General features: G+C 44.1%; 1 protein-coding gene across 2 annotated transcripts; it reads left to right on the top strand.

Moving 5' to 3' along the window:
* Positions 1-47,328: 47,328 nt before the first annotated feature.
* On the top strand, positions 47,329-193,426 carry KIAA1958 (KIAA1958 ortholog). Of its 2 annotated transcripts, XM_073549693.1 has the most exons (4): positions 47,329-47,720; positions 120,280-121,480; positions 191,115-191,287; positions 192,175-193,426. In XM_073549693.1, the coding sequence occupies exons 2-4, from the start codon at positions 120,304-120,306 to the stop codon at positions 192,973-192,975; spliced, it is 2,151 nt and encodes a 716-aa protein (XP_073405794.1). In that variant the 5' UTR covers positions 47,329-47,720; positions 120,280-120,303; the 3' UTR covers positions 192,976-193,426. The 2 variants fall into 2 exon arrangements, with proteins under 2 accessions (XP_073405794.1, XP_073405793.1); XM_073549692.1 differs by lacking the exons at positions 191,115-191,287; positions 192,175-193,426 and adding an exon at positions 172,194-174,242 and having other exon boundaries at positions 47,339-47,720.
* Positions 193,427-257,440: the final 64,014 nt, after the last annotated feature.

The following is a 257,440-nucleotide window of genomic DNA, read 5'->3' as shown; positions in this document are numbered from 1 at the left end:
AACTAGAGAGGATGGTACGTAATAAGGGATGGTGTTATACATAATAAAAGAGGAAACTATGTAACTAAGGATGGTGTTATACAGAATTACTGAGTACACTATATACTAAGGGACTGTGTTAGACATAGTGAGTACACTATATACTAAGGGACTGTGTTAGACATAGTGAGTACACTATATACTAAGGGACTGTGTTAGACATAATAAATGATAATGTCTTCCTCCACCTCCCCCTGTTCCTAAGGCCATTATAAGTCCCCCTTCCTCCCATCCCAATCCCCCACACCCCTCATTGTCCTCCTCCCCTCGCATCCCATTTTTGTCCTCTCCCCCACCCCATCATTGCCCTCTTCACCACCTCCATCTTTGCTTTCTCCCCCACCACTCCCATCATTGCCCATTCCACCACCTCCATCATTTCCTCCTCCTCCACCACCCCCATTTATTGCCCTTTCCACCACCACCATCATTGCATCCTCCCCCACCACCCCATCATCATTTATTTTTCCCCCACCACCCCATCATTGCCCTCTCCATCACCCCCCCATCATTGCCTTCTCCCCATCACCTCCACCCTTGCCTTCTCCCATCATTGCCTTCTCCTTCACCACATCACTGCCTTCTCCCCATCACTCCCATCATTGCCTGCTCCATCACCCCATCATTGTCTTCTCCCCATCACTCCCATCATTGCCTGCTCCATCACCCCATCATTGTCTTCTCCCCATCACTCCCATTATTGCCTTCTCCATCACCCCATCACTGCCTTCTCCCCATTACTCCCATCATTGCCTGCTCCATCACCCCATCACTCCCATCATTGCCTGCTCCATCACTCCCATCATTGCCTTCTCCATCATCCCATCACTGCCTTCTCCCCATCACTCCCATCATTGCCTGCTCCATCACCCCATCATTGTCTTCTCCCCATCACTCCCATCATTGCCTTCTCCTTCACCCCATCACTGCCTTCTCCCCATCACTCCCATCATTGCCTTCTCCTTCACCCCATCACTGCCTTCTCCCCATCACTCCCATCATTGCCTTCTCCTTCACCCCATCACTGCCTTCTCCCCATCACTCCCATCATTGCCTGCTCCATCACCCCATCATTGTCTTCTCCCCATCACTCCCATCATTGCCTTCTCCATCACCCCATCACTGCCTTCTCCCCATCACTCCCATCATTGCCTGCTCCATCACCCCATCACTCCCATCATTGTCTGCTCCATCACCCCCATCATTGCCTGCTCCATCGCTCCCATCATTGCCTTCTCCTTCACCCCATCACTGCCTTCTCCCCATCACTCCCATCATTGTCTGCTCCATCACCCCCATCATTGCCTGCTCCATCACTCCCATCATTGCCTTCTCTGCATCACCCCCATCATGGCCTTCTCCCATTACCCCCTCAAGGCCTTCTCCCATCACCCCAGGCATTATGGCCTCTCCCCATCACGGTCTTCACATGTCCCCATCTCCTCCAGGGCCAGGCTAACCTACAGACACACACAGACAGACAGACATACATACACACACACACACACACACACACACATAAATATACACACATACATATACATACATACAGACATACATACACACAGACACCACCTCTCCTCTCACCTGTCCGCAGCATCGCCCGCGCTTCCTCGCTCACACAGCAGCGACCGCTGAATGATGACACCATTCAGCGGCGCTTCTCTGTGTCAAACAGGAAGCGCAGCGTCCGGGCAGGAAGCAGGACGGACCCTTGCAGCTCCGCTCCTGCTGTGATTGCTCCCTGCCCGCCGCTGCACTGCATTGTGCCTCACTGCCTCCGCGCTTCTCCCACAGAGGAGACCAATTGCTGCTGCTGCCGCGCCGCCCCCACACATGTGCCGCCTGGGGCGGACCGCCCCCCCCACGCTACGCCACTGATTATCACCAACCGTCACATTTTTCCCGTGAGCCATGGCTCAATTGCAAGCGTTCCCCCAGTTGATCCAGACTCTCACTGATGAGCTTAAGGAGCTGCGGGGTCAGGTGTTGCAACAGTTGACGGGGATCTGGGCCTCGGCTCAGTTGCAGGCTCAACCGGAACCTAAAATATCTCTCCCTGACCGGTTTTCTGGAAGGAGAGAGAAATTTTTGTAATTTAAGGAGGCCTGCAAGTTGGACTTCAGGGTGGGAATCAGTCTCCCTTCTTAAGGGTGATCCCCAATCCTGGGCCTTCTCGAGAGCCAACCGGTTCACCATCTTTACGGTCAATGGACGAGTTTTTTTGCTGAGTTGGCGCTGGTGTATGGGGATCCTGATGGCGTCTCCCTGGCTGAGTCTCGTCTCCACAAAATCAAGCAGGGGGGCCGGCCGGCTGAGGAGTACTGCTCAGAGTTTAGGAGGTGGGCCACTGACACGCAGTGGAATGACCCTGCCCTTTAGGAGCCATTTTTGTCAGGGTCTGTCATCTAGGCTGCAGGATACTCTGGTGCAGTATGCTGCTCCCAGGTCATTGGAGGCTGCTATGTCCCTTGCTATCCGGGTGTCTAGACACCTCAGGGAGAGGAGAGGCATGCACCAAGTGTGCCCCCTGTTGTCCTTGCTAGGGAGGAGGACACACCAGTGTTGACGGACGAACCCATGCAGGTGGGAGGAGTTGCCTCTCAAACGAGGTTGCCTGCGGTTTGCGGGCATGTTTTTACTGTGAAAACACAGTTGCCATATGGCAACAATGATGTACTAGTCCACAAAGTATTTATATTCAAAATAGAAAAGACTTTATTAATAAAATAGATACAAAAACCAATGAAAACAGATCAACGTACGGGTTGGTATGAGGGACAGATGGAAAAATTGTGCTAAGAATGCTGCTGTATAGAATAAAAATGGCCGCACAACTACCTGGAGTCCATAAGGGGAGCTATATTGCAGATACAAAAAGTAGCAATTTAGATAGTATATTCATATTGTGGAGCCAATGAGCCAGGGAAAAAAAATCTAGGAACGATGTCCCAGAGTCACCGCTAACCATATAATATGTAATTTTATTTCCAATATCATTAGTCTGTTACCTGGATGAAAGTGACAGGCTCCGGCTTCCCAGCAGGATCCAGGGGGATGTACAGGCCGACCCCCGACGCGCGTTTCGGCGGTGCCTTTCTTGGTCGTGTGGAGGGAGGCGACCAGGGTGTGTATATTTCCTCCATTTTCTTGTCTGTGTACCATTCCTGCTGAAGTCGTGGTTGGCGGGGTAACTGAGACTATACCGGTGCTTGTGGACAGTGGAGCAGGAGTCAATCTGGTGCATGCTCACCTAGTCCAGACCCATGGCCTGAGGAGTAGGAAGCTAGCAAGACCCCTAAGCATCCAGGCCATTGACTCTGTCCCACTCAGCCAGGGGAGTGACCCAAGTCGTAGATGATATACACCTGCGTATAGGGACTCATCATGACGAGTCCGTTTTGCTGTCTTGGAGAAAATGCCAACTCCCATCGTTTTAGGCCTCCCTTGGTTGAAGAAACACAACTTGGTCATAGATTGGTGTCCAGGGAAGTAGACAGCTGGGACCAGTCGTGTAAGGACTGCTGCCCAGGAGCTACGATCTCTGCCGTCCTTCTACAACCTACCAGTTCTTCTCTGGTGGGGGCAGCAGAGGTGCTGCCAGGGAGTGGGAGTAAGACTCAACCCTCACCACAAGCTAACCCTGAATGTTGGAGTCCTCTTAGGAGGAGGGGTCAGGGGAGGGGTGGTGGTTCCCTCTGTGCATAGTCAAGGTGAGAGTGTGGTGACACAGGGGGACGCCTCTGTTGTTGGTTCCTCAAAGAGTTCACCATCTTGAGGCAAACGTATGCGTGCAATAAACGTACAGGTCCGGAGCTGTGTGCGACTGAGTATGTGTGGGTGTCCACCAAAGACATCAGGTGGAAGTGTGCTACTGGGACCTGGAGTTCTAGAGTGATTGGGCCATATCGGGTGTCGGCCATTCTCAGCCCAGGGACTTTCCAGTTGGAGTTACCCCCAGTTATGCATGTACCCAACTCATTCCCCAGGTCGGCACTCTGGAGATTTGTGGCACCTCCAGAGCCTACGTTGTTGTCACCTCCATCAGGCTGTGTGCCATAAACCTGAGGGTAAGTAGACTGCCGAGGTGAACTCTGGTGGATCGAGGTGTCCTCACCATATGTTGTTTTCTGGTGAGATCCGGTGTTGAGGGTCCAGAGGCCCCTCATTGAAGGGGAGGTACTGTCACAATCCATTTTTGGATTTGTGGCAGCTCTGGTTCCACTCGGTTTAAAACTTTTTCCCTTTTGGACCATTGAGGGTTAATGTCAGTTTTTTCCCGCTGGCAATCTGGTGTTACTGCAGTGCTGCTTGGTCAGCTGATGTGGGTGGTGACCACACCCACCAGCCTGTAAAAGGACACCTGATGCATCAGCTGACTTTTGGTGATACAGATCCTTTCTGGAGACCAGCGAAGCAGGAACAGTTCTCTGGTGTCAGCCACATATGGCGTTTGGAGTCCAGTTGCTGTTATTATCTTCGATGTGGAGCTTAGCAGCGGTGTACATAAGCTAAGTCTGGTGTTTTTGTTACCTTGTCCCTCTGGAGTCTATCACTTCCCTCTGTGTTTATTATCTGCAGAGGTGAGCGTGCACTAGCCAGGACAGAGTTAGGTGACAAATAGGGACGAGGCATCCTGATGGCGGTTGGGGAAGGACCCCTCATAGGGCGTTAGGTGAGTGCAGGGACAGGCTCAGGTTGGAGCCCAGGTGGTGAACATCCCTCATCCCTATCGTTAGGGCCTTTCTCTCACCTTGATCATCTCTTTGTGAGTTGTGCCGTTAGTTGACCGACCACCCGTTGGGTCGAGTCACTCCGTGACACAGCCAATGAAAACCCAAAAGTCATTATCTCAGTAAATTAGAATACTTTATAACACCATCTTGGCTCCCCAAACCATCACTGATTGTAAAACTAAACACTAGACCTCAAGCAGCTTGGATTGTGTGCCTCTCCACTCTTCCTCCAGACTCTGGGACCTTGATTTCCAAACGAAATGCAAAATTTACTTTCATCTGAAAACAACACCTTATACCACTGAGCAACAGTCCAGTTCCTTCTTTCCTTGGCCCAGGAAAGACTCTTCTGGTGCTGTCTATTGGTCATGAAAGGCTTGACACAAGGAATGGTGACACTTGTAACCCATGTCCTGGATAAGTCTGTGTGTGGTGGCTCTTGAAGCAATGACTCCAGCAGCAGTCCACTCCTCGTGAATCTCCCCCAAATTTTTTAATGGCCTTTTCTTAACAATCCTTTCAAGGCTGCGGTTATCCCGGTTGCTTGTGCACCTTTTTCTACCACACTTTCCTTCCACTCAACTTTCCATTAATATGCTTGGATACAGCACTCTGGGAACAGCCAGCTTCTTTAGCAATGACCTTTTGTGGCTTACCCTCCATGTGGAGTGTGTCTATGACTGCCTTCTGGACATCAGTTAAGTCTGCAGTCTTACCCATGATTGTGGAGCCTACTGAAACAGACTCAGACCTTTTTAAACTCTGGGAAGCCTATGTAGGTGTTTTTTGTTAATTATTCCAATTTACTGAGATAATGACTTTTGAGTTTTCATTGGCTGTAAGCCATAATCATCATTAACAGAAATAAACACTTGAAATGGATCACTCTTTTTATAATGAATATATGAGTTTCACTTTTTGTATTGAAGAACTGAAATAAATTAACTTTTTAATTATATTCTAATTTAGTGAGAAGCACTTGTACCTATGCAGAGCTTAAACATCTTCCCAACCTATTTTTTCCATCATGTACCATCATTGGGTTATGACAACCAATGGAGCTTTGTGTAATGTCGATGACATTACTATTAGGCTATGTGCCCACATTGCAGAAAAGCCGCGGAATTGTCCACAGCATTACTGCAACTCCCCGCCGTGGGTTGTAAAATATCAGTATTTCTATAATAAAAAATATATGGATTAATTCTCTCATACAGAATCTAGCTAACAGGCTTTGCTTACTTTAGAGAAGTGACTGAGTTATTCTGAGTTCCTTGGCTCACACAGCTGTCTCTCTTGTCAAATGTATAGGTCAAAATAGTCAAAGCTGTCAAAATGTGACTATTTAGAGATAATGAATGGTTCTAAAGATCTCAGACTTTAGGCTTAAATATCTCAGACTAAGGTAATGCATAAATAACTGTATGCATATTGTTAAAATAACTACGGTTCACTTAATATGGAAGAACTTATGAACATAGTGGCAAGCCACCATATGTGGTTGTAGTTTATAGGTCAGAATAGTATAAAAAGCCGGTCTAACTCTTGTTCAGGAGATCTCATATCCCTTGAGACTCTCGAACACCCGGACAGCTGCTCAAGACTATATGTAAGAACAATGCTCGTTTTCTCTTCAAATAATTACTGCATGTCATGAACTTACTTTTCTTCATTTTTGTAATCACTTTTTGAAATGAATAATTAAAAACAAGATTTATTTTATCCTCAATTCAACATTGCCTTTACTTTTGATTCTCAACCGTGCAAGAAGATATATATATATATTTTTCTACATGGGTAAAACACATGTGGAATTCACATGCGTTTTCCCGCAAAACACAAGCGTTTTTAGGTTGCAGAATGCTAGTGCTTATCCAAGCGATTTGAAGCATCGCTTGGAAAAGTGACAGGTTGGTCACACTTGTCAAGCATAGGGTAACTACGGTATATCCCTATTTTTTATTTTAATTCTATTTTTTACAGGAATATGGTACCCAGGGCATCCGTACCGTCGCAGCTACAGCCACAAAATTTGGCACAGTCACACGTCTGGACCCTGAGAGTGTCCTAGGCTATGTTGTGAGGCAAAATTTTAACCCCGCACGTTCCAATTCACCAAACAATTTTGCCCCTATCTACATAATGGGGAAAAAGTGTGTGTGTGTGTATCAAGCCCCGCCCCTCACTGATGTCATAATGGTTGCCATGGCGACACTGATGTCATCATAGGTTGCAAGCCCCGCCGCTCATTATGATGTCATAATGGTTGACTATGGGATGGAGGATGTGTGATGGGTATATGGGCACTCGACTATGGGATGGAGGATATGTATGATGGGTATATGGGCACGGGACTATGGGATGGAGGATGTGTGATGAGTATATGGGCACTGGACTATGGGATGGAGGATATGTATGACGGGTATATGGGCACGGGACTATGGGATGGTGGATATGTATGATGGGTATATGGGCACGGGACTATGGGATGGCGGATATGTATGATGGGTATATGGGTACGAGACTATGGGATGAAGCATGTGTGATGGGTATATGGGCACTCGACTATGGGATGGTGAATATGTATGATGGGTATATGGGCATGGGACTGGGATGGAGAATATGTATGATGGGTATATGGGCACTCGACTATGGGATGGAGGATATGTATGATGGGTATATGGGCACGGGACTATGGGATGGAGGATGTGTGATGAGTATATGGGCACTGGACTATGGGATGGAGGATATGTATGACGGGTATATGGGCACGGGACTATGGGATGGTGGATATGTATGATGGGTATATGGGCACGGGACTATGGGATGGCGGATATGTATGATGGGTATATGGGTACGAGACTATGGGATGAAGGATGTGTGATGGGTATATGGGCACTCGACTATGGGATGGTGAATATGTATGATGGGTATATGGGCATGGGACTGGGATGGAGAATATGTATGATGGGTATATGGGCATGGGACTATGTGATGGAGAATATGTATGATGGGTATATGGGCATGGGACTATGGGATGGAGGATGTGTGATGGGTATATGGGCACTCGACTGGGATGGAGGATATGTATGATGGGTATATGGGCATGGGACTATGGGATGAAGGATGTGTGATGGGTATATGGGAACTCGACTATGGGATGGAGGATATGTATGATGGGTATATGGGCACGGGACTATGGGATGGAGGATATGTATGATGGGTATATGGGCATGGGACTATGGGATGGAGGATAATTATAATTTGCTATGAGACTATGAGATGAAGGATGTGTGATTGGTATATGGGCACTCGACTATGGGATGGTGAATATGTATGATGGGTATATGGGCATGGGACTATGGGATGGAGGATGTGTGATGGGTATATGGGCATGGAACTATGGGATGGAGGATGTGTGATGGGTATATGGGCACTCGACTATGGGATGGAGGATATGTATGATGGGTATATGGGCACGGGCCTATGGGATCGTGGATATGTATGATGGGTATATGGGCACGGGACTATGGGATGGGGGATAATTATAATTTGCTATAACCACAGTTAGTTACTATGCCCGGGCAGCGCCGGACTCTTCAGCTAGTTTTACAATAAAAAAATCCGTACAAGTTTGGTGTCATATCATCATACTGACCTTGAGAATCATGATGATAGGTTATTTTTTAATTCCTTTAGCCCTGAGGGTGGTTTGCATGTTAATGCCCAGGCCAATTTTTACAATTCTGACCACGGTCTCTTTATGAGGTAATAACTCTGGAACTCTTCAACAGATCCCCGTGATTCTGAGACTGTTTTCTCGTGACATATTGTACTTCATGATAGTGGTAACATTTCTTTGATATGACTTGCGTTTATTTGTGAGAAAAAAAATGGAAATTTGGCAAAAATTTAGAAGATTTTGCAATTTTCTAACTTTGAATTTTCATGCCCTTAAATCACAGAGACATATCACTCAAAATAGTTAATAAACAACATTTCCCACATGTCTGCTTTACATCAGCACAATTTTGGAACCAAATTTTTTTTTGTTAGAAAGCTATAAGGATTAAAAGTTGACCAGCAATTTTTCTCATTTTTACAAAACCATTTTTCTTTTAGGGACCACATCACATTTGAAGTCACTTTGAGGGGTTTACATATTATAGAAGATACCCAAAGTGACAGCATTCTAAAAACTGCACCTCCAAGGTGCTCAAAACCACACTCAAGAAGTTTATTAACCCTTCATGTGCTTCACAGGAATTTTTGGAATTTTTTTTTTTAAAAATCAACATGTACCTTTTTTTCACAAAAAAATTTACTTCAGATCCAATTTTTTTATTTTCCCAAGGGTAACAGGAGAAATTAGACAGCTGATACCCCATATTTTTGGGCGCATGGCGGAGCTCGGAAGGGAAGGAGCGCCGATTTGACTTTTTCAACTTAAAATTGGCTGGAATTGAGATCGGACAACCATGTCGCGTTTGGAGAGCCCCTGATGTGCCTAAACAGTAGAAACCCCCCACAAGTGACCCCATTTTGGAAACTAGACAACCCCCAAGGAACTTATTTAGATGTGTGGTGAGCACTTTGAACCCCCAAGTGCTTCACAGAAGTTTATAATGTAGAGCCATGAAATTAAAAAATCATATTTTTCTCAAAAAAAATGACCTTTTCGCCCCCAATTTTTTATTTTCCCAAGGGTAACAGGATAAATTGGAACCCAAAAGTTGTTGCGCAATTTGTCCCGAGTAGGCTGATACTCCAAATGTGGGGTAAACCACTGTTTGGGCGCATGGCAGAGCTCGGAAGGGAATTTTTTATTTTTCAAAGGACTAATAGGAATTTTTTTTACAAGAAACTGAGGTCCATTTTTATCCTGAGTGCGCCAATACCCTACATGTAATCGGGAAATATTTTTCAGGCACAGTGCAAAGCTCAGAAGTCATGGAGCACCAGATTTTACTAAATGGTTTGCAGGTGCCATGACCCACTGGGAAGAGCCCATGAGGTGCCAGAACAGCAGAACCCCCATCTTACATACTACACCTCTGAATGAATTCATCTCGGGGTGCAGTGATCATATTGACACCCTGGGTGTATAACAGAAATTTATACCATTTTGCAGACAAAACTACTTTTTTGCCAACAAAATTTTGTTTTAGCAAAAGATTTTAGATTTTACTTACGGAGAGACTCAGGAGGAAAGGAGCGCTATTTGTTTCCTACAGCGCAGATTTTCTTAGAACAGTTTGTGGACTAATTGCTAGAAGAGCAGAATCCCCCCTCAAGTGACCCAATTTAGGAAACTATACTCCTTGGGGAATTTATCTACAGGTGTAGTGACTATTTTGCCTCCATGGGTATTTTATAGAAACAAGCACCAATGAATGTTGGCGAGTGAAAATTGCAAACTGCTGTTGTAGTGAGCTCCAGCGACCAGTACGTTGTAGTCACCAGTATGTTATGCCCAGCCCGTGCTTCTGTAGGCATGTAAGTTAGGCAGGCTCTCATCACTTCATAAATTCCAAATGTGGACACAATATGTGATTTAGGTACAATGTGGGGCTCAGTAGGGAGGGGGCATTTGGATTTGGGAGCAGAGAATTTGCTGAATTTCTTTTGGCGGGTAAGGAGCCATTTTGCTTTTCCAGAGCCTTTGTACCTCGAGTAACATGGAAGCACACTATATTTCCGTTAACAGATGGGGGACCTGAGTGAGGGCATGCTTTTTTTGTGGATTGAGTTGAAGATTTTTTTGGGAACATTTTACATAATGTTTGGGATCACATTTACACAGTGATCTATGCTGAGCACTTACTTTGGGGTTTCCATCTAAATCTCCAAGTGACGTGAATCAGATGAAACCCCTGACTATACTGAGTAGTGTTGAGCGATACCGTTCGATACCCAAAAATATCGTATCGGATGGTATCGCCCGATACGAAAAAAATATCGGGTATCGCCGATTCCGATACCGGAAGTCCCATTCAAGTCAATGGGACTTCCGGTATCGGAATTAAAAAAAAGGCCTTTATTTCCTTGTTGGCTAATTCTACATAATTGAAAACAAATAAGAATCATGTAGAATGTATTGTGGGAGGTGGAGGAGACATTAAAAGCATAGTGGTTTATTCAAATCACATGGCATAGCATTAATTCCAATTTTTTTTTTCAAGACATTCGGAGTTAAAAAGATATTGACTATGTTAACTTTTTTATATTTAGTCAGATATGTATGTTTCGCAACTTCCATGCTCTTCACCTTCTTTTGTACTTCTCCCACACTTTCTCCTTCATGATCCGCAGCAGTAGCATTTTTTTCATCAACTTTTTCTTCACCTTATTAATCTTCTTCTTCTTCACCTTCTTCCCATTAATTTTTTTTTCCATTCTTCATATTCTTCTTATTCAGCTATTATTAATTTTCATATGCTATTTCTTCATCTTCTTCCTATTCTTCTTTTTCTTCATTTTCTTATGGTGACAGGCATTCCTGTAGTACTTATCTATAAAAGTTATAAGATTACACCTTACGTTCTGCCTGTCACAAAAGATTTACAACAGGATTTGTCCGCGTTCAGTTTGGCCTGCAGCAGCAGGCATTTTCCAGGGGCACCACGAGGAGGAACGGACTCACCCCCATTTACTGCTTAGTCGTCTTCTGCTTATAATTTTGATTTCTTCTATGCTGATTTTTTGTCTTATGCTTTAATGTTCTTCTGCTTTCTGTTCTTCTGCTTTTGCTGCTTCTGCTTCTTGTTCTTCTGTCTTTTGTTCTGTATCTTGGTGGTTGTCTTCATGTTTTGTCCTCTTGGTCTTATTATTTAGGGTCATATTTCTGGTCTTCTTTGGTGTGGTCTTCAGGGTCGTCATCGTCATGGAGATCAATAAGGATTACCAAAGACAATTTCTAAAAGCTTGATCTTGGAAATGTAGCAGAAGGTACAAGAAGGCTGAGAAACTGGCGAGAACCAGCAGACAGTGCTGACACCCAGATGGGTAGCAGAAGGAACAAGAGCCAATGGCACTACCAAGGACCAACTGACGGTGCTGGACCACGGTTACTAAGCAGAAGGTACCTGTGCTAAAAAGCACTACCAAGGACCAGCTGACGGTGCTGGACCTCGGATACCGAGATGGAGGCACCTAGGCCAAAGGCTGTGGCGAGAACCAGCAGGCAGTGCTGGCACCCGGATGGGTAGCAGAAGGAACAAGAGCCAATGGCACTACCGTGGACCAACTGACGGTGCTGGACCACGGTTACTAAGCAGAAGGTACCTGTGCTAAAAAGCACTACCAAGGACCAGCTGACGGTGCTGGACCTCGGATACCGAGATGGAGGCACCTAGGCCAAAGGCTGTGGCGAGAACCAGCAGACAGTGCTGGCACCCAGATGGGTAGCAGAAGGAACAAGAGCCAATGGCACTACCGAGGACCAACTGACTGTGCTGGACCACGGTCACTAAGCAGAAGGTACCTGTGCTAAAAAGCACTACCAAGGACCAGCTGACGGTGCTGGACCTCGGATACCGAGATGGAGGCACCTAGGCCAAAGGCTGTGGCGAGAACCAGCAGACAGTGCTGGCACCCGGATGGGTAGCAGAAGGAACAAGAGCCAATGGCACTACCGAGGACCAACTGACAGTGCTGGACCACGGTTACTAAGCAGAAGGTACCTGTGCTAAAAAGCACTACCAAGGACCAGCTGACGGTGCTGGACTTCGGATACCGAGATGGAGGCACCTAGGCCAAAGGCTCTGGCGAGAACCAGCAGACAGTGCTGGAAACCGGGTGGGTAGCAGAAGATACCCATTGAAAGCAAAGTAGCCAGGCCGCAAGCCGGCCGCAGTTACCGAAACCCACAGTCCTACAGGGGGTCCATGTCCCATTGGCACTACGGATCCAGCCTTCAGTGCCAGTTCCCGCAGCCCACATAGGAGTCACCTAAACTGCAGGCACCGTAGAGTCGGCTAACCCGGCCGCAAGACGACAGGACAACGGATTGGTGGCATAGTGACCTTGACACTACCAGGAAATAGCAGGCGTGCTGGAACCAGGCTGGGCAACAGGGAGTCCCCGTGCCAAAGACACTGCCGAGAACCAGGTGACGGTGCTGGAACCCAGATGGGTAGCAAAAGCTACAAGAGCCAATGGCACTACCGAGGAACAGCTGACGGTGCTGGACCACGGTTACTAGGCAGGAGGTACCTGTGCTAGAAAGCACTACCAAGGACCAGCTGACGGTGCTGGACCTCGGATACCGAGAAGGAGGCACCTAGGCCAAAGGCTCTGGCGAGAACCAGCAGACAGTGCTGGAACCCGGGTGGGTAGCAGAAGGTACCCATTGAAAGCAAAGTAGCCAGGCCGCAAGCCGGCCGCAGTTACCAAAACCCACAGTCCTACAGGGGGTCCATGTCCCATTGGCACTACGGATCCAGCCTTCAGTGCCAGTTCCCGCAGCCCACATAGGAGTCACCTAAACTGCAGGCACCGTAGAGTCGGCTAACCCGGCCGCAAGACGACAGGACAACGGATTGGTGGCTGGAACCAGGCTGGGCAACAGGGAGTCCCCGTGCCAAAGACACTGCCGAGCACCAACTGGCGTTGTTGGAGCCCAGGGACAATCATGGTGTAGGCCAAGGCCTACTTGGTGGTAGTTTTAGGTTGTTTGTAGGCTACAACAGACTGTCAACGTGCTCCAATTAGGCATCTGTCTCCACTCTGTTTCCAGGATTTCACGTGACCACGAACACCGCCAGTTTATGCGTACAGCAGCCGTCTGCCCAATCCACACGTGTTGCTGTGTTACTGGGATTCTGTAATGTCAGCAGATCCCCTGATGTGTGTCTGCCACTGTCTCCTGCTCTGTCCACATTCCCACCGCTTGCAGTGGGAAGGTGGACAGCGCAGGAGACAGTGGCGGACACATATTGGGGGATCTGCTGACGTTACAGAACCCCAGTAACACAGGAACACATGTGGAATGCGTGGACGGCAACTGTGAGCAGGAACTGGCGGTGTTGGAGGTCAGGGGAAATACTAGAGACAGAGTGGAGACAGAGGCCAAATCAGAGAATGTTTAAATCTGAAGTAGTTACAATTTGGAGGCAGCAGCAGTTTGCCCTCCACACAGCAGGGGATCAGCTGACGTTACTGAACCCCACTTTCACATGAACGAGTGTATTTTTCTGTGTGGACAGCACTTCCGAGCACCAACTGGCGGTGTTGGAGCCCAGGGACAATCATGGTGCAGGCCGAGGCCTACTAGGAGCCAGGTGTAAAGCTGAGGTATTTTGACTTTGGAGGGAGCAGGACACTTTGCCATACACACAGCAGGGGATCAGCTGACGTTACTGACCCCCACTTTCACATGAACGAGTGTGTTTTTCTGTGTGGACAGCACTTCTGAGCACCAACTAGCGTTGTTGGAGCCCAGGGAGAACCAGGGTGCAGGCCGAGGCCTTCTTGGTGGCAGTTTTAGATTGTTTGTAGGCTACAACAGACTGTCAACGTGCTCCAATTAGGCATCTGTCTCCACTCTGTTTCCAGGATTTCACGTGACTACCAACACCGCCAGTTTATGCGTACAGTAGCCGTCTGCCCAATCCACACGTGTTCCTGTGTTACTGGTGTTCTGTAATGTCAGCAGATCCCCTGATGTTTGTCTGCCAATGTCTCCTGCTCTGTCCACATTCCCACCACTTGCAGTGGGAAGGTGGACAGCGCAGGAGACAGTGCCGGACACACATTGGGGGATCAGCTCACGTTACAGAACACCAGGAACAAGTGTGGAATGCGTGGACGGCAACTGTGAGCAGGAACTGGCGGTGTTGGAGGTCAGGGGAAATACTAGAGACAGAGTGGAGACAGAGGCCAAATCAGAGAATGTTTAAATCTGAAGTAGTTACAATTTGGAGGCAGCAGCAGTTTGCCCTCCACACAGCAGGGGATCAGCTGACGTTACTGAACCCCACTTTCACATGAACGAGTGTGTTTTTCTGTGTGGACAGCACTTCCAAGCACCAACTGGCGGTGTTGGAGCCCAGGGACAATCATGGTGCAGGCCGAGGCCTACTAGGAGCCAGGTGTAAAGCTGAGGTATTTTGACTTTGGAGGGAGCAGGACACTTTGCCCTCCACACAGCAGGGGATCAGCTGACGTTACCGAACCCCACTTTCACATGAACGAGTGTGTTTTTCTGTGTGGACAGCACTTCCGAGCACCAACTAGCGTTGTTGGAACCCAGGGACAATCATGGTGCAGGCCGAGGCCTACTTGGAGCCAGGTGTAAATCTGAGGTTGTTTGACTGTGGAGGGAGCAGGACACTTTGCCATACACACAGCAGGGGATCAGCTGACGTTACCGAACCCCACTTACACATGAGCAAGTGTTTTGTCTGTGCGGACAGCACTTCTGAGCACCAACGGGCGTTGTCGGAGCCCATGGAAAATGAGGTAGTAGGCCGAGGCCTACTTGGAGCCAGGTGTAAATCTGAGGTTGTTTGACTGTGGAGGGAGCAGGACACTTTGCCATACACACAGCAGGGGATCAGCTGACGTTACCGAACCCCACTTACACATGAGCGAGTGTTTTGTCTGTGCGGACAGCACTTCTGAGCACCAACTGGCGGTGTCGGAGCCCAGGGAAAATCAGGTAGTAGGCCGAGGCCTACTTGGTGCCAGTTTGCGGTTGTTTCTAGACTACTACTAACTGTCAACGTACTCCAATTAGGCCTCTGTCTTCACTCTGTTTCGAGTATTTCCTCTGGCTTCCAACCACGCCAGTTGCTGCTCTGAAATGCCATCTGCACAACCCACACTTGTTCCTGTGTTACTGGGGTTCTGTAACAGCAGCTTCTCCCTAGAGGTGAGTCTGGCAATGTCTCCTGCTCTGTCCACATTTCCACTACAAGTAGTGGGAATGTAGACAAAGCAGGAGACATTGCCGTGCTCAACTCTGGAGATGAGCAGATGTTACAGGACCCAGGTACCACAGGAACAAGTGTGGATTGTGCAGACGGCACTTGAGAGCAGAAACAGGCGGTGTTGTAGGCCGGAGGAAATACTCAAAACAGAGTGGAGACAGAGGGCAAATCAGAGAACATATTAAATCAGAGGTAGTCAGAAGTTGTAGGCAGCAGGAGAGTTTGCCGTACACACAGCAGGGGATCAGCTGACGTTACCGAACCCCACTTACACATGAGCGAGTGTTTTGTCTGTGCGGACAGCACTTCTGAGCAACAATGGGCGTTGCTGTAGCCCAGGAAATAAAGTTCAGGTCATAGAAACATGAACACAACAGGAGACCTGGATCCTGTTGCCAGCCAATTATTTATTCTGGAAGAGGACTGGCAAATTCAGGTGAGATCCAGGCCTTGTTCATTTTCACAAAAGTAAGCCGGTCAACATTATCGGCGGATAGTCGCGTGCGACGGTCTGTTACCACACCACCTGCAGCACTAAAGACACGTTCCGATAATACACTGCAGCAGGGCAAGCCAGCACCTCCAATGCATACTGGCTAAGCTCTGGCCATGTATCCAGCTTAGGCCGGTTTCACATTAGCGCTTTTTCAGCGCGCGCACGGCCGGGGGTAGCTCCGCCCCCGAGCCGGCTCTCTGCCCGGCGTGCCCGCCCCTTGCTTGTAGCGCCGCCTACTAGCGGACAGCGGCGCCTGCGATCGGCGCACCCTATCTTTAGCATAGGGTGCGCAGATCGTGCGCAGGCCGTGCGCTAGTTGCGCTTTGACCTGCGCTGCGCACTTTTGACGGTGCGCCGTGCGCGCCAAAATCCGAAAAGTTTGATTTTGGCGCGCACGGCGCACCGTCAAAAGTGCGCAGCGCAGGTCAAAGCGCAACTAGCGCACGGCCTGCGCACGATCTGCGCACCCTATGCTAAAGATAGGGTGCGCCGATCGCAGGCGCCGCTGTCCGCTAGTAGGCGGCGCTACAAGCAAGGGGCGGGCACGCCGGGCAGAGAGCCGGCTCGGGGGCGGAGCTACCCCCGGCCGTGCGCGCGCTGAAAAAGCGCTAATGTGAAACCGGCCTTAGAGACCCAATACTTGAACGGGGAAGAGCCGTCTGGGAGAACACTAACAGGGCACGACAAGTAGTCTGTCACCATCTGACGGAAACGTTGCCTCCTGCTGACTGGAGCCATCTGTGATGGTGTAGCCGTTTGTGGCGGTCCCACAAAACTTTTCCACATTTGGGCCATACTGGCCTTGCCTTGTCCTGCGGCACTGCCTCTGCTACCTCTTTGTGCAGAGCTTCCTCCACTGCCTCTACCCACATGGCTGCTTTGAAAAGCACTACCAGCAACACTTGTGGGGGGAATGGAGAACATGATGGCCTGCACAAGTGTTTCTTGGTACTCCCGCATTTTTCGCTCCCGGTTCAACTGTGGTATGAGGCTTTCTAAGTTGTCCCGGTAGCGAGGATCTAGGAGGGTGTACACCCAATAATCAGCCGTGTGGAGAATGTTGGCGATGCGGCGGTCATTTAACAAGCACTGCAGCATGAAATCAACCATGTGCTGCAGACTGCCAACTGGACCGGAAACGTTGTCCCCAGCTTGAGGCAGCATCTCTGCCTGCTCAGCATCACCCCACCCTCGCTGTACACACTGACTACTAGAGCCTTGTGTACCTCCCTCCTCTGGAGAGATGTGTTCCTCCTCCTCCATTGACTCCTCGTCATCCTCCTCACTAAGTGTCCCCTGCCTGGGCCTTTGTGTGGAAGCACGTTGCGCAGACTTGCCAGAAGCAGATGGCATTTCTGACTGCTCATCCTCGACCTCTTCAAAAACCTCCTCACTTAGTGCTTGTAAGGTTTTTTGAAGCAGACAGATGAGGGGGACAGTCATGCTGATTAGTGCATCATCTGCACTGGCCATCCGCGTGGAGTCATCGAAGGCACGCAAAACTTGGCAGATGTCCCTCATAGTGGCCCACTCGGTGGTGAAGTGTGTCCGGCGCACAGTGCGACTTGTTTGCGCCTGATGCAGCTGGTACTCCATTACTGCTGCCTGCTGCTCACACAACCGCTCCAACATATGTAACGTTGAATTCCACCTGGTGGGGAGGTCACATATGATGCGATGTTCTGGCAGGTGGAATCGGCGTTGCAGAGATGCAATGCGCGATCTTGCCATGCTGGAACGCCGCAAGTGAGCACACTCTAGGCGAACCTTGTGCAGCAGTGCATCAAGATCCGGATAGTCCCTCAGAAAGCTCTGCACGACCAAATTGAGCACGTGTGCCAGACATGGTATGTGAGTGAGGTTGCCTAGGCCCAGAGCTGCCACTAGATTTCGGCCATTGTCACTCACTACCAAACCTGGCTGGAGATTCACTGGCACAAACCACACATCGCTCTCCTGCTTGATGGCATTCCAGAGCTCCTGTGCTGTGTGGCTCCGATTCCCCAAAGAAATTAATTTAAGGACGGCCTGTTGACGTTTGGCCACACCTGTGCTCATATCTGGCCTAACAGGCTCACGCAGTGCTGTTTCCGAGGAACTAGAGTAGGAGGAGGACTCAATATGTACAGACTGCATTCCTGCAATCCTTGGAGTTGGCAGAATACGTACAGAGCCTCTCTCCAGATCTGTACCCGGCTCCACAACATTGACCCAATGGGCAGTGAGGGAAAGGTATCGTCCCTGTCCATGGCTACTGGTCCACGCATCGGTGGTCAGGTGGACCTTGCTACTGACGGCATTTAGTAGCGCATTTTTAATTTTTCCCTCCACATGCTTTTGCAGGGCAGGGACAGCTTGCCTGCTGAAATAAAAGCGGCTGGGCACATTGTATTGTGGAACTGCCAATGACATAAAGTTCCGGAAGGTGTCAGTCTCCACCAGCCTGAATGACAGCATCTCAAGGGCCAGTAGTTTGGCAATGCCGGCATTCAGAGCCAGTGCTCGGAGATGGTTTGCCGAGTATGGCCGCTTTTTCTCCCATGCCTGTGCTACCGATTGCTGGTGAGTGGCCTGGGAGTGTGCTGATGACTGCGAACGTGGTTCAGTGGGTGGAATTTCACTGGGTCTCTGGACAACAGTGGCAGTGGTTCTTCCATGGCGTTCCAGTGAGGAAGCCGAACCAGCTGTGTGTGAGCTGGAGGAAGAGGCCCCAACACGAGCTGAAGAGGTGGTAGGTGCTGCTGAAGGTTGGCCTACATCTTCAGTGTGTCTGTGTAACTCCACCTCGTGCTTGGTACGCACATGTTTCCACATATTTGTGGTATTGAGGTTGGTCACATTTTTCCCTCGTTTCACTTTCTGATGACACAGCTTGCATTTGACAAAGCAAATGTCATCTGCAACTGTGTCAAAAAAAGACCATGCACTGCAAGTCCTGGGAGCGCCCGTTTTGTGTTTTGGAAGAGGATTGCTCCTCACGGGTGCCAAAGTGGAGGCTACAGGCAACCAAGTCTGCCCCCGCCCTCTCCCTCCTCTTTTGGCCGTTCGGGGAATCTCTTCCTCAGAGCTGCTCCCACCACCTTCCTGTGGCTGACGCCATGATGGGTCAAGGACCTCATCATCTCCACTCCCCTCTTCAAGCACCGGCTGGTCCTGGGTTGTCTCGCCAGCACCGTACGCACCAGAAATTGGCAACTGAGTCTCATCATCATCTGATGCATACTGAGGTGTGCTGACCATAGGCACTGGCCCACCCGCCTCTTCAGATTCAGAGGGACAAAGCAGTTGCGCATCACTGCATACTCCCTCTTCTTCACGCTCTAGAATGCTGCTTGGCTGGCCACCTCTTTCCAAGCCAACAGATTCTGAGAACAGAAGTAAAGATTGAGATGGCTCCTGTCCAGGGCTCTCAGACTGCCTGGGCAATTTGGCAGGTGGTGAAGAGATAGATGGTTGCTCTTCACTGCTCTGGCCTTGGGAGGATGCGGAAGTCATTGAAGTGGATGCGTTAGCTGCCATCCATCCGACAACGGCTTCAATTTGTTCGTCACGCAGCAGTGGAGTACGGCGAGGTCCTACAAAGCTGCGCATGAAGGACTGTTGCCTGGTAAAAGTGGGGGATGCCGGGTCACTGGTGGCCGCAGCAGATACCGAATCCCCACGTCCTCTCCCTGCTGAATCCCCCCGTCCTCTCCCTGCTGAAACTCCATGGCCACGACCACGTACCTTACTCCCTGCCTTCTTCATCTTGGTAGACTGATAAAGATAGGCAGAAAAGTAAAAAAGGGGTGGCTTAGTGTTCTTATTCCTGAACACCTGCTAACCAGTATAAGAAACACTAATTTGGCTAAGAGTGTGTGTACTACACTTTAATATGATCTAATGTGGCCTAGACAACTGTAAAGTGGAGTGTTTGGTGAACTTTATTTCCTTTTTTTTGGGTGGGGGGAAAGGAAAGGATGTGACCAAAGTTTGAAAGCTATAGTATCACAAACTTTTTGGAGCGATTACAATGCAGGAAGCTAACCTACAATGCAATTGATGAGGCTCCAAAAAATAGGGTGATACTAGCCTGGCCCTGAAGGGCACAAGCCAGCAAAAAGGCTCCTCTATCTAATCCTATATAGTGTTTGCAACCAACCAATGACAATGGATGCGGTTGGAAGCACACTAATATAGGAGCAAAAATCTGGCTAAATTAGCTGCAAAAAAAGGACTATGTATGAGGCAGTGACGCACGCTGAGCGGACTACAGCTAGCGGTGGCTGTAGAACACACTGCAACGTGAGCTGCACTCACACACAGAGAGACCTATCAGACAGCCAAAAACAGTGCAGAGAAATGGGCTATAGCACTGAAAGGCTGCTGAAAGGCTCCGCTGTCCACTCCTTTAGTGTTTGCAACCAACGTACTGTATATGGATACGTATGGAAGCACACTATACAGGAGAAAAAAAAAGCAGCAATAAAAGAAAAATGTGTATGAGGCAGAGACACACGCTGGCCGGCCTACAAGCAGACGTGCCTGCAGGACACACTACACAGCGTGGGTCTGCACTCACACAGCCCTTGCAGACAGCTGTGAAAACAGCGCTGCTAGGGAAAAGCAAGCTACAGTGGTGGTTTATGTAGCCTGGGTTAAGCACTATATGTTTTGTGGAATCGCTATTTCTAACTGTCCCTCACAGTCTTCAACAGCAGCCTGTCCCTAACTGAATTCACAGCAGAGTGACCAGAAATGGCGGCTGCAGCGCTTTTTATAGTGCATCATGACATAATTTCAGCAGCCAATCACAGCCATGCCAGTAGTTAACATGCCTACATGCCTAACAGGATATGCCCACACTTCTGAGGATCCCCATTGGCTGAATCAAATCGAGCGGGCTCCTAGCATTATGGGAACTTCCGATTCCGGTATTCAATATGAAAAAAGTATCGGAACTAAGTATCGGAATTCCGATACAGCTAATATCGGCCGATACCCGATACTTGCGGTATCGGAATGCTCAACACTAATAATGAGGCAATAGAGTTACTCTGGACTCCATCTGGCCTTTGTTCAAGTGTGTCCTTCTTTTCAGAAGTGCACAAAACTGATGCTGATGGCTCCTTAATGCAATCCTAAAAAGATAGACACCGCCGGATCACAGGTCAGTTGGCATCCACAGTGCCTCTATCTGCCTCACTATAAGGCTAAATGCACACGTACCGGAACTCTTGCGGAAATTACCGCGAGAATTCCGGAATTCCCGCGATTTTCCCGCGGAAAAACTAGCATTTTGCAAGTGTATTTAGCTTGCAAAATGCTAGCGTTCTCCAAGCGATCTGTAGCATCGCTTGGAGAACTGATTGACAGGTTGGTCACACTCGTCAAACATAGTGTTTGACAAGTGTGACCAACTTTTTACTACTGAGGCCGCCTATGCAGCATCAATAGTAAAAGATAGAATGTAAAAAAAAAAATAAAAAATGGTGTTATTCTTGCCCTCCGACGTCCCGCGCATCCGTTCCCAGTAATTCTTTGCGAAAATGCCCGCGATGACGTCAGTTCTCGCGGGATCGCGACGACATCGCGCGAATGACCGTGAGACTTCGCGATCCCGCGAGAACGGACGCCATCGCGGGCATTTTCGCAAAGGACTACTGGGAACGAGAGCGTGAAGAGAAGCAGGAAGACTGCGCGGGACGTCGGAGGGTGAGAATAACAATATTTTTTATTTTTAAATTCTATTTTTTACAGGGATATGGTACCCAGAGCCCAGAGGACAGTCTCATCTCCTCCGGACTGTGGGTACCATCCGCAAATGTTCTGCTTACTTTCCGCATGGTGTGCACAGCCACATGCGGAAAGTAAGCGGAACAATGCATTCCTATGGGTGCGGGATCGCCGCGATTCCGCAAATTAATGAGCATGCTGCGGTTTTTACCGCGAAGCGATTCCGCCGCGGTAAAAACCTCAGCATTAGTACAGCATTGCGGAATCCCATAGGAATGCATGGGATGCTTATTTTTCGCGTTTTCGCGGCAAAATCGCGCGGTTAAAACCGCCGCGGAAATGCGAAAAAAACGCCACGTGTGAACTCAGCCTAAGGAATCTTCTGCCGGGAGTTCCATCTGAATCACGTATTTCAGATATTTACACGGAAACCCAGGTACAAGCGCTCAGCGCAGGATAGATGTGTGCCAAGCCTTACTGAGTTCTTTCGGAGGCATAATCAAAAAATTTGAAGAATTGGTTTTATTTTTTACACCGTTCCTCGTGCTGTGTAAGTGATCTGGTGACTTTATTCTTTGGGTCAGTTCGATTACAGCGATACCAGATTTAGGCCTCTTTCACACATTCATGTCTCCGGTACATGTGGTGCCAGTTTTCACATGTACCGGAAACACGTAGACCCATTCAAGTGAATGGGTCTGTGCACATGTCAGTGTTTTTCTACAGTCCGCGTGTCCATGGGCAAAACACGCTGACATGTCCGTTTTTTAATGTCCGCATGGGTCACAAAACGTCCCACACATGGATGTCATCCATGTGGCACGCATCAGCGCCGAGTAAGAAGCATTACAGTAAGCGCTATTCCCCGGTGCCGGGTGCTGAACACGGCTGTCATCATTCTCCCCTGCTCTGCCGGCAATCGGCGCGAGCAGGGGAGAATGATGAGAGTTATAGTTAAGTCATAAAAGAGACGGCAGGTGGCGTCTGATGAGAGTATTACTCCCATGAGCCTACCCCCTGCTGCCACTAATAACAGTGACAGCAGGAGCGGCTGATGGTGGTATTCATCAGCTGCTCCTGTTCTGTAAATAAATGATTTAAAAGAAAACCGTGGTTTCTCCTGTATTTTTGCTAACCAGGCAGACAAAACTCAAAAATCCAAGATCACCTCCAATTGGAGTACAGATCAACACCAGAGCATTTCAAATGGTAAAATATAATTACTTTTATTAATACAAATATCAAAACATTAAAAGACATACAAGTTTCCAAGATCAGTGCAAAAAGAGAGGGACCTGCAACTCCCATTATATGTATTTTTCTGCTGCATGGTATAGAACCTCATAGCTAATAAGCAGTCAGTTGATGTATGCTCCTGGAAAGCTATACTATAAATGTCTGCTGTTTACTAAAGCATGCAGAGTATATTGACTACACAGCACAAGCTCATCGGCTCAGATAAACCAAAGTTATATAGTAACATCCATGGTATACCTATGTAAACTAGTTAGCATTAGAGCTACTGAGGCCATTACCTGAATCCTGGCAGCGTTAATAGAAGTCCCCTGGGAGAAAAATCCCTCCACCCCGACATGCACGTTTCGCTCCAAGCTTCCCCTCAAGCTGGGGGTTGCAACCCTCAGCTGTCAGCTTCAGCGAGGTTGGTTATCAAGAGTAGAAGGAACCCCATGCTGTTTTTTTTTTAATTATTTAAATAAATTATTTAAAAAACTGCATGGGGTCCCCCCCATTTATGACAACCAGCCTTGCTAAAGCTCACAGCTGGGGGCTGGTAATGGGCAATGGATATTGTTCCCCCCTTAGCCTAAAAACAGCAGCCCAAAGCCACCCAGAAAAGGCACATCTATTAGATGCTCAAATTCTGGTGCTTTGCCCAGCTCTTCCCACTTGCCCTGTAGTGGTGGCATGTGGGATTCATATTTGTGGGGTCGATGTCACCTTTGTATTTTCAGGTGACATCAAGTCCACAGTGTCATGATCCCAGTGCAGGTTTTTGAGCTGCACATCAGGGGTTAATGTCTGGAGCTCAGTGCAGGTTTTGACCTGCACACATGGGGTTAATAATGGTGGCCTCTTTCTGGTTCTGGGAGAGCTTCTTAAACCCCTGGGAAGTTTCAATCCCTGCCAGTTATACTTTTGCCTTTGGCGGAGTGTGCTGACCTCTGTGTGCCTGTGCCTGTTTGTTGTTATAGCTTGTTTATATGGTTCTGACCCAGTTCTGTTTCCCGTTGTGAGTTTGCCTGTTGATTCTGTACTGCGTTATCTCTGTGTATGACTCATTGCCTGTGACCTGACTACTCTCTGCTTGCCCCTTTTGTACCTTGCAGCTATCTCTGTGTGTGACTCATTGGCTACGTCCTGACTATTCTCCCTGTCTATGCCCCTTGGTAACTTTGTCTCGCAGTTACCCTGCTAGGAGTTCTCTTGCAGCTCCTAGCTCCCTGGAGTTTAGGGCACGCCCCTAGCAGTCACGTGCTTCAGGTCCTGCGGCTCTGAAGTACGCATCTACTCGGCTGCTGCGTGCTCCACAGGTATCGTTGAGCACAGTTCGCTTTACTCAGGACACGCGCACTGGCTCAGTGAGCAACTTCAGTGCGGTGTTCCTGACACACAGGTTAGTAATGGAGAGGTGTCTTTCAGTTTTATAGCTCAACATTATAAAGTTTAAATTGCTCACTACAAACCTAGATAATTTCATTGAGGAGTGCAATATCCAAGATAGGGTAAGTTTGGTGTGTTTTCTGCTATTATAAGCTTTGTAAATGCAACATGGCGGAGCAATTTATTTCATCCAAGTTTGTGCTCCAAAAGATACATAACATGCTGCTTTTTGGTGACAGACTACTCATATCTAGCACAGGCTAAATCTGAATCAGATTATAATCAAGTTCATTGTTTTTTTGTTGATATTAGTTATTTGTGCATTATCCTACTATGTCTAGTACCATTTATTACACTTATTATCTGCCCATCAAGGACAGGAAACCTAATGAATAAAAGGGCGGTACCTCTACTACTCATCAGTTTTGGTTTCCTGTCCTTGAGGGAACCTGACAGAGAGCGGTACTTGACTTACCCAAGATCTGGAGGGTGTCCAGGATGGGTTGCCTTCCAGAGGGGGAGATAATACCGGCCAGGAGGTCGGTGCGATGCTGTGTAGGCAGAGACTTCTTGGGGCAAAGTCTCTAGCCGACACTGGGGTTGCAGAAGCCGGAACTCACTAACTGGCTGCGCACGTGCCAGGGATGCTGGTGTAATGCCGGCATGCCCTGGCAACAAGTGTGCCGGAAAGCGAGGCCTCCCAGGTCTGCGCACATGCAGAACGAGAGACGGATATCTGGCGTGATCCAGTGACGTAGCACGCCCGAAGCTACAGTGGCCATCCAGGACTGCGCATGCGCAGAGCTGGCTAAGGATCCCTGCCCACAGTGCATCGGATTCAAAGACCGGAAGTATGGGGCCAGATGGATGTGACCTGGGCCATTTGTTATAAAAGGGGATGTGCCCAGGGTTACGGTGGCATTCTGCGTCTGTCCTCACATAGATGCACAGCAGCAGCCACAACAGCAGCAGCAGCTACCACAGCAGCAGCTGACACGGGAGTCATTACAGCATCGCCAGCAGCACCATCGCCAGGGATGCAGTAGTGGCAGTCAGGCAAGCAGCAGGACCAGCCTGAAGAGCAAGGCAGGTCATGAGCCCACCTCCAGGGGAGAAAGTTCTTCTGAACTGATCCAGCCTCTATCTCCGATTGATCAGCTGAATGGTGAGTGATCTACATGAAAGTTCACCATATTAAACGGGCCCCCTTTTTCTGTGTATTTTTTCTAGGAATGGCCCCTGAAACGTAGTACGAAGCAGACTAAAGAGTGTGCTCTATGCAGGGAACGTTTACCAAGCACATATAGTAAAAGAATCTGTCCTGATTGCATACAGCAGACTGTCTCGGAGCAAACCCCCGGGTTTGCTATGCACCTGAAGGACAAAATTAGATCAGAAGTCCAGGAGTCATTAAAACACCTGATGGGACATAAAGAGGAGGAAAAGTCAGGACTACAGTCATTTGAGTCAGAGAGATCAGTGATATTAGAGTATAGGGAGGATTTGGATTTTTCTGATTCCTCCTCTGATAATGACACTGTCACAATTGCTCCGCTCAGTGAATGATTACTATGCTGTTCTATGGAAACTGTCTTGCTGAGCTGTCTGTCTTGGTTGACAGCTTGGTTGTCCAATACTGTAATGAGCTTGCTGGGCTGTCGGTGGCTTGATTGACAGCTCTGCTGTCCAATCTGTGACTGGGGGGTGCGGGACATTCTGCAGGTGTTCAGTGTTCTGGTAATCACATAGCTACTTAACTGAGCTGTCTGCCCCTGATCCCTGCCGGAAGTAGTTTGTGCTTCTTGGTGAGTGTTAGCCTGATTCTGTTGCTCTGAGTTCTGATCTTCTGCTGCCTGACCCTTTGGACCGTGTTCTGACTACCTGATTGTCTTGCCCTTCGGCTTTGATATGCTATCTCTTGTTATTGACCCCGGATTGTGACCTGACTTACACCTTTGTCTTTTCCCTTGATTATTTAAGTACTCTTTCAGTATTGACCCAGGAATGTCTGACTCTTCTGCCCCACGGCCTGTCCATGAGTAGTGACTAGCATCACAGACACTGGGGGTAGGCCTTGTTTTCCAGCAGAGGACACAGACAAGCTGGTTAGGGCAAGACCACTGATCCCAAGACCACTAGAACAATCCAGGACATTATGTTCGGCGGCTTGGAGCAGAGAAAAAGGCGCTCTTTCTCGGTAAATGAAAAGACCAAGATGCTCATTAGTAGAGAATGGAAGAGGCTGGAGAGGAAGGATGGGTCGACTACCATCTTCGTCAAAGAGGAGATATCCGTTTGACGAAGAAGAGGCAGGCATATGGGAGAAAACTCCTAAAATTGACGTGGCAGTAGCAAAGTCAGTAAAGAAATCTACATTACCCTTTGAAGACCTAGAGGCTCTTAAGGGACCCCCTGGACAAGAAAGGCAGAGGTTTTTCTGAAACAGACATGGGAGTCATCAGCAGGGTCGTTAAAACCGGCAACAGCGGCAACCTGCACGGCCAGGTCTATGATGGTGTGGCTACAGCAGCTTGAGGACCAACTCAAGAACAACACCCCTAGGGAGAAGATCTTGGTAGACTTTCCAGTGATGCAGGGAGCAGCTGCCTTCCTGGCTAACGCCCCAGCAGATTCTGTCAGGTTGGCAGCTAGGTCAGCAAATTTATCAAATGCGGCCCGCAGAGCTCCGTGGGCACAAAAGCTGGCCAGGGGATGCGCAGTCCAAGGCAAGACTATGTTCAGTCCCATGTGAAGGGACATAATTTTTTCGGCCAGGCTCTGGATGATGTTCTAGATAAAGCAGCAGATAAGATGAAGGGCTTTCCCAATGTGTCTCTTCCGCAATTCAAGGGTTCCTTTCATAGGAGTATGTATAACAGGAACAAACACCTTAGGGAACAAGGCAATTGGAAGGAGAAGAAATCAAGTAACAGAGGTTTCTTGTTTGGGGGGCCCTCGGCAGAGAGCCAAAAGCCCTCTAAGTGATGGAATTTCCCAGGTAGGAGGAAGGTTGTCCCCCTTCCAACCTGCCTGAGAGGAAATCTCAGCCAATACTTGGATACTGAATATAAAAAACAGGACTAAAACTGGAGTTCAGGTCCACTCCCAGGCACAGCTTCAAAATCTCATCTCCAAGGACTCCAAAAGAACAACAGGCCCAAGAGGCGGACGTGTTAGGCTTACTGCAGAAACAAGTTCTGGTGGAGGTGCCGGTTCAGAAGCAGGGAAAAGAGTTTTATTCCCCCCTGTACCTGATAAGGAAACCAGATCAGTCCTTCAGGACTATTATCAACCTGCAAAGTCTCAGCAAGTTTCTGGTCTACAGACCGTTCAAGATGGAGTCAATAACATCGGCAATAAAGATCTAGTTCCCAGGCTGCTATATGAGTGTCTTAGATTTAAAGGATGCATACTACTATGTCCCCATCCATCAGAAAGACCAGCAGTGCCTGAGAGTAGCGGTATATATAGACAGACAGCTCAGACACCTCCAATACAGGGCTCTACCATTCAGTCTATGGCCCCAAGAATTTTCACCAAGGTAATCCTGGAGGTAACTGCGCATTTCCGAGAACAGAATGTATTGATAGTGCCGTATCTGGACGATTTTTTGGTAATTGGCAGGTCAGAGGAGGACTGCAGTCATTAGCTGAGGCACATCCAGGCCACCACTCTGACCCGGCTAGGATGGATGATAAATATGGAGAATTCGAGACTGCAGCCCCTAAAGGTTCAGTCTTTCTTAAGACTTATTTTGGATTTGGAGGAACAAGCCTGTCTTCTACCAGAGGAAAAGAAGAACAGGATTGTAGGCCTTGTGTCAGCAGCGATTACCAACCCAGTCATGTCTCTGAGAAAGGCTATGTCTCTACTAGGATCAATGACGTCCTATATTCCCGCAGTCCAGTGGGCCCAGATTCATCCAGGACCTTACAACAGGATGTCCTAGATGGAGAAAGATGACTCAGATCAATTAGGAGAAGTTATACTTTCCCAAAGAGCATTCAAATCCATGACTTGGTGGCTGGACTCAGGGAATCTGTTGCAGGGCATTCCATGGTCAAACCAGGTATCAGACATGATTGTGGATGGGCAGCACATCTCAGGGACTGCATAGTTCAGGGTGTCTGGTCAGAAGCAGACGTTGGCCATTCCTCAAACATGAAAGAGCTACTGGTGGTAAAAAGAGCAATAGTAGAATTCCTTCCCCATCTAGAAGGGCACCACATTCAGTTAATGTCAGACAACCGAACAACAGTTGCCTAAATCGACCATTAGGAGGACACAAGATCCCAGGCCCTGATACTGCTATCACAGTCAATTCTCCAGATCATGGAAGAACGTCAATTGAGACTAACTGCACTGCATATAAAAGTGAAGGAGAACGAAGAAGCAGATTTTCTTAGCAGGAATACCCTGAAGAAGGGGAAATGGGAACTGGATCTACTAGTTTTTCAGCAGATTGTGGATCGATGGGGACAGCCAGACAGCTCTGTTTGCCAACACAAAAAAAAAAACAGGAAAACAAAGGTCTTCTGCTCTTTGAACCCAAGAGAAGGACCATATGCGCACTACAGATTCCTTGGGATTTCAGGCTGGCTTACGCATTTTTCCTGTTGATGTTGATTCCGGCAGTCCTGAGAAAGATTTGGGAAGAGGGGGCCAGGGTCATCATCATTGCTACTTTTTGACCCAAGAAGCCATGGTTCTCATGGATGAGGAGAATATCCTTATCAGATCCCTGCATTATCCCGGATACTCCGGGTTTCCTCAGGCAAAGGACAGTGTCTCATCCTCAGAGGTCAGGTCTGCATTTGACGGCCTGGATTTTTAGAGGGAACTATTAATACAGAAAGGCTTCTCCCCGTCCTTAGTCACTACCCTGCTGCAGACTAGGAAGCCATTAATAACTAGAATATACGGTAGGATATGGGCTAAATTCTTAGCTTGTTCAGGTCAGCTCGTGGGGGGCAAGGACCCAATTAAAGCTATTTTGGAATTTCTTCGAATGGGTATGGAGATGGGCCTAGCCACTAGCACACTTAAGGTGCAGGTGTCTGCCTTGGAAGCCCTATATAATTATAACCTGGCGGTGGACAAATGGATAGTTAGATTCATTTAAGCATGCCATAGGTCCAGACCAATGCCAGTCCTAAAGATGCCTTCTTGGGACTAAATTCTAGTTCTTGAGGCATTGACAAAATCTCCCTTTGAGTCCTTGAATGTGTTACCAGCTAAAATACTAATTCGAAAGACTGTGATATTAGTGGCCCTAACATTAGCCCGCAGGGTCAGTGATTTAGAGGCTCTATTAATCACCGGTTCATGCAGCGTTATTCTGAGGCGAGATCCAGCATATCTTCCAAAGGTAGCCTCGGAAGTTTCATACAAGCCAGGAGATAGTTCTCCCCTCCTTTTTTAGGGACCTGAAAAATGCGGAGGAACACAGACTTCACACATTAGTTGCTAGGAGAGCCTTTGTACAATACTTAGATATGTCAAGACAGTGGAGGAAGAGTGAGTCCTTATTCGTGTCATTTCAGGGAATCAGGAAAGGTTCTAATTTTAAGAGGGGTACTATAGCTAAATGGATTAGGGACGACATTAGCCTAGCATACACCACTAATAATGTACCGGTTCCTGAGAACCTGAAGGCCCATTCGGCCAGGGCCATGGCGACCTCCTGGGCTGAGAAGGCGGAGGTGTCGATTGACAGAATATGTAAGGTGGTAACATGGTCGTCTTCTTCAACCTTATATAAGCATTACCGTCTTTTTTAAGCTGTGTTCCTCTGATGACCTATCCTTTGGGAGAAAGGTGTTACAAGCGGTGATCGCTCCCTAAGGTGCTTTTGATCTATATAAATCTCTCAGGTGGTGCTTTCATGGGAGAAGGGGAAAAATCTGTTACTTACTGGTAACAGGATTTTACAGAGCCTACGGCAGCAAACTTATATTCCCTCCATGTTATATGACTAATGGTGTGCACTTTTAAGGGTGTTTTAAGAAACAATGTTTTTGGTGATGGTTATGTTACTAACTGTCTGGAGGTTCTCTCATGCTCTTAAACCCAAACTCATGCGGAGGAGAGGTACCGCCCTTTTATTCAGTAAATTTCCTGTCCTTGATGGGCGGATACACTCTCTCAGGTGGTGCTGTCATGGGTTCTGTAAAAACCCGTTACTGGTAAGTAACTAAGATTTACTAAGAGGGTATTGCCCTCTTCACTAGAAATTAAGTAACAAAATTAGTTGCTATCGTCACTAGAAATTAAGTAAAAACATTAGTTCTATCATCACTAGAAATTAAGTAAAAACATTTGGGATACACATTCTCCTATTACTCTCTGTGAAACTTAAAAATTTAGAACTTAACATCATTTCAGTGAAAAAAAACATTATTTTCCTTTTCCATGACAAAGTGAAATACAATTCTGTGAAGCATACTGTAGTACAAAATTTAGTTTAAAAAATGGGGTTACTTTTTAAGGATTTCTGCTGTTTTAGCACCTTAAGCAATATGACATGGCGTTCGCAATCAATTGCAGCTAAAATTCAAAAAGTCAAAGTGGTTTCTTTCCTTCCAATCCCTGATGTGTCTCCGAAAAGTAGTTTCTGACTATATATGGGGTATTGGTGCGCTCAGGAGAACTTACACAACAAAGTTTTGGGTCTATTTTCTCAATTTACTTTTGTAAAATTGAAATATTTTGGGTTAAAGCAACATTTTCATGGAAAACATTTTTCATTTTGCATCCAAAAGTTATAAACGATTGTGAAGCAGTTGTGGGTCCAAATTAGTCACTTTGATCCTAAACTAATCTTTTAAGGGGTGTATTTTCACAAAATGTGGGGAGTGTCTGCTGTTTGGTACCTTGAGTGCTCTCAAATGCGATATGGCATCAGCAATCTAAGCCAGACAAAATTGCGCTCCATCCCTTCCATGCCATGCTATGTATCAAAACAGTAGTTTCTTACCACATATGGGGCACTGGTTTATTTTCTCCTATTTCCCTTGAGAAAATGAAAATTTGGGGGCTAAAGCTGCTGCTGGTGGTGGTAATGTAGCTGCTGCAGGTAGAGGTTGTGATTGTTCTGTGTCTCCTACATGCCCAAATTAAACATCTTCCTTTGGTGTATGCAGGCGACAGGACGTTCTGTCTAATTTTGTAGGCCCAAGTTCCTGCTGGACGAATGGTGAGGCCAAAACATGTTGAGGTGGTTTTAGATTGGATGGCTGAGAGTGACTCCAGTTCCTTCGCATTATCTTCCACCCGGTCCCCTACATAAAGCGCAGAATTTGCACCTGAAGACCATGGTCATTGGGCTTCCACCGGCTTGCAAAACAGCCAAGTTGTCTGAGCCCCAAGTCATGCAGCAGTCACTTCTGTTTTTTTGATGACTCCACTAGCTGGAAGTGGAAGAGATTGAGTGCTCTGATGCCCAACCACTTGTTCAGTTGAAAGATGAGTACTTGGGAGGGTTAGTGCACAAGGTCAGTGTACCACCGCGTCACATCTCTTATAATGACGAATCTCAAGTGCCAACTGCTGTATCTTTTTGCAGTGTGCAGATAGGCAAGGAGAGCAGAGGTGAAGAGTGGGTGGAAGATGATGTGGGGGATAACGCTGTGATGACACCTAAGGTGTCACTGGCGCTGCCTAGGGGGTGCTATCAGGGGGTGCGTGAATGAGCGCAGGAAGTGCAGGCAGAAGGCACGCAGTGCACAAGGACCTGAGACTGGTGTAGTGAGCACAGGACCTGGCACTAAGCGATCACGTGACTAGGGGGAGGAGCCACTGCACATGAGTGCAGGGAAGGACACTGAGCTTGCAGAGTACAGGGCAAAGACAGTAAACGTGGTCAAGGAGAGCTGAGAGTCAGAAGCCAGATGAATGCGCAGTACCTAGGGACAAGACAAAAAGTAAACGGGGACAAGCCAAGGGGGTCAGATAACCAGGAGGGACGGAAAAGTACAAAAGCAGGATACAGAGGCAGAAGTCAGGGGAAAAAACAAATCATACCCAGCAAGGCAGACAAGCACAGAGGCACAAGTTTAGGGACGAGTCACCTGGGTCAGCAACCACTAACCGAGTGTTAGGGCAGGCGAAACGCACCAAATAGTTAAATTATAGTAAGGTGCGTTCGCAGCCCGGGGTCCACCGTGCAGGGGTGGTAAACTGCTGCTTAGTAATGGTGATATAGGTTTCTTTGGTGTAGCCCTGCCATATACTTTTATCTTGGCCTCTGTTTCCCTTTAATATACTAAATGCCTCTTGAATAATAGATTTATATATCTTTCTACCTTTCCTCTGTGGCTGGTGGTGGTCCAGGGTGTCTTTAGGCACTGCCTGCACTTTAGTCTGCAATTTGCACATGTCCGCCTTCTTGTCCTTTTGTGTCCTTTCTAATAAAGAAATATATATATGATGATAAAGGATCTTTTGGTCGTATTTTTGTGGTCTCCACATTCATGTTTAATGTATAGCAGCGACTGATCCATGATTGTTCTATACTTGAGCACCAGTGTGTTATGATTTTCCATATAAAATGCTCATATATACCTTGGTTATTGTATTTTGTCAATATTGTTCTGTGTTTTGCACAGGGTCTTACCTAGGTCTCATGGACTACAGGGCCAGGGAAAAATCCTGGCTGGGGCAAGCGGATGAATTCTTTGGACAGGATGGGACAGGTGGTACACGGGCTGGCAATCACAGGAATGATGTTTTATTCGAATCCACAAAGAAATTACTCATCAAGCGAACTAAAATTTGGTGGAATAGAATTTTTCTTGAAAAGTATATTGTTAAGGCTATGATACCGAGGGGTCTACGAGTTCGGGTATTACCCACTTTCCCCATCGATGATACAGAATTTGTGTCTGGTTGGGAGGACGCCTGTGGGACATGTTCAGTGGCTCTTATGAAATTACTGGTAGACCATAATACTAAATCAATCAATGGTTTGGATAAGGAAATAGATCAGGTGTTGGTAGATCTTCGAGCTAATTGTACGAGTGAACAATTGAAAGGATATGAGGATGATCTTGAAAAGTCGGTTGATATGGTGGTGAAGAAAATTAAGGATACACAGGCTTCTAAGTTCAATAGAGATCTTAAGGATTACCAAGATAAAGTGGTTTACCAATGGAAAAGATATTCTGGGAATTCGTCATCTTTACATCGGAGTGTTTCCAACACCTCTATGTCATCGCTTGGTACCCACTCTGAGGCCTCTACTTCTTCGATAGTTACTCGGTCTAGGGGGAACTATGGGCGGATGAAAAATCACAATTTTCGCACATATAAAAGGATGAGAAATTATTCAGCGGAAGGCCCGAGTAGGGATAATAAGGTAATCAACCTGAGTAACCATACACTCACTAGATCTGATTGTGCATTACTTCACAAAGGCCTATCATTTTCACCAGTGGCTGGCTTTGATAGATTTACGGCTATCAAGGACCTGCATATTTTTGCTAGGTCCTTGTTATTTAAACGTTTTTTCTTCGATGATAACCTAAACAAATTGTTCCCTACAGAAAAAGAACAATCAGCCTTGAGGATCCTTGAGGAACTGGCTGATGAACACGTGTCCACGGAGGGAGGTAAGATACCTCCATCCTTGAAGATGCGCTCCAAGAGGTTCCCCCCTCTCTCGAACTGTAGTGTTATAGATCTATTCGTGAAGGTGGTCAGCAATGAATTTTTAAAGGTACCAAAATATATTAAGAGGGATAATTTAACTGGGGAGGAGAGGAGACGATTGAGTTACCTGAAGAGTCTCCCCGACATAGTGATTAAGCCGGCGGACAAGGGAGGAAATGTCGTTTTATGGCCAAAATACATGTATGAAAAGGAGGCCATGCGACAGCTTTCTAATAATACACATTATAGGAAGATGACGTTTAATCCCTTGTCCGCCTTCTGTACACAGTTGAAGGGGATTCTCACTAGAGCGAGAGAAGCTGATATCATCTCTGGTGAGCTTTGTACCGCATTAATAGTAACTGAACCTATGGTACCGACCTTTTATCTCCTCCCCAAGATGCATAAAAATATGCAGATCCCTCCAGGAAGACCTATAGTTTCGGGGCGGGGGGGATACTTGGAGTGCATCAACAGGTGGCTGGATTCCCTCCTTCAGCCGCTTGTGGAGGAGTTACCCTCATATCTTAAGGACACGAACCAGTTGTTGCGTAAAATGGATGGCCTCACGTTGGATGATGACACGCTTCTAGCCACTATGGACGTTGAATCGTTATATACGAACATTCGCCATAGTGATGGGCTACGAGCGACCAAATTCTTTTTATCAACATCTAATCTCTCCCTTGACTTGAGGGCCTTGGTTTTGGAGGTCTTAGAGTTTTCCCTCACGCATAATTTTTTTACGTTTAGGGGGTCCTTCTTCCTGCAGCTCCAGGGGACGGCTATGGGGGCTGCATTTGCACCGTCCTACGCCAATTTGTTCCTGGGGCTGTGGGAGAGGGACCTCCTGATGTCAAATCGGCTGTCATCTATGGAGCGCGTCCCTCTGTGGACGCGCTACATAGATGACATCCTGGTGATCTGGCAGGGGGATGCAACATCGTTTGAGAGTTTCATTTCGGAACTAAATGGAAACAATCTGAATATCCACCTTACTGCCATATTCGATAGGGATAGGGTTGAGTTTCTGGATGTTCTATTGAGTAGAGGTGTAGAGGGGACAATACAAAGTACCATCTACAGGAAGCCTACTGCCACTAACATGCTCCTGCATGCGTCCTCCTCACATCCGACACATATGGTGCGGTCTGTACCAGTTGGCCAGTTTTTGCGTCTCCGACGATTGTGCTCAACCGAGGTAGAGTTTGAAAATCAGGCAAGAGACTTGAAGGGTCGCTTCGCAGAGAGAGGATATAGTAATAGATCTATTAAAAGAGCCTACTTACGAGCTAAACATAGTAATAGAAACTCTCTCTTGTATAAAACGAATGTTGAGCCAAAAAATTCAGAGGTAGTGAGATTCATTACTGACTATAATGCACGATCAGAACAGGTAAGGGGGATTATAGATAAATCTTGGAACATCTTGAAGACAGACCCGATTTTAGCTAAGATTATTCCCGAGAAACCCCAAATTGCATTTAGGCGGTCTAAAAACTTACGGGATCATTTAGTTCGGAGTCATTATATAGGGGATCCCCCCAGGACGTTTCTGGATGAGTTTAATCGGTCTCGGAAGGGGGGTAGTATGGCATGTGGCCGCTGTGTGTCCTGTGTTAATATGATTAAAGATGACACTTTTACAGACTCTTCGGGACAGAAACAATATAAGATTGTTAAAAATATTAATTGTGTGTCCCGGAATGTCATCTATTATGCTACATGCCCCTGCTCCCTGATCTATATCGGGCTTACCACCCGACAATTGAAAGTTCGGATCAGGGAGCATGTCCTGGGCATACAAGCCGCGGCAAGTGAAGAAGATATCCACCTGCTCAAAACACTACCAAAGCATTTTAAAATATATCATAATTGCGATAGTGGTGGCCTGAGAGTCAAAGGTATTGACATGGTGGATGTGGGAATTCGGGGAGGAAAAATATCCCAAAGGTTAGCCCAAAAAGAAACACGTTGGATATGGACCCTTAATACGGTACATCCAAATGGATTGAACGAGAGTTTATCCTATATTCCATTCCTGTGAGGTGGTTGTCCGGTTTGGGACGGTGCCAATGCATATGGAGGTGCAGCAGTGGTTGTTTTTAATTTTGTATTTGTTTATTTTAATTTTTAATTAATTGTTTGTTTTTTAGTTTTTCACTTTGGAGCCATTCTCGGATTTTCGTATACACTGCACTCGGTGATGTGACTGAAGTGGTTAAGTTTTCTTGGATTATCTGTGGGAGAGTTTGGGAAGATGAGCGATGTGGAGTTGGACGTATCCAAATGAAGAAGACCGTATATCCTGGACGGTGGAGGTGTTTTCACCTCGAAATAACGAACCTGATACAGACAACGGTTTATTTGGATTCTAATGCATACAGTATTTATGGAACATTTTGCCTTTGGGCATGATATATAATGATTACCCATATATATTTTTGCTACTGATGTATGCATATATCTATAGATATTTAGAGATATGGATCTATTCCAATCTATAATATTGTCCCATATATTGATGCTGTTTAGGGGAGAGTTAATTATGTATATCTGCATGTCGGGTGTTTACCAGTTTAATGGGATTATTTCTGGAATGTACAGTGGATGGATATCTCGACATCTGTCCCGGGTGGGATACCCTTCTGTATCCCATCGGGGACATTGATAGTGGGGACTTGTCTCCCCTTAGTGGGAATATATGAGAAAGTCTTTTTGGATTTTTTGATACAGCACAATGTAAGTGGGATTGGTTGTTCACTTAGTATATAAATTGGTATGGGAAATGATGATGGTTTATGGGTTAAATTATTTTTGCTTCTCTTAATTTTCCCTCCCTCTTTGTCACGCCCCCTTGAATAGTTAGGTATAATGAGGCATGCTATATGCTGGTATAGCGTTAGTCCGATGTCTGGCTCTTTATTGTTGTTTTTATAATATTGTGCACGTTTGCCTTGGGCTTTGCCCTGTATAAAAATGGCCGCCGTATGATCACCTGGTTGCGCACGCGCGCTCGCTGTCTCTGTGTGGGTTGGGGCCCCGCCCATGTCGGGTGCCGGATCACATGGGCCCGCGTAGATCCGGACGCGTCATGGATGGGAGGCTCCGCTCATCACGGGATATGCGAGAGACGCGCCCGCACCACTTCCGGTAGGCGCATATAAATACGGGCAATAAGTGCTTTACACTCACGCCCCCTGAGGAAGGAGCAAACGGCTCCGAAACGCGCGTTGGGGTGACACCTGGACCACCTGGTCATTTGAGGATCCTGTTGAGGTAATGTTGGTTTTGGGTTTTTTAACCCCTTTTGGATGGGTAATAGTCAAGCCCTCTGGTGGGAAGGATTTCTTTCCCTGTTTATTAGTATGTGGGCTTATGGCAACAGTTGGTATGAGGTCTATTTGAGCACACCATATGTTATAGGTAGTACATGAGGGCATGGTGGCTCTTTCTATATGCATAATTATAGACATTTATCTACATCCGGCACCTCTTTTTTGAGGTGATATAGGTTTCTTTGGTGTAGCCCTGCCATATACTTTTATCTTGGCCTCTGTTTCCCTTTAATATACTAAATGCCTCTTGAATAATAGATTTATATATCTTTCTACCTTTCCTCTGTGGCTGGTGGTGGTCCAGGGTGTCTTTAGGCACTGCCTGCACTTTAGTCTGCAATTTGCACATGTCCGCCTTCTTGTCCTTTTGTGTCCTTTCTAATAAAGAAATATATATATGATGATAAAGGATCTTTTGGTCATATTTTTGTGGTCTCCACATTCATGTTTAATGTATAGCAGCGACTGATCCATGATTGTTCTATACTTGAGCACCAGTGTGTTATGATTTTCCATATAAAATGCTCATATATACCTTGGTTATTGTATTTAGTAATGGCGGAAGTATAAAGCGGTATACAAAAGGTCACATTTGGGTTAACGTCACCCAGTGTGAGCAGGGCGAACTCTGTTACCTCACAGAGCCGCACTACCGCAGAACATAAATGCCGGAGCCTGTTTAGCTCACAGAGCTCGGCAACGGAGCGCACAGAATGCGGTCACAGAACTCTGCCCCAAGGACACGGGGTCAGAGTCTCTCTAGACTTTCTGAGTGTGCGGCGTCGCACCTGCGGACGCCACTATAGATGCTAACTATGGTGGAGTGGCGTGCACGTGCACTGTGGTGTGCAGAGCCACCGGTGGACAAGGATGCCAGTCTCAGACTCTGCCTCTACCTACACCTAAGCCTGGGCGCTTAACAGGATAGGCTGCACAACACATGCGTACCAAGGGTAGGGGTTTCTTAATAAGTCATTCACCAGAGACATTCATACATGCATACAATACTCCTCATAGTCTGGTAATGCAGTCTATACTAGTGCATGACCTTTTATAGCAGCGTCCTTCCGGGACCTTCCTGATGGTCCAATCCGAGCTTGAGAAGGACCTGAGCATGTGACCTCCAATCTCCAATGAGAGATCGTCCCACGGGCATGCTCAGTGGACCGAAAGGAGGACTTAGTCCCTGGAGTAGCTCGCTGCTGACCAGCATGCGTTGCTATAGCTGGACCAGAGGTGGCAGCAGCAACCAAACCCACAGAGCTGGTCTGAGCAGAGCACCGGGATTGACGAGTCTGCTGAGCAGCCTCCTCTGCGGCCGGAGAGGAATGGGAGACTGCTGAATGCAAGGCTTGGGATTCCTGCTGTGCAGCGACAGGAACAGGATGCTTAACACCGAGTATAAGGAAATATCACCGACACTAAATCCAGGTACTGCCAACATTAAATAGCTGCCCCAAAACCAAAGAGAGGTGGACTGCATTAACCCTGATCTGACAAGGATGGAGGCGGAACCATCCTGTCCAGAGTCATGACAAATGCGTTCCTAGACCACACGGAGTGAAGGGCATCCAAGTGACGCACACAGTTCAGAGGAAGAGGAGGTGTCCACGCTGCCCCAGCTGCACAGCAAAAGATGAAGCAGAGTGGAAAAGCTCAACGACCCTTAGGCAGTACTTCATCTTCTACTGCCACCATGCCAATGAACTGAGAACACCAAAGCCAACTCAAATTAGTTCCCTAGTGTGGCATTTCTTCAGGCAATATACTGACAACAAGAGATGGGTGGTTTGCACCCATTGCAGTCAGAGCCTGAAGGGAGGCATAAATGTTCTGAACCTGAGCACCACCTGCATGATAAGGCATTCGCATGAGCTGAATAGAGTACTGTCACGGAGTGACTGACCAGTGCGACACGACCCAACGATTGGTCGGCCACCAAACAAACAAGGGAACACAGAGGAAACAATTACAACGGTGGGCCGTGCGATACAGAATGGGGAAATGGACACCTCCTGCACTCTCCTGAGGATGTGCCTTGCTCTTACTAGCGTCCCTATAGAGGTTCTTTCAACATGCTGCCGAGCAGGATACCTTAACCCTCGCTTTCCCTGCAACTATCCCTAAGTAGGGAATTGGCAAGTGAGGACACCGCTGCACTAATACAACACAAGGTAAGGATAGACAGTAAAAGGAACAGGGTAACAAAAATACAACACTTAACTTTCTGCTGTAAAGTACCGCACAGCAGGATCACAACACCAGATTCACCATGAACAGCTGAGGCACCACCGCTCCCAGCAAGCTCCCTTCGGTTCGGTCGCTGTAGCATGAACTCTAACACCGACAGTCAGCTGATACATCAGGTGACCTTTTAAAGGATGGTGGGAGTGGTCATCACCTGCATCAGCAAATTCAGCAGCAATGTAATTACACCAGCGGCCTCCGGGGGTAAAAACAGACATTAACACCGGATGGCCAGAAAGGAAAAAGTTTATATGTGAGAATCCAGATCTGCCACAGATTGTTCTGTCCCCGCATGAGGCGAATGAATATGTGGCTGGTGAATAGGGGCTGGGAGAGGTCCTACCTTCGTTTCCTTAATGCAGGGCAGACAGGACCATGTTGCTCAGCGTCTGGAGAGGTGATGCACACCAGGGATTGTGAAGTCCAGACTTGTTTAATTGGAAATATGGACATACAGCATATGATTGGTAATTCAATAGGTTCTCCAGACGTGCAGAGTGTTAACGAAGTGATACAGCAAAGTGGTTAACAAGGTGGTGCAGCAAAGTGGTCGAAAAACTGATGCCTTTCACAGCTCGGTACAAGCATGTCTCTTCCAGAGAAAGTGAAACTAATAATGGCTGGAAAGAGGAAGAGAAGGCGTGACCCCTGAACTGGAAGTGAAAGGCATGTACAGTCATGGCCAAAAGTTTTGAGAATGACACAAATATTATATTTTCACATGATCTGCTGGCCTCTGGTTTTTATGTGTGTTTGTCAGATGTTTTTATCACATACAGAAATATAATTGCAATCATATTATGAGTAGCAAAAGGTTATATTGACAATTAGAATGAGTTAATGCAGCAAGTCAATATTTGCAGTGTTGACCCTTCTTCTTCAGGACCTCAGCAATTCTCCCTGGCATGCTCTCAATCAACTTCTGGATCAAATCCTGACTGATAGCAGTCCATTCTTGCAAAATCAATGCTTTTATTTTGTCTGAATTTGAAGGTGTTTGTTTGTCCACCCATCTCTTGATGATTGACCACAAGTTCTCAATGGGATTATGATCTGGGGAGTTTCCAGGCCATGGTCCCAAAATCTCTATGTTTTGTTCCCTGAGCCATTTAGTTATCACCTTTGCTTTATGGCAAGGTGCTCCATCATGTTGAAAAAGGCATTGTTGATCGCCAAACTGCTCTTGGACGGTTGGGAGAAGTTGCTCTTGGAGGACATTCTGGTACCATTCTTTATTCATGGCTGTGTTTTTAGGCAAGACTGAGAGAGAGCCCATTCCCTTGGCTGAGAAGCAACCCCACACATGAATGGTTTCAGGATGCTTGACAGTTGGCATGAGACAAGACTGGTGGTAGCGCTCACCTGGTCTTCTCCGAATAAGCCGTTTTCCAGATGTCCCAAACAATCGAAAAGGGGATTAATCAGAGAAAATGACTTTACCCCAGTCCTCTGCAGTCCACTCCCTGTACCTCTTGCAGAATATCAGTCTGTCCATGATGTTTTTCCTGGAGAGAAGTGGCTTCTTTGCTGCCCTCCTTGAGACCAGGTCTTGCTCCAAGAGTCTCCGCCTCACAGCGCGTGCAGATGCACTCACAACTGCCTGCTGCCATTCCTGAGCAAGCTCTGCACTGCTGGAAGCCCGATCCCGCAGCTGAAACACTTTTAAGAGACGGTCCTGGCGCTTGCTGGTCTTTCTTGGGTGCCCTGGAGCCTTTTTGGCAACAAGGGAACCTCTCTCCTTGAGGTTCTTGATGATGCGATAGATTGTTGACTGAAGTGCAATCTTTCTAGCTGCGATACTCTTCCCTGTTAGGCCATTTTTGTGCAGTGCAATGATGACTGCACGTGTTTCTTTAGAGATAACCATGGTTAACAGAAGAGAAACAATGATGCCAAGCACCAGCCTCCTTTTAAAGTGTCCAGTGGTGTCATTCTTACTTAATCATGACAGATTGATCTCCAGCCCTGTCCTCATCAACACCCACACCTGTGTTAATGGAGCAATCACTGAAACGATGTTAGCTGGTCCTTTTAAGGCAGGGCTGCAATGATGTTGAAATGTGTTTTGGGGGATAAAGTTCATTTTCTAGGCAAATATTGACTTTGCAAGTAATTGCTGTTAAGCTGATCACTCTTTACAACATTCTGGAGTATATGCAAATTGCCATTAGAAAAAATGAAGCAGTAGACTTTGTAAAAATTAATATTTGTGTCATTCTCAAAACTTTTGGCCATGACTGTACAAGAATTAATTAGCTGCAAGCTACCATACAGAAAAAAGACCAGCAGGTGGCAGCAGAGCAAATGCAAGACAATTATAAACAGAATGGAAAATAATAATACAATCTATGTAAACCATAGAAGCATAACTTACACGGAACAGCACACAGATCCAAAAATGGATCGTTCGTGACAAATACACAACTTAAAAATCCAGGGAATATCTGAGGCTCTTTCTCTATCGCGCCAACAAGCTGAGCACACCCAAGCCAGCTTAAACGAGCTCCCTGGCATGGCATTTCTCCAGGCAATGCACTAATTACAGGAGACGGGTGGCTTGCATGCTTTGCAGTCAGAGCCTGAAGCGAGGCATAAATGTTATGAACTTGAGATACACCTGCATGACAAGGCATCTGCATTCAAAGCAAGAGCTGCAGTAGAATACACACCTGAAAAACCAGGGAAGATCTGAGTCTTCTCCTGCGGTCTCAACCTCTTCCTCCCAATCCCAATCAACAGGGCCACCTTGCTCACTGCAAAGAGGATGTGACCGCACCATCAGCAGCATCACCGAGCATCTCCACATCATCCCATGAAAGTGTTCAGCTGTCCATCCCCTAAACACTGGATAGAAAGTGAAAGTAACCCCCTTCTCACCCACGACCCTTGGTCCTGAATGGCACCATTTCAAAATTCCTGGCCTATGAAATACTGATATTCCGACTGCTGGAGACGGACAGTTTTAAAATACTGATGGCGGTGGCAGTCCCACAGTACATGCTTTCCAGCCACCACTACTGTTGCAGGTGGACCAACCCTGTCTTACACACACATTGCGTTTAAAATCAGGTGTGCCGTGTGTAACTCAATTAGTGGCAAGGTCCGCATATCCACTGATACTTGGATCAGTAAGCACGGCCAAGGATGTTATATCTCCCTATCTGCCCCCTGGGTAAATGTAGTAGCAGCTGGGCCTGAGTTAGAAGGTGTTCTGGCACATGTCGTACCACCACCGAGGATTGCTGGACGTTTCTCTGTCCACGTTGCCTCCTCCTCCGCTTTCTCTACTACCGCCTTATCTGGTCAGCATAACACCTGCACCACCAACTTCAGCACAGCCAGACGGAAACAACAGCAGGCTGTTCTGAAACTCATCTGTTTGGGGGCAAGATCCCACACCACAAAGGAGCTGTGGACAGGGATAAAATCACAGACCGATGAATGGCTTGTGCCGCTGAACATCAAGCCTTGCCTGGTGACGAGCAATAACAGGTGAAATCTTGTAGCAGCACAAATGCCAAGTTCCCCATATTGTTACCAGAGCTGATTACTGGGTGGCCACTCTGATGGATCATCACTACAGGGAAAACATACCTGTTACCGTCGTATCCAGGGTGAGGGCGCATCACGCTGCATCTTCTCTTCCGGCCGGGCGGTGTCCTCGGGTTCCCCGCCGTCCACGCATGCTCACTTGCCTTAGGCCGCAGCCTGAGTCCTGAACCGGAAGTGACCTTACCTGGGGTCTGGTATATCTGGCTGCTGTGGCTGTGCCTCGGCGCCTGATTGTTTTCCTGCACTTCTCCTGTGCAGACTTGCCCTCAGGTCCCTGTACGCTTCCCAGTATGTATTCTGCTCTGTACCCGTTTTTGTGTGTTTCCCTGTGCATGCTCCGCTCTGTCCCTGTACGCTTCCCAGTGCATACTCTGCTCCGTACCTGTTATTGTGTTTCCCTGTGCGTGCTCTGCTCTGTCCCTGTACGCTTCCCAGTGCGCAGGGCCGGCGTTAGGGGCAGGCAGCCCAGGCAGCTGCCTAGGGCCCCCACTCCATCTAGCAGCACATCACGCAGCCGCTATGGGGCCCGTGAGGCAGGGGGGCCCACCTGCCGCCAGTGCCGACTCCCCCCGCCGCCGCATTGAACTATACCGGCGTCATAGATGCCAGAACAGTTCCTAGCAATAATGGAGGAGAGAGTGTCAGCTGACGCTCCCTCTCCCATCATTCCCAGCTCTGCCTCTGACACTTCGGGTGCGCAATGACATCATCGCGCACTCACTGTGTGCCAGGCAGAGCAGGCTGAGACAAGAGCCGGGAGCAGTGCAGGCACGAGGAGAGGTGTTTTTTTAATGTAACAGTGAGTACTGGACTGTGGGGCCATTATATTGGATGGGGGCTTCATTATACTTTATGAGGGGGCTACATTATATTCTATTGGGGCTGCATTGTATTCAATGCAGGGGCTACATTATACTATATAATGGGCTGCATTATATTCTATGGGGGGCTGCATTATACTCTGAGAGGGCTGCCATATATTCTATGGAGGGGCTGCATTATACTATATGAGGGGGACTGCATTATATTCTGTGGGGTGGCTGCATTATACTATAAGAGGGGGTTGCATTATATTCTATGGGGGGGTTACGTTATATTGTATGGCGTGGCTGCATTATGCTCTATGGGATGGCTGCATTATACTGTATCGAGGACTATGGGGAATACATTATACTATATGAAGAACTATGGGGTGCATTATACTATGAGAAGTGAATTGTACTACATGGATGACTGGCGGTCTATTATACTATAAGGAGCACTATGAGGAGTGTATTATACTATATGGAGGAATGAGCAGTGTATTATACTATATGGAGGACTGAGTGCATTTTAATATATGGAGGGCTATGAGGAGTGTATTATACTATATGGAGGACTATGGGGAGTGTATTATACTATATGGAGGACTGAGTAGTGTATTATACTATATGGAGGACTATGGGGCACATTTTGTTATATGGAGGACTATGGGGTGTAAACTGTAGATGTGCTGCTGATAACATAATACTGTATAGACAGATTGATCCATTAGTGATCGTTCTGTCCCCATCATTCTTAGAGGTGGAAAGAGGCGTGGAATCAAGTGTTGAACGACTTCAGTATTGTCAATCACACTTATTTAGCATCCTGAACCTCAGCACATGTAAATACAATCAAAATGCTTCTCTGTGATGTGCAATGTGCTAGCTTTTGGGGCCCAATTTTAAACATTGCCAAGGGCCCCACTTTGCGTAGAACTGGCCCTGCCAGCTCGTACTCTGCTCTGTACCTGTTATTGTGTTTCTCTGTGCGTACTCTACTCTGTCCCTGTACGCTTCCCGGTGCATACTCTACTCCGTCCCTGTCACTGTACGTCTCCCTGTGTGCATGCTGCCTTGCCCTGGATCTCGGTCCTCTCTGTGAGTATCCTGCCCTATCCAGAGTCCCATACCCGCTGTGTGGACTCTGCCTGGTCCTTGTGCCTCTTGGTGAACGCGCTGCTCCGTACTGTTGTTGGTGAGTACCCTGGTTCTTTCGGTTTCCTTTGAGCCGTCCCTCTGGCACTAGCTACTGCGGCATAGCTTCCCCCTGGGCCTGGCCCTAATGGTCCCTGTATAGGGGTCGGTTCCACCTGGTCAGCTTGCCCGGGATTGGTCGACGCCGCGATCCAGTGAGTCCACTCCAGGATTCGTAACAATACGATCCTTACTTCCGTCACTGGAGTGGGACCAGAAAATGTGGGAATACAACCGCAAGCCCGTAGACGCACTACTGACTGCATTCCCACCTGACAGCGGGGTTCAGTAGAGGAACAAGACAGAGGAGAAAGTTGCCAAAGTAGCTAGGGCATCGGCACCACCTCACAAGGGAAGGTTAGCATAGCCAAAATGTGGAAAACCTATCTCAGCCCACCACAACATCCGACACCATCATCTGATGCGGTCCATATTAGCAGGATACAGCGTTTCAACAACATGGTGGAAGAGCACCTGTCCACACGTCTCCACGTACTAAGTGATGGCTCTGCCTTATTTAACTTCTGGGTCTCCAAATTGGACAGTGTGATCTTGCCCTTTACATCTTGGAGGTGGTGGCCTGCCCTGCAGCAAGTGTACTGATTGAATCTGTGTTTAGTATGGCAGGGGGGTCAGATAGGCGCATCCGCCTGTCCACAGCCAACGTAGGGAAGCTAACATTCACTAAAATGAACCAGGCGTGGCTCCCACGGGATTTGTCTCTACTTTTGGCTGACAAGAGAAATAGACCAGCCGCACCAGTTGCAGTTTGTTCGTTCTATTTGCCATTCCGAATGTTTTGGGGGTTCCCAAAATTTAAAACAAAAAACAGTGCTGGCTACCTCCTTCTCTGCCTCTTCCACCTACACCGCTATCTCCTCAAGTTGGATCTCCTTAGCATAGGTCATCACTGTATGATCGGCTGGGATCTGACACATGAAACCCCCACCGATCAGATGTTATTGGTATCGGCGGCCACCTGCTGGGAGTACTCACTTGGGGAGATGGCCATCTTCTGATAGTGGCCGCCCACTCGCCCAGGGTACTGCACATCCATCTCCTATTGATTTGAACATGAGGCAGATGTGCGCACCCATTCACACCCCATCCAAGCTCTGCCCACTTTGGTAGAGCTGGCTAGGACTGAACTGACATTGTGACTTTTTAATGTATATTGTATTTTACACCAGAAAACTGATGTACACACTCGGATGGATTGGCTCTCGAAGTCTGTGTTCCAGCAATAATTATTTGGCGAGTTTTCAATGTTTCAGATTTTCTACACTTCTGTATTTTTTTAGATGCATCATTACAGTGTTTTGACACTGCGGTTTGTTTCTTTTTGGTATTTCATGTTCTAAATAAAACTGTTTTGATTTTTGTTACTTCCTAGCATTTGGCTTTGACAAAACTTTACCGATACAGTCATGTGTGGTTTCTATGCATTTTTAGTGCATTTCTACACAATATGTGGAGAAATTTACGTTGTTGTTTCAAAAACGCACCGCAGGTCAGTTATGGAAAAAAAAAGCAGTGTTGGTGAACCGGCTATAGATCCCAGCCCCTTTACTTGAGCTGTAAAATCCATCGGCAGGGACGATAGTAAGTGTAGGAGTGATAAGTAATTTTTCCCATATACAGACTACTATGTGTATAGCAGAACTCCCACGGGCCTAAGGGCGACGTCTTAGCATCCATTTTAGTCACGCGTCTATTCAAAGCTTTCATTATAAAGAGCTGTGAGCGGGAAAAAAAGCAGAATGCCATTATATGAAGCTTGCGCTTAGGAGCCATGTCAGGGGCCGTGTGTAGCCAATAGCCGTGTGTCACAGGCTCTGCAATGTCGGCTTTTGGCGCGCACCGACATTCTCCTCACAACAATGGGACACCCTGGCTGTGGTGAACGCGCCTTCTAGAACGCCTGACAGAACTGTCCCAACCGTGGAGTCAGCGAGGGGCGGAGCCAACGCCCTGGCTTTCCCGCCTTCCTTCCCTCATAGTGGATGGGAGGCGGCGAGGCGAAGCCCGAGTGTCTGTGTTATTACATACTTCCTGTGGTATATTTATGAGCGCGAGTTCAATTTCCGGCTGCAGCGCCGGACTTGTTCCCCTCCTCCTTGTGTTCTATTTGTATCCCCCCTCGCGCGTATCGCCTCCCCTGACTGGCCAATATAAGATCATCGACTGGGAGGAGCTGTGGTGAAAAGGGATACTGTCTAGGTTATTATACCCCTCCCTACAGACACACACAGCGGTGGATGGGGGAGAGGAGTCCCCCTAAAAGAGCACGACAGGAGAGACCTGCTTGGCTGCCGGGCGGGCAGTGGGAGGGCCAGTCACTAACACCTCAACTTCTCCTATAGTTCAGGCAGAGAATTCCTATGGGGACCCACCTGCAGGTAAGTACTTGCACTGGGGGGGGGGAGGCTTTTGTAAGGTCATCACGCCTGGAAGTGTGTTGCTACATCACCTATGACCTCAGCCACCTCTCTGGGTCCTAGAGTGCTATTGTGATGTCACTGATCGCTTCTGACGTCATGTTTCGAGCGCGAGCCTATTAGAAGGGTGATCAGCCTTCCTGGCAGTTGTTTGTGTGCTGTCTGCCCCTACTCCTGTCCTCCAGATCTCTTGTTAGAATTAAGGAAAGGGCCAGATATTACAAGGCTTTATTAAAAGTGATTTCTCCCAAACCACACGAGCCTTGAACTTCGCTCGGACGAGGCTTCTACTTGGCATTCCCCATCTTCCTTTATCTGCCTGTAATTAATTTATCCCTTTATGTCTCACTTGTCTCCTCAGACTCCCTGTAACAAAGGCTCCACTCCAAGCCAGTCTGTCCTGGGGTTCTAATACTTATTCATCCAGTCTTATAGGATGCAGTCATATTAAAGGCGCACACCGACACTGCACAAGGCAACGCTTTTTTTTTCAGTACAATAAAGAACTGTTTAATTATTCTCCTCATGCAAGAAGGGCCATTTCAAGGATAAAATGTACAGAGGGAAGAATTCGGGAGATTACGAGATAGTGCGCCTCAAAACACGTTATCTTTTCCAGTATTTTTTTTTTTCTTTTACGTTTTTAGACTAGGGGAAGATAACTGGCATGTAGTTCACAATATAAATAAGACTTGCAATAAAATATGAATTTTCTATGAAATTCCATTTTATGAAGTACTAGTTGGCCCGTTGATACATTTTCGCACATTGGTCGTCTGGGGCGCAGGCAATTTCAGAAAAAGCAAGCTGGTCAAATGTCAATGTATTTCATGAGATGATGAACACAGACAGGTATTTATGTATCTATAGGCTGTGTTCAGCATGGATGGAAATGATATTCCGCGTACTTTCTTCTGCTTGTCACAGTCGTGCTTCTTTTGATAAAACGCACATGCTTTTGGCTTGCATGATGCAAACGTGGTTTTATGTAGTGATAGTGCTTGGCATATAGAATAATATATTATGCATGTAGAATGGCTAAAGAAGGTGTCACATCATATCAATATATTCTTCATATAACTTAATACCTTTTGTTTTATTAGTCTTTTGGGACATTTTTATGTATAACGTTCCTCTTTAGAATGTTGAAACTGGTCTAACATTTAGGCTATGTGCCCACGTTGCAGAAATGCTGCGGGCATTTCCACAACTCCCTGCCGCGGGTAAAACACATGCGGAATTCACATGCGTTTCCCCGCAAAACGCAAGCGTTTTAAGCTTGCAGAATGCTAGCGCTTTTCCAAGCGATTTGAAGCATCGCTTGGAAAAGTGACAGGTTGGTCAAGCATAGTGCTTGACAAGTGTGACCAACTTTTTGCTATTGATGTTGCCTATGCAGCATCAATAATAAAAGATCTACTCACCTTCTGTCAGCCCCCGGAGTCCTCCCGCCCCTCATTGGTGCTGTCGTCAACGTCCGTTCCCAGGGATGCCTTGCAGCAATGACCTCTGATGACGTAGCATCACGCGAGACCACTATGTCATCAGAGGTAATTCGCACAATGCGTCCCTGGGAACGGAAGATGTTGGCAGCGTGGCTGAGAGGCAGGAGGACTCCTGGGGCCGACGGAGGGTGAATTTATCTCAAATTTTAATTCTATCTTTTTTTACAGGGATATGGTACCCAGGGCCTGGAGGAGAGTCTCCTCTCCTCCAGATCCCCTGGGTACCATCCACACATGAAGCACTCACTTTACGCATGGTGGGCATAGCCACGTGTGTAAAGTGAGCGTTTCAATGCAATCCTATGGCAGCGGAATCGCCACGATTCTGCAGCAATAATGGACATGCTGCGGATTTTACTGCTATGTGATTCTGCAGCGGTAAAATCCGCAGCATGGGCACAGCAACTGCGGAATCCCATAGGATTGCATAGGGATGCGTTTTAATAGCGTTTTTTAAGCGTTTTCCGCTGCGGCAACGTGGGCACACAGCCTTACAGTCGAAATATGGATCACTGTGTCCGGGCTGTCCGCTGGTCTTCTAAACAGAACTCGACAGATTCAAATATGCTTATGAGGCTGTCGAATTTGCAGCTCCACATCCAGTCTGTACATCATAGTCTATACTCAACCTGTAAAGTGTGAAACTGGCCTTACCATAGATGGAGTAATACGTTCTAATTAAACTTGGCTGTAGTGAGAAAACATCTCTCAAGAAGGCCTTTTTTAAGGAGAGGCAGTCCCTGTTTTTCTCTGTCCTGCTTCACTCCTGAAAGGTTTCTAATTTTTTTTTTTTTTTTTTTTTTAAATTATCAATAGATTTGGGGCAGTAAATTTTCTATATTGATTCAGAAAGTTTCGATCTGGGACTGCGTATTAAACTAAAGATTATTTTATGAAGTTCTGAAGTTGTATGCATATTTTTTTTTTCTGGAAATGAAACATTTCAGAAGAATATAGCCAAAAATAAAAAAAGATATCTGTCAGATCTGCTTCTTAATTTTTACTTTCCTTGGATTTAGCTTTGAAAAGAACTGGATCCAAAGGAGAGAAGGTCTTATTTTCTATTTGGATTTAAAGGGAACCTGATGGCAGTCCACTGGCAGCATGCATAAGGCTGAGTTCACACGTGGCGTTTTTTTCGCGTTTCCGCGGCGGTTTTAACCGCGCGATTTTGCCGCGAAAAATAAGCATCCCATGCATTCCTATGGGATTCCGCAATGCTGTGGTTTTTACCGCTGCGGAATCGCTTCGCGGTAAAAACCGCAGCATGCTCATTAACTTGCGGAATCGCAGCGATCCCGCACCCATAGGAATGCATTGTTCCGCTTATTTCCCGCATGTGGCTGTGCCCACCATGCGGAAAGTAAGCAGAACATTTGCGGATGGTACCCACTGTCTGGAGGAGAGGAGACTGTCCTCCAGGCTTTGGGTACCATATCCCTGTAAAAAATAGAATTTAAAAATAAAAAATATTGTTATTCTCACCCTCCGACGTCCCGCGCAGTCTTCCCGCTTCTCTTCACGCTTTCGTTCCCAGTAATCCTTTGCGAAAATGCCCGCGATGGCGTCCGTTCTCGCGGGATCGCGAAGTCTCGCGGTCATTCACGCGACGTCATCGCGAGACGTCGCGATCCTGCGAGAACGGACGTCATCGCGGGCATTTTCGCAAAGGATTACTGGGAACGGCTGCGCGGGACGTCGGAAGGTAAGAATAACACCGTTTTTTATTTTTTTTTTTACATACTATCTTTTACTACTGATGCCGCATAGGCAGCCTCAGTAGTAAAAAGTTGGTCACACTTGTCAAACACTGTGTTTGACGAGTGTGACCAACCTGTCAATCAGTTCTCCAAGCGATGCTACAGATCGCTTGGAAAACGCTAGCATTCTGCAAGCTAATTACGCTTGCAAAGTGCTAGTTTTTCCGCGGGAAAATCACGGGAATTTAAAATGCGATTTTCCCGCGGACTGGAATTCCGGAATTCTCGCGGTAATTTCCGCGAGAGTTCCAGTACGTGTGCACATAGCCTTAGACTCCGCTGGCTGTATAATTTCAGTTTGATTTGGAAACGCTGAAGCATTTCAGATCACATACTTTTAGCTGACCTAGGACCAACCCGCATTTGTGACTAGTCAGCAAAGGCGTTTTCTTGGTGGCTTCACTCCGCCTGCTACCTTTGGGCGAAAGGTCCCTGTGTATATTTATAGAGAGAGACCTGTCAGGCGGGTGGGAAGCTGCTTGGGACCAGCTTTTTATACTACCAAAGCATAAATAAGGACAGCGCCTCACAAGTTGGTTAATTTGCTTCATTTATTCTGCCTCCAGTTGTGAGGAGGCAGAATAAATTTGAAGCAAATTTACCAACTTGTGAGGCGCTGTCCTTATTTATGCTTTGTTATTTGGACGTGTTCCAAGAAGGACTCCTTGGATATGATGTGCACTTCACCTTTGGGTAATGTTGACCCTACTGCTCCATGAGTTGCTTTGAGTCAGCTTTTTATACTAGTCTCCCATGCGGCTTAGTCCCCCCAGCCAGCTTTTAAAGTATAGTTCTCTGAAACGCCGCAGCCATTTCAAATTTCACAGTCAAACATACATGGCTGAAATCATACAGCCAGTGTCTGATAACTGCTGCCTGTGGATCAGGCAGCATGTACCTGTCAGTTTCCTCTTAAAGGGGTTGTCCACTACAAGACAATTCCTTCTTAAACTAAATGTTCTGCCTGAATAAAATAAAGCCTATACTCACCCCCCATGCCGGGTCCGCTCCAGCGTTGCTGGCACTTGCTCTCCCCGGGGCTGTGATGCAGTGGAATGACATGATGCCCAATCGGCGCTGGAGTCACTGTCTCCGCCTTTGGACAAACTGAGCATGAAGAGGAAGTCCGGGATCAGCTGCAGCCCGGACTTCCTCTTCATGTTGAGTTTGTCCAGAGACAGTGACACCAGCGCTGATTGGGCGTCGAGCATCACATGTCACAACACCGCATCAGAGCCCCGGGGAGAGCGAGTGCCGACACTGCAGGAATGGAGCCATCACAGGAGGCGAGTGTAGGCTTTATTTAATTGGGGCCAGACATTTAGTTTAAGAAGGGGTTGTCCTAGTAGTGGACAACCAGGGCTGTGGAGTCGGAGTTAGTTTTGGTTGGAGTCGGTAGAAATGTACCGACTCCAGCTTTAAAAAAAATGTATTAATATTTCATAATTGAACTTTCATATGAATTTTATAAATGTTACTCAAATATATATGTTCTATCAAACTATGAACAACAGTGATAAGCAGTTCTGCTGGAGATAGAGACATTTCTTACTTCTTGTGTGTCACTGTTCTCCACTGCCCTTATCTAATCTTATACTTGGTTAACCTCATGCTGCCCCAACCCCCCTTCTTACAATGTATGAAAGTGAAAATGTGTTGCAAATTCTTAGTAGTAAAGCTCCTCCTCTAGACTAGATCATACTAGGTGTGCGTCTTCCAAGCATCTCACAGCTGCCTGCTACTCAGAAGAGGAAGACTGTAAGAAGTATTATCCTTTCAACAAACTTTGCATCAGTTAACTGTGAGTACATGAGGAATAATAACAGTATTACTGACCACTATATCAGTTGTACGACCTGGCAATAATTTTGTACAATTGTTTTTAGGAAAAACAATTGTCATTTGGATTGTGAATGCAGAATTAAAAACCTTAGAATGTCAAAGAAGCATCACATTAAATCAGCTGTATTTGAACATTTCACCATCACTCAAGATAGAAAACATTATGTCTGTCAGTGTATGACAAATGATCCAGACGAAAACAAATGCTGTGAAGCCAAGATGAGTGCATATTCAGGCAAAGATAAAAATGCTCCTACCAGAGCTTCTAATCTAAAGAGACATTTACAGCGCTTTCATCCAGAAGTACTGAAAGCAGTGGATGAGAAAGATTGCATCCAAACCAATGAACCAGTGCCCAGCTCTTCCAGCCAAACAAAGGAGCAGAGAACTTTGCAGCCATCAGTTGCAAGATATTTTGTCAGTGACAAAGTTACTGTGACAATGACAGTAGATACATTTAAAAAACAGATCATAGAGCTTGTTGTAAAGGATAGTGTGCCTATTTCATTATTTTCACGACCAGCTTTTATGTGTCTGAATGGGGAAATGGCCCGCAAGCTTGGTGTTTCTCTGGAGAGAGAGAGATTATTAGAAAATTAGTAATCGAAGAAGCTTTTAGACAAAAGGAAGAACTTAAAAAAACTCTCAAGGGACGCTTTCTGTTTCTTAAAATGGATGCCTGCACACGTCACAGAGTGAACTATTTTGCCATCAATGTCCGATTTGTTTGTGACAAAAATGAAATAGTTACCAAGACATTGGCAGTAAAAGACACCAAAGCTCATCACACCAGTGAGTTTCTCCGGGTCTTGGTGGAAAAGGTTCTGCAAGACTATGAACTTAAAAAAGAGCAAGTTCTTTCTGTCGTAACTGACAATGCTTCAAATATGATAAGTACTATTAAGCTAATGAATGAGAGTAATGATGGTGACCAGCAGCTAGAAGAACATTCTGGGTCCACAGACACAGAAATGTTTGAAATAGAGGAACACAGTATTGTAACTGAGGAGCAAACTGAAGTTGCTTCAGATGAACAGCAACATGATAGTTTAGATGATCTTGTTGAAACTGTGTCAATATGTTCTTTCATTCATCACATGCGCTGTATTGTGCATACGCTACAGCTGGCTATAAGAGACAGTCTGCAAGAAGGACATGCTGCTGCACTGATTGGCAAGGTGAGAAAATTGGCTACTGTTGCCAGAACCCCTAAAGTTGACTCAATTTTGAAGAGACGTGCTGGAAAAGGGGCAATTATTGATCAAGCCACACGATGGGGCAGTACTTACTTAATGATTCAGCGCTTGGTTGAACTGAAAACCTTTCTTGTAGACATGGCTAACCCTCAACTGACGCTAAATGAAAGTCAGTGGAATCAGGTGACTGAGCTGGAAAAATTGCTAGAGCACCCATTTACAGTGACTAAAAAATTACAAGCAGAGGACTTAACTTCAGGTATTTTCTTAAAGGAGTGGAAGAACCTGATGTTTCGCCTGTCCCAAAGAGGAGGGTTAAATGCAAGTGGCATTGCTACATCAATGAAATGGAGAGAGGAGCTACTATTACAAAATAACATTCTTTTGGCAGCTGTTTATGTAGACCCAATGCATCGGATTCTTCTAGATGATCAACAGCTAAGTAAAGGAAAAGAAGCTCTGTTTGAAATAGCAGTAAGGATGAAAGGGTTGCAGAACAGTCAGGAGGAACAAGAAGAATTTGGTCGTCCTGCCACATCTTCACCCTCATCATCAACTGATGAAGAATTTAATTTCGAAAAATATTTGGATCACAAGGACCGTGCAAAGCGTTCCCGCATAGAAGAAGGGTCATCCCCATCAAGGAACACAGCCAGTACATTTCAGCAGAATTTTTCATGTGCACTAAAAGAAATTGAGAAATTTGACCGTTCATCAAAAATAACAGTGCAACAAGCGATTCCTCTGTATCCTGACATTGTCAGAGATGTTGCCCGAGTGGTTACTGCTCTGCCACAAACACAAGTTAGTGTAGAGAGGTTGTTCTCTGCTCTCAAAATAATTAAATCAGATTTGAGGGCATCCATGAAGGAGGATCTGACAGAGGCAATACTTTTTCTGAGGACAAATTTATAGATTTCTTCTTAACTGCATAAAAGTGTTTATTGCATATTTACTTACAGTTTAGAAAAGTTTATAAAAGTTATTTGCTATATTCTAATTGTATTCTAATAAATGTAGTTTTTGCTCTAAGTGGTCTGATTACTTATATGATGGTGAGAAACTGAATAAGCACGATGTTTAATATTTTACAACAGTAAATTTGTTATGAATTGGCCATTTATGAAGGAGTCGGGGCCTGGTAAAATCCAGAATCAAGGAGTCGGAGTCGCAACTGTGGCTTACCGACTCCACAGCCCTGCGGACAACCCCTTTAAGGTTTTTATTATTTGGATATGTTTCAAACTAAAATTAATAGAATTTCTCAAATTAGTTTATTTGTAAAAGCTCCTCCATTTCACTGCTCGCCTTGGGTCCTAGCAGCCAGATCTGTGTGAAGGGGCTGCCTGGTTGATTTAAACAGCTAAGCCATCTCTCTTTACTCTTTGAATCTGCAGAGAAGGGGAAAAAAGCTGGTTTATCTATTGAGCTGATGCAGCAAGCCTTCTTCAGACATGTTACTAGTCATTACTGACATAGTGAGGGAGGAGAAGAAGCAGGTCACCAAATGTTGGATGATGTAAACACACATTCACTAATCTAAGAACCAGGGCTGTGGAGTTGGAGCTCATTTTGGTGGAGTTGGAGTCGGTATAAAATGGTCCGACTCAGACTCCTAAAATATATAATAAATTGGGTACAGTAGTTCAATGCAGAATGTGCTGAATATTTTTTCATAGGAATTTGGGAAAGTTGAAATGTCCTATAAATGGCTGTTCTATTCCTGATCTAAGGCTACATTCACACACAGCGTTTTTGCTGTGTTTTTTGAGGATACCTTTTTCAGCTGCAAAAGCAGATCAGCTTTTTAAAAAACCACATCACCTGAAATGTTTTTGAGCTCATAGATAATGTTTTCAATAGCAAAAGCAGATTAGAAATCTGCTCTATCTATCCATATCTGTCTACCATATCTTAACTGTACCAAAAAGCAGGGCTGTGGAGTCGGTAAGCCAAACCTGCGACTCCAACTCCGACTCCTCAATGTCCCTTACTCCGACTCCCACATATATTGCTTATATTTAAGTGAAAAATTTATTGTAGTACAATGTGAACATCAGACATTTAATCATTTCTATGATACAATAATCAAGATATTTAGAACTGTATAATATCTATTATATACTTACGGTACAGACCAAAGTTTGGACACACCTTCTCATTCAAAGAGTTTTCTTTATTTTCATGACTATGAAAATTGTAGATTCACTCTGAAGGCATCAAAACTATGAATTACCACATGTGGAATTATATAATTAACAAAAAAGTGTGAAATAACTGAAACTGTCTTATATTCTAGGTTCTTCAAAGTAGCCACCTTTTGCTTTGATTACTGCTTTTCACACTCTTGGCATTCTCTTGATGAGCTTCAAGAGGTAGTCTCCGGAAATGGTCTTCCAACAGTCTTGAAGGAGTTCCCAGAGATGCTTAGCACTTGTTGGCCCTTTTGCCTTCACTCTGCGGTCCAGCTCACCCCAAACCATCTCGATTGGGTTCAGGTCTGGTGACTGTGGAGGCCAGGTCATCTGGTGTAGCACTCCATCCCTCTCCTTCTTGGTCAAATAGCCCTTACACAGCCTGGAGGTGTGTTTGGGGTCATTGTCCTGTTGAAAAATAAATGATGGTCCAACTAAACGCAAACCGGATGGAATAGCATGCTGCTGCAAGATGCTGTGGTAGCCATTCTCATTCAGTATGTCTCCAATTTTGAATAAATCCCCAACAGTGTCACCAGCAAAGCACCCCCACACCATCACACCTCCTCCATGCTTCACGGTGGGAACCAGGCATATAGAGTCCATCCGTTCACCTTTTCTGCGTCGCACAAAGACACGGTGGTTGGAACCAAAGATCTCAAATTTGGACTCATCAGACCAAAGCACAAATTTCCACTGGTCTAATGTCCATTCCTTGTGTTCTTTAGTCCAAACAAGTCTCTTCTGCTTGTTGCCTGTCGTTAGCAGTGGTTTCCTAGCAGCTATTTTACCATGAAGGCCTGCTGCACAAAGTCTCCTCTTCACAGTTGTTGTAGAGATGTGTCTGCTGCTAGAACTCTGTGTGGCATTTACCTGGTCTCTAATCTGAGCTGCTGTTAACCTGCGATTTCTGAGGCTGGTGACTCGGATGAACTTATCCTCCGCAGCAGAGGTGACTCTTGGTCTTCCTTACCTGGGGCGGTCCTCATGTGAGCCAGTTTCTTTGTAGCGCTTGATGGTTTTTGCCACTGCACTTGAGGACACTTTCAAAGTTTTCCCAATTTTTCGGACTGACTCACCTTCATTTCTTAAAGTAATGATGGCCACTCGTTTTTCTTTACTTAGCTGCTTTTTTTCTTGCCATAATACAAATTCTAACAGTGTCTTCAGTAGGACTATCACCTGTGTATCCACCAGACTCCTGCACAACACAACTGATGGTCCCAACTCATTTATAAGGCAAGAAATCCCACTTATTAAACTTGACAGGGCACACCTGTGAAGTGAAAACCATTTCCGGTGACTACCTCTTGAAGCTCATCAAGAGAATGCCAAGAGTGTGCAAAGCAGAAATCAAAGCAAAACGTGGCTACTTTGAAGAACCTAGAATATGACATACAGTATTTTCAGTTGTTTCACACTTTTTTGTTAATTATATAATTCCACATGTGTTAATTCATAGTTTTGATACCTTCAGAGTGAATCTACAATTTTCATAGTCATGAAAATAAAGAAAACGCTTTGAGGTGTGTCCACACTTTTGGTCTGTACTGTGTGTGTATAATATATATACAAACACTATGACTTATCTTGGCTAAGATAAAGCCTAGATCCTCAGGCTACATTCACACTATGGGCGTAGCCAGGATCAAACCTGGGGGGGGCAGAACTTCATACTGTTCAGCAGAATTTCATACTGCACACCTCAGCTGCTGCAGAACCTCATACTTCACACCCCTACACTTGAAAATAAAGCCTGCACCTTAAGAAGATGTCGTGATGAATGCAGTCTATTTATTCCAACTATCAATTGATGTTGATGTGTTACTGAAGACGAGCAATGCCTGTCCTGGGCATCCTTTTGGGCAGCTATGAGGTGTACCTGACTGGTGCTAAAAAAAGGAGTGTTAGTTTGTGTGCTACCCGGCTTTCATTCTTTTTGGTACAGATATGATATGGATATATAGAGCAGATTTCTAATCTGCTTTTGCTATTGAAAACATTATCTATGAGCTCAAAAACCTTTCAGGTGATGCGGTTTTTTAAAAAGCTGATCTGCTTTTGCTACTGAAAAACGTATCCTCAAACGCAGGAAAAACGCTGTGTGTGAATGTAGCCTTGGATCAGGAATAGAACAGTCATTTATAGGACATTTCATAACTTTCTCAAATTCCTATGAAAAAATATTCAGCACATTCTGCATTGAACTACTGTACCCAATTTATTATATATTTTAGGAGTCGGACCATTTTAAACCGACTCCGACTCCACCAAAATGAGCACCGACTCCACAGCCCTGCCAAAAAGAATGAAAGCCAGGTAGCACACAGACTAACGCTCCTTTTTATTCTAGCACCAGTCAGGTACACCTCATAGTTGCCCGAAAGGACGCCCAGGCATTGCTCATCTTCAGTAACACATCAACATCAATTGATAGTTGGAATAAATAGACTGCATTCATCACATCTTAAGGTGCAGGCTTTATTTTCAAGTGTAGGGGTGTGCAGTATAAGGTTCTGCAGCAGCTGAGGTGTGCAGTATGAGATTCTGCAGAACAGTATGAGGTTCTGCCCCCCCCTAGTTTTGATCCTGGCTAAAACCGTTTCTTATAGATATGGCGAACCCTCAGGTAACCCTAAATGAAGGTCAATGGACACAGGTGGCTGAATTGAAGGAATTGCTTAATCACCTATTTACCGTGACTAAAAAAAATTGCAAGCTGAGGATTTAACTCCTGGCATTTTCATAAGGGAGTGGAAGAGCTTGCTATTTTGCTTGTCCCAAAGAGGAGATTTAATCGCAGATGGCATTTCTGCTTCAATGAAACTGAGAGACACAGCTATTGGAAAATAAAATTTTTCTGGCAGCTGTTTATGTGGACCCAAGTCATCGTATATTGCTTGATAATCAACAGCTTTCTAAAGGAAAAGAAGCTCTGACTGAGGTAGCAGTTAGGATGAGTGGCCTACAGGAGGACTGCCAGGCGCAAAAGGACTTGGGTCATGACAGTGCTACTGCTGCCATATCTTCATCCTCATCAGATGAGGAGTTTGACTTTGACAAGTATTTGGATGATATGGAGCAGGCAAAGCGTTGCTGCAAGGAAAAAGATTTCACTCCGTCTCCTATAGAAAGCAGATTGACCATATTTCAGCAAAATGTTTCACTTGCTCTCAAAGAAAAAGAAAAATTCATCCGTTCATCAAAACTGACTGTGCATGAGGCAATTCCTTTATACTTGGAAATTGTTAGAGATGTTGCCCATGTGGTTACGGCTTTGCCTCCAACCAAGTTGGTGTAGAGAGGTTGTTCTCTGGCCTTAAAATTATTAGGTCAGATTTGAGGTCATCTATGAAGGAGGATCTGATGGAGGCAATTCTATTTCTTAGAACAAATTCATAGACTGCACAAATGTTACTTAGTATGTTTTTGTTGAAAACTGTTTTTTGCCACTTACATAGTTTATTACATAGTGTGATAGATAGAGATATATATATATATATATAATCGATATTACATAGTGTATTACATATTTACAATTTATTACAGTTTTTTGTGTTCTAAAGTTGTGTTCCAATAAATAGATATTATGTTCTATCTAAATGTCTTGATTATTGTATCATAAAAATGATTAAATGTCTGATGTTCACGTTGTACTACAATAAATGTTTCACTTAAATATAAGCAATATATGTTGGAGTCGGTGGAAGGGAAATTGAGGAGTCGGAGTCGCAGGTTTGGCTTACTGACGCCACAGCCCTGCTAAGAACAAGAAGTAATCTTTGTCTCTAAATTTGTACATATGAAAACCATAATTTGTATGGGTTTTATGGAATAGTGCAACAGAGGAAGAGAAAAATGTGACTGCATTATGCTTTTCGCAAAGTTTCAAATAAATGTAAAGTATAACAAATGTAAAAAACCGCACCAACACAATAAACAGAAAAACCTAACAGCTTTTTTACACTATTTTTTTTTTTTATATTTAAGTGTATGGAGGGAAAATACCAGTAAAAACCCTATCACTGAAGATGTTAGGCTATGTGCCCACGCTAGTGTTTTTAAACGCTCAGAAAACCGGACTTCTTCCCAGAAAACGCACGTTTTATTTCTGCGCGTTTTTGATGCAGTTTTTTTTTTCTGCGCGTTTTCTGGGAACATTGGAAACAGCTAAAAACGCGGAGCTATGTGGAAAATAATGAGCATGCTGCGTTTTTAGCCGCTAAGTGTTTTCTGCGCAGAAAAAAAACGCATTCATTGGCACAAGAAGCCCAAAATGCATTAAATTGAATGGGAAGCTTCTTTTAAGCATTTCTGAAGCGTCTGAACCGGCACAAACTCTTCAAAAACGCTTAAAAAAAAAAAAAAAAAAAAAAGCAACGTGGGCACACAGCCTAAAAGAAAGTCACTCAGACTAAACCAAAATAACAATATATACATCCCAAATTTATTGTTTAAAGAGGACCTTTCACTTGGTCAAAAAATGTAGTTAAATACCTTGTAAAAATCCCCATATTTCCCCGCTGCTACTAATCTTTTTTCCTTTTTGCGCTGCATCAGTCCATTAGAGAGAGATTCATATTTGTCACTTTTTTAACATTATATGAAATCTCTGCTTACAGTCCTGGGCACTTCTTCAGAGTCTTATCTGAGTGCAAATGCCTTTAGGGTACTGTCACACTTAGCGATGTACCAGCGATCCCGACCAGCGATATGACTAAGTGGTCGCTAGTGAGATGCCACACAGGCAGATCTCACCAGCGACATAGCAGGGGTCGGGTGTCGCTACTTACCTGTCACACCATGCGATCCTGACGTCCTCCCGCCCTGCTCCACGTTCGTCGTCACAGCAGGAAGCTGACGACGAGAAACAGTCCTGCCTGTTCTCGCGCGATCAGCGATAACCAGCGGGTGAGCGGGTTGTAGGTAAGTATCACACATAGCAATATCGCTATAACGTCACAAGTTATAGTGATATTGCTAGCGATATCGCTTAGTGTGACAGTACCTTTACTCCATCCTCCCAGACACTGATAATCAAAACTAAGCAGTGGTCTGATTCTGCTAGATCAGCTGCCGAGTCGTGATTGGCAGCGTTTTTGGCGATTGCCAAACGTAAATTCGGCACAAATATGGCACATTCAGATTCGTGATCGGAAAACCGAGCATAATTTTATAAAATCGGTAACATTCGGTAAAAGTCCGAGAATATTTGCTTTGCCACAAAAAAAATTTCAGCACTTTAGCAACGATAATGGTGGTGTATCATGAGCGTTTGGCACGTGTTTGAGGGGAGGGAGTTGACAGAGCTCAGAGGCGTGGTGTTGTAAGCACAGCAGTCATTATTTTTATTTTTTTCCTAACTTTGTGTGCACATTGGCTAGCCGCAATAATTTTGACACTGTAACAGCGCAGAGAGGCTGCTCCTGACGCTGGCACTGTTAACAGCAAGATTTCATTATTTAGTTAGGCGGTTGTATATCAGTCAGATAGTGTGGCTGTAAAACTTACCTTCCGATTTTTTTTTTTTTTTTTTTTTTTTTTTTTTTTTTCGGGTGGGGGCATTACTGAGGTTCACAGACAAAGCCAGCGGGGACATGTCCTACAAGTGTGTTGTGCACTGCTTCTATTTTGTTCCATGCACAATACCATTGGGCAGTGAGGACAAAATAACTACATTTTTACCACCAAAATGTTGTTTCAGTCAAAGATTTTACATTTTCACACAAGAAGTGGGTACAAATTGGCAACAATTTGTCCCACAATTTCTACTGAACGTGGCAATACCCCATATATGGCTGTGCAGTGCTACTTAGCCATGCGGAGAGACTCTGGAGGAACGGAGCGCTATTTGCCTATTCAAGTGACTGGGTCTGTGCACATGTTAGTGTGTTTCCACGGACCGTGTGTCCGTGGGCAAACCACGCCGATATATACCGTTTTTTTTAATGTCTGCACGGGCCACAAAACATCCAGCACACGTGCATACACTTAACACACATGGATATCATCCATGTTACACGCATCGGCGCCAGGCTCAATGGCACATCATATTGCAGTTTTAAATGTTTGTTTAGTATTTATCATCATGCATATCCCGCGTCATGTATGGTATGTTATGCTGTTTACCGATCAGATTAATTGATTTTATATTTAGAATCGTAGAGTTGGAAGGGACCTCCTGGGCCATCTGGTCCAACCCCCTGCTCAAAGCAGGATTCACTAAATCATCCCAGTCAGATGTCTGTCCAGCCTCTGTTTGAAGACTTCCATTGAAGGAGAACTCACCACTTCTCGTGGCAGCCTGTTCCACTCATTGATCACTCTAACTGTCAAAAAGTTTTTTCTAATATCTAATCTGTGTCTCTTCCCATTCAGTTTCATCCCATTGCTTCTAGTCTTTCCTTGTGCAAATGAGAATAAAGTTGATCCTTCTACAATGTGACAGCCCTTTAGATATTTGTAGACAGCTATTAAGTCTCCTCTCAGTCTTCTCTTTTGCAAACTAAACATTCCCAAATCCTGCAACCTTTCCTCATAAGACAGGGTTTGCAGACCGGTCACCATTCTGGTCGCTCTTTTCTGAACTTGCTCCAGTTTGTTGATGTCTTTTTTAAAATGTGGTGCCCAAAACTGGACACAATATTCCAGATGAGGTCTGACCAAAGAGGAGTAGAGGGAAATAATGACTTCACGTGATCTAGACTGTATGCTTCTGTTAATACATCCTAGAATTGCATTTGCCTTTTTTGCTGCTGCATCACACTGTTGACTCATATTCAGTCTGTGATCTATTAGTATACCCAAGTCTTTTTCACATGTGCTGTCACTTAGCCCTATTCCTCCCATTCTATATATGCTTTTTTCATTTTTATTGCCCAGATGTAGTACTTTGCATTTCTCCCTGTTAAAAACCATTCTGTTAGTTGCTGCCCACTTCTCCAGTTTATTTAAATCTTTTTGAATCCTCTCTCTCTCTTCTCTAGTATTAGCTATCCCTCCTAGCTTTGTGTCATCAGCAAATTTAATCAGTTTACCCTCAATTCCTTCATCTAAATCGTTGATAAAGATGTTGAACAATACAGGGCCCAGGACAGAGCCCTGTGGTACCCCACTTGAGACATTCTTCCAACTGGATGTGCAGCCATTTACGACCACTCTTTGGGTCCGATCACTAAGCCAGTTATGAATCCACCTAACAGTTGCCTTGTCCATTCCATACTTAGTCATTTTTTCAATAAGGATTGTATGAGAGACTTTGTCAAATGCTTTGCTGAAGTCAAGATATACTATATCTACAGTATTTCCTTGATCCACCCAATCAGTGATTCTGTCATAGAAGGAAATTAAGTTAGTCTGACATGACTTATTAGTTAGAAACCCATGCTGACTCTGTTTAATCACTTCATTCTTATCCAGGTATTGACATACATGTTGTTTAATAATTTGTTCAAAGATCTTTCCTGGTATAGAAGTCAGACTCACCGGCCTATAGTTGCCTGGGTCCACCTTCTTCCCCTTTTTGAAGATAGGAACAACATTTGCTCTTCTCCAGTCTTCTGGCACTTCTCCTGTTCTCCAAGAATTTTCAAAGATTATGGAGAGGGGTTCAAAAATTTCTTCTGCTATCTCCTTCAGTACTCTGGGGTGTAATTCATCTGGACCTGGAGACTTGAATTCATTTAGGTTAGCTAAGTGTTTCCTCACTATCTTTCTGTTTATAGATATCCTGGATTCTTCTATTCCCTTAATAGGACAGTGAATAACAGTTGATGTTGCATTTCCTTTCTGAGAGAAAACAGATGCAAAATAGGAATTTAAAAGTTCAGCCTTTTCAACATCCTGTCTTACCATTTCATCATTTTCATCCTGTAAAAATCCTATAGCATCTTTAGCTTTTCTTTTACTTTTGACATATCCCCAAAATCCTTTATTATTGCTTTTGACATCTCTTGCAAGCCTCAGTTCATTTTCAGCTTTAGCTAATCTGATTTGTGCCCTGCAGGTTCTGCAGACAGCATTATATTCTTCTTTAGATATGCCTCCCTCTTCCCATTTTATAAACATTTTTTTCTTCCTTTTTAGCATGTGCTTAAGTTCTGTGTTCATCCATCCTGGTTTCCTTAAATGCTTCCTATTCTTCCCTCTTTTCGAAATTGTTAACAATTGTGCTTTGAGAATTTCATTTTTCAAGATTTCCCATCCTTCCTGGACATTTTTGTCTTTAAGGATATCCAGCCATTGGATCCCTCCAATTCTCTTTCTGAATCCCTTAAAATCTGCCTTTCTGAAATCTAACCTTGACGTCTGAGTCTTCACAGGTCTTCCACCTCTAGTTATCCAAAATTCTAAAATAGCATGGTCGCTACCTCCTAGGGTCCCAGCCACTTTTACCTCCTCAACCATTTCCTCCCTGTTTATAAGGATTAGATCCAAGGTAGCAGTTCCCCTTGTTTTCTCCCTTACCTTTTGGAAGATAAAGTTGTCAGCAAGAGAGGATAAGAATTTCCTTGACCTGTTAGTTTTGCCTGAGAGAGATTCCCAACAAATGTCTGGATAGTTGAAATCTCCCATGACAACTATGTCATATTTTTTAGAGAACTTGGCCATCTGATGCATAAAGAGTTCATCTATATCTTCGGCTTGCACAGGCGGCCTGTAGTAAATGCCTACAATGGTGTCCTTTCCATTGTTCTGTCCTTGTATTCTTACCCAAACAGTTTCCACAGAACTCCCAGTCTCTGAAGCTTCAATCTCTGTGCAGATATACGCGTTTCGAACATACAATGCGACACCCCCTCCTCATTTATCAAGTCTGTTTCTTGCAAATAAGTTGTATCCTTCTAGTCTTGTATTCCAATCATGTGTATTGTCCCACCAAGTTTCAGTGATTCCAATTACATCATATTTCTTTTCCTGTGTTAGTAGTTCCAATTCTCCTTGTTTGTTGCCCATGCTTTGTGCATTAGTATAGAAACATTTTAGTTTGTGATTGGTTTCTCTTTCTCCAATATTTTTATTAATTAGATTCTTTCGTCTTTGTTCTTCCTTTCCACTTCTAATAGCAGAGTTCTCAATAGCATTTGTCAGGTGTATGGCTTTTTCTGGTCTTTTGCTTCCCTTCCCATGTTGTTCTAGTTTATTTGGATAGATTGGGTGTTTCTGAACCCGGCGATACCAAATGTGTGTAATAATAAATATATATATATATATATATATATATATATATATATATATATATATATATATATATATATATATATATATATTGCGCAAGTGGTAAATCTAAATTTAATGTCAACATATTTTACATGACGAATCCTTATGCCAAAAGGAACAAATTTGAGGGGTAAGACTAACAATTTGCAAAGTTCATTTTCCCTTGGCACCCTAATATATATATGTCACTGACACCTATATATCTATGTAGTGTGTATGTGTATAATACCCAATGTATTTATCCTGTCTCTCTGATTTTACTGTATGCCAGCTTTTCAAAGGACACCAATGCGTAAAAATTGGACAGCATTCGAATGGTCTGAGTACTGTGCAATTTTTTTTTTTTTTTTTTATTTTTCCTCGCACCCATAGCCTTGCGTTGGTGAGTCTCGGTGACAATCACAGAATGATGCGATTTTACACACACTTTGAATATACCAGAAAATAAACTGTGATGTAAGCTGCACCATAGATCAATACTGGGCCGAGTGCTATGCAATGTTTTCTGGCATAACACTCGCCCACATTCCACGGTAGTTTGATGCCGGCCTAACAGTGACTCTCATAACTAAGCCAAGGACAGTTACTTAATTCGGTACATCACAGATAATGTAAACTACAGAATTCTTAAAGTGCCAGCCACAATTTCTTTCCAAATATGAGCCAGCTGATGCTCACTTAATACATGGGAGCTGTCGATATGCCACCATCCTCTTGCTTTGCCAGCAGTCTGCACAGGAACTGTAACTACGCATGATATCAATATCTATATCTGATAGAAGCAAACTTTCACCAGTTGATAGTTTTTAGTGACCTTAACTATGATTATCCAATGGCAGCATAAGATTATTAATAAATTATTAAGATTTTCTTGAATTTGATCATGCAACTGATAAAATCACAGCACTCCACACTAAACCACTTTCCAAACTACCAATCATGGTAGTTTATCGGGAACTTGTCACCAGTTTTTGAGCCTCTGCACAAATAACACCATCTTTAACTGCTCATGTGATGCATTCCATAAACTTGTCTAACAGCTCCTTACTCCGCCTGTAGGCCCCCCCAAAAAAACATTTGATATGCTCCTGCGCTTTATATAAATGAGGTGGTCTGGTCCAATGGACGTCCTCGTAGTGCCGCCTGTCCCTCCTCTCTGCTCCTAATCATGTCCTCCTGCTTTGATGGATGTGAGGCGTCATCCACATAGAGAACCGAGAGCTTGCGTACTAGCCTCACAGGACCGTGGAGACGCACTCTGTTCTGCTGAGAGCAGAGAACAACACTGAGCAAGTGCCTAGTTTTGATTGATGTGAATGGTGAACCGAGATCTTGTGCATGAGCAGTAGCCTCTCTCCGATGCGTTTGCGCAGTGCTGTTTTATGTTCTCACAGTAGGGCAAATGTTGTGAGTTCATTTTCCCCTCCGTCACTGAGGCCTGGTGAACTCCCTATTCTAGTGATGGAAGGTAGTGAGCCTGATTATCAGACACCTGGTACTAATGAAGACGATTGGCTGAGTGGAGTCACTGACTGGATTTAAGGCAGCCTACGCCCTTTCTGCCCTGCTGGTGATTTCTCTGTGGACTCTTGGACACCAGTCTGATTCCTGCTCTCCTAAAGCTAAGTTTTCTGTTTTGCCTTTTTGCATCTAAGTTTTGTTTTTGTTTTTCTTGCTTTTTGGATTCTGCCACTCCCTGCTGGAGTGTGCAGTGTTCCTTGAGCTCTGTCTTCTGAAAGTACCTGAGTGCTGATTTAGTTTTTTGAAGCTTAGTTGCTTCAGGGCCATTTTTATATCAGCTCGTTGGCTTTTGTCTCTGATAGGGTTTTGGCAGATTGCAGACAGCAGCCTCCCTATCCGTTCCTATCTAGGTAGTTTTTGGGCCCCGTCTTTGCTCAGCCTGTCTTTCTGTCTGTGTAAGTGTTTTCATCTTGCTTCACCGTCATTATATGTGGGGGGCTGCCTATTGCTTTGGGGTCTGCTCTGGGGCAGTTAGATTTCCCCTTTCCTTCTTTAGGCCTATGTATCTCTCCGGCTGTGATCGAGGGGTCTAGGTCATCGTAGGAACCCCCCACGGCTACTGCTAGTTGTGTTGATAGGTTCAGGGGTCTGCAATCTGATAGTTGCCAACTTCTCTGGTTTTCAGGACCTTGCTAGTTTTCTGTTTTTGCCTCCTACGGTGACTCAATCATAACAGAATCACCCGCCAAACCGCAGATCCTGGGGTACTCAATAGCAGGAAAGAATTGTGTTTAAAAAAAAAAAAAAAAAAAAAAAGGTGTGTATATTCTTTCCTCTATATCTCTGAGGCCGTAGGGGGAATTTTTTTTTTTTTCTCTCAATGGAGATAAAGCAAGTGTCTGATCGTGTGGAGCAGCTCGCTGCTGAAGTGCGAGGAAATTCCGCCTATCTTGCTCGTTCACATGCTGTTGAACCAAAGATCCCCACACCTGATATATTTTTGGGGATCGATTTAAATTTTTGAGTTTCAAAAATAATTGTAAATTATTTTTTGCTTTGAAGCCTAACTCGTCAGGGAGCCCCGCGCAGCAGGTTAAAATTGTCATCTCTTTGCTGCGCGGCGATCCCCAGGATTGGGCGTTTTCTTTTAAACCAGATGACCCTATTCTGACTAATGTGAACGCATTTTTTCAAGCCTTGGGGTTGCTGTACGACGAACCTAATGCTATTGATCAGGCTGAAAAGACCCTGTTAGCATTGAACCAGGGTCGAGAATCTGCAGAGTTGTACTGTCTAAAGTTCCGAAAGTGGGCGGTTCTTACTACCTGGAATGATAGTGCCTTGGCTGCTCTCTTTCGGAAGGGTTTGTCAGAAGCCGTAAAAGATACTATGGTGGGATTTCCTGTTCCCTCTGGTCTGGACGATTCTATGTCTTTAGCCATTCAGGTTGATCGGCGTTTACGTGAACGCAGGATTACACGAGAGGTGTTGCCACCGGTTGAACAGACGTCTGAACCTATGCAATGTGATAACGTTTTGTCTAAGGCGCAACGTCAGGAATTCAGAAGGCGTAATAAGCTGTGTTTTTTCTGTGGAGATGCCTCACATGTTATTTCTGTTTGTCCTAAACGTGAGAAACGCTTTGCACACACGTTTTCTGTTGGTGGGGTTTAGCCTAAGTTTCTTTTGGTGATTACTCTGATCTGTTCCCTGTCCACATTTTCCGCCAAGGCTTTTGTGGATTCGGGAGCAGCGCTAAACCTAATGGACTTGGATTTTGCTAAACGTTGTGGATTTCCGTTGACACCTCTGCAGACGCCTATCCCTTTGAGGGGGATTGATGCTACCCCTCTGGCTAAAAATAAACCTCAGTTTTGGACCCAGTTGGTCATGCGGGTCGCCCCAGACCACCAAGAAAATTGCAGATTTTTGGTGTTGCATGGTCTGCATGATGCCGTTGTTCTGGGGTTTCCCTGGTTGCAGATTCATAATCCAGTTTTGGATTGGAAGTCTGTGTCTGTGGTGAGTTGGGGTTGCCGGTGTACCTTTAGTGAGGCTCCGGTTTTTTCCACCTCTCCTCAGTCGCATGAGGTTCCTGACTATTTGGCGGACTACTATGATGTATTTAGTGAGAATGAGTCTGCGTCCTTGCCTCCTCATAGGAGTTATGACTGTGCAATTGAACTAAACCCGGGGTGTAAATTTCCCAAGGGTCGGCTCTTCAATTTATCTGTACCTGAGCACGAGGCTATGCGGTCCTATATTAAGGAGGCGTTGGAGAAGGGTCATATTAGACCATCCTCTTCACCCTTAGGTGCCGGGTTTTTTTTTTGTGGCCAAGAAGGATGGTTCTTTAAGGCCTTGTATTGATTATCGTGCCCTCAATAAAATTACTATTAAATATCAGTATCCGTTACCCCTGATTTCGGATCTATTCTCTAGAGTCAGAGGTGCTTGCTGGTTTACCAAGCTTGACCTCAGGGGGGCGTATAATCTTATCCGCATTAAGCAGGGGGATGAATGGAAGATGGCGTTTAATACTCAGGAGGGACATTTTGAGTACCTGGTGATGCCTTTTGGGCTCACTAATGCCCCTTCTGTCTTCCAGTGCTTCATGAACGATATTTTCCGAGACTGTCGATAAATTTTTGATTATCTATCTGGATGATATTTTGATCTTCTCCAAGGATTGGGATTCTCATGTGGAACATATTCGGACTGTGTTCCGGATCTTGAGAGAGAATTCTCTGTATGTCAAAGGATCAAAATGCCTTTTTGGAGTACAGAGAATTTCTTTTGGGATTTATTTTGCCTCCGTCAACTATTGAAATGGACCCGGCCAAGGTACAGGCCATTTATGATTCGGTTCAGCCCACTTCTTTGAAGGCCCTCCAGAAGTTTTTGGGTTTTGCTAATTTTTATCGGAAATTCATAGCAAAATTTTCTAGTATTGCCAAACCATTGACTGACCTGACCAGGAAGGGTGCGGATGTGTTGAATTGGTCTCCGGAGGCGGTTGCTTCCTTTCAGGAGCTGAAGCGTAGATTTACCTCCGCCCCGGTTCTGCGGCAACCTGATGTCTCGCTCCCGTTCCAGGTAGAGGTGGATGCTTCTGAGATTGGTGCAGGAGCGGTGTTGTCCCAAAAGGATCCGGTAACATCTAAAATGAATCCCTGTGCTTTCTTTTCCCGTAAGTTCTCTTCATCTGAACGTAACTATGATGTGGGGAATCGGGAACTGTTGGCCATGAAATGGGCATTTGAGGAGTGGAGACATTGGTTGGAGGGAGCCAAACATCAAGTTGTGGTCCTCACTGACCACAAAAATTTGATTTACCTAGAGTCGGCTAAATGCTTGAACCCTAGACAGGCTAGGTGGGCCTTGTTTTTTACACGTTTTGATTTTGTGGTCTCTTTCCTTCCTGGAACTAAGAATGTCAAGGCAGACGCCCTCTCTAGGAGTTTCTTTGCTGATTCTCCTGTGGTGACCAAGCCTGCCACCATCTTAGGCGAAGGGTTAGTTCTTTCTGCCATCTCGCCCGATTTGAGACTTGCTCTGCAAGAGTTCCAGGAGGGCAAACCTGAGCGTTGCCCCAGTGGAAAGTTGTATGTTCCTGACCAGTGGTAGAAGAGAGTGATGTCTGAAGTTCATTGCTCTGCATTGGCTGGTCATCCAGGTATGTTTGGTACTAGAGATCTGGTGAGTCGCTCTTTTTGGTGGCCCACCTTGTCTCATGATGTCAGGAATTTTGTGCAGTCCTGTGGGACTTGCTCCCGGTCTAAATCTTGTTCTCGCTCTAGTGGGTTGTTGATGCCTTTGCCGGTCCCCAGGAGGCCATGGACCCATATTTCAATGGATTTCATTTCTGATATGCCGGTCTCTCAAAGAATGACTGTTATTTGGGTGATTTGTGATAGGTTCTCTAAGATGGTTCATCTTGTACCACTCCCCAAGTTGCCATCCTCCTCTGAGTTGGTGCCTCTGTTTTTGCAACAGGTGGTTCGCTTGCACGGGATTCCTGAGAACATTGTATCTGACAGAGGAGTTCAATTTGTGTCTAAATTTTGGAGGACGTTCTGTTCCAAGTTGGGAATTCAGTTGTCCTTCTCCTCTGCTTTTCACCCTCAGACCAATGGGCAGACAGAGAGAACAAACCAGACCTTGGAGTCGTATTTGAGATGTTTTATTTCCGCTGATCAGGATGATTGGGTTTCATTTTTGCCCTTGGCCGAATTTGCTTTAAGTAATAGAGCTAGTTCTGCCACTTTGATGTCACCTTTTTTTTGTAACTTTGGTTTTCACCCTCGATTTTCTTCAGGGCAGGTGGAGCCTTCTGCCTGCCCAGGTGTTGACACTGTGGTGGAGAGAATGCACCAGATCTGGGACCAAGTGGTGGATAAGTTATCTCTCTCCCAGGAAAAGGCCCAGCGGTTTTCCAATCGACACAGGACCATTGGTCCCCAGTTTAAGATTAGTGATATGGTGTGGTTATCATCAAAAAATATTGCTATGAAGGTGGCTTCTCCTAAGTTTAAGCCTAGATTTATTGGACCTTACAAGATTTTGGAGATTATTAATCCGGTCTCTTTTCGTTTGGCTCTTCCTGTCACATTTAAGATCCATAATGTGTTCCATAAGTCCTTGTTGAAGAGGTTTGTTGAGCCAGTTGTGCCTGAGGTGGCACCTCCGGACCCTGTATTGGTTGAAGGTAACATGGAATATGAGGTAGAGAAAATTCTGGATTCCCGTCTGGCTAGACGGAGACTCCAGTATTTGGTTAAGTGGAAGGGTTATGGTCAGGAGGATAATTCCTGGGTCTCTGCCTCTGATATTCATGCCAAAAGATTGGTGCGTGCCTTTCATCGGGCTCACCCTGTTCGCCCTGGTAGCGTTGTTGAGGGTTCGGTGACCCCCTCCTCAAGGGGGGGTACTGTTGTGAGTTCATTTTCCCCTCTGTCACTGAGGCCTGGTGAACTCCCTATTCTAGTGAAGGAAGGTAGTGAGCCTGATTATCAGGCACCTGGTACTAATGAAGACGATTGGCTGAGTGGAGTCACTGACTGGATTTAAGGCAGCCTATGCCCTTTCTGCCCTGCTGGTGATTTCTCTGTGGACTCTTGGACACCAGTCTGATTCCTGCTCTCCTAAAGCTAAGTTTTCTGTTTTGCCCTTTTGCATCTAAGTTTTGTTTTTCTTGCTTTTTGGATTCTGCCACTCCCTGCTGGAGTGTGCAGTGTTCCTTGAGCTCTGTCTTCTGAAAGTACCTGAGTGCTGATTTAGTTTTTGAAGATTAGTTGCTTCAGGGCCATTTTTATATCAGCTTGTTGGCTTTTGTCTCTGATAGGGTTTTGGCAGATTGCAGACAGCAGCCTCCCTATCCGTTCCTATCTAGGTAGTTTTTGGGCCCCGTCTTTGCTCAGCCTGTCTTTCTGTCTGTGTAAGTATTTTCATCTTGCTTCACCGTCATTATATGTGGGGGGCTGCCTGTTGCTTTGGGGTCTGCTCTGGGGCAGTTAGATTTCCCCTTTCCTTCTTTAGGCCTATGTATCTCTCCGGCTGTGATCGAGGGGTCTAGGTCATCGTAGGAACCCCCCACGGCTACTGCTAGTTGTGTTGATAGGTTCAGGGGTCTGCAATCTGATGCCAACTTCTCTGGTTTTCAGGACCTTGCTAGTTTTCTGTTTTTGCCTCCTACGGTGACTCAATCATAACAGGCAAAGTAGAGTGCACCTGCGCGGTCCTGTGAGGCTACTACACAGGCGCGAGTGCTCTGTTAGTTATATGGATGACATTTCACATCAATCAAAGCAGTAGGATGTGATTAGGAGCAGAGAGGAGGGACAGACGCCGCAGCAAGGACGACCATCGGACCGGACCACCGTTATTTACATGCAGCGCAAAAGCATATCAAATGGTATTTTTTTTTAGTTTTTACAGGGGGGAGTCAGGAGCTTTTATACACGTTTGTGGAATGCATCACAGGAGCAGTTAAAGGTGGTGTTATTTGTGTATAGGCTCAAAAACTGGTGACAGGGTTCCCTTTAAGAAACTTTATCATTACTTTTGTCTGTGTTGTCAAAAATGTAGAAAGAAATCCACCTTCTGACTCAAGAATCTCTGGCTTTTGGCCATTTTTGCTTGGTCCTGCTATTTCTGCTTGTTCAGTTTGACTGTTGTAAAAGCACAAGCTAACAAGCACAAATCGGTTCATAGATCTGATTTCTATCAGATCAAGACTAGAATGGGTATAAACTGCAAACTAGCTTCTAGTGATAAAATAATATCATGGATGCTTGCTTGCTGTATTATGGGGCGAGTACCCTTTAATTTTTCATTATGCGTTAAAGTAGAATTTGGCTGTGTTGCAATATTATATATGGCTGAAATTGGGATTGTCATGCTAGGTTGTAAAAAAATTTCTCAAAGTAGAAACCAACATTCTAGGGAATATATTGTTGGCTATTAAATTGTATACATGACAGTTCTAAATGTGTAAACAGCGTGTAGTCAGCAGAATCACTGTGGTTTTATGACATCATTGACAGTCATATTATGTAACAATTCATCCATGCGTGTTGACAGAAACATCTTGAGACAAAACTAGTGATTTGTCTGTAGCATCGAATAAGGTCTTTAACATCAAATAAGATATAATAACCTCTGAAATATACTAAAGGAATTTTCTCATGATTGATCTTCAAAAGTCATGATTGACAATTTGGCCAGAAACATTGTCATTTCACTCGTCGAACTTAGAGTTGTTGGGTGGTGCAAGCAGAGGCATATTAGACTCTGCAGCATGTGAGAATAGCAGGGGGACTGAAGGTGAACTGGTCCAGCAAGCTCCAGAGCAGCACCTGCAGGCTCTATATAAAAGAGCGCATAAGCACTGCACTTCTTGATGAGTGGACCAGTCTTTTCGGATAGAGTGCAGCAGTGGCAAGTTACCTAGGCAGCAAGCAGTAAGTAATAGGATTAAAAATCACTGTTCTCAAGATCGAAGAGTATTTATTCGATCGTCCATGATAGCACCACCTGAGAGAGGGGATCCGCCCTTCAGGAACAGGAAATCCTACAGATACATAAGGGCGGCACCTCTCCCACGCATCAGTTGGATTCCTGTTCCTGGAGGACAGGATTCCCTACAGATCGTACCATCATGGATGAGGAATCCCCAGGCCGGCTGACCAACTCCAGGTAGCAGGGGGGTTTCCTACCTCGGTCAGTGCGGGGTCCCTGGAAGCGCTACAGTGGGCCCGGGCAGGGCTCCACGACAATGTGCGGAGCAGGTGGGAGCGGGGTCCGGAGGGTGCCAGTCTCCGCGGCCAGCGCCGGCACGTATTTCTAAGTCTTTATCCTAAGGGGAATCCTCTAAGAGGGAAAAAGGGAGGCAGTTTCTCAGTCGGACTCCTCAGAGCCCTCAACCTCTTCTTCTGCATCCTCCTCAGAGGAAGACTCCATTCATTTCTGCTTAAGTCTAGAACACGTGGATAAGTTGGTCAAAACAGTAAGGGCCACCATGGGGGTAGCAGACACAAAACCAGAATGGTCCGCACAAGACCTGATGTTCGGTGGCCTAGACCCCCAGGAAACATAAATCTTTCCCATTAAACGACAAGGTCCTGAACCTGATCAATAAGGAATGGAAGAAACCGAAAAAAAGGGCTCCCTACCACCGGCCTTTAAGAGACGATATCCCTTTGAGGACCCGTTGGTGAACAGGTGGGATAAAGCCCCAAAATTGGACGCAGCGGTGGCTAAAGCATCCAAAAAATCTGCTATTCCCTTTCACGACATGACCTACTTAAAGATCCACTGGACAAAAAGGCGGATTCCTTTTTGAAAGGGACATGGGAAATGTCAGCTGGCGCCCTAAGGCCGGCGTTAGCGGCTACTTGCACAGCCAGATCTATGATGGTCTGGCTGGACCAGCTTGAGTCACAGTTAGAAGACGGAGCCTCGAGAGTCCATCCTGAAGACCCTTCCTACAATCCAAAGTGCTGCAGCCTTTTTAGCCGATGCTTCGGCAGGTTCGGCAAGGATGGCGGCCAAAGCTGCAGGTCTAACAAATGCAGCCCGAAGGGCTATATGGCTGAAGTGCTGGCCCGGAGATATCCAGGCCAGATCCTGTCTTTGCTCCATCCCGTGTGAGGGAGAATAAGAATATCTCTTCGGTCCAGTTCTAGATGAACTTTTAGAGAAAGCTGACGACGATAAAAAGAAATTCTCTTCCCTGCCAACCCCTTCCTATAGACGTCCCTTCACTAGGAAGAGATTTTTCCATGGAAGGTCGTCCAGGGATCGAGGCAGATGGGAAGAAAGGTACCGGGTTTATGTTTGGAGGGGGACGCCAGGAAGGATCATCCCGTGAGTCCAAGAAGCCTCCCCAATGAATAGCGGCTCCGGTGGGAGGTAGACTATCTGCCTTCTACCTGGCCTGGTCACTGACTTCAAACAGTAGCTGGATCCTGGGGTTGGTAGCCTCAGGTCTACGGCTAGAATTCTCCTGTATCCCCCGGAACAGTTTTAAGATAACCCCTCTCAGGTCTTCCCTACCGGAACAAGCTGCCCTAGAAACCGAAATCCGTGACCTATGCTATAAGAAGGTCCTGACAGGTACCGGAGGCGGAAAAAGGCAAAGGCTTCTACTCCCCTCTTCCTGGTCCGTAAGCCGGATGGCTCTTACAGGACCATTATCAATCTGAAGGCACTCAATAAATTCTTGGTCATTCGCCCATTAAAGATGGAAACAATCAATTCCACAATAAAGTAACTGTTTGAAAACTGTTTTATGGTGGTGTTTGGATTTAAAGGACGCCCTACCATATACCCATCCATGTGTCTCATCAGTGGCGGTTCATTTAGAGGGGTCGGTACAGCATTTCCAATATGTCGCCCTTCCCTTTGGTATTGCTGTCGCCCCCCCCCCCCCCCCCCGGAGTGTTTACTAAGGTTATAGCGGAGGCTATGGCCCATCTGCTCGAGGCAGATATCCTGGTAATCCCCTACCTGGATAACTTCCTTATTGTAGGCAAAACAGCAGACCATTGTCTGGATCAATTGCAGAAAGCGAAGGCGGCACTGCGAACGGTTAGGGTGGCTACTAAACATTAAAAAGTCCCGCCTACAGCCCATGAGAATTCAGCAGTTCTTGGGCCTAATTCTAGATTCAAAGAATCAGGAGTGTCGTCTGCCACCCGAAAAATTAATTTGCCTATGTTATCAGGTCTTGAACGCCTCCAATAACCCCACCATGTCCCTCAGGAAAGCCGTGTCTCTCCTGGGTTCCCTCTCGTCCTGCATCCCCGCGGTCCGGTGGGCCCAGTTCCATACAAGGGTTCTACAGGGCGAGGTTTTACTTCATCAAAAAATCCTGGGGGGTTACCTAGAAGGCCATTTGACCTTGTCCCAAAATACTATAAAATCCCTTGGTTGGTGGCTAGAGGAATACAATCTAGCCAGAGGGGTGCCCTGGGAATATAACATAACCCGTTTAGTCACCACGGACGCAAGCCATACTGGTTGGGGGGCCCGCCCACATGGGGGAGGTCTTAGTCCAGGACCTATGGGATCACCATCAGGTGGAAATGTCCTCCAACCTGAAAGAGCTAACAGTAGAGCAGGCGGTTAAGTCTTATTTGTGTATCTACAGGGTCACCATGTTCGAATATTCTCCGACAATCAGGTCACCGTGGCTTAAATCAATCGTTCCAGATCCCTGATGAACGTAGCAGAGCGGCTGTTCCAACTGGCAGAGCAACATCTTCTGTTTTTAACAGCTCTGCATATAAAACGAAGAGAAAACACCACGGCGGACTTCATAAGCCGCAACCTTCAAGGGGAATGTTCCATTAAAAACCTCCATCTTCAACCTGATTGTGCAAAAATGGGGGCAGCCAGAAGTGGACCTTTTAGCCACCAGGGAGAACAGGAAAGTGTCTAAGTTTTGCTCTCTAAATCCCTGAGAAGGCCATCTGGCAGTAGATGCTCTTCTGATAAAGTGGGACTTCAGGCTATCGTACGCCTTCCCTCCCCTGTCTCTACTACCCCTGGTGATGAGGAAAGTCAGGAAGGACAATGCGAAAATTATAGTGATGGCCCCGTTTTGGCCCAGGAGGGCATGGTTCTCGTGCCTCAGGACCATGTCGATGTCCGACCCATGGGTTCTACCAGACATCCTGGATCTCTTATCCCAGGGCCCAGTTTACCATCCTCAGGTGGCTGGCCTACATCTGACGGCATGGATTTTGAAAAGTCGCTGCTAAAAGAGAAAGGGTTCTCCCCCGCCTTGATTAATACCCTGCTTAAGAGCAGAAAGCCGATCACAACCAAAATCTACGTTAGGTTCTTGAAAAGATTTCTTCAGAATTCAGGGGTAGTAGCTGGGCAGTCCACACTGACAGCACTAATCCTAGAGTTCTTACAAAGAAGGCTTGACATGGGGCTTTCCACCAGTACCCTACCAAAATCTACGTTAGGATCTTGAAAAGATTTCTTCAGAATTCGGGTAATAGCTGGGCAGTTCACACTGACAGCACTAATCCTAGAGTTCTTACAAAGAGGGCTTGACATGGAGCTTTCCACCAGTACCCTTAAAGTACAAGTGTCAGACTTAGGGGCACTTTTTAACTGCAACATCACCAGTAACTATTGGATCAGTAGATTTATTAAAGTAACAGGCAGGTCCAGACCGGTAGTAAAAGATAGGTTTATGCCATGGGATCGAAACCTAGTCCTCACGGCCATGACAGAGGCCCTGTTTCATCAGCCTCTACCAAAAATCTGTCTCTTAAAGTGGCCTTTCTGGTAGCACTGACGTCAGCCCGTAGAGTAAGTGACATCCAGGCGTTATCTAGACTTCCTCCTTACATACAATTTAGAGACGACAGGGTAATACTTGCACCTGATCCAGCATACTTGCCTAAAGTAGCCTCCAGTTTCCATAGAATGCAGGAAATAGTCCTCCCATCCTTCCTCCCTAATCCAGTGAATGGAAAGGAAACTACACACTCTAGACGTCAGGAGATGTCTCCTGGAATACCTGGCAGTTACTGATCCCTGGAAGAAAGATAATGCCTTATTTATCTCCTATCAGGGCAATTGGAAGGGCCTTAGGGCTTCAAAAAGCTCGCTAGCTAGATGGATTAGGGAGGCCATTTTGTTAGCTTACACCTCGAAGGGCAGGTCGGCTCCTGGCAAGCTGAAGGCGCATTTCACCAGAGCCATGGCAACCTTGTTGGTGGAGAGATCGGAAGTCTCGATCGACCAAATATGTAAGGCAGCTACCTGGTCCTCTCTGAGCACCTTTTACAACCATTATAGACTAGACTTGGGTGCTTCCTCAGACCTCTCCTTTGGTGTAAGGGTGCTGCAAGCTGTAGTCCCTCCCTAAGTAATTATTACTCTCTGTAATTCTCTCAGGTGGTGCTGTCATGGACGATCGAATAAAGTCTTAGTTACTCACCGGTTAACGGTATTTTTCGGAGTCCATGACAGCACCCGTATATTCCCTCCCTTTTATTTATTTGGGGTGTGCACTTCTTCCTCTTATATGTACACTGGTAGTAAATAGTTAAGTAAAGTATTGTATGCTATTAACCTTGGTGGTCCTCATGCGCTCTGTAAACCAACTGATGCGTGGGAGAAGTGCCGCCCTTATGTATCTGTAGGATTTCCTGTTCCTGATGGGCGGATCCCCTCTTTCAGGTGGTGCTATCATGGACTCCGAAAAATACTGTTAACCGGTGAGTAAGGCTGTGTGCCCACGTTGCGTTTTTGTAAGCGTTTCCGCAGCGTTTGAGCCGGATCAGACGCTGCAGAAACGCTTAAAAGAAGCTTCCCATTAAATTTAATGCATTTTTGCTTTTTGTGCCAATGCATGCGTTTTTAAACGCTCAGAAAACGCTTAGCGGCTAAAAACGCAGCATGCTCATTAATTTCCGCATTGCCATTTCCAATGTTCCCAGAAACCGTGCGGGGAAAAAAACCACATAAAAAACGCACGGTTTTTGTGCACCGATCGCGCAAAAACCGCGCGGAAATAAAACGCGTGGTTTCTGGGAAGGAGTCCTGTTTTCTGAGCGTTTAAAAACGCTAACGTGGGCACATAGCCTAACTAAGACTTTTAAAAAAACCTGTAAATTGCAAAGTTGCTTTCCGTTTACTTATTAACTCTTTTAAAGCTGGAACCTGATAGTTATTGTATATTTTAATAAATCCTGTTGCCAGTATGCCTAATTGTTCTTCTGTTGAGTTGTCAGAGTTCACCCAGTTTGTATTTTGTTGATGCTGTTGGTATAATCTTGGATTGAGTAGCAGAATTGTGGCAGGTATAAAACATTACAAAAATGAGCTGTAAGTAGAATATTGGAATATATTGTTGCTTTCGTAACATTAGGGTTGTGTTGATTTTTCTTATTAGGTCTATGTATATTTTTACTCTTCGCCACGACAGCACCCACTGGAGGTATCGGATCCGCCCATTTGGAACAGGAAACCCTACAGGAAAGATAAAAGGGGCGGTCCGCCTTTCCTCCTCAGTTTTACGTTTCAGTTTTTGTTTTCCTGTTCCAAATGGAGCAGGATCCTGCAGGATCTTACCTGGGCCATGCATCCGCCTGTGCGGTCTCCTCAGGAACGGCAGGGGCTGCGGTCCGGAAGCAGCGTCGGGGGAGACTCCGTTTGACGGTTCCCCCCTCGCCTGACGGCATAATGGTGATGACCGGGTCCGGGTATGGCCGCCCGGTCTTACCAGGGAGCGGACCGGTCTGGCATCCGAAGGCACAGCCCCCCCCTTTTTTTTTCGGTGGTGACACAGCGTGGGAGGTGAGGCCATGAGTGCGCGAACCGCGCGTGTGAGTAGCGGTGGCGCAGGAGCCGGCCGGCGCCCGACGCTCCTATACCCCGGAAGTAATGGTTGAACTTCCGGGGTAGGATGGCGATGGCGCATGCGCCCTGACACAGGGCGACTTCCGGGGGCACCACAGGAGAAGATAAAACAGTGCTGCAACGAGGGAACCATGTCGTCCCCCACGGAGTCGCAGGCCCCAGCAGGGGACTCAGCTGGGGGCAATTCCTCCAGGGACCGCAGCGCCAGGACAGAGACTGCCCGCAGGAGCGAGGCAGCAGAAGCCCGATCCAAACAGTCTCAGCCATCCGACCCGGTATTAAGCTTCACTGGGTGAGTGTGCAAAGTATAAACTCTACCTATTAAGCTAAAACCTCCCCCCCCCCCTCCTCCCTCTCTCCTTTCCTTTGACCTTCCACTTCAGTCAAAGAAAAAAGTAAAAACTAAACATAAAGAATGCGCATTATGTTCAGAGCCTCTCCCTGACTCCTACCCCAAAAAACTCTGCAAACAATGCATGAAAGAGACCAGGCAGGGGTCGACGATATCTTCTAAAGATATCCGAGCCATAATTAGGGAGGAGATACAAGCCATCAACCGCGCCAGCACTCCCTCAGAGTCCAGTCATAAGAGACAGGCTGTTGTTAGTTCAGAGTCAGAGGAGGAACAGGAGTTAAACTCAGGCTCTGCATCCACATCCTCATCGTCATCCTCGGAGATGGAAGGACGCTCATGTTTTCCACTGGACAGCGTGGATAATTTAGTAAAAGCGGTTAGAAATGCCATGGGGTGTGAAGAGGAAAGGGGCGCCCAAACCGCGCAGGACATTATGTTTGCGGGATTGGCAGAGAAAAAGAGGAGATCATTTCCGGTGATACCGGCAATTAAGGACCTCATCAAAAGAGAGTGGGAAAAGCACGACCAGAGAGGTTTTCTCCCATCAGCCTCAAAACGGAAGTATCCGTTCACTGATGAGGACCTATTGAAATGGACTAAAATACCAAAGGTGGATGCCGTCATAGCCTCCACTTCCAAACAGACCTCGATTCCGGTCGAGGACGCAGGATTGTTAGCAGACCTATTAGACCGAAAAGCAGAATCTTCGCTCAAAAGGTCCTGGGAGTCCACCACCGGGGTATTTAAACCCGCAATAGCCAGCACATGTACGGCTAGATCAATGCTGGTATGGCTAGATCAGTTAGATCAGCAGATCGAACAAAGAATATCAAGGGAGAAACTGCGTGCAGCCATCCCGTTGATAAGAGGTGCAGCTGCCTTTATGGCAGATGCTTCAGCGGACACCCTAAGACTGGCAGCAAGGTCGGCAGCCCTGGTGAATAACGCCAGACGCGCGCTGTGGATAAAAAGCTGGAAAGGGGATGCACAATCAAAATCCAAAATTAGTGCAACCCCATGCGAGGGTGAGTTCCTCTTTGGAAAAGCCTTAGACGAAATTCTCGCCAAGGCAAAAGAGAGGAAAAAGGCCTTCAGTGATTCTCCCATTCCGTTTTATAGGAAAACCTTTAAGAGACGGCCATTCGGGAGAAGAAGACAGTCGGACAGAACGAATAGATGGGCCACGAAAGATGAAAAGCAGAAGGGTACCATCTTCAGAGGGCCAACATATAGGAGAGATAAAAATTAAAAGTTTAGACCCACCAGTTGGGGGTAGATTAAAATTTTTTGTTACCAAATGGGAACAAATTACGTTTAAGCCCATGGATTTTGAACATAATCAGGGAAGGAATAAAGATTGAATTCCTTCAGATCCCTCATGAATTCTTTGTTATAACTCACCTTAATTCCTCAGTTCAGCAAAAGGCTCTCGAAGACGAGATTCGAGTGCTACTAGCTAAAAAAGTTTTAGTTGACGTCCCTGAAGGACAAGAGGGTAGAGGCTTTTATTCTCCCCTGTTTTTGGTTTCTAAACCAGACGGTACATTTAGAACCATTATTAATTTAAAGAAGCTTAATTCGTTTATAAAAAATTATAACTTCAAAATGGAATCAATTAGATCCACTATAAGGCTTCTGTTCCCAAATTGCGTAATGGCAGGGATTGATTTAAAAGATGCTTATTATCATCTCCCTATTCACAATAGATTCCAGAAATACCTAAGAGTCGCAGTGGAAGTCGAAGGCAGGATTCGTCATTTCCAATACGCGGCCTTGCCCTTCGGGCTTTCCACGGCACCAAGAATATTTACCAAGGTGATGGCAGAAGTGATGGCCTACCTTCGCCAAAAGAATACACTGATTGTGCCATATTTAGACGACTTCCTAATAATTGGGAATTCAGTCAAACAATGTACCGAACGCGTGACTGACGCAATCTCGTCTTTTCAGAGCCTTGGCTGGATCATCAATATCCAAAAGTCCAGACTCGATCCACAATCTCTCCAGACATTTTTAGGATTTCATCTAGATTCCTTGACCCAGAGATGCCTACTACCTCAGGTAAAAATCACCCTCACGAAACAAAAAATACGAGCAGCTATAGATAGACCACGGGTATCCTTGAGAGGAGCAATGTCACTATTAGGATCACTAAATTCTTGCACCCCGGCAGTCCGGTGGGCCCAGTACCATGTCCGTACATTACAACACCAGATCCTCCAGGAGGATAAGCGACATAGTGGGCATTTACAGAGCAAAATAACCCTGTCACAAGAAGTCTTGACTTCTCTAGAGTGGTGGTTAGATGATGACCATTTATGTTCAGGAGTTCCGTGGGTTATAGTCCCATCTTGTATCGTAACCACCGATGCCAGTCCCCAGGGCTGGGGAGCCCACATGGAGAAGGAGTTTCATCAGGGAAAGTGGAATAGAGAGGAATGCGAATACTCATCCAATTTAAAAGAACTGACTGCAGTGTTCTATGCTCTATACAACTTCCTTCCGCAGCTCCAACAGAAGCATGTCAGGATACTATCGGACAATACCACCACCGTGGCCTATATAAACAAACAAGGAGGAACTCGATCAGAGACTCTGATGTCCTCAGCGGCAAGAATTTTAAACTTGGCAGAAAACTATTTTTTGTCCCTCTCGGCCCTTCATATCAGAGGCGAGAGCAATCAAAAGGCGGACTTCCTAAGCCGACACACTCTGCGGCAAGGAGAGTGGTGCCTCAATCAGAAGGTCTTCAGGGACATAGTAGCCCTATGGGGACAACCCGAGGTGGACCTTTTCGCCACAAAGGAGAACAGGCAGATAAAAATATTTGCCTCCCTATCTCCATCAGACCACCCAGACATACTAGACGCCCTTCTAACTCCATGGAATTTCAACCTGGCGTATGCATTCCCTCCATTGATCCTCCTACCTCAAGTAATTCGGAAGATCAGAGACGACAAAGCAAGGATAATCTTAATAGCACCGTTCTGGCCAAAAAGACCGTGGTTTTCGTGGCTGCAGATTATGTCGATAACAGATCCTTGGGTCCTTCCTTCGACTCCCAACCTACTCTCCCAAGGCCCCTTTTTCCACCCTCAAGTGGTCAGCTTGCACTTGACGGCGTGGAATTTGAGAGGCAGTTATTGAGGACAAGAGGTTTTTCTGAGTCTTTAATTACTACACTACTACAAAGTAGAAAACAGTCCACAACCCAAATTTACACTAGAATATGGAAAAAATTTCTTCAATTCCATACAGTACCTCATACAGCAGAAGTTCCGATAATCCCAATCTTAGAATTTCTGCAGAAAGGGAAAGACTTAGGCCTAGCAGTAAATACGCTAAGAGTACAAATATCGGCATTAGGAGCGCTATATGGCCATAATATAGCAGGCAACAAGTGGATAACTCGATTCATTACAGCATGTGAACGAATAGCTCCAATCCACATACCCTCCGTCCCTACATGGGATCTAAATCTGGTCCTAGACGCCCTAACAGTAGACCCCTTTGAGCCGATCAACACAATACCCTTCAAACACATAGCACTTAAAACGGCCCTCTTGGTAGCACTGACCTCAGCTAGAAGAGTGGGTGATATCCAGGCCTTGTCAATAGATCCACCCTTTTTTCAAGAATACCAAGACAGATTGGTATTAAAACCAGACCCTGCCTACCTGCCAAAAGTAGCAACAAAATACCATAGATCTCAGGAGATACTCCTCCCAACCTTCTATATAAATCCCTCTACTCCAGAAGAGCAGAAGTTCCATACTCTGGACGTCAAAAGAACTGTCCTAAAATATATTGACAGGTCCAACAGTTGGAGGCAGAGTAGGGCCCTATTTGTTTCATTTCAGGGCTGTAAGAAGGGGTATGGAGTCACGAAGAGTACCATTTCCCGATGGATCAGAGAAGCCATTCGTTTAGCCTACTCCGCAAAAAACGAAGATCCTCCAGGGAACATCAGGGCGCATTCCACCAGGGCAATGGCAACTTCTTGGGCAGAAAAGGGAGATGTTCCGTTTGAAACTATATGTAAGGCGGCAGTTTGGTCATCCCCTTCTACCTTTTATAACCACTATAGACTAGATCTTTCATCAGCCTCTGACTTAAGCTTTTGGCCGGACTGTCCTTGACACAGTGGTCCCACCCAGGTGATGGTCTCTGGAATCTCTCCAGTGGGTGCTGTCGTGGCGAAGAGTAAAAAGCCGGATTACTTACCGTTAATGCTCTTTTAATGAGTCCACGACAGCACCCGCTCACTTCCCCCCCTAAAGATATCAATAGTTAAAGTATATTAACCAAATAATGGATAAGAAAGATGTTAAAATAAGAGAACATTGCCTAATCCTTGGCGGTCCTTCTGGTACTCTGAAACGTAAAACTGAGGAGGAAAGGCGGACCGCCCCTTTTATCTTTCCTGTAGGGTTTCCTGTTCCAAATGGGCGGATCCGATACCTCCAGTGGGTGCTGTCGTGGACTCATTAAAAGAGCATTACCGGTAAGTAATCCGGCTTTTCTCTGATAATCGTTAATCACTAATTATTATAAATCAGAAATCTTTTAAGAATGACTAAGGGTTGGTTCACACATTGCATTTTTCCATAAAAATGCAGTGTTTTACTGTACTAGCAAAGGAAATATATTTTAAAATCTTATGCACATGGGGCTTATTTTTCAAATGTACAGACTGTAATTTATTTCAGCGGTTTTGCATTATTCTTCTATTCAAATGTATGGGGACAAAAATACTTACCCTATTTTTCGGATTATAAGACGCACCCCAAATTTTGAGGACAAAAATTATTTTTTTAATAAAATGGTGGTGCTTATAAAATCCATGTGTCTTATTGCTTACCGCGGGTGGTGGCTGCAGTGAAGCGAGGTCCCTGCCGGAGGAGGCAGGAGTGGAGTGATGCTGCAGGCTGGGATGAGGGGGTGTCCGAAGTGTGGTGCTACTGGTGTCCCCGGCGCTGCTGCCTGGGGTGTCCGTTGCTGCGCGGGAGCTCGGCTGACATTTTGTGAAAGGGCACCCCCTCATCTCAGCCTGTAGCAACGGTACCGGTAAGGTATATATGCATTATGAGATGCACCCCCCCATTCCCCCAAAAAAAATTTTGGGGAAAAGTGCGTCTTATAATGTGTAAAATACAGTACTTAGTTTGCGCAGAGTTTTTCCTGCCAAGAGATACGTCTTTGGTGTTGAAATGTGTACTGCATATACTTAACATGTGCACATGCACACATTAGGGTATCTTTCAGAAGCTGTGTGCCACCGCAAGAAATCTGTCAGAGACCAGAGAACGTGTCTTATCATTTGTAAGTTCTGATGAATTTGATTTGTTGTCAATGTTTGCTTATATTGTCTCTTGATGGTGGAGATGTTCACTCGGGGACTTATGGTTGGCAATGAATATTTAAGCGAATGTTTGTCCGCCATTCATTGGCCCAGCATTTTTGCTGACTTCCCTTACACAGTGGATGAAATATATTGGCTTTTGTCAATATAAAGAGGTGTCTAACTATACCCACCATGTCTGGAAGAAAGTTTCAACACCATCGTTATTCTTTACAGTAAAAGGAATAATCTGAAACTTTGCCTGAGGAAGTTGTAATGTTAAATTCTCTATGGGCCTGAATGTCCTTGTTAAAGGTAAAGTTTTAAAGGGAATCTGTCACCCCTTTTTTCGAATATGAGCTGCTGGCACCGCCATCAGGAGCTTGTATACAGCATTCTGTAATGCTGTAGATAAGCCCCCGATGTAACCTGAAAGATAAGAAAAAAAGAGTTAGGTTATACTCACCCCAACGTCCGGTCCGATAGGTGTCGCCGTCCGGTCCGGCGCCTCCCATCTTCATACGATGCTGTGCTCTTTGTTTTTTTTTTTTCCTTCCTGTCGTGGCTCCTGCACAGGCGCACTGCTCTGCCCTGTTGAGGGCAGAGCAGAGTCCTGCAGTGCGCAGGCGCCGGGAGAGGTCTGACGCCTGCGCACTGCAGTATTCTGCTCTGCCCTCAACACGGCAGAGCAGTGCGCCTGCGCAGGAGCCACGACAGGAAGGAAAGAATAGGACGGCATAGTATGAAGATGGGAGGCGCCGGATCGCAACATCCATCGGACCAAGACCGCACCGCCCCCCCGGTGAGTCTAGTCTAACTTGTTTTTCTTATCTTTCAGGTTACATGGAGGGCTTATCTACAGCATTACAGAATGCTTTAGATAAGCCCCTGATGGCAGCTCATATTTGAAAAAAGGGGCGACAGATTCCCTTTAAAGGTGATATCTGGAGATATGTTGTTAATTCAGAGATTTATTCTAAGGCTGGAGTCACACACAACGTCTAAAAAAATCGGTCAGATTTTGACGGACCACAATCGCACTAATTTTTCATGAACAGTAATCCGTATGTCATCCGATTTTCATGCGAGGATGAGATTTTGTCGCATCTAAGCATCCGTTTGACATCCGTCTGCCGAAATTTTGTCGGCTGCTTGCAAAATGGACATATAACCACCATAATGGACAAGTAACCACCGATCGACCAAACCGCTGCATGACCAGCTCTACCCTCGCCTACTGTATTCTCACCCATCCTTTGTAGATTGTGAGCCTTCGCGGGCAGGGTCCTCTCTCCTCCTGTACCAGTTATGACTTGTATTGTTTAACATTATTGTACTTGTTTTTATTATATGCACCCCTCCTTACATGTAAAGCGTCATGGAATAAATGGTGCTATAACAATAAATAATAATAAATAATATAATGGAGCTCAATGACAGGTTAAAACCCAAACGAAAGAATAGATATATATACACTCCCTGACAGAAGTTATGTCGCTTATCCATGTTATGTAAATAAAAGCTTATAACCTGACGTTATTCATCCATTGGTTGTATAAATGACTCTTTTGAAAGCTGAAACCCTCCGAAATGTGGTTTAGATTAAGAAAATAAATTGCCATCAATGCAGAAATATTGATCAAAAGTTTTGTCGGCCACAGAAAGTAATGTGATATTCAAACAAATAATCAACTTAAAATACAAATAACAAATATATGTTGCATAACATTGGTGAATGAAGTTGTGGTGCTATTAGTCATATTTAATATTTTGTGTGACTTCCATGAGCTTGAAGGACTGCATCTATGCGGTTCAACAATGATTCATACAATTTATTAATGAAGTCAACAGGAATAGCAAAGAATGCAGTCTTGCATGCCTCCCAGAGTTCATCTAGATTCTTTGGTTTTATCTTCCAAGCTTCCTCTTTCATCCTACCCCAAACATGCTCAATGATCATGACTGGTGACTGGGCTGGCCAGTCTTTGAGCACCTTAATCTTTTTTGCCTGGAGGAACTTTGTTGTAGAGATGATGTATGAGATGGAGCACCATCCTGCTGCAGAATTTGACCCCTTTTATGATTTGGAATATATGAGGTAGCGAATACTTCTTGATATTTTAAGCTATTGATATTGCCTTCCACCTTGCAAATGTTTTGCACACCCCCATACTGCGGGTCGTCGCATTAGCACCGGTACTGTTCTAAACCACTTAACCCGTTCTGATGGATTGCAGCTGGGGACATGACTGAGCAGCGGAGAGGTAAGGATATGGTTGCTTTTTTTTTTTTTTAATTTTTGTTACAGGTCGATGGTTTATTTTTGGATTAGCAGAGGAATAAATCTTGTCAAAAACTTGGTGTCTTTATTTCATTAAAATAATTTTTAATGTGTGTGTGTTTTAACCCTTTAATAGTATAGGTGAATAATGGATCGGTGTCTTATTGGCACCTCTACATTATTAATCGGATTAATGTCCCCTTCCAATTGCAAGGTGACATTAACCCATTAATATAACCCATTAGCCACTGCTACAGGGCAATGGGAATAGAGAGGATAAGTGCCAGAAAAGGTGCATCTGAAAGGTGCCTTTTCTGGGGTGTCTGGGGGAAGATTGTTGTAGCCGGGGGGGGGGGCAAAAACAATGGTCCCTCTCAAGGCTATTAAAATCTACCCTCACTCACCTGCTTTCCCTCTCTGGTTGTGCTTTTACTGCGGGAGCCCATGCAGTTTTTTTTCAACTAATTAAACCCCTTTAGTTAACACCTACATGTCCCAAATTTTACACACAAACCCTAATCTAATTATTAGTCAGGGACATATAAAGAAAAAAATACAGTAAACCATTTCATGTATGTAAACAATGTATCATTTCATGTCTGGTTTTGGAATGATTTTACAGAAGCCGGCAATTCAATTAGCGGAAATTCTGCTATGTAGAACTCTATGAAATATTATATATAATATCTCCTTTCGTTTCTTTATTAAACCTGTCAGTGTGATTTTACTGTATCGCAAAATGAATTGCCGGCTTTTGTTAAAGGACACCGGGTGCGATTTTTCTCGTAAGTCACACTTGTGGTCCATTTGTAATCCGAACTTCTTCTACTCCCGCCATCTACCAACCTCCCTAAATCTGAGATTTCCCTCTCCGTGGGTGGCACCATAATAACATCCCGGCAGCAGGCACGCTGCCTGGGTGTTTGACACAAATTTCTCCTTCACCTCCTATATACAATCTCCTGCCCACTCTTGCTGCTTACATCTAAAGAACATCTCTAGAATCTGCCCTTTTCTCACCATGGAAGCATCAAAAACCCTCACTGTCGCCCTGATCCACTCCTGCCTGCACTACTGTAATGCTCTATTAATTGGCCTCCCCATCACTTGACTTCCCCTCCAGTCCATCCTTAAGGCAGCAGCCAGGGTCATCCATCTGGCTAATTGGTACTCGGATGCGTCCGCGCTTCGCCAGTCGTTACACTGGCTGCTCATTCATGATCGGATCCAATTCAAAGTGCTTGTTCTCACCCACAAAGCTCTCCATGGTGTGGCACCCCATTACATCTCCTCCCTCATTTCTGCTGATCGCTGCGCTCTACAAATGAATTTCGACTAACCTTTGCACTAATCCGTACCTCCCACTCCTGACTCCAAGACTTCTCCCGCATTGCGCCAATCCTCTGGAATGGTCTACCACAAGAAATTAGGACCAGCCACAACTTGCAAAGTTTTAAGCGCTCCCTCAAAACACGTTTGTTCAGAGTGGCCTATCACGTTCCCTAATCAGTCATTTTATGCGTGAGTAGACTATTCACTATCTATCCCCCACTCCCTCAAGATGGCTGGACCATTATTTTAAATACATCACTGTAAATACACACCTGTACTTTGTGTCTACCTCCGATTGTAAGCTCTCATGAGCAGCGTCGTCTTATTTTGCTTTAATCATTGTATCTTAGGCTATGTGCACACGCTGCAGATTTTTCCGCGCAGATTTAGCAAAATGCACAGGTAAATCCGCAGGTCAAAAGACCTGCGGTTTATCTGCGGATTAGCCTGCGGTTTTGCATCTCTACAATGGAGGAGATGGCAAACCGCAGCGCAATCCGCAGAAAAGACTGGCATGTCAAATCTTCCTGCGGATTGGAAACTGCGGCAAAAACCGCGCGGAAAATTCCGCACGGTCTGCACTGTGGTTTCCATAGGATATAATGGTACTGTACAACGCAGCTAATTCTGCTGCGGATCCGCAGGGCCAAAACCGCTGCGGATCCGCAGCGTGGGCACATAACCCTAAGTGTTAAAGTTGTTACCTTTTGACTGTTGTGTTTGAAACTGTTATATTATAAAGCGCTGCGGAATATGTTGGCGCTATATAAAGATTATTATTTAATGTAGTGGAGACGCTCCATCTTCGTTGCGTAAATTACCCATTCACTATCATTAGATAAAACCGCATTATCTTTCTAGTCACATGTGTATTAAGTGCAGGAACACAGCTTACTACGCATGTGCACTAATTTAACTAATGTTGTACCTTGTGTCAGCTGGAAGTACACGTACAGTGCGATGAGCTAAGCTGACCGCTATACCTCTGTCCCCGGCAGTCACGTGCACTGCAGTTATCTCCGGTGATCCTCTTCAAGCTCCACTGTGTCTGGATGTCAGGCTGAGTGGTGGCATAATGCCACTGTTTAGCCAAAGGCATCCAAATGTAGCAGAGCTGGACTCGTCTTGGGACAGTATGTATATCTTCTCGGCGAATGGGTATGGATAATATTGTTGCTTTTTTATTTTAATTCTCTTCCAGGAGACGAGGGCGTTGGTGGAATAGGCGATGCAGTAAGTATGGTTTAATTAAGATCAATTGAAGTCTGTGTCATTATTTCAATTAAGGCTTGTTTCACATTTGCGGATGGAGGGCTGCATACTTCCTCAGTGAAGCCCCGCCCCCTGCGGCACCTCCAGTCAGCTCTGCCTATTTCTGCATGCGGCTTCATGTGGCCTGCGTACCCTATCTTTAACATTGGGTACGCAGGCCGTGCCGCAGAATGCGGATGCCGCTGAATGCGTCGTTTTGATGATGTGGGGACCGCATAAAATTCCAACATGATGCGTTATACGCGGGTCGACGCACCGTCAAAATGACGTTAAAGATGGGGTACGCAGGCTGCATGCAGAAATAGGCGGAGCTGTCTGGAGGAGGCGTGGCAGGGGCAGGGCTTAACAAAGGAAGTCCGCAGCCCTCCGTCCGCAAATGTGAAACTAGCCTTAATTGAAATAATGACAATGGTGAAACCAGCCTTAAGGACTTTATTCTGGCTGTGTCTTTATTTACCATATAACTGTATTATTTGTAATGGATAGTTGTCTTATAGACGCTCCATTAATAAGCTGTGGGCTTAATGTCGCATGACAATACAAAGGTGACATCAACCCCCACAAATATTAACACCACTACGGGGCAAGTGGGAAGAGACAGGTAATGTACCACAATTGGTGCATCTTTGGATGTGCCAATTATGGGGCGGCTGTGTGCTGCTATTTTTAGGCTGGTGAGGGCCAAAATCCATGGGCCTCGCCAGCCTGAGAATATCAGGCCGCAGCTGTCTGCTTTTTCCTTGGCTGGTTAACAAATTAGGGGGACCCCACTCTATTTTTGTTTTGGAGGGGATCCCACTATTTTTGCTAACCATAGAAGGTAAGCCGACTGGCTGCAGCCTGGCATTATCAGGCTGGTAAGGTTCATAGATATTGGATCCTTACCAGCCTGAAATACCAGTCCCAGTAGTCTGCTTTACTCTGTCGGGTTAACAAATATAGGGTGACCCCACACTTTTTTATTAAATAAAAAAGAGGGGACCTCTCTCTGTGCTATCTTCCAGTTCCGTCATGTACCGTATTTTTCGGACTATAAGACGCACCGGACCATAAGACGCACCCCAATTTTCAGTAGGAAAATAGGGGAAAAAAAAATAGTGTCAAATGGGGGTCCGTCTTACAGTCCGAATTCAGCTTACCTGGGAAGGGATCCGGCACAGGTGGAGAAGTAGTCACAGGGGTCATTCAGTGGTCCAGGCTCGTGCGGTGGCGGCTCTGTGCTGGGGCAGGTTGGTTGTGCTGGGGCAGCTGCAGCTGTGCTGAGGCAGGGGCAGCTGTCCTGGGGCAGCTGTGCTGGGGCTGGGGCAGGTGGGCTCTGCGGTGGTGGCAGGGGCGGCGCTCTGCGGTCCGGTGGTGGCAGCGGGCTGCGCTCTGGTGCAGGGGCGGCGGCTCCGCCGGCATTTCTTCGCAGCCCGGAGGCCCCCGCATTTCCCTTGCTGGCCGCTGCCATGTTGCGGTGGCCTCTGGGAGCATGGACGCTGGAAAGATGGCCGCTGGTCCGGGGACGGCGCATGCGCGGGATCAGATCTCGTCCCGAGATCTTGGGGGACGAGATTCAAATCTCGGCAACGAGATCTCGTCCCCCGAGATCTCGGGACGAGATCTGAAGCTGCGCATGCGCCGTCCCCGGACCGGCGGCCATATTCCCGGCGTCCATGCTCCCGGAGGCCACCTAAACATGGCGGCGGCCAGCAAGGGAAGTGCGGAGGCCTCCGGGCTGCAAAGAAATGCCGGCGGAGCCGCCGCCCCTGCACTGGAGCGCTGCCACCACCGCACCGCAGAGCCCCGCCCGCTGCCACCAGGTTAGTACCGTGTATTGCGACCAAAAGACGCACCCCCCACTTTCTCCCAAAATTTGGGGGAAAAAAGTGCGTCTTATGGTTGGAAAAATACGGTACTTCTGGCTGTGTCACAAGATTTACCACTATTTAAATTGGTACACAAGCGTAGTAAGGCTGGTTTCCCATTAGCGTTTTTTTTGCGCGTCCATGCGCATGCGTCATACGTACCTATGTTTAACATGGCGTGCACATGGTCTTCCGTTTGCACGCGTTCTTATGCGTTTTCGTGCGCATGCGTTTTTTTTCAAGGTGTGCGCCTAGGCGTACCAGACGCAACCTATTGCATTTTTGGGTGCGCCGAAAGGCGTCAAACGCATGCGCACGCTTGCACACGGAATGCAACAAAATAGCGCATTAGTCTATGGACATGCGTTCGTCTGCGTTTTCGTGCGCATGTGTTTTTGGCGTAAAAATGTGTAGACACTGGTTTTAACCTCTAGAGAATGAATGCGCATAAACGCATGCAAGAACGCACGATGCACTGCGCAAAAAAACGCTAATGTGAAATTAGCCTAAGCTGCGTTCCCGCACTTAATACACGTGACTAAGAAGATAATGCAGTTTTACCACATCTAATGAAAGTCTATAGGTAATCTATGCAGCAGAGACTGAGTGTCTCCACTACATAATTTGACATGCTGCCGTCTGGAAAGACGCGCCGCATGTCCGCCTCTGCGGGTGAGCCACGAGCATAGCTGCACGCATAGTGGGCATGGGATTTCTTGAAATCCCATCCACTATGCTGTAACAGCTGGACACTGCATGTTGGACGCTGCAGGTGTACGCAGCGTTTATGGACTGTGTGCACATACCCCTATATTTCTGCAAACAGGAAATGGCTTTTTTTTTTCTTTTCTCTTCCAGAAGTCAACTTTCAATTAGCTTTAATTCAAGTGACAAAAAAAACCCCCGCGTGCAATGAAAAAACGCATGCGGAAAAAATGCATCAAAAAATGCAGGTGACCTGCCAGTGACTTCAGTTGCAGATTGGTGCAGATTTTACCTGCGTCAAATCCTGAGCAAATACTGAACTATTCCTGATCATGTGCTCATACCGTAAGGGTATGTTCTCAGTCAGTAAACGCTGCGGGTTGGACGCTACATACATCCTCAGCGTCCAACCTACACATCCAGATGTTGTAGCATAGTGGATGGGATTTCAAGAAATCCCATGTTCACTATGCGTGCTCTGACACCTGCGGCTTCCCTGCGGAGACGCATATGCGGTGCGTCTTTCCAGACCACAGCATGTCTATCTTGCGGAGAGGGGTATAGTTTCCAAAATGGGGTCACTGCTGCGTATTTTCTACTGTTTGGACACCTTGGGGCCTGTGCAAATGCGCAGTCTATTTCAGCTAAATTTGTGTTCCAAAATTCAAATGGTGGTCCTTCCCTTCCAAGCCCTGTTGTTTGTCCAAATAGAGGTTTCTGACAACATGTGTAATATCAGCGTGCTCAGAAGAAACTAGGTAACAAATTGTGGGGTCCATTTTTTTGTGCTGTTCCTTGTTTGGTGCTAAAGAAACATTTTAGATTTAATTTTTTTTCACTCATCTTTGCATTAATTCCTGTGTAGCACCTGACGAGTTAAAACACTTCCTGACAGCAGTTTTGAAGTTTTTGAGGGGTGCAGTTTTTAAAATGGTATCACTTTTGGGGAGTTTCCAATATTTATGCCCTTCAAACTCCAAACTCCAATTCAATCTGAATAGGTCCCTTAAGGACCAAGTTTTGTAAGTTCTTGAAAAAGGAGAAATTGCTACTAAACTTTTAACCCCTCTAACATCCTAACAAAATAAAATGACATTTGAAAATGGTGCAGATATAAAATGGTTATAGGAAGTTATTATATTGTATAGCAGGACTAACTGTTTTAAGGATTGTGGAGGAACAGGACCCGTTCCTCCCACGTCACCAATGTGACGTATCTACACAGGCACAGCTCTCCGGCGCCCCCTTTGTCTCAGGTCAGTAAGGGAACTGCACCTAGAGCAAATGGCCGCCGGGGAGGATGTCCTGTTACCCGCTGGGTATTCTAAGATTCGTAATCAGAGTAAAAGCATCAGCCCAAGATTAATTTTATGGTTTAATTGCCTTAAGGGTGCACTAGATAATTACAAAAATATACAGTAAGCTATACATTGGAATTACAGTGAATTTGCAGTCACAGTAAAATATAACAATAAGGGTACAAGACTTAGAGATATTAAGCTGGAGGTCAATTTACCAGATTGTAGGTTGCATGTGGGTGCCGGGAGCTCTGCAGTCCACAGGTACAAGAATCTTAGTTGCCGGACAGACCCCAAAGCGTGGGCCGCTGCTCCCCTTGGCAGATCTGTCCCCAGTTCCTTCTTGGATCATCATCGTCTGGTTTTTCTGTGAGAGAGTCTCTGCCATGTGCTGCTAGTTCTTAAGCACGCTAGACTCCTCCCCCTGTGTCAGAGGGTGGGCTAATAATCTCCACCCTTTAGCTCCCTGCAGATCGGATTCCCAATATCTAAGAAAGGCGGTAACTTTCAACAGCATGATCGGATCAAGACATGAGAGGTACCAGTGAATGCGGTTTGTTTTGCCTGTCATGTGGAGAGCAAACATGGCCCCATTGGGTCGCTGTGGAGGCCCAATCTCTATCTCAGGTCCCAGAGCCCTCACCGACTCAGGATTCGCATTGCCCGATGCGCGATTTCCCCAGGGTCACGCGGATATTTTTCATGAGTCCATAACTCGAAAGATGTGCTCATAATCCATGATCCTAGGATGGAGTCGGGGCGACTAGGAGAGACCATGGATGTGTATTTCTGTGTCTAGCTGACAGGTATATTCTAATTGAAGCCCCCAGGCCCCTTCCTGCCCCATTCTGGCGTGGCTCCTACTCAAGCTTTGAAGTTCTGTTTTGGGCCTTATCTCATTATCATACTAAAAGACCTTGCTCTTCAACATTGGAGCACTAAATCCCGTTTTCTTCAATATGCTTACAGGCCCGGGGGCGGGGGTAGGAGCAGTTAACTCCATCACACCTCCCTGCTTTAGAGGGGGGTAGGGGGTATCACATTCCTGTGTTCCCCCATGCGCCCTTCCGCACCCTCTCCTTGCCGGGACAACCCATCAGCGTTACCATGGTCCTTGCCTCTTTTGTGGCGAATGGTGAAGTAATGCTGCTGGAGAGTGAGGCTCCAGCGTAGCAACCTCCCATTCGTCCCAGAGACTGTGTGTAACCAGCTGAGGGGGTTGTGGTCTGTTTCCATGGTGAACTGGCGTCCGTACAAGTATGGCTTCAGACGCTGCAGGGCCCACACAATTGCCAGACATTCCTTCTCCATCGTGGAATAGGCCACTTCCCTCGGCAGGAGCTTCTGGCTCAGGTACAGAACGGGGTGTTCATGGCCCGTAGTGTCGACCTGGCTGAGCACAGCGCCGAGGCCGAAGTCGCTGGCGTCGGTCTGCACTATTGAACGGCCGCATGAAATCGGCTGCCTGTAGTACAGGAGAGCTAGAAAGGGCGGTCTTGAGCGCCTGGAAAGCTGTCTCGCAGGCGGCTGTCCAGTCTACTGCGACGGGCAGCTTATTGGTGAGGTCCGTCAGGGGCTTGGCCAGGGCACTATAGTGTGGAACAAACCTCCTATAGTACCCGGCAGTCCCCAAGAAGGACATCACCTGCTTCTTGGTCCTGGGGGTGTGCCAGGATGCGATGGCATCCACCTTCCCGGGCTCTGGCTTCAGAGCTCCCCCACCTACCCGGTGTCCCAGATAGTGGAACTCTCATACCCAGCTGGCATTTTTCCGGCTTAATCCGCCCGCTGGATCCGCCCGAGCACCTGCGCCAGGTGCTCTAGGTGATCCTCCCAGGTGGGACTGAAGATGGCGATGTCGTCTAGTTACGCGGTCGCATACCCTTCCAGTCCCTCGAGCAGCGAGTTGACCATCCTCTGAAAAGTGACAGGGGCCTTCTTCATGCCGAATGGCATCACCGTGGACTCGTACAGTCCGAATGGGGTGATAAAGGCAGAGCGTTCCCGTGCTCAAGGGGTCAGGGGAATCTGCCAATACCCCCTGCTCAGATCCATGATGGTCAGGTACTTGGCCCCGGCCAGCTGATCGAGCAGGTCATCGAAGCGCGGCATTGGGTACGCATCGATGACCGTCACAGCGTTGAGCCCCCGGTAGTCCACGCAGAACCGCGTAGTTCGATCCTTTTTAGGGACGAGGACTACAGGCGAAGCCCACGCGCTGTTGGACACTTGGATCACACCCAGCTTCAGCATCTCGTCTATCTCTTGGCGCATGTGCTGCTGCACCTCAAGAGAGACCCGATATGCTGAACGCCGGATCGGGGGGTGATTCCCGGTGTCCACGTCATGGACGGCTGTCTCAGTCCTTCCGGGCAGGCTGCTGAACAGCTCCCGAAAGGGGTGTAGGGTGACCCCCAGCTGGGAACATTGGTCCTCCGAGAGCTGGTGGCCAACCCCCACATCATCGATGGATCCATCCGCCTTTGCTCGGGTGAGCAGATCCAGGAGGGTTTCTACCTCTCCTTCCTCGGGAAGATTGCACACTGGGTGGGCACAAGCCTCCCGCTCATGATGGGCCTTCATCATGTTCACGTGGAAGGCCGCCCGTGGTGACCAGATAGGTGACAGCGTTGAGCCGCTGGTGCACGAGGTATGGACCCTCCCAGGCCGCCTGAAGCCTGTTTTGAGGTACGGGGACCAGTACCCACACCTTTTGACCCACCTCGTAGGTCCGCTCACAAGCTTTCTGGTCGTACCAGCGCTTCTGGTCAGCCTGGGATTGGGCCATAATGTCATGCACCAGCCATGTCAAGGCCATCATTCTGTCCCGGAAGCGTATGACATACTCAATGACCGACACTCCAGGGGTGGCCAAATCCCCTTCCCATGCTTCCTTCACCAGAGCAAGGGGCCCCCGTACACGTCGCCCGTACAAGAGCTCAAAGGGGGAGAACCCCGTTGAGGCCTGTGGGACCTCCCAATAGGCAAACAGCAGGTGTGGGAGATACCGCTCCCAGTCTCTCCCTTGGGAGTCGACCAACATCTTCAGCATCTGCTTTAAGGTGCCATTGAACCGCTCACACAGGCCATTGTTCTGTGGGTGGTACGGGCTGGCTACCAGATGTTGCACCTGTATCTGCTTACAGAGAGACTCCATCAGCTGCGACATAAACTGGGTCCCTCGGTCGGTGAGCATTTCCTGGGGAAACCCCACTCTGGAGAAAATCTCCAGTAAGGCAGTGGCCACTTTGTCAGCCCGAATGGACGACACAGCTACCGACTCCGGGTACCGGGTGGCATAGTCCACTAACTTTGGTATGAAGCATTTCCCGGAGCAGCTGGGGGTGGACAAAGGTCCAGTGAGATCCACAGCCACCCTCGAGAAAGGCTCTTCGATGATAGGCAGAGTTACCAGTGGGGCTTTGGGGCGCCACCCCGCCTTCTCCACCCTCTGCCTACTGCCATTCGTGTGACACCTGTCAATCAGCTCTGTCCTCATTCCCGGCGAGTAGAAATGCTGAGCCAGCCTGGCCCTGGTTTTAGCGATCCCTAGGTGCCCAGCCATGGGAATCTTGTGTGCGATCAGCAACAATTCCGCTTTGAACGGATAGGGTACCACTAACTGTCGGTCCCTGGGCCACACCTCCGGTGAACCCTGCTGGACCGTTACCCGGTACAGCCGTCCCAGACCACTCGCTCGCGGTCGGACTCCAGGGGAGGCTGTGCCGCCTGCTCATTAAGAGCTTTCAGGCTAGCGTCAGCTTCCAGTGCTGCCTGAAATCCCTGACTCGATGTGGCAAGAATTGATGAAGCTGCCACATCCTCTGTCAGCTCCCCGGGATCTGTCTCCTGGCTGCTGTCTGACTCGACAGCCACTTGGTCGGAGAGGGGGAAAGCATCGGACTTCCGCGAGGCTCCTTGGGCTCCGGCGCTCCTACTCCTGGTAACAGCGGCCACAACCGATGAGACCACAGGTAGTGCCTGCTTTCCTCTCGGCCCCTGACCAAGTCGCCGGGTCAGGCAGACTTCCCTGGCCTCTTGACATCCTGAATGCGGGGAACTCCTGCCCTGGGGTCTTACCTGGTGGCTCCTCTCCTAGGACGCCCCCTCCCCCCCATGGCCTGTTCCTCTTTCTGCAGAGGCCCTAGACTCCGCAGGCTGGATTCACTTAGGGGCCCTACACTGCCCATAGCAGCCCCTCCCTCCACCTCTGAGCTCTCCCCTGAAGTCTTCTCACCCGTCCTCCCTGTGAGCCCTGTGTGTGTAGTGTCAGTGCATGGCTTACCATCAGGTTTCACTCCCTCCTCCATTGTTAGAGGCACATTCAACACATTAACATTAACATTCACAGTAGAGTCATGACATTCTTGGGGAGCCGGACTTGGGGGTTCAGTGGCCACATACTGAGACACTAGCCGCCCCAGCTCGATCCCAAGCAACACATTGGCAGGAATATTTGGCGTTACTCCCAGCTCCGACATTCCCCTCCCGGCGCCCCAGTCCAAAAATATCTTGGCGATGGGCAGCACCGTTTCAACACCTCCAATTCCGGAGATGGAAAGGGTTTTCCCAGGCACCAAGTCTTGAGGGAACACCACCTCAGGACGTACCAGGGTTCGTTCAGCGCCTGTGTCCCACAGTCCCATGACCACTGAGCGGCCGATGGTGACGGGTTGGTAATTGTCCAGGGACCTCCCACCACCCCCTCCCACACACAAAACAGTGGACAGGGATGGGGCCTTCTGGCGCTGGGGACACGCAGCCTTAAAGTGTCCCGGCTGGTTGCAATGATGACAACGTCTGGGTTCTGCTCCTGGCCTGGAGAGGGCAGCAGGGGGGTACACCCCTTGCACGCTGGGGGACAGGGGCAGGATTGGGCTTACCCCCACTCCAGGTGCTGCTGGCAGGCTTCTTTGGCTCAGATGCCCTGTTGTTGGCATACTCGTCTGCCAGGGTGGCTGTAGCAGAAGCCCCCTTTGGTTTCCGGTCACGGAGGAACTGCTGGAGGTCCTCTCCGTGACGAACAGTTCCTGGACCTCCTGGCGGGTGGTGAGCTCTAGACCCGAGGTCCAGTGCTCCGCAGCTCTCAGCAGTGCCCGCATGTGGTCGGTCCAGGTGTCCTTTGAGCCCCGCTGCAGGCTCCGGAACTTCCTGCGGTACGACTCCGGGGTGAGGTTGTAGTGCTGGATCAGGGCCCGCTTGATGCTGTTGTAGTCCTCCTCCCCGGCAGGTAAGTCCCCCAAAACTTCCAGGGACTTGCCCCTCAAACGGGGGGTCAGGTACCTTGCCCACTGATCCAGGGCCAGATGGTGTTGGAGGCAGGTTCTCTCAAAGGCCAGCAGAAAGGAATCCAGGTCTCCATCCTTTTCAAGCAGGGGGAAGTCCTCCGCCTGGACCTTGGAAGCCTTGGTCCCCGGTGGGGCTGGAGCGTCCAGCGGGAGCCCGTGCTGAGCCATCTCGTCGGTGCCGGCGCTTCACGGCGTCCTGCAGCACACGTTTGTCATGCTCTGCTGCTTTCTCTGCCGCCACCAGGAGTCTGTCATGGGCGTCGTCGTTACCAGCCTTGAGCTCTGCCATAGCCGCTTGGAAAGGGGCCTCTGATCTGGACAGGCTGGGGCGGGCAGGTGGTGGACAGTCCACTGCGGGACTGAGCATGAGGGTCTGGCTCCTTGGGGAGCCCTGGCTGAGCTCCCCCTCACCTTCATTGGTATTGTCCTCCACCACCTCCTCATAGACCATAGCATTGGGCGTCCCCCTTTGCCTTACTACTGGTGCCTTCCGCCATCTTGGGAACCTCTGGTTACTGACACAACTTATTATATTTGCACTTTGACCGTCTAGTGCTGGGCTGACCTTAAGAGCCCAGCAGTGAAAGTTACCGCTGGTAGTCTTTAGTGTCTGGGAGTAGGAGTCCCATGCACACTATTACTCTGATCCCACCGCTGCCACCAATGTGGATGAACAGGACCTGTTCCTCTCACGTCACCAATGTGACGTAACTACACAGGCACAGCTCTCCGGCGCCCCCTTTGTCTCAGGTCAGTAAGGGAACTGCACCTAGAGCAAATGGCCGCCGGGGAGGATGTCCTGTTACCCGCTGGGTATTCTAAGATTCGTAATCAGAGTAAAAGCATCAGCCCAAGATTAATTTTATGGTTTAATTGCCTTAAGGGTTCACTAGATAATTACAGAAATATACAGTAAGCTATACAATGCAATTACAGTGACTTAGAGATATTAAGCTGGAGGTCAATTTTACCAGATTGTAGGTTGCATGTGGGTGCCGGGAGCTCTGCAGTCCACAGGTACAAGAATCGTAGTTGCCGGACAGACCCCAAAGCGTGGGCCGCTGCTTCCCTTGGCAGATCTGTCCCCAGTTCCTTCTTAGATCATCATCGTCTGGTTCTTCTGTGAGAGAGAGAGAGAGAGTCTCTGCCATGTGCTGCTAGTTCTTAAGCACGCTAGGCTCTACCCCTTTGTCAGAGGGTGGGCTAATAATCTCCAACCTTTAGCTCCCTGCAGAACGTATTCCCAATATCTAAGAAAGGGGGTAACTTTCAACAGCATGATCGGATCAGGACATGAGAGGTACCAGTGAATGCGGTTTGTTTTGCCTGTTGTGTGGAGAGCAAACATGGCCCCATTGGGTCGCTGTGGAGGGCCAATCTCTATCTCAGGTCCCAGAGCCCTCACCGACTCAGGAGTCGCACTGCCAGATGCGCGATTTCCCCAGGGTCACGCGGATAATTTTCATGAGTCCATAACTCGAAAGATGTGCTCATAATCCATGATCCTAGGATGGAGTCGGGGCGGCTGGGAGAGACCATGGATGTGTATTTCTGTGTCTAGCTGACAAGTATATTCTAATTGAAGCCCCCAGGCCCCTTCCTGTCCCTGCCCCATGCTGGCGTGGCGCCTACTCAAGCTTTGAAGTTCTGTTTTGGGCCTTATCTCATTATCATACTAAAAGACGTTGCTATTCAACATTGGAGCACTAAATCCTGTTTTCTTCAATATGCTTACAGGCCCGGGGGGGGGGGGTAGGAGCAGTTAACTCCTTCATCACAAGGATATAAAGATTAAATGTGTGAACATAGTGAATTTTTCATACTTTTTCTCCAAAATGCCTATATTTTCACAAGTAAATGCAAAACATGTAGATATAAATTTACTGCAAACAAAAAGTACATTGTGTCACACAAAACAATCTCAGAATCAGTGAGATCCATTGAAGTGCTCCAGAGTTATTACCATATAATGTGACACTGGTTAGATTTCAAAAATTTGGCCTGATCATTATGGTTAAAATTGACTCTAAGTGGTTAGTTTTTAAGTGTTTCAGGTGTTTGATTTTTTTATTTTCTTACCTGTATTTACAATTCGCCGCATGGTAGTTTCCAAAATGCTTCTATAATGTCATTACCCTACTGGAGCTTACATGGGCAAGCAGATCAGGAAGGAACTGAATCTCCAGCGTCAATGCTAATGCGGTATATTCTGAAGACACCACTCTGCTTTTTAATGCACAGACTCAAATGTATTGTGATTAATTTAATAACCATGTTATTAATGTGAACCTTAGTTTAAAGAGGTATTCTCACAATCCCATCCATTAGTTATTTACCCATATTTTACTACATGTTTTTAAATGGTTGTCTTTCAAAGGAGGCTGCAAAGAAAAATAGGCAGACAGGCTGTCCTCCACACACATTATTTATACCAGCATTTTCTTGCATAAAATTAGTTGCTAGGCAAAGCGGCCTGAAATCTAAACACTACTGATATTGTTTATTTGGCCTACTTGCAAAGGTCAGGAGAGATCTGCATTGGGGCATAATCCATGTAAGAGAAACATGGAGATGTCAGGCTGTGTCTGATTATCCTTCATATCCTCTACTGAATAAACATTGCTTGAAGAGCAGACACAAGCGAAGCTGAAAACGTACATGTTAAACAGAATTGCCATATTTTATTAGAAATTTCTTATTAGATGACCATGTCTGGCAAATATAGAATTTTCAGCTTTTAAGTGAGTTGCAGTTTAACAATATCATTTTTCCTTTTGGATTTCACCTGATTCCCCAAATGGCTAGTGTTCAACAAGCATTTCCTTATGATAGTGGAGCAGTAGTGCTGGGCTCACTTCACTGTATTTCAGTCTGTATACCAACCACAATGCCCAGACTGATCTTGGTCTCCAAACCCATGAGACACACATGAGGCTCTAAGTTTGCCTCAGGAGACCTATGATCAATCGAGGCACTGCGGTACGTATAAGGACCATTAAATGCAGTTGTGTGAACCCCACTTTAGTACACTAAAGGCAAGCTGCAATTCCAAAAAGTCTGTGTGGGACCTTCAAGTTAATACTTAAAAAAGGTGTGCCCTTCCAGTGAGAATATCATATACTAGCTGAAGAGCCCGGCGCTGCCCGGGCATAGTAACTAACTGTGGTTAGTTATAACAAATTATTATCCTCCATTCCATAGTCCCGTGCCCATATACCCGTCATACATATTCGCCATCCCATAGTCGAGTGCCCATATACCCATCACACAACCTTCATCTCATAGTCCCATGCCCATATACCCATCATACATATTCGCCATCCCATAGTCGAGTGCCCATATATTCATCACACATCCTCCATCTCATAGTCAATCATTATGACATCCTAATGAGCGGCGGGGCTTGCAACCTATGACATCAGTGTCGCCATGGCAACCATTGCGACATAATGAGGGGCGGGGCTTGATACGCACACACTGTTTCCCCAGTATGTAGATAGGGGCAAAATTGTTTGGTGAATTGGAACGCGCGGGGTTAAAATTTCGCCTTACAACATAGCTTAGGACGCTCTCGGGGTCCGGACGTGTGACTGTGCCAAATTTTGTGGCTGTAGCTGCGACGGTGCGGATGCCTATCCTATACATACATACATACATACATACATACATACATACATACATACATACATACATACATACATACATACATACATACATACATACGCACGCACGCACGCACGCACGCACGCTTTGAGCTTTATATATTAGCTCTAACTTACCGTGACTTTAAGCACTGTTGAACCATGTGGGAAGAATGAGACATTGGGACAAATTTCCTATAGAATCCAATGAGGATAATGACTTGGGGCAGAGAGCTAAGGACACTGCCCATGAAGTGACCACCCCCATAAAAAAAAAAAAAACACAAGTACCAAAACACTTTAAAAAAAAAAAAAAAAATGAATAGAAAAACTCTAAAAAGTGGATATATAAGGCTATGTTCACGTGTTGCGTTTTTGCTGTGTTTTTTTTTTCCCCCCGCTCACATAACCTGCTCTCTGGGCAGTAAAGAAGATGCTTACAAAAATGATTTATTTTTTGCTGCATTTTTAATTGCGGTTTATTTCTTGTGCATATTGATAGTTTAGTGGCACCCCTAAAAGCATTATTTAATGCCCTTAAGTTTTTGCACCAAAAACGCAGCAAAGACTGATACTTGTGTTTTTGCACTTGTCCATTGTTTGCTATGAGTGAAAAAGTACTGCGAATATGCTGCTAGAAGTGACATGCTGCATTTTGCAAAAACACAGCAGTTTTCCAAATCAGCCAGGGAAAAAAACTGTATAACTTCTGAAACCTCAGACTGCTGGTGCTGTAAAACACCGCTTAAATTTTGCACTAAAAAAATGCTGCAAAAACGCAACATGTGACCATAGCTTAAAAATGCTGTCCTTTTTTGCCTAAAAAAAATGCTGACAAAAAGGTATACAGTGGCATGTAAACGTTTTGGCACAACTGTTATTGTGAGCAGTTAAGCAAGTTGAAAATGAAATAATCCCTAAGGCTACGTGCCTACTATCACGAATACTAGCAATTTGGTAGCAGTGTATTTTCACTGCATCCAAGACACTACGTTCTAATTACCGCACTTGTTTGTTAGTACATGTGGATTACCACATGTAATAACATTCCCCTGCATATTTTGACCAATAGAAACAGTCTCTGCTACAGAAATTGCTTGTGAGGCTATGTGCACACGTAGCGTTTTAAAACGCTCACTAAAAACCGGACTCCTTCCCAGAAATCGCGCGTTTTTTTCCGCACGATTTCACCGCGATTATGATCGCGATTTTGCCGCGATTTTCGCGTGTGTTATTCAAGCACTTTCCAAGCGATTTGAAGCATCGCTTGGAAAGTGATTGACAGGTTGGTCACACTCGTCAAACATAGTGTTTGACAAGTGTGAGCAGCTCTTTACTATTGAGGCCGCCTATGCAGCATCAATAGTAAAAGATAGGATGTTAAAATGCTAAAAAAAAAATAAATCGGGGTATATTTACCTTCCGACGTCCCCCGCTGCATTCCTGGGCCTCAGCGTTCCCAGTAATGCCTTGCGAGACCTGTGATGACGTAGTCTCGCGTTGCTATAGCGATCTCGCGAGACCACGTCATTACAGGGCCTTGCCGCAAGGCATTACTGGGAACGCTTAGGCCGGGAATGCAGCGCCGGACGCCGGAAGGTAAATATACCCCGATTTTTTTATTTTTTATTCTTTTTTTACAGGGGTATGGTGCCCAGGGCCTGGAGGACAGTCTCCTCTCCTCCACACCGTGGGTACCAACCGCACATGAGACGCTTATCTTCCCGCATGGTGGGCATAGCCACATGCGGGAAGTAAGCGATTCTCATGCATTCCTATGGGTGCGGAATCGCGGCAATTCTTTGCGATTCCGCACAAAAGAATGAGCATGCTGCGATTTTTTTCCACGATGCGATTCCGCCGCGGAAAAAAGCGCAGCATTAGCACAGCATGTGCGGAATACCATAGGAATGCATGGGGGGTGTTCTGTATACGATTTTTAAGCGTTTTCGCGCCGAAAATCGCGGCAAAAACGCTTAAAAATCGCTACGTGTGCACACAGCCTGAACCCGCACCATGAGTTTAAGCAGCGTTAAATAGAAGCACAGTGGGCATGAGACTTCTACAAATTTCATCCACTGTGTTGATAATGTAGAATGCAGTGGAAATGTGCATCATCCAAAATGCTGCTATTCCTGATTGTGAGCGTGCAGCCTTAATAGTGAAAAGTTAAAGATGACACATTTCCTCTATATTTTAGACAAAAAAAGTTGTAAATTTTAAAAATTAGAAAAAGGAAAATGGGCTGATTCTAAAGTTTGGGCACCCTTGGAGATTTGTGTGCTCAGATATCTTTGACCAAGGTTTCAAATCTTAATTAGCCTGTTAGGGTTATGGCTTGTTCACTATTGTTAGGAAAGACCAGTTGATGCAAACTTCACAGCTTTATAAAAACCCAACCTCTTCTAACCTTGTGCCAAAAAACAGCAGCCATGGGTTCTTCTAAGCAGCTGCCTTGCTTTCTGAAAAAGGTGGCGGTCCGCAAAGGATTAGATGGTTATTAGACGATGGCAAAGCGTTTTCAAGGTGCCCTTTCCTCAGTTCGAAATCTAATAAAAGGAGGTGCCATCAGTTTTCTTGTAGTGTGTGTGTGTGTGGTTTTTTTTTTTTGTGAAATTAAGGTTAAAATAGTAATTAAAATGTATTAATTCAATGTGTGCAAGCATTTCTATATTAAAAATATTATATATTTGTTTACAAATAATTTAGCACTAGGGGAGCATTTTCCGTTTTAGACCTCATGCAGCTATAGTAAGACTTACGAGCTTTACTGTTGGCTGGAAAATTGGGGCATTAACTGCTGACTTCACCAATTCCCTCTCCTTTTGGGTCTTCTAGTACCCCTGGGGCAGAATGAAGAGTAGCATCACAGGGCAGCACCATTTTGTGGGTGACTGCTCTGTGATCTGCTATCACCAGTTACTGCATTGTAAGCACAGCTTTTTTACAGAGGAGCAGAAGACAATGGACTTCGCAGCATCGTGGACTGGAGGAAGAGTGAAGACATCTGGTGTGTATGGAGCAGCGTTATCGGATATGTAGTATGTCTCACCCTCTTCCACAATGCCGGCCATTCAGTGCAGACCTGCAGCTCCATCTTACCTTACTGAGGGATGTGTCACAGCTCGTGCTCCTATAATGCTGATCATACACTGTTCCTCCTTGATGTCTTTGCAGTCTCTGCTACTCTGCCCGCACTTCTCTGTGATCATGGGCTTCTGTATTATGACACAAAGTGTCGTGCTGCTAGTGTGAAAGCAAGATAGCCCCCTGTGCCTTCTTTAAACTCCTATAACACAAGAAATATGTTTCAAATGCAATCAAAACTTAGTTATAACAGCATGTTATGCTACATTACATTGATTTATTAATGACTAGCTGAAGAGCCCGGTGTTGCCCGGTCATAGTACTTAACTGTGGGTCCCGCTGACTTCCTTAACAGCCCCGCTCTCCACCCACCATCACGCTCTCTCCTTCCGCAGCCCCGCTCTCCACCCGCCGTCCCGTTCTATCCCTCCACAGCCCCGGTCTCTTCATCCACAGCCGTGCTCTCCCGCTCTCTCCCTCTACAGCCCCGCTGTCTTCCTTCCTCCGCCTGTGACTGGGCGGCCTGCGGGGTGCTTGGCCTAGTGCTGTAGTAGGCTGCAGTAGAAGCCGGGGACTAAATTTAGGCCGGGAAGCTGCAGGGGAGAGGGGGATAACGCAGTTGGCGACGGGGAGCGCCGACTGAGCCGGGACAGGGTTGGGAGGGTGCCGACACTATTCAGCCCCTGTCCTGAAGACTGTCTTGCTCCGCGCTCCATGCATTGTCCTGCTGTATCCGTCCTCAGACCCGCTCTGCTGCTTCATGATTGGTTGGTGTCCCACTCTGTTGCTTCGTGATTGGTTGGTGGAACACACACACACACACACACACACACACATTCAGATTTATATAAAGAGATCTACAAATGCAGTACCTTCCCTTTAAGAAATGGCAGTTAACAGGAACATTGGAGGTCAAGATGAAGTCTAGAAAACTAAGCAAAACTTCACTGAGAGCTGGTCGTAGCGTTGCTAGAGAGGCAAATCAGAACCTCCACGTGACAGCAAAAGACGTTCAGAAAGATTTAGCATACTCTGGAGTTCTGGTACATTGTGCACAAATATGGCCTTCATGGAAGAGTCACTAGAAAAAACCTCTTGGGCCTCGCCATAACATTCAGCTTGAGAAAAATGCAAGCGAACTTCTAAACAAGCATGATACATTTTGGAGACAAGTCCTGTGGACCGATAAGGTTAAAATAGAACTCTTTGGCGACAATGATAAAAGGTATATGTGGAGAAAATAGGGCACAGAATTTCAGGAAAAGAACTTCTCACCAACCATTAAGCAGGGGTGTGGCTCAATCTTGCTTTGGGGTTGTGTTGCAGCCAATGTCACAAGGAACATTTCAGGGCTGGAGGGGAGAAAGAATAGATTCAATTAAATATCAACAAATAATTGATGCAAACATAACACCATAAGCTGAAGATGAAAATGCTTCTACAAATGGATAATGATCCGAAAACAACTGACTACCTTAAAAGGCATAGGCTGAAGGTTTTACAATGGCCCTCACAGCCCCCTGATCTGAACATCATTGAAAATCTGTGGCTAAATTAAACCTCAAAATAGGTTCCCAACAAAAGAACCTGTCAAATGAAATGCGCACTTCCAAACAAATAGAACCCCCCCCTCCAAAAAAAAAAATAAACAAAACATATTGGATTATTTTTATGTGCATTGTCACCTTTTATTTAGAACTTTGTCCCAATAAATTTCACCATGCCATTTTGACCATTTACATATTGGTGTCTGTGTGGCCGTGTAGACTTAAAAAAAAAAAAAAAAAAAAAAAAAAAAAAATTTGACATAGCCTTTACCTTTTAAGCTTCCTGTAGTGATGGTTTGCTTTTTGACATTCTTCTTGTTATCTCTTTTTAATTTTTTTTTTATATTGGATTATCCTGTTTAGTCGCTTTGTCTTCCATGTCTCAAAATAACAGTGCATGCAAGACGACCCAGGAATCTCACAGAACTGGAAGAATTTTCCAAGAAAGAATGGATGAAAATCCCTCAAACAAGAGCTGAATGACTCTTGGCTGACTACAAAAAGCATTTACTTTCAAAAGGGGGTGCTGATAAATAATTTTTTTTTATATATAATTCCAACATATTCTGCAGCGTTTAACAGTTCAAATAATAGAATAAAGCAAATTAAGATGACTCTGCTCATGAGAGCTTACAATCTACAATGAGGTGGGGGAGACAAAGTACAGGTGCGTATTTATAATGATGGTCCAGCCATCTTGGGGGATGGATAAAGGCTGCATGAGCTAGTCACCAGCCAGTATTTGTGGTACTACCGTGTTTCCCCGAAAGTAGGACCCCCCCGAAAGTAAGACAGGGTGGGGGTTACGGGGGGGTCCTTCAATGTAAGGCCTCCCCCGAATGTAAGGCCTCCCCCGAATGTAAGGCAGGGTTGGGGGCCGCTGTGAAATGTAAGGCCCTTACCTTTGGGCCGCCGCTGTCCCCCATTGGTTCCCCAGGCTCCAGAGGTGTCCTCAGGTGCAGCTGGGCGGGTCCAGCGCTCATGGGGTTAACTCGCCGTGTTAACCCCGCAATCCGCCCAGCTCAACAGCTCATTGGCCGCCCCTGTTCCCCACGTCACCGCCGGCCCCCGGCTCGAGCACTGATTGGTCCAGCAGCTCGGGCTGTAATTGGCCGCCCCAGCCCCACGTCACCGCTGTTTCCCTGCTGATTGGCACAGCGTTCCCTGCAGCACAGGCCTTCCGCACCCACAGCCGCACCGCAGAGGAAAACGTCCAGCATTTAAAAACCAAGTAGGGAAACATGTACTGTATAGGGTATGGGGCTGTGTGCAGTGGGATACGGCACTGTTATGGGGTGTGGGGCTGTGTGCAGTGGGATACGGCACTGTTATGGGGTGTGGGGCTGTGTGCAGTGGGATACGGCACTGTTATGGGGTATAACAGCATGTTAATAAATGTTAATTTATTGGTTAAAAAGAAATTGTCATTTTTTTTCGGCTAATGTAAGACCTCCCCCGAAAGTAAGACAGGGTGGGACTTTTTGGGGTAAAATTAATGTAAGACAGGGTCTTACTTTCGGGGAAACACGGGTAGTCCTAATTTCTTGGGGTGCTACTAGGTACTAACCATGCAGAGTGGCCAAACTATTTTCGGCCTATTTTCCTTTTCGTAATTTAAAATGTAAAAGATGACTAATTTTTATATTTTTTTTGCCTAAAATACAAATCCTGCGAATCGGACACGCATTACTTAGAAGGAAATACTGCTTTGTAGGAAGTAGTCCAGCTCACTGTTGCATGTACGGTAAGTGCTGTGATCCGGAGCACGGACATAGTATCTGCCTGTTTCCCACCATCAGAGGAAGAAAGGAGGTAGTCCAGCTTCACAGAAAAGCAAATCTTTTATTGTGTGCATACAAACTAGCAATTGGTTAAAATGTAAAGATCTAAGTGTTTCTGGTGCTAAGAGTGCCCTTAGTCATGATATATCACTTATTGGGCTGCTTGCTGCAGTGTTGGTTAAAAGCTGTTTTCTTTGCTGGAGATCTACCAGTTCTCTGAATTCTGAGTAACCCCGCCCACACCACTGATTGGCAGCTATCTGTCTACACATTGCATAGGCAGAAAGCTGTCAGTCAGTACGGGGACATGATTGTACTACTTTGCAGCAGGTTTCCTAATCCCCTAGTGATGATCACTTTCTGATAAAACATTGATTTTATCAAAACTACACAAGTGCCAGTCGCTGGAATGGGGGTCTCTGTCTTGGCATTATGCTGTTCTCAGATTAGATGGCAAAAATGAGTTGGCAGATTGCTTTGAAAACGTACTTGTATGTTCACAAGAAAACAATTTTAGAGCCGTACTCTGCAGTATAATCATGTTTCTTCTCACTCAATTATCAGTTTATGATGAAAACCCGTTGTAGCGACTACCTGAAGTGTATTCTACACTAAAGTATGCAGCATCCTTCTTGTTCACAGCTACCGTCTTCAGTGCAGGAACGAGCGCTATATAATCCTATGACTCCTACTCTGAAGAAGGTAGCCTAGCAGCAAGGAAAGAGTGCTGCTTAGTTCAGTGTAGTGTGCAGCACACAGCTCTCAGCATAGATCCTTAAAAGTATCTTAAAAAATTACAAATGGAATGAAAGGGTGATTATACTGCAGAGAACTGCACTATAAGCGTATGTACACACGATCAGGAATGGCTTAGTATTTGCTCAGGATTTGACGCAGGTGAAGTCTACACCTGAGGTCACTGGAAGATCATCTGCGTTTTTGATGTGTTTTTTTGCATGTGTTTTTGATGCGCATTTTTTTTGTCACTTGGAAAAAAAGCTAATTGAAGGTTGGCTTCTGGAAGGAAAAAAAGGATTTCCTGTTTGCAGATATTTTGAGGTATGTGCACATCGTCAGTAAACGCTGCGGGTTAGTGGATGCTGTAACAGTTGGGTATCCCAAGAAATCCCATGCCCACTGAGTGCACCGATGCCCGCGGCTCACCCATGGAGACGGACATGTGGTGCGTCTTTCCAGACCGCAGCATGTGAAAATTACCCATGCACTTTCATTAGATGCAGTAAAACCGCATTATCTTCCTAGTCACATGCGTATTAAGTGCAGGAAAGCAGCTTACTACGCATGTGTACGAATTTAAATAATGGTGAATGTTGTGACGCAGCCAAAAGTACATGACACAGGTAGTGGAGGAAAGCACAGAGAGAGGTCCCCTCTTCTTTAAGAAATTAATAATTTTTAAAAAATAGCGTGGGGGTCCCCCTATATTTAACCATCCAAGGAAAAAGCAGACACCTGCGGCCTGGTATTCTCGGCCCATGGATTTTGGCCCTCACAAGCCTAAAAATAGCTGTCCGCAGCTATCGCAGAATTGGCATATCCAAAGATGCGCCAGTTGTGGCACTTTACCCGGCTCTTCCCACTTGCCCTGTAGCGGTGGCAAGTGGGGTAATATTTGTGGGGTTGATGTCACCTTTGTATTGTCCGGTGACATCAAGCCCACGGCTTAGTAATGGAGAGGCGTCTATAAGACATCTATCCATTACGAATCCTATAGTTACATGGTAAATAGAGACACAGCAAGAATGAAGTCCTTTAATTGAAATAATGACAGACTCCTTTAACAGATCTTAATTAAACTATATTTACTGCATCGCCTATTCCACCGACGCCCTCTTCTCCTGTAAGAGAATTAAAACAAAAAGCAACAATATCTTTACCTATCCGCTGAGATGTACATACTGTCCATGACAAGTCCAGCTCTGCTACATCTGGATGCCTTTAGCTGAATGGTGGCATTATGCCACCATTCAGCCTGACATCCAGAACACTGAGTTTGAAGATGATCACCGGAGATAACTCTGTCCCCGGCGGTCACGTGCAGTACATTATTTAAATTAGTACACATGCGTAGTAAGCTGCGTTCCCGCACTTAATACGCATGTGACTAGGAAGATAATGTGGTTATACCGCATCTAATCATGGTAAATGGGTAATTTACGCAGCAGAGACAGAGCGTCTCCGCTACATAAATTGACATGCTGCGGTCTGGAAAGATGCGCCGCATTGCGTCTCTGCGGGAAAGCCGGAGGTGTCCGTGCATGCATAGTGGAGATGGGATTTCTTGAAACCCATCCACTGTGCTGTAACATCTGGCCGCTGCGGTGGTACGCAGGAAAGCTTTAATCCCTTCCCGACGTGTGCCGTACTGGTACTGCTCTGCGGGAGGTCCATTCCCGCAGACCGCAGTGCTAGTACGGCACCGCGATCGCGTGGCCTCACTCAGCGCTGCAGTGATCGGGTGCAAGTGTCGGCTGTATGTGACAGCTGACACCCCGGAGCAACGCCCACGATCGGTGACCGCGGCATAGAGAATCATCGCACAGGGAAGCGATGCGATCGTGTTCTGATGGTCTCCATGAAGGACCCCCCCGGCACCAAGATGGCCGCGGGGTCCTTCCAGGTCCAGTAAAAAAAATAAAAAATAAATTAATAATGTAATAATGTAAAAATAAATTAATAATGTAATAATAATGTAAAAAAAATAAAAAAAAAATTTGTGTGTAAAAATATTTTTTTTAAATCTCTAAATAAAGAGAAAAAAATAAGTTTTTTAAATAAACACATTTATTTATGTAAATATAAAAAAAAAACGGTACACATATTTGGTATCGCCACATCTCTAACAACCCACTCTATAAAACTGTACCACTAATTAACCTCTTCACTGGACACCCTAAAAAGAATAAATAAAAAACGAGGCAAAAAACAATGCTTTATCATACCGCCGAACAAAAAGTGCAATAAAATGCGATCATGATGTAAATAGAAATGGTACCGCTGAAAATGTCATCTTGTCCTGCAAAAAACAAGCCGCCATACTGCTCCATCAGCAGAAAAATAAAGTTGTAGATCTCAGAATAAAGTGATGCAAAAATATTTTTTTTCTGTAAAATAGTTTTTATTGCGTAAAAACACCAAAACTTAAAGATATAAATGAGGTATCACTCTAATCTCATTGACCCGAAGAATAAACCTGACCAATTTTACCACATGCGGAATGGTGTAAAAAGCAATTCCTGAATTGCTGGTTTTTGTTCATTCTGTCTCCCAAAAATCAGTATAGAAAGCATTCAAAAATGTCATGTGCCCGAAAATGGTACCAGTAGAAACGTCAGCTCGTCCCGCAAAAACCTGCCCTCACATGACTGTCGGACGAAATATGAAAAAATTATAGCTATCAAAATATGGTGATGCAAAAACTAGTTTTCACAATAAAAAGCGTCTTTTTTAGTGTGTGACAGAAGCCAAACATAAAAACCCGATATAAATCTGCTATCGCTATAATCGCACCGACCTGAAGAATAAAGTCGCCTAATCACTTATACCGCAGGAGGAATGGCATAAAAAATTTAAAAAAAAAAAATTCTTCACATGCTGTTATTTTTTTCATTCTACCTCCCAAAGATCGAGTAAGGCTCTGCGCACATTTATCCTGCGCTTTGCGTTGAGCACTTACACCAGGGTTTCCATGTAAATCTTTGAAATACGTGATTCAGACAGAAACTCTGGCAGAAGACTTCCCAATAATGAGGCAGATAGTCAGTGTGTTCCGTCGGTGTCTGTCCTTTTAGGATTTCATAAAAGTGCCTTTGGCCACAGTTTTGTGCACTTCTGAAAAGGACACCGCTGAACAGAGGCCAGACGGGGTCCAGAGTAAATCTGATGGCTCATTATAGTGAATGGATCCCTCGGTGGTTTCATCTGTCGCATCACTCGGAGATTTAGATGGAAACCCCAAAGTAAGTGCTCATCGTAGAACGCAGGATAAATGTAATGCCAAACATTATGTAATATGTTCCCAATAAAAGCTTCAACTCAATCCACAAAAAAAAGCAAGTCCCCACTCGGGTCCGTCATCTGTTAACGGAAATATAGGGGCTTTCCACTTTACTAGTAGCACAAAGGCTCTGGAAAAGGGAAATGGCTTCTCGCTCCCCAAAAGAAATTCAGCAAATTCTCTGCTCCCAAATCCAAGCGCCCCCCTCCCTTCTGAGCCTGTGTGTCTAAATCACATTAAGTGCCCACATGTTTGGCATTTCTGTAGTGATGAGAGCCCGCTAATTATTCCAACATATTTTACATTCAAAAAGTCAAATGGCGCTCCTTTCCTTTCAAGCCCTGCCGTGCGACCAAACAGCTGTTTTCCTCCACACGTGGGTTATCTGCGCACTCAGGAGAAATTGCACAACAAGTTGTAAGGAGCAATTTCTCTTGTTGCCCTTATGAAAATGCAAAATTTGGAGCTAAAAAACATTATCTGGGAAAAATGTGTTTTTTTTGTTTTTTTGTTTTTTTTTTTTTAAATTTTCTTGGCTTAATGTTATAAACTTCTGTGAAGCACCTGTGGGTTCAAGGTGCTCAATACACGTCTAGATAAGTTCCATAAGGGGTCTAGTTTCCAAAATGGTGTCACATGTTGGGGGTTTCCAGTGTTCAGGCACATCAGGGGCTCTTCAAACATGATATGGCGTTTGCTAATTATGCCAGCAAATTTTACATTCAGAAAGTGAAATGGCGCTCCTTCCCTTCCGAGTCCTGCTATGTGTCCAAACAGTAGACTTCCCCAACATATGGGACATTGGCATGCTCAAAAAATTGCACAACAAAATGTATGGTCCATTTTCTCCTGTTACTCTTGTGAAAGTAAAAAAAAAATTAGGTCTAAAGGAAAGTTTTTGTGAAACAAAAGTAAATGTTTGTTTTTTTTCTTCGACACTCCAAAAATTCCTGTGTAGTACCTGTAGGGTTAATAAACTTCTTGAATGTGGTTTTAAGCAGCATTCAAGCACTGTCATAAAGGCCCCTCAAAGTCACTTCAACTGTGAGGTGGTGCCTAAAACAAAAAATGGCTTTGCAAATTTTATAAAATGAGAAATCGCTGGTCAACTTTTAACCCTTATAACTTCTTAATAAAAAACATTTTTTCAAAAATTATGCTGATGTAAAGTAGACATGTGGGAAATGTTATTTATTAACTATTTTGTGTGCTATGACTCTGATTTAAGGGCATAAAAATGAAAAGTTTTGAAAATTGCTGCCAAATTTTCGTTTTTTTAGCTAATAAACGCAAGTCATATCACAGAAATTTTACCGCTATCGTAAAGTACAATGTGTCATGAGAAAACATTCTCAGAATCAGTGGGATCCGTTGAAGCGAGCTAGAGTTATGACCTCATAAAGTGACAGTGGTGAGAATTGAAAAATTGGCCTGGTCAGGAAGGTGAAAACAAACTTCGGGGTGAAGGGGTTTAAAGACAGTTTTCTTTTTAAAGAGGACCTTTCACCAAATTGTTAATGCCAAATTTTACACATCACGGAATAGTGTTTTCAGAGCAGACTAAAACCTTTTCTTTTGTTTTTCAGATCTCCATTGCAGAGATATTAGTATAAGGCCTGTTTCACACCAGTTTTTTGGCATCCGTCAAAATCCGCCAAGTTCTGAAAAACACGGATCCGCTAAAAAAGGGGCGGATCCGTTTTTTCCCCCATAGACTTACACTAGTGGCGGATCTTGACCGATGGTCGTCCGTCACAACCGTTTTTTGACGTATCCGCCAATATTAGCGTCTCCCGGGCGGATGACGGATTCTGCAACGTTTTTTTACTGTTGACGGTCTGCTATTTTCAACTGCGCAGGCCCAACTGCTTTTCTCCTGGAACATTTTTAACCCTGAATGCCGTTCCGGGATCGTGAAAAATATTCTCTCTCCCCTTTCCTTACCTTGCAGCGGATCCTTTAAATTACATCCTTTGCCGGATCCGTCAAAACCATGGTCCGATGGCACCCGTTCATGTGAGTACAGAGACGGCTCCGTTTTCCGCCATTTTCGCGGTTTGCAACTGACATCAAAAACGTATGTGTGAAACAGGCCTAAGATATCAAAGTGTTTGAATAAATCTAGTTGTGGAGAACAGAGTGCACAATAGGGTGTGTTGCTATGGAGGGAGAGTGGGTAACTGCTGGTTGCGCTCACCTGGTGGCGCTGTGACAGGCACAACTCTTATGTAGGCATGAAGAAAAATGGCTGCCTTGGTACATGAATCCTCCAGGAAATATAGTATCCAGTTGGATGAAACACGTAAAATGGGCTACGCTGCTGGAGTAAATCAAATGTTCAACAAAGATGAAGATGGTTATAGAAAAGTTTTTTTGATTTTTTTTTTAAACTTTTATGGAGTTAACTTTTTGTAAAGTCAAAGTGATAGTTTTCACTGGGGGCGTGTACTTCTTGTCCCTATGTGATGCTGACCAATCAAAAGCAGGCAGCAACACAGGAATGAAGGAACACACCCCCAACGGTAGCTTCAAATAGATTTATTTCTTTCTGTGTGAGATGTAATGAGCCCCTGCTCTGATATCGCTGCAGAACGATTATAAGTTGAGCACAACAGAGGCATGTGATTACTGAGACTTTGATCTCCAGACAAGCATTGTTGAAGTGCTGCAGAGCCAACAGAGCTAGGAGAGGAGGAGAGTCCTCAGTGAAAACTCTGACAACATCCACTTGAACTTAAAATTATTTGCCACCTAATGAGTTAACTTTTTTGTCACTAATATCTCTGCAACATAAAGCCAAAAAAAGCTCTGCAGCCACTATAACAGTGCGTATCCAGTTCACTGTGAAAAATATTGTGAAATAACGATTAAGAATGTTTCTCAGTTCCCCTACGATGCTTTCATCAATTGTCCTTTATAAGATAACTATTCAGCAACATCTTTGAACTCTGCATTATACCATTTCTTTTAGAAATGTAGGAATACATTTACAACAGGGTTTAACCTTTTGCAGGTTAATAGCGTGTGTCTCTACTGTTGACAAAGTTAATAGTAGTCATATTTTCATACTTTTTAACCCCTTCCCGACCTGTGACACAGCGTATGCGTCATGAAAGTCGGTGCCAATCCGACCCATGACGCATACCCTGTGTCATGACTTCAAAGCCCCCTGCGGGTCGGGTGACCGGGGTCACGGAAAGGTCACCCGACCCGCAGTGACAGGACACTTTGTGCTTCACCACAGGGGGGGTGGCTTAGCCCCCCTGAAGATACGATCGCTCTGATTGGCTGTTTCACTTTCAACAGCCAATCAGAGCGATAGTAATAGTTCATCAATGAAATTTGATGAACTATTACAATCCAGCCATGGCCGATGCTGACATGGCATCGGACATGGCTGGAGACACTAAGTTAACCCCACCCCCGCCGACTGACTGCGCCGATCAGCCGTCGCCACCGACTGACGGGGGCGATCGGCCGCTGCTGTCACAATCTGCCTCCGCTCCCCCCCCACCTTCCGATTCCCCCCTATGATCTTGAAAAATGGCGGGCGCATGCGCAGTGCGCCCGCCGGCATTTCCCGGCGGCAGATTCATTTTTTTTTTTTTTTTTTTTGGATCACTGTGATACTCTCACAGTGATCAAAATAAAAAAAAGTAAATCACCGCCCCCCCTTATCACCCCCCATAGGGACAAATAACAAAATATTTTTATTTTTCAATTAGGGTTAGAAATAGGGCTATGGTTAGGGTTAAGATTAGGGTTAGGGGTGGGTTGGGATTAGGGTTAGGTTTGTGATTAGGGTTAGAGTTGGGATTAGGGTTAGGGGTGTGTTGGGGTTAGGGTTGTGGTTAGGGTTATGATTAGGGGTGTGTTGGGGATAGGATTGGAGTTAGAATTGAGGGGTTTCCACTGTTTAGGTATATCAGGGGGTCTCCAAACACAACATGGTGCCACCATTTATTCCAGCCAATTTTGCGTTCAAAAAGTCGAACAGTGCTGCCTCCATTCCGAGCCCCGACGTGTGCCAAACAGTGGTTTACCCCCACATACGGGGTGTCAGTGTACTCAGGAAAAATTGCACAACAACTTTGGGGGTCTAATTTCTCCTGTTACCCTTGGGAAAATTAAAAATTGGGGGCTAAAAAAAATTTTGTGGAGAAAAATTTTTTTATTTTCACGGCTCTACATTATAAACTTCTGTGAAGCACTTGGGGATTCAATGTGCTCACCACACATCTAGATTAGTTCCTTGGGTGGCCTAGTTTCCAAAATGGGGTCACTTGTGGGGGGTTTCCACTGTTTAGGTACATCAGGGGCTCTGCAAATGTAACATGACGCCCGCAGACCATTCCATCAAGTCGACATTTCAAAACGTCACTACTTCCCTTCCGAGCCCCAATGTGTGCCCAAACAGTGGTCTCCCCCCCACATATGGGGTACCGGCGTACTCAGGACAAACTGGACAACAACTTTTGAGGTCCAATTTATCTTATTAGCCTTGTGAAAATAAAAAATAGTGGGCTAAATATTTTTTGAGGGGAAAAAAAAATATCTATTTTCACAGTTCTGCGTTATAAACTTCTGTGAAGGACTTGGGGGTTCAGAGTGCTCACCACACATCTAGATATGCTCCTTAGGGTGTCTAGTTTCCAAAATGGGGTCACTTGTGGGGGAGCTCCAATGTTTAGGCTAACAGGTTCTCTCCAAACACGACATGGTGTCTGCTAACGATTGGAGCTAATTTTCCATTCAAAAAGTCAAATGGCGCTCCTTCCCTTCCGGGCCCTGCTGTGCGCCCAAACAGTGGTTTATGACCACATATGATGTATCATTGTACTAAGGAGAAATTGCCCAACAAATTTTAGGATCCATTTTATCCTGTTACCACGTGAAAATGAAAAAATTGATGCTAAAAGAAAATTTTTGTTGGAAAAATTAAAATGTCCATTTTTTCCTTCCACGTTGCTTTAGTTACTGTGAAGCACCTGAAGGGTTAATAATCTTCTTGAATGTAGTTTTGAGTAGCTTGAGGGGTGCAGTTTTTAGAATGGTGTCACTTTTGGGTATTTTCTGCCATATAGACCCCTCAAAGTGACTTCAAATGTGAAGTGGTCCCTTAATTTACAAAACCATTTTTTTTTTTTTTTTTTTTGTAAAAGTGAGAAATCGCTGGTCAACTTTTAACCCTTATAACTTCCTAACAAAAAACAATTTTGTTTCCAGAATTGTGGTGATGTAAAGTAGACATGTGGGAAATGTTATTTAGTAACTATTTTGTGTCTCATACTTCACTGGTTTAACAGAATAAAAATTCAAAATTTGAAAATTGTGAAATTTTCCTCAAATTTCCGTTTTTTTTTTCACAAATAAACGCAAAAATTATTGACCTAAATTTACCACTAACATGAAGCCCAATATGTCGCGAAAAAACAATCTCAAATCGCTATGATGCGTTGAAGCGTTCCTGAGTTATTACCTCATAAAGTGACACTGGTCAGACTTGCAAAAAATGGCCGGTCATTAAGGTCAAAATAGCCTGGGTCATGAAGGGGTTAATAAGCGGATTGACACTACACGAGTTTTAGGAAGAGGTACTAAATTGTATTCATATTAATTGGTATAAGGGAATGGCTAAAACTAGTCATTTCTGGAGAACAGACAGGTTCACTTTTTTTCAATTGAAATATTGTAAAACTACAGTATAGTCCTCTTAAGGTCACAGGCAATGTTTAGTTTTTACACTTTTTTTTTTTTTTTTTTTCCCTCCTCGTCACAGATTTATAACTCCTTTTTTTGCCATCTACATAACTGTATGAGAGCTTCTTTTCTGTCGGACAAGTTGTTGTTTTGATTGACTCCATTAATTTTGCAATGTATTGTACTGAGAAACGGGGAGGAAAAAATTCCACATGGGTTTTGTTTTTTTCTGCAATAAAAATAACCTTAGCGTGATTCTCCAGGTCAGTAGAACGGTGATACTAAACGTGAATTATTTAACTCTTTCAGTGGCTTAAAAGTTTGAACTTAAAAAAATGGTTTGTCGCCATTTTCCAAAACTTTTTCTGTGTGAGCTGTATGAGTGTGGGAGGCTTTATTGCAGCCATGGGACAGTAGAATTTGTTGCTATCATTTTAGGGTACATACTATGAAGTGAACAAAAACACCAGTTTTAGCATTTCGACTATATAATCTATCTTCTCTACACTTCCTGTACAGGTTAAAAAATTTTTATATTTTGATAGATCAGCCTTTTACAGATATGGAGACATCAAACATGTTGGGTGTGTTTTTTTTTTTTTCTTTGTCTAATAAATTCACTTATTTTTAACGTGCCTGAAACTAGGGCGACTTTGAATTATTTATTTTTCAATCACTATTAGAGGACTAGAACCTGCAATCGCTTATTCTAAATACTGCAGTATCAAGATTATATGACAATGAAGTATGAGAACCTCCAGAAATGGGAAAAATTCTAACATAAAATATTACTTTGCTTATTGAGTCAATTTTTTTTATAATTGGTTGAATACAAGTATGGTTCTCTACGTAAACAAACGTTAGGGATTTTAGAAAATTGTTTTAAATATTGTGTCTTAATTCCATGTTTGCATCAGAGGAAAATTCCAGTATATTTGATTACTCTCCATTTGCTTCATAGGTAAAGGCCTCCTGATCAGTGACAATGGAAGACTGTCTTCATACATCTTCAGAAAACCTATCTAAGCTAGTTAGCTGGGCCCATAGTCATGGGACCATTTGTAGCCTTATTCCAAACCTAAAACACTTACTCTCTGAGGGCTCCCATGGCACTCTAACTGCAATGTGGGGATGCAGTGCTGGTCATGCATACCACTGGCCATTGACTACAACTTGTAGGGCAGGCCCTCAAGAGAGAGTATGCTTCCAGGACAATAGAAGCTTCAACTCAGACAGTCCAAGTATACTTGGCGTTGCCTCAGAGACTCAGACAAGTCCATTGGAAAGATACCCTGGGAGACCAGGAAAGTCTAAACTTGATTGCAATAGAACAAGAGACTCCTGTGATTTTTCCTACTGTAGTGAACCATCAGAGCTGGATGAGCCAGTAGAAGAATATGAAGATGAAACCACATTGTTTGATATGGTGTGTGAATCTTCTGTAACTGATGAAGACAGTGACTTTGAGCAAAGACCTCAGCAATCTCCGAGTGCTTCTCGAAAGAGACCCAGCGGTGGTCTTGGCTCCTCTCTTTCTGGCTCTCAGTCACTTATTACTGATGAGGACAGTAGTGATGTTATTGGGAAGAAGATCAAACAGGAGAATCCTGAAGATTATTATATTGTTGCTAATGCCGAACTCGCCGGTGGTGTAGATGGGCCCACACTATCATTAACACAAATGGCCAAGCCGAAGAATCAGACTCCTTCCACAAATCTTATTACGGGACCAACTAAATCACCTGGTGTTTTGCCTCCATCAATTAGTAGTGACTTTGATATACAGGCTATTACACCTTCGTCATTGGTCTTGCAAAGACCCCCACTACAGAAACCAGTAAGACCACCCTTGCTGACACAAAACAAAGCTCCATCTAATACTCCACTTGTCAGTCAACAAATAGGAATTCAGATGCCAGTCAGCACCTCCACAGGAAATCCTAACCAACCTATCAGCATCCCTTTAGCAGCACTTCAGTTGCCTGCACAGGAAAAGAAAGAGGTTTCTGAAGAACTCCTTCCACCTGTAGTGAAACAAGCAATGCCCTGTGACGTGGCACTCTCACCATCCGTTAGTGCAGAGCCTGAAGTTAGCTCCAGTCAACAGCTGCCAAATAACATTCCAAATATTAACTGTGATGGAACGACACAGTCTATTCCAGGTATGTAAGTGTATGCGTGTGAATGCATGTTGTTAGTGTGTGATTAATACTATGTGAATACTACCCTGCTTGAAGCATACATCCGAGTTAATATGAACAGCTGTCCAGAAGTGTTAGGGTTGTAGTCTTAAGACCTTCTCACAAAGACTGTAACTTTATAGTACAGAATTTGAATAATTTGCTCCAAAGTTATGCTTCAGTGCTGACTTTTTGCTACTGTCCCACTCTTTGCTGACTTGGCTACAGCAATGATGTTCTGACTACTTCATGTGACCATTGCAGCCAATCATTGGGCTTAGAGGTATAAGTTCTCAACAAAGTTGTGACCTCACCACTGCAACCAGGTTATCAAAGCCTGTTGGCTACAGCGAAGTGGCAGCGCTGGTTATGCAGGGAATTAGTAAATTAAAAAAATGAGTAAAAAATAGAGCGTTAAAAAATTGAATTTGGACAACCCCTATAAGTCTGACAAAAAAATGGCCAATTCCGTTTTTGACAAAGTTAAACGATACCTGAGATTTTTGCTTGTGTTAGGACTTGCAATTCAGAATTTGCAAGGGTAAACTTGGCCCTTTTCCTCACTATTGTGACATCTTAAAGGTGGGCCTACTGTTAGATAAATGTTAACAGAAATTGTGCTTATCTGATGTGTATTGTGATTTCCCGCTTCCCTACTGAATACAAATGCGGGAGAAAGAAGAAATGGTTGTGTTGGATAACAATATACCCTATCCAGTATTTTGCCATCCTAGGACTCTGTAGTCTGTATATGCGGTAAGTGTCATAATACAGTGCAAACTAACTAGGAACTTGTAATACATTTATGTACTGCTTAATTCCAAATTAAAAAGATTCAATATTTAGCAAGCTGCCATTATTCTATTAAATGTAGTGTATACCAATGTTTTTGAGGAATTTTCCCACAGTTTACTTTATCATTGACATTGAATAGGAGGTAAGGAGTTAAGGAACGTGCTGAACCATTTGGTTCCAAGTGGACAGAAATGTTATACTGTGGGTAGGTGATATATATTGCTATTGCATTATAAGAAACCCTCTTTACACTAGAAAATTAATGGGATATTTCATGCTATTATGAAATAGTACAAGCTGCCTTAATGCTATAATTGGTTAGAGTTGAGCTAGCTGCTGAGCAAGAGAACAAGAGGCACAAGGTTCTATTCAGCTTATTCTCTACATACCCAAGAGTGTACAGTAATAGAGCAGCATTGCTTAAGAGACCGATGTGAATCCAGTCAGATTGACCTTCGTCGATCAGTAAGTTCATAGAATCACAGAATGTTAGAGTTGGAAGGGACCTCAAGGGTCATCATGTCCAAGCCCGTGCTCAGTGAAGGATTCACTAAACCATCTCAGACAATGTCTGTCCAGCCTTTGTTTGAAGACTTCCATTGAAGGAGAATTTGCCATCTCTCGTGGCAGCCTGTTCTACTCATTGTACACCCTCACTGTCAAAAAGTTTTTTCTAATATATCTTCTTCCTTTCAGTTTCTTTCCATTGCTTCACGTGTTTCCAAGTGCAAATGAGAATGATGATCCCTCTACATTGTGACATCCCTTCAGATATTTGTAGACCGATATTTGTAGATCCGTTATTTAAGGGTATGTTCCCACGTTCAGGTTTACCGGCGCTTTGGACGCTGCGGAAACCCCGCTCTGCCCAAAGCCCCGCCCCCCCTTTCTACGCGCTGTGATACAGCATGTGTTCATTGAAAACATGCGGTATCACCGCATTGTATCCATAGACTGTGTAATTTATCTTGCGTAGACGGAGCATTTACGCAAGATAAATAAACATGTTGTGGTCTAAAAAGACGCGTCGCCTGTCCGTAATTTCGGGTGTGTTACCTGCGTTCTTGCACGCATAGTGGAGACAAGATTTCATAAAATCTCCTTCACTGTGCTGTAACATCTGGACACTGCGGCTGTACGCAGCGTTCAATCCGCAGTGAATCCAGATGTAATCCTGAACGTGGAAACCTACCCTAAGTCTCCTCTTAGCCTTCTTTTTTGAAAGCTAAACATTTCCAGATCCTTTATCCGTTTCTTGTAGGACATGCTTTGCAGTTCACTTACCATCCTGGTAGTGCTTCTCTGAACTTGCTCCAGTTTTTCACTGTCTTTTTTTAAAATGTGCCCAGAACTGTACATATTATCCTAGTTCGCGATTCGGCCTGAGCAAGGAGTAAAGGGGGACAATTACTTCACGTGATCTAGAATCTATGCTTCTCTAAATACATCCTAGAACTGTTTGCCTTTTCTTCTGTTGCATCACACTGACTCGTGTAGTCTCTGATCTATTAGTATACCCAAGTCTTTTTCACATGTGGTGTTGCTTAGTTATATTCCTCCCATTCTAGAGATGTAATTTTTGTTTCCCTTGCGTCCCTCCGGACAGCACCATGGAGGAAGTCCTTCCTTGACCTATAGTGGGACAGGATCACAGAGAGGTTAAAAGGCCCCTCCCACCTCCACCCTCCAGTGTTTTTCCTGTCCCAGCAAGGGACGGTTGTATGAGAAGTTGCTCTTAGAGTGAAGATAGCCTGTGGATGTTTATGGCTTTCCATTCCCCCTGGCAGGCGATCCGTGGCTGATTCCTCTCTGGGAGATGTCCCTCAGCCGTCATTCGCTGTACCAGACGGGATTGGAGGTCTCAGCCCTCTTTTCCCCCCCACTGTCAAGCAAACTGTGGCTGACACCTTTTGGAGAAGTTCCTCAGCCAGCAGCCAGCCTGCATGATGGGCTCAGGGGGATTGTGCCGCGCGTCCAATTCTTTCCCCTGTCAAGAGGCCCAGGGCCGACACTCCCCGGTGGGGAGTCCCTTTGCTCCAAAGACCAGTCGAGCGGACGTGCTCCTGGGTTGAGCCGCTCCTCTCGGTGGGAGGCTCTCGGCTCGGACACCGGCCGGCAAAACATCGCTACTTCCGGAAAACACGGTGGAGAAGGCCGTCGCGCCTCTGGTAACGTCAGCATAAGGTCGGCGTGCGTTCCACGGCAGAACGCGGAAGTGCAGAACGAGACAGGCAACAGGCTAATTTCTTAGATCTCGTGGGGCACAGGAGAGGAAATCGCTGGCATTAATCCAGCATTCCTGACCGAACGCCATTTCCCTCCATGGTAGGCTCTCGGCGTTACCAGCTCCCCCTGTCTTTCTAGCAGGTGTGGAGCCAGCACAGGTGAGTGCATGCTGGAATGTTGTGTTCAGGGCCTGGCCTCTGGGTTGATACTAGCCTCATGCGTTGGGCCTAGAGCCTCATGTGCTGAGATGTGTCTTCACATATAAGCAGCTAGACCTTGGACCTCTAGGCTATAGTAAGGCCATTTGTCCAAGCTACATCTCATAGTGTGACCTCAGTTAGTTGCAGGCCATGTCTGCACAGAGCCTTAGGGCTGGACACATGGTGGAATGCAGCACACGATCTCCAGGAAGACTGCCCTCCAGCTGCGGCTCATTAATTAGCTCCTTCAGGTGGAGCCGGTCTGACAATTGAGATGTACTATTCAGAGCAGAGGTTTATCCGGAGCTCTGATTGCTCTCTTGGAGGTAACTGGGGGCCTGGTCACTCGTTTGGCACCTTCAAGCAGGGCCGTAGTCTGTGCATCATATTACATTATAGGTGCATCGTATCGTCGATCATCGTATCGCCGCTGGGCACGATATATTGCCGCTGGGCACCATTCGGTATATGGCATAATTGTGCTTCATATGGCATCATTGTGCTTCATATGGCATCATTGTGCTTCATAGTACCTCTGTGCATCATATGGCTTCATAGTACCTGGGTGCATCATACTTCATCATATGACTTCATAGTTCCCTTGTGCATCAGACTTCATCATGGGGCTTCATAGTGCCTCTGTTCATCATACTGCATCAGGGGGCGTCATAGTGCCTGTGTTCATACGGCATCAGGGGGCTTCATAGTGCCTCTGTACACCATACGGCATCAAGGGGCTTCATAGGGCCTCTATGCAGCGTTATTCCACTATGTGGCTTCATAGTGCCTTTGTGCTTCGTATTGCATCTTAGCGCCTTATAGTACCTCCGTACATCGTATTGCATCATATAGCTTCATAGTGCCTTTGTGCATCGTATTGCATCATAGCGCTTTATAGTGTCTCTGTGCATCATACTGCATCATATAGCTTCATAGTCCCATGGTGCACCATTAACCTTCATAGTGGCTCTATGCTTCATAGCGCCCCATAGTGCCTTGGCACATCATATTGCGTCATAGTGCTTCTGTACAGCATAGGGCTTCTGTGCATCATATTGCATCATAAGGCTTTGGTACCTCTGCGCCTCAAGGGGTCATTTGTGGGTCTTAATACCTCTGTGCTTCATAGTACCTCTGGCGTTGTGGCTTTGTGCCTCTGGCTGTGGGCCTCTGGCTTAGATCTTCTGACTTGTGACTTTTTGGGGGCCGCACCTTGTATTGTTGACCTACCACTTCACATTTTGTCTCAGGCCCCAACTCCGGTCTTCGTGTTTCGGGACCCAGGCCCAGTTTCTGTTGCTTCATTCTTGTCAACTGGACTTGGCCAGATGAACAGTTATTCTTGAATTGGCCTAGTAACTTAGCATTTCTTCTATTTGGAACAGAACTCTCAAGTGAGTTACTGCCTTGAGTGCTAAAGGCAGGTCTCTCTCATAGTTAGCTTTTAAAGGGAGACATACCTCTTTGGGGTTCATCCTTTAAGTGGACATATTCTGGGTGCAGAAAATCCCATATGGTGGAAGAAAACAATTCTTCCTGACTCCACATAGAGCAGTCGGACTAGTTTCCTTGATAGACACCCGGTCGACAGATTCTTGTCCCATAAATCCGTTGTATTATGTTTACCATGGGTGGCATCACTACTTTATGTACCTGGTGGCGAATCAGCAGCTCTGCGTCATGTGGCAGAGGATCCCATACTCGCTGCTCTTACAGGAGTCATGGCTCCTAAGGTAAATAAGCTGTATCCAGGACTCTTGCAGGTGAGAACCCATAGTCCCTCTGCCTTGCAGTAGTCAATCCCCTCTGTGATGGGAAGAAACCTACTTCACTCTAGTGAGTGTGGTTCCTCCCACCATGGCAGTCGGGGTGTATAAATATCTCTAAGAAGATTGCCTTTTAGGATATAATATATAAATAAATTGATGCATTTACAATGTCTGGGCTAATGACTTTTATAGAAGCGCGCACACACACTTACTCTCCTCAGTTCCAGTGTCCAGACTCCCTGTGTCTAACATCAGTAAAACAGGGGTGAGGATCCACATTTCCCTTTCAATGCTTCTAAGGAAAAGCCAATGTTGGTAGTGGCCGGAGATATTACCTGCCAGATGGAGTATTTCCTTAGTCTTAAATAATATCCAACCCTTTCTTGAGGTTTAGACATGTAAAGGATTCAGAATACACATGATCTCCTGGTTGAGTAGGGTACATACATCCCAATGCTCCGCTATTTTCCATGTACTGTTATTGCTTTGATCTTCCAGCGGTGCAGGGTCTCTGGCCTGCAGGTTTTCTTGTAGTATGGTAAGCTGGTCTCTAGCCAAGGTCTAAGCCGAGCCCAGGAGGACCGACGAAGGAACTATCCTGTGTTATAAGCACATACAGCGAATTAATGGTCTGTACAGTCCTCATTGTATTGTGGCTGTGGTTATCACCTTACCTTTTGCTGGGCAATAAGGTTTTAAACCTATTCTGTGACTGCGGTGTTCATAAGTATCTATCACAATTACTGTAATTCACTGCGGTTCATTAGTGGTATTGGGGTGCAACAGGTTTGTTCCACTGCAGATCTTGCTTGCCACATTCATACTGAAATTGGCCATTATAGACATATATCAGACACTCACCACGGTGATCACCTTTGTAGATCCCGTTCGATATCTATATTTCTTCTCATCTTATAGATAATTTCTATATCTAGCTTGGTTCTTACCTAGGACTTTGATCCTTGGGCTTCTGTACCCACCCTGAGACCTTTGCTTTGGTATTCTCCATGGTGCTGTCCGGAGGGACGTGAGGGAAAAAGGGAATTGGACCTACCGGTAATTGTTTCCTGTAGTCCCTCAGGACAGTACCCTTAGTCCCCTCCCTTATGTTTGTCTTTAGGCTTGCATGGGATCGATCGTCCGGCAGATTGTTCATCCATCAGGTCATCGTGGCTCGAGATTCGGATGGAGCCGCTGAAGGGTCTTACATACGCGTGTGTAAGAGCGCGTTTAGACCATTTCCATCCATCCTCGGTGGTACTTTGAAAAAACACTGGAGGTGGGAGGGGCCTTTTAACCTCTCTGTGATCCTGTCCCACTATAGGTCAAGGAAGGACTTCCATGGTGCGGTCCTGAGGGACTACAGGAAACAGAATTACCGGTAGGTCTAATTCCCTTTTTTTTTTCTTGACCAGGTGTAGAATCTTGCATTTCTCCCTTTTAAATACCATTATATTAGTGGCTTTCCATTGTTCAAGCTTGTATAGATCCTTCTGAATCCTTTCTCTGTCTTTTCTAGTGTTAGCTATCCATCCTGGCTTTGCATTGTCTGATTAGTTTTTCTTCAGTTCCCTTATGTAGATCATTTATAGAAATGTTGAACAATACTGGGGCAAGGACAGAGCCTTGTGGTACCCCACTTGAAGCACTTTTCCAATTGGATGTGCAACTATTTATTACCACCCCTTGAGTACAATCACTGAGCCAGTTATGAATCCACCTAACCATAGCCTTGTCAATCCCATACTTGGTCATTTTTCAATAAGGATAGTATGAGGTACTTTATCAAATGATTTGCTGAAGTCGAGATATACTTTATCTACCGCATTTGCCTGATCCACACAGTCAGTGATTCCATCATAGAAGGAAATTAGATTAGTCTGGCATGACTTTTTCTACAAACACATTCTGGCTCTGGTTAATTACTGTATTTGTATCCAAGTACTTGCATACATACTGTTTAACAACTTGTTCAAATATCTTTCCTCGTATAGAAGTAATGCTCACTGGCTTGTAATTTCCCCGCTGATAGGGACATTTGCCCTTCTCCAATTTTCTGGGACTTCTCCTGTTCTCCAGGATTTTTCAATGATTCTGGCTAGTGATTGTGCTATATCCTCTGCTATATCTTTCAGTACCCTAGGATGTAATTCTTCTGGACCAGGAGATTTAAATTCACTTAAATTAGCTAAGTGTTCCCTCATCATCTCCCTGTTTATGGATATAGTGGATTCTTTTATACCTTCAATGGCACCATGAAGATCAGTTGATGTTGCATTTGCTTTTGTTAGAGAACACAGATGCAAAATAGGAATTTAAAAGTTTGGCCTTCTGAACCTCCTTTTTAACCACTTCACCCTTTTCATCCTGTAAAAATCCTATAACATATTTGACTTTTCTTTTGCTTTTGACATACCCCCCAAAGTCCTTTTTTGCTGCTTTTGGTCTCCCTTGCAAGCCTTACTTCATTACTGGCTTTAGCTCTTCTAACTGTTGCCCTGCATTCCCTGCCAACAGCATTATATTCTTCTTTAAATATACTCCCTTTTTCCATTTGATATACATTTCTTTTTTCCTTTTTACCAGGTGATAAAGTTCTGTGTTCATATATCCTGTTCTCTTTAAATGCTTCCAATTCTTCCTTCTTTTTGGGATTGTTCCCAATTGCACGGTGAGAATTTAATTTAGCAAAATCTCCCATCCTTCTTGGACATTTCTGTCCTTTAGAACATCCAGCCATTGGACCTGTCCTACCTTCTTTCTGAGTCCATTAAAATATGCCTTTTTAAAGTCCAACCTTAAAGTCTGAGTCTTCGCTGGTCTTCCTCCTCTTGCAATCCAAAATTCGAGGATAGCATGGTCACTTCCTCCTAAATTCCCAGTTATACCATATGCTTGAAATATTCTATTACATATACTCCTAAATCTCACTTTTAATTTGTGAAATCAATAAACCAGTTTTATGAAATTTATTTTTATTGCAGTATCTATTCTATTATTTCTAAACACTGTTTTTCGGTGATTCCTTTGTATCCCCGTTCATAGTGCACCCACACACACACAAATGATACACCATTGAGGTAAACATGCCCCCTTCAGCAAGAAAATGGCCAAACAAATCACACATCCACAATTTGATTACAAAATACAGTTTAAACATTAATCTTCATAAACCCGCAGGAAGGAAAAATGATCTGCAGGTGGCACCACAGTACCCCAAAGCACACTACCAACACATTTGTAAACATGCACTGCTTTTTCGGTGATTACTTCGCCACACACACACGATACACCATTTGAAAGGTAAACTTGCTCCCTTCAGCAAGAAAACAGCCAAACAAACCACACATTCACGATTTTTCTCACTAAATACAGTTTAAACATTCGTTTTCATAAATCTGCAGAAAGACACAATGACCTGCAGGTGGCACCTCAACCGGAAAGCATTTTTTGGCCTCTAATTATCAAAACAATTATTGTATTACCAGTCTACATATATAAATACCTGTCTGTGTTCATCAGGTCATGAAATACATTTACATTTGACCAGCTTGCTTTTTCTGAAATTGAAAGCAAAAAACACAAATATCCTGAACTAAAAAGTAAAAAATAAACTGCAAATTTTTTTATTTTTTTTTCTGAAATTGCCTGCGCCCCCGACCACCAATGTGTGATAATTTCGCACGGGCCAAGCTAGTTTAACAAAACTAAGAAATATTTTAAATGTTAAGAATAAGGAAAAAAATTCTAAATATTTATGTGAAATGACACATACATAGCCGAGCTCAAAATTGTATACTATAATATTTTCAAGGAATTTTGTATATTCTCCCAGTGTTTGCGTGGGTTTCCTCACCCTCTCCAAAGATATACTGATATGGTATTTAGATTGTGAGCTATTAGTACAGTGACAATTATGTCTGTAAAGTGCTGTGGAATGAATGGTGCTATATACAGTTGTGCTCAAAAGTTTACATACCCCGGCAGAATTTTTACTTTATTGGCCTTTTTCAGAGAATATGTATAACACCAAAACTTTTTCTCCACTCAGTTAGTGGTTGGGTGAAGCCATTTATTGTCAAACTACTGTGTTTTCTCTTCTTAAAACATAATGACAGCTAAAAACATCCAAATGACCTTGATCAAAAGTTTGCTTACCCCATTTCTTAATACCGTGTATTGCCCCCGCCAACATCAATGACAGCTTGAAGTCTTTTGTGGTAGTTGTGGATGACATTCTTTATTTTCTCAGATGGTAAAGCTGCCCACTCTTCTTGGTAAAAATCCTCCAGTTCCTGTAAATTCCTGTGTTGTCTCGCATGAACTGTGCGCTTGGGATCTCCTCAGAGTGGCTCAATGATTTGAGGTTCGGAGACTGAGATGGCCACTCCAGAACCTTCACTCTGTTCTACTGTAGCCAATGACAGGTCGACTTGGCCTTGTGTTTCAGATCATTGTCATGTTGGAACGTCCAAGTACGTCCCATGCGCAGCATCCAGGCTGATGCAAATTTGCCTCCAGTATTTGCTGATAACGTGCTGCATTCATCTTTCCTTCAACTTTGACCAAGTTTCCTGTGCCTTTGTAGCTCACACATCCCCAAAATATTAGAAATTCACCTCTGTGCTTTACAGTAGGAATGGTGTTTCTTTCATCATAGGCCTTGTTGACCTCTCTCCAAATGTATTGTTTATGTTTGTGGCCAAAGAGTTCAATTTTGGTCTCATCACTCCAAATTACCTTGTTACAGAAGTTTTGAGGCTTGTCTATGTGCTGTTTTGCGTTTGTTTTTGTTGGTCTACCTGACTGTGGTTTTGTTTTCACAGAGCCCCTGATTTTCCATTTGTTAATAACAGTTTGAATGCTGCTGACTGGCATTATCAATTTCTTGGATAGTTTTTGTATCCCTTTCCTACTTTATACAGTTCAACTACCTTTTCCCGTAGATCTGTTGACAATTCTTTTGCTTTCTTCATGACTCAAAATCCAGAAACATCTGGCTGTATGAGTGGTGCAAGAGTCTGTCTGGATCCCAGAAACTCACTCAGCTTTTATGCACACACACTGATTACATGCAAACAGGTCACAGGTGAGGATGTTGCCTTTAGTAGCCATTCAAACCCATTTGTGTTAATTTCTGTGCATGTTATCAGGCCAAACTCACCAGGATATGTGAACTTTTGATCAGGGTCATTTGGATGTTTTGGGTTGTCATTATGATTTAAAAAGAGAAAACACAGTAGTTTGATAATAAATGGCTTCACCCAACTACTAGCCATGAGTGGAGAAAAAGATTTGGTGTTATCATACATATTCTCTGAAAAAAGGCCAAGAAAGCAAAAATTCTGCCAGGGTAAGTAAACTTTGAGCACAACTGTAAGTGAATAAGATAAATAAACAAGCATAGACCAGATCTCTAGAGATCAAATCTGTGTTCTAACTGTGGAAGGAAAATATAGATGAGGATGATTGTGTCATAGCAGTTTTGCTTCCCGTGTATACTTTATATACACACACCTTTATATACACACGGTGGCTCAGTGGTTAGCGCTGCAAGGCTGGGGGTCCGGGGTTCGAATCCCACCAAGGACAACATCTGCAAGGAGTTTGTATGTTCTCCCCGTGTTTGCGTGGGTTTCCTCCTGGTACTCCGGTTTCCTCCCAAACTCCAAAGACATACTGATAGGGAATTTAGATTGTGACCCCATCGGGGACAGTGATGATAATGTGTGCAAACTGTAAAGCGCTGCGGAATATGTTAGCGCTATATAAAAATAAAGATGATTATTATTACCATATATTCTCTGTAAAGGGGTTGTCTGGTCTAAATTGATAAGTCTGTAGTCACTTTGTGTGACTGCAGATTTTTGTATCCAGGTTCAGAAACCTGCCAATCCTCACAGCGCACAATGCATGCGCTAGGGGATTCACACAGAGTGACTGCAGACTCTTCAATTTAGACCGGACAACCCCTTTAATGGTCAGTCTTTCCTGGTTTCCAGCTACGCTTTGGTCCTTTTCTTGATAGCATGACCTCAAATCAGACTAGTTGGATTACATAAGGGTTTGTGTAGACCAAAGTCCTTTACATGATGCTGGGCTACATTCCCATGGAATGTTTTTACAGTGAACCTCTACAGTGGAGGTCCCACATTGATACCCACAGTGGTATTTACCGCAGCAGATATCCTTGCGACAAAGCTGCAGTGAAGCTGCGTGGCAAAGGATGAAACTTGTACCTGCATCCATAGCATAATATGACATGTTGTGGAACTAAGACCTGCAGCTCTTGTCCGTTTACTCTACAATTATATTTTTCAGCATGTACATGAGTTCATAAAATCTCATGCACTGTACTATGTAGTGAATTTTCCACAAGCGAATACCCAGTTGAAAATCTGCTGTCTTGGAACCGAAGGAACTTAGTCCAAGTCTATGTAGCTTTGTATTGAGGCTCCATAGGCTAATTTTGGAGTAGTACTCCCTCACAACAGGGACTGTGTGAACCGGCAAAGACAAGAATAGCTCACGTGACCCAGAAGAGGACCAGAGCGATGATCAAAACTTGGGAAGACTGCAATTCACAAATACTTTAATGCATCTATGATAAATTACAGACACAATTAGAAAGAGGTGATTACAATTTTGCTGAGAGAGATTCTTTAATCTAAAAAATTTTTAGCTGGCTCTGCCATACCATGTGTGAGGGATCTCATAGAGGTAGGGGGGCGTCGAGTTCGCTCACCTCGGGGGAGGGGAGAGAAAGACCTTCAGGGATCGGCTCTCTGGCGCCACCACTTGCTCCAGGTCAGTCAGAGAACTGCACCGAGGGCAAATAGTCACCGGAAAGGCTTCCCTTATAGGTATGAGTTAGTGAGGCACTCCCAGTGAGGGGGGATATATATCACCAGTCCAGGCTGGCGAGGAGCCATAAAGTGAAACATGACTAGCCCAGCTCTGTTGCTGCAGGTAATTGACATATCAGTCTCCTAGTGAGAGATGTGTCATTCACCTGCAATGGCGCTAGTGGAAGTCGGCAGAGCCAGGCTAGTCTTGTCTCTGCCAATGACTCCTGGCCACATCTTTAAAGTATTTTTTCTATGAAACACTGGAGAGTTTAAAGAAAAATATACCTGGCTGCAATTATGCAGCCATGCTCTGATTCATGCTGAATGTGGTTTGGTTAGCATAAATCCAGTGACAAGTTCTTTTTAATGTCTATTTTCCTAGAATGACACTTCTGAATTAACAGAATAAAATCTATTAGGGTGTGTGCACACGTTGCGGATTCTGCTGTGGAATTTTCCACGCGGAATTGTCTAAATCCGCAGGTCAATAGACCTGTGGTTTATCTGCGGATTTTCTGCGGATTAGCCTGCGGTTTTCCCCTGTGGTTTGACACCTGTCATGGAGCAGGTGCCAAACCGCTGCGGAATCTGCACAAAGAAGTGACATGCTGCGGATTTAAAACTGCAGCAAATCTGCACGGAAAACTCCGCACCGTGGGCACTGCCTTTTAAATTTTGCATTGAGTTAAATGGTACTGTACACCGCAATGAAGAAAGGAATGTCCAGCTCCACAACGTAGTGAATACATAAATCCTTTTATTCAGTTAGTCACTTCAAAGGTGAGGTTAAAAGGCCAGCATAGAAAAACAAGGCTTGCGTTTCTGGTGACTTCGCACCCTTAGGCTGAGTTCACACGTGGCGTTTTTTTCGCGTTTCCGCAGCGGTTTTAACCGCGAAAAATAAGTATCCCATGCATTCCTATGGGATTCTGCAATGCTGTGCTAATGCTGCGGTTTTTACCGCGGCAGAATCGCTTCGCGGTAAAAACCGCAGCATGCTCATTAATTTTGCGGAATCGCGGCGATCCCGCACCCATAGGAATGCATTGTTCCGCTTACTTCCCGCATGTGGCTGTGCACACCATGCGGAAAGTAAGCAGAACAATTGCGGATGGTACCCATGGTCCGGAGGAGAGGAGACTGTCCTCCGGGCTTTGGGTACCATATCCCTGTAAAAAATAGAATTTAAAATAAAAATATTGTTATTCTCACCTTCCGGCATCCCGCGCAGCCTTCCCGCTTCTCTCCACGCTCCCGGTCTCAGTAAGCCTTTGCGAAAATGCCCGCGATGGCGTCCGTTCTCGCGGGATCGCGAAGTCTCGCGGTCATTCGCGCGACGTCATTGTGAATTACTGCGAGACATCGCGATCCCGCGAGAACGGACGTCATCGCGGGCATTTTCGCAAAGGATTACTGGGAACGGATGCGCGGGACGTCGGAAGGTAAGAATAACACCATTTTTTTTTTTTTTTTTTTTTTTTTTTTTTTTTACATTCTATCTTTTACTACTGATGCCGCATAGGCAGCCTCAGTAGTAAAAAGTTGGTCACACTCGTCAAACACTGTTTGACGAGTGTGACCAACCTGTCAATCAGTTCTCCAAGCGATGCTACAGATCGCTTGGAAAACGCTAGCATTTTGCAAGCTAAATACGCTTGCAAAATGCTAGTTTTTCCGCGGGAAAATCGCGGGAATTTAAAATGCGATTTTCCCGCGGAATGGAATTCCGGAATTCTCGCGGTAATTTCCGCGAGAGTTCCGGTACGTGTGCACTTAGCCTTAGTCATTACTTATCATGACTAAGGGTGCGAAGTCACCAGAAACGCGTTGAGAACGCAAGCCTTGTTTTTCTATGCTGGCCTTTTAACCTCACCTTTGAAGTGACTAGGTGAATAAAAGGATTAATGTATTCACTGCATCGTGGAGCTGGACATTCCTTTCTTCATTGTTTTAAATCAAACGCTTTGACACAGCGGTCTTGTGCTCCGATGTCAGGATGCTGTTTCTGGTGAGCTGGATCTTTTCATTGAACTGTACACCTCAGCAGAAACTGCTGCGGATCCGCAGGGCCAAATCTGCTACATACCCTTAGTGAAATACCACAATACAGTGGTCCATTGTTGTCATAGGCAGTACTTGGACATGGTCAGTGTAAGGGTAGTGTAAAAATCCTTTAGTGACCCATTACATCTCAAATCAAAACTGTCTCAGAAGAAATGGCTTTCATGTTTCATTATTCTAATGCATAACAGTATATAGTGTTTGTTGCACCTTCCTCCGATAATGTGTTTGCCAGATGTTTCAGGGGATCCTGAGGACAGTTAATATACATTTTTATATACAGGTTCATGTTCCAGCCTTATCTGCTCTAACTGCCACATTATATAGGTGCAGAATATCTTTTACATCTCTGTTTGTATATTCAGATTATTATTATTGACAATCCAGCGTCAGATGACAGGGACATGCACATGCCGAAGTACGTCACCACTCATGAGTAACAAGCATATAGTAAATCTTTTTACTGCTTTTGAAGCAGCTGTTTACAAATCACTTTTGTGATATTGAAGAGAATGTTAGGGTAAGCTGTCTGTAATGAGAAAGCTAATTTTAATCTGTAAAAGAAAACCTGTATTCACATTGCCATAAAAAGCACAAGCAGTTAGCAACATACAGATAGGTATGGCATAATAAAACTAACCAGGCAGCTCCATTACTCATTTTGTAGTCTTCATATTGAAGCCTTCTATAATACTGTTTGGCATCACCAATATGTACATACAGTTGTGTGAAAGTGTTTGCCCCCTCCCTGATTTCCTTTTCTTTTGCATGTTTGTTACAGTTAAATGTTTCATATCACCATACAAATTGAAATACTAGACAAAGATAACACAAGTAACCCAAAATGCAGTTTTTAAATGAAGGTTTTTATTAAGTGTAAGGCAGCGGTAGCACCGTACACATTGATGAGGCAGTGACCCACAAAGTTCAAACATAAAAAGTCTCTAATGTGTGATCTTCACACAGAAAAGGTTCCAATCAACACAAATGCAAATAATTTCAGTGCATAGTATCAGTGTTCACTTCACACCAGTTCATAGCACTATATAGTACCTGGCATCCTTTAGATTGCAGTCACTACACACATGCTAGTCCTCCACTGACTAGTTCCCATGGGTGTCCTGCACCTCTGTATCCCATTCTCTACTCACAGCCGTACACAGTCCTCGATATCCTCCGGGTCGCAGCCTGGCACCATATCCACCTGGTTGCAGTCGTTAAACACGCTGTGGGTTCCAGGCCTATTGGCTCCGCTCTGTCCTGTGCTTTGCACACCAACTGCTCTGTACCGCAACAAGCACCAACTCACTCTGGCCCTGACACACCTGAGACTCCTCAGAGTCACTCAGCCCCCACTAACTCTTTCCTGCAGGGCTTTTATCACAGAAACCTGTGGCTTTCAGCCACATGGAAAACCTGGGTCCGGAATGGAACAGACTTCACAAACTACTATCCTGCAGTCTGTTTCAAACACAACATCCAGAGCAGGTTTTCTGTACCTCTGTCTTGGACACTAACATGTCCAAGACTAACACTTTTATTATCGGTCTGCATTGCAGTCACCACTATGCCCGTGACTGCCATGCACTCCTATGGACTTCGTACGCCTCCATGCACATCCTGGTGAGAACATAGCGACCGCTACCTGTGACATCGGTCACTGCTTCCCCATTGCAATCCCAGCTACGCTTGAGACTGCAATGCATTCCCATAGCCTCAATACGCCTCCGTGCACATCCTGGGAAGAACATACAGGTCACCCTAGCTGTAACGGGTCACTGCCTCACATAAGGGAAAAAGAAATACAAACCTACCAGGTCCCTGTGTGAAAAAGTGATTGCCCCACCTTAAAACCTAAATTAGCTGTGGTTTACCACATCTTTGGAAAGTGGAGTTGAAATTCCCTAGCTACACTCAGGCCTGATAACTTCCACAACTGTTCTCCGTCAAGAAATCGCTTAAATAGGACCTGCCTGTCATAGTAAAGTAGACCAAAAGCTCCTTAAGACTGCTTTTTAGTGATACATTTGGTCAATATGACTTCCGTTAATGAAAATATCAAAAATTAGAAAATTTTGCAATTTTTATGCCCTTAACCCTTTTCCAACATTGGGTGTAAATTTACGCCGATGTCAGACTCCCTCCCTCACCTCCGGAGCCCACATCTTTCCCGGCACATATCAGCTGTTTTGTCAGCTGTGGTGGTGACATGTTCAGGAGCAAAGCTAAACCTATACTGTGACATTGCTCAGGTGCCCTCTGGTGGTTTCATTCATAAAATGTACTATAATATGGTTTTGGTGCAATAGAAGAATATTATACTCTTAATTTATCAGACTTTGTTCTCATATAATCCATTGTTTGCAGACAAATATTTCTGCTTGTCCTCTTTTTTTTCCAATTTCAGTAATTCACAGGAGACTGCGTTTTTTTTTTTTTGTTTGTTTTTTTGTCTGTAAGATATCTTTTTTTCCTAGCTTACTTGGAATAGAGAATAATTGCTTGTCCCTGTTATTGCAAATTATATCAATGTAGTCCCAAAGGAACAGCCCGATGATACATTACTGAAAGCTTGCAGGAGACATGAGGTAGAAAAGCAATCCTGTAACTAAATCGCTGTGCCTGCATTGAATCTGGCTGACAGGTGATAATAAATAATGTATCTGTGACTGCACCTGTTATATTACAGTAATGTAGTTATTGGTTTACCATCTATGTTTTATGTGCTATGTTCTGAAGCTCCCTGAACCACCTGTGGCATTCTTCGTTGGTTTCAACCTTGCCATTTAAGTCTGATTTTTATACCTAATCTGATGATGTCCCATAAAAATAGAGAAGATGGAGTACCCATGCACATTTCAACTACGTTAATGAAGTAACTCCGTACTCTCTCAATACATTTTTGTATGGTATAGCGGTTATAACTAAACACGCTAAGTTTAGTTTGAAGTAGGCAAAGAGGCGATGCCGACTAATAATTTACATATGGCTCAGTGGTTAGCATTGTGCTCCTGGGTTCAAATTCCAGCAAGGACAACATCTCCCCAAGGAGTCTGTATGTTCTCCCCGTGTTTGTGTGGGTTTCATCGGGTTCTACAGCTTCCTCTCACACTCCTAAGACATACTGATGGGGAATCTAGATTGTGAGCCCCAATAGGGACAGTGACGAGAATGTATGTAAAGCCCTGTGGAATTACGGCACCATAGAAGTGAGTGAAATAATGTTGTACAGGTGCTTTTCACAAAATGAATGCTATACATGTGTTTTCAACTATGCAAGCTTATATCTGGTAACCAGCTCAATCTCTGCTCTGAATCAACCTGTGTTTCTCCACTCCATTCAATGTCAGCAAGCAGTTAATCCTGAATGCTATATATGTGTTTTCAACTATGCAAGCTTATATCTGGTATATAGTTTTGTTTTTTTTCCAACTTACTCTGCTTGTCCCCTTATGTTGTGAGGTCAAGAAACTTTTCAAAGTGCTTTATGATCCATGTAGTGCTGGACATCTGTTTATTTGACCACAAAATTTTATTGGGTCCTGCTGTCTCAATTTAGTTTGATTAACGAGAAGAGAGAGAGAGCAAAAAAAAAAAAAGTTCCAAGTCTTAGCCTTCTATATATTCAGACATAGCTTGGGGAAGGCATTTATGCAGGGGGCATTTATGTACATGTAATCAAAGTACTGGCAGTTATAACATGGCAGTTAGACAGGTAAGACATTTATATACATCTACTCCCTGTACATTTGGAGTACAACAAATATATACCATATGCATTTGTGTAATTTATATCCTGGCCGCTGCATTCACACACATCCACTGCCCTGGCATTAACTCTATACACTCCATCCATATCGGCCCCTCGCTCCTTTCCTCTCCTATGTATAGCACTCATGCTCTTTTCACATTGTTAAATTGCACAGATCCAGTCAGTCCCATCATTCAACATAAGAGACGCTCTCACAAATCACTTAACCATCTGCTCACTCTTTCTATCCTCATTCTCCTAGTCGCAGGAGACATTGCTCCCAACCCTGGTCCCCCATGTTATAGAAAGTCAAACCCCCCCCAACTGCTACACTCAGAAACCCCTCTAATCTTATTAATATTCCCTGCATGCCATCTGTCTCTCTTAATTGTGCACTCATGACTTTTTCCTTTCTAATTCTCTTAACCTCCTGGCTCTTACTGAAACCTGGATCCAGCAGTCAGACACTACCGCTGCTGCTGCTCTTTCATACGGGGGACTACATTTCTCTCATACCCCAAGATCAGACAATAGAGCAGGTGGAGGCGTTGGTCTGCTTCTATCACCAAAATGTACCTTTCAGGTTATCCGTCAACTACCCTCACTAGTCTTCCCTTCTTTTGATGTCCAAGCCGTCAGACTCTACACCCCCTTCTCCATGCGAGTGGCGGTGGTGTATTGTCCTCCCGGCCCCTCCCATCCCTACCCTCATCATGGGAGATTTCAACATCCCCATTGCTCTTCCACTCTCCCCATCTGCTACTCACCTTTTATCTCTAACCTCCTCGTTTGGCCTTTTGCAGCTTACTAATTCTCCAACGCATGAAGACGGAAACTCCCTCGACTTGGTCTTCTCTCGGCTTTGTACAGTGGATGATTTTGCAAACTCCCCTCTCCCGCTCTCTGACCACAATCTTCTTTCATTCTCTATCAAGACCTGCCAGGCTGCTCAGGTCACCCTCACTGTCCATATTTATAGAAACATACAGGCCATTAACACCCAGAAACTTATGAAGAACTTACAGTCTTCATTGGCCCCTATCTCCTCCCTCTCATGTCCTGATTCTGCATTGAAGCACTACAATGAAACACTTCAAAGTGCCCTGGATGAATTTGCACCCCCTATAAATAGAACACCACAACACAGACGGCGACAACCCTGGCACACCCTGCAAACACATTTCCTACAGCGATGCTCCAGGTGCGCCGAACGTCTGTGGAGAAAATCCAATCTACACGAAGATTTCATCCATTATAAGTTTATGCTTCGAACATACAACACTGCCCTTCACCTCTCCAAACAAACCTATTTCAACACTCTCATCACCTCACTGTCCAATAACCTGAAACGTCTCTTTGACACTTATCATTCTCTACTCAACCCAAGAGTACAGGCCCCAACCACGGAGCTCCGAGCTGACGATCTGGCCTATTACTTCAAAGAAAAAATTGACCAGATTCGACAGGAAATTATCTCCCAAATCACCTCATACCATGCACTGTCCTCCGTCCCCCACTGCATCTAGCTCACTCTCTGATTTTGAACCAGTCACAGAAGAAGGCGTAAGCAGGCTCCTTGCATCTTCTCGCCCAACCACTTGCACCAGTGACCCATTTCCGTCACATCTCCTCCAGTCCCTTTCCCCTGCTGTCACCCCCTCACCTAACTAAAATATTTAACCTCTCTCTTCTGGTATCTTTCCCTCCTCATTTAAGCATGCCATCATGCATCATGCCATCAACCATCCCTCGACCAAAACTGTGCCGCTAACTATAGACCTGTCTCTAATCTTCCCTTCATCTCTAAACTCCTGGAACGCCTGGTCCACTCCCGTCTGATCCGCTATCTCTCTGATAACTCTCTTCTCGACCCTCTCCAATCCGGTTTCCGCTCTTTACACGCTACTGAAACTGCCCTCACTAAAGTCTCTAATGATCTACTAACAGCTAAATCAAATGGTCATTACTCCATGCTAATTCTCTTGGATCTCTCTGCAGCATTCGACACTGTGGATCATCGGCTCCTCCTTACTATGCTCCGTTCCATTGGCCTCAAGGACACCGTTCTCCTCCTATCTCTCTGACCGCTCCTATACTGTATCTTTTGCCGGTTCCTCCTCCTCTCACCTTCCCCTTACTGTTGGGGTTCCTCAAGGATCGGTTCTAGGCCCCCTCCTCTTCTCCTTGTACACTGCCCCTGTTGGTCAAACAATCAGTAGATTTGGTTTCCAGTACCATCTCTATGCTGATGACACTCAATTATACGCTGCTTCTCCTGACATCACGCCAGTCTTTCTAAAAAAACGCCGGCGATTGTCTAAACGCTGTGTCTAACATCATGTCCTCACTATATCTGAAACTGAACCTGTCAAAGACTCAACTCCTTGTGTTTCCTCCCTCTACTAATGTACCTATACCCGACATTGCCATTTCTGTGTGTGGTTCTACTATTACTCCCCAGCAACATGCCCGCTGTCTTGGGGTCATACTTGACTCCGAGCTTTCCTTCGCCCCCCACATTCGATCACTGGCTCGCTCTTGTCATCTGCACCTCAAAAACATCTCTAGAATTCGACCTTTTCTTACTTTTGACTCTGCAAAAACTCTTACTGTTTCTCTTATTCATTCTCGTCTCGACTATTGTAACTCTCTTCTAATCGGTCTCCCTCTTACCAACCTCTCCCCTCTCCAATCTGTCTTGAATGCTGCAGCCAGGATCATATTCCTCACCAATCGTTACACCGATGCCTCTACCTTGTGCCAATCATTACACTGGCTACTCATCCACTCCAAAATTCAGTATAAACTTATTACCCTCACCCACAAAGCCCTCCATGGCTCAGCACCACCCTACATCTCCTCCCTTGTTTCAGTATACCACCCTACCCGCGCCCTCCGCTCTGCTGATGACCTGAGTTTAGCATCCTCAATCAGAACCTCCCACTCCCGGCTCCAAGACTTTACACGTGCTGTGCCAGTTCTTTGGAATGCACTTCCCAGGTCAATACGATTAGTCCCCAATCCCCACAATTTTAAGCATGCCCTGAAAACACATTTATTCAGACTGGCCTATCGCCTCAACACATTAACCTAATCTATCCCTGTGTGGCAGAGCCAAAAGTTTTACCATAACCAGGTTCCCCGCATCATGTTCGCACATGCTTTATGCATCCATTAGCCCTCTGTGTCTGTACTGTTACTTAACATTATGGCTGGCCCATACAATCAGGGCAACTGTTACCACCCACCTTTCTTGTCTACCTCTTTCCTCATAGACTGTAAGCTTGCGAGCAGGGCCCTCATTCCTCTTGGTATCTGTTATAATCTGTGATTATTGTTATGATGTAATGTCTATTGTCTGTACAAATCCCCTCTGAAATGTAAAGTGCTGCGGAATATGTCGGCGCTATAGAAATAAAATTTATTATAAATTAGAATGTCATCAAAAAGTTAAATTTATTTCAGTTCTTCTATACAAAAAGTGAAACTCATATATTACAAACAGAGCGATCTTTTTCAAGTGTTTATTTCTGTTAATGTTGATGATTATGGCTTACAGCCAATGAAAACCCAAAAGTCATTATCTCAGTAAATTAGAATACTTTATAACACCAACTTGAAAAATGATTTCAACATCTGAAATGTTGGCCTACTGAAATGTATGTTAAGTAAATGCACTCAATACTTTGTCGGGGCTCCTTTTGCATCAATTACTGCATCAATGCGACATGGCATGGCGGCGATCAGCCTGTGGCACTGCTGATGTGTTATGAAAGCCCAGGTTGCTTTGAAAGCAGCCTTCAGCTCATCTGCATTGTTAGGTCTGGTGTCTCCTTGTTGTCTTGACAATACCCGATGGATTCTCTATGGGGTTAAGGTCAAGTGAGTTTGCTGGCCAATCACGCACATTGATACTGTTGTTTTTAAACCAGGTATTGGTACTTTTGGCAGTGTGGACAGGTACCAAGTCCTGCTGGAGAATTACATTTCCATCTCCAAAAAGCTTGTTGGCAGAGGGGAGCATGAAGTGCTCTAAAATTTCCTTGTAGATGGCTGTGCTGGCTTTGGTCTTGATAAAGCACAGTGGACCTACACCAGCAGATGACATGACTCCCCAAACCATCACTGATTGTGGAAACTTCATGCTAAACCTCAAGCAGCTTGGATTGTGTGCCACTCCACTCTTCAGACTCTGGGACCTTGATTTCCAAATAAAATGCAAAATTTACTTTCATCTGAAAACACCTTGGACCACTGAGCAACAGTCCAGTTCTTTTTTTTCTCCTTGGCCCAGTTCAGATGATTCTGGCATTGTCTATTGGTCATGATGAAAGGCTTGACACAAGAAGGAATGTGACACTTGTAGCCCATGTCCTGGATACGTCTGTGTGTGGTGGCTCTTGAAGCAATGACTCATCCTTGTGAATCTCCCCCAAATTTTTGAATGGCCTTTTCTTAACAATCCTTTCAAGGCTGCGGTTATCCCGGTTGCTTGTGCTCCTTTTCTACCACACTTTCCTTCCACTCAACTTTCCATTAACATGCTTGGATACAGCACTCTGTGAACAGCCAGTTTCTTTAGCAATGACCTTTTGTGGCTTACCTTCCTTGTGGAGTGTGTCAATGACAGCCTTCTGGACATCCGTCAAGTCAGCAGTCTTCCCCATGATTGTGGAGCATACTGAAACAGACTAAGGGACTTTTTTTAAACGCTCAGGAAGCCTTTGCAGGTGTTTGTTATTATAATTTACTGAGAGAATGACGTTTGGGTTTTCATTGGCTGTAAGCCATAATCATCAACATTAAAAGAAATAAACTCTTGAAATCACTCTGTAATGACTCTATATAATGAGTTTCACTTTTTGTATTGAAGAACTGAAATCTAACTTTTGATATTCTAATTTTTTGAGAAGCACCTGTATGTTTTTTATTCTATACAATTAGTCATCTAACCCTAAAATATGTCATCAGGTCATTGAGATCTCTAATTATGTTTATAGGATGCATTTTAAATATATGTGGACAGATTCTGTTTAACGAAGTCTTATCAGTCACTTTGCTGTTTCTATGGATACCAGTTTCATTAGTAAAATCTGTTAATTTTTTTAAGACTTCAAGTAGATTCTGATTATGATATAATGAATCCAATTTTCTTTTCATTAAGTGCTGTATAGTAGGGCACTTTATGTCCCTATGTAAGACATACTGTATTTTGTGTGCTCTCATGCTGCCAGGATTTTATCCATATTGACCAATGTAAGTGATATAATCCTGCAGTCTATTGAACATAAACATAATATTTAGGTCTTGAATTAGAAGCAGAATTAAAACATTGCAAGTTCCTTCAGGCCCTGAAACAATATGCAATTTATTTATCAAAGCCAGATGGAGATCATCCTGAGAAGCAGTCTCTGAGGTGTGCTACAGTGCTTCTGATAAGCCTTTAAAATTACATTACCTTGGTAGATCTACAGTGGTTACGGAAAGTATTCAGACCCCTTTAAATGTTTCACTGCAGCCATTTGGTAAAGTAAAAGTTTTTTTTTTATGAATGTACACTCTGCACCCCATCTTGACTGTAAAAAAACAAATGTAGAAATTTTTGCAAATTTATTAAAGAAACACTGAAATACCACATGATCATAAGTATTCAGACCCTTTGCTCAGTATTGAGTAGAAGCACCCTTTTGAGCTAATACAGCCATGAGTCTTATTGGGAACTAGCTATGAACGCATTCTACGCCCGGGTGGCAAGCATTTTTATCGGTACATAGTCTCCTATCCTGGTATGTGCTGTCCCCCCAGTCCTGGTATGTATGGTCCCCTCACCCCCCCCATCCTGGTATGCATGGTCCCCCTCACCCCCCCTATCCTGGTATGCATGGTCCCCCTCACCCCCCCTATTCTGGTATGCATGGTCCCCTTCACCCCCCCTATCCTAGTATGCATGGTCCCCCTCACCCCCCCAATCCTGGTATGCATGGTCCCCTCGCCCCCCAATCTTGGTATGCATGGTCCACTCGCCCCCCTTTTCTAGTATGCATGGTCCTCTCACCCCCCTTTCCTGGTATGCATGGTCCTCTCACCCCCCCTTTCCTGGTATGCATGGTCCTCTTGCCCCCCAATCCTGGTATGCATGGTCCCCTCGCCCCCCTTTTCTAGTATGCATGGTCCTCTCACCCCCCCCCCCTTTCCTGGTATGCATGGTCCTCTCACCCCCCCATCCTGGTATGCATGGTACCCTTGCCCCCCAATCCTGGTATGCATGGTCCCCTCACCCCCCCCAATCCTGGTATGCATGGTACCCCTCATCTACCAATCCTGGTGTGCATGGTACCCCTCATCTCCCAATCCTGGTGAGCATGGTACCTCTCATCTCCCAATCCTGATATGCATGGCCCCCTCGCCCCCCAATCCTGGTATGCATGGCTCCCTCGCCCCCCAATCCTGGTATGCATGGGCCCCCTCGCCCCCCTTTCCTGGTATGCATGGGCCCCTCGCCCCCCTTTCCTGGTATGCATGGTCCCCCTCACCCCTATTAAACAGCACACATACAAAAAAAAATTATACTCGCCTTTCTTCCCTGTGTTCCAGCACTGTCACATTCTGCTGGAGGCCGGGGGAGGAGTGCAGCGCCGGAGTACACGCATGCCCATACCGCGCGGTCTGGCGCCATATTGCTGAAGACACACTGCAAATGTGTCTTCAGTAAAATCGCGCCGGATAGTGCTATGCGCATGCGCGATACTCACGCGCACTCCGGCCGAAGAGAAGTGCCGCGGCAACGCTCCTCCCGGTCAGGTAAGTATGCAAGTATGGCGCCGGAAATCATGGTATGCAGTGTGTATGGTACTTAAGGTCATTGTCTTGTTGGAAGGTAAACCTTCGGCCAAGTCTGAGGTCTAGAGCACAGGTATTCATCCAGGATATCGCTGTACTTGGCCGCATTCATGTTTCCTTCAATTGCAACCAATCGTCCTGTCCCTGCAGCTGAAAAACACTAGCATGATGCTGCCACCACCATGTTTCACCGTTGGGATTTTATTGGGCAGGTGATGAGCAGTGCCTAGTTTTCTCCGCACATACCACTTAGACTTATCATCAAAAAGTTCTGTCTTCATCTCATCAGACCAGAGAATCTTATTTCTCATAGTCTGGGAGTCCTTCTTGGTTTGTTTGTTTTTTAAGCAAACTAAGGGGCTTTCATATGTTTTGCACTGAGGAGAGGCTTCCGTCTGGCCACTCTGCCATAAAGGCCCAGCTGGTGGAGGGCTGCAGTGATAGTTGACTTTGTGTAACTTTATCCCATCTCCCTACTGCATCTGTGGAGCTCAGTCACAGTGACCTTGGGGTTCTTCTTTACCTCTCTCACCAAGGCTCTTCTCCCACGATTGCTCAGTTTGGCCGGACGGCCAGGTCTAGGAAGACTTCTGGTGGTCCCAAACTTATTCCATTTAAAGATTATGGAGGCCACTGTGCTCTTGGGTACATTGAGTACCAGGGCTGTGGAGTCGGTAAGCCACAGTTGCGACTCCGACTCCGACTCCTGGATTTTATCAGGCTCCGACTCCTTCATAAATGGCCAATTCATAACAACAAATTTACTGTTGTAAAATATTAAACATCGTGCTTATTCAGTTTCTCACCATCATATAAGTAATCAGACCACTTAGAGCAAAAACTACATTTATTAGAATATAGCAAATAACTTTTATAAACTTTTCTAAACTGTAAGTAGATATGCAATAAACACTTTTATGCAGTTAAGAAGAAATCTATAAATTTGTCCTCAGAAAAAGTATTGCCTCTGTCAGATCCTCCTTCATGGATGCCCTCAAATCTGATCTAATTATTTTGAGAGCAGAGAACAACCTCTCTACACTTGTGTTGGTGGCAAAGCAGTAACCACTCGGGCAACATCTCTGACAATGTCAGGATACAGAGGAATCGCTTGTTGCACTGTTATTTTTGATGAACGGTCAAATTTCTCAATTTCTTTTAGTGCACATGAAAAATTTTGCTGAAATGTACTGGCTGTGTTCCTTGATGGGGATGACTCTTCTATGCGGGAACGCTTTGCACGGTCCTTGTGATCCAAATATTTTTCGAAATTAAATTCTTCATCAGTTGATGATGAGGGTGAAGATGTGGCAGGACGACCAAATTCTTCTTGTTCCTCCTGACTGTTCTGCAACCCTTTCATCCTTACTGCTATTTCAAACAGAGCTTCTTTTCCTTTACTTAGCTGTTGATCATCTAGAAGAATCCGATGCATTGGGTCTACATAAACAGCTGCCAAAAGAATGTTATTTTGTAATAGTAGCTCCTCTCTCCATTTCATTGATGTAGCAATGCCACTTGCATTTAACCCTCCTCTTTGGGACAGGCGAAACATCAGGTTCTTCCACTCCTTTAAGAAAATACCTGAAGTTAAGTCCTCTGCTTGTAATTTTTTAGTCACTGTAAATGGGTGCTCTAGCAATTTTTCCAGCTCAGTCACCTGATTCCACTGACTTTCATTTAGCGTCAGTTGAGGGTTAGCCATGTCTACAAGAAAGGTTTTCAGTTCAACCAAGCGCTGAATCATTAAGTAAGTACTGCCCCATCGTGTGGCTTGATCAATAATTGCCCCTTTTCCAGCACGTCTCTTCAAAATTGAGTCAACTTTAGGGGTTCTGGCAACAGTAGCCAATTTTCTCACCTTGCCAATCAGTGCAGCAGCATGTCCTTCTTGCAGACTGTCTCTTATAGCCAGCTGTAGCGTATGCACAATACAGCGCATGTGATGAATGAAAGAACATATTGACACAGTTTCAACAAGATCATCTAAACTATCATGTTGCTGTTCATCTGAAGCAACTTCAGTTTGCTCCTCAGTTACAATACTGTGTTCCTCTATTTCAAACATTTCTGTGTCTGTGGACCCAGAATGTTCTTCTAGCTGCTGGTCACCATCATTACTCTCATTCATTAGCTTAATAGTACTTATCATATTTGAAGCATTGTCAGTTACGACAGAAAGAACTTGCTCTTTTTTAAGTTCATAGTCTTGCAGAACCTTTTCCACCAAGACCTGGAGAAACTCACTGGTGTGATGAGCTTTGGTGTCTTTTACTGCCAATGTCTTGGTAACTATTTCATTTTTGTCACAAACAAATCGGACATTGATGGCAAAATAGTTCACTCTGTGACATGTGCAGGCATCCATTTTAAGAAACAAAGCGTCCCTTGAGAGTTTTTTTAAGTTCTTCCTTTTGTTTAAAAGCTTCTTCGATTACTAATTTTCTAATACTCTCTCTCTCCAGAGAAACACCAACCTTGCGTGCCATTTCCCCATTCAGACACATAAAAGCTGGTCGTGAAAATAATGAAATAGGCACACTATCCTTTACAACAAGCTCTATGATCTGTTTTTTAAATGTATCTGTCATTGTCACAGTAACTTTGTCACTGACAAAATATCTTGCAACTGATGGCTGCAAAGTTCTCTGCTCCTTTGTTTGGCTGGAAGAGCTGGGCACTGGTTCTTTGGTTTGGATGCAGTCTTTCTCATCCACTGCTTTCAGTACTTCTGGATGAAAGCGCTGTAAATGTCTCTTTAGATTAGAAGCTCTGGTAGGAGCATTTTTATCTTTGCCTGAATATGCACTCATCTTGGCTTCACAGCATTTGTTTTCGTCTGGATCATTTGTCATACACTGACAGACACAATGTTTTCTATCTTGAGTGATGGTGAAATGTTCAAATACAGCTGATTTAATGTGATGCTTCTTTGACATTCTCAGGTTTTTAATTCTGCATTCACAATCCAAATGACAATTGTTTTTCCTAAAAACAATTGTACAAAATTATTGCCAGGTCGTACAACTGATATAGTGGTCAGTAATACTGTTATTATTCCTCATGTACTCACAGTTAACTGATGCAAAGTTTGTTGAAAGGATAATACTACTTACAGTCTTCCTCTTCTGAGTAGCAGGCAGCTGTGAGATGCTTGGAAGACGCACACCTAGTATGATCTAGTCTAGAGGAGGAGCTTTACTACTAAGAATTTGCAACACATTTTCACTTTCAGTTTCATACATTGTAAGTAGGGGGGTTGGGGCAGCATGAGGTTAACCAAGTATAAGATTAGATAAGGGCAGTGGAGAACAGTGACACACAAGAAGTAAGAAATGTCTCTATCTCCAGCAGAACTGCTTATCACTGTTGTTCATAGTTTGATAGAACATGTATATTTGAGTAACATTTATAAAATTCATATGAAAGTTCAATTATGAAATATTAATACATTTTTTTTAAAGCTGGAGTCTGTACATTTCTACCGACTCCGACTCCAACCAAAACTAACTCCGACTCCACGACTCCGACTCCACAGCCCTGTTGAGTACTGCAGAAATTCTTTTGTAACCTTGGCCAGATCTGTGTCTTGCCACAGTTCTGTCTCTGAGCTCCTTGGCCAGTTCCTTTTAACCTCATGATTCTCATTTGGTCTGACATGCACTGTGACCTGTCAGGTCTTATATAGACAGGTGTGACTTTACAAAGAAAGTCCTATCAGTTTAATTAAACACAGCTGGACTCCAATGAAGGAGTAGAACCATATCAAGGAGGGTCACAAGGAAGTGGACAGCATGTGACTTAAATATGAGTGTCTGAGCAAAGGGTCTGAATACTTATGACCATGTGATATTTCAGTTTCTTTTTCAATAAGTTTGCAAAAATTTCTACATTTGTTTTTTTTTTCAGTCAAGATGGGGTGCCAATGTACCCCTTTTCATTGTTAAACTAATAAAAACCGTTAAAAAAAAAAAAAAAAAAAGGGGTGCCAAGTGTACATGAATGAGAAAAAAAAGAACTTTCTTGAATTTACCAAATGGCGACAAAGAAACTGAATAATTTAAAGGGATCTTTTACTTTTACTTTCCGTACCCACTGTAAAATATGGATTACTTTGTCACGTGATATTACTATGAATTAAACACTACACGCCTAACGAGTGTATAATACTGTCTTTTAATAGCACGTATGACTAGGGCAGGCATCTATTACTGTTATGATTAATGTACGCTGTCCTGGTTCTCCATCAGGCCACATTGATATGCATTGAAAAACTGGTGCTTACTTGTACAGTCATGGCCGAAAGTGTTAGAACCCTTTTAAATTGTTCCAGAAAATGAATTATTTCTCCAAGAAAATTATTGCTACTACACATTTTTATACACGTTTATTTACTTTGTGTGTATTGGACCACCATAAAAACAGAGAAAAAGGGCAAATTGGACGTAATTTCACACAAAATCCCCAAAAATTGGCCGGACAAAATTGTTGGCACACTCCACTTAATATTTGGTTGCACACCCTTTGGAATAAATACCGTAACTTTAATCATTAGCTTCCAATAACCATCAACAAGCTTCTTACACCTCTCAACTGGAAGTTTGGACCACTCTTCTTTGCCAACTGTCTCAGGTTTCTCATATTTGAAGGTTGCCATCTCTCAACAGCAATGTTAACATGTCTCCTCAAGTGTTCAATGGGATTTAGATCCAGACCCATTACTGGTTTCTTCAGAACTCTCCAGTGCTTTTTTTCCATCCTTTTCTGGGTTTTTCTTGAAATATGTTTAGGGTCATTGTCCTGCTGTGACCCATGACTTAGGATTCAAACTCCGCTTTCTGACACTGGGCACTGCATTGTGACCCGAAATCTATTGGTAATCTTCAGATTTCATGATGCCTTAGACACAGTTAAGGCACCCAGTGCCAGACACTGCAAAACAACCCCAGAACATCGTTGAACATCCACAATGATTGACTGTAGGTACTGTGTTCTTTTCTTTGTCGGCCTCATTCCTTACTTTTGATTCTGCTAAAACTCTAACTGTTTCTCTTATTCATTCTCGTCTGGACTATTGTAACTCTACTAATCAGTCTCCCTCTTACCAAACTCTCCCCCCTCCAATCTGTCTTAAATGCTGCAGCCAGGATCATATTCCTCACCAATCGTTACCCTGATGCCTCTACCTTGTACCAATCCTTACAGAGGTTACCCATCCACTCTTGAATCCGGTACAAACTTATTACCCTCACCCACAAAGTACTCCACGGCTCATCACCAGCCTATATCTCCTCCCTCATCTCAGTCTACCACCCTACCCGTGCCCTCCGTTCTGCTGATGACCTGAGGTTAGCATCTTCAATAATCATAACCTCCCTCTCCCGTCTCCAAGACTTTATACGTGCTGCGCCAATTCTTTGGAATGCACTACCCAGGTCAATACGATTAGTCCCCAATCCCTACAATTTTAAGCGTGCCCTAAAAACACATTTATTCACACTGGCCTACCGCCTCAACACATTAACCTAACTATCCCTGGGTGGCCCAGTCAAAAGTTTTACCGTAACCAGGTTCCCCGTATCATGTTCCCACATGCTTTATGCATCTATTATCCCTCTGTGTCCGTACTGTTACATACTCAACACTATGGCTGGTCTGAACAATGAAGGCAACTGTTACCTTTCGTGTCTACCTTTTTCCTCATAGATTGTAAGCTTGCGAGCAGGGCCCTCATTCCTCTTGGTATCTGTTATGACCTATGTGATTACTGTTATGCTGTTATGTCTATCGTCTGTACAAGTCCCCTCTGAAATGTAATGTGCTGCGGAATATGTCGGTGCTATAGAAATAAAATTATTATTCCATTTTTGGTAAACAGTAGAATGATATGCTTTACCAAAAAGCTCTAGTTTTCTCTCATCTGGCCACAAGACCCTTTGCCACAAGGATCTTGGGTTACTCGCTTACATTTTGGTAAACTGCAGTCTAGCTTTATGTCCCTGTGTCAGTAGTGGGCTCCTCCTGGGTCTCCTGCGATAGTGTTTCATTTTATTCAAATGTCAACGAATAATTTGCGCTGACACTGATGCACCCTGAGCTTGCAGGACAGCTTGAATTTCATTGGAACTTGATTGCAGCCTCTTATCCACCATCCCGGACTATCCTGCATTGCAGCGTTTCATCAATTTTTTCTCTGCTGTCCACGTCCAGGGAGATTAGCAACAGTCATGGGTTGTAAACTTTATTTTATGCTGCGCACCGTGGACAAAGGAACGTCAAGATCTCTGGAGATCAACTTGTAACCTTGAGATTTGTTGATATTTTTTTAACAATATTGGTTCTCAAGTCTTCACATTTCTCTTCTCTATTTTCTGTTTTCCTTGCTTAATGTGACATACACGCACAATGCAAAAACTGAGTCAACTTCTCCCCTCTTTAGCTGGTTTCATATGATTTTCATATTGCTCATGCCTGTTACTTGCCACCAGTGAGTTTGTTTAGCCACAAGTTGAAGTGATTTTCCCACAATTTTGGAAGGGTGCCAACAATGTTTTGCTGTATATTTTTGTGGATTTGTGTAAAATTATGTCCAATTTGCCTTTTTTGTCATTTTTGTGTGTGGTTTCAAAACACACAAAGGAAATAAACATGTGTATAACAAAACAGGTGTAACTGCAATAACTTTCTGGGAGAAATACTTCATTTTCTGGAACAATTGCAAGGGTGCCAACAATTTTTCATCCATGACTTTGTCTTGCACAATAAGCTAGGCAGTGACATTTCAGGAGTGCCTGCAAATTTATTTAATTTGCTGTTGGAGCAGATCAGGAAAGTGGTATGTATAAATAGTTACTTTACATGGTGATATTGATAAGATGTAAATCATAGCATTTGCCACAAACATCTCAGACAAGAGTATTAATCTTTACATATATGTTTAACCTAACTGAAACTAGTATTTATAGTGTTAAGCAAACTCTGTATTATTCTGCACATGAGCCCTTTCACAGTAGCAGCAGACAGTTTATACAACATACTAATTATATCTGTTTCTATATGTCGAACAGTTTAACTTGTAGCTAAAATAATAATCTAAACCTTTCAATCTGTTTTCCTGAGTCACACGAAGTAATTAATCCCTTTAATTTCTTCTTGGTATTGGCCTTATTTTGCCACATGTTCAGCCATAACCATAAAAACTACTTGCCCAATATGCTGCCCTCACTGATGCCAGCATTGACGGAGTCTGTCAAGGAACAGACTCCAAAAGACTATACATATTTGATAAGTGGAAGTTCCTGCTCATTTGACACTCCAGAGAAAAGGAGTCAAGATGGCCACATCCAGCCATCTCTATTGTGGTATCTGACCGTTATGAAAGCAGCCAAATATTTCACATCCCTGAAACATTGAAGAAAGCCACATTTGTAAACACTTATTTTCTGTGCAGCATGGAACAGAGATAAGGTGCGAATAAAACTACAATACTATAGTGCTTAGTAATACATTTCTAAGCATGCCCCTATTGAATATCGGTCAATTAAGTGTATTAGATAAACAGAAATGAAAAACCAAACTCTCCCCCATCCAATCTGTCTTGAATGATGCAGCCAGGATCATATTCCTCGCCAATCATTACACCGATGCCTCTACCTTGTGCCAGTCCTTACACTGGCCACCCATCCACTCCAGAATCCATTACAAACTTATTACCCTCACCCACAAAGCACTCCATGGCTCAGCACCACCCTACATCTCCTCCCTTGTTTCAGTATACCACCCTACCCGTGCCCTCCGTTCTGATGATGACCTGAGGTTAGCATCCTCAATAATCAGAACCTCCCACTTCTGTCTCCAAGACTATACATGTGCTGCGCCAATTCTTTGGCATGCACTTCCCAGGTCAATACGATTAGTCCCCAATCCCTACAATTTTAAGCGTGCCCTGAAAACGCATTTATTCAGATTGGCCTACCACCTCAACACATTAACCTAACTATCCCTGTGTGGTACAGTCAAAAGTTTTACCGTAACCAGGTTCCCTGCATCATGTTCCCACATGCTTTATGCATCTATCAGCCCTCTGTGTCTGTACTGTTACACACTTAGCCTGATTGTTTGGATCAGCCATAATGTTAATTGTTACCACCCACCTTTTTTTTTTTTTTCTTCCCCTTTATAGATTGTAAGCTTGCGAGCAGGGCCCTCATTCCTCTTGATATCTATTATTATCTATGTGATTGTTATGCTGTAATGTCTATCATCTGTACAAGTCCCCTCTGAAATGTAAAGTGCTGCGGAATATGTCGGCGCTATAGAAATAAAATTTATTATTATGCTCTTAGCTCTTTAAGATCATCTGGGCAGTGCGCTCTATTGGCACACATATTTTAACTGATGTCTTCCTTCTAGGTATGTGAAGTTATAAAGGAAAAATGGCCATACTAATTGTCAGGACACTGTAACCCATTTACCCTCTAGCACTGTCAGATGTTTCGTAGTGAATGTGGCACAGCATTTGTTTTTTTACTTTTAAGTTAGCATAGCGAAATGATCAGCGTCTGACTTACTCCCTCTTTCCATTAAAAGAGGCGTGCACACTTGGCGCTTCATCTTTACTTGATCTGTGCATGAATATATTTCCAGACATTGCAAACACAATAAGACCCCCTTACATGTCCGTTTTTTGTGTCTGTATTCAGTCCACTTTTTAAGAATCGCAAATATGGACACGCACACATTGTATTCAATGGTGGTGCGCAGATGTCAGGTTTTTCACATGGACAGTGTGTCATCCATGTGACACGTACAGTTCATGCTGATCCCAGGTGCTGAAGGCAGCTCTCATCATTGTCGCCTGGTCTCTGAGATTAGCGCAATTAGGTGACAACGATAAGAGTTGTAAAATTAAGAATTGAAAAGAGAGAAAAAAAATGGTGTCGGCTCCCGTGTAATTTTCATAACCAGCAGAGGGAAAGCCCATATCTGGGGCTGATAATCTGGGAAAAGGGAGGATATCCCAGAAGGTTCCTAGACTATTAACAGGAAATAGCCTTTACTGGTTAGTTTATGGGGTAAAAGGCAAAACAGACAGCTGTGGGTTGATATTAATAGCCTGGGAAGAGGTCAGGAATATTGCCCCCCCTTCCAAGGCTATCAACATTAGCCCTCATTCACCCCAGAAATGGCGTATCCATAAGCCTTGCGCGGTTTTTATTTCAAAACTTACTATGGGGTTAGTAATAGGCGCATCTTATAGGCGCCTCTATCACTAACCCCTGGGCTTGATGTCAGCTGACAATACAAAGCTGACATCAACCACAAACCTATTACCCCATTTTCTACTGCACCCATTACATGTGTGGAAGAGCAAGGCAAAGCAGTAGATTTGGCGAATCTTATGGATATGCCATTACTAGGGCGACTGATGGCTGATGTTGGTAGCATGGGAGCAACAGTGCTGTGGAGTTGATGAGCCAAATATCCGACTCTACAATTTCCCTGCCTTACTACTGAGCATGTACATAAAGTGCAGCACCATTTCATACTGACTCCATCAAAATGGACACAGACTCCACAGCTCTGGTGGGCAATATCCCTGGTCCATTCACATGCTATTAATATCAACCCACAGCAAATTTAGCCTTTGCTGGTTAGAATTTATAGGGGAAACCAATGTGATATTTTTTCTAACCAAATAGCTGTGAGCTTTTAATAGCCTGGGAACCTTTTATAATATTGTCCCCTTTCCCAGATTATTAGCATCAGCCCCCAGCTGTGGGCTTTCCCTCTGCTGATTATGAAAATTATGCGAGGGTCCATGCAATATTTTTTTTTTTAAATCTTAATTTTATACGAGTGATACAGCAGGTGCTGAATACAGCTCTCATTAATATTGCTGCCTCATCATGCTAATCTCAGGGAGACCAGGCGACAATGATGAGAGCTGCCTTCAGTGCCTTGGAACAGCTACCTGTTATACTTTTCCTAGGCGCCAGTAGGTGTAACGCAGGCACACAGATGTGACACACAGACCGCAAACAGATTCACAGATGTCACATACGTACATAGGGATGGCACATGGACTACTGATCTCACGAGTACTGTTTTTTTCAGTACAGGAATAAGCAGGACATGAGAAGGAAGCGTTAAGGGTATGTTCACATGATCAGTAAATGCTATGGGTTGGACTCTGCATACTTGTGCCAACCGGCAGTGGCTAGATGTTACAGCATAGTGGATGGGACTTCAGGAAATCCCATGCCCACTATGAGTCCACAGATGCCCGCTGCTCAACTGCGAAGACAGACATGCGGCGCATCTCTCCAGACCACAGGATGCCAATTTCTCTTGCGGAGATTAGCATCTCCGCAAGAGAAATTCAATAAATAGAATGTATTGGACACGGTGAATCCACACGGTTCAGTGAACACATATACGGATTTACCTGCGCTCAATAGACAGAAGAACTTTGAATGCAGCGAACATGCATGTGCACCCGGCCTTTAGAAGTATTTTTTTTTTACAATTTTCAATATAAGTAATTTTGTTTTCTTTCCCTTCCTGTTCTATGGACATCACTGTTATATTAAACATGTTTGTACTGCCTTCTTGTTCTGGTGTATTCTGAAATTTACCTACTTGATTCTCAGTTACCAACCATGACCGTTGGTATGAATGTTGCTGGTTTTTAAAGCAGAGTTAGCTGTGATATGTACATTTTTATAGTAATTCTAAAGCTTTCTAAGGCCGGTTGCACACAGTCCGAAAGTAGCAGCACTTTGGACACAGCGCATGTTCGCTGCATCCAAAGCACTGCTGTCTATTGAATGCAGGTGATTCCGCATGTGTTCACTGATCCATGCGAATTCCCCACGTTCTGTACATTCTGGAGAGACTTGCCACATGTCCATCTCCGCGGGTGAGCCACGGGCGTCTGTGGACACAGGACTTATTGCAAACCCATCCACTATGCTATAACATCTGCCCACTGCGGGTTTGACACCTCACAAGTACACAGTGTCCAACCCGCCGCGTTTACTGACCGTTTGCACAATACCCTAATTGTTTTCAATATGCTAAAGCAATGGCATTAGATTAGATTAGATAAACTTTATTGATCCCGGAGGAAATTACAGTATTACAGCAGCAGAACAAAGATCAAGAACATTACAAGAACAATACACACTTTACAAAATAAGTCTATATGGACAGCAGATGCGGATAGACTGGTACTTGTAACTCACCAATTCCCCCCCATACACTTTGAACTTCATTTAGTCTTGGGATGCTTTACACTTATACATTTGTTAAACATCCCCACAGCTGTCGGAACAAACGATTTTCTATATCTTTCCTTTTTACACATTAGTTGGAGTAGACGCTTGCTGAATGTGCTCTTTTGCTTCGCAAACAGTTCATAGAGCGGGTGTGTATTGTTGCTCATTATAGCCTTGCATTTCTTAGTAATTCTATCCTCTAATACCTCCTCGAAAGTCCTGAGTTGTAGACCCACCGCCGCACTAGCCTTCTTGATAAGTTTATTCAGCTTATTCGCGTCAGCTGTGCGCACACTACTACCCCAGCATATAATTGCATCAAAGATTGCACTCGCCACAATGGATTGGTAGAACATTTCAAGCATTTTGCTACACACATTAAACGACCTTAACTTCCTTAGGAAGTAAAGTCTACTCATCCCTTTCTTGCAAACCTTCTCCATATGGCACCTCCAATCAAGCTTGCTGTCCAGGTGAACCCCCAAATATTTGAAATTCTCCACCATCTCCACATCCTGACCATCAATAGTGATAGGTAAGCAATCCTTCATGCACCTTCCATAACTCAACACCAGCTCCCTGGTTTTCTTTACGTTGAGTTCTAAATGGTTAGCCTGGCACCAGTCAACAAAGTCCAAAACCACCCTTCTGTATTCCTCCTCCCCCCGGTCTCTCTCAATACCTCCGACTATCACTGAGTCATCAGAGTACTTCTGAAGGTGACAAAGGTCTGATTTATACTGAAAATCAGCTGTGTATAACGTAAAAAGGAATGGCGACAGCACCGTTCCCTGAGGGGCTCCAACACTACTCCGCACACTATCCGATACGGCCGCCCCCAACCTCACAAACTGTGGCCTGTCCGACAGATAATCAATGATCCAATTCACTAGTCCCTCATCAACCGCCATTTCAACCAGCTTTTTACGTAATAATAGTGGCTGTAAGGTGTTGAATGCACTGGAGAAATCGAAGAACATGGCACGCACAGTGGTTCTATCATTGTCCAAAAAGGAATGTACTGTTTGTAGTAGATACGCTACAGCATCGTCCACCCCCAGACTCTGCCGATACGCAAACTGAAGGGGGTCCGTAAAAGCAGACACCCTCGGACACAAGTAGGCAAGTACAATTCTCTCCAAGGACTTCATCACATGCGATGTTAAGGCCACCGGTCTATAGTCATTATGGGAGCTCGGGAAGGTAGTCTTGGGAACCGGCACCAGGCAAGAAGTCTTCCATAGAACTGGTACTCTCTGTGATTGTAAGCTCCAGTTAAACAGGTGCTGGAAGACAGTGCACAACTGATTCGCACACACTCTGAGGACACGTGGACAGATACCATCAGGCCCTGCTGCTTTACCCATGACCAGCTTACTAAACTGTTCCCTCACATCATTTTCGGAGATCAAGAAAGACTCCGACTTCCTCCCCCCAGTTGATATTGCTCGTCTCTCCCCGGCCCTCTCCTCTGTTGACATGGCACATTTATTGTTGAATCTGTTGAAAAAAACATTCATTTCATTAGCCATTATCAGCCCCCCACCCCCCTGATCTGACCTTGCCTTAAACCCAGTCAAAAGCTTCATTCCAGCCCACACTTCTCTGGAGTTGTTATGTGACAATTTATTTTCCAATTTAATTCTGAATGCTTCACGGGCAATCCTAATTTTCCCCTTTAAGTCTCTCTGAACAATTTTCATTTCCTCCTTGTCCTTCCTTATATATTAGTAATATATTTCTATAGTACAGCATGCACACTACATTTAATCATACGCTTACTACTTTCAGAATTTGGAGGGAGTTGGTCTAATTAAACTGGCAGCCCTGAGCATCCTAAAAGTTAGCTAAGGACAGTGGTATTTATAGGTTGTAATGTTTGCCTTTTTTCTTACACACACACACACACACACACACACACACACACACACTTAACCCCTTAACGACTGCCGATACACCTTTTAACGGCGGTAGTAAGGGTACTCCAACCACAGTGCCGTTAATTAACGGCGCTGTGGAAAAAGTAAATGACGCCCCCCAGAGTCGGATTTTCTCCGGGGTCTCAGCTGCTGGGGGTAGCCGAGACCCCAGAGAACATGATTAGTGTTGCGATCGCCGTTATTAACCGCATAACGGCGACTGCAACACCAAAAAAACCCTATTTCGCATTTACTTTCTCCTCTGATGTGATCGCACATCAGAGGGGAGGGAAATAGAGTCCCCAGCGTCTTCTTCCTGTAAAGAAAATGGTGGGCGCATGCGCAGTGAGCCTGCCGAGATCTGCCAGCCGACACCCGGCAAATTCCATTCATTCATTCCAGGTACATTTTGATCACTGTGATAGGGTCTATCACAGTGATCAAAATAAAAAAAAAGTAAATAAAACCCCCCTTTGTCACCCCTTAGTTTGGGAAAAATATAATAAAAAATATTTCCATTAGGGTTACAATTGGGCTAAAGTTAGGGTTGGGATTAGGTTTATGGGTAGGGTATGTTTCCACGTAGCGTATGTTGTAAGGATTTGCTGCAGATTGAACTCTGCGTACAGCCGCAGCATCCAGATGTTACAGCATAGCGGAGGGGATTTTATGAAATCCCGTCTCCACTATACATGTAGGGACACGGGTGTCACACCCGAAATTACAGAAATGCGGCGGGTCTTTCTAGACCGCAGCATGTCTGTTTATCTTGCGGAGACACTCCGTCTTCGCAAGATAAATAACCCAGTCTATGGATAGAATGCGATGATTCCACATGTGTTCAATAAATACATCCAGAATCACCACTTGTACAAAAGCTGGCAGCGCTTTGAGCGGAGCCAGGTATCCGCTGTGTCCACAGCGCTGCCAGCACGCAGCTTGGAAACATACCCTTAGGGTTGGAATTATGGTTAGGGGTGTGTTGGGGTTAGGTTTGTGGTTAGGGGTGTGTTGGGGTTAGGGTTGTAAATAGGGTTATGGTTAGGGTTGGGATTAGGGTTAGGGATGTGTTGGGGTTAGGCTTGGAGTTAGAATTGAATAGTTTCCACTGTTTAGACACATCAGGGGGTCTCCAAACGCGACATGGTGCCACCATTAATTCCAGCCAATTTTGCGTTCAAAAAGTCAAGCGATGCTCCCTTCCTTCAGAGGTCTGCCGTGCGCCCAAACAGTGGTTTCCCCTACATATGGGGTACCAGCGCACTCGGGACAAATTGGAAAACAAGTCTTGGGGTCCAATTTCTTCTGTTACCCTTGTGAAAATAAAAAAAAATGCGGGCTAAAAAAATCATTTTTGTGGGAAAAAAAATGATTTTTTATTTTCACAGCTCTGCGTTATGAACTTTAGTGAAATAATTGGGGGTTCAAAGTGCTCACCATACCATCTAGATAAGTTTCTTAGGGGGTCTAGTTTGCTAAATAGTGTCACTTGTGGGGGTTTCCACTGTTTATGCACATCAGGGGCTCTCCAAGCGCAACATGGTGTCCGATCTCAATTCCAGCAAATTCTGAATTGAAAAAGTCAAACGGCGCTCCTTCCCTTCCGAGCTCTGCCGTGCGCCCAAACAGTGGTTTACCCCCACATATGGGGTATCGGCGTATTTTGTGGTTCATTTTTTTTCTTTTTTAACACTTGTGAAAATAAAAAAATTGGTTCTGAATACAAATATTTTGTAAAAAAGAAAAAAAAAAAAGTTAAATGTTAATTTTTTTTCCTTCCACATTGCTTCAGTTCCTGTGAAGCACATAAAGGGTTAATAAACTTCTTGAAATGTGGTTTGAGCACCTTGAGGGGTGCAGTTGTTAAAATGGTGTCAGTTTTGGGTATTTTCTGTCATGTACACCCCATAAAGTGACTTCAAATGTGATGTTGTCCCTAAAAAAACAAAATGGTTTTGTAAATTTTGTTGTAAAAATGAGAAATCGCTGGTCAACTTTTAACCCTTATAACTTCCTAACAAAAAAAAATTTGCTTCCAAAATTGTGCTGATGTAAAGTAAACATGTGGGAAATGTTAATTAACTATTTTGTGTGACATGTCTCTGATTTAAGGGCATAAAAATGTAAAGTTTGAAAATTGCAAAATTTTAAAAATTTTCACCATATTTTCATTTTTTCATAAATAAACACAAGTCTGATCGAATGAATTTTACCAATAGCATGAAGTACAATATGTCACGAGAAAACATTCTTAGAATCAGCGGGATCCGTTAAAGGGTTCCAGCGTTATAACTTCATAAAGTGACAGTGGTCAGAATAGTAAAAATTGGCCTGGTCGTTAAGCTGCAAAATGGCTCTGTCACTAAGGGGTTAATTTCTTCTGTTTAGTATGTATAGAGTCCTAAAAAGTAATAATTTTTTCATGCAGGATGCCTGTTTTCTTTGTAGGAAATCTAACAGGTATAACCCCTATGTGCCGTCATATGAAATCTGAAGAATACAGAGGTACCATGGACCTCTGACAGACCTTCTACATTATAATAGAAAACATAACTGTAATATGTCATATACTTGCTCCCTTGCCAGAGAGAGTGCTGCCTGCTTTTGGTTTCCACTCGTATGTGCTCTATATCTTTGTGGCTAGGGCATTGATTCATCAAAATTAGCAATTTTCTCAGGGGTGTGGTAGAGTCAGACGCTTCTGATTCATGAAGAGGTGCACGCCCATTCATGAATCTGGAGCATCTGACGAGTGGCGTGTGCTTCTCCAGAAATCTTACTCCAGTCCCATGAATTACATCACAACGCTGTTGTCCCCAGATCCTCCCATTTTGGGGGAAACTGCCATGAAGATGACAACCTTGAGAAATTTTGTGACTTTTTGAAAAAATTTTACGACACTTTTTTTTTTCCCATGAAAGCTTTCACAAATCGGACCCTATATCTTGGACAATTGTATTAGCTGCAGGGCTTGCAGTATCTCACTTTAGTTTTCTATACCTTGAATACAGAAAACATGTTTGCACATGTAAGGCCCTGTTAACACTATCAGTATTTGGTCAGTATTTTACCTCAGTATGTGTAAGCCAAAACCAGCAGTGGGTGATAAATACAGAAGTGGTGATGTGTTTCTATTATACTTTCCCTCTGACTGTTCCACTCCTGGTTTTGGCTTACAAATACTGATGTAAAATACTGACCAAATACTGATAGTGTGAATGTGGCCCAATAGAATATGCCACCGTAATGTACACTGGTTTTTACATGTGGCGATTGACTAGAATATAGCTTTCTCTGTAATAATTGATGCCTCAGATCTGGCTGTAGATGCTTCATGAAACAGCCTCATCAGCTAGTATACTTTGATGTATTGCCCCATGTGTGAAGATGATTGTCTGGCTTCTAGTATGCTTTTCTTTTACATATATAAAACTGTCGCCGTCACAAACAAGGCTGGCAAAAAATAACATTTTGTAAGCAATCCTGCTTCATTGCTGACGTCGGAATCCACATTCTAACCCTCTCACAGCTCTAAGTAATAATATAGATCTCATTGCCATTTATCAAGTGTCTTCTATTCCAGAGATTCTTCAGGCTAACCCTTTAAGCTTCCATTAATGGCTGGCTTCCTTTTTGTGTCAGTTAATAACAAGTCAAGGGCTGCATGACTGCTTACTTCAATATTTTAATAGGTGCTGCATGTACGTCTGAGTAGGCTTGTACTTACCACTTGGAATGCTTAGTGTAATTCTCTGCCAGTTCCAGACTAGAAAGGTCCCAGGTCATTTTTACATCTTTGCTTTTTTGACTTGACTTTGAATAGCTTTTAAGTCATTTTCATTATTTTCTGGAGGGTCGTTCTTCCATGGTCCATTTTGTCACATTACAATAACCATACTTTCAGGTAAATTGGTTTACCTACATTTTTTTTTTTTTTTTTTTTTTTTTTTGTTATGGTTACATCTGCATGAATATAGAATACTAGATGGTGGCCCAATGCTATCGCATCGGGTATTCTAGAGTCTGTTAAAATAAAAAATAGTATTATACTCACCTCCCGACGACCCCCGGACTCTCTCTCCTCTCACCACGCGCCCGGCATCTTCCGGTCCCTGTAATGCTTAGCGCGAAACACCGCTGATGACGTCGCGCTCTCACCAATGAAAGACAGCTTGACTAAGAGAATAGTAACACCCAGTTGTTATCTTTTTCTTAAATTGCCCGGACTAACAGAGGGAACCTCAGAATGTGCTGGTATTAGAAGATGCTCAAGAATTTCAATGTCTTGCTCATTAGAAGTATTTACTAAAGGGGTATGTCAGGAGGGCTGACAGGTCTTGTTTTGTCACAACCATTTATGGCACATCCAGCGGTACAGTCTAGCGCACTTGCATGGCCACCCCTTCAGTTATTACTGCAGCTCCAGTTGGAACAGGGGATTGGGGAACCCCTATGCTAGAGCTAAGTGAAAGACCTGCATCTATTGTACTTTTTATTGCATATATGCAGAATGTGTCACAAATGTCTTTGAAACCACACCTTTTAAGTAGATTCTAAGAATCATAATTCTACGTATACAAAGGGATTCAATCTGCAAAATCTGGATATAGAGGGCTGCAAAAGGGTGCTGTTCATCTGAAGCTAATGGTACAAGAGATTCACATAGGTCTGGGGAGTGTATAATGAATGTCACTCTGGCCTTCAGGTCATCAGAATGTATTGCCCTATGTTTATGCAATTTAACAAGAATATGTGCATGCTTTAATAGCAAAAAAAACTGAATAGAACTTCAGCAGGGAGTTAGTTAGACCAGTTAACGCTACAGTCACCTCTCCAGACTTAATATGAATATGCTTAGTAAATGTTTTGCTTTGATCTTTATGTAAGTTGTCAATATTCTTGATGGGGATTTTAAGCAGACATTAAAAATGCATATGAACCCAATAAATGGTTATCTAATGTTGCAGTAATCACCTAATGTAATGAGCGCTCTGTGGCATATGTAAAAAGGTGTAGATAAGGTTCACCCAGTAACCTAATTAGCTGGTGTCCTTGACAGATTTGCAGCAAGCAGGTCTCATTTGTGTACCACCTAATATTAGTCATCAGAAAATAATAGGTCTACAAGCAATAATGCAGCACTGAATTATTCATTTATTTCAGTAATTTGTGTGTATTTCTAATGTACGGATTCATCATTTTGCTTCAATAATAAAAGCAAAGCTTCTTTTTCAGTATATTGCATAACTAAAAGATGTAATTAATCTTGCTTGTCAGTGCATGACTTTTATGTCTCAAGGCTTTCATTAAAGCAGACGTAGGTCTGTTCAGTATACTGTCTGTATAATCTTACATTCCTAATATTTGTATTTTTAGTTGGCAATTCGTTTAAATAATAATAATAATAATCTTTATATAGCGCCAACATATTCCGCAGCGCTTTACAGTTTAACAGTTTCAAAACACAAGTCATAAGTAACAACGCTAACAATGCAATAATTAAAGCAAAATAAGACGAAATAAGACGACCCTGCTCGTGAGAGCGTACAATCTACAATGAGGTGAGGGAGATACAGAGTACAGGTGTGTATTTACAATGGTGTATTTACAATGAAGGTCCAGCCATCTTGCAGGAGTGAAGGATGGATGGAGATAGTGAATGGGCTACGCACGCACGATTACACAGAGAATGACTTTGATTAGTGAATGTGATAGGCCGCTCTGAACAGGTGTGTTTTGAGGGAGCGCCTAAAACTATGCAAATTGTGGATAGTCCTGATTTCTTGGGGTAGAGCATTCCAGAGGATAGGAGCAGCACGGGAGAAGTCTTGGAGTCGGGAATGGGAGGTACGGATTAGTGCAGAGGTTAGTCGAAAGTCGTTTGCAGAGCGCAGCGATCGGCTAGGCCGATAGACAGAAATGAGAGAAGAGATGTAAGGGGGTGCCGCACTGTGGAGAGCTTTGTGGGTGAGAACAAGTACTTTGAATTGGATCCTATAATGAATGGGCAGCCAATGTAAGGACTGGCGAAGAGCGGACGCGTCCGAGTACCGATTACCCAGATGGACGATCCTGGCTGCTGCATTGAGTATGGACTGGAGAGGGGATAGTCGAGTGACGGGGAGGCCAATTAATAGAGCGTTGCAGTAATCCAGGCGAGAGTGGATCAATGCAACAGTGAGGGTTTTTGTAGCTTCCATAGTGAGAAAAGGGCGGATTCTAGAGATGTTCTTTAGGTGTAAGCGGCAAGAGCGGGCAAGGGATTGTATATGGGATGTAAAGGAGAGATTGGTTTCAAACATAACACCCAGACAGCGCACCTGCTGCCGGGGTGTTATTGTGGTACCACCCACGGAGAAGGAAATGTCAGATTTAGGGAGGTTAGTAGACGGCGGGAGCAGAAGAAGTTCAGTTTTGGAGAGGTTGAGTTTCAGATAGAGAGCGGACATGATATTGGAGACTGCGGACAGACAGTCACTGGTGTTCTGTAGTACAGCGGGGGTAAGGTCGGGGGAAGACGTGTATAGTTGTGTGTCATCAGCATAAAGATGGTACTGAAAGCCAAATCTGCTGATGGTCTGTCCAATTGGGACCGTGTAGAGAGAGAAAAGAAGGGGGCCAAGGACTGAGCCCTGAGGTAGCAAGAGGAAGAGGAGATGACGTGGAGCCAGAGAACAAAACACTGAAGGAGCGGTCAATAACACTCAGATTCTCATTGTTCTACTTCTCAGGCCAGAAGCTAGTCATGCATGTCATAATTGCATCAGACAATGAATAGTAAAATTTAGTGCAAGTTGTATTATAGAGTAACTTTATAGAAAGAGAATGTAAAGTGTACAAGGAGGCACATTCATACAGGATATGATTTTGTATGGACCCTCCTTTAATTCTGCTGATTTTAAGTGGCACCATACACCGTGCATACTGTAATTAATGAGGCATTTGTGAAATGCGCATATAGGCCAGATCTTTTAGCTGTCCAAGTTGGATGATCAGTAAGATCCCAGAAAAAAGGACCCTTATTAACTGAAATTGCGATAATGTGGCAATTGAAATGGCAATATGTAATTCAGACATATTTAAAGTAAGTCTATCAACAGGATTTCACCCTCCAAGCCTTTTATAAGCAAATGTAGCTCTTTCAAAGACCATTCCAGCAATACCTTTACATGGTCGCTCCATTACTGAGAAATTAGTGTTTGAATTAATATGCAAATGAGGCTGAAGATATGAAGCCTCTGTCACTCCAGCTCTATTCCATGAGCAGAGCGCTGCCACTCCTGCTTGACTGACAGTCTCAGTGCTGTGTGACTTCAGGCAAAGGAGCCATCAGTCATGCAGGAGTAGGCAATAGAGCTAGAGTGATACAGATCTGCAATAGTTCTTCAGCCTCAATTGCATATCAGGCCATGTACAGTTGTAAGGCAAGCTGCGTTTCTGCCAGTGAATTTAGTGAGAAAGTGACCCAGGCAAATTAAGTAAACGCCCTTTTATTGTCCAAGTATTGCACACATGCAATCGCTCCCTTTCGGATTGCAGCCAAAAATATGCAAGTAAAGTCCAGTGCCACTGGCACTTGCACCCCTGTGAGGTTCTCGGGTTCTTCCATGTCGCTGGCTCTGACCCGTTAGCTTCACACAACCAGGATACATCCACAGCACCTTCAGCTCTGCTGTATGTGAAAACCAAACACAGAAACTGACCTACACAAACCATAACTGCAGGTTTGAATGAAAGCCATGGCCATGGGCCAATTGTAAGACCCAGACTGGAGTAAGAAATCTGTCCCACTAGCATCCTACAGATCTCTCTAAAATAGAAGTCAAAGACAGGTTTTCCTAAACTGACTTGTTCAAATAACTTGACCCAGTCCACACTTTTATTTTGCATGGTAACCACAGCCATGGCTGTAATTTCAATGTACTTCAGCAGTTCAGTATGATTCTAAGCACGTTGTGGGGAATACATAATGGCCCTCGCAAACGATTCCCCTCACTGTCTATCAAGTGGCATGTAAAAGTTTGGGCACTAATGGTCAAAATTACTGTTATTGTGAACAGTTAAGCAAGTTAAAGATGAAATGATCTCTACAAGGCCTAAAGTTAAAGTTGAAACATTTTTAAAAATTATAAAAGGGAAAATGGGCAGATGAAAAGTTTTGATTACCCTTGGAGATTTGTCTTCTCAGATAACTTTCGTGCTCGAATGTCCTGGGCCATTTTTTGATCGCTGGTGTCCCGCTGGCCAGCAAGCATTTTGGCGACGCAGAACTCAGGGATGCAGGCGGGAGTCATCAGAATTGCTGCTGTGTTACAAGGTCCCAACGATCGCCGAGGTCATTATATGGATCGTCAAATCGTTGCTGTGTCGTTGAGTTGATCTGCCTGTTTGGCAGCTTACTAGTGACCATTTAGCGATGCACCAGCGATTCTTTCCAGGTCGTATAGTTGTCGGGATCGCTGGTGCGTCACGTAGTGTAACGGGACCCTTACAAATGAAGGGTAGCTCATACTCCAAAAATCTTATCAGACTGTTTACGATTTTACTGCTCTCCTGAAACTTTGCAGTAAATGACTTATAGAAAGAGGAAAAGTCCAGCCGATTAAAAAAAAAAAAAAAAAAAGGCTATTTATTGAAAAATTCAAGTTAAGATCAACATCCCGCAGACAATTAGCGCTGTGACAAAGAACACATGTAGTGTTCGAAACACGTAGCTGCGTTACCGCTAATTGTCTGCGGGATGTTGATCTTAACTTGAATTTTTCAATAAATAGCCTTTTTTTTTATCAGCTGGACTTTTCCTCTTTCTACATTGCTTCCAAGTGGTCACTTTGCAGTCCGTGCTGACCACACGCCACAACAGGTGAGCTGGCTTTACTCTATTTCTTTATAAATGACTTGTGCCACTAAAGAATTCACAAAGCAGAGGAGGACGACCCAAAAGTGGCCTCCTATGGGATCTTATTTACATATAGTAATATTACTGTGCAGTAAGTGGTTTTCCCATTTGTGCTTTATTTGGCATATCTGACCAAAATCCGTTTTTCATTTGGAGGATGATTCTACGAAAGGACCTTTCACTGGACTTTATGTTTAAACTGAGTATACCTAATCCACATGGTGCTACTCTCTATTGCTGGGCAGGTAAACATCTCTTCCTTCTTTCTGCTGTATTTATGATGGTTTCCTCAAGCAGGGGAGGCATTTGTGAAACAGAAGTGGTAAGAACAACTGTCTCGAAAGGGAGAGCAATAGAGGAATAGACTTCACTAGGCTATGTGAGGCAGGGCAGTGGAGTCGGTGTCAATTGGACCTACTCAAACTCCTAAATATATGATAAATTGGGTACAGTAGTACAATGTAGGATGTGCTGTCAAATTTTTCATAAGAATTTGGAAAAGCTACAAAACGTATAAGGCTGCATTCACACGTCGCGGTTTTTAGCACGCAATTTTGCCGCGAAAACGCAAAAAAACCAGCATCCCATGCAATCCTATGGGATTCCGCAATGTTGTGCCAATGCTGCGGATTTTCCCACGGCGGAATCGCATCGCGGAAAAATCCGCAGCATGCTCATTATTTTGCGGAATCGCGGAAATTCCGCCCACATAGGAATGCATTGTTCTGCTTACTTTCCACATGTGGTTGTGCCCACCATGCGAAAAGTAAGCAGAACATTTGCGGATGGTACCCACGGTTCGGAGGAGAGGAGACTGTCCCTCCAGGCTGTGGGTACCATATCCCTGTAAAAAATAGAATTAAAGTAAAAAAATCGGGTTATATTCACCTTCCGATGTCCCGCGCAGCGTCCCCAGGCTTCAGCGCTACACGCGGCTAGTCCCGTTCCCAGTAATGCATTGCGATAATGACCTTTGCTGACTTTGTCTCGTGATACTGTAGCGTAATTTTTTTAATTATTTTTAACATTTGAACTTTTTACTACTGATGCTGCATAAGCATCAGTAGATAGTAAAAAGTTGGTCACACTATGTTTGACGAGTGTGACCAACCTGTCAATCAGTTCTCCAAGCGATGCTGCAGATCGCTTGGAAAAGGCAAGCATTCTGAAAGCTAATTACGCTTGCAAATCGCTTGTTTTTCCGCGGGAATTTAAAATGCGATTTTCCCGTGGAATGGAATGCCGGAATTCCCGCGGTAACTTCCGCCGGAGTTCCGCTATGTGTGAACTTAGCCAATATATCTGTTCATGATCTTGGCTTATATTTAAGACGAATCTGTGCTTCACTTTATGTACATGCTCAGTAGTGAGGGAGTGCTGTGGGGTCAGGGAAATTGAAGAATCTGAGTCGGAGGATTGGCTTACCGTCTCCTCAGCCCTGACAAGAGGGATGCAGCCTACAGCTGTAGCTGTACAACTTATCTGTGAAATGCCAAGGAGCTTGTAGGAAAGCTGTAACATTCACAAAAGCTGTGAAGAAGCGGGCATGGATCAGATCACAGGTGGAATCACCCAGGCACACAAGTCATCAGTCTTGGTCCGGGGGCTGGCTTGCATAAGCAATGAGCAAGCTACACCCCTAATCGGTGACTGTAGGGGAGAGGAGGTGTTATCAGGGGGCTGGCTTGTATTAGAATCCAATAGCAAGCCATAACCCCTGTTCTGTGACATACTGTACCAGAAGATGGAAGGAGCACTTAGCCGCTTCGTCACAGTGAATAGTTTGAAACAGTGCATAGTGTGACAAATGAAAGTACTACTATGGATGTGAGGATTAAAGTTTTTAAAATGTTGACATGATTTTTTTTTTTCTTTTTTCCCAGGAGTATGGGAGAAGTTAAGTTGATGTAAATACTTTTTTTTTTTTTTTTTTTCTTTTTTTATTTCATGGCGTACCTCTTTGACCTGAAAAATCCAAAGAAGGGTCTTCTGTAACACAAGGGCTTTGAAAAGCAAAAGAAAAGGTTTTGGTACTATGTTAGCCAGTTGAAAAAAGATTGATTGTTTTCAATGGGAGAAACAAAATAATAATCTTGATAAGTTATGCCACCTTTTTAATGCTGACAAATTAAAATAAGTGATGTCCTAAAGCAAACTTTCAAGACTGCTCACTTCTCTTCATCAGGCATGGTAAAACAAAGTTTCTGCCATTGAAGAAGGGCTTTTGACATGTTTTGATTTTGCAGTTAACTTCATCCCTAGTGCCGCCATCTTTAGTTTATATTTCACCTTTTGATCCATCATATGGACAACTATAAATTATGCACTAATATGATACTGTTTGGTTTATCTTATGATGGCAATGTACAGATAAATTAATAAAGCAATTGAAATCATTTTCTCTTTGTCTTCCAAATGGCAAACATGCCTAGTAGTGAAGTGATGTATGCCCTGCTCATGATATCCTGCATATTTTTTTTTTATCCTGTTGAGTTTACTATAAACCTTAAAATATATATACTCTTAGAGCCGGGTTCCCCAACTCCAGTCCTCAAGACCCACCAACAGATCATGTTTTCAGGATTTCCTGTGTATTGCACAGGTGAAGCAATTATCACCTGAGCAATACTAAAGAAATCCTGAAAACATGATCTGTTGGTGGGTCTTGAGGACTGGAGTTGCGGAATCCTGTCTTAGAGTACCTATAACCAATCAGTGTCTGCCCTTTCTATTTAATAATTGTTCATCCCCAGATTGTTGATTTGTTGAAATATAATCTAGGAACAAAAACCCTTCAAAGGTAGCCCTATTGTTCCCTGAAAGGACCTGACTTTCTCATATAGTGGAGCCTGGTCTTCGGGCTGTGGGTCCCAGCATTCAGAGCAGATCCTACAATCCGCCATGGCTGACTTCACAGTGAAAATGCAGGATTTCTCCCTTTATTTAAGCCAAGTTCAGTTATGTAGTTGATTAAAGATGCACTTCCATCAAACATTTTATCCTCTTAATATATTGCAGTCCTCATATTATACCGCACTGTGTATTTACAATTGCTCATTTTGCCCTTCTACACAGCTAATTCTTCTCTTTTCCATTAGGCATAAGACAATGACATAACATTATTAAAAATTGACTTGCTGAATCCTTCTAAGCTCTATATAGTAACAGGAGGTCAATTTTCTTTGTATGACTCATCAGTCACTGCAAAATTACGTGGCCAGTTGGAGGAGCAGCTGAGTCATAAGTTGAAGAGGGGAATGATAAATGCAGGGACAAGAGATTTCCCGTTTCTAAAGACAAGGATGCACTGATATGTTTGATGTCCCCATCCTCTTCACTTTCTGCCTGCACAAGTATTTATAGTCACGGCCCTTTACTTCTCGTGTATTAATATAAAATACATATTTGCTTTACTAGGTCTTTAGATTTCATACTGCTGTTTTACTGTAATCTTTATAAAATATTTCAGATGGTGTGGTCATTCTGCTTCTGTGTAAGCTGCATGTGGATGGCTTTAACATTTTGCTTATTAATCGTTATGAAGGTTACAAATTTTGAAAGCTGAAATTAATGAAATGGAACCAGTACAACCTCTGGTTTCACAAATGGAGCACATACAAATGGGCTTAGCAGTTCATTTGACACACAAAGCAGTGGGATAAAGAGTAAAAGTAAAAGCTTTTATCTCACTTTTTTTTTTCTCAAAATGTGGATTATCTCCAATATCACATTATTTTTTCCTGCCAATCTACATGCACTATCAGTGCCCAGTGACACGAAGAACTATTACTGAATTCTTTTTTGCTATGCTCTACTACATCATTTGTGAAACTACTGAAGTTGGCTGTCCAAACAGGTATGTAGTAATGTTCTAAAATGCAATTTTTCTTTTTCTTGCAAATCGAACAGATATAGTGAATTCACAACCATGTTTTCTTTTCTTTCCTTCCCTTTCTTCCTTCTTACCTTCTCAATTACTCTATACCTTTCATTTTTATACCATCTGCATGTTTTCTTTTTTTTTTCTCTTTGTATCAATATTTTCTTCATTCCTTTTTTTTTTTTTTTTTTTCCTTTTTGCTCACCTTCCATTTACCCCTTTTTGTAGTCTGTTTAGATGAAGATGATGTCGCAGCTGAGTTGAACCGAGAACAGAATGAGAAAACCATTCGTAGCACGCAAACAGCTCTCCGAAACTTTAGAGACTTTATCATCTCAAAATACCCCATGGAGACGAGAGAAATCTACATGATTCCTTGCAAAGAATTAGATGACTTCCTAGCTTCTTTCTTCGTAGATGCCAGGCAAAAAGATGGCTCTGAGTATGAGCCAAACAGTCTTGCCAATTATCAGTGTGGCCTGGAACGATATCTGAAGGAGCACAGGTATGGTTATAGCATAACCAGAGACAAGGAATTTAAAAGGTCACAAGATGCTTTAAAACAAAAGCAAATTGAACTACGATGTAAAGGAAAAGGAAACAAACCCCATAAATCTATGAAGCTGACCTTTGCTGATGAACTTATTCTTCGCAAGAGAGGTCTTCTGAGTCGCTACAATCCTGAAGGTCTGCTAAATCTTGTATGGTTGAACAACACCAAAGCTTTTGGACACTGTACAGGTTTTCATGGATCCACACTCAAATGGGGGGATGTAAGGCTACGAATATTGGAGACTGGATTGGAATTTCTTGAGTGGATGGGTCAGGAAAGTCCTGACTCAAAGATCAAAAGAGCAGGGACAGAATGTAGAGTATATGCCACACCACACTCTCCACAAACTTGTCCTGTGCAAGACTACAAAGAATATGCACAGCGACGACCTCCAGCAATGCGCTATGAAGATGCTCCTTTCTACCTGTCCATCAAGCCTGTTGTTAACCTAGCTGCACTTCACTGGTACAATTGTCAGGCTCTTGGTAAAAACAAACTGGCCAAAATGGTGAAAACAATGTGTGAGAAGGGTAACATACCTGGAAGAAAAACCAACTTTAGTGTGTATCAAAGTTGTAGCACTCTATCGGAAGCCCAAAGTAATCAGCTAGTCCTGATTTGTAACAATCTGAGCCAACAAGCTGCCCAGTCTATGGCAACTCACTCGGGGCCTGGAAACTTTATTGTTTCTGCCTCTTATGACTCTTCTTCTGACACAACTTAGCACATCGCTGTAAAAAATCTCAACAAGGGTCTCTTAGAATTTTAGACTAGCACTAAAAATTAAACTGTGATTGAATGTTTGAGTTCGGCCCACTTCTAATTTTAAGTCACCTTAGAAACAAAAATAATTAAATACTGTAATATATTTAGTTTTTTTTCTCTTTACAAGTCTGTAATAGATCTAGTTTTTGTATTGCACCTACAAAAATATACTGTAGTGGTCAACCAAAATGCATGCTGTAGCCTGAAAAAAAAAAAAAATACTGTTGAAAGGGTACTTTTTTAAAAAATATTAATACATAGGCCTTGACTGACGAGCACAGCAACAGGCTACATTTTTTCAGAAAGGGTGCTAAACATTTCATGTAAAATTTTCAAAGAAATGCCAGAAGTAGGCTCATGCTGCCAGTTTCCTACTTCATTAATGCTTGCTCGACCTGAAACAATGAGACAGTTCTGACCTAGAAGTTTGTATAGCGGCCTTTTTGTCTTCTGCACTTGATTAAATGAAGCAACTTGAACTCTGTATGTTGCCTTTCACAGACTGAAAACATTGAGATAGTTGCATTTTAACTTTTTTAATTATATTCTTTTATTTTTTTGGACAAAATTAGGACTTTAATGTAAGGTTTGTACAACTGTAGCATCAAGGCAAGATATTATTTATAGCAATATGCAATGTTGTTTATGGCGTGAAGACTGTTCCTCAATTCATCTGCACTGTAGTGAGCCAGAGCTGGGCCACAGCCACATATATATATGTTGTTCATGAAACTGCAATCACCACGGCATGGGAAACTACTGAAATGTTTTGTTTTTGACCTCTTAAAATGAAAAGCATCATATTTTTGTGTAATATCCAGTCTCCTCTGTGAAGTGTTCACTGTTCAACTGTTTTCTCTTGAAGTTTAATTTTAACTTATTAAAATGACTGCAGTATTTACAATCCTGATGCAACAAAATGGGAAAATTATAATTTATTAAAAAAAGGTACAATATCAGACTCCGCTCTTTTGTTTGAATGCCTCTTTTTCTTAAAATCCTGACTTATACCAAGCTATACAATGGTACTCTTTGTTTCGGCTAGATGCTTTTGGCACGTTTTGTATTAAAAGATGTAGATTTGTTGAGGATTTATAGTGCAACTTCTGCACCAACGTTACAGGGCAAACAAATGAAATTTTACAAAAACTCGTTCACACAAAGATGGGCAAAAACATAGATTTTAGGGCATGCTGAAGATTTTTGAATTCAAAATCCACAACAGGAAAGTTCTGTCACTTCTAAACCTTTCCCAAATATCTATTTCCCCTCTAATTTTCTTATCTGGACTCCCAAGACTCCTGTGGTGTAGAGGTCCTGAAGTGTTGTGTAGTATTGCTTGCATCTCTTCATGACATCACCAGCTATCATGACTAGAGTTGAGCGAATTTGTTCGGGTCCCCGCTTATTCGGCAAGCTATAGCGCTTACCGAATAAGCTACAGCAGGAACCCAGATACATGGAGCGTGCTGATTGATCGGCACCGCAGCGGCATGTGTCGCAGCTGCGTCTCACACCACATGCATGGAGAGCCTGTGTGTTGGGCTCTCCATGCATGTGCTGTGACACAGCCACGAGACATGCCGCTGCAGCGCCGATCAGCTGATCAGCCTGCACACTCCATGTATCTGGGTTCCTGCTGCAGCTTATTCGGTAGCAGCGATTGCTTGCCGAATAAGCGGGGACCTGAACAAATTCGCTCAACTCTAATCATGACCCTACATGACAATGAAAGGGGTTGTTCAGACAAATTTTTTTTTGTACCCTATTTAAATCCTTGACACAAATGTTATCATAGCTTGCATGGGCTTCTAAAGTCTGAACCTTTTCTTTCAATTTGAGTCTGCAATCTAAAAGGTAGTTTTTTTTTTCTTTTTAAATGTTTTTGGCAATAACAATAACTTTTCAGAAATACGATCTAGTTACTAGTGATGCCTATGCCCACATAATGGATTCATTCTTAAAACAAAAAAAATGGTTTGGTACCGTGTTAGCCAGTAGAAAAAAAATATAAAGTGCTCTCAGTGAGAGAAACAAAATAGGAATCTTGTGGGTATGATACCTTTTAATGGCTAACAAATAATAGTGAATGTTGTTATAAAGCAAGCTTTCGGGACTGCTTACGTCCCTTCATCAGGCTGATGAAGGGACGTAAGCAGTCCCGAAAGCTTGCATTGTAACAACATTCACTATTATTTGTTAGCCATTAAAAGGTATCATACCCACAAGATTCCTATTTTGTTTCTCTCACTGAGAGCACTTTATATACAGATTTTCTTTTAACATATAAGCTAGTCACAATAGGGTAGACAAGTACGTTTTGTGATCTTTAACCTAAAGGATACTTTATATGATATATTGATGTAGTTTTAGGCCCATTTTACATGGCAATAATGATCAGTGTTTTACAGTGAGTATGGAAAGTATTCAAACTCCTTTAAATTTTCCACTCTTTGTTTCCTTGCAGCCATTTGGTAAATTCAAAAAAGTTCAATTTTTTTCTCAGTGTACGCTCTGCACCCCATCTTGACTGAAAAAGAAATGTAGAAATTTTTGCAGAGATATTTAAAAAAGAAAAACTGAAATATCACATGGTCATAAGTATTCAGACCCTCTGCATAACCCCACCTCACTCGTACAGTACACAGTAAGCTGTCAATCAGTGGTGTGGGCAGGGGTATAAGTTGTTCAGCATTCATAGAACTGGTATATAAAACAGTGATTTTTATCAAAGCTACAGCAAGCATCCCAGTAAGTGACACATCACTAAACAGGATATATGTTCACATCTCCGAGCAGCATGATATAGGACAGAGTCCCTTTAATAAGCAGAGATTACCTGATTACCAAGCTCTAATGTCCTCAGACTGGCTGTAATCACACTAAGGCCGGGGTCAGCCTTGCAAGAAACTCTCACGAGTCTTGCACGTCAATACCCGTGCCGTAGGAGGGCAACAACCCAGCAGCAGGACCGCTACCTCCGCCTTTGTGCAAGGAGGAACAGGAGGAGCACTACCAGAGGCCTGCAAAATGACCTCCAGCAGGCCACAAATGTGCATGTGTCTGCACAAACTGTTAGAAACAGACTCCATGAGGATGGTCTGAGGGCCCGACATCCACAGATGGGGGTTGTGCTCACAGCCCAACACTAGGTTTGACAAATTTGCCACTGGTTCCCTGTGCTCTTCACAGATGAAAGCAGGTTCACACTGATCACATGTGACAGAGTCTGGAGATGTTGTGGAGAGCGATCTGCTGCCTGCAACATCCTTCAGCATGACCAGTTTGGCAGTGGGTCAGTAATGGTGTGGGGTGGCATTTCTTTGGAGTGTTGCACAGTGTTGGGCTGTGAGCACAACCCCCATCTATGGACGTCGGGCACTCAGACCATCCTCATGGGGGTCTGATTCTAACTGTTTGTGCAGACACATACACATTTGTAGCCTGCTGGAGGAGGTCATTTTGCATGGTTCTGGCAGTGTTCCTCCTGTTCCTCCTTGCACAAAAGCTGAGGTAGCGGTCCTGCTGCTGGGTTGTTGCCCTCCTACGGCCCCCTCCATGTCTCCTGGTGTACTGAACCGGCTCCTGGTAGCGCCTCCAGCCTCTGGACACTACGCTGACAGACACAGCAAACCTTGCCACAGCTCACATTGATGTGCCATCCTGAATGAGCTGCACTACCTGAGCCACTTGTGTGGGATGTAGATTCTGTCTCATGCTACCACGAGTGTGAAAGCACAAACATTCAAAAGTGACCAAAACATCATCCAGAAAGCATTGGTACTGAGATGTGGTCTCTGGTCCCCATCTGCAGAACCACTCCTTTATTGAGGGTGTCTTGATAATTGCCTATAATTTCCATCTGTTGTCTATTCCATTTGCACAACAGCATGTGAAATTGATTGTCAATCAGTGTTGCTTCCTAAGTGGACAGTTTGATTTCACAGAAATTTGATTTACGTGGAGTTATATTCTGTTGTTTAAGTGTTCCCTTTATTTTTTTGAGCAGTGTATATCTCGCCAAACTTGCTGCCTCTTTTCTATTGCTGCCCTCAGGACAACATAGGAGATGTGACTAATCTACTTTTACTTTTCTTAAAATGTTTGCCGTCTTGTTGTTTAACAATCTTGGCCCACACATATATCGATATGGAGAGGCAGGTTGTGCACATTAATTTATTTCATGTGGGCAACACTGTATGAATTGCTAGGAAACTGGTGTATATGTCAAACATATAGCTCTCACAAGCTTGGAAAACACTTGCATAAGTAATCGTGATCTCAGTAACTTTAGCTTGTAACACAAGTTGCAGCTCAGCTTTAATGCTGCTTTAAAGCTTTATTTATTTCCATCTGATGACAGATATCTAAGAATAGCTCGCTCACTCATTTCGCTCTTTTATCTGTACTTTAAATTATACACATGGCCTATTTCTAAGTTGAATTTTCCCACCTTCATCAGCCTTGGCTTTGTTAAACTTTTAGGCTTCAAATCATCATTTGTGGGGGTTTAGGTCACACTTTTTTTTTTTTTTTCTTTTTAACGTCTTATATTTGTTGCCATTTTTGTGTGAAGTTCTTCAAAATGGAGCATGCGATTCATGAATTTACACGAAGTAAAAAATGGTTTTTATTTTTGTGTGCAACATTTTCTTTCTTTTTTTTTTGCATTTTCCACATATAATTTGCAAAGTGGCACTAAGTCGCCCCAAAATACAATGTGTACATAAAATCACCCCAGGGGAGACTGGAGTAAATGTTTGAAAAATTTTGTAGCTTTTCAAAAAGTTGTATATGAGGAATCTGGTTTAAAAACCTCTTGAAACTAGAACCTCTAACCACAATAGCAAGTTTTCATGAAGAAAAAAAAAAAAAGGTAAACTCCTAGAATAGACTTCAAAAGACAGATGGAAAGATTAATTTGGAGTAAGCAAAACAAATAAGTGGAAAACACAAAACGGGCACAAATACAATAATGAATATGACCCTTAGGCCACGTTCACACGATCAGTATATGGTTAGCATTTTATATTGGTATGTGTAAGCCAAAAACCAGCAGTGGGTGATAAATACAGAAGTGGTAACTAGAGTTGAGCGACTTTGGTCGGATCGGGTTTCGTGAAACCCGAATGAAACAAAATAAGTTTCAGATGAAACTCGTCCGACTAGAGCAAAACAAAGTCGGAGTTTCGTCCGAAACCCGACCCCAATGCAAGTCAATGGGAAATAAAAGTCGGACGAAACTCCGACTTTGTTTTGCTCTAGTCGGATGAGTTTCATCTGAAACTTATTTTGTTTCATTCGGGTTTCACGAAACCCGATCCGACCAAAGTCGCTCAACTCTAGTGGTAACGTGTTTCTATTATACTTTTCCACTCCTGCTTTTGGCTTGCACATACTGATGTAAAATACTAATTAAACACTGACCATGTGAATACGGCCTAAGTATGCTATTTGGATACTTTATCGTTTTGCTGAGGAATCTGCAGATCAGGTAACAATAACAGGTACTAACAGGTGCGCCATTGCTACATTACACGTCAAAGGTTTGATGGTGGATGACTTTTTTTTTTTTCAGCGTTCGTTATCCACTTATTAGCAGTCCTTTATGCAGTATATTACTTTGATATGGTAATTGCCTCTTCAGAGGGGAAGTGGACTTGGACTCTAGTGACACCTTTTTGGAAGTCGCAATCCTAAAAGTTACGATCTACCCTTTAACAAGCTTTGCCATATTACTTGGGATAAAGGGTCGATAGTGACTTTTAGGTTTGCTACTTCCAATGGGTGGCCCTAGAGTTCAAGTCCTCTTCCTCTCTGAAGAGGCAATTTGCATATTTAGCTTTCTATAGGAGCATTGCATGGCTTATAAGCCTCCTCACATTGGTATTCCAGGCTAGGCATGCCACTCCACTCCACAAGGAGAAACATTACCCCTATGTAACTTTAAAATATTTAACAGCAGTGATCCAACATGATCTCAAACCTATATCAGCAGGCGAACTACACGCATGTAAAAAAGCTGTAAGGGCAATGCTTCAAATAAGGGCCAGACTAAGTCGACAATTGGCCCTAAACTGTACCCCTGTACACCCTTCCACATGTCTAGTTCTAATCATCTGGTGTTAAGCCCCTTCTTTAAAATTGTCCCTCTGTTCAATTTGGCTTGCTTTGTCTGCTGCTATCCTTTCATTACCAGACTCAATGCTGTCTCATTATTGCCAATTTCAGTGTCTTTTTTTTTTTTTTTTTTTCCCTTTTCTTCTGACCGTGCCAGCCAGAATGCCCCTGACTATTATGGATGCAGTACCTTCTAATTGTCTCCTCCTAATTGGGCCAACATTTCCTTACTGTATAGTGCCCGAAAAGTCCCTTTGATTCTAGAGTGGTGCTTTAAATATAATTCCCCTGCCCGCTATCTCATACTCGCCAGCCGCTGCCTTCCTCCTTTTCCAGCGTTGCCCCCATTTGTCTCCAGCGAAAAGTGACCTGCTGACAGCTCCAGTTTCATGGAAAGAGCCAGAGGTCACTTTTCAATACATCTCCATGAGGGCCTCGTTCTGGCTCTCATAGACTTGTATTAAGCTCTTGTGATGTCACTTCTGACTTCCGGCCAGTCAGAAGTTATGGGCACAAGATGGCGCCGTGGGACCAGAGTGGCATCGGTAAAAGGTGAACCTGCTGGAAGGTGAGTATCGGAACGGGCAGGCGTTTACATTTAAAGCGCCATTCCTGCGCTGAAAGAAACACTATAGTGGTGCTTTAAGCATTCATTTGCCTGAGAAATGCTGCAACAGTTGACATTCTGCATGTTGTCAAAAACGCAGCAGGGCTCCAAATATAGAAAACAAAATGTGTGCACAAGATTTAAAAAAAGCCATGTGTGAACATACACTGACTATACAGCTATTATTAGTGATAATTCAAGAGTGACTTACAAAACTGTTGCTGAAAGACCAGGCCTACAGTGCAATATAAATTAGACCTTGCAAGCTTCAGACAAGACCTCATTTTGTGCATCCTGCTTCTCTTATATACACTGCGATGAGGATTTAGAAATCGTCTACACAAAGTAAAAAATTAATTGCTGCCTGGCCTCATTGGTACTGTTCAACACCATTGGGCACATTGGTGACTATTGGAACCTTGGTGGCTGCCTAAAGCACTCATGTTGGAATCAACCACTGTTTCCACTTTTTTTTTATTGTTTGCCCTTTGAATTAGTTTGATTTCTTAAAGGAATTGTTCCTTATCATAAAACTTTTGTCTGACAGCTCAGTTCATTGAAAAAAAAAGGCACTCTACTTACCCTTACCGGTCTTCAGCGTTGCCACGGTCTGTTTTGTTTGGCTGTAGCTGGTGAATTAGCTCAATGGCTCTGTCAGTTTAGACTGGAGAGAGTGCTGGGCTCAGCGAATGTAGGTAAAGTGCGAACTGATGTGGGTTTTTTTTGTTGTTTTTTTTTTAGTACCAATAGCATTGGCTGTTTTTTTAGTGACAACCCTTTTAAGGTCACCACAAATGAAATTTGGTGCTTATTAATGATGAGCAAGCGTGCTTGGATAAGGTGTTATCCGAGCATGCTCGTGTCCTAATCAAGTAAGTTCGGCGTGCTTGAAGAAAATGATCAAGTCACCGTTTCAAGGCTGTTTGAGAGCCGCAACACGTGCAGGGATTTGTGTAAAAAAAAAAAAAAAAATCCTTGCATGTGTTGCAGCTCTCGAACAGCTACGAGACATGCAGCCACGGCGACCCGAGCATTTTCTTCAAGCACGCCATAAATACTCGATTAGGACATGAGTGTGATCACAAATCACTGATGCTTATAATTCCTTATCTAAGGTACAGTTGTAAATGATGTCTAACACTACAGTACAATTTATATACCCGTAGATTTGTTAGGGGTTTTTTTTTTGGGGGGGGGAGGCTTAAAGGGGAATTTTCATCTAACGCCCCTGTTCTCAACACAAGGCCGGGATCACACTACTGTGTGTGACGCCGGAAACTCGCACGAGTCTCGCATCAGCACCCGGCGCTGCCGCCAGCACTCAGGACTGGAGCTGCGGCTACATAGAAATACATGCATAGAAATACATGCAGCTGCAGCTCCGGTCCTGAGTGCCGGCGGCAGCGCCGGGTGTTGATGCGAGAGGCTCGTGCGAATTTCTCGCATTACACACGGTAGTGTGATCTCGGCCTAAGTGAGAATCACAAAAATGGAACCCTCTCAACAAAAATACTTCGTTTTTAATGTGACATAAATGTTTGAGATGTTAATACACCTTTAATTCTTATGATTGATTTTTATCTTCATGTAGGGTTCCTTCACATGTTTTGTGCCTCACATTACTAACTTTTTTTCGGCAGCAATGTTTTTTTTATTAACACATGCATCTTTCTTTTATATTTCTCCTGCCCTATAAAAATGCTTAAAGGAAACACCATACATAGAATATGCTGCGTCTTGATAAAAATGACAACGGCACAAAAAATATACAAAAGTACACCAGAAAAGCAATTTATTTGTAATAATGTGCTTGTCCCAGGCTAGTGGAATGCTGTGAAGGATTGATCATATAGATAACTGGATTGTAAAGCATTTATTGTTTATGCATCTCTTGGATCTACCATGTGCTGGTAATATTTGTTGTCATGGTTTTAGTTTATGTTGGAGCAGGGCAGCTACTAAAGTGGCTTGTTTGTGCCACAAAAAGTGAGATGTCAGGTAACCAGGAACATTCAAATGGAATAGATGGAAAAAACCCTTTTAAATAAAGCCTGAGTTCTTCACGTAGCAAGCGTTTGGAGGTGCTAGGCAATAGAACCAGTCTGATGGCAAAGGGATCACAGAAGTCATGGGAGAGTGGTAAGTGGCATAGTGGGCACCTTAGCAGGCAACAATTAACTGAATAATTTTTTTTTTTTTTTTTTTTTTTAAATCACTAAAGATGAAAATTAGTATTACCACTAGTGATGAGTGACCCGTTTGTTGCCGCAACACATGCTACAGATGACTACCCATTCCTGCTAATACATGTGGGGACAAATGACACAGCAAGAAACGACCTGGAAACCATCTGCAGTGACTTTGAAAACTTAGGTAAGAAAGTGAACGAACTGGGAGCGCAGGTGGTCTTCTCTTCCATCCTCCCAGTGGATGGCCATGGAACAATGAGGTGGAAAAAGATTCTGCAGGTGAACAACTGGCTACGTCGATGGTGTCGTCAGCAAGGTTTTGGATTTCTGGATCACGGAGTGAATTACCTATACGATGGACTACTTGCTAGAGATGGGGTGCACCTTACGAAGACTGGAAAACATGTATTTGGAAGTCACCTTGCTACACTTGTAAGGAGAGCTTTAAACTAGAACAACATGGGAAGGGAAGCAAAAGGCCAGAAAAAGCCATACACCTGACAAATGCTATTGAGAACTCTGCTATTAGAAATGGAAAGGAAGAACAAAGAAAAAAGAATCTAAATAATAAAAATATTGGAGAAAGAGAAACCAATCACGAACTAAAATGTTTCTGTACTAATGCACAAAGCATGGGCAACAAACAAGGAGAATTGGAACTACTAACGCAGGAAAAGAAATGTCACTGGAATCACTGAAACTTGGTGGGACAATACACAAGATTGGAATACAAGGTTAGAAGAATATAACTTATTTGCAAGAAGCAGACTTGAGAAACAAGGAGGAGGTGTCGCATTATATGTTAGAAACGCGTATGTCTGCACAGAGATTGAAGCTTCAGAGGCTGGGAGTACTGTGGAAACTGGGTAAGAATACAAGGACAACAATGGAAAGGACACCAATGTAGGCATTTACTACAGGCCGCCTGTGCAAGCTGAAGATATGGATGAACTCTTTATGCATCAAATGGCCGAGTTCTCCAAAAAATATGACATAGTTGTCATGGGAGATTTCAACTATCCAGACATTTGTTGGGAATCTCTCTCAGGCAAAACTATCAGGTCAAGGAAATTCTTATCCTCTCTTGCTGACAAATCCTCATAAACAGGGAGGAAATGGTTGAGAAGGTAAAAGTGGCTGGGACCCTAGGAGGTAGCGACCATGCTATTTTAGAATTTTGGATAACTAGAGGAGGAAGACCTGTGAAGACTCAGACGTCAAGGTTAGATTTCAGAAAGGCAGATTTTAAGGGACTCAGAAAGAGAATTGGAGGGATCCAATGGCTGGATATCCTTAAGGACAAAAATGTCCAGGAAGGATGGGAAATCTTGAAAAATGAAATTCTCAAAGCACAATTGTTAACAATTCCGAAAAGAGGCAAGAATAGGACGCATTTAAGGAAACCAGGATGGATGAGCACAGAACTTAAGCACATGCTAAAAAGGAAGAAAGAAATATTTATAAAATGGAAAGAGGGAGGCATATCTAAAGACGAATATAATGCTGTCTGCAGAACCTGCAGGGCACAAATCAGATTATCTAAAGCTGACAATGAATTGAGGCTTGCAAGAGACGTCAAAAGCAATAATAAAGGATTTTGGGGATATGTCAAAAGTAAAAGAAAAGTCAAAGATGCTATTGGATTTTTACAGGATGAAAATGATGAAATGGTAAGACAGGATGTTGAGAAGGCCGAACTTTTAAATTCCTATTTTGCATCTTTTCTCTCCGAAAGGAAATGTAACATCAACTGTTCTTCATTGTCATATTAAGGGAATAGAAGAATCCAGGATATCTATAGACCGAAAGATAGTGAGGAAACACTTGGCTAAACTAAATGAATTCAAGTCTCCAGGTCCAGATGAATTACACCCCAGAGTACTGAAGGAGATAGCAGAAGAAATTTTTGAACCCCTCTCCATAATCTTTGAAAATTCTTGGAGAACAGGAGAAGTTCCAGAAGACTGGAGAAGAGCAAATGTTGTTCCTATCTTCAAAAAGGTGAAGAAGGTGGACCCAGGCAACTATTTCCGGGTGAGTCTGACTTCTATACCAGGAAAGATCTTTGAACAAATTATTAAACATGTATGTAAGTACCTGGATAAGAATGAAGTGATTAAATAGAGTCTGACATGACTTATTAGTTACAAACCCATGCTGACTAACTTAATTTCCTTCTATGACAGAATCACTGATTGGGTGGATCAGGGAAATGCTGTAGATATAGTATATCTTGACTTCAGCAAACCATTTGACAAAGTATCTCACACAATCCTTATTGAAAAAATGACTAAGTATGTAATGGACAAGGCAACTGTTAGGTGGATTCATAACTGGCTTAGTGATCGGACCCAAAGAGTGGTCATAAATGGCTGTACATCCAGTTGGAAGAATGTCTCAAGTGGGGTACCACAGGGCTCTGTCCTGGGCCCTGTATTGTTCAACATCTTTATCAACGATTTAGATGAAGGAATTGAGGGTAAACCGATTAAATTTGCTGATGACACAAAGCTAGGAGGGATAGCTAATACTAGAGAAGAGAGAGAAAGGATTCAAAAAGATATAAATAAATTGGAGCAGTGTGCAGCAAATAACATAATGGTTTTTAACAGGGAAAAATGCAAAGTAGTACATCTGGGCAATAAAAATGAAAAAAGCATATACAGAATGGGAGGAATAGGGCTAAGCAACAGCTCATGTGAAAAGACTTGGGTATACTAATAGATCACAGACTGAATGAGTCAACAGTGTGATGTAGCAGCAAAAAAGGCAAATGCAATTCTAGGATGTATTAACAGAAGCATACAGTCTAGATCACGTGAAGTTATTATTGCCCTCTACTCCTCTTTGGTCAGACCTCATCTGGAATACTGTGTCCAGTTTTGGGTGCCACATTTTAAAAAAGACCTCAACAAACTGGAACAAGTTCAGAAAAGAGTGACCAGAATGGTGACCGGTCTGCAAACCCTGTCTTATCAGAAAAGGTTGCAGGATTTGGGAATGTTTAGCTTGCAAAAGAGAAGACTGAGAGGAGACTTAATAGCTGTCTACAAATATCTCAAGGGCTGTCACATTGTAGAAGGATCATCTTTATTCTCATTTGCACAAGGAAAGACTAGAAACAATGGGATTAAATTGAATGGGAGGAGACAGATTAGATATTAGAAAAAACTTTTTGACAGAGTGATCAATGAGTGGAACAGGCTGCCACGAGAGGTGGTGAGTTCTCCTTCAATAGAAGTCTTCAAACAGAGGCTGGACAGACATCTGTCTGGGATGATTTAGCGAATCCTGCTTTGAGCAGGGGGTTGGACTAGATGGCCAAGAGGTCCCTTCCAACTCTACGATTCTATGCAGAGATTGCAATGTAGCCGCAAAGATTCGAACATATTTTTCGAGCATGCCCAAGACACTCTGATAACATCAGAGCATGCTCAGATAATGCCTTATCCAGGCACATCCACTCATCACTAACTACCACCGTACAATGAACATTTGTTGTAGTAACCAATTCCATAATCCGCAAACAAGATTTTGGAACAGTTGCACCCAGTGACTCACAAGTGACATCTCTTCTGATTGGAGCCGTTCGCTTTTTCTGTCTTTTCCATCTAGCCCAGACCACCATAACTTCTTCCAACCACAACTTGTCTGCAGAGTTTACAACACACATATGTGACTTCTCACATTTCCAGCACCATCCTTACCTATTTTCTGGTATACATTTCCATGACTTTTATATTAATAACAGTCATGTCCCAGGAGATGTCTCAAACTGGTTTTTTTCTTTATGTTCTCCAATTCAGCAAAATCTTCTGAGATTGGATGCTAACGCCCCGAGTGTTCAGGCATTGGGCACAGAATTCACTGCATGATTGCTAGATGCAGAGACCTGACCCATCTAGTGCATACCAATGACACTCAGGCACAATATATACTGTAAGAGCACCATGAATAAACACTCTAATTCAGGATTTATACAGTATATAAAGTTAGTATCAAAGGGGTTGATGGGATCCAGTGTGCACACTTGCAAACATTTGCGCCATCTAAATGTCACTGCCGATTGACAGCGGCATCTAAAATGGTTAAGAGCAGCAATGTAAGCTTGCTGTGGATGCCGCCATTACAAGCAGATGCCAGTTATGTAACATCGCCACCATCTGCCACGAATGAAGTGGGCTTAGCTCCATATACCATTCAGCGACCTGTGATTAAACTGTACATCTCAGGTCATTGAAAGGGATTGTCCCACAAACAAAGTATATTTTTAATTAATAGATCTTGGAATAATAATAATTTCCACAATTGGATGTTTAAAAGAATAAAATGTTCCTGTGCCGAGATAAACTTATATATAATGTGCCCCTGCTGTGTACTGTGTAATGGCCGTGTCTGACCGTGCAGGAATATGGTCTGATCATACCACAGCTCCTGGGCAGAGGAGGATGCAAAAGAGTATACAGACAGGACAGCATCGGATCACAGCTGCTGCTTTCTGTGAGGTAAAACATTTCTCTGCCTGTTAAAAAAAACTTGTTTTGCCTCACAGTTAGAATCTGAGGTAATCCCCTGCTCTATCTGTATATTCTCTTTTGCATATCTTGGAGAATCAGCCTGTCCCAATCTCCCTGTCTCCAATTCAGTCTGATTTACCTCCAGAACGCAGAAAGAGAGGACATCCCCCTTTCCTTGATGGAAATCCCACACATGCCAGGCCACAGGGGTGTCACTCTGATTTCTAATGTCACCCAGATGTTCAGTTATCCTTTTTTCTCAGTTCTCTTTTCGTCTTCACTATATAATTCTTTGGACATGAGCATGTAGCCATATGCACCACTCCTGTGGTCTTGCAGTTAGCAAAGTCTCTAGTAAAGAATTTCTGAGGCACCTATAAAACTTGCCAGGTGTAATACACTTACAGAATGCTTACTGCTCAAATTCTTTACTAGAGACTTTGCTAACTGCAAGACCATTGGAGTGGTGCATATAGCTACATGCTCGTGTGTTGAAGGACACGCTTGCTGTAGGTGCGCAGGCGCCGCCGGCCACTGGCCATGTCGATCCGCGCACATTGGTTACGTCTGCGCGGGCGCTTCAGGCCGCGGGTGACGCATGCGCAGTTGGATCTACATCAGGTCCAGTGGCAGAGGGAGTATGCGGGCGCTTTGGTTGATGATGCGCAGGCGCTGCCGGCCGCTTGGCGATGCCTTCACAGTACCTTTTACACCATTTCCAAAGAGAGATGGGGCATCATGGACACCCTGGTGTGTTGGTGCGCACGCGCCACCTTCGGGTTCATATTGAGACATCTATTGCCTGTGGCTATACTCTGACATGCGCAGTTTCTGGTATGGGGACAAATCCTTAATAAAAAAAAAAACCTTTGGTTGATCAATCCATGTGTCAACCTAGAATCCTGCTGGTTGATTTCTTCAGTTATTTAAAGGTACACCATCCATTACACACTTACACCTGCAACCAGGTGCTGTATCTATGATGTTACTAATGAACACTGAAGTTTCCATGTGCCTCCTCATGAACTTTCACCATGGGACAGAAACACGTCAAGGCTGAATTTATAAGTTTATTTCCTTTGGGCATAGTACAATAGACGGTTTTCCTGTATACACTGCTATGGCAGAATTTCTGACAAGTACACCCTTCTGCTGATATAAGCCGGCAGTTCATGTGACACACACAATAAAATCACACAGACTGGTTAGAATAGAATAGATATACAGTGGGTAAGGAAAGTATTCAGACCACTTTAAATTTTTCACTCTTTGTTTCATTGCAGCCATTTGGTAAACTCAAAAAAGTTTAATTTTTTTCTCATTAATGTACACTCTGCACCCCATCTTGACTAAAAAAAAAAACAGAATTGTAGAAATTTTTGCTAATTTATTAAAAAAGAAAAACTGAAATCTCACATGGTCATAAGTATTCAGACCCTTTGCTCAGTATTGAGTAGAAGCACCCTTTTGAGCTAGTACAGCCATGAGTCTTCTTGGGAATGATGCAACAAGTTTTTCACACCTGGATTTGGGGATCCTCTGCCATTCTTCCTTGCAGATCCTCTCCAGTTCCGTCAGGATGAATGGTGAACGTTGGTGAACAGCCATTTTCAGGTCTCTCCAGAGATGCTCAATTGGGTTTAGGTCAGGGCTCTGGCTGGGCCAGTCAAGAATGGTCACAGAGTTGTTTTGAAGCCACTCCTTTGTTATTTTAGCTTTGTGCTTGTCATTGTCTTGTTAGAAGGTGAGCCTTCGGCCAAGTCTGAGGTCCACAGCACTCTGGAAGAGGTTTTCATCCTGGATATCGCTGTACTTGGCCGCATTCATGTTTCCTTCAATTGCAACCAGTCATTGTGTCCCTGCAGCTGAAAAACACCTGCATAGCATGATGCTGCCACCACGTTTCACTATTGGGATTGTATTGGGCAGGTGATGAGCAGTGCCTGGTTTTCTCCACACATACCACTTAGAGTTATCACCAAAAAGTTCTATCTTCATCTCAGACCAGAGAATCTTATTTCTCATAGTCTGGGAGTCCTTTATGTGTTTTTTTAGCAAACTCTATGCGGACTTTCATATGTCTGGCACTGAGGAGAGGCTTCCGTTGGGCCATTCTGCCATAAAGGCCCGACTGGTGGAGGGCTGCAGTGATAGTTGACTTTGTGGAACTTTCTCCCATCTCCCTACTGCATCTGTGGAGCTCAGCCAGAGTGATTTGGGGGTTCTTCTTTACCTCTCTCACCAAGGCTCTTCTCCCACAGTTGCTCAGTTTGGAAGACTTCTGGTGGTCCCAAATTACTTCCATTTAAAGATTATGGAGGCCACTATGCTCTTAGGAACCTTGAGTACTGCAGAAATTCTTTTGTAACCTTGGCCAGATTTGTGCCTTGCCACAATTCTGTCTCTGAGCTCCTTGGCCAGTGCCTTTGACCTCATGATTCTCATTTGATCAGGTGTGTGTCTTTACAAGTCAAGTCCTATCAGTTTAATTAAACACAGCTGGACTCCAATGAAGGAGTAGAACCATCTCAAGGAGGAACACAAGGAGATGGACAGCATGTGACTTAAATATGAGTGTCTGAGCAAAGGATCTGAATACTTATGACCATGTGATATTTCAGTTTTTCTTTTTTAATAAATGTGCAAAAATTTCTACATTTCTGTTTTTTTCAGTCAAGATGGGGTGCAGAGTGTACATTAATGAGAAAAAAAATAACTTTTTTGAATTCACCAAATGGCTGCAATGAAACATAGTGAAAAATTTAAAGGGGTCTTATACATGTGGGGATTGCGGATTTGTTATGAAATCCCCATATGTATTCAGGCTGTCTAGCAGCCGCAAATCATGCAGCTACGGCAACAGAAACTAAATCTCCGAGCACATCCAAATACTCAGAGATCACCCGAGCATGCTCGGGAAATCTCTGGTAACAAGCATACTCGCTCATCACTAGTATTTAATTAATAAAAGATTATTTTTTGAAAAAAAATGATGGTGGCTATGCGCAATTTTTGTAACCAGTAGAAGGAAAGCCAATAGCTGGGGGCAGATGTTTATAGCCTGGGAAGGGGGTAATACCCATGGAGCTTCACAGGCTATTAATATCAGCTTACAACTGTTTTCTTAGCCTTTACTGGCTATTAAAAGAGGGGACCCCAAAAATAAAGACGTGGGGTCCCCCTATAATTAATAGCCAGCAATGGCTATGCAGACAGCTTTGGGCTGATATTAATAGCCTGGGAATGGGCCATGGATACTGGCATCCCCCACCCCCGGCTAAAATCATCCGCTCTCAGCTGCCCCAGAAAAGGCGCCAATTCTGGCACTTAGCCTCGTTCTTTCCACTTGCCTTGTAGCAGTGGCAAGTGGGGGGTGATAGTTGGGGGGGGGGGGGATTAATGTCACCTCTGTATTGTCAGGTGACATCAAGCCCCGAGCTTAGTAAGGGAGAGGCATCAATGACCCATTACTAACCCCATAGTCACATTGTAAGAAAACAGACACCCAGAAAAAGTCCATTAATTGAAAGAATGACACAGACTAATTAAATCATATTTACGACCTCACACATTTTCCCCCGATGCCCTTGTCATCTGCAAAAGTTAAAAAAAAAACAGTATCCCTCAACTTTCTGCAGAGATGCTTTGAATCCATTAGTCCCACGGCGGGTCCAGCTCTGCTACATCTAGATGGCAGCCTGCATGGTTGCATGATGCATCCATACAACCTGTCATCCAGTAGACACTGAGCACTGTGTGCACAGTGTCTGCATGTGAACTGCTATTCCCTGTATGAGGGCACTGCGGACGTGAGAAAACTCTCCCACTCGTCGCTATGCCATCCGACAGGTCCCGAGAGTTCACAACCAGTGAACTCACTTCACCTTTCTGACGTCAGTGCAAATGCCATGGGAAAATTTCCCACGGCGCTCACACCGATGTCACATAGGTGAAGAGAGTTAATAGGCTGTGAACTCCCAGAACCACTGCATGTACAGCTGTCTACAATCTTTCTATAGGAGGTCAGAAAATAGCTAGGTAAATCTCCTCAGTTGCTTTTGAAACCTTCTCTCCATTTCCAAGATATGAATCCCTTTCTGAGATTGCTGCTGGTCCCAGAGATACGATTAACCACAGGCAATACCATAAATGTCTGCTGTATGTTGATCTATAAATGTCTGACATTGGAATAACCCTTTATGTAAAGTTGTTTTTTTTCATAGACTTACAAAAGCATGAATGTTGCCATACAGTGCACCTCTTCTAGTAGGTACTACTCACTTTGTAGATCTCCGTGGTGATATTTTACCAATTATGTTCCCATCGCTGATAAAACAGGTATTTTATTAAGTATTGTTCTGCCTGTATGATACAGTGGTGCTTGTCTGTCTTTTTCAGCATACTCGACCAAACTCAACAGGTTCCCCATCTTTCATTTCCAAGATGACCTGAAAGATCTCTGTATCAGTGCCGTCAGCTCAAACACAACCAAAGCTACGCTGTATGCTCTAAATGTCTGGAGATACTGGTGTATGACACGGGGGCTGAAAGACTGCATGGACTTTACCAAGGTGAGTTTGCACCACCAACAAAACATGATGAAAGTACTTGATTTTGAAAAAGCTTAACAAAGCGATTTACCAACTGAACAGATAAAGATGGCTGAACCTGGGGCGAGGGTTTACTGTCTGATAGCCAAATTATTAAAGGGAAGGTAGTGTCAAGAAAGATTGGGGTTATATTGCTTCACTTGTAGAAACATTTGCAGGATTTACTATTTTCATTAGAATGTACAAATATGTTCCATAATTCAAATGTAATGTTTGATTATATTCTACTAAACAAATTTATACTTTTTACTTTCAACAAATTTGGTTTGTGCTGTCATTTCTTGCCCAGTCGTTCTTAGCTTTCTATGTCCTTGATTGATTCATTGCCTTTTGTCCAACCTGATTGTCCATAGATCCACTTGACTGCGTTGACATTATGTTTCAATCTTAAAGAGAATCTGTCAGCAGGTTTTTGCTATGTAATCTGAAGACAGCAGGAGATAGGGGCTGAAACAAAGATTTCATCGGTGTTATTTTTTTGGCTGTGTTTACTTATAATGAAGATTTTATCACCAGGAGATTATCACTGACCAGACTAGAGCTCACGGGACTGCTAGATTACCACACCCCCTCCTGTGATAAGCAAATGACTGTTAATAGACAATGTACATAGAAAGCTGTGATGTGGGTGGGGTTAGCTTTCTGAGCTCTGTTTCATGCTACATCTAAAAACTTTGTGTCACGACTGCTGCACCCAGTAAACTAAGTGACACATCGTTGGAATCAGGCTCACTTGCTTTATATTATACTACTTTCAGATTAAATGGTAAAAACTTGCTGACTTTATTTTTTTATTATTAACCATTCTTTGTCTTTGATACAGCATTTGTTCTTCCTTTGTCTTTAAGGTCCCTGCAGTAAGGCTAAATGAGCTTTTGGAAGATTTTTACGTGACCGTGAAAAAAACAGATGGATCAGATTTTTTGGCTACATCTCTCCACGCAATACGCAGAGGCTTAGACCGCATTCTTAAAAACGCTGGAGCTGGCTTCTCGATTACCAGCAGTGTCTTCAATTCATCTTCACAGAAACTCAAAGAAAAACTGAGAATGCTCAACAAAGCTGGAATGTCAGGCTCCCGGTCACGTAATATTGTCTACTTCACTCTAGCAGATGAAGAGGAGATGTGGAGAATCGGCTGTCTAGGTGATGACGGGCCTGTGCCTCTGTTGTCTTCAGTGGTGAAATACAACAGCCAATTTCTAAACATGAGGACCTTACAGGAACATGCTGATCTAATGTATGGAGATATAGAATTGTTGAAGGATGGAAATAATCAGACTTTCTTTGCTAGAACAGACAGTGTTAAGAGAGACAAACAAGCAAACCCTAACAAGATGTGCTACGGCCAGATTTACCACGAACACTCAAAAGGAAACAGACGGTGTCCCTACTGTCTTCTGTATAAGTTCATGTACACACATCGCCCACCATCTCAGATAGAAGCAAACTCACCGTTTTATCTGACTGCAAGGAAAGAGGTCAGTGGACCGGAAAAAGTCTGGTACGAGGAACAGAGAATGGGTCTTCGATCGCTACGTGGTGTTGTCCCTAAATTGGCAAAACGTGTGAAGTTAGAGCAATGTGACAATTACACTTTCGTTTCCTTCACACAGACATTTAGAAAGTTTGGTCCTGTTAACTATTAGCGACTTCATAAAACACTAAATGAATGACTTGCACAGTGCTGTCCAGCGGGATTTCCTAAAGAAAGTCTCACATTGTTGCCATTGACATGGAGCCTGACTACACTTTATCATATAAGTTGTTTGTTTTGCAGTTTTTTTTGTATTCTGTGTGCCTTTTAGCAACTCCAAAAAACACCACAATGTAAGGGAGTGGAAGACTTATCACAATAGCACAACTTTTCAAAGTTATTTCTGATCTAGAATTAATATTTGTTGTGTAAAATTTCGCAGATAATTGGTAGACGTTACTTAGTCCACAACTAATAAAACGGTTAAAGGTTGATAAAAGCAGGAAATTGGATATATGTTCTTATTTTATACCATTTCCTGCCTTTGTCCAACTTTTTCATTATGTCAGAAAGCCCTTTTAATGTTGAGGATGTATATAATCTGGAATAAAGTCTAAAGAGCATCGTTTTTAACTCATTGATTTTAAAGATGATATTCAAGAGTACTACCACTCTACTCTGGCAAAAGACAACATACCTTTTATTATAGCCCCAAGAAAATAGGCCCCTTTTCATCAAGACAGGGGTTTTTCACACTAGTTTTCATGACCAGTACAGTACACTGGAGTATGATGCACCAAATTCAATAAGAGGCTCGTGTCGATTAATCAATTTGGTGCAATTTTAGCTGCTGGGCGTCAATGTGAGAATTGTACTCCTGTCTGAGAGTGGAGTACAAATCCGTCATAATTTGTCACACCCCCTACAACAAAGCTCCACCCACATTCCAGGACCGGCATAAAAATGCTAAATATTTTTGCACAACTACTAGTTGCACAGTACATTTGCAACATATCAGTTTTACACCAGAATTCTGGCAAAAACTGGCCGATGAATGCAGGCCACAATCTTTTGTAAATGTATTTTAATCCATTCTAGTCTATATTCCTTTGAAATTACTGTTTGGACTTACACATGTACATATTACCTGGGACTACAAATTGCCTCACAAAGTGACTTTTTCTGGAATCCTATAGTAAAATAATAAGTTTGTGCTAGGAGTTTACAAAAATTAGCACATTTTCCCTAAAATTTACAGATAATAAACATTTAGTCCTGTTTGAACCCTCCTCCTAAAGGGAAAGTGTTATGTATTTTATTATAGTTAAAAAATAATTAGATTTAATTACATGGACTGTAAATAATTTTTAATTCTTAGTTTTGTAGTTATTTATTTTTATTATTTATAAACTATTCTACATCAGCGGCCCTAAAGCTATTGGCCCTGATTCATCAAATTATTTTCCCCAGAATACTAGCGTAAAACACTTTTATAAGTTGCACAGTTTTTTCGCAATTCGGGATTGCTCAAAAATGTTGCTACTTTGGCTGTTGATGCCAGTTTTGTACCAATTCTACCAAAATGGACTGGAGTAGGATGAAGGTGTGACTCCACAAATCACATGCTGTGGTGTACCTTACGCCATAAATTTTGCTCCAGTCCTGGAATGGAGTAAAATTTGTGGCGCGTTTTCAGATGCGCCCGATTCGTTAAGAGGCGTGCTCTTTTTAATTGATCAGGAGCGTATGACTCCAACACGACCAACATCCCCCTTCCCCAAGACCAGCGTTGTTCATGCCGGGCTTGCTTATTTCCTGTTATGGAAATTTCTGCTACACAATCTGACACGTGAATCCACACTAACAGTGCCTTGAAAAGTATTCATTCCCCATGTATTTTTGGACATTTTTGCGGGTTACACTCACAAATTTAAAAGCATTTTATTGGGATTTTATGTGATATACTAACACAAAGTAGCTAATATTTGTAAAGGAAATGATACATGTTCTAATTATTTAAAAAATATAAATTCGAAAATTTTGACGTGCCTTTGTATTCAGCCCCTGTAGTCTTATACCCCTAAATAAAATCCCTAATGACCACTTGCTACCAGAAGTCGCATAATTAGTAAATGGAGTCCACCTTATGTGTAATTTATTCTCAGTACAATTATAGCTGTTCTCTAATGAAGGTCTCAGAGGTTTGCTTGAGAACATTAGACATTACGAATCAAACAGCATAATGAAAACCAAGAAATCCCTCAGACAGGTCACGGATACATTTGTGGTGAGAAGTAAAGCAGGGTTAGGTTAGAAAACAATATAGCCCAACCTCAGAACATCTTATGGAGCACTGTTCAGTTCAACATCCAAAAATGGATGGGGCATAGCACAACTACAAACCTACGAAGACATGGCTGTCAACCTAAAGTGATATCTCAAGCAAAGAGAGCGCTAATAAGAGAAGCAACCAAGAGGCCTCTGGTCACACTGGGGGTTCTGCAGAGATCCACAGCTCAGGAGGGAGAATCTATATCCAAGACAACTATTAGCCATATACTCCACAAATCTGGCCTTTATGGAAGAGTGGCAAGAAGAAAGACATTTTTGAAAGCAAGCCATAAGAAGTCCCCTTTGCAGTTTGCAGAAAGCAATGTAGGGAGCACAAGTATCATGTGGAAGAAGGCGCTCTGGTTAGATGAGACCAAAATAGATCTTTTTGGGCTAAATGCAAAATGCTATGTGTGGTGGAAAACGAACACTGCACATCAGCCTGAAGACTCTAATCATGGTGATGCCAGCATCATGCTGTGGAGATGCTTTTCTTTAGCAGAGACAGGGAAGCTGGTCAGAGTTGATAGTAAAATGGATGGAGCTAATAATAGGGTAATCCTGGAGGAAAACCTGTTAGAGGCTGCAAAATTCTTGAGACTAGGGCATAGGTTCACCTTCCTGCAGGACAACAACCCTACAGCCAGAGCTACAATTGAATAGTTTGGAGCAAAGCATAATCATGTGTGTGAATGGCCCAGTCAAAGTCCAGGCCTAAATCCCAATCTGTGGCAAGACTTGAAAATTGCTGTTCGCAAACACTCACCATCCAATCTCACTGAGCTAAAGCCAGTTTCCGAAGACAGATGGGCAAACCTGGTAGTGCTATACCCCGAAAGACTTGGAGCTGTAATTGCAGGGAAATGTGTAACGTGAAAAACTGTAGAAAAGTTCACGGGTATGAATACTTTTCAAGGCACTGTACATCTCCAGGAAATAATTAAAATCTCTCCCAAAAATCAAGGACTGAAGTAGAGCTAACTCTCTGGGCGTAGACTAATACCATAGAGCTGTCATTAAATCCTCCACTCTGTAATGATAGGATTACACTTATCCTTTGTATACTAGCAGGTGAGCTGCAAAGGGGAGGAAATATCGGCAAACTGGACTACTGTAGTGGCTTGTTTAAAAGCTATAGTATTGCTAATTTTTGTGTGTGTAAATTCACATAAAAATGACCTTTTAAAACTTGTAAAATAACAAATGTATTCATCAGCTGAGTAATACTGAATTTGAAAAACTATTGTTTGGATACCCGAAAAAACTAGAGGTGTATCACTGGTATAGATTTGTGGTATGGCTATCAAATATATCGAATAATGTCTGCAGCAATCTGCCACGTGTGCATAACTCATACTGTTGTCCTGTCTATGACCGTTGAACACATAAAAGTAGTGTCTCTGTTCTTTAGAATCACGTTTGCAGGAATTAGGTTTGTACTTGATTATTAAATGTCACATTTCTAGAAATGTAGAAGCACAAAAGATCCCTTGTAGAACAAGAAAAAGCTGAAGGGCTGCATAGTATACATTAGATACATGGCAGAGCAGCATTTACCTCTAACTATGACACTTTCCTCCCTTTTTCAGAAAACTGTTTTTTTTGTGATTCACTGTGATATATTGAAATAAAGATATGACCGTCTCCTATTTGTAGACATTATAGCTTTACTGGAAATTCTGAGGGAATATAAGGGAGAATGAAAGGTTCAAAAGAAGTGCCTCAGTTTTGTGTAAATACCCCGATAAATTATTGTGTGAACTGTTATCTGTCTCTTGTCTGGAGGATAATCTGTTTTCCATGTATTGTACACTGGATCTGTACGCACTGCTGAAGGTTTAAAAAAAAAACAAAAAACCATGTTTGAGATAATAAAATTTGTGCTGTCTGTGTGCTCTGGACTTTAGTCATATGAACTTAGAATGATTGACAGGTAATGACTGCATTTTGGTTAGACCTGTAGAGCTAAAAAGACATCTTAATCAGTAAATGCACCCATAAAAATGTGAACTGTTTTCATCCGCAAGTTTAATTAATTTAATTGCCCTGATGCTGTGGCAAGTGGGGTAATAGGGTTGGGGTTCATGTCAGCTTTGTATTGTCAGCTGACATCAAGCCCAGAGGTTAGTAATGGTGAGGCGTTAATAAGACGTCCCCATTACTAACCCCATAGTCACACTGTAAAAAAGACAGCATGAATAAAGTCCTTTTAATTGAAAAAAAATACATCCCACCCTCATTTTCAAATTTATTACTGTAAAAATAAAAAAAAATTCTGTACCTGTCCAACGATAATCCATTGTCCCACACCCTGATCCATCTCTGTTTCATCTGGATGCATTGCTGAAGTGTGGCATGATGCGACGGTTCTGCCTGGCATCCAGGAGGCAGTGAGCAGTGTGTCCAAGCGCAGCTTCAGTGGTCTGCGGTGACGTCACTAACGTGACTACCGGTCACTGCCAGCTGTCCCCATGCTCAGTTCACTGTGAGCCAGTCGATGTACTGCGGTAACCTTCAGTATGTCACCAGGAGAAATTTATTACTGTGCTAACGCTGATCTCATTGAGGTCACGGCAGTTAATAGGGCCGCTCACAATGAGTTGCTCAGTGGGATCCGCAGCTTCAGTGACCTGCAGTAACCTGCACTGAATTGACCACAGGTCACTGAAGCTACGCTCTGATGCTCAGCGTCTCCTGGATGCGAGTATGAACTGTCACACTCATGCCACCATTCAGCAATGCATCCAGAAGAAACAGATGGATTATCTATCATGTTCCCCATCACGATCTCTACCTTTGAACATCTTTAATACATAGAACTCATTAATTTCTATGCTGCATTTCATTCCATACTTGTCAAACTGACAGCATGCAGATATGACACGGATGTCACGTATGTACACATGAACATGGACCACAGATCTCACCAGTACTGGTTTTCCAGAATGTGTGAAGGAGACCTAATGTTGATGTTGGAAGACATCCCTATCATAGTACTGATAGTAGTCATTAGAAGTGGTCAAATCTTTTGAAATTCAAATTCACCAGGTTTTGGGGATATTAAAAAAAAAATTGATTCGTAGCACATAAATTTCCTTGAAAAGATGATACATAACATAGGTGGAGTACAAGCATAGGAGACCTATTTCAATCATTCTAAGGCCGCCTTCACATTTTCGTGTTTCCAGTACATGTGGTATCCATTTTTTCTCATGCCGTGGATACCACAAGTACCAATTATAACCTATGCTGCTGTACACATGTACGGACTGTGTGTCCGTGCAAAACTAAAGGAGACATGTTAGTTTTCTTCGGCAGCACGGATGACAAAGGCCAATACAAGTCTATGGGTCCGTGAACAACACGTACAGCACATGAATGGCATCTGTGTGCTGTACATGTAAAGATTGATAAGTATAGGAGAAGCTTTGTCATTTATTTCTTTATTATCCTGGAAAAACACTTGATGATGCTGATGGTAAAAACAGACACACTGATGGAAAAAAAAAGTAAACCCCAAGGGTTTAGCATTATCAAGACACATCTCTGGGGTATGATGAGTCCCAGACTGATTCATGTCACCTTATCTGTATCACACAGTTTTAGAACATTACCAGGTTCCACGTAATCATAAACTGTCAGCCATTGCTTCAGTAGTGCCTGGTTCAGTGAGGTAGAGAGGGTAATTGTCATGACATCACTATAATATTGTTGGGTACCAAAGTATTACAATTAATGTCATCAGTATCACCTAATGCTACTACCTAACTAGGTTTCACTTGGTTGCAAATCAGAATAACATCAGACCTTCTTATATCCTGAATTGTTTCTATAGCATTACTTCTTCCTAAAGTATGTAAAAGCAGAGAAATAGTGGGCACGGCAGATTATACTAAGAGGGTGCTGCAACAGCCCTGCAAAAAAATGAATCATGCCATTAGGAAAGCAAAAAAAGAAGCAGGGCAGAAAAGCTTGTGCACACCCAATATAGACATAGAAAAAAAACAACAAAGACCTAAAGATTTAAAAGCATTTAAAATACAAATACATAACAAATCCAGGAGGCTCGGATGCAATAATCCAAATAAAGCCTCTTCCAAAGGCCTGAACTGTCAGCAAACTGGTGAAGAAACCCTGATAGAAAAAGATGTAGCTACCACAGTGTGTGATGTGATCAAATTGGGACAACAAATGTGTATATCAAATAACAATATACTGTGTATATGAATCAATGGGCAGGGGGACAAACGGTATAGTAATTATTGAATTTATAGCACGCATCATAAGTTTAAATAGACATATTTACCAGGGAAAATGACATTCCTGCGTTGACAGGCCCAAACGCGTGTCGCTGCTTGCAGCAGCTTCATCAGGGGTCCGTCCTCATTCGCGACACACGTCTCAGTTGCTACAGTAAGGCTGGTGTCAAACGTGCAACTGCAATGCGAGAAACTCACGCGAGTCTCTTGACTTAATACCCGGCACTGCCGCCAGCACTCCAGAACGGAGTGTGCGGCTGCATGTATTTCTAGCGTTCTAGCATAGAAATACATGCAGCTGCACACTCCAGTCCCGAGTGCCTGCGGCAGTGCCGAGTATTGAAGCGAGTTTCTCGCATTGCAGTTGCAAGTGAGACACCGGCCTAAAGGTGAACTCCGCTTCCCACATTCACTCGTCCACTCGCCTATTGCAATAGGCTGACAGTGAGCTATTATAAGTTTATCCCTCAGCCCGTTCTCACATCCACACCACACTTGTCGCTGCCACCAATCACCATTTTGTTAGGCCAGTGTCACACACTATCACACACGCCATCCAGCCAATATAAAGACATAATACAGACAGCATTATAAAAGAAAAAGGATAAAATACAGATACTTCTTGCAAATTGGATCCGTGAGAGGAGAATGCTACAGGAAATATGGGCAGAGCTCCAATGCTTGTTTCTTCTCCTGGGGTCTGACCCTGATATGCAGTAGATAAGATGTTATGAAGGGGTCTGCCAGACCCCTCACTCCTTCCTCAGCTAAGATAAGAGAGGGATGGCACATTTGATTTCATTCTAATCCAGTTTTAAGCCATTTTTCTACTATTAGCCATATTTTCCTCAGGAACCTCCTAGAAAAACAATATGGCCTTCATCTTACCCACCATCCTTCAATCATTCTATACATAACACACCTGAATATGATATATCCATAATTCAGGGAGATATTGCATTTCTGCGACTTGACAGCTACCGAAACGATTGCAACTTAACGATGCATCTTCTATATTCATATTCTGGTACCTTCCCTTGTGCTTTCAAATATGGAGCAATGAGACCTATCCTGAAGAAACCATCCCTCGACCCAACCACTGCATCCAGCTATCATCCAATATTGCTTCTCCTGTTCGCCTCCAAACTACTCGAACAGCATGTCCACACTGAACTTACCTTCCACTGATCATTTAACTCACTTCTACAACCTACAATCTGACATTGCCCAAGCAAATTTACTAACAACTTACAGCAAAAGTTAACAGACAGTTCTCTATATACCTCCTTCTAGACCTTTCCTCCGCTTTCAACAGTCGACCACTCCTAATACAGATCCTCTCTTTCCTAGGTGTGGAGGGATTCTGCTCTTCCAGCACGTAGGGGCTCTGTATATGGAGTCAGCAAACTATTCTAGAAAAATCTGCGCTCCAGGAGGCAAATAGCGCTCAGTCCCTCCCGAGTCTCCCCGTGTGGCTAAGCAGTACTGTACAGCCACATATAGGGTATTTCTGCATTCAGCAGACATTGTGGGACAGATTTTGCTGCCATTTTTACACATGTCCCAAGATGAAAATGTAAATTTTGAGACTAGCACACAATCTTGGTGGTAAAAATGTAAAAAAAAAAAATTTCTTCACTGCCCAATGGTATAAAATTCTGTGACACACCTGTGGTGTCAATATAATCACTGAACCCATACATGAATTCATTGAGAGGTTTAGTTTGTAAAATGGGGTCACTTCTGAGGGGGTTCTGCTGTTCTGGCATCTCAGGGGCTCTCCCAGTGGGTCATGGCACCCTCAAACCAGTGCATCAAAATCTGCACTGTAATTTGGCGCTCCTTCCCTTCTGAACTTTGCCTCAAAAGTAGTCTTTGACCACATACTGGGTATCGACGAACTCAGGAGAAATTGCACAACACATTTTGGGGTTCATTTTCTCCTGCTACCTTTGTGGAAATGCAAAATTTGGGGCTAAAAACATTTTTGTGGGAAAAATGTAATTTTTTTATTTTCAAGGCTCAATGTTATAAACTTCTGTGAAGCACCTAGGGGTTGAGGGTGCTCAATACACGTCTAGATAAGTTCTGTTAGGGGTCTAATTTCCAAAATGGGGTCACTTGTGTGAGGTTTCAACTGTTTAGGCACAGCAGGGGCTCTCCAAATGTGACATGGCGTCCGCTAGGTATTCCAGCAAATTTGACTTTCAAAAAGTCAAATGGCACTCCTTCCCTTCAGAGCCCTGCTGTGCGCCCAAATATTGGTTTTCCCCCCACATTTGGGGTATCGGCATGCTCAGGAAAAATTGCTCAGCAAATTGTATGGTGCAGTTTTTACTGTTAACCTAATGAAAATGCAAAGTTTGAAGCTGAAAAACATTTTAGTGGGAAAAATGTTTTTTTTTTATTTTCACGGCTCAAAACTTCTGTGAAGCACCTGGTGGTTCAAGGTGCTCAATACACATTTAGGTAAGTTCTCTGAGGGGTCTAGTTTCCAAAATGGTGTTACTTGGGGGTTCCCACTGTTTAGGCACATCAGGGGCTCTCCAAACACGACATGTCCGCTTATGCCAGCAAATTTTACATTCAAAAAGTGATATGGCGCTCCTTCGCTTACCATCTCTGCCGTACACCCAAACAGTAGTTTTCCCCCAGATATGTGGTATTGGCATGCTTAGGAGAAATTGTATGGTTCATTTTCTCATATTATACTTGCAAAAGTATAAAATAGGTCTAAAAGGAAAATTTTAGTAAAAAAAAGTTAAATGTTTTTTACTTCCACATTCTATTAATTCCTGAGAATCACCTGAAGGGTTAATAAACTTCTTGAATGTGGTTTTTATCACCTTGATGGTTGCAGTTTTTAGAATGGTGTCAGTTTTGAGTATTTTCTGTCATATAGATCTCTCAAAGTCACTTCAAATGTGAGGTGATGCCGAAAAAAATGGTTTTGTAAATTTTGTTGTAAAAATTAGAAATCGTTGGTCAACTTTTAACCCTTATAACTTCCTGACAAAACAAAAATATGTTTCAAAAATTGTGCTGAAGTAAAGTTGACATGTGGGAAATGTTATTTATGTCCAATCTATTTTATTAAACATTTTACAAACAAAAAGTAACAGTAAACATATAGCGAACACCAGCAAGGTATTCAAGAAAGGAAGTATCCTCTATACTATGTAGAAAAAAGGCATAGGATAAGAAAAAGAGGGAAAGAAAGACAAGGGAAGAAAGAAAAAAAGGGGTATGGATAAAGGGGTCCTTAAAATCATATATATATTAATGCGCAAATTCTTATGTAACTGGAAAAGTCAGCGGAACAAATTATGGAAATCAGGTGAGTCCTGAAATAAAATCCATCCACTTCAAATCCTTGGAAATGTTATTTATTAACTATTTTGTGTGACAACTCTAATTTAACCCCTTCACCCCCAAGGGTGGTTTGCACATTCATGACCGGGCCAATTTTTACAATTCTGACCACTGTCCCTTTATGAGGTAATAACTCTGAAACGCTTCCATGGATCCCAGTGATTCTGACATATTGTACTTCATGTTAGTGGTAAAATTTCATTCAAATAATTTGCGTTTATTTGTGAAAAAACCGAAATTTGGCGAAAATTTTGAAAATTTCGCAATTTTCCAACTTTGAATTTTTATACCCTTAAATCTCAGAGATACGGCACACAAAAAACTTGATAAGTAACATTTCCCAAATGTTTACTTTACATCAGCACAATTTTGGAACCAACATTTTTTTTGTTAGGAAGTTATAAGGGTTAAAAATTGACCAGCGATTTCTCATTTCTGCAACACCATTTTATTTTTACGGACCACATCACATTTGAAGCCACTTTGAGGGGTTTATATGATAGAAAATACCCAAAAGTGACACCATTCTAAAAACTGCACCCCTTAAGGTGCTCAAAACCACATTCAAGAAGTTTATTAACCCTTTAGGTGCGTCACATGAATTTTTTGAATATTTAAAAAAAAATGAACATCCAACTTTTTTTCACAAAAAAAATACTTCAGGTTCAATTTTTTTATTTTACCAAGGTTAACAGGAGAAATTGGACTGCAAAAGTTATTGTGCAATTTGTCCTGAGTACGCTGATACCTGATATGTGGGGGGGAACCACTGTTTCGGCGCATGGCAGAGCTCAGAAGGGAAGGAGCGCCGTTTGACTTTTTCAATGCAAAATTGGCTGGAATTCAGATCGGACGCCATGTCACGTTTGGAGAGCCCCTGATGTACCTAAACATTTTGGAAACTAGACCCCCCAAAGAACTTATCTAGATATGTGGTGAGAACTTTGAACCCACAAGGGCTTCACAGAAGTTTATAACGTACAGCGGTACAATTAAATCATATTTTTTCCACAAAAATGATCTTTTCACCCCCAATTTTTATTTTCCCAAGGGTAACAGGACCCTAAAAGTTATTGTGCAATTTATCCTGAGCACGCTGATATCCCACATGTGGGGGTAAACCACTAGTTGGGCGCATGGCAGAGCGCGGAAGGGAAGCAGCGCCATTTGACGTTTTTGGCTGGAATTGAGATCGGACACCATGTCGCGATTGGAAAACCCCTGATGTACCAAAACAGTGGAAACCCCCCACAAATGACACCATTTTGGAAACTAGACCCCCCAAGGAACTTATATAGATGTGTGGTGAGAACTTTGAACCCCCAAGGGCTTCATAGAAGTTTATAACATACAGCCGTACAATTAAAAAAGCATATTATTCCACAAAAATGATCTTTTCACCCTCAATTCTTATTTTTCCAAGGGTAACAGGACCCTAAAAGTTATTGTTCAATTTGTCCTGAGTACGCTGATACCCCACATGTGGGGGTAAACCACTATTTGGGCGCATGGCAAAGCTCAGAAGGGAAGCAGCGCCATTTGACGTTTTTGGCTGGAATTGAGATCTGACACCATGTCGCGTTTGTAAAGCCCCTGATGTACCAAAACAGTGGAAACCCCCCACAAATGACACCATTTTGGAATCTAGACCCCCCAAGGAACTTATCTTAATGTGTGGTGAGCACTTTGACCGCTCCAGTGCTTCACAGAAGTTTATATCGCCCGGGCGTGAAAATAAAAAATTCGTATTTTTTCCACAAACATGATCTTTTAGTCACCAATTTTTTTCTTTTCCCAAGGATACCAGGAAAAATTGGACCCCAAAAGTTGTCCAATTTGTCCTGAGTACGCTGATACCCCATATGTGGGAGAAAACTACTGTATGGGCACATGTCGGGGCTCGGAAGGGAAGTAGTGACGTTTTGGAATGCAGACTTTGATGGAATGGTCTGCGGGTGTCATGTTGCCTTTGGAGAGCCCCTAATGTACCTAAACAGTGGAAACCCACCACAAATGACCCCATTTTGGAAACTAGACCCCCTAAGGAGCTTATCTAGATGTGTGGTGAGCACTTTGAACCCCCAAGGGCTTCACAGAAGTTTATAATGCCCGGGCATGAAAATAAAAAAATCGTATTTTTTCCACAAACATGATCAATTAGTCCCCAATTTTTTTATTTTCCCAAGGGTAACAGGAGAAATTGGACCCCAAAAGTTGTCCAATTTGTCCTGAGTACACTGATACCCCATATGTGGGAGAAAACTATTGTATGAGCACACATCGGGGCTCGGAAGGGAAGTAGTGACGTTTTGGAATGCAGACTTTGATGGAATGGTTTTCGGGTGTCATGTGCGTTTGGAGAGCCCCTGATGTACCTAAACTATTGAAACTCCCCACAAGCTACCCCATTTTGGACACTAGACCCCCCACGGAACTTATCTAGATGTGTGGTGAGCACTTTGAACCCCCAAGTGCTTCACAGAAGTTTATAACGCCCGGGCGTGAAAATAAAAAAATCATTTTTTTCCACAAAAATTATATTTTTGCCCCCAATTTTTATTTTCCTAATGGTAACAGGAGAAATTGGACCCCAAAAGTTGTTTTGCAATTTGTCCTGAGTAGGCTGATACCCTACATGTGGGGGTAAAACACTGTTTGGGCGCATGGCAGAGCTTGGAAGGGAAGGAGCACCATTTGACTTTTTCAACTCAGAATTGGCTGGAATTGAGATCAGACGCCATGTTGCATTTGGAGAGCACCTGATGTGCCCAAACAGTGGAAACCCCCAATTCTAACTCCAACCCTAACACCAACACACCCCTAACCCTAATCTCAGCCCTAACCCTAGCCCTAACCTTAGCCCTAACCCTAGCCCTGGCCCTAACCATAGCCCTAACCCTAATGGGAAAATGGAAATAAATACATTTTCTTTTAATTTTATTATTTTTCCCTTACTAAGGGGGTGATAACGGGGGGTTTGATTTACTATTTATGGCGGTTTTTATGTTTGGCAGCTGTCGCACGCTAAAAGACGCTTTTTATTGTAAAAATAGTTTTTGCATCACCACATATTGAGAGCTATAATTTTTCCGTATTTTGACCCACCGAGTCATGTGAGGTCTTATTTTTTGCGGGACGAGTTGACGTTTTTATTGGTACCATTTTCGGGCACGTGACATTTTTTGATCGCTTTTTCCGATTTTTGGGACGCAGAATGAACAAAAACGAGCGTTTCATGAATTTCTTTTGGGAGGTGCGTTTACACCGTTGCGCATGCGGTAAAATTGATAAAGCGGTTTTATTCTTCGGGTCAGTACGGTTACAGCGATACCTCATTTAGGTCATTTTTTATGTTTTGTCGGTTTTATGCAATGAAAACTATTTTATATAAAAAATAATTTTTTTTGCATCACTTTATTCTGCGAGCTAGAACTTTTTTATTTTTTCGCTGATGCTGTATGGCGGCTCGTTTTTTGCGGGACAAGATGACGTTTTCAGCGGTACCATGGATATTTATATGCGTTGTTTTGATCGCACGTTATTGCACTTTTTGTTTGGCGGTATGATAATAAATCATTATTTTTTGCTTCGTTTTTTATTTTTATTTTTTAAGGGGTTCGCTAAAGGGGTTAACTAATGGGACAGTTTTATAGGGCAGGTCGTTACAGACGTGGTGATACCTAATATGTGTACTTTTATTGTTTTTTTTTATTTCCAAAAAATGGATTTATTGGATGAATTTTTTTTTTTTCTAATTTATTTGGCGATTTTTTAAAAATTATTTTAACACATTTTTTTTTTTTAACTTTATTACATAGTCCCAGGTGGGACATCACTGTCCTGTGACAGATCGCTGATCTGTCACATCACAGATCACTGTGACAGATCAGTAATCTGTCACAGGCACTGCTGCAGACTTCCTCATGCCTGCGCTTTGCAGGCACTGAGGAAGCCGGCTCCCTGCAGGCCCCCGAAGGCCACCGTCGCCATCTTGGATTCGGGGGCCTGCAGGAAAGGAGCCCCCCGCAGCATCGCTGCACATTGCGCTACCGTGGGGGGCTCAGGGAAGCACGGAGGGAGCCCCCTCCCTGCCGATGCTTCCCTTTAACCCCCGAGACACCGCGATCATGTTTGATCGCGGTGTGCAAGGGGTTAACGTGTCGGGGGTCAGCTGTGATAATTAGCTGACACCCGGCCGCGATCAGCGGCGCTCACCACGTGGGCGCCGCTTATCGCTGAGACGTACTATCCCGTCCATGGGCATAGGCGCCCAGGTCCCATGGACGGGATAGTACGTCTGATGATGTCAGGAAGGGGTTGAGGGCATAAAAATTAAAAGTTTGAAATTTGCAAAATGTTTAAAATTTTCACCAAATTTCTGATTTTTTCACAACTAAATGTAAATCATATCAAAGAAATGTTATTACTATCATGAAGTACAATAAGTCACAAAAAACAACCTCAGAATCAGTGGGATCCATTGAAACATTCCAGAGTTATGACCTCATAAAGTGACAGAGGTCAGAATTAAAAAAATTGGCCTAAGCAGAAAGGAGAAAACAGACTTCAAGGTGAAAGTGGTAAAGGGAAGATGCCACTATTTTTCTTTTTGCAGTAATAATTGATTACATAATCATTTTAATACAAAATTAAATGCACTGCTTGAACTGTTTTTTATTTATTAACTAGTTGAAGAGCCCGGCGTTGCCTCAGCATAGTAACTAACTGTGGTTAGTTATAACAAATTATAATGATTATATTGCACATAGAAACATTTCATATCATAAATATGACGAAAATACTTATATTACTCTTTATCTATCGCAGGGGGATTATTTTGGTTATCCCACCTCTGCCACCAATATGCCACAAACTACAGGGATTTATGTATATCCCGCTTTCCAGTTCCAGTTTGGAACTTGCAGCTCTCTGGCGCCCCCTTGCCCTCAGGTCAGTCAGGGAACTGCACCTAGGACAAATAGTCACCGGACGGGCTGCCTGGGCATGTACTGTTAGGCAAGCTGATGTGAGGGAATTATAACTACTCCCAGTTGCAGCCAGGCAAAAAGCTTATAATCCCGTTCCATCACTGCCAACTTTGCCCAACAAGCCTAGAACACACTTCGCTGCCACCAGCTCCGATTCTTAATCAATCACGGGTCCGTAGCAAACCCAAATTAGTAGTGTGATTCACTTCTGAGGTCGTGAAGATACGTTATAGAGCAAGGAGAAACAAAACTAGTAATTTTATATATTTTACTCCAAAAAGGTAGGCAGTGTTTATAAAAGATTAAAAACACATGTGACATGCACATATGTGAACAGGTGGGTCGGACAGTGTTCACACCACCCACTGACTGAAACACAAAAAGAAAGCACAGAATGACAAACGTGCAAAAATACTCTGTAGTAAAAAATATAACAGTAGTCAGCTAGTGCTAGTAGAAAGATGATAACAAATACAGTGCATTTAGTCGATAAGTTTTTTGCAAAAAAATGTATACCAAGCTACTCCACCTCGTCACGGTAACCCTTAACGGAGCAGTCCCTATCTAATGTATTTAAAACCTGAACATGTGAACAGTACCATAATGAGCAGGATTCAGAAAGGCGCTTCCTGATGTGGGCACGTGGTGTAAGGGTGGTTTCACATTTGCGTTTCCAGCAGCAGCGTTGGCCTGCGCATGGCCGCCGATAAGCCCCGCCCCCTGCCGCGCCTCCTTTGGTAGCTCCGTCTAGGGGCGCATGACGCTACATGCGATGACTAGCGCCAAACGCAACCTGTTGCAATTTGGTGCGCTCGGCGCACTGTCAAAAGGACGCATGTGCCGCCAAACGCATACCTGCGCACGGCCTGCGTCCCCAGTGCTAAAGATAGGGGGTGCAGTTTGCATGCAGTGTCATGCGCCCCTAGGCGGAGCTACCGGAGCAGGCGGGGCAGGGGCGGGGCTTAACGGTGACCATGCGCAGGCCGATGCTGCTGGAAACGCAAATGTGAAGCCACCCTAAGATAGCTTTTTATGTGCATGCCACACAAGAGAGAGGTGGGGATCTCCCAAACCATGCATAAGCAAGGAAATAATGGATTAAAAACATATGTGACATGCACATATGTGAACAGGTCGGTTGGACAGAGTTCACACCACCCACTGACTGAAACACAAAAAGAAAGCACAGAATGACAAACGTGCAAAAAAACTAGTAAAAAATATAACAGTAGTCAGCTAGTGCTAGTAGAAAGATGATAACAAATACAGGGTATTTAGTCAATACTTTTTTTGAAAAAAATGTATACCAAGCTACTCCACCTCGTCACGTTAACCCTTAAAGGAGCAGTCCCTATCTAATGTATTTAAAATCTGAACATGTGAACAGTACCATAATGAGCAGGATTCCGGAAGGCGCTTCCTGATGTGGGCACGTGGTGTAAGATAGCTTAGTGTTTATAAAAGGTATAAAAAATATTACAAAGGGAGAAAATTGAAAATATGTACAAGACAATTACAAAATAACAGGGATTAAAAGAAGAAGCACTTACAATTGCTAAAGTCATTTAAGGCAGCCCATGCGGTCGGGCGAGGGGTGATACAGCACAGTGCATCACAGAACCTCGCTGGAATCAGGTTTCCTAGGCTAACACTGCTGGGAACTGAGCTCCCACTAACTTATACCCCCTGGTCATGACATCACTAAAGGGGCTGAGTTATGGAAGACATCCTCTTTTCTCGGAGGGTTGAGAACTTGCTGAAAACTCATAAGTATCATATCTCGGAGAGGGAACCTCATATAGTGACGAACAATGTATCATCTTACTCAGCATGACACTGACGTTCATTTAAGCCCAAACTTGAGGTATCTGGATGAACCACTTAAGTAGGAATCCATTTCTTGGATTCTGCTGGTGCTGGAGTCTAGAAAACTACAGAGCGGGTAGCTCTATCGAAGCACATCTCAAATATGTAACTTTCTTACTTGTAACACCAACTGGGGTCAAGATATGCCGTAATAGTTAGATCTTAAATCAACTATATCTTAGACACAGAGCACATGTTTTTACACAAAGAACTGGCCTCTGCTAATTACCACATTTCTGAGGGAGGGATGAGGAAGGAGTATTGGATTACATGCAGGCAGAGTGAAGAAGAGCTCCCCTGGTGCAGGGGGCTGTGAGGAGGGGTCACATCTGCAGCGTGTGTGTGTCAGAAAAGCCATGGAATGTTCTACAAAGGTACTTTGATAATGAGCATATTCGTAGTATCATAGTATCATTACACCTCCCTTTTTGGATTGCGCTATGGAGGCAGGACCTCTCGGTACTCCTCCATGCGCACCTCAGCAGGTTCACCCGGCGTGACAACCATCTGGGTTGCCATGCTCGCTGCAGTTTTTGTGACTCACGGTAAAGTTGCACTGCTGGAGGCCAAGGCTCCAGCGTAGTAACCTTCTGTTGGTTCCGGACACGGTGTGCAGCCAGCTCAGGCGGTTGTGGTCGGTCAACATAGTGAAGGTGCGACCATACAGGTAGGGCTGCAAACATTGAAGTGCCCAGACCATGGCCAGGCACTCCTCGATGGTGGAATAGGCCACTTCCCTCGGCAGAAGCTTCCGGCTCAGGTACAACACGAGGTGCTCTTGGTTCCCCGAGTCAACCTGGCTGAGCACAGCCCTAAGGCCAAACTCTCTGTCGTCAGTCTGTACCAGGAACGGCCGACTGCTGTTGACAGCTTTCAACATGGGATAGTTGCACAGGGCTGTTTTCAAAGTCCCGAAGGCAGCCTCACAGCGTCTGTCCAGTCGACTGTTTGGGGTAGCTTCCTCTAGGTGAGGTCCATCAAGGGCTTTGCAAGGCTACTATAGTTCTGTACGAATCGCCTATAGTACCCTGCAGTACCCAAGAAGGACATCACCTGTTTCTTGATCCTGGGGGTAGGCCAGCTAACCACTCAAGTAGCTCCTCGATGCATGGCATTGGGTGCGCATCAGAGGTAGTGATGGCGTTGAGCCCCCTGTAGTCCACATTCTGAATGGGGTGGTCCGATCCTTCTTTGGCACGAGAAATACAGGTAAGGCCCACGCGCTTTTGAACTGTTGAATCACCCCCAGCTATAACATCTCATACATCTCCTGGTGCATAACCTGCTGCACCTCATCAGAGATCTGATAGGGTGTTCGCCATAGTGGGGCATGATTCCCAGTGTTCACTTTGTGGACCGCTAACTCAGTCCTTCCAGATCGGTTGGAGAACAGGGCCCAGATGGGTTCCAGCATGGTTTGCAACTGTGACCGCTGGGGTTCAGTTAACAAGGCGCTCACCTTCACGTCCTCAATGGACCCACCGGCCTTGGCTTGGGCCAGCATGTCCAGGAGGAGGTCTTCCTCCCCATCCACAGGTAGGTTGCAGACCGGTAGGACGCAGACTTCACGCTCGTGATGAGCCTTCATCATATTGACGTGAAAGGCCTTACACTTACCCCGAGCGTGGTCAAGCGTGACCACATAGGTGACTGGGTGGAGCTGTTGGTGGATGACGTATGGGCCTTCCCAAGGTGCCTGAAGCTTATCGTTTGGTATGGGAACCAGCACCCACACCTTTTGACCCACCTGGTAGGTCCGCTCCCTGGCATTCTGGTGGTACCAGTGCTTCTGGTCAGCCCGAGGCTGTGTCATGTTGTCATGCACCAACTCATAGAATCATAGAGTTGGAAGGGACCTCCTGGGCCATCTAGTCCAACCCCCTGCTCAAAGCAGGATTCGCTAAAACATCCCAGACAGATGTCTGTCCAGCCTCTGTTTGAAGACTTCTATTGAAGAACTCACCACCTCTCGTGGCAGCCTGTTCCACTCATTGATCACTCTAACTGTCAAAAAGTTTTTTCTAATATCTAATCTGTGTCTCCTCCCATTCAGTTTCATCCCATTGCTTCTAGTCTTTCCTTGTGCAAATGAGAATAAGGCTGAGTTCACACGTGGCGTTTTTTTCGCGTTTCCGCGGCGGTTTTAACCGCGCGATTTTGCCGCGAAAACGCGAAAAATAAGCATCCCATGCATTCCTATGGGATTCCGCAATGCTGTGCTAATGCTGCTGTTTTTACCGCGGCGGAATCGCTTCGCGGTAAAAACCGCAGCATGCTCATTAATTTGCGGAATCGCGGCGATCCCGCACCCATAGGAATGCATAGTTCCGCTTCCTTCCCGCATGTGGCTGTGCACACCATGCGGAAAGTAAGCAGAACAATTGCGGATGGTACCCACGGTCCGGAGGAGAGGAGACTGTCCTCCGGGCTTTGGGTACCATATCCCTGTAAAAAAAAGAATTTAAAAATAAAAAATATTGTTATTCTCACCTTCCGGCGTCCCGCGCAGCATTCCCGCCTCTCTCCACGCTCCCGTTCCCAGTAGTGCTTTGCGAAAATGCCCGCGAGAACGGACGTCATCGCGGGCATTTTCGCAAAGGATTACTGGGAACGGATGCGCGGGACGTCGGAGGGTAAGAATAAAACCATTTTTTATTTTTTTTTACATTCTATCTTTTACTACTGATGCTGCATAGGCGGCCTCAGTAGTAAAAAGTTAGTCACACTCATCAAACACTATGTTTGACGAGTGTGACCAACCTGTCAATCAGTTCTCAAAGCGATGCTACAGATCGCTTGGAAAACGCTAGCATTTTGCAAGCTAAATACGCTTGCAAAATGCTAGTTTTTCCGCGGGAAAATCGCAGGAATTTAAAATGCGATTTTCCCGCGGACTGGAATTCCGGAATTCTAGCGGTAATTTCCGCGAGAGTTCCGGTACGTGTGCACTTAGGCTAAAGATGATCCTTCTACAATGTGACAGCCCTTGAGATATTTGTAGACAGCTATTAAGTCTCCTCTCAGTCTTCTCTTTTGCAAGCTAAACATTCCCAAATCCTGCAACCTTACCTCATAAGACAGGGTTTGCAGACCGGTCACCATTCTGGTTGCTCTTTTCTGAACTTGCTCCAGTTTGTTGAGGTCTTTTTTAAAATGTGGCCCCCAAAACTGGACACAGTATTCCAGATGAGGTCTGACCAAAGAGGAGTAGAGGGCAATAATGACTTCACGTGATCTAGACTGTATGCTTCTGTTAATACATCCTAGAATTGCATTTGCCTTTTTTGCTGCTGCATCACACTGTTGACTCATATTCAGTCTGTGATCTATTAGTATACCCAAGTCTTTTTCACATGAGCTGTTGCTTAGCCCTATTCCTCCCATTCTGTATATGCTTTTTTGATTTTTATTGCCCAGATGTAGTACTTTGCATTTTTCCCTGTTAAAAACCATTCTGTTAGTTGCTGCACACTGCTCCAATTTATTTATATCTTTTTGAATCCTTTCTCTCTCTTCTCTAGTATTAGCTATCCCTCCTAGCTTTGTGTCATCAGCAAATTTAATCAGCTTACTCTCAATTCCTTCATCTAAATCGTTGATAAAAATGTTGAATAATACAGGGCCCAGGACAGAGCCCTGTGGTACCCCACTTGAGACATTCTTCCTTACTGGATGTGCAGCCATTTACGACCACTCTTTGGGTCACTAAGCCAGTTATGAATCCACCTAACAGTTGCCTTGTCCATTCCATACTTAGTCATTTTTTCAATAAGGATTGTGTGAGATACTTTGTCAAATGCTTTGCTGAAGTCAAGATATACTATATCTACAGCATTTCCCTGATCCACCCAATCAGTGATTCTGTCATAGAAGGAAATTAAGTTAGGGTGGTTTCACATTAGCGTTTTTGTGCGCAGCGTTTGCGGCGCATCCATGCTCATGCGTCTTGCGCCTCTATCTTTAACATGGGGGCGCAAAGAAACTTGCGTTTGCACGCGTTCGTATGCGTTTTCCAGAGCATGCGTCGTCTGGGCAGGTGCGTCGTGTGTCGCCAAACAAAACATGTTGCATTTTTCTGGCGCCAATTTTCAGTCTAAAAAACGCATGCGCGCTCTTGCGCACGGAGTGCGCCAAAAAACGCATCAAAGTCTATGGGGGTGCTTCTGTGCGCAGTGGCATGCGCACGACTGCGTTAGCGTGCGCATGCGTTGTCTGAACAGGGACTGTCTAGACCAACCCCCAAAAAAAGATACATAAATATAGTGGGTGGGCATTGTTTTTACTTCACAATTCTACATACTCTGGAAAGGACAGCACAGCTTTGGGACATGTAAGTATACCAGCTAATGGGTTTTTTTTTGTTTTTTTTTTAGCCCTGCAGTGTGTAATTTGTTTTTGGTGTATTTATTCTTGCAGAATTTAGGAGGATCATGCCATCAAGCAGTGAGAATTCCCACAGTGGACAACCAAGTGAAGTGAGTACATTATCAACTGTTCGTAAGTATTCACTGTCACTTCTACACATGTGTAAAATTTTTACTTTTTCCTCACAGAGCTCCTCAAGTGGTGATGAAACATAGGAGCAGCCAACTCGGGGCCGAGCAGCGGTGGCAACATGGCGTGTAAGTTGTTTTTTTTTAACCCCATGAGGAAGCCTGCGGCAGTGCCTGTGACAGATTGCTGATCTGTCACAGCGATCTGTGATGTGACAGATCAGCAATCTGTCACATGACAGTTATGTCCCCCCTGTGACATTGTAAAAGTTAAATAAATTTAAAAAAGGGTAAAAAATAATTTAAAACAAATCGCTAAATAAATTTTAAAAACAAAAAAAACTTATTCCACAATAAATTCATTTTTTGAAAATTTAAAAAAACGCTAAAATTACACATACGACACACAACGACACGCCCTATAAAACTGTCCCGTTGGTTAACCCCTTTAGCGAACCCCGTAAGAAATCAAAATCAAAAACGAAGCAAAAAAATAATGCTTTATTATCATACCGCTGAACAAAAAGTGCAATAACGCGCGATCAAAAAGATGTATATAAATAACCATGGTACCGCTGAAAACGTCATCTTGTCCCGCAAAAAACGAGCTGCCACACAGCGTCATCAGCGAAAAAATAAAAGAGTTATAGCTCGCAGAATAAAGCGATGAAAAAATAATTATTTTTTATATAAAATTGTTGTCATTGCATAAAAGCACCAAAGCATAAAAAAAACCTAAATGAGGTATCGCTGTAACCGTACTGAACCGAAGAATAAAACCGCTTTATCAATTTTACCGCACGTGGAACGGTGTACCCCCAAAAGAATTCCTGGAAATGCTGGTTTTTGTTCATTCTGCATCCCAAAAATCGTCATAAAAAGCGATCAAAAAATGTCACATGTCCGAAAATGGTATCAATAAAAACGTCAACTCGTCCTGCAAAAAATAAGATCTCACATGACTTGGTGGGTCAAAATATGGAAAAATTATAGCTCTCAAAATGTTTTGATGCAGAAACTATTTTTACAATAAAAAGCGTCTTTTATCATGCGACAGCTGTCAAAAATAAAAACCCGCTCTAAATAGTAAATCAAACCCCCCGTTATCACCTCTTACTTATGGAAAAATGAAATGAATGAAATTTTACCACTAACATGAAGTACAATATGTCACGAGAAAACAATGTCAGAATCACCAGGATCCATGGCGTTCCAGAGTTATTACCTCATAAACGGACAGTGGTCAGAATTGCAAAAATTGGCCCGGGAATTAACATGCAAACCACCCTTGCGAGTAAAGGGGTTAAACTATTATATCATTCAAACATTCATGTCTTTCTTTCAATTCTAGGTTCCACGGCGGGACGAGGAGGAGGAGGTGAATAACGACCTCCTCATCACATCTGTCCATGAACGAGTTCCGTTGTAGGACAACCGTGATTCTCTGCATTCCGACGCAGTGGTGATACGGCGGCTGTGGAACGAGGTGGCCAAATCGTTGTGGGATGGATGGGACAATGCCTCAGCTAGGAGTCAAAAGGACTTTCGTAAGTATTGCGACAACGCGGCAGCGATAGAGTTGGCCATGATCACACAACTGTGTGTGATGTGATGAACTCCTGCGAGTTTATTGAATCACATACGGTTGTGTTTTATCATGACCAAAAGTGCTATTGTTAAATTTTTTTTTTTCCTTTCACAGTGAAGAAAGTAAAAACTAGATGGCGTTCCATGAAGGACCGCTTCAATAGGGACCTGAGGCAGGAGGGCCAGGTTCGAAGCGGTGCTGCTGCTGCAAGGACCAAGTACATGTATCATCGTCTGCTCAGCTTCCTAAGACCAGTCCTTTCACGCCGAGCGTAAGTATTTTGTTGTTGTATTCCATTGTGTTGTGTTTACGTTATCTGAATTTTTATATTCCACAGGAGTTGGCGAATTTACAATTTAAATTTTTGTATACTAATGTTGTCCTTTTGTTTCACAGAACCCATAGCAGCACCGTAGAACCTGGGCTGGCATCAGGAGCGGTCCTTCATGCAACGCCATCGGACCCGTCCCAGCCATCACACAGCGAAGCAGTAAGTAGGCCTGCAGCACAGTCTGGAGAACCGGCCCCCGGTCCATCCGGTCTTCCCCTGTCCGAGTCCTCTGCCCCTCCTTTTTATGGCTATTCCCGCCAGTGGCAGCGGGGCTCGGACAGGCCACTCATGAGTTTGTACATTTGGGCGCAGTCTTCCAGAATTGCTTCAAGGAGCTGGGTGACACAGTGCAAACTTGTTTTTTCAATGTCACCTGACGCCTTGAACAACTGGAAGTCGAGCTCCAGAGACCGGCAAGACATTTGTTTAGTGCCATAGAGAAGGGCATGTCGGAAAACCTAACACTGGAACTCCAGCTTACTGTGATGCAGGCCTGCAATGCAGCATATTTCAATGCTATGCAGCAGACTCGGTTCATGCAGCCACAACCAGCACCACAGCTGTCAAGTCTAATACCGAGTTCTGCTGCATATCATTGTGCGGCCACCACCATGACCACAGCCGCCCAACACCACTACACCATGCCGGGTGCTGGGGACCGCCACTACACCGCTCCGCCAGGTCCTGCTCATGCAAGGACGTCCACCACCACCAGGCCAGCCCACCACACAGAGCAGAAGCCGGGTCCTGCTTATGCAAGGTGGTCCACCACCATCAGGCCAGCCCACCACACAGAGCAGACGCTGGGTCCTGGTCATGCACGGAGGTCCACCACCACCAGGCCAGCCCACCACACAGAGCAGACGTTGGGTCCTGGCCATGCACGGAGGTCTACCACCACCAGGCCAGACCACAACACAGAGCAGATGCAGGGTACATTGACCACACCCACCACCAGGCCGTGTACAAGCACCCAAACACAGCAGAGCCACCGGTCCAAAGAAAGAAAAAGGAGAACTGTCCATGTGTCTCCACCATCACCTCCTACACCATTACCTCCTCCAGCATCACCCACCCCTTTTTTCTTTATCTTCCCATGTTTCACCTGCCAATGTGTCAACCTCCAGTATCCCTGATGTTCCATCAAGCATACTTGGCACCTCCCCTTCGCCCAACCCAAACGAATCTCCAACTTACCAATCCCCTTTGCCCATAAATATTCACCTTAGTATCAGTCACCAACGTAATTTTGAAAAATAAATGTGTTTTTTTTTCCCCAACCAATGACTGTTCTTTGACTCTCCCGTCGCCGGCAACACACCATGCGCCGTATGCACAAAAGGTTTTTGACACCTCATATCTCCATGTCAGTTCCAATGTACAATGTACTCCTGTACTTTTCTTTGTTTGCTCGGCAACTTTAGGTATCTTTCATTGAGCTTTGAGGTGTCCAAAACAACACAAAGAGGAGGGGGTCAGGTCACCTTGCCAGTTCTCGGCACTATTGGACTCAGGATAGTACCTTTTTCTATAGTTATTTTTTTAAATATGTAATTAAAATTTCACATGTGGAGGTCAATTTCACAAGGTGTAATTAAACATAAAATGGACATTTTTTTTTAAAAAGGTGTATTTTATTGGTTGCAACATTGCCAAAAATGGTACTAGGTTTTTCATGAACAGCACAGAAAAGTAAATAATAAGCCCACAAACACTATACCATTTGATCTTGCCATGACAAACTCCCAACATCGGAAACAAAATAAGCCGCAAATCTATCCCTCATTTGTCCTATTTCAATTGTTGACTTCAGAGGGTGATGCTGGTAATCTGACAATGGGTTAGAAATAGGTTCATCAAGTTGAACGTTGGGTCGCTCTTTAGCCACTATGTAGTTGTGGAGAACCACACACGCCTTGACCACCTCATCCACTGTTTCAATTTTTAGATTAATTGATGTTTGCAAAATGCGCCATTTTGAGACAAGGATACCAAAGGCGCACCCACAGTTCTTCTTGCCCTGGACAGTCTGTAGTTAAAAATCCTTTTAGTATGGTTCTAGTCCCGACTGGAATATGGTTTCAGGAGATTGGCACACATCTGAAAGGCCTCATCCCCAACCACAAACGGCATTGCAGGTCCTTCAGTGTTGGGAAGAGGTTGTGGCTGAGGGAAATTGAAATTATTCAGATATAATCGTTGGCCCATGTCTGAGTCTTTAAATGTTCTCGAATCATTAGCGCATCCAAATGATCTGATGTCCACGGCCACAAAGCTGCAATCCGCACCGGCAATGGCCATGAGCACTGTTGAAAAATATTTTTTATAATTGAAGTACTGAGATCCAGTTCTTGCCGGTTTGGTAATCCGGATATGTTTGCCATCCAATGCTCCAATACAATTAGGAAAATCACAAACTTCCTGGAATTTTGCAGCTTTGTCCTTCCATATTTCCGTGGTGGGTATTGGTAACAATTCACCACAAAGAACGTCCCACAAAGCCCGGCAGGTGTCTGCAACAATCCCAGAAAGTGTTGAAATTCCTATCGGGTACTGAAAATGGAGCGATGTTAATGTCTCTCCAGTAGCCAGAAATCTAATAAAAAGAGAAATTAAAAAAAAAATAAGTACATTGCCAAACAATAATAATTATGATAGGCATTTAGTTTGAAATATTACATACCGTAGTGTCACCAACAGACGTTCCTCAGCAGGAATCGCTCTTCGAAGCTGGGTATCCTGCCTGGTGATGGCTCCTTCAAAGCGTCGAAGCAAATAACAGAAACTGACTTGACACATCCTTGTGTAGTCGTAATATTTGTCCGGATTGTTATTTAACTTGGTGAATAAAGAGTGGTAAGCTCCAAAGTTCTCCTGGACTTCCACAATAGGGTGTCGCTAAAATCGCCGCCACCGTCTTCTCCGTCTTTCTCTCTTCCGTTCTTTGTCACAAGCTACAACAAAAGCAAAAAAACAAGCTGAGATCCAATTCAAGATTGCGGTACAAACTGTCCATTAGAAGATCCATCTTGACGCAGGATACAGGAGCAAAATGGGAGGATTTCTTCTCTGCAATGGTATATTTACAGTAATCCCATCAGACACGCCCACTTGTGTCTCATTGGTGGTGTTTATCATTGAATTTCATCTGTCCTTTTTTTTCTTCGATCGCATGCGGGAAAAAATGCAAACGCATGCAAAAAACGCATACGAATGCTTGTAAACGCTGCGCTTTTAAGCGCATGCGTCAAGTGCATGTGTCGGAAAAAGGGTGCGTTGCCATGCGTTTTTCACGGGTTTTTAGGTGTGCATGAAACACTGCGCACAAAAACGCTAATGTGAAACCACCCATAGTCTGACATGACTTATTAGTTACAAACCCAAGCTGATTCTGTTTAATCACTTCATTCTTATCCAGGTACTTGCATACATGTTGTTTAATAATTTGTTCAAAGATCTTTCCTGGTATAGAAGTCAGACTCACAGGCCTATAGTTGCCTGGGTCCACCTTCTTCCCCTTTTTGAAGATAGGAACAAGATTTGCTCTTCTCCAGTCTTCTGGGACTTCTCCTGTTCTCCAAGAATTTTCAAAGATTATGGAGAGGGGTTCAAAAATTTCTTCTGCTCTCTCCTTCAGTACTCTGGGGTGTAATTCATCTGGACCTGGAGACTTGAATTCATTTAGTTTAGCTAAGTGTTTCCTCACTATCTTTCTGTCTATAGATGTCCTGGATTCTTCTATTCCCTTAATAGAACAGTTGATGCTATATTTCCTTTCTGAGAGAAAACAGATGCAAAATAGGAATTTAAAAGTTTGGCCTTCTCAACATCCTGTCTTACCATTTCATCATTTTCATCCTGTAAAAATCCTATAGCATCTTTGACTTTTCTTTTACTTTTGACATATCCCCAAAATCCTTTATTATTGCTTTTGACGTCTCTTGCAAGCCTCAATTCATTGTCAGCTTTAGATAATCTGATTTGTGGCCTGCAGGTTCTGCAGACAGCATTATATTCTTCTTTAGATATGCCGCCCTCTTTCCATTTTATAAACATTTATTTTCTGCTTTTTAGCATGTGCTTAGTTCTGTGTTCATCCATCCTGGTTTCCTTAAATGCTTCCTATTCTTCCCTCTTTTCGGAATTGTTAACAATTGTGCTTTGAGAATTTCATTTTTCAAGATTTCCCATCCTTCCTGGACCTTTTTGTCCTTAAGGATATCCAGCCATTGGATCCCTCCAATTCTCTTTCTGAGTCCCTTAAAATCTGCCTTTCTGAAATCTAACCTTGACGTCTAAGTCTTCACAGGTCTTCCTTCTCTAGTTATCCAAAATTCTAAAATAGCATGGTCGCTACCTCCTAGGGTCCCAGCCACTTTTACCTCCTCAACCATTTCCTCCCTGTTTATGAGGATTAGATCCAAGGTAGCAGTTCCCCTTGTTTTCTCCCCTACATTTTGGAAGATAAAGTTGTCAGCAAGAGAGGATAAGAGTTTCCTTGACCTGATAGTTTTGCCTGAGAGAGATTCCCAACAAATGTCTGGATAGTTGAAATCTCCCATGACCACTATGTCTTATTTTTTGGATTACTTGGCCATTTCATGCATAAAGAGTTCATCCATATCTTCAGCTTGCACAGGCGGTCTGTAATAAAACACTATACCAAAAAGAGAAAAACGAAGGAACATGATCCCAATATATAGCAAATTTTATTGCACCATGATTAAAAAGTATATATCATACAACACCATATTTTAATAGTACAGTACAGAGTATATAAGGGGAGAAAAATACCTCACCCTAATATCAGCAAACTTATGGTTAGTGGATAAGAGAAACTGTATGACGGCACCCAGCACCTAAATAGGGCGCAGCATAGGTCTATTATATATTGTTATGCTGAATATACAGCCTAAAAATGACCTATAGGATGTAGCAGATTTGCTATGAAAAAGAGGCACACACAAAAATCGCCATATAGAGAAATACCAGTGTACCTGTAGTCATGCTGCCACCCAGGTGGAGGGGACCTGTGAACACACCCCGACGCGCGTTTCACCGCCTCTGCAGTTTCATCAGCAGGTAAATAGGCACCATATCTGGTTCTTAATATAGCCCCTGCATGGATCACTGACCGCCCTCAGCTGTGTGCGGCGCGTCACCGCCATGTTGTGACGCGGCAAGGGAGGCGGCGCTCAACATGCGCGTCACACAGTCACATGGTCCGGTCATGTGACCGGGCATGTTGCCATGCGACGCAATGCCTCTTAGAGCGCCAGCTGCCCCGCCGCAACACAGCGCATGCGCGGTGCGATCTCAAGCCTGTGGGAACGGAGGATATCTATGTTTCTTCTACACGGACGTTGTAATGAAAATAGGCTAAACTTAAAATACACTCCCATATAGAGCTGACAACGCATGAATAGATGGGAGGGAAAAAGAGAATTACATATCATGCCTATATAGTCAGAAAAATTCTCAAAATCCATTTACTATGGTTATTATAATCGAGGTGAATTATACCTCACAGCACCCCCATATAATAAATAAGAAAAGGGGGGGAAAAATAGCAATGTAAATGGCCATATCACTACATCAATGACCTGTAATAGGATCAGAATCAAACACGATTTCAGCTATATAAGTCTCCATACGCCGATACATACAAAATAACATATAATCTTTGACTGTATACGGATACAATTGTACAGAATATCTACATAATTAGCATAGAATCATCAGATAATCATAATCAATATGGAGAAAAAAAAAAAAAGGAATAGAAATTTGCTTGATATTGTTTTCTTTTGATTCAGGAATCTCACTCCATCAGGGTCCATAGAGCCAGTAGTAGATCCAAACATTAAGGAGCGAACTCCCTTGTGTGATACGAAAATCAAAACTTCAGTGTGTTGATATGTACTAGAAGGAATTATTAAAACAACATAGATTAACACTGAACACACTAAAAGGACAAAAGACAATTAAAATTCGCGCCTACTATAAAAAGGACTTGAAGCTCAATGTTTCATTAAGGCCCTTCAGGGCACATGTATCGAGCACAACCATCCATTTAGTTTCTTTTTTAAGCAATTCCCTCTTATAATCACCCCCCGAGTACCCAATTGTACCCTATCGATTCCCTTCACCTTAAGCCATTTAGGGTCACTTTTATGACATGCATGAAAGTGTCTGGGTATAGGTTTTCAAGATTGTTGGATCTTGCACCGCCACTGCATTTTTGATATCTCTCACATGTTCGAGGATCCTAATTCTCAATTGTCAGGTTGTCATCCCAATATATATGAGCCCACAAGGGCAAAATGCATAGTATACAACCATATCTGTGGTACATGTAACATGATGTGTGATGTTATATGTCCTCGTGGCCTCACTGTTGTTAAAAGTGAATGCCCTCTCAACATATTTGCAAGCTGAGCAGTTGCCGCATTGAAAACTTCCCCACTTAGGGCCAGTTCGTTCTGAAAAAAAAAGGATTTTTGTGGAGCCACATAGTGGCTCCTTGTAAGGAGATCCTTTAGATTTTTTGATCGGCTCCAAGTTACGCTTGGGTGGGTGGGTAGGTAAGACTTTACATAAGTCTTCATCGGCTTTTAAAATAGGCGAATGTTTCCGGAGTATGTCCATAACATCCGTCCACCTTGAATTAAAGGTAGTTATAAAACGTACTGGTTGTTCTACTGTCTTCAACTTACGTTTATGTACTAGTAGCTGATTTCTAGGGGTAAATTGAGCTCTCCTGTATCCGGCCCTAATTGTTTTATGGTTATACCCTCTTTGTTGAAGGTTAGACGAGAGAGTCTTAGCTTGTTTTAGAAATTTAGCGTCATCTGAACATATACGCTTCATGCGCAGGAATTGACCCACCGGTATCGCCCTAGCCGTCTGCGGATGATGTGCCGAGGTGGCGTGAAGGAGGGAGTTTGTTGCTGTGCTTTTCCGAAAAACATCAGTTGTAATAAATTTAAATTGGTCAACCTCCAACATAACATCCAGAAACTCAATTTTATCCTTACTGTATTTAAAGGTTAATTTGATGTTTAATTGATTGTCATTCAATTGACCCATGAATGAAATCAAGGAGGTCTCTGAACCTTGCCATATAAACAATATATCATCGATATAGCGAGACCATGAGATTACGGCAGAGAAGTCCTCCAAATTATATACAGTTTCTCTCTCCCACAGCCCCAGGAACAAATTAGCATACGAGGGCGCACAAGTCGCCCCCATTGCTGTGCCCTGGAGCTGTAGGAAAAATCTGTCTTTAAAAGTAAAAAAATTATGTGTCAAACTAAATTTTAATAACTCCAAAATAAAGTTAATCAAATTATTGTCTAAATCAGTCATATTTAAGAAGGACCTCGATGCCGCAATCCCATGGTCATGACATATCGATGTATATAAAGACTCGACATCACATGTTACTAAGAACATGTCTTGTTCTAATTGTACACCATTAAGTCGTTTCAAGATTTCAGTTGTATCCTTGATATATGATGGCAAGGTTTCCACGCACCGCTGTAAATAGAAATCAATAAACCTACAAACTCTCTCGTTCAAACCCCCTATCCCCGAGACCCGGTGGGTCTTGCAAATTTTTGTGGATTTTTGGCGTCAAATAGAACGTTGGGACCACTGGTGATGTGGTGATTAATCCCTCCAACATTCTATTTGTTATTATGCCCTCCTGTTGTGCTCGATGCAACATGGAATCCAATTCCATCTTAAATATTTTTAATGGATTGGAGTCCAACTTCTTATAGCACTGTCGATCATTCAATTGCCTGAAAGCCTCACGCTCATACATAGTGCACGGCCAGATCACAACATTTCCCCCCTTATCTGCTGGCTTGATAACTATGTCCTTCATATTTCTGAGCTCATAAATTGCCCTATTTTCAGCAGTCGTTAGATTAAATGATGCTCTATTCTCTGGTATCGACAATAAATCCTTTTTAACCAATTTAGTAAAGATATCAATATTAGGACAGATACCTGGAGGGGGAAAATGCTGCGACCTGGCGTGCAAATATGTAGGAAATCGTACATCCTCCGAATCAGTCTGTTCATAAGAGAAAACTGGATAAGAGAAACTGTATGACGGTACCCAGCACCTAAATAGGGCGCAGCATAGGTCTTATACTATTGAATAGAATTTGAGGTTTGTACTTGTTTGGAATCTCATTGGATTAACTTGGAGGCACTACTTGCTGAACAGACTGATTCGGAGGATGTACGATTTCCTACATATTTGCACGCCAGGTCGCAGCATTTTCCCTGAAGCTTCAACCTCTGTGCAGATATACGCGTTTCTAACAAACAATGCGATACCTCCTCCTCGTTTATCAAGTCTGTTTCTTGCAAATAAGTTGTAACCTTCTAGCCTTGTATTCCAATCATGTGTATTGTCCCACCAAGTTTCAATGATTCCAATGACATCATATTTCTTTTCCTGCGTTAGTAGTTCCAATTCTCCTTGTTTGTTGCCCATGCTTTGTGCATTTTAGTTTGTGATTGGTTTCTCTTTCTCCAATATTTTTATTATTTAGATTCTTTTGTCTTTGTTCTTCCTTTCCACTTCTAATAGCAGAGTTCTCAATAGCATTTGTCAGGTGTAGGCTTTTTCTGGCCTTTTGCTTCCCTTCCCACATTGTTCTAGTTTAAAGCTCTCCTGATGAGTGTAACAAGGCGACTTCCAAATACATGTTTTCCAGTCTTCGTAAGGTGCACCCCATCTCTAGCAAGTAGTCCATCGTATAGGTAATTCACTCCGTGATCCAGAAATCCAAATCCTTGTTGACGGCACCATCAACGTAGCCAGTTGTTCACCTGCAGAATCTTCTGGCCTCTTCCATATCGTCAATGAGATTTCAGTGCGATGAAAAATGAGCCTAACGGCGCGCGGTTTACCGATTTCCTCTTTTCAGCTGCAACAGCCAAAATCCAGTGATCGTTGAGCTCGCGGAGACTCATCACTTATCCCAGAAGGCACTGGGAATATGCTAATGATCTCCTCAGGCCTCTTCAAGGTCTGCATTTTGTCACGGAAGCGCATGACATAATCCACGATGGACACTTCAAAAGGGTTCGGCTCATCTTCCCAGGATTCCCTTACCAACCCAAGGGGTGCCCGGACTCGCCTGCCATACAGGAGCTTGAAGGGGGAGAACCCCGTTGAGGCCTGCGGAACCTCTCGGTAAGCGAATAGCAGGTGTGGGAGGTACTGCTCCCAGTCGCATCCTTGGGTCTCAACCAGCATGCGTAGCATCTGTTTGAGGGTACCGTTGAAGCGCTCACAAAAGCTATTGGTCTATGGGTGATACACACTCGATACCAGACGCTTCACCTGCATTTTCTTACAGAGAGCCTCCATTGGGCGAGACATGACTTGGGTCCCTTAATCGGTAAGCATCTCCCTGGGAAATCCTACCCGTGAAAAGATGGCCAACAAGGCATTCACCACCTTATCCGCTCCAGTTGAGGACAGAGCCACGGCCTCCGGGTATCGGGTAGTGTAGTCTACCACGGTGAGGATTTATTGCTTTCCAGAGCTGCTGGAGACAGCCAGCGGGCCCACAATGTCCACCGCGATCCTCTGGAAAGGCTCCTCTATCACTGGCAAAGGGATCAGGGGAGCCTTAAGAGCAGGCCTTCCCCACTCTTTGGCAGGTGATACAGGAGCGGCAGTAATTTGTCACATCTGTCCCCATCTTGGGCCAATAGAAGTGTTGAGACAGCCAGGCCTTACTTTTGCTGATCCCCAAGTGTCCAACAAGTGGGATCTCATGGGCAATCATCAACAGCTCACCCCTGAATTGATAGGGGACGACCAGCTGTCTTTCCGTCAACCACTCCTTTTGGGAATCTCCGGGTACTGTCTCCCGGTACAACCTTCCTCATTCCCAGAACACCCTCTCCTTATCAGTCACGGAGGTGGGCATCTCGGCGAGGTGTCTCAATTCCTCCAGGCTCGCATCTGAGTGCAGAGTGGCCTGGAACTCCTGGCTGGAGGCAGCCAGAAGTGACATCAAGGTTCCTTCCTTACGGAAACCCTCTGGGACCTGCTCTGGGTCCATTTCTGTTTCAGTCAACCCTCTGAGGAGGGTCTGGAAGGCAGGGCATTACCTGCATTCCGGGCACTCTAACTGCGGGTGACAGCGGCTATGTAGGCTGTCTCCCTGGAGGTTTCCACTGACCCATTAGCCGGCGCTACTATGGGTTCTACCTCCCCATCCACCCCCAATACCTCAGGAGCAGTGCTACTTATGGGCCAGTTACCTTCTTCAGTGGCACTGGTCAGTTGCATGGCATCACCTTCCTCACAGTTCCCATGCACATCCCCATTTCCTTTAGCACCGTCGCTTGCTCAGGGTGACGTGGCTGAGCACTCCTGCACCTGTGGACACATCAACCTTTTCTGAAAAATGGTTATCAGATACAGCCTGCACATTTGCATCACTATCATCATCATTCCTAGGGGAAAATGGTTATCAGATGCATCATTACTCAGTAAAGCATTGTCAGGTAACACATGCAGTTTCCCATCATCATCAGTATTATCGGATTGGGGAGGGGTGTCAGGGACGTAATATGCAACCATTCACCCCAAATCAGTCCCCAATAAAACGTCAGTGGGCAAGTTCTTGGTCAAGCTCACTTTCTTCACCTGGCTCCTGGCACCCCAATCAATAAAAACCCGAGACATCGGCAAGGGACAGCCGACGCCCCCAATCCCGGTGACAGTCAGGGTTTTCCCCAGAATAATCTTTTTAGGGGCCACCAGTTCGGGTTGGATGAGGGTCCTTGAGGCCTGTAGCGAGATGGGCCCCCACACTGACGTGCTGCACATTGTCATCAACCCTCCCAACCACCCCACCCTCTATAAGAACGGCTGCATTAGGCCCGGAGGCCTTGGCTGGGGGGGTTCTTCTGCTTCTCCGGACAGTTGGTGCTGATATGACTAGTCCGTTTGCAGGAAAAACACTGGCGAAGGTCGGTGGTAGGTGTGGTGCTGTTGGCAACGGGGACAGGGCCTCCGGTGTGTCGGCTGGCAGGGGCACTGGAGTTGGTCACAGGCTTACCCCCTTTCCAGCTGGCGGTGACTGGATTCTGATCGACCGATTTGCGGTTGGCCTCATAGGTGTCGCAATCTGTGCTGCTTTAGCCACGTCTTTGGGCTCTCTGTCCATCACAAAATGGCGGACCTCAGCTGGGCAAAGATGTAAGAACTGGTCTTTGATCATCAGGTCCCGCAGCTGTGCAAAGGTGGTCACCGACAGTCCTTGGGTCCACTGGTCAAAGTGGGTCCCGAGTCCATGCGCCACATCGCCGTAGCTGTCTTGTGGGCCATGTTGGAGATTCCAGAACTTTCTACGGTAAACCTCAGGTGTAAGCTGGTACTTGGCGATCAGGGCCTGCTTGATTGCCTCATAGTCTTCTTCTTGGTCTTGGCTGGAGAGAAGCAAACGCCTCCAGAGCTTTGCCTTTTAGCCCTGGGGTCAAGTACCTGGCCCATTGGTTCGCAGGCAGCTGGTACTATCTGCAGGCATTCTCAAAGGCCCACAGAAAAGTGTACAAGTCCCCATCTTTTTCCATCACTGGAAAGTGCTCTGGCCGGGGTGTAGGGCTCTGAGCGCTGCTGGGCTCACTGCTCTGTGCTGTGGAAGGTACTTCCCTTTGCTGGGCCATCCGCAGTTCATGGTCTCTCCAAGCTTAGGCTTCCCACTACTCGGCCCAGTAATTGCTATATCTCTGTCACTGAATGGGACCGAGTTATTCCATTTTCACTAACTGCCACTTGTAACAAAGCAAAGCACATGCTTCAGACACAAATAGCTGCTCTATGTTAATTACCACATTCCTCAGGGAGGGGTAAAGAAGGAGTATAGGATTACATGCAGGCAGAGGGAAAGAAAAAGCTGCAGCTGCTGGGGGGGGGGGGAGGAGAGGATGTCGAAAACCCACAGCGTGTCTGCACAGCTCAGTGTGTGCGTGTGAATGGAAAATTCTAGAAATGTACTTTGATAATAGAGCATTTCCGGCGTATCATTACACTATTGTTTGGTCATTTGCCTGACCAGTGGTCCTGCTGCAGCTGTCTGCTCTGATGAGCTATTACAGACCCGAATACTTTGAAAAGAAGGTGAGTGCAATCTGATTTTATATCTTGTCTTCACCACCAGATAGAACCCTATTTGCTCTTTTATCTCTCTAGGATCTTATAATAACCACTAGGGTGGACATTTTATCTAAAGGGCATGTCACACAAAGCGATATCGCTAGCAATATCGCTATAACTTGTGACGTTATAGCGATATTGCTAGCGATATCGCTATGTCTCATACTTACCTACAACCCGCTCCCCCGCTGGTTATCGCTGATCGCGCGAGAACAGGCTGGACTGTTTCTCGTCGTCAGCTTCCTGCGGCGCTTCCTGCTGTGACGACGAGCGACGCGTGGAGCCAGGCGGGAGGACGCAGGATCGCCTGGTGTGACAGGTAAGTAGCAACCCCTGTCACCAGCGATGTCGCTGGTGAGGTCTGCCTGTGTGGCAGCTCACTAGCGACCAGTTAGCAATGTACCAGCGATCCTGACCACGTCATATCGCTGGTACATCGCTAAGTGTGACAGTACCTTAAGACGCAAGAAGCAGACACCTCTATCTTACAGAGCCTCCAAGATATGGTTAGAGGTCAGACTATGCAAATTTACTCTTGCCAGCAAAATCTGCATGACATGGAGAATAGGAATAGAAGAAACAACCTCCGAATACGAGGTCTGCCTGAGTAAATTAATACAACTGATATTTTCTTTGTCCTCCTGTCTATCTTCGACAATCTTATTGGTCGCCCACTTGGGACTTCAACAGACATTGTTAGAGCGCACAGAGCCTTTCGCCCGGCTGATCCAGAGGACCCTCATCACATCTGCCACATTCACTTCTTTGCACTAAAGGAATCCATCGTTGAAGCAGCTAGGAACAACCAAAATCTTGCATGCAACAAGAAACACATCCGGATCTTGCCAGACCTATCCCGTCATACATTAGCGCAACAGACAGCGCTTAAATCTCTGCTGGACATCTTACGGGTTAGAGATTCCCTTTAGATGGGGATTTCCTTTCTCCTTTTCAGTCTGAAATGGTGCTCAGTTATTTGTATTTCGGTCCCATGAGGACTTGCTGGATTTTCTGGTAGGCCTGAACTTTCCGAATATTGTTTTGACTGGTTGGCCCACTTTGACTCTGAATCCTACTGGACCCAGAGGTCGACCAGGGAATCCCACCAACCCTCTCTACCTCAGCCACAGAAACTGGTCTCCCACCAAGGTGAAATCATACGGGAAACAAAAGTCATTTCCAGGCTACATCTCAAGGCACAAGATATGCGACTTTATCCCAAGTCCTAGGGTTTACAGGACTCAATCCAAATTTACAGAGCAGTGAGCACTATTTAGTGCTGTTAAGGTTTCTGTTGCTGATACTACTGGTTCTGAATTAATTGTATGATTTTGTTGAGATGCTGGTTGTTGCTGTACGTTTGAATATTTCATTCCTATAGGAGCTGTTTTCTTTAACGTGTCAACCTTTTTGTTCCTCCATATAGGTCAGGAGCCTCTGTCTTGTCCACTGGGGACTTGCATTCTTCCTAAACATGAGTGTAACCTTTTAGCTTTTGTAGCAGCCATTCACCAGTAATCAACATAAACATTATACATGTTGGTACTTTGCCGACAGCCCTGTAGCATGCACTAAATGAGTGGTAATTGCCATCCATAAGTCCCTAACACACCAAGTCATTGACTGTTCTGTAGACCCAGAGGCCAGGTACATTATTCTCTCTCTTCATAGGTGACCAGCTCTTCACAATAATTAGCTTATATGCTCTCAATCAAAAACAAGCCGGTTTCATTGCCAGCCTATTCGACAAAGCTCTCCCTTTAATCCGTGGGAGTACATTACTTTGTGGGGATTTAAATTACACCCTGGATCCGACATTAGATAACTCCAAGGGCCGATAACATCTTCCCTATGCAGTTATTAACATTAGGAAAGCTCTACTGCAACTCCAGGTATATGATACGTGGAAGCTTCTTCACCCTTTTGGATAGAGATTACAGTTTCTATTCTCATCCTCAGGATTCATACAGCCGACTGGACTACATTTTCATTCAACACAATGCATTGCCTTGGCTCAGTCACACCAATATTGGCAATATACTCTGATCAGATCATGCACCAGTATACAGCTCTTAAAAACCATGAGGTCTTGCAGACTTAACGAATATCTGTTGTTGGACTCATTAAGTACATTAGATATGCAGACTTCCATAAATAATTGTATTTTAGCTCACTCAGCGGATGAAACAGCCCCTTCTTTCAAATGGTAAGCTCCTATATGTGTCCTCGGGGGAGTATTCATTGAATACGGTTCAAGGAGCAAAAAAGACAGAGCCCAAGACTTTGTTCTTCAAAAGGTTATGCATTTAGAATTAGCCCACAAAAAAGCGCTCTTGACCGAGACTTTGAGTGAGTTGCTTGGGGCGAGGCTAGAAGCTAGATGGCTGCTTGATGCCTCTCATAGGCGACTTCTTCAAATCGGACGTAGTAAATTTTATGAGCTTGGAAATAAGCCCGGGAGATTGTTGGCCAAAACTTTAAGCTTCAAGAGAGCACAGACTTTTATCCCCTGTATCCAATCTTAGGAACAGGGCCCTCCAAAACTATGTCATTCCCCTTTAAGCAACTGACTGCAGAGATAGTTGAGAGATTGGAAACCCACCTTTCTCTAATAAACCCCCACGACAGCATAGAGGAGGATGTCATCTCATCTTAATAGGGCCCGGAAACACAAAAGAGGTCAAATAGCCCCTCTCACCTCCATTCTCCAGTGTTTTTTTCTGTCCCTATAGGGATGAAGAGGTCATCCTAGGGTGCTCTGTCTCTGCAGCAGACACCACAACATGCTCATAGCCAGACAACGGCAGATCGATCGGATCTTACTTATCCTCTCCGGGTGCTGTTCCTGGCTCCTATATGACTCAGAAATTGATTTTCCCCCAGTCTGCGTTTTCGGGTAAAATCTGGTGGGGTGCTCAGGCTGGAGGCCTCTCTAAGGCCTCTTTCACACATCCGGTTTTCAGCATCAGGCGCGATGCGGCGAAAAGTGTAAAAACCGGATCCGGCGCCGGTTGCCACCGGATCCGGTTTTTCCCCCATTCAGTTTCATTATTGCCGCATCGCGCCGGATACCTATGCGGCGTATCCGGTTTTTGCCTGATCCGGCAAAAACAGCCTGTCCGGCGTCTGGAAAAAGCGTTCCATGTAACTTTTTTTGCAGCGCCGGACCGGCTTTTTCCACAGCGCATGCCCGGACTCTGTGAATGTTAACCCCACAAGTGCCCGGCGAGAGAGAGAGAGATCTCTCTCTGTCACCCGGACACTTGTGAGAGATCTCTCTCGCCGGGCACTTGTGGGGTTAACACTCACAGTGTCTGGGTGAGAGAGAGAGATCTCTCTGTGGGGTTAACCCCACAAGTGCCCGGCAAGAGAGAGAGATTCTCTTGCCTGGACACTAAGTGTTAACCCCCCATGTCTCTCTCTCTCCACCCCCCTCCCCTCCCCTCTCCTATCCTCTCCTCCCCTCACCTCCCTTTCAGCAGCTGTCTCATTGGCTGCCTCTGTCCACCTCGTCCTGCGGCTCCTTTAATAATGTCCGAGCCGTATCGTCTCGCCGCACACACATCCGGTGTCACGGCTGCAGGCCGGATCCGGCGGCCCGGCTTTTCGCCGCACGCCGCCGGACCCCACACACCGGATGTGTGAAAGTAGCCTAAGCTCTCCAGGCCTCATTTCCTTCCACTGCTTCTGCCGGATCAAAGGGCCGGGACGCAGTGAGGGAAGCATTTTTCCGGCTTTCCCAGTTGAAGCTCGCATGACATTTTCTCGGTGGCCGGATATCACATCTGATGGCAGGCGTCCTTTGATCGCGTCACTTACAGTTGTGCTTTCTAAGGTGGAATGCACAGGAGGAATGGAGTACAGGAGGCAGACAGACACCTGCAGATGATCCCTTGGGCCGAAAATGGTGGGAGAGGAGTCCCTATGATTCAGAGGAGGCGCTGGTCCAGTCGCCTAAAAATAAAAGAGCCTGGACATAGGATCAAGCAAGGTAAGACAAAATCTGAATGGCAGCAAGGTGTCCGATCCTTCCCTCTCTGCATTTGTGGAGCCCAGCGCTGTTCCGGTCCCTGTAAGTTTAAAGGCATTGTATCCCCTCCGTGGTGCAGGCATAGATGATAACAGACTTTTTGTTTTGTTTTTGCCTCTCTTTCAGAGGGACCAGGAACCTGTACCAAGGAGTAAATCCGAGGCCACCGGCAGTAGATGTGCAATTTGTGCAAAAAAAGCTTGTTTCTTCACATGGGAAGCCCCTATGTCAGGACTGTATAGAAAAAAATTTACAGAAGAACAGCCCTCCTTAAGGGATTAAATTAAAGGGATAGTCTGACAAGAAATACAATCCTCCCTGGCTCCTTCTCCCAAGCAATATCTTCTCTCAGCGCCCCTCCAGCAGCCAAGAAAAGGAAAATCTATCAGGGGGAAGATTCGGATTCCCAGGAGTCCATGCCAGAATAATTTCTGGTGGAGGGTGAGCTGAGCCCCGGTCAGAACTACACGTACTGTGCAGGAGGAGATGTTCGGTGGTCTCCAGTCAAGGGGAAAGCTGGTATTCCGGATACATAAAAACATCTGTGAGTTGATTCTGGAAGAAAGAATGGGATTCTCCAAAGAAGAGGCTAAGCACCCCCTCAGAGTTAAAGGACAGAATTCCAGTAGATGAGACTGCTGAATGCTGGTGCGAGGTGCCTATGGTAGACATTCGAGTCGCACGAGATGCCGAGAAGACTACCTTGCCATTTGAGTATTCCTCTCTGTTAAAGGATCCCATAGAGCGCAAAATGGAGGGACTCCAAAGGAAATCCTGGAAACGTCAGCAACGCTAGTAAACACAAATGCGGTTTCTACATTCGTAGCCAGACCACTGTCTCGTGCAGGTGGCAGGTACTCCCAGAGAAGAAATCCTTGCCTGGCTACCCCTTCTCCAGAATGCTTCAGCATTCTTAGCAGATGCCTCGGCAGAGTCTATCAGGGTAGCAGCGAGGTCATCAGCCCTATCCTACTCAGTGAGATGGTCTCTTTGGCTGAAAGCATAGGGTGGTGATGTAGAATCTAAAATAAAGCTATGCTCTATTCCCTCTAAGGGAAAATATATGTTCAGATCAGTCATAGATGCCTTGCTAGAGAAGGCTTCAGATAAGAAAAAATCCCTGCCTGAACCAAGAAGTTCCAGGAAGTGGTCCTTTCGGCCCCCTCAGGGCAACCTCCCCGGTATAGAAGTAAAGGGAAAACAGGAAGTTGGAGCTACCCCAAAGGTGGCCGAGGTAGGAATTTATTTCCATCCCAGGGCCTGAGTAAAAAAAACCATGACGCCCAAAGGAGAGTAGGAGGTTGCGTCTCATATTACCTTCCACAATGTCAGAAGGTGTGCACCAACCCGTAGGTTCTAAAATCCATCCAAGAAGGAGTAAAGATAGAGTTTACCTCATACCCTCCACAGAGAGTAAGAATAACACAACTCTCTGCACAGACACTCCAGAACGCCCTGGACTCCGGCCGACAGTTCCATCGATAGGGAAGGACAATTGACTTGCAAGACGTGTACTATCCTGCCCCGATTCATCCGGACTATCAGAAATTTCTAAGATTCGCGGTTGCCCAGGGGAAGCAAGTAACTCATTATCAATTCAATGTGCTCCCATTTGGAATATCTTTGGCATCACTATTATTCACACCAATTATGGTGGAGGTCAAGGCTCACATCAGAAGTCGACAGATCTGCATTATTCCATATCTTGACGATTTACTATTAGTAACTTCTTCAGTACTATCATTACAGGAGCATATACAGATAACGACCCAGATCCTGACGTCTCTGTGGTGGCTGGTAAACCAACAGAAGTCAGATATGAGCCCTTCCACAAAGAAGACATTCATAGGAGTTCTTCTAGATTCTCAGGAGCAAGCATCTTAATTGCCCAAACAGAAGCAGAACCAGCTCAGGTCAAAGGTAAACATTCTGCAGAGCAGAAAGTTGGTGTCTATGAGATTCGCCATGTCAGTCCTCAGCTCGCTGACATCCTGCATCCAAACAGTAGCCTGGGCCCAAGCACACACCAGAGACTTTCAGACCTATATTCTGGCAGAGTGGGATGGTTCCCACACGTTGCTGAACACAAAGTTTTTAATATCTACCTGGAAGCTGAACATGGCCCAAGGAAGCTGAACATGGGAGTTCCTTGGATCCAGATCCTGCTGATCACCATAGAAGTGAATGCCAGCAAAAGAGGATGGGGTGCCACGGTTTCCCGGACACCCTTGCAAGTTCTCTGGTCGGCCGAAATCAGCAGAAAGTCCTCAAATTTCAGGTAATTGAAGGCGGTGGAAGAAATCCTCAATGCAGCAACATAATTGATTTGAGGTACCCACGTGAAGATCTATTCAGACAAATGTGACTACGGTCGCACACCTCCGTCACCAGGGAAGCTCGAAGAACAAAGACCTGAAAGGCATCTCAGCAAGAATATTTTCTTGTGTCAAAGAGAATCTTCTATCAGTATTAGCCCTCCTTATAAGGGGTGTCATGGAAACCACCTCTTTTGTTTCCACTTTCAGTTATGACTTTGCAGCTCTATGGTGCCCCCTTACCCTCAGGTCAGTCAGGGAACTGCACCTAGGATAAGTAGTCACTGGAAAGACTGCCTGGTCATGTACTGGCCATCAGGCACTCTGCAGTGAGGGTGGTATGTGTATCACCAGTCCCAGGCCGGGAATACACGCAAAAACCTCCGATCCATCTCTGCCAGGGTTCCTCTATAACATCAGGACGCTACGCTGCCATCAGTTCTTCATTTGATAGCAAAGCCTGTACCGGGTCAGGAACCAACCCATGGTAGCTGGAATTTGCGTGGAGTATGTGTCGGTTCAGTCATAGAGCAAGAAGAACAAAATTAGTAAATTTTTAAGTGTACTCCAGAAAATATCAGCAGTGTTTACAAAAGATATTACAAAATGGAGACAAAATACAATATGTATGTGTTCAAGGGGGTACACCTCTTTTTGGGAGAATATAAAAACACTTCTAAGCTCATATCTTTGGCTGGAAAGCTCACAGGGTGACGATAAGGACATTATATTTTCCCTTGTGAATTTACCCTTCTTGAGACCAAACACGGCATGTCTGCGCGTTACTGGTGTCAGAAACTCATTTCTCAGGTTTCTGATGGCCCTAAAGGCAGCAAAACGTTACTATTCGTAGCTCCAATCATCCTGGTCCTTAAAAAAAAAAAAATAATATATAGAATCATAGAATCATAGAATCATAGAATCGTAGAGTTGGAAGGGACCTCCTGGGCCATCTGGTCCAACCCCCTGCTCAAAGCAGGATTCGCTAAATCATCCCAGTTAGATGTCTGTCCAGCCTCTGTTTGAAGACTTCCATTGAAGGAGAACTCACCACTTCTCGTGGCAGCCTGTTCCACTCATTGATCACTCTAACTGTCAAAAAGTTTTTTCTAATATCTAATCTGTGTCTCCTCCCATTCAGCTTCATCCCATTGCTTCTAGTCTTTCCTTGTGCAAATGAGAATAAAGTTGATCCTTCTACAATGTGACAGCCCTTTAGATATTTGTAGACAGCTATTAAGTCTCCTCTCAGTCTTCTCTTTTGCAAACTAAACATTCCCAAATCCTGCAACCTTTCCTCATAAGACAGGGTTTGCAGACCGGTCACCATTCTGGTTGCTCTTTTCTGAACTTGCTCCAGTTTGTTGATGTCTTTTTTAAAATGTGGTGCCCAAAATTGGACACAATATTCCAGATGAGTTCTGACCAAAGAGGAGTAGAGGGAAATAATGACTTCACGTGATCTAGACTGTATGTTTCTGTTAATACATCCTAGAATTGCATTTGCCTTTTTTGCTGCTGCATCACACTGTTGACTCATATTCAGTCTGTGATCTATTAGTATACCCAAGTCTTTTTCACATGTGCTGTCACTTAGCCCTATTCCTCCCGTTCTATATATGCTTTTTTCATTTTTATTGCCCAGATGTAGTACTTTGCATTTCTCCCTGTTAAAAACCATTCTGTTAGTTGCTGCCCACTTCTCCAGTTTATTTAAATCTTTTTGAATCCTCTCTCTCTCTTCTCTAGTATTAGTTATCCCTCCTAGCTTTGTGTCATCAGCAAATTTAATCAGTTTACCCTCAATTCCTTCATCTAAATCGTTGATAAAGATGTTGAACAATACAGGGCCCAGGACAGAGCCCTGTGGTACCCCACTTGAGACATTCTTCCAACTGGATGTGCAGCCATTTACGACCACTCTTTGGGTCCGATCACTAAGCCAGTTATGAATCCACCTAACAGTTGCCTTGTCCATTCCATACTTAGTCATTTTTTCAATAAGGATTGTATGAGAGACTTTGTCAAATGCTTTGCTGAAGTCAAGATATACTATATCTACAGCATTTCCTTGATCCACCCAATCAGTAATACCGTCATAGAAGGAAATTAAATTAGTCTGACATGACTTATTAGTTACAAACCCATGCTGACTCTGTTTAATCACTTCATTCTTATCCAGGTATTGACATACATGTTGTTTAATAATTTGTTCAAAGATCTTTCCTGGTATAGAAGTCAGACTCACCGGCCTATAGTTGCCTGGGTCCACCTTCTTCCCCTTTTTGAAGATAGGAACAACATTTGCTCTTCTCCAGTCTTCTGGCACTTCTCCTGTTCTCCAAGAATTTTCAAAGATTATGGAGAGGGGTTCAAAAATTTCTTCTGCTATCTCCTTCAGTACTCTGGGGTGTAATTCATCTGGACCTGGAGACTTGAATTCATTTAGGTTAGCTAAGTGTTTCCGCACTATCTTTCTGTTTATAGATATCCTGGATTCTTCTATTCCCTTAAGTCCTGGAAATCTATTTTTCCTGTCTCTAGGATTATTGTGTGTTAATAAATTCGACCTGGAATATCATGCTTGATAGACAAAGGAATCTTTTGGAGGGAAAAAAACACACTTACTGTAACTCTGCCAGAGCTGGCATCCAATAAAAGGGACCATTTGCTGAAGGGAGGGGGGAGTGGATAGAATTTCACAGATGCAGACTGAGGGGGCTGGAGCAATGCAAGGGGGATTGCAGTGGGTACTGCGTTTTTCACAAACCAATGGGGGAGAGGAGTAACAGGCAGCCCTGTATGTGTACCTAGGATAAAAGGACATAATTCATATTTTCCTGACAAGGGGAACAGCCAACAAGCAAGCCAACTTCCTACGCAGAAGGGATATCCACCCAGCAGAATTGAGTCTCAATCCAGAGGTGTTCCAGGTGTTAACCAAAAAGTAGGGTTATCCAGAGGTCGACCTATTCACGGGACATCAGAATGTAAAAGTCGCCTGCTATTTATGGGTGTGATTTTTCAATTAAAACAAACAAACTTTATTGAGTATGTTTAAAAAAATATGCCCTAAAAGGGAGCAAAACAGACAAAACATACACAAAGGGAAATTCACATAGTCAACACTCAGCTATAGTGCTGACCCAATAGTTGGATATCCTAAAGTGACAATCAACAGTTTAGAACTTATGAAAGGGACTAAAAGACCAAGTCCACAATAGTGCTGTAGTGCAACCATGAGAGCAATCAAATATCCAGTAATTCCTCATTCAGCTATACAGTGCCTTGCGAAAATATTCGGCCCCCTGGAACTTTTCAACCTTTCCCCACATATGCTTCAAACATAAAGATACCAAATGTAAATTTTTGGTGAAGAACCAACAACGAGTGGTACACAATTGTGACGTTGAAGGAAATGTATTGGTTATTTTAAATTTTTGTGGAAATTCAAAAACTGAAAAGTGGGGCGTGCAATATTATTCGGCCCCTTTAACTTAATACTTTGTTGTGCCACCTTTTGCTGCGATTACAGCTGCAAGTCACTTGGGGTATGTCGCTATCAGTGTTGTACATCAAGAGACTGAAATTCTTGCCCATTCTTCCTTGGCAAACAGCTCAAGCTCAGTGTGGTTTAATGGAGATCATTTAAGAACAGCAGTTTTCAGTTCTTTCCACAGATTCTCGATTGGATTCAAGTCTGGACTTTGATTTGGCTATTCTAACACCTGGATACGTTTTTTTGTGAACCATTCCATTGTAGATTTAACTTTATGTTTGGGATCATTGTCTTGTTGGAAGACAAATCTCTGTCCCAGTCTCAGGTCTTTTGCATACTCCAACAGGTTTTCTTCAAGAATGGTCCTGTATTTGGCTCCATCCATCTTCCCATCAATTTTAACCATCTTCCCTGTCCCTGCTAAAGAAAAGCAGGCCCAAACCATGATGCTGCCACCACCATGTTTGACAGTGGGGATGGTGTGTTCAGGGTGATGAGCTGTGTTGCCTTTACACCAAACATATCGTTTGGCATTGTTGCCAAAAAGTTTGATTTCTTGTTTCATCTGACCAAAGCACATTCTTCCACATGTTTTGTGTGTCTCCCAGGTGGCTTGTTGCAAACTTTAAACAACACTTTTTATGGATATCTTTGAGAAATGGCTTTCTTCTTGCCACTCTTCCATAAAGGCCAGATTTGTGCAGTGTACGACTGATTGTTGTCCTATGGACAGACTGTCCAACCTCAGCTGTAGATCTCTGCAGTTCATCCAGAGCGATCATGGGCTTCTTGGCTGCATCTCTAATCAGTCTTCTCCTTGTTTGAGATGAAAGTAGAGGGACGGCCGGGTCTTGGTAGATTTGCAGTGGTTTGATACTCCTTCCAATTCAATATGATCGCTTGCACAGTGCTCCTTGGGATGTTTTGGAAAATCATTTTGTATCCAAATCCGGTTTTAAACTTCTCCACAACGGTATCATGGACCTCCCTGTTGTGTTCCTTGGTCTTCATGATGCTCTTTGTGCTTCAAACAGAACCCTGAGACTATCACAGAGCAGGTGCATTTATACGGAGACTTGATTACACACAGGTGGATTATATTTATCATCATTAGTCCTTTAGGACAACATTGGATCATTCAGAGACCCACAATGAACTTCTGGAGTGAGTTTGCTGCACTGAAAGTAAAGGGGCCGAATAATATTGCACGCCCCACTTTTCAGTTTTTGCATTTCCACAAAAATTTAAAATAATCAAGAAATTTCGTTCAACTTCACAATTGTGTTCCACTTGTTGATTCTTCACCAAAAATTTACATTTGGTATCTTTATGTTTGAAGCATGATATGTGGGAAAAGGTTGAAAAGTTCCAGGGGGCCGAATACTTTCTCAAGGCACTGTACTGTTGACCCAGTGATTGGATATCCCTAAATAACAGTCATCAGTTTGGAACTCATGGAAAAGACCAAAATACAAGGTCCACACTAATGGTTTGTTAAAGTGCTGTATTGCAAACACTCCAATCATGAGAGCAGTCAGATATCCAATGTTACAATGACATCAGATTCAAATAAATAGGAATGATCTCACCTCACTTTCCTTTGATTTCCGGCACTTCAAGGGACCATAACTAGAGATTATCCAAGGAGGAAGGCATTTATCTCCATCCACACAATACCACACATAGGAAATCATATAGGACCCTTATTCCCATTACCTCAAGGGTTATTTTTATCTTCCCAACGTGTTTCTTTTATCAGACTCATCAGGGGAAGGTAGATAGAGTATAATAGAAAAGATCTATTGTTAGAGACCCATTACAAATGTGGGGGATGGAACAAGTTCTAAAGTGTTGATTGTCACTTTAGGATATCCAACTATTGGGTCAGCAGTATAGCTGAGTATTGACTATGTGAATTCCACTTTGTGTATGTGTGTATGTTTTGTCTGTCTTGTTGCATTTTAGGGCTTATTTTTTTTAAACATACCGTATATATTCGCGTAAAAGTCGAGAATTTCAGCCCATTTTTTGGAGCTGAAAATTCCCTTCTCGGCTTATACATGAGTCATATACTAGAGGGTCGGCGGGGAGCGGGGATGTCAGATCATACTTACCCCATCCTGGCACGGTCTATGCAGCCCCCCCGCTTCTCCCACGGTCTCAGACTCCTTCCTTCAGCGGTCACGTGATACCGCTCATTAAAGTAATAAATATGCACATATTCATGACTTTAATGAGCGGTACCACATTACCGCTGAAGGAAGGAATAGCTGCCGGAGAAGCAGGGCTGCAGAGACCGCGCCAGGAGGGGGTAAGTATATGTGATATTCACCTGTCCCCGGTCCACTGCTGCGCGCCTCTCTGTCCTCCGCGTCCTCTGTCAGTGACGTTCAGGCAGCAGAGGGCGCGATGACGTGGTTACTGCGCGCCACGCCATCTACCTGAAAGTCGCAGAGGACCCGGCAGACAGAGCGGAGTGCAGTGATGGACCGGGGACAGGTGAGTATCGCAAGTGCCGGGGCCCTGAGCCAGTGGTGACACCGGCACTTGTCCCCAATAGCGCACCAGTGTCCCCGCCTGCTAAGGACACTGGCACCTGACCCCCAGCGACGAGAGGTGAGTATGTCAGTTTTTCTATTTTCAGCAGCAGCATGTGGGTAATAATCTACGGAGCATTTTATGGGGCAGCATATGGGGCATAATCTATGGAGCATCTTATGGGGCATAATTTATGGAACATCTTATGGGGCAGCATATGGGTGCATAATCTATGGAGCAGCATATGGGGCATAATCTATGGGGCAACTTATGGGGGCAGCATAAGGGGGGCATAATCTATGGAGCAGCATATGGGGGCACAATCTATGGAGCATCTTATGGGGAAGTGTTGTGAGTTCATTCTCTGGTTCCCCTTCTGGACTATCTCTGGTGGTGTCGGGAGGTGGTGCGGCTGGTTTGATCGGTGGAGATCTGCCACCTGAGAATGAGGATGACAATTGGATCTCAGGATTCTCAGATTGGATTTAAGACAGCCGATGCCCTATTCAGTTGCTGGTGATTCCTTCTGGCTTGTCAGCTCTTGTTTTTCAGCTCTGTTCCAGTCATCTAAAGCTAAGTTGTTCTGCTAATGTTCACACTTGATTTTGTTGGTCTATTCAGTTTTTTGTGTGGTCTGCCAGCCCCGGCTGGGGGCTGAGCTGAGTTTCCACTCTTATTTATCAGTATTTTGCCAATTGGCTTTTTGTCCCTTACTAGTTCGGTCTCTTTTTGCTCTGTCTCAGAATATTTCAGAGTGCTGATATAGTGGGAGAAGTCTAGTGACTTCAGGGTTAATTTTGCTATCAGAAGTGTTGGACATTATTTTTGAAGGGTTTTTTGCAGGTTGCAGACAGTGTCTTCCCTTTCCTTTCCTGTCTAGTTAGTTTAGGCCCCATCATTTGCTCAGCCTATTTTCCTGCCTGTGTTTGTGCCTTCATCTTGCTTCACCGTCAATACATGTGTGGGGGCTATCTATTCCTTTGGGGTCTGCTCTGGGGCAGTTTAGTTTTCCCTATTCTTGCTTTAGGCTTATATAGTCCTCCGGCCGTGACGAGGCATCTAGGTTCATCGTAGGCACGCTCCACGGCTACTGCTTGTTGTGTGGTAAGATCAGGGATCTGCAATCTGCATAGTTACCAACCACTCTGGTTTTCTGTGGCTTAGCTTGTTTTGCCTTTTTCTCCTCGGTGACCCATTCATAACAGGGAAGCATATGGGGGAATAATCTATTTAGCATCTTTTGGAGCAGCATATGGGGGCATAATCTATGGAGCAGCATATGCGGCATAATCTATGGGGAATCTTATGGGGGCAGCATAAGGGGGCATAATCTATGGAGCAGCATATGGGGCAGCATATGGGGGCACAATCTATGGAGCATCTTATGGGGCAGCATATGGGGGCATAATCTATGGAGCATCTTATGGAGCAGCATATGAGGCATAATCAATGGAGCAGCATATGAAGGCATAATCTATGGAGCATTTTATGGAGCATCTTATGGGGGCATAATCTATGGAGCATTTTAAGGGGGCTGTTGTGAATTTGCTTTCTGGCCTACCTCTGGTTACTACTGAAGGTAGTGAAGCTGGTCAAATTGACAGAGGGTGTTGTGAGTTCATTTTCCCCTTCATCATTGAGGTCTGATGAACTCCCTCTTCTGGTGAAGGAAGGTAGTGAGGCTGATTACCAAGCACCCGGGCAGGATGATGATGACTGGGTGACGGGAATTACTGACTGGATATAAGGCAGACGACGCCCTTCTGCCTTGCTGGTGATCTTTCTGAGGGATTCTAGGAGACCAGTTTGATTCCTGCTCCTCAAAAGCTAAGTTTTCTGCTCTACTTTTTGCATTTGTGTTTTGGTTTTGTTTTGCATTGTTTTCCTTGATTTCTGCCATTCCCTGCTGGGGTGAGCTGAATTCCTTTTTGCTCTGTCTTCAGAAAATACCTGAGTACTGATATAGTCTTTTTGAAGCCTAGCGTCTTCAGGGCTTTTTCCCTATCAGCTGTTGGCTCTTGTTTTGATAGGGTTTTGGCGGATTACAGACAGCAGCTTTTCTATCCTGTCCTATCTAGTTAGCTTGGGCCCCATCATTTGCTCAGCCTATCTTTCTATCTGTGTGAGTGTTTTTTCATCTTGCTTCACCTTCATTATATGTTGGGGGTTGCCTATTGCTTTGGGGTCTGCTCTGGGGCATTTTAGATTTCCCTTTCTCTCTTTAGGCTATGTAGTTCTCCGGCTGTGATCGAGGGGTCTAGGGCACCGTAGGAACCCCCCACGGCTACTGCTAGTTGTTGTGGATAGGTTCAGGGGTCTGCAATCTGATAGCTGCCAACTTCTCTGGTTTTCTGGACTTAGCTACTATTTCTGTTTTTGCCTCCTACGGTGACTCATTCATAACAGAATCACCAGCCATACCGCAGATCCTAGGGTACTCAATAGCAGGAAAGAATTGTAAAAAAAAAGTGTGTATATTTTTTCCTCTATATCTCAGAGGCCGTAGGGGGAATTTTTTTTTTCTCTCAATGGAGAAAGAGCAATTGTCTGATCGTGTGGAGCAGCTCGCTGTGGAAGTGCGGGGAATTTCCGCCTACCTTGCTCATTCACATGCTGCTGAACCAAAGATCCCTACTCCTGATGTGTTTTTTGGGGATCGGTCTAAATTTTTGAATTTCAAAAATAATTGTAAATTATTTTTTGCCTTGAAGCCTAACTCATCAGGGAGCTCCGCGCAGCAGGTTAAAATTGTCATCTCTTTGCTGCGTGGCGATCCCCAGGATTGGGCGTTTTCTTTGAAACCAGATGATCCTATTCTGACTAATGTGATCGCAATTTTTCAAGCCTTGGGGTTGTTGTATGACAAACCTAATGCTATTGATCAGGCTGAAAAGACCCTGTTGGCATTGAGCCAGGGTCAAGATTCTGCAGAATTGTACTGTCAAAAATTCCGAAAGTGGGCGGTCCTTACTACCTGGAATGATAATGCCTTGGCAGCTCTCTTTCGGAAGGGTTTGTCAGAAGCCGTAAAAGATACTATGGTGGGATTTCCTGTTCCCTCTGGTCTTGACGATTCTATGTCATTAGCCATTCAGGTTGATCGGCGTTTACGTGAACGCAGGATTGCATGAGAGGTGTTGCCACCGGTTGCACAGACGTCTGAACCTATGCAATGTGATAGAGTTTTGTCCAGGGAGCAACGTCAGGAGTTCAGAAGGCGTAATAAGCTGTGTTTTTTTTGTGGAGATGCCTCGCATATTATTTCTGTTTGTCCTAAACGAGAGAAACGCTTTGCACACACATTTTCTGTTGGTGGTGTTCAACCTAAGTTTCTTCTGGCAATTACTCTGATCTGCTCCCTGTCCACATTTTCCGCCAAGGCTTTTGTGGATTCGGGAGCAGCGCTAAACCTAATGGACTTGGATTTTGCAAAACGTTGTGGATTTCCGATGACACCTCTGCAGACGCCTATCCCTTTGAGGGGGATTGATGCTACTCCTTTGGCTAAAAACAAACCTCAGTTTTGGACCCAGGTGGTCATGCGGGTTGCCCCAGACCATCAAGAAAATTGCAGATTTTTGGTGTTGCATGGTCTGCATGATGCCGTTGTTCTGGGGTTTCCCTGGTTGCAAATTCATAATCCAGTTTTGGATTGAAAATCTGTGTCTGTGGTGAGCTGGGGTTGTCGGTGTGCCTTTAGTGAGGCTCCGGTTTTTTCCACCTCTCCTCAGTCGCATGATGTTCCTGACTATTTGGCGGACTTTTATGATGTATTCAGTGAGAATGAGTCTGCGTCCTTGCCTCCTCATAGGAGTTATGACTGTGCAATTGAACTAAGCCCGGGGTGTAAATTTCCCAAGGGTCGACTCTTCAATTTATCTGTACCCGAGCACGAGGCTATGCGGTCCTATATTAAGGAGGCGTTGGAGAAGGGTCATATTAGACCATCCTCTTCACCCTTAGGTGCCGTTTTTTTTTTTGTGGCCAAAAAGGATGGTTCTTTAAGGCCTTGTATTGATTATCGTGCCCTCAATAAAATTACTATTAAATATCAGTATCTGTTACCCCTGATTTCGGATCTATTCTCTAGAGTTAGAGGTGCTTGCTGGATTACCAAGCTTGACCTCAGGGGGGCGTATAATCTTATCTGCATTAAGCAGGGGGATGAATGGAAGACGGCGTTTAATACTCCGGAGGGACATTTTGAGTACCTGGTGATGCCTTTTGGGCTCATTAATGCCCCTTCTGTCTTCCAGTGTTTCATGAACGATATTTTCCGAGACTTTGTCGATAAATTTTTGATTATCTATCTGGATGATATTTTGATCTTCTCCAAGGATTGGGATTCTCATGTGGAACATATTCGGACTGTGTTCCGGATCTTGAGGGAGAATTCCCTGTATGTCAAAGGATCGAAATGCCTTTTTGGAGTACAGAGGATTTCATTTTTGGGATTTATTTTGTCTCCGTCAACTATTGAAATGGACCCGGCCAAGGTACAGGCCATTTATGATTGGGTTCAGCCCACTTCTTTGAAGGCCCTCCAGAAGTTTTTGGGGTTTGCTAAATTTTATCGGAAATTTATAGCAAAATTTTCTAGTATTTCCAAGCCATTGACTGATCTGACTAAGAAGGGTGCTGATGTGTTGAATTGGTCTCCGGAGGCTGTTGCTTCCTTTCAGGAGCTGAAGCGAAGATTTACCTCCGCCCCGGTTTTGCGGCAACCTGATGTCTCACTCCCGTTCCAGGTAGAGGTGGATGCTTCTGAGATTGGTGCAGGAGCTGTTTTGTCCCAAAAGGATCCTGTAACATCTAAAATGAATCCCTGTGCTTTCTTTTCCCGAAAGTTCTCTCCATCTGAACGTAACTATGATGTGGGGAATCGGGAACTGTTGGCCATGAAATGGGCATTTGAGAAGTGGAGACATTGGTTGGAGGGAGCTAAACATCAAGTTGTGGTCCTCACTGACCACAAAAGAGTCGGCTAAACGCTTGAACCTTAGACAGGCTAGGTGGGCCTTGTTTTTTACACGTTTTGATTTTGTGGTCTCTTTTCTTCCTGGAACTAAGAATGTCAAGGCAGACGCCCTCTCTAGGAGTTTCTTTGCTGATTCTCCTGTGGTGACCAAGCCTGCCACCATCTTGCAACTGTTACCACCCACCTTTCGTGTCTACCTCTTTCCTCATAGACTGTAAGCTTGCGAGCAGGGCCCTCACTCCTCTTGGTATTTGTTATAATCTACTGTATGTGACTATTGTTATGCTGTAATGTCTATTGTCTGTATAAATCCCCTCTGAAATGTAAAGTGCTGCGGAATATGTCGGCGCTATAAAAATAAAAATTTATTATTATTATTATTATTATCTTAGGCGAAGGGGTAGTTCTTTCTGCCATCTCGCCCGATTTGAGACTTGCTCTGCAAAAGTTCCAGGAGGACAAACCTGAGCGTTGTCCCAGTGGAAAGTTGTATGTTCCTGACCAGTGGAAGAAGAGAGTGATGTCTGAAGTTCATTGCTCTGCATTGGCTGGTCATCCAGGTATTTTTGGTACTAGAGATCTGGTGAGTCGCTCTTTTTGGTGGCCCACCTTGTCTCATGATGTCAGGAATTTTGTGCAGTCCTGTGGGACTTGCTCCCGGTCTAAATCTTGTTCTCGCTCTAGTGGGTTGTTGATGCCTTTGCCGGTCCCCAGGAGGCCATGGACCCATATTTCAATGGATTTCATCTCTGATATGCCGCTCTCTCAAAGAATGACTGTTATTTGGGTGATTTGTGATAGGTTCACTAAGATGGTTCATCTTGTACCACTCCCTAAGTTGCCATCTTCCTCTGAGTTGGTGCCCCTGTTTTTGCAACAGGTGGTTCGCTTACACGGGATTCCTGAGAACATTGTATCTGACAGAGGAGTTCAGGTTGTGTCTAGATTTTGGAGGACTTTCTGTTCCAAGCTGGGAATTCAGTTGTCCTTCTCCTCTGCTTTTCACCCTCAGACCAATGGGCAAACAGAGAGAACAAACCAGACCTTGGAGTCGTATTTGAGATGTTTTATTTTCGCTGATCAGGATGATTGGGTTTCATTTTTGCCCTTGGCCGAATTTGCTTTAAATAATAGAGCTAGTTCTGCCACTTTGATGTCACCTTTTTTTTGTAACTTTGGGTTTCATCCTCGATTTTCTTCAGGGCAGTTGGAGCCTTCTAGCTGCCCAGGTGTTGACACTGTGGTGGAGAGAATGCACCAGATCTGGGACCAAGTGGTGGATAAGTTATCTCTCTCCCAGGAAAAGGCCCAGCGGTTTTCCAATCGACATAGGACCATTGGTCCCCAGTTTAAGATTGGTGATATGGTGTGGTTATCATCAAAAAATATTGCTATGAAGGTGGCTTCTCCTAAGTTTAAGCCTAGATTTATTGGACCTTACAAGATTTTGGAGATTATTAATCCGGTATCTTTTCGTTTGGCTCTTCCTGTCACATTTAAAATCCATAATGTGTTCCATAAGTCCTTGTTGAAGAGGTTTGTTGAACCAGTTGTTCCTGGGGTGGCACCTCCAGACCCTGTATTGGTTGAAGGTAACATGGAATATGAGGTAGAGAAAATACTGGATTCCCGTCTGGCTAGACGGAGACTCCAGTATTTGGTTAAGTGGAAGGGTTATGGTCAGGAGGATAATTCCTGGGTCTCTGCCTCTGATATTCATGCCAAAAGACTTGTGCGTGCCTTTCATCGGGCTCACCCTGATCGCCCTGGTGGCGTGGTTGAGGGTTCGGTGACCCCTCCTCAAGGGGGAGGTACTGTTGTGAGTTCATTTTCCCCTTCGTCACTGAGGTCTGGTGAACTCCCTATTCTGGTAAAGGAAGGTAATGAGCCTGATTATCAGGCACCTGAGCCTAATGAGGATGACCGGCTGAGTGGAGTCACGGACTGGATATAAGGCTGCCGATGCCCTTCTGCCCTGCGGGTGATTTCTCTGTGGACTTCTAGGACACCAGTCTGATTCCTGCTCCTCTAAAGCTAAGTTTTCTGCTTTGCCTGTTAGCATTTGTGTCTTGTTTTTGTTTTCCTTGCTTTTCTGTATTCTGCCATTCCCTGCTGGGGTGAGCTGAATCTCCTTTTGCCTGTTGCTCTGTCTTCAGAATATTCCTGAGTACTGACATAGCTTTTTTGAAGCCTAGCGTCTTCAGGGCCTTTTTCACTGTCAGTCTGTTGGCTCTTATTTTCATAGGGTTTTTCACGGATTGCAGACAGCAGCCTTCCTGTCCTTTTCTATCTAGTTAGCTTGGGCCCCGTCTTTGCTCAGTCTATCTTTCTGCCTGTGTTAGTGTTTTCATCTTGCTTCACCGTCATTATATGTTGGGGGCTGCCTATTGCTTTGGGGTCTGCTCTGGGGCAGTTTAGATTTCCCCTTTCTGTCTTTAGGCTATGTAGTTCTCCGGCTGTGATCGAGGGGTCTAGGGCACCGTAGGAACCCCCCACGGCTACTGCTAGTTGTTGTTGATAGGTTTAGGGGTCTGCAATCCGATAGCTGCCAACTTCTCTGGTTTTCTGGACTTAGCTACTATTTCTGTTTTTGACTCCTACGGTGACTCATTCATAACAAGAGGGGTTGCGAGTTCTCTTTCTGGGCTCCCTCTGGTGGTTACTGGAGGTAATGGAGCTTGCTGTGAATTCACTTTCTGGCCTGCCTCTGGTTGCTAGTGAAGGTAGTGGAACTGGTTGTATTGACAGAGGAGCCGCGAGTTCTCTTTCTGAGCTCCCTCTGGTGGTTACAGGAGGTAATGGAGCTGATCTAATTGACGGAGGCCTGCCACCTGATAATGAGGACGACGATTGGACATCTGGAGTCTCTGACTGGATTTAAGACAGCTGACTCCCTCTATCCCTGCTGGTGATTTTTCCTGCCTCCTGAGGTCTTAGTTTCCAGTTCAGTCCCTGCATGCTCAAGCTAAGTGTTCTTTGCTATTGTTCACATTTGATTTGGTTTTGTCTATTCAGTTTTATGTGGTCAGCCAGCCCTGGCTGGGGCTGTGCTGACTTTCCATCCTTATGTTACTGTTTGTGTCAGTTTGTTTTTTGTCCCTTATTAGATTGGCCTCTTTTTGCTCTGCTTTCAGAATATGCTAGAGTGCTGATATAGTGGGAGAAGTCTAGTGACTTCAGAGTTTTTGCTATCAGAAGTGTTGTACATTTTTGCAGGGTTTTTTGCGTGATTGCAGACAGTGTCTTTCCTTTCCTGTCCTTTCTAGTGTGGGCCCCATCGTTTGCTCAGCCTATTTTCCTACCTGTGTTTGTGTTTTCATCTTGTGTCACCGACAATATATGTTTGGGGGCTGTCTATTCCTTTGGGGTCTGCTCTGGGGCAGTTTAGATTTCCCCTTTTCTTGCTTTAAAGTAGGCTTATTTAGTTCTCCGGCTGTGTCGAGGCATCTAGAATCATTGTAGGCACGCTCCACGGCTACTGCTAGTTGTGTGGATAGGATCAGTGGTCTGCAATCCGCTTAGTTACCAACCTCTCTGGTTTTCTGTAGCTTAGCTTGGTCTTGTTTTCCTCCTCGGTGACCCAATCATAACAGGAGCTGATCTGATTAACAGAGGCTTGCCACCTGATAATGAGGAGGACGATTGGAGATCTGGGGTTTCAGACTGGGATTTCAGACAGCCGACTCCTTCTATCCCTGCTGGTGATTTTCTTCCTGCCTCCTGAGGTCTTAGTTTCCAGCTCAGTCCCTGCATGTTCAGCTAAGTGTTCTTTTGCTATTCTGTTTACATTTGATCTGGTTTTGTCTATTTCAGCTTTGTGTGGGTCAGCCAGCTCCAGCTGGGGTTGTGCTGAATCACCATCCATATGTTATTACTTGTGCCAGTTTGTTTTTGTCCCTTATTAGTTTGGCCTCTTTTTGCTCTGCTTTCAGAATATACCAGAGTGCTGATATAGTGGGCGAAGTCGTGCGACTTCAGTATATTTTGCATCAGACGTGTTGGACTTTTTGCAGGGTTTTTTGCGTGATTGTAGACAGTCTTTCCTTTCCTGTCCTGGCTAGTCAGTGTGGGACCCATCGTTTGCTCAGTTTATTTTCCTACCTGCGTTTGTGCTTTCATCTTATCTCACCGACAATATATGCTTGGGGGCTATCTATTCCTTTGGGGTCTGCTCTGGGGCAGTTTAGATTTTCCCTTTCTTGCTTTAAGCTTAGTTAGCTCTCCAGCTGTGCCAAGGCATCTAGGATCATCGTAGGCACGCTCCACGGTTACTGCTAGTTGTGTGGATAGGATCAGGGATCTGCAATCCGCTTAGTTACCAACCTCTCTGGTTTTCTGTGGCTTAGCTTGGGCTTGCTCTCCTCCTCGGTGACCCAATCATAACAAGGGGCATAATCTATGGAGCATCTTTTGGGGCATAATCCATGGAGCATCTTATGGGGCATAATCTATGGAGCATTTTATGGGGCAGCATATGGGGAATAATCTTTGGAGCATGTTATGAGGGCATAATCTATGGAGCATTTTATGGGGGCATAATCTATGAAGCATCTTATGGAGCATAATCTATGGAGCATCTTATGGGGCATAATCTATGGAGCTTTTTATGGGGCAGCATATGGGGCATATTCTATGGAGCATCTTATGGGGCCATTATTAACCTTTATGCAACATTATATGGGGTGTATTTTGTATGGAGCATGTTATGGGGCCATCATGAACTGTATGGAGCATTATATGGGGCTCCTGATTCAATATGGATATTCAAAAACATTTAACCTACTGATGTCTCAATTAATTTTACTTTTATTGGTATCTATTTTTATTTTTGAAATTTACCAGTAGCTGCTGCATTTTCCACCCTAGGCTTATACACGAGTCAATAAGTTTTCCCAGTTTTTTGTGGCAAAATTAGGGGGGCGGCTTATACTCTTGTCAGCTTATACACGAGTATATATGGTACTCAATAAAGTATATTTGTTTTAATTGAATAATCACACCCTGCTTTTTCACACTATTTTTGATTCGTGAACATTGCTTTTTTGGATCACCTATTTCTCACTGAATTCTGACGATGCCTGTCTAGGCATAGACGCCTTCGCTCATCAATAGAGGTTCAATCTAAATTACGCTTTTCTTCCAATTCCAATTTTACCAAAATCTCTGCAGAAAATGGTTTGCGCAGACCAGAGTCATTTTGGTAGCACCCCTCTGGTCGAAAAGGAGCTGGTTTGGCACCATGACCAGCCTGTGTGTGGACGGTCCCCTAATCCTTCTACCAGTCAGGGCTCTCCTAAAACAAGGGCCAATCTGCCATTCAGACATTAAGAACTTACATTTAGCAGCCTGGCTTCTGAGTTTTCAATTCTAAAGGCCAACGGTCTTTCAGACAGAGTCATTAACACCCTACGAAAAAGTAGGAAGCCGATAACAAACACCATATATCACAAGACCTGGAAGAAGTTTGTATCATCGTGTGCACTGGATTGACTGGATCCATGGCATCCCAACATCGCCCAGATCCTGGACTTCCTACAAGAAGGCTTGGAAAAACGACTTAGACCCAGTACCCTAAAGATTCAGGTGGAATCATTGAGTTCATTCTTTGACCAGACCCTGGCCGCATATCGCTGCCCCTACAATCAATAATGCTGGAGAAGCTGTCCTGGAAAGCGGCGTTCTTTGTGACCATCATGACAGCCAGACGGGTGGGGGAGTTACAGGCTCCTTCAATAAATGAACCCTACCTGAGGATACTAGAAGACTGGGTGGTGCTCCACCTTGACCCTTCATTTTTACCTAAGGTAGTTTCAGACTTTCATAAAAATCAAGACATAATACTACCTTCCTTCTGCCAAAACCCAAAGAACATAGTAACATAGTTATTAAGGTTGAAGGAAGACGTTAAGTCCCTCTAGTTCAACCCATATCCTATCCTAACTTGCCCTAACATGTTGATCCAGAGGAAGGCAAAAAAAACCCATGTAGCAAACAGTAAGCTCCACATTGGGGAAAAAAATTCCGTCCCGACTCCACATACGGCAATCAGACTAGCTCCCTGGATCAACGCAATATTAAGGAAACTAGTGTATATACCTTGCAATATTATACTTTTCAAGAAAGGCATCCAGTCCCTTCTTAAATTTTAGTAGTGAATCACAGAAAAGAAGAGTTCCATTCTCTTGATGTAAGGACAGTGAGTCCTGCTCATACTATTGTGGTCCTTTATAATAACACGGAAGAAAGGAGGTGGGGGGGTTATTTGACTTCTTTCATGTTTCCTGTCCCTATTAGGATGAGATGACATCCTCCTGTGTGCTGTCGTGGTGGGTTATTAGAAACCCAATTACCATTAAGTCTAATTCTATTTTATTCTCAGGAACTCTTAGCGGTAATCAAAGAATTACTGGGCAATAAGTGCCCTATATCAGATGGCCTTACATTAGCATTCTATAAATCTCTTTCTGAACAATTAACTACTCTGATGTTACATGCTTTTAATTATATTTCAGACACCAACCCCTTTCACCAGCAATTCACCACTGCTCACATCACAGTCATCCCCAAATCTGGCAAAGACCCAAATTCCTGCAGTAGTTATCATCCAATTTCTCTCTTAAATGTCGACCTAAAACTTTATGCCAAATTAATAGCTAATAGATTAAAGCCCAGGCTTTATTCATCTAGACCAGGTAAGTTTGTACCGGGTAGGGAGGTGAATGATAATACCCTCAAAACATTGGATATTATTAACCATGTACATATGCAAAAAACTCCTTTGATGATTCTGCCCTTGGATGCCGAAAAGGCTTTCAACAGTCTCATGGTTGTCTTTGCTCAAACTTTAGAATACATTGGCTTGGGCCCACATCTAAAATACTAGCTCTATACCAATCCCCCCTCTGCCAAATTAAAAGTCATTAATACGCTGTCGGGCCCCTTCTCCATAAACAACGGAACCCAACAGGGTTGTCGTCTTTGCCCCCTGCTATACATCCTGATCATAGAACATCTCCTGGAGGCTATACATGCCAATGCGGACATCAGGGGGATTAATATCATGGGCCATGAAAATAAATGTTCAGCTTTTGCTGATGATCTAGTGGTTTATCTTACCAATCTTCATACATCTTTGCCGTCCTTGATTTCAGAGTTAACACGTTTTGGTAACTGGTCTGACTTTAAAATAAATTTAGATAAATTTAAAGCTTTGACTATCTCCTTACCCCAAAATTGGTAGACACTCTGAAATCCAATTTCCCTTTTATATGGCCTTCAAATAATATTAACTATCTCGGTATTGGTATTCCCCCCTCTGATCTCTCAAAATAGTTTTCTCTTAATTTCTTGTCCTTTTTGTCCACACTGGAAGAGGATCTCAATTCCTGAAATCAGAAAGAATTCTCATGGTTTGGCAGGATAAGTATTCTTAAAATGACAATACTGACAAGATTTTTAGACCTTTTACAAACCATTGCGGTATATAGACCCTCCTCCTTCTGGATAAAGGTATTCTTGTGCATCCAAAAGATGCTGGAGGGGTTGGTCTCTCTGACTGCCGCTGATACTATCTAGCATCCTCTCATGCAAGGATTCTGGACTTGTTGCATTGCTCCAAGTCTAAATTATGGGTCCATATCGCACAGGACACATGTTCCGTGTCATGCTCCACTCTGCCATGGACCTGGCCCTCCTTGATCAGTACTAAAGTCTCAGTGTCCTATAGCGTAAAACAAACACTCAAAACAATATACATTCCTAATGTAAGAGGCATCTTAATCGATTCAAGCAGACCGATGTTGCCAATACCTGACAACACTGAGTTTCCTCAAGGAGCTTCCAAATCTTTTCGTGGCAGCTCAAGGAACTCCTCCTTGCGTCTCAGTGAAGACTCTCCTGCTGCTTTCTGCGATTCTGGGGGATCGGGCACCTAAAGCACAACATGTCTTTGAATACACACAATTTCAACACTTTTACGCGTCTCTCGACAAACACATGTTTCACGTGTTCTCTGTACCATTTTGAAGAAATTTGTGTAGCCTCATCGGGTCCTGCTCATGCCATTTCAGTTATTTATAATTTTCTAATGGATTTAGATGTGGCGATACTTCCACCTTTTTGCAGAGCATGGGAAGCTGAACAACAAACATTTATGAGAGGGCAGTGGTACAAATGCTTTCACCTCTCTTACAAATCTATAATTACTACCAAATCTCAAGAAACTAGCAAAAAAATAGCCTCTAGGTGGTATAGGGTCCCTTCTGCCCTACATAAATGGTTCCCAGAAATCCCTGATTTATGCTGGCTTTGTGAGGCTCATGAAGGGGCAATGTCCCACATATGGTGGTCCTGCTCAGTCTTGAGGGCCTTCTGGGAGGAGGTCATCAAAGCCACTCAGGAGATGACAGGTGTGACTATTCCTAAAATCACAGAAGCAGTCATTGGATACGTTTCCTATATCCAAAAAAGGTTATAAGAAATCATTAAGACACCTACTACAAGCTGGAAAAATAGTGATCCCATGTCACTGCAAGAAAAAAGTGCCCCCTTCTATAAAAGAGTGGTTTGCAGAGATAGCAATCTCGCATTGTATGGAATCTCTAATAGCCCAAACGCATGAAGAAATTGCTGCAGTTGCTTCCAAGTGGTTCATTGGGAAACCTTTCTCTCATCTACAACTTATAGGAGTATGGCAGGATGGCTCTGGGAAAATCATCTCCCTGTGCTCTAGCTAAATATAAATGTTTCCAACTTTTGGTTTGACTGTTTTTCTTTTCAGATAAATAAGATGTTGACTGTCTTGTCTCCTTGGTCTTCCTGACTGCTCTTCCCCCCCTCTTCTCTTTTCCTTTCTTTTTTCCTTTTATATTTTTCAACTTACATTTTAATTCATAAAATTAGTGTCAAATGAACGGGCGTTTTGATTTTGCCCCATTTTTATATTATAATTCTGATTTTCATGAATAACCTGTTTTATGATATTGCATTTTCTTATCTCCTGATAATGGAGTAGTATTTGTTTGTGATTTTCTTATATCAAAACCAATAAAATTTTGAATTTGAAACTAAACGGGTCTTCCTGATGGACAATGACCCGAAGCATACTGCCAAAATGGTAACAAAGCGACTTAAGGATAACAAAGTCAATGTTTTGGAGTGGTCATCACAAAGCCCTGATCTCAATCCTATTGAAAATGTATGGGCAAAGCTGAAAAGGCAGGTGCGAGCAAGGTGACCTACAAACCTGGATCAATTACATCAGTTTTGAGGAATGCTTGTGGAAGGATATCCTAAATGTTTGATCAAAGTCATTCAGTTTAAGGACAATGGTACCAAATACTAATGAAATGTATGTAAACTTTTGACTTTGCTGTAAGCAATAAAAATGCCTTAAAACATTCTCTCTCTCATTATTCTGACATTTGGCAAATATTAATAATTATGGTAATCCTAATTGACCTAAACCGGAAAGATTTATTCTGATTTCATGTCAGATATTGAGAAAAACATGATATTTTGCCAAACACATATGTAAACAATACATTTGTATTAACTTTTTATGGGTTTATTGAAGGGGAAAAAAACACTATCACGCAATTTTTTAATGATCACCATAAATAGCCTGGTCACTGTATTGTAAGGATTGTTATGAATGCACAGGTATGAAATAAGTTCTTATAATTTTCTGCTTTGTGATGTTTAAGTATTTTTTTTAACTGCATTAAAAATGTGATTATTGTAATTGCTTTAACTTTTTTAATACTTTTATAGGAAAAAAAAATATTTTATTTTGTTACTAATATACACTCACTGGCCACTTTATTAGGTACACCATGCTAGTAAGGGGTTGGACCCCCTTTTGCCTTCAGAACTGCCTCAATTCTTCGTGGCAGAGATTCAACAAGGTGCTGGAAGCATTCCTCAGAGATTTTGGACCATATTGACATGATGGCATCACACAGTTGGCGCAGATTTGTCGGCTGCACATCCCTGATGCGAATCTCCCGTTCCACCACATCCCAAAGATGCTCTATTGGATTGAGATCTGGTGACTGAGGAGGCCATTTGAGTACAGTAAACTCATTGTCATGTTCAAGAAACCAATCTGAGATGATTCGAGCTTTAGGACATGGCGCATTATCCTGCTGAAAGTAGCCATCAGATGTTGGGTACATTGTGGTCATAAAGGGATGGACATGGTCAGCAACAATACTCAGGTAGGCTGTGGCGTTGCAACGATGCTCAATTGGTACCAAGGGGCCCAAAGAGTGCCCAGAAAAAATTCCCCACACCATGACACCACCACCACCAGCCTGAACCGTTGATACAAGGCAGGATGGATCCATGCTTTCATGTTGTTTACGCCAAATTCTGACCCTACCATCTGAATGTCGCAGCAGAAATCGAGACTCATCAGACCAGGCAACGTTTTTCCAATCTTCTACTGTCCAATTTCGATGAGCTTGTGCAAATTGTAGCCTCAGTTTCCTGTTCTTAGCTGAGAGGAGTGGTACCCAGTGTGGTCTTCTGCTGCTGTAGCCCATCTGCCTCAAAGTTCGACGCACTGTGCGTTCAGAGATGCTCTTCTGGCCACCTTGGTTGTAACGGGTGGCAATTTGAGTCACTGTTGCCTTTCTATCAGCTCGAACCAGTCTGCCCATTCTCCTCTGACCTCTGGCATCAACATGGCATTTCCGGCCACAGAACTGCCGCTCCCTGGATTTTTTTTCTTTTTCGGACCATTCTCTGTAAACCCTAGAGATGGTTGTGCGTGAAAATCCCAGTAGATCAGCAGTTTCTGAAATTCTCAGACCAGCCCTTCTGGCACCAACAATCATGCCACGTTCAAAGGCACTCAAATCACCTTTCTTCCCCATACTGATGCTCGGTTTGAACTGCAGGAGATTGTCTTGACCATGTCTACATGCCTAAATGCACTGAGTTGCCGCCATGTGATTGGCTGATTAGAAATTAAGTCTTAACACACAGTTGGACAGGTGTACCTAATAAAGTGGCCAGTGAGTGTACATTTACATACAAATGCTCACCTCCATTCTCCCTGAGGAAGCCACGCTTGGGTTGGCGATACGCGTGGGGTCTCCCCCTCCTCCTCCTATTACATCATGCAGGCACTGGGTCTTTGTCCATGATTTTTTGAGGACTCTCCTTATCTATGGGTTTGTGGCAGATAGGCATCTATTGTGTTATTTTGCCTCTATTGGATATTCACCAGCATTATTCAATGTTCCTTTACTGGTCTGCCTTCCATGTATAAGGATTTATATTCTGCCCTCATCCCTTTAAATCTTGACCAATGGGTCATATAGGGTATTGATATTTCTCAGATCTCTTTCAACGTGCAGCAATTATTTTTTCACTTTTAGTGACCTGAACTTTATTTGCTGATTTTGCACATAATGCCTTGTCATGATGCATATCATTATTATATTTGACATTTTATACTTGTCATAATGCCTTCTCATGATACACATCATTATTATATTTGACATCTTTATTGAATTATTGTCTTGTGTATTATTTTTGCATCTTTGCTATATAGAGTACTGTATATTTATTCCCATACAAATCCTTTGCCTTAGCATCGTGGAGGAGTGGAGCATTAGGTTCTTATTTTAGAACCTTTTTTGGAGTGTTACACACGGCCAATTTGTCCTGGCCTTTTTTAATTGTTTTTATTCTTATCAATGTCACTCTTTGTGTGGAATTTTTTGTGTTAATAAAATTTATTCATTTGTTTATATATTTTTGTGTTATATTGTGGTAATGACCCTAGGGTTGATCGCGTTCATTATACACACTTCTTTCTCTTGTTGGTTGTATATCTAA

The sequence above is a fragment of the Dendrobates tinctorius genome, unplaced genomic scaffold (assembly GCF_039654945.1).
Source record: "Dendrobates tinctorius isolate UK_male_01 unplaced genomic scaffold, ASM3965494v1 ptg000160l, whole genome shotgun sequence".
NCBI lineage: Eukaryota > Metazoa > Chordata > Amphibia > Anura > Dendrobatidae > Dendrobates > Dendrobates tinctorius.
Note: the sequence above shows the minus strand (reverse complement) of the source record. Positions and strands in the feature narration are given on the sequence as shown.

Excerpts from the sequence above, each read along its gene's own strand:
- KIAA1958 (XM_073549692.1), top strand. The coding sequence starts at position 120,304 with ATGGAAGACTGTCTTCATACATCTTCAGAAAACCTATCTAAGCTAGTT. Across the intron at positions 121,481-172,193 it reads AACGACACAGTCTATTCCAG|TCTGTTTAGATGAAGATGAT; the intron begins GTATGTAAGTGT and ends CCCTTTTTGTAG.